The sequence below is a fragment of the Cavia porcellus genome, unplaced genomic scaffold, assembly GCF_034190915.1.
Source record: "Cavia porcellus strain 051 isolate PalLab524CR breed Dunkin Hartley unplaced genomic scaffold, mCavPor4.1 scaffold_14, whole genome shotgun sequence".
In the NCBI taxonomy this organism is placed as follows: Eukaryota; Metazoa; Chordata; class Mammalia; order Rodentia; family Caviidae; genus Cavia; species Cavia porcellus.
In genome coordinates, this window is record NW_026947497.1 from 60,078,988 (window position 1) to 60,341,921 (window position 262,934).

General features: G+C 49.9%; 2 protein-coding genes and 4 long non-coding RNA genes across 12 annotated transcripts; 3 read left to right on the plus strand and 3 right to left on the minus strand.

Annotated features, from left to right (window-relative positions):
* Positions 1 to 333: 333 nt before the first annotated feature.
* On the minus strand, positions 334 to 26,609 carry LOC134478732 (uncharacterized). 3 transcript variants are annotated; one of them, XR_010051534.1, is made up of 5 exons: positions 26,263 to 26,609; positions 17,252 to 17,432; positions 14,273 to 14,434; positions 12,132 to 12,580; positions 334 to 1,772 (listed from the first exon to the last, which is right to left on the minus strand). It is a non-coding gene; the product is annotated as an uncharacterized LOC134478732 (long non-coding RNA). The 3 variants fall into 3 exon arrangements; XR_010051533.1 differs by lacking the exon at positions 12,132 to 12,580 and adding an exon at positions 1,990 to 2,198 and having other exon boundaries at positions 26,263 to 26,604; XR_010051535.1 differs by lacking the exon at positions 334 to 1,772 and having other exon boundaries at positions 11,957 to 12,580; positions 17,265 to 17,432; positions 26,263 to 26,600.
* LOC134478731 (uncharacterized) lies at positions 20,677 to 23,485 on the plus strand. The gene is made up of 2 exons (XR_010051532.1): positions 20,677 to 21,309; positions 22,291 to 23,485. It is a non-coding gene; the product is annotated as an uncharacterized LOC134478731 (long non-coding RNA).
* Positions 26,610 to 52,577: 25,968 nt separating the features above from the next.
* On the plus strand, positions 52,578 to 205,617 carry Myrip (myosin VIIA and Rab interacting protein). 4 transcript variants are annotated; one of them, XM_063260950.1, is made up of 17 exons: positions 52,578 to 53,437; positions 89,622 to 89,765; positions 138,059 to 138,280; positions 147,642 to 147,778; positions 152,483 to 152,563; positions 156,266 to 156,363; positions 156,481 to 156,561; positions 157,292 to 157,435; positions 161,831 to 161,966; positions 166,657 to 167,237; positions 177,607 to 177,846; positions 190,080 to 190,274; positions 196,837 to 196,998; positions 201,288 to 201,392; positions 201,496 to 201,556; positions 202,662 to 202,771; positions 203,582 to 205,617. In XM_063260950.1, exons 2-17 carry the CDS (start codon positions 89,656 to 89,658, stop codon positions 203,615 to 203,617), a joined length of 2,499 nt encoding a protein of 832 aa, XP_063117020.1. In that variant the 5' UTR covers positions 52,578 to 53,437; positions 89,622 to 89,655; the 3' UTR covers positions 203,618 to 205,617. The 4 variants fall into 4 exon arrangements, with proteins under 4 accessions (XP_063117020.1, XP_013015794.1, XP_003477045.1 ...); XM_013160340.3 differs by lacking the exon at positions 52,578 to 53,437 and adding an exon at positions 54,125 to 54,284; XM_003476997.5 differs by lacking the exon at positions 52,578 to 53,437 and adding an exon at positions 54,125 to 54,284 and having other exon boundaries at positions 203,696 to 205,617.
* A 22,628-nt stretch (positions 205,618 to 228,245) lies between these two features.
* Eif1b (eukaryotic translation initiation factor 1B) lies at positions 228,246 to 230,447 on the plus strand. Its single transcript, XM_003476996.5, has 4 exons — positions 228,246 to 228,496; positions 228,853 to 229,016; positions 229,645 to 229,746; positions 230,059 to 230,447. Exons 1-4 carry the CDS (start codon positions 228,466 to 228,468, stop codon positions 230,101 to 230,103), a joined length of 342 nt encoding a protein of 113 aa, XP_003477044.1. The 5' UTR covers positions 228,246 to 228,465; the 3' UTR covers positions 230,104 to 230,447.
* Positions 230,448 to 243,852: 13,405 nt separating this feature from the next.
* Positions 243,853 to 251,861, minus strand: LOC106025058 (uncharacterized). 2 transcript variants are annotated; one of them, XR_001198644.3, is made up of 4 exons: positions 251,719 to 251,861; positions 245,072 to 245,180; positions 244,806 to 244,927; positions 243,853 to 244,244 (listed from the first exon to the last, which is right to left on the minus strand). It is a non-coding gene; the product is annotated as an uncharacterized LOC106025058 (long non-coding RNA). The 2 variants fall into 2 exon arrangements; XR_001198645.3 differs by having other exon boundaries at positions 243,853 to 244,371.
* Positions 250,753 to 251,712, minus strand: LOC134478733 (uncharacterized). The gene is made up of 2 exons (XR_010051536.1): positions 251,392 to 251,712; positions 250,753 to 251,289 (listed from the first exon to the last, which is right to left on the minus strand). It is a non-coding gene; the product is annotated as an uncharacterized LOC134478733 (long non-coding RNA).
* Positions 251,862 to 262,934: the final 11,073 nt, after the last annotated feature.

A 262,934-nucleotide genomic window follows, 5' to 3' on the forward strand; every position in this document is an offset into this window, starting at 1 on the left:
GTCAGGCCGAGCAGTGGAAACTCGCAGGCCATTGCTGAAGAGGGAGCTTCTTGGCTCCACCCAGATGGTGACTGAAACCAAGCCGTGATGGGGTTCCATCTAGGTCACCAGCTAACTAACAGTCAGACAAAGCGAACCCTAAAATAGAGAAGCAAAGCAAAACACATATGACATACAGGAACGACAACTAGAGATCACTATTTCCCACCGATCACAGAGTTAGCTGAAAGTCACATGACAAGGCTGATACAGTGCCTGAAGGGTGAAATGGCCAACTCGGAACTGCTTGTCTACCTCCGATGCCTTTCTTCATGAGTAAATACACATAGTCACTTACAGGTTATGACTTTTATTTTCATACATGCATATAGCATATTCTGGTCCTACCCCCCCCCCCAAGCATCTTTCTCAGATGAAGGTAAGGGATGAGCTTCCCAGCCACGCAGCACAGAGGGCATGTGTCTGTATTCCTGCACACTCGCCCTCTCTGATGGACAGTGGAAGCGGGGAATACAACGTGGAATGGTGGATGTACAGCGATGCTAGGAGGTGCAAAATCGTAAAGTTCCCAGGATCAGGCGGGAAGGGGGAAAGACAGCATTTCTGAGTTGTCCTAGCTGTTACCAGGTAGGGAGGCAGGGACCAAGTCAGAGCGCTGAGATCTGCAACTGGCATTCTCTGTCTTTACCTTTTGGCATTTCTGCCCATACGAGACAAAAGTTTTAGAATACTTGGACAGAAGCACAATGCACTCGGCAAACCCAGGCTGCCAGCAGAGCCAGACCCCCGATCCAATCCATGTGAGGCTGCAGAGCCAAGTGCGGTGGGGCTGGCTGGACTAAGTGAGGAGCTGGGGGAAGGCGCCCACTGGCTACCAGCGCTCCTCCAAGTCACCTGCCGAAGTGACAGCTGGGGCAAACAGGAGGCCCTGCCTTCTTCCCCAAGCCTGATGTCCAGAGCTTTTGCCAGGCTGCTGGCCCAGGCCTCAGCTGCCGACCACTCTCCCTGGCTGGAGACAATCTGGGGCCCACCTCAGCTTGCCCTACCAAACCAGCTGCTTCTGTTGAGCCCGGAGCGGGGGGCTGTGGGGCATGAGGCCCGAAGCCTGCCTTATGCTTCAGAGCATTTGGGTAATAAGGTTCTCTTTCCTACAGTAGCAGCTCCAGGGGAAAGGAATCATTTCACCAGAAGCTCACAGCTCACATATTCATCTTCTTGGTGGATTCGTGTTCCACATTTCCCCAGAAACAGCAGAACACACCAAACTTAAGAAGCCCCCAATCTACATTCAATGTCACCAGCCTGGTCAGAAAGAAGGGGTCCATGAGTTGCGTTGCCCACAGATGCCCCCTATTTCCTGCTTCTCACCGCTCCCCAAATCACCCTTCTTCCCATTTCGTAGAGTGTTTCCAAGTTTCTAAAGGAGGCTTCATTTTGACATCTGTTTTTTTCTGTTTTGACATGAAAATCCTGAGACAGAGAGTGGGCTGAGCTCACGGTGCGGCTGAAAGGTACAGGCCAGGCGGAAGTCCTTTCCCTGATTTCCAGCAACACAGCCCCTCTCTTGTTCCTAAACGCAGGGTCAAACTTAGGTCCAGCACAACTGCAGTGTGGAAAACATCCTGAAGTCTCCACAGTGCAGAGGCGGTGAAGTCACCTTCCAGTCCCGAAATTCCGAGGTGGTGATTTCTGAGATGCGAAGCAGGCCAGCCTTCAACGGCTGCAAGCAATGCCTGAGATCAAGGACCATGACCACCGGAGAGAAACACTTCCTAAAGAAGGACATAGAGAAGAATGTAAAGAAGTTTCAGCATGCAAATTTACAAGAAATTTCTATTAGTCCAAAATCGAAAGATAAAACAGAATATGAGGTGTGATCAAAAATATGGTGAGTGTTAACACTACTGCATTGCTGTATATCCCTTAGAAACACTCCCCCTTCTTAAAGACACTCATCCCAGCATCCTCACCACTTTCTGGAGTCCTCACCACAGCTCTGGAGTCCTCTTTCCTGAAGGTCTTTCATCACATTATCTGGGCTGCCTCAGTGTCCAGATCCATTAAAGGCACTGGCCAATCATGGTCATTCTGACTTTGGGGCAGAGCCAGAGGTTGCACAGTGCCAGATCCAGTAAACGTGGATGAGGACTCAGCGTCCCGTTTTTATGAACTTGGCTGTGTCTTCAAATGCAATTACCCTAGAATACAGACTATCCTGGTTATTCACAATGCCCAAAACAAAAGCAACAACAACAAAACAAAAAGAAAACCAGAAGTCCACAGAGGACTTGTATGTGAAAACGCACCGCAGCTTTATTCCTGAGGCCACCAAACTGAAACCGCCCGGAAAGACTATCTTCTGGAGAATGAGTACTCAGAATGCTTCAGAAACACAGGGAAGCACAATTCGGTAACCACAGGGCGCCCCAGACATGCACCTCACAGAACACCTGGACAGCTGTGGACAGGAAGAAGCCAGACCAAGACACAAACTAAGGCATGCAGGAGGGAAGGTAAAACTAATCCCTACCAAAAGGATTATGGGGACTGTGAGCCCCACAAGGAGACATGAGAGCACTTTACAGGTGATTGACTGCCTTATGGATGTTTGAAGTACATGCCCTTGGTTGTCAGTGGAACCACAACAAAGGTACAAATAAACAGCAATATTATTTTTTCTATCCAGAACAAGAAGAAAATGAGGACATGCCTGTTTGCTCAAGACCTGTGGGATAATTTAAAAATACATAACAGAGGACTCTGTTTGGATGTTTGGCATTGGTTAGAGATGCCAGGAGACAGGCATCTGTCTGTCTGCTGCTCTGTCTGTCCGGCTGGTGGTGCTTGCCCAGATGCATGCCCGCTTCACGTGTGGTTCCCAGAATGGTGCACCTGTATGGCGGGAGCACCGCTCTCTTCGGCCTCACTTCCTCCTTATTCCATCCTGGGCACAGGACCTGTCCACACTCTTCCTGCTCAGCAGAACCGGGGACGTCTGCCGGACCTCCCCAGCGGAGTCACTGCTGACTAGGGGACAGGAGAATGCTTCTCTCTGCTGATCCCAGGCCGCTGTGTCCACCTGACCTCTTCCTCTGGGCATGGGACTCTGGGCCTGCATCTGCGTCATGGGAGGGGTCCTGCACTATGTGGCTGGGAGCGTCTCCTGTGCCCAAGTGCGTGTTGCCATCTCCAGCCGTGCTGCGGTGGGAAGGAAGTTTTGGAAGCTGAGTTTGGCCTCTGGCTGGAGTCACATTCCGAGTCCAGTCATTGCACTGACTCGGTCCCAGCCTCTGAGCTTGTCCAGGCTGCAGAGAAAGGATGCCTGATTAAATGGTGGATGGGGAGCAGCAGCAGCTGGTGGAGGAGAGATTGCCATGTCCCAGGGGGAGGAAGCCTGGCTGGAAGTAACATGGAAAGCTTAGGACAGCAGGAGGGAGACTTCTGTCACAGTGCGGCAAAGTGTTCCACCCCACTACCTGAACCTGAATGCGAGATTATTAAAAGCACTCACTACACCTTTACATCAGTGGTGCAGGAAGAGCTCTGTCACCTTTTATGAACGTCAAAGTTTTATGATGGTGTACTATGGAATTTTAATATGTGAAAGTATTTTTGTTATTCAGTTATAATTTACCAGAGAATGATTTAGAGAAGAAATTGAAGATTTCAGGGAAGCACAATTATTAATATTTAAGTGAGTAACCCACTTCTTAAGTGAGTTTCAAAATTTTTTTAGGACTCTAGGTCTAAAATAAGAAAATCTGAGGTCTGAAAATAAAAGGACTTTAAAAACCATCCAGAGAAACTGACTTTATCGTGCGTCTCATCAACCATTTCTCAACTTTTCGTGGTTGGGGAAGGGTGTGGGATTTTAGTGTGAGCAGAGCCAGAGCCCAGAGCTGTCTTCTGCCAGGGGACCCACAGCTGCAGCCCCTCTGAGCCCTTGACACCACACTGCCCAGAGCCATGGAGACCTGCTGGAGTCCGCCCCTCCAGCGCGTTCCCACCTCAGGGTGCTCAGGAGCCAGGCACAGCAGCAGGGACTCCCAGTCGTTGGATGACCTGCGCACTCTACATGTGTTACTCCCCTGGCATCACGCACTCCAGCAGTGGAGGCTTTACTCACAAGGGAGGGAAGAGGCCTCTGAATCTGGGGTTTGGTGCAGAGTATGGGGGAGGTCCTGGGAGGCTGGGAGAGCTCATCTAAGGGAACTTTGGGTGCTGGGAAGCTTGTTGTCCCTTCTGACAATGTGATATTTGCTTTTTTTTTAGACAGGAGTTTGCTTGGGAGTCCAGACTGGCTTCAAACTCATGGCTGTCCTCCTGCCTCAGCCTCCCAAGTGCTGGGATTGTAGGCATGTGCCACCACACCTGGCTTTCCCAAGTACTTTTTAAGCAACAAAGTCTTCTTGTCCTGCAAGGACCCATGAGACACGCAAGAGCACAGATGTGGGTCAGCCCAAGAGCTCTGCTCCTGGGCACAGGCTTCAGTGTCTCTATCAGCCCTACCTCCTCCCATGCTGATTTGAGGAGCAGAGGGCTCCTTGTGTGAGGCTCTGCACAAAACTCTGGAGGGGACAGCAAGCTCCCTATACCCTTGCTGCCTTCCGACGCTCTCCCAGCCTCCCTGGTCCCATCCTTTTTCCTCGTTAGCTGAGTGGGTTACTGCAGAAGCTCAGGGCTCTGGCAGAGATGAGCCAAGAGAAACAACTGCGGTGGGGAACACGTGGGCATTCTGTGTGCAAACGTTGGTTGTTTTCTTCCAGTAGCTAGCAAGGGTCCTTGGGTGGAGAGACGTGAGCAAGAAATAACTCTGCTGCCTCTGACCCAGAAAAAGAACCTGAGAGTCTGCTTTTCGCCAAAGTCCTCAGTTTTAACTAAAATTAAAATTTCATTGCTCCAAACTGGGGAGGGGGAGTGATGGAGCCTGGGAAGCTTAGCAGGCAGTTTAGTGACTTAGTGAGAGCTTGTCCTAAGGTGGTAGCTCAGTACCAATGCCTGGGTTAAGTATTCAGCCCACCCCCCAAAACACGTACGCAAGGCACACTTACACTTGAACACCTACAAGGAAGGGGGGAGGCACTGACCCACAGGACAGGGGTGGGAACTGGGATGCCTCTGGGGAACTGAGAACATTCACGGGGCAAATTTTAGTGTCCCCACCACGCTGACCCATCTCTGGCCCCCTCCGCCAGCCTCCACTCCAGGTTGATACACCATGGCATAGGGTGGTGCCATCCCATCTCCCTGCTTCCTTCAGACAGAGCGGGGAGGGGCATTGATGCAGTCCTTTGAGAGGAGCAGGAGGGCACGCTAGCGTTGGCATCTGTCTGTCTGCCTCCGGGGACAGCCTTGTGGGCTCAGGTAAGTAGGAGCTGTGCCCTTGCAGCCTCCTGACTACCTGTAGCATCTGCCTGCTCTGCGCTTTCCGGGCACCTCTGTCTCCCTCGAAGGTTCCCTCCCATCTGCTGGTCTCTCCATCCTCACTCAACAGGGCGGGGAGTGACTCAGCTGGCAGCCTGGACACAGAGTCAGGCTCCATCATCAGCCCAAATGGGAACAAACCCAGAAGCCTGCCATTCGCTGGTTTCACCAAGCTGGCTGAAGTTTGCTCCCAGGGACATTGAGACCTCCCCAGGAAGGGGGGAGGCCAGCATGACACCTGTTGGCTCCTTAGAATGGAGCCTGGGTCAGATGGCTGGAACCTGGGGAGCTCAGAGCAGACCTGGGATCCAGGAGATGGAAACCCTCAGCTTTCTCTTGTGTTGCCTATCTCACCTTTTTCTAGCTGGAGCAGGGAAGTCTTTTACAGGACAGCGCCTCCCAGTGTAGTCTGCCCTGGCTGGAAGGATAAGTGTTAGCCTTTTGGGGAAGGGTGCATGCTCTTAGAGTGTAATTGCTTCCAGGATCTTAGTCTCAGGGAGCTGTTCTCTGATCCTTAGTAATAGGGCCCTTGAGTGACTGATAGACACCAGCAGAAGGGTAGGGCAATAGCCCAGGGCTTACGGCCTGGTGAGCAGTGGCAGAAGTGTTGGGGCCTTCTTAATCAGAGAGTAGGACCATGACACCAGTGAGGTGCTCATGTGACTGGAGTTGCTTCTCAGAACAGAGCAAGGAGCACTATTCAGAAGAAAACCTACCCTCGATGGAAGGAAGCAGGACAGGGGACAGGGAAGAGCCACCAAGGGTGCCTTCTCTGCTGGCCGGGCTTGGCTTTACCTGCCGCTGACCCTGCAGCTCTCAGCTGCGCTCACCTTCCCTAAGTGCAGTCAGGGCAGGCAGGAGCATGGTCCTGGGGTTTCCAGAGCTCAGGCTGGGAAGCATGCACATTCTGGTCCACCGCTCCCTGCTTGTGGACACACCAGCTTGCAAACACAGCTAGACCTAATTTTCTAACTGTTTGAGTAACATTCCCCATACATTGGTGCTGGGCCATAATAATGGGCTGTTATTTTATAAACAGAACTGCAAACTGTTTGCTTTATCGAAATTCACTTATGTTTGCCAGAGAATTTCTTTTAATTAATGTTTTAAAAACAATTAATGAATAGAGACTTTTTGTATCTCCAACTAACTAAGCTAGCTGAGTACTCCAAACACCAACTGTGACCAGTAGTCCTCTTTTTCATTCCCTATAAGCTTCCTTTGTTCACGTGCTACAATATATCTCTATGGGATATAAGCTTAAATATTCACACTAAACAGCTAGACAATGTTAAGGTTTTCGGCTTTAATGTTGAATAAAATTAACCTCATCCACGTATTGCCAATCGTGACATATACACATTGGTTTTATCATGTTGTCAGGTTCTTTGTCTCCCCCAAACCTTGGGAGCCAGATAATGTGGTTTTGTGCTGCCTTTAATTGTGCTCTTGGGTTGTTTTATAAGCTCATTCCTCCTAAAAGAATTAAAGCTCCTGGAGCACCTTCTGCTCTGTTCCCTGAACTGTTAGATTGCCACTCTGGTTAGAAAGGGAGCCGAGCTCCAGGATGTTGTTGCTGTGGGCCAGCACCTGATTCCCATGCCCTCCTGCTCACCTGCCAGTGTCCTCTGACAGAATTCCTTCCCTGCGGAGCCCCTTGCAAGTGGAGCCAGGGCCTGAAGACTCACCAAAGACTCAGATGAATAAAATGAATGATAAGCTATGGATCACTAAAATATTCGACACTGGTGAATGTGTGGCTTTGGCTTACATATGAACCTAAAGAATTGAAGGATGATACTCTAGAAAATGCATTCTACTCATATCTACTCATATATTTGTCAAAATTTTTAAAATTTTATAGACATGTCTGCCTTTAATCTGGTTTCTTTCACTTAGCACAATGCCTTTGAAACAATTATGAATGCATTGGTAGTTCATTGATTTTATACATTAATGAGTGGCATTCAAATTTATTAATGCATCTGCCAATATACTTTTGAGTTGATTTTGGAATTGCAAGTACAGATCCCATGAACATTTACACGTAAGTTTCTGCTTCCTTTCCCTGATAGGAGTGGAATGGGTAGACCACATGGCAGATGGCACACATCTCAAGCTACTTTCCAAGGAGGGTGCCCTTTTTTACATTGTCACCACCACTACATGAGCATTTCACCAACATCTTCACCAACATTTAGTATGTGTGGTCTGTTTTAGTTTAGCCTTTGTAGTAAATGTGGTTTTAGTAGGATCGAATGAACAGTTCTATAATCACGAAGGTTGCTGAGAATTTTTTCATTGGCATATTTGCCGTAACTATACCTTCTTTGGCAAAGTGGTTATTCAAAATTTTTCTTGGATTGTTTATTAATTACTGAAATTTTGTGAGTTCTTTATATACACTATGTATATCACAGAACATTGCCTTTATTAGATATATGACATTAAAATATTTTATCTAAGGTGTTCAATTCTCATAGCATAATTTTCTAAAGAGCAGATTTTTTATTTATCATGTCAAACTCATTATATTTCTCCTAGGGATTATGCATATATGAGAAAAAAGTTCTTAACCTGAGGTCACAAAGTTTTTTTTTTTTATGTGATCTTCAAGAAGTTTTATAATTTGATGGGGGAGTCCGGAAGAACATGGCAGATAGATAGCAGCAGCCTCGGAGGCTCTCTGAGAAACCGCACTTGAAATCTAGGAATGGTGCCGGGCAGGAAGTCCTAGGCAAGGGGGGATATTCTTTGCCGACCCAGGAACAAACTAAATTAAGAGAAACCAACTGGAAACGCAATTCCGGTGATACAGCAGGCACAGATAAGGTCTCAGCACAGAAGCTGGACCCCGCGCTACTGGAAACTGCAATTTGAATTATCTGCAGCCACTGTTGTGTCCTGGTCGGCACGGCGGGGAGAGAGGCATGAAAGCTTGGAGAGTGGGAAGCATTGGAAGGAGTTGGGAGCGGGACTGGCTGGGTGCCCTGTATCGACCTGCAGTGAGTGAGCAAATCGGGACCCTTCCATAGAGAAGGAGGCTTCAGCAGAGGACATACTCAGACCGGGCAGACTTCCCAGAATGAGATGATGCAGTGACTTCAGTCACATATCCCCCTCTCAAGCAGGATTGGTGGGGAGTGCCTGGCCTGCAGGACGCCGCTAGCTGAGACCCAATAGGCTAGCCCAAACCAAGTCCCAGCGCCTGGAGGTGCACCCTAGTGGTGAAGCCTTTGGTAGGTTGACCTGGAGGGGCAGGCCCGGCATAGACTGCCCAGGTCTGTGTCTTCCTGGTGCATTGTGGTGGGCGGGAACACCTAGCCGGAGCAATTCAAACAGACTGTGGCTGACAGGGAAGGAAGCTGGGCCTCCTATAAACACTTAAATATAAGGAACAAAGAATATGGGAAGAGGAAGCAACAAGAAAGGGTCTTTGGACCCCAATCCTGAGAAACATGCATTAGCAGACATGGCACCAATTGACATAAAGCGCTATCTCCAGAGCCTCATAGACGAGTTCAGGAATGAAGTTATTAATGACCTGAAACAAGACATAAGCAGAATAGTTAGAGAAATGCTAAGCACCACCCAAGAAAAAACAGATGGTGGAATGGAAAAACAGAAAAAAAGGGGAGAATTGTTTGATGGAGAAGATAGAGAAAACATAGAATACGTAAAGCAGGTTCAAAGAGATTACCAGGAAACTAAAAACTATCGAAAACTGGCATAACAGCTTGAAAGAAACTAAGGCAGATTATCTGAACTGGAGGGCAGATTTGTAATATGGGAGCATGAAATGAAAAACTTCTTAAAAATAACAAAAAAACAAACAGCAACAATACAAAAACTAGAAGATGATACGAGGATCTATAACTTAAGAATTAAGAACATAAGAGAAGTGAGGACACAAACAAATGGACTACAAAAGTTACTCACAGAAATAATCCAAGAGAATTTCCCTAATTTAGCAAATGGTAAAGATACTCAGATATATACAGGACTTTAGCCACCTACAACCCAAACAGAGCTACACCCAGGCATATAATAATCAAAATTCCAGAAATCCAATATAAGAACAGAATATTAAAAGCCGTCAGAGACAACAAACAGATCACTTACAAGGGAATGCCCATCAGAATTACAGCAGACTTCTTGGCACAAACCATCAAATCACGAAGAGCGTGGGGGAAATAATTCAAGCTTTGAAAGATAATAACCTCCAGCCAAGATTGATATATTCTGCACAACTGTCCCTAGAAATTGATGGAAAAACAAGGTGCTTCCAGGATAAAGAGGAACTAGAGGAATTTGCAATCACTAATTCAGCTCTACAGAGAATACTGCAGGATAGCCTAAAAAAGGAAAATACCAAGATTCCAGAAATAGTGGCAGAGAGGCCACAATGAATGGAGCAGAAAACAAAATGAAGAAGACGAACTGACAACAAATGACAGAAAAAGAACTCAACAGAAATGAGGCAGAGAAGATCGGATGGTAGGAACAGCTATTTTGGAGAAAACAAGACATCATAATAGCTAATGCTGATTTAGTATCATCTGGTTTTGAAGCCCCATCAAACTGCTATTCTTCTGTCTCCATTGGTCTTAAAAGGTTGTATCTTATTGGATTTTATTATATATGATAATATAAGCAAAAACTTTTATAGACAAGGAGTTTATATAAAAATCATTGTTCATTTTCTGTTAATTGGTTCTAAATACCCTGTAATAATGTCATTCTCTTGAATGGTTTTATAGTGTCTTGATATGTTTGGTGCTACAGTATAAGAAGTTATACTCAAAGATTTTAAGGAAAGAGACACTGTGGTAACTATTTTTATGTCAGGATATCTTGTGGTGAAACACTATTTTGCTTAAATGGTTATGTTTTCACCTGCACTGTTCTGTTGTTATGCCCTCATTTATGTCAATCCCCTTTTATTAATTATTTACCATTTTATTTTTATTTTTTTAATTCAGGGAAAAATAAATAAAAAATAGCAGGATACATTATAGTAATCTACTTTGATTTCCTATTAACTTGATTTGAAATCCTGTATTGCCCTCACCATCTTGTTTTGACTGATTTTCCTCTATTCTGCTTTGCTTGATAGTACCAAGTTCGAAAGTATAGGCATAACTGTGAAGACAATAAGAATCATTATGACACCCATTCCAGTTGACTATTATTTTCTTTTAAAATCCTGTAATGTCTCCAATGCTTTGGTTTTATTCTTTGATGTTTAGTTCAATTTTATTATAACTGCCAATTCTTCTTAAAATAGCAAGAGGCAGTATGGTACCATTGTTGATCAACTTATATTTTGTTTTTACATTATCTATTATGTCCATCCTTTTGATTTGACTGACTCTGTGCTGATATGTCGCATTTGGTTTTACTCTCTTCAAAAAAAGTAATAAGAACTGTGGGACTAATAAAACCCAAAATATGTAATTGTCATTGTACAAAAGAAAAGAAAAGAAAGTGCTCTAAAGGTTATAACTGCATATATGTTTAAGTGTATAAGATAAATAACCATATTACTGAGTGTTTTTTGTATCATTGAACAAAACTGTTTGCATTCTCACTGTTTGAAGGTCCACTTTATATGCTTCAATTTTGTAACTTGAGCAACTATTTCTAAGATGAGAATATATAATCTATTAACTAGTGATTTCTTACTGTTTATTTTTTAAATTTTGTATTACTTGTACCCTTTTTCTGTTTTTTCCTTAAATTAAAAAAAAGAAGTTTTATAATTTAAAGTTTTAAATTTGTCTGTCATCCATACTGAGTTAATTATATAAGCAGTGTAAGGTAGGAATTCACCTATTTTTGCATCCAGTTGCACGAGGATATCCAGTTGTTCAGCATGAATTACTGAAAAACTTTTCACCATTACACTGCCTTTGCACCTAGGGTGAAAACTTAGCTGTTGATCTGTGCATCTGTCTATTACCACTCCCTGCTGGGTTCAATCCTGTTGGCCTGTCTTCCTGATGCCAGGGTCACACTGTCTTCATTACTAGTTCAGGGCCATTCTTCTGCAGGCTCCCTGGAGAATACTTTCTGTCTTTTCCAGCTTCTGGTGATTGCTGCTACCATTTGGCTTATGGTTGCACTGTTCTAGGCTTTGAGAACAACGTCTTCAAATTCTCCTCTGTGACTGGGTACATGATATTTTTCCATCTCAAGGCTCTTAAATTACATCTGGAAGGACTTTTTCCTGGCATCTAAGCTAAGCACTGCATGGTCTAGGGATTAGAAGTCTCTTGGGTGAGTACAACCTTCCCATAAGCCCTCAAATTTATGTCTGTCCACATGCAATCTACATTTCCCCATCCTAACATTCCCCCAAAGTCTCAGCTCATTACATTTGACTCAAGTCCAAAGTCTCTAAATATTACCACCTCAGAAGTCCCAAATTTTAACATGAAAATCACTAAACAAAGTATGCACAGGACTCTGGGTATGGTGCAACTTGGGGAAATGAATCTGTGAAGCTCGAAACAAATGATCTACTTTTAAAATAAAGCAGAGACCAGGCATAAATTAACAGTGATAGAGTTTCCTTTTTAGTAGGGAGAAATAAGCAGAGTGTGGGGACCATGTTTCTATACTCTTTCTACCGGTGAAGTTGAGGCAGGACAATCATTTGCACTCATGCGTTTAAGTCCGGCCTGGACAATGTAGTGCGAGCCCACCTGAAGTAGAGCAGCGATGAAACCCGGGAACAATCCTTGGTGTTCCAGGCTTCACTCTGCATCCATGGCTGTGGCTTCTCTCCAAGTGTAGACTGTGCCCAAGGGGGGCAGGTGATTGGCCTTTCTCCTTCCATGGAGTTTTGGGAGCCTGACAGCCTTTCTGCATTTTCTCCTGCCTCTGTTCTTCTCAGGCCAAACTGGCAACCTGGCTGCTACAATGCTGTTTTGAAGATTCAGAGCAACTGTGTATTTGCTCTGTGCCATGGATTCATACTGAGAAATGAGAGGACTACCCACAGGGTTTTTCTGGATCACCCCAGTTTTCTTCCTGGCTTCTGATGAGATCTTTAAAGGGATGCATGAGTCACAGTCTTAATCTTATTAGCACCTTATTAGCATGAGAGGTTTATTCAGCCAGACTCTTGGTCTTTTCTTCAGAAAATGTTTTCCTAACAATGAAAAACCCAATTTTAGCATCCTTTTCAATCTCAAAAAGCTAAGAATTCTCAAATCATGAAGGCCTGGTTTCTTTTCATCCAATAGTTCTTTTATCTTCTTTATCTTGCATTTTATTATTTTAAAAAACAAGAAGAAAATAGGTTACATATTCAATACTTAATTTGGAAGTATCCTTAGCTGAGTGTCCAGTTCATTGCTTACAAATTCTGCTTTCTACATGTGTTAATTCAATTAATTTTTACCATTATATATCAAAGATTGCCTTTCCTCTAGTTTCCAACAACATTTCTCATTTTCTTTCACACTTGATACTAAAAATCAGAAAAAAGACAAGGAAATTACAAACCAGTGTCCTTCATTGTTACCCTGTCCTAATCTGGTAGGGCCTGCTTGATCTCACTGAGCTCTGTCCACACTTAAAGCTTGTTTATCTTTGAGGTGAGGACCGAGTGCCCTCTTCCAGTGGGCCAGCTCAAACTGGTTGGACCCGAGATGGCAGCCAGAGACATGATTAGCCCTCCTCGTTATTAGCTTACCCCTCTGTGTCCTTTCTTTCGTCTGTATGGGTAGAGGTGATTTATGAGTCTGATCCCTTCTCCTCTTAGTCTTGGGGGAGAGCAAAGCTCTCCTTTACTGCTAAGGCCAAGCTTGATCTGGTTGTTGGTTTCACTGAGAGGGCAAAGGGACTGACTCTAGGGCCAGCAACTGGGAAAGTCATGAGCACATTGAATGTAGCTATCTAAAAAAGAACAGTGCCACATAGCCAAGTGGAATTAGCTGCAGGAATGCAAGTTTTGCTCAACATTCTAAAGAGAGACTCGTAATTCACCGTAGAAATAGACCAAAGATGGAAGGCCACATGAGCCTCTCAGTAGATGCAGAAAAAGAATTTGATGCTTTCATTTTAATCAGATGTTGAAAAACAGGTCAATGGACTTCTCAGAACAGAAGCATCCTGTAACTGGGCCAATGCTTTGGGGCTACCTGTGAATTCTAAGGGATAAAGGCACAGGTACACAGACGTGGAGAGTGAACATTGTAAAGCAGGCTCCAGGAGTCCTCTGCTCTGGATGGGGTTGGGGGAGGAGGAAGGCAGACACCATATCAACGAGACCTTCTGCCTTTGTCACCAACATGTCACGAATTTGAATCTTAGAAGAAATGAATGAGAGGACAGGGGGCGGCTCAGGGGCCACCCAATGTCTTTTGATGTCTTGGTGAGATCCCTGAGTCTCATCTTGTACTCAGCAAAAGTCTTTCTAGGGTACTGATGAGGGCCAAGCATTTCCCTTTATGAACTTCTTTCTTTCACTGTGTTTGTTTCCAGTGTAATCTCAGAAACATGTACCCCAACTTTCAACTTTGCGACCAAGCAGCAGAGATGTGTGGTGGATTTGCTCTGACAGTGGAAGAACCAGAGACTAAACCTTCATGGTGCATACCTGTGACCCCACTACTCTTGGAGCCTGAGGCAGGAAGATCACAAGTTGCAGCGCACCCTGGGCAACTTAGAAATTTTGTGAGATCTGGCCTCAAACCAAAAAGTGCTGGAGATATAGCTCAGTGTAAAGGTCCAGGGCTCAATTTTTAGTACCACAAAAAACCAAAAACAATCATAACCTAATTATAGTCCTGCTTCCTGCTATTTGATCATCGTTTACAAGGAAATTCAAATTCCTTACCATGGCCTTCGAGGTCCTGTAACTTGGGCACTTTCTCCTGTCTCTCAGGAGAAAATGCTCTCCAACTTCAGGTTCAAATTGTTTCTCGGGGGGCTGGGGATTTAGCTCAGCAGCATAAGTACCTGCCTTGCTAGCAGGCGGTCGTGAGTTCGATCCCCGGTACTGATAAAAATGAAAAAGACAAAAAAAAAAAAAAATTGTTTCTCGGAATCATTAGCCCTTACTTCATACACCTACGTGTCATCACACTGACTCGAGGTGTCCTTCTCCTCACTTACCTCTGGTTGTGAACTACTTATTACTCAGGTCTCAATTTAAATGTCTTCCTCAATCCCCCAGCTGGAACATGCCTCCCCTGTCTGGTCATCCCGTGGCACTTCCTCTCGGCAAACCGTAGCGTTTCTTCCCTGCACTTGGCATGACTGTCTGGTTTAGATCGGTTTGTGATTTTCTACTTAATGGTTCTCTCTCACTAGATTATCCATGCAGGCAGTGTTTACTTTATACGTCATTCACTCTCAGTTGCACAAACAGCTCCTACACAAGTATTTAACACACACTCACCAGAAATGTCGAGTGGACTGTTACTCTCAGACTCTGATCCAAAGTGAACGCCTTGGCTTTATATCCCCTATGAATGTCCCTGTAATCATCTTTTAACATCATAGCTTCCCTATTAAATTACACTACTACAATGCTCATAAATCCATTGTAACCTTCAGGAATAAGAAAGGGCTTTTGCCAGGGATGTTAGCTGGAGTGTTAGAAACTCGAACAGCTTTACTATCTCACCCGGTATTATCACTGTGAATTTCAACCACATACAATCAGATTTAGAATAAAAATAGTTTTGTAGGGACTTCTAAGAAATTCTTATACTTTTTGTATCTTTCCCAGACATTTCCTCTCAGAAAGCTCAGGTAGTAGGACACAGTTAATAATTTGATTTTTTTATGCTCTATTTTTGTGCATTTGGCTCAGTGCTAACAATTGGAAAGAAGTTGGTGATGCAGATTCTCTCTCTAGCTGCACAAGGCATCTTTGGTGTTTTTGCTTACTGGGTGTCTCCTAGTGCTTTGCTATCTGAAATAACCTCTCGAGCTGGGTGAAAGCTGGAAACGCTAGCCTCTTCCTGCACTGGGAGCTCAGCCACGCATCTGTACCATTCATTTCTCAGTTGCTAGACAACTGCTGTGTCTACCTTCAGGGTAACAATGATAGGAGAGTTAATAATGTTGACATGCTGCTCTTAGCCTAATGGCTCATTTGATTAATTGGTTGCCAGGCACCCCCAATACTATTCTGGCGTCTTAAGACCTCCATAGTGGGGACAGTAGTACCAAATGGACTCAGAATCCAAGAGCTGAATGGGACTATATTTGAGATCAGCCCAAATTATGACAGCTTTCCAATTTCAACATGAAGACACACAATTTGATACGTGCTCAGAATTAGAACCTAGAATGGTTCCAGGGTTAGCACCATATCATCATCACTAAACATGCAGGAGAGTCTTCTCTCCAAAGAAGCTGATGACATAGTGCTTATTGCTCCCAGACTCCAAGGCACCCCCTGGATCAATAAAGAGTGAGGAGCAAGGGATTCAGCCTCCTTGTGAATCAGAAGAGGTTGTTGGTATGAGAACACAGCTGGGAAAAAAGGGTGAGAAGCTTTTAGGGCCCCAGGACTGGTGCAACAGGGAACATTAGCAGCCGTAAGAGTGGGGCCAGTAAGTTTCACCCCGGGCAGTCTGGCCTGCCTGCCTCTGTGTCACCAGTCTTCTCCTGTGTCTTGGGGCCTGCCTCGCACTAGGAGGGAGTCACTGCCTATTCCGATTTCTCTGCCTCTATGAGTACTGTCTGCTATGGGCTCCTGCTCCTACCTTCTTGGAGGAATCTATTTTGGCCCAGGGACTTCTGTATGGAAAAGCTTTGGGGTTGTATCCCCACCCTGGAGTAGCTCTTGGCTACTGACTGGCTGGGAGATGATAAACCATGGAGCTGCCAACACTGGAAGAAAAGGCTAGGCAGGAGGATAAGGAAATAGCAACTTGGCTATCTCTGCCCGAGAGAGCACTCTTTTTTTAATTTAATTTCATTTTATTTTATTTATTCTTTGGTTTCCTGAGACAGAGTCTTACTGTGTAACCCAGGCTGATCTTGAACTCAGCAATCCTGCCTCGGCTTCCGGAGTGCTGGGATTACAGGTATGTGCCACCATGCATGGTTGGGAACACCCTTTATAACTCAACTGGATGGCCAACTTGATTAAAAACTAAGTTCTGGTTCTTCAAATCCCTGTGAATTAATGTCACCCTCATTTAGAGATGACATTCCTGGTGCTAAGAGGTTAGGCTAAGTCATCTTCCTGGGAGAGAAGCTCAAATTCAAACCCATTCCGACTTCCTCCAGATCTGCCCCTTGCTTCCATTGCAAACCCACGCAAGCTTAGTGCTTAGCAGGTGGCTAGAAGGGTGCAGTCCTCTGCAGAGGCTGAGAGAACCCAATAATCAGAGCACCCACACAGGAATAAGTCAATCACGCTTCACACCTGAGAGACCTGCTACCCAGTGCCCTGCCACTCAGTCTTCAAGATAGTGCTTCTCCGCCTCGGGGGCTGGGAGAATGTCACAGGCTCTGTCCGGGTTAGTCCCTTGGGGGCTCTCAGAACTGGAGCTCAGCATCGTGACGTCTAAACCCCCAGGTGATGCAGGGAAAACTGTGTGGGAATAGTTATGTGAAGTTGGTTCCTCAACGAATGTCAGTGAGCCCGGAATGCCTGGGAGGGAAGAAGAGATTTCGGAAGTCACAGTTCCATGGATCTGGGAACACATATGCTTCTCTGAAGTCCCCAGGTATGCTGATCTGTTTATCTGTTTTCTAAGGGACTTCACTTTGAGAACCATTGACCTGGAATGATTTGTGGATGACACTATGACTGTTTGCATTCCATGCACGCATACAACGAGCTCACAATGACCTGGTGGACTCACGCGGACTTGACCCACACCGTCACGTGCACACTGCTTCTTTCCTCTCACATACAAGTTGGTCATGTCTGGCTTTGCCAACTGCTTCACTGAAAAGCAGTGGCAGGCGGTTTCCAGCAGGGTGCGAAAGTCTGCCTGGTGGGCTGAGGAAAGTCAGTTCCAGATCCTTGCCTGCTGGCAAGAAAGAAACATAAGCAATTACTGAGCTAATTTCATTTCATTAATCAAGATAGTACTAATTGCTCCGATCTTCTTATCGAAGGACCAGAAACCCATACAAAGACATTGCAACCAAGACACTGGGAAATGCGTCCTCTGGGCCTGTACTCAAAGACCTGCTCTGCAGAAACAGGAAATGGCCATGTGTTACCAGCCGCCCCCAAGTGGCACAATTCCCGTTCCAGGAGGACTGGCAGGAGGGCTTTGGCCCGTGTAGAATTCAGGAATGGTCTGCAGTCCTTGGTGCAAGTGAGAAGTTAAGGCCAAAGGACACTGTAAGTTAAAACAGTTTTTTATTTGTCAGTCTAAAAATTAAATGTTTAAAAAAGAAGTTAAACAGCACCATTAGCAAAATTATTACTGGTTCAATTTCTCCAGATTCTTTTTTATTATTATAGTAGTGAATTTCAAGGCCTCAGGCACCCCAGGGATTACGCTTTCAAGTTTAATCAATTTTTAATTTAACTTCCAAGGTAGGTCAGAACCTTGCAGATGCTCGGAGGCAGCAGCCTTCAGTGTATGCACTTCTCTCCCACACCCTCACCGTGCGCGGCCCCTCACAGAGGCACAGTGAGGCCAAGGCAGACACAGCAAGGCCAGTTCCTGACCGCCAACTTCCACCATCTCCCTGCTCCCAGGATGTGTTTCCGAGAGCAAAGCAGCCAGCAAGCTGAGAGCAGACTCAGGACACCGTCAGGGCCAGAGTCTCTGGAATGAGGACCAGAGGCACAGCCTGAGTGAGGGGAAGGGTGGAGAAAGAGCCGCCACCTCTGGTGCAGGGAGAAGATCTGCATAGAGATGTTAGATCCACCTGCCACAACCCCGTGGGGGCAGCTGGAGCATGGGCCACCTCGCATACGCTGCTTCCTTGAGGCGAGGGCTGCCGCCTTCCATCTGCTGCATCAGCTAGGGCTTAGAGGGATGTGACTGGAAGGGCCTGGCACCACAGACGTTGCCCGAGTGGCGTCTAGCATACCAAGAGCCATTTCCAACACGCAGAGCGGCTAGGTTGTGCCAGCTAATCCAGAGGACCCAGTCCCCACAGATCCTCTGCAGGATGTTTGCCAGAGCCAAGCGCCTGATCCTGTGTGGGCAGCCAGTGACTAAGCAGGCCAATGTCCTCTGTAGCCTCCTGTTGCAGGGTTTCTGGACCCCAGGGCCTCTCCCTTTCTCTGTATTCCGGCCTCTGCTGAGTCTTGGGAATGTTGTCCATGCTTTTTGTCAAGTGTCTGAAAAAGATGCTCATCAAGACCAGGGCTGCTTGAGACCTGGGGTCCAATTAACTCACTCATGTGTCCTGTGAGCTGGTTACTGGTCTGACGCCAGCTTTCCTGCACCTCTTTTTCATTAATACCTCTCATCCAGGCCCATCTGGGTGATTTTCAAAGATAACAACCATCAAGTCCTTAAAATGCTGACTTCTTAACATAACTGCAACTATTGCAGAACTGAAACAGGACAGATGGTTTGCTCCAAATACAGGAAGATGCACAGAAGGTTCAGTTATTCTTGAACTCTTTCATCCAAAGAAAGACCCACTTTGGGACTCCGCAGTGAAAACCACCATTCTGCACAAAATCAAGAGAAGGGACATGGGACATCCTTTGAGGCACAGAGGTAGTATTTTGGATAGTGAAGGTGATTTTGTTACAAGGAATAAAAATGAAATATCATGAGAATTTCACAATGCTGGGACTAAGGAGACATCACCCTGGCTTTATTATGACATGCAAAATTGGATTTTTCAAAACATTATCCAGTAGTTAAACCAAAACTCTTTCCTTTCCATTTATACCTAAGTAAAGTTAGTGTAATAATATAATATTCATGAGCAAAAAAATAGCTTGCATGAAATGATGGTGCTGTAATTTTAGATGGAGCAAGGACTGGATTGAGATGGTGGATTGAACATGTGATTTCACTCAAAATCCCTAAGAGTTGCACAAAAATAATAAAGTCGAGTTACTGGCTTTGAGTGAAAACAGCTCCATCTGTACAATGTTTTTAGAAAGCTATGTGATGCTGGCTGGGCTTCTCCTAGCCTGCTGACTTGCCACTGACGGGCCATGGTGACCATCTTCTTAAGATGCACCACTGATGCAGGCCTGGTGACACAGCACAGTTGGGCACTGTATGCACAGCCCTGGGCTTCACCCAAAGGTGGCTTCATTGGAACCAAAAGAGGCCTCATGCTCCTGTCCTTACCAGGCCCACTCAACGGCAAGGTCATTGCACCAGAAGGAAGTTCTTCTCAGCACCAGGGCTCCTTTGGTCTCCACTCCCACTCACCTCCTGGGACCCCAGAGGTACAAACTGGAGCCAGACAGATAGAGAAAGAGAGACACAGAGAGATACATACAGAGAGACAGAAAGAAAGACAGACAGAGAAACAGAGAGCAATGAGAGAGACAGAGACAGAGAGAGGGAGAGACTGAATGGGGCCAAGCCTGGAAGGTGATTGTTAGAGTCTGTGCCATCAGAGTCCTGAGACTCTGACTCTAGGCTGGTCCTGACAGGACAGCACATGTTTCTCTCACATCCCTGTCCTCACAATGGCCAGGGTATCTATCCAGGCCCTGGTGTGCCATGTAATTGCAGATTCAGGCCCATGGCTGCAGAATTAGTGTGGGACTCCGTGGTCCTGGCAACCCGTGTAGTGTGATGGCATGGCAAGGTGTGTGTAGAAGTCCATCTCCAAGAGTTGCCAAAGTACTAACAGTTTCAGTATTACTGAAAAGTTCAAATCTCAAGTCTCCTCCAAGATGTAAAGCAAATTCTTAGTTGTAAGCCCCTGTACAGATGAAAAATTAAATGCTTCCAACATTCAATGCCACAAGATAGACATTACCATTCCAAAAGGTACAAACAGGAGGGTACAAAGGATTGGGACTGAAGCAAGTCTAACATTCAGCAGGGCAAATGTTTAGTCCTAAGTTTCATGTGGAACAATCAAAGCAATTTGTGATTATCTGTGAACTCTAAAGGATTGCATAGCTCTGCCCTATAGCACTCCAGTGGTTATAGCTCCAGGGCTTCTCTCTTATATCTCTTCTGCTCAATCCTTGCAGTTTTCCTCAGATGATTCATGTTCTTGGCTTTTCTTAACTTCTGGGATCTCCACTGTGCCTTTGGCTTCACCCTCACAACTTCACACGCTGCCCTCTCAGAGGCACCCAGAGAACTGGGTAGAAGCCGTTTTAACCTCAGAACTCTTGTGTTCTGCATGGGCCTATAACCAGCACCATGGGGATGATGCTAAGCTCTGTTGCCAGCTGGCCAGGCTTCCCTCTCTCTCTTGGCTGTAAGAGTCTGTTGGGAGCCGCCGACACCGGTCGCCTTACTTGGCGGACGTAGGGCCTGTGGGTGGGAGCGGAGCCTGAGCTAGATTGCCCCTCCCATCGAGTGAGTCAAGTTGGCGCCTGCTTCCTGCCCCCTGATTGCGCTGGCGACTTAAACAACCCGCTCTGTAAGATAGTCTGCCTAGCAACAACTGATGTTAGCCAATCAGCCCGCATCGCGCGCTTTAAACTGATTGGCCACTGTCACCCTATAAAAGTGAATGCCTCTCCTGCCACGAGACAGGAAGCACAGAGGAAGCACAAAGAGGGATAGAGAAAGTCCACCGGCGAGAAAGGGCTGGTGGCAGAGAGGAGGCCTCGCGGGGCCCACGAGGAGACAAATAAAGGCAAGGTTGCACACCGCCAGACTTTGTCGTGTGTCTTTCCTGCCGGCCGGGAGCGACCCCGACATTTGGTGACCCGCACGGGGACTGATCAACCCCGAGACACGGCGGTGGTGTGCAACGCTCCAGCGTGGTGCTGCCGGACAGGTGAGTTGGGGATAAGCCTGGGCTCTGGGTGGCGCGCACCTACAGGGCTTTTAGACTCCCCTCAGGCTCACGCGTAGGTGACGGGTTCTTTAAGTCACACGCGGTGAGTAACAGCCCTTAGAGGTTGAGAATGGGTAATTTACCGAGCGCGGAGGCGCGGCCCTTGGTAAAGGCCCTTAGGAAGCTTTTAAAAGCTAGAGACCTCAGGGTAGGTCAAAAAACACTAGAACTATTCATAGCAGAGATAGATAGGGTGGCTCCCTGGTTTTTACCCACAGGGCATTTAAACCTGCCGTCATGGGAGAAGTTAGGCGGGGACCTCGCCTCGGCGGAATTGGGAGGCGATATTTCGCCGGCTATTCGCCCCCTGTGGGAAATGATACATGCGTGCCTTGACTCCTATGCCGAGTTGCGCCGTGAATTGTGTGCGTGCGCCGCTCGAAAAAAGCAGAGAGAGGAGAAAGGGCCCCCGAGTGCTCTCTGGCAGGGAGGAGATAGAGAGCCATCCGCTCCGCCCTGGAGCTCTTCTCCAGAAGCGGCTCCCCGCCGAGAGGCCGCTACAGGGAACCCTCCCTTCTCTCAGCCGGCACAGGAAGTGACGCCCCGTTCCACTCTCTCGCGACCGCCGTCCTATGACGTTGCGCTGCGGGGTGGACGGTATTTTCATGGGCGGCTACTCTGCCGAGCAGGCTGAGAAAAACGCCGGTTGAGGAAACGGGGGCTGGGGATTTAGCTCAGTGGCATAAGCGCCTGCCTTGTAAGCAGGCAATCGCGAGTTCGATCCCTGGCACCAATATAAAAAAAAAAAAAAAAACGAAAAAGACCAAAAATAAAAAAAAATAAAAAATAAAAAATAAAAAACAAAAAGGGGGAGTAAGCCAAGGCCTGCCTCCAAAGGCGCGGTTATCTATGGCATGACAATGGATGGGCCCGGATCCGGTGGTTAGCTGGAACCGAGGCGCGGTTTGTGTTTTTCTGCAGGAATCGGGACGAAAACCACTGTGGGTCCCAGAGAGGTTGACGCGACAAGTCCCTCGACTGAAGATCAGGCCTGTTCCACCAGAGGCCAACCGCAGACCCAACAACAAGATGAGCCCTAAAAGAACTGCAGGACAATCCCTTTTTGGGGAGCCTGGAATGGCTTTCTCCCCTATGTTTTACCATTGTTAGGTCCCCTGTGCTCCTTGCCTCTGCTCTTACTTGTAGGACCATTCTTGCTCCGATGGGTTACATCATTTATTAATGGGCGCCTTGCGGCGGCCTGGCGTCAAGTACGCCTGGTTGCCCATGCGGCCCTGGCAGCAGCCCGTGATGGGCACAATGACCCCCAGGCCTACGCATGGCTCGCTCTGGCCTACGACCGGGTCTAGGTGTGGCGGGTCTTCCGCACTCCTTCCCTATTGACACTACACAGCAGGGTAGGTGAGTCAATGACGGGTAAGAGCGTGCCTCCCCAGCACGACTCGACCTAAGCCAGGCCCTACCCCATGGCGCACGAAAGCCGCTGGATTACTAGAATCTGACCAGATCTAGATGCCTCTCCGAGGGGATCACACGGAGGGGCATGAGTGCATGCCTATGTGCATCCAGGTTCCGTCCAGTTCACTCCTGGCCCTGGAAAAAGGACGAGGGTCTCAAGGCCTTGGCAGACCCGGGGGCGGCCGACCAGGGTCCAAGCCAAGGGCCTACGGTGGGCCTCAACACAGGGCATAAGCCTCTGCACTCGATCCAGGGCGGGCTGCGATGCATACATTCATTCAAAGTAAATAAAATAGGGGGAGATGTTGGGAGCCGCCGACACCGGTCGCCTTACTTGGCGGACGTAGGGCCTGTGGGTGGGAGCGGAGCCTGAGCTAGATTGCCCCTCCCATCGAGTGAGTCAAGTTGGCGCCTGCTTCCTGCCCCCTGATTGCGCTGGCGACTTAAACAACCCGCTCTGTAAGATAGTCTGCCTAGCAACAACTGATGTTAGCCAATCAGCCCGCATCGCGCGCTTTAAACTGATTGGCCACTGTCACCCTATAAAAGTGAATGCCTCTCCCGCCACGAGACAGGAAGCACAGAGGAAGCACAAAGAGGGATAGAGAAAGTCCACCGGCGAGAAAGGGCTGGTGGCAGAGAGGAGGCCTCGCGGGGCCCACGCGGAGATAAATAAAGGCAAGGTTGCACACCGCCAGACTTTGTCGTGTGTCTTTCCTGCCGGCCGGGAGCGACCCCGACAAGAGTCAAGTGCCTGGATCACTGGGCATTCTAAACCTGATTCTGAGAAAAAAAAAAAAAACTCTTTGCACTGCTATTCTGAAACCTGGTGTGGATGCCATCATTCCAAAACACGGTGCTCTGTGTCTTTCTCCTCAAAGCAAAGCCTTCCACTTTTGCAGTTTTGAGCCTGCAAAGGGTGAAGACTTGCTCCTTATTATGATGCCCTCAGGCCATCTTTTCTATACTTTTGTTCCTTTACAGCAATTAAGATCTCCTCTGCTCTTTTTTGTCCATAGCTTTACTGGAGCTTTCTTCCTGGCCAAACTTACAATATTTTAAATCCTTTTGTTCAGCTCTTTGCTCTTGATTCTCAACATAAATCTGGCTAAAAGCCCCCAACAGTAGCCATGCCACCACAACATTCAACTGCCTTGAAATTTCTTCTGCCAGATTAGTCTACTACCCTTAGTCTCGGGGTTGAGCAAAGTCTCTAGACATGAGCAAAATGTAGACAAACTTTTTGCCAAGCCATAGTGTACTTCATCTGGACTCCAACAACCACTGCAGTCCTTCTTCCCAGCAGAAACCCCCCGAGCCCGGAATTTACTGGCAGAATTTCTATCAGCCTTCTGGTCTTTTGGGCTCTGACCAGAATCTTCCATACAGAGAAGCCTAAGGCATTCCAGTTCACCTGGCCCCCTTCTTGCTCTGGAAGGACTTGCCTGTCCCTCCCTCCTGGCCAACACTCTCAAAGCAGAGCAGACAGGTATCATAGAGATATCACCTCCATCCAGATGCCCTGGAAGGGTGGGAAGAGAAGATTCTCCATCAGCAGTGCCAGCTCTGAAGATGATGCAGAGACACCTTCCCCTCTGAGTCTTCACTCATCCCACCCCAGGGTGCCCACCTGCTGCTCCCTCTGTCTCGTCCCCTCCACCTGGTCCTTCTTCCTTCTCTGCATCTTGTTTGCACAGCTCTTGGAGTACAGTCTCTATCCTGCTAGCCTAGACTACAGAGCCTTCCTTTTCATCCCAAGGAAATTATCTTGGCATTTCCTAAAGAGAGATAAATTCCCTTAACTTAGCAGGAGGCTGCCAGCACCTGTGCCCACAGGCTGCCTTCCTCAGGCTAGTGTTGCCAGGAGCAGAGCTGGACCAGGACTCTCGAGCCAAGCTCACACCTGTCCCCTCAAGGAGCTGGGAGGGCCTGTGCCGCTGTAGCTTGGGTCCCACTTTGAGGCAAAGTGACATCCACTGAGTCCCTGTGCCAGACCCAGGCAGCATTGTCATCTTCTTGTGGCTGAGGGTACCACTTGGAGAAGGACAGCTGTGAGCCAGTAGCAAACCACTGGGCCCTGGGAAGCAGGGCCCCTGTCCAGCGATTGCTGGGTGATTACCAGACTGCGATGGTGCTGGCAGGGAGTTGGTCTTGGTACTTCCTGTGTGCATGTTTGGAATCAAGGATCTCCACACTTGCAAGTCTTGTGATGACTGCAAGGTTTATTTTACCTCCCTCCCAAAGAAGAGAAACCCAGCTACATTTCTCCGGTACCAACTTCTGTGATCATCATTTGACACAGGCTAAAACCCCACCCTGGAGCCTCTGTCTCGACTGAGCGCTGCCAGTGCTGGCTGCTGCCCGTGGTCTGTTTGTCGTCTTGTTCTGTTCTCACGCACATGGGAGACCCTGTTCGTTCACAGCACCTGGTATGGAGCAGAGGAAAGAAGCAGAGCCAGCACTTCTCAGGAAGCCAAGGACTCAGATACAGAAACCTGAGGGCAGGGGAGATTGAGAAAGGGAAGGAATGGAAGGAAGGAAAAAGGAGGGCGGACGGGCAGGCAAGTTTAAACAAATTTCATTTGTAAACTGTGACCGAAATGACAGATGGAACAATTTAAGGAATTTTATTATCACAATGATTATGTAACTTATCAAAGTAATATAGCTAATGCCTGATACAATTAGGTAAGAGGAAAAAATCGTGTACAAAGAGTAAAAATACTCAAAGGACCTGAGGCAAAGTACTCCTGCGGGACAGAGGCCATGGTGGCAGCACCCAGGAGCTTAACAGCTGCAGAGTTCCACCGAGCATCTAAGCCATTGTACCTCCCTCGGAAGTCACTTTCCTGACCTACGTTTCCCTCAGCTTACTGAGGCACCTCTTGAGACTCACAAAAGGCATGAGGGGCATCTCAGAGGAGGTCTGCAGGCCTTGGTGCCCTGTGCTTTCGCCCTGGGATTTGCCCTGGGAAGGACGCCTGTGAGGAAATTCTGTCAGAACTTTGGAGGGACCATTTTGGTTCAAGGTAAGTCTCATGTGGACAGCGGCTTTGCAGCTGGGGTCTTCAGGATTAAATAGTGAAGAAAGGAAGTTATTAGCAAAAAGCCTCATGGCAGGAATATTAATGGTGAGCTGAAAGGTGGGTCCCTACACCCCGTGGTCAGCTGGGTTACTCTTCCTCCTCCAGCCGATTCTGGCATCGTTTGAGTTAATTCATATATTAGTAAAATACAGCATTGCTGCAGCCCCACTTCTCTGTATGTAGAGCTGAAATGTAATTTTTCTAACTGCTAAAAGACAGATTGTCTTGAACAAGAAGAAGCCCCGTGAGCAGCTCTAGTTGCTGTGATTTGGTGGTAATATTCTCCCCATGTCACAGTTAGCCGATCGCGGCACTCAAATAAGGGTAGCTCTGGATGCAGCTGAGAGAGTTTACTGAAGACAGAAGACTCGCCTGGCAGGCTCCTTACCTGAGATAAAGCGGAGAGGAGAAGAAAGCCTGGCTTCCGCTTCTTCCAGGAGCCCCACCCGGTCCTAACCTTCACCTTGCACGTCGTCTCCTAGCTTCCAGTGCTGACCCTGCAGCCTCCTGCTATGGACTCCGCGGGCACCGCAGGGCGCTCAGGCCTGGGCCTGAACCTTTGCACACGTCCATGCCTGCCTCTCAGGTGGCTGTTGTAAACCAACTTTGTAAATCCTTAATGTCATAAATCTGTTTTTCTAGTGAGCACTGATACATTCCACAATATATTGAATTATAAAAACTTTGAAGGCAATATGTATCTGGGAAGTTTAAAGTCAGAACAAGCAGAAGGAGTGTGGGATGATGAGGAAGAAAAAAATCCTGCAGAGCATTTTCAACTTCCAAAAAATAAAAAATTTGAAGGAGTCAGATTTGCCACAACAGGAAGTTTAGAGCTATTCCAAATTTCCATTAAACGTATTAACTTCTCTGAACAAAGCTGGGAAATGGTAATATTTCCAGAAAATAAAAATGTAAGTATCATTTTTGTCTACTCTGATTTGAGAATTGCATACTAATTATAAACAAAATAGAAAATATAGAAGAAAGATTAAAAGTATCAGCGTTCAAGTCCATATGCCTGGTCCCTCAGTTTGGCTTTGTGAGCCTAGAAAGAGTACTTAAATTTTTAAGGCCACCTTTTTGCATTTTAAAATAGAAGTACTACTAATAATGTAACAATCACTTCCATCAAGGCAAATAAAGCAACCAGAGAAGTATCTAGTGTGTTACCATTTCGTAGGATAATGAAAGGAAGCGCTATGTATCTACTTACTTTTGCAAAAGGACAAACGGAAAGACCAAACCAAAAACTAAGAAAGTATTCTCTTAGTGTGTGCTCATGGCTCAGTGGGAGGACCTCAAGTCAACTCATCTCTAAGCTTTCTAACAGAAAAGCTGGTTTTCTATTACTTCTAACTTGGAATCATCTTTGTTTTTCATATAATGAAAAGTAAAAGTTTAAAATCAACATAGTTGAATAAGGAAATGTAAAATAGAGTACAAACAAAAACAAACACTTCTTACAGTATTTCAGATGAATAACAGCAAATTAAGGGGAAACACAGAACTAGCTTTTCCACATAGTATTTTGACTATGTGCCCACCTGTCAAGGTAAAAAAGAACTGTAAACAGGTATTGAACTTGGGTTAGTAAATAGTTTGTTTCTCTCCCCTAGCAGGATATGTGTTAGCAGTTCTAAAAGTACTATGCATTCTTAGTTTGAGCAAGTAAGCAAACATGTTATAGCTGGAAGCTAACGTGAAATAATTAGTGTTGGGCTGGAATTTAAAGTATCAGCACCAACCCATGGCATCTCATCTGGAGATCATAGGTGCTGACTGGCTGGAGGGACAGAAGTGAGTGAGGTTTACTTGCATGTGCCTGTTTCCCACTGGAGCATGACAGTGTCTCGGCAGGCCCAGGGCCCATCTTTAATGGTGGAAACATAAGTCTTTTGTAGTGGGGAGCACACGAGGTGAATCTTGCTCTCACTGCCTTGTCAGAAAGTAAGAAAGCGTGCATACGTGAGCAGGTGTGATAAAGGACACAAACACTAGCTCAGGAGTGTCAAATACAATTGAATTAAGACACCTTCAACACATCTACAGGGCTATACAAAATCAGAGCTGTAGTGGGGAAGCTTGCTCTTTAGAAAGCTCTGGCTGAACAACACGGAAAAATGAACAGAATTGGGGGAAATCAGCGTGATATGACTGTGGTACAGTAATTTATCTAGGCTTATCAGTGGATACTAACACTGTTAGGAAACAGTGCTTGAAAAACAGGATATTCACACTGTCTCGAATTATCTCCACCTCTGTAGGGAGCCGTTGAAGCTGGAGATTGATCACATGTGTGGGGCTAAAGCAAGGCCAGCCCAGAAAAAACAGAGGGACCAAAACAAGCTATGTAAACAAGTTGTTCCAGCACCAAGAAGGCAGGGGCCCAGGCTGCCATGGGTTGCTAGGCAGAGGGGCTGACATCATCTTTCCCAGTATATAAATAAAGGTGCTACAGTAGTTGAGCAGTTCCTTTCCTCCCATCAGAAGGATGAGGGCTCCACCTGACACCAGCTGTATTTTTCTCAGCCTCTTGCCGGTCCTTAACCCTAGAACCTTAGGAGCCACACTGGGTCTCAGCACACCTCCACCCGAAAACTCTGTCTCCATTGCAAAGCGATGTTACTTTACTTTGGGGATGCAAGGAAATTACTTTTGCTTAATAAGTTATATCCAGCAACCAAGAGCAAAGGGCACACACAAGGTGAAGGAAGACAGCACAAAGGTCGGCTGGCTTACCTAGTATTAAAGACGATTACACAGACCCTTGCCATTGCAGGAAGGTAAGACCCAGGGATATGAGACATTCAGAAGAGAGCAAAGTCTGCTTTCAGTGATATGACTGCTCCTAGATACTTAAGGAAATCAAATAAAAACTGTTTCAGCCAAAAGAGAATTTAATAAAATAGCCAGAAACACATCCAACATAAAATTCAGTGATTTCTATATATCAGAAACTATGTATCTACATATCCGAATAGAAAGAGATGTATTTATAAAGGAAATAAAAGCTATACCAAGAAGCAATGCCTGGGCTATGAACAAGACAAATGGAGGAAACCATCAAGCTACTGGCCTGGTCCCCAAGTCGACAGTCCTTTCACCAGTTCATGGTTTAATTCAGGGGCCTGTTCATTAAAATTCCCAAAGAATTTCTTTTAATTTTCCATTTATTTTAAGTTTATCTGATGTTAAAATTAATAAAAATTGCCTGTATATATTTTGAATAGCACCATTGATAAAAATTTCCAAATATAAAATCACTTGTTCAGCAACATGCATTTTGATGGTTTTTAGTTTATTTATAGAGTTGTGCAACTGTCATAAAAATTTAATTCTAGAACATTTTCATCATCCCCAAATGAAACCTCATACTCATTATTCAACTCATAGTGACGATTTTTGGAATAATTCCATATTTTAGAGTTCACCCCATTGAAGTACACTCCAGGGCTTCCAGGATGTTGACAAAGCTATGCACAGATCCTTGGTCTAACTCCAGAATGTTCCATCTCCTGGAGAGAAGCTGCAGGCCCCAGAAGCTCCTCCCTCTTTGTCCCTCCCCAGCCTTTATTACACTTCATAGAAGTGCATTCATACAGCATGTTGCCTTTCCTGTATTCTTTCAAAAGTAGGAAAAATGAAGGGCTTTTCCCCAGCGCTAGGGATGGAACTCAGTGCCTCACACATTTAGGTGAAGGCCGTGTCACAGAGTGACCCTCCCAGCCCAGTAGTGCAGAGTTAACCCAAATAGATAAGGCTATGACGGACAGCACACAGAGACACACGGCGTCCACCCCTTGGATGTGACAGTGACGCAGAGGAGGCCAGCAGGAAAGAACGTGCACAAGTGAGGTCTGGACAGCTACATACTGACCTGCAAGACCTGGGTGCTGAGCCCTCCCTCCTGTCATACTCACAAGTGAGCTGCTGTCAGCCAACTCTGTGTCAGTGAGGAAACTTGAGAAACAGCCATCATTGTCAGGACCAGAGAAATTTCCCAAACAAGAGTAAACTCAGGAGATGGAAGGTAAAGTGTTGATAAATCGGAAGGCACCAAAATTAAATTTCTCTAACAGACTTGATTTAAATATTCAGAAAGCCATGCTGACACAAACACAGTTAAATGAATGAGTGTATAAAAAATAAATAGGGAAGAGACAACCTTTCCTAAGAATTTCAAATAATATCTACAGATGCTTCCCTTCTCCAGAAGTGGAGCTTACCTTCCTTTCCTGAATGTATAATGCTTCTAACTACAGATAGTGGACAGGGAGAATGTCCACTGGCTGCAGCAGTGAAATCGGGCAGACATTATCCCACTGAGCAGTCCAGGTTACCGTGGTCATGAGAAGTCGGTGGAGACTCTGGGCCCGCTGGTGTGACATGAGAAGGAACTGCACTGCTGTGATGTTCTGTCCCCAGAGCCATGGCTGCCATTCAGTGACAAGAAAACAGACAAACCAAGGGCCATTCTACAAAACATATGATAAATTCCCAGTGAGACACTGCAGCAGCATGTGGAAAATTGAAGGAGACTTAGTGAAAGAACATATGGACTTGTTTGAAAAATATGGGAGATAAGAGTTTAGCAAAGATGGTTGATGGATAAGAGCAGAATACAGAGGCTCCCTGAGACAGACAACTCAGATGCTGAAATAAAACATTGTGGGGAGGCCTGGACAGAGGGAGATGGATCCTCTTGACCCAGGAAGAAACTAAAGGTGCTATTATTGGAACAGCTAAGATGCGGTGCTCTTGCTACAGTGCCCCAACTCTCGTGGCCACAACTCATTGAGATGCCCAAATTCCTGCCACTTTGACTCCCTGGAACCACAGTTGTACTGAAGTGCAGTCACACTGAAGTCGGTGAGCCCAACAGAGAATGGAGCCCGCAAGGGACCTGCATTGACCTGTGGTGAGTGCTGGGAATAAGACCCTTTCACGAGAAAAGGGCACCAATGGGATGACATTTTGGAATTGGGAAGGACTAGCAGGAACAAGGAACAGCAGTGAATTCAGTCAGTTGTTCCCTCCCAGACAAGATTGGTGGGATGTGCTTGGCCTGGGTCATGCCCCTGGCTGAAACCCAATTAGTTATCCCAAACCAATTCCCTATGCGCTAATGAAGTGAAGGTCCCCGGAGGCTGACTGACCCAGAGGGGAGGGGCCAGCATACATCGCCCCTATTTGTACCTCAATAGCACACTGGAGTGGGCAGAAATACCTAGCCAACAGCCTCAGAAGAACCATAACCAACAAGGAAAGGGACTGGGATCTCCTCTATACACCTGTATGGAAAAACAAAAAACATGGCAAAAAGAAGAAACAAGAAAAAGTCCCCAGGCCTCAGCCCTGAGAACACTGATCCAGGAGAGGTAAATACAAAAGAAACTGAGGGCAGTAAACAGGCAATATCAGACACGGCATCAGCGGACATAAAGAGATATCTCAGGACCTCATAGATGAGTTCAAAAGTGAAATATTGATTCAAGTAAAGCAAGATATAAGTAGATTAATAAAAGAAATGCTAAGCACTTCTCAAAAAGACACAGACAGAAGAATGGAGGAATATAAAAAAAGGAGAGAAATTTTCAAAGAAGAATATTAAAAAAAAAAAAAAAACATAGAATACCTGAAGCAGGTTAAAGAGATTACCAGGAAATAAAAAAAAAACTGCATTGAAAGCTGGCAAAACTGCTTGAAAGAAACTAAGGATTGACTATCAAAACTTGAAGACAAATTTGCAATGTGTGATCATGTAAGGAAAAATTTCTTAAAAATAACAAGGAAACAGGCAGTAACAATACAAAGGCTAGAAGACAACAAGAAGATCTATAACTTAAGAATAAAGAATGTGAATGAAGAAGCAGGGGTACAAACAAAGAACTACAAGGGCTATTGACAGAAATAATTAAAAAAAAACTTCCCAAGCATAGGAAAAGGAAATGATATTCAAATGTATGAAGCATACAGCACTCCAGCCATCTACAACCAAAACAGAGCCATGCCCAGGCATATAATAATCAAGATATCAAAAATAAAATATAAGACAGAATATTAAAAGCTGTCAGAGAAAAGAAACAGATCACCTATAACGGAAAACCCATCAAAGTCACGGCAGACTTCTTAACACAGATCATCAAATCAAGAAGAGCTTGGAGTGAAGTATTCCAAGCCCTGAAAGAAAATAACCTTCAGCCCAGATTGATGTACCTTGAAAAACTGTCTCTAGAAATTAATGGAGAAACAAGATGCTTCCAAGATGAAGAGGAACTTGGGGAATTCACGACCACCAATCCAACCCTGCAAAGAATACTGAAGGACATTTGAGAGAGAGAGAGAAAAGTACCAGGATTTCAAAAACAGTGGCAGAGAGGCCTCAATGAATGGAACAGAAAGTGGAATGAAGGAGAAAAGAAGACAACTAATGGCAGAAAAAGAGCACAACAGAAATGAGGCAAAGAAGGTTGGCTAAAATCTCTAATATAGATGGCCTTGATACACTAAAAAGAAAAAGAAAAAAAGACAGAGGAACACAGGGAGAGTAGATCAGGAGATAGGGTCCACCGAGATGCTCTTTATAGGAAATATAATTAACCTGGAAAAGGGTTTATGGACCAGAAATCAAATATGAGAAAACAATGCTCTATGTGACAGGGAACCAGAAAGTAATAGGGGCAACTCAACCATGGGTTAGATAGGTTAGAAAGACAGGCTTTAATAGGTAAAGGAATACAACTTGAGATCAAGTCCAGGAGGGAGAAGGTTCGGAACCACTTAGGTAAATAGCAGGTTGCCCCCCACATCTAAAAACTGAGGGAGGTGGTAAGACCCAAAAATGCACAGTACACCCTGGGGGAGTAAAAGGGGAGGAATAGTCTCAAAAAAGAAGGCAGAGGATATTGTTAATAGGGTATCAGGATTTAAAACCCACATTTCTTACATTGCTCTGCTTAGATAGATTTTATTCTGTCCCAGTTTGTCTACTTGCACTAAATCTGTGGGCACAGACAGCTATCCCCAAAATAACAGGATATAGTATAGCAATCATCCTTAATTTCCTATTAACTTAATCTGGAGCCCTGTATAACTTATACTGTTTTACCATGACTGATCTTACTTTAATCTAGTTTGTTTGATTGCTGTTTGGTATTGACAGATTTTATTCAAAAATGTTATGAATTATAGTATCAAGTCTGAGAGTATAGGCAACTACACTGAAGATGACAAGATTCACTATGATACCCATTCTGGTTTGATTATTACTTGTTTTTGAAGTTATACACTATCTACAAAGTTTTGTTTTTATTAATGTTGTTATGTACTGCTATATTCAATTTTACTATGTCTGATGATATAGACAATTTTATTGAAGATAACAAGAGACAACATAGTAACCATTGTAGAACACCTTGTACAGTAGTTTTATATGACTTTTTCATTTTATGTGTTTATAGGAATATGTTTTGTTTTGTCTTGTTTTGTTTTGTTTCTCCCTCTAATAAAGAAAGGATAGAAATACATGTTGAGACTCATGCATCTGTAGAACCTATAAACAGTTTACGAGAAATGATCTTATAAATGCTTGATGCAATGAACAACTACTTTGAAGAAAAAGAGACACTACAGTACCCAGTGCTGGCCCCATAACGTCATGATGTGAAGTCCAGTACTAATATTATTCTTTGTTCAGAGTGATTTTAGCCTGCTTTGATTTGTTTAATCTTAACATAAATGAAAGTATGGATAATTGCATGTATGTTTAACTGTGTAGAATTGACAACCATATTATGAAGTTTTTGTTGGATAGTTGAACAGAACTGTTTGCAGTCTCGCTGTTTGAATCCCCACTTTGTATGCTTCACTTTTGTAACTTGAACAACTATTTGTAAGAGGACAATCTGTAATCATCAACTAGTGATTTCTTACTGTTTATTTTTCCTTTGAAAGTATGTATTATTTCTACCCTTTTTCTGTTTTGTTTAGTCTTTCTTTAAATAAAATTTTTTTAAAAAGAGAAATGCAGGAGATAAAATATGTGAGGCAAAGCTGGGAGAGTTTAACCCAAAGCAGTGGAGTTGGGTAATTTTCAAAGTGCTTACAGGATGGGCTGGAGGAGCGGGCACAGGCAGGGCTCAGTCATGACCCACAAGATCCAGGTGTGTTTGACTCTCGGGCCTCAGATCGGACACCCTGAGCTGGGATTCACAAACAAGTGAAGAAGAAATCCAACGAAAAAGATATTCGTTTAGCACATGATAGCTGGCCATGCTGCCTTTGCAGTGACAGGTCATTGAGACAGATTCACAGGAAGGCACAGGAGTCCAGTGAGAAGTCTGGTGCTTCAGTGGTGGATTATTCCGGCAGTGAGGGGTCAGTAGAGGGGAAATGTGTTTTAAATGCTGAGGGCCTGGAGTCAGTGACTCGGTATCTCGCTGTTCTAAGACTGGATGAATGATGGCAGAGGGGGCCCAGAGATGGGGTACTCCTGCTTGTGTGGAAAAGGACTACTAGGTCATAGGAGTGAGGGCTTGATCAGTTTTTCTTGTTTCTTTGGGAGTGAAATAGGGTGCTTAAATCACTGTCTAGTAAAGTAGTCAAAAATTGTTTTACAGATGTCTAAAATTTGATTGGGACTAAGGTTGGGTTTTATACAATAATGAGTATGCAAACAGTGGTAGAAATTTAAAATATTAATTCCTGTTGATTTCCTGAAGTGAAAATTTAGAAACTTTTGAATATTGGGTTGAATTTTTTATTCTTTTGGCACTGATCCTTAGATCATCATAATGAAAACATAAACAAAGACCCAATCCATAATACACTCACAACATAACCATTTGTCTAATGTAATCAAATAGCACTTAGAAGAGCAATAGTAGTAACAAGCTGGCAGGACGGATGCAGGGAGCGGAGTTCGCAGAAGCTTTATTGTGGTGAGTCAGAAGGTAGGGTGATAGGTGCTGGCCACATCGGCCTTGGCTTTGCATTGTACTGAAATTGTAGATGGTTAATTAAATATTTGAGTACCAAAGGTCAGAGACAAAGGTGCTTTATTTATGGAGCAGTGCTAGTCAAGCTTCTTGTCAAAGGATAGAGGCCCCACGGCCTTGATCCTGCTAACACACAGAAGGCCAGCAGGGATTTGCTGTCCGGGCCCCCAGGATGTGTGCTGTTGACAAACTTTCCAGACTCCCCACAGAGTGACCACAGTGCACCCCGTTTGCCAGCCGGCCCCAGTCTGCTGGCCCTGAACGCCCCAGCCTGTCTCTCCCAAGACTCTAGCCTCAGGGTGGCGTCTTTCCCAGCAGCCTGAGCCAAAGCTCCTGCTTCACAGCCTTCCTGTCTCCACACCTGGAGGAGAAGCCGTTCTAGGAGTCTTAGCCTTTACTTTGTGCTGCAAAGCCCTGGACAAGTGCAACTTCACGGGGTGTCCAGCCAATTCCCTGGCGTGGATTCGACCTTCTGATCAGAGACCACCGTCCAGGCAGGGAAAGTGCGACTCTTCCAGTCAGGAGAGGGAGTGGCTGCAGGAGGTGGAAGGGACTTGCAGCACTGTCTGGCTCAGTTCACATCCCCAGAGTCACACACAGAGCCGGAGTCGTATTCAGTACACTGAGGCTGAGGAACGAGGCCTCCTTCCTCTTTTCCCTCCGAGCTTCAAAGGTGTTTATGGAATGACCATAAAAACATTTGACTTTACAATGCCAGTGTATAATTTCTTTCAGATAAAATTTTCGTAAACTCAAAAGTAAATATTTTAAAAGGTATTGTATATAATCTTAGATAAGAAATAAAAGTTTTAAAACTGCATTCATAAAAAATTGGCAATTACCGAAAAGCCCTTTCACAGTAGGAGGACAAGGCATATATATGGACATGATGGAGACCTATTCAGTGGAAAGAGCAATCATCCCACAGCCACACACAACCGCAAGTGACTCAGTGAAATAAAGAACAGAAGATGAAGTTACATATAAGATCGCCAGGTACAAGTTATCTATATGAAACACACAAAATATCAAATCAATCTAAGCTAAAAGCCATAGTAGTAGTTGCCCGAGAGGCAATGGATCTCAACCAGCCACCAACACTTGGAAATATCTGGAGGGACATTGCATTGGTTATGCTGTGGGGCTGCTTCTGGCAGCTCATGTGCAGAAGTCAGGGCTGCCACTAAATACTCAGCTTCCTACTGTGCACAGCAAGCCATGGCAGAGACTGCCCACTCAAAATGGGGGGGTCCTGGGTTCCCCATCCTAGAGGAGCCCTAACTAAGAGTGGGCAGAGGAAGACTCTGAGTTTCTTAACCTGTGTGCTGTGACACAGTGTGCTCGGTTACAGAATTCATCAAGCTGTACATGATGTGTATACCTTTATGTGGATACTTACTCTTCAATTGGATCTTCTAATGTTAAACAGTGACCCCAGGTTAAGAAAGTCCTTATTTAATACAAATGTACCTGCAGACTCAAAGAATATAATAAGTAGCTGTTTACTTTGACTAGAACCATTTAGATTTAGTAGAACCTAGAAATGTGTCATAGAAAACTCTGACTTTTAACAATAAATCACAAAGTAAATATTTTGTGTACTGATTCTTACACTAAATGTCAGGATTTGGGGTACATAATTGATATACTTTATATCTGGCTATCCCCCAAAACCTTATGCACTTGGTGGAGGTTTTGGGAGTGTCTAGATCATGAGTGTGTGACACTAGATTGGCCCACTGATAGGTCTACAGAGGGATTAAAGCTGGGAGGTGAAGCCTGGAGGCCTAGGGGTACCCGGGAATGTGGCCTGGAAGGGTGTGTGTGTATCCCTCTGACTTGCTGACCCTGACTCCTGCTATCTGCCTGCCATGCCATGAGCAGCTCCTTGCAAACTGCTCTGCAAAGCCACCCTGCCTTGGACCCGGCTGAGTAAGGACTGAAACCTCCACAAACCATGAGGCTAAACAAACCTCTCCTCCTTTAACTCATGGGTGTCCCAGCATTGAGAACATACCTAAAACAGATTTTCAGACAACCATGATCTGTGAGGCGCAGCTAAAGCCACAAATCGATCACATATGTGGAGCTGGAGCAAGGCTGGCCCTGAAAACATGGGGCACCTGAGGTGAACCAGGTGGACAGGCCTCTCCAGCCCTGAGGTCACGGGGTGCCTGAGTAGAGCCAGGTGGACAAGCTGTTCCAGCCATAAAGACACGGGGTGCCCAAGGGGAGCCAGTCAAACAGGCTGCTCTGAGCCCGAGGTCACAGGGTGCCCCAGGGGAGCCAGAGAATAGGCCGCTCCAGCCCGGAGCACAAGGGGTGCCTGAGGACAGCCAAGTGAACAAGTTGTTAGACCACAAGGTTTCACGTGATAGCAACCTGCCTGGAATATAAATAAACACACTGTAGCCATTGAGCTTCTTTTATCCACTGGGAGAAGTCTCTCTCTGGCCCCAGCTGTCTGCATTTTCACTCTTTCCTGCACTTCTTCGTGGTCTTTCCACTTCGAGCTTTTGAGAGCTGCATTGGATGCTGCAGTGATCCATGGAGAGCCTTTCACTGTATCCCAAAGTCAGTGTTCTGTGATATTTATCTTTGGACATACTGGTCTCAAACGACATTTTCTACATTATTGCCATTTTTTGCCGGCCTCAGTGATTTTTTTCTTTTTCTTTTTTTAACCAAGCTTTATCTGGGATGCCCACTGGAGACATTAGAAGACTTGGATCTTTGTTTGGACATGCTCATTAAAGCTCAACTGGGTTTGCTGGGAATGCAGTTTGGCCTGAGACACTGTTCTCCCATATCCTAGTCTGCATGCAGAAACTTAAGTCACCTAACCCAGGCTACAAACAAACCCTACAAGCTATGAGGATCCCAGCTGTGCAGAGCCTCTTCCTTCAGGCAATGGGCAGCCCTTTGCCTTTCTTACTGATTTTGATTGGCAAGAAGTCTTAGTAACAGCTCAAACCCTGCCCTGATTTGCCAACTAGAGATTTTACCCAGGATAGAGGAGAGTTCTCAGTCACAATTCTGCCAAAGTCAGTAATGCATATCTTGAGGTACTTCCTGTGTGTGTGATTCCTGCCACTGGAGACCATTCTCTACTCCCATAAAAGTGAGTCAATAATTCCTGCAGGTAGAAACCCAGATAACCAAAAACAGCCTTGTTCTGAGCTTATATATGACTTGGAATTTCCAAGACCTTGATGATACGCAGAAGCAGAGTCTCTGTGTACAGCTAAGATCCAGAATGTCATTCGTGAAATGCTAGTTACTTTTCTCTTGTTGCTGAGACAAAATACCCGATGCCCAAAGTTGAGGAGGAAAGGTTTATTTAGGTCACAGTTTGTGGAAGTTTTAGTCCATTATCTCCTTGGTCCCAGGCAAGGTGGCTCACCGCAAAGGGCAACAGGTCATGGCAGCAGAAAATAACAAAACAACAAGAGTAAAAGAGGGAGATCTGTTTCCCTTTTCTTATACTGTATGTAGGCTACCTGCCCCAGGTGAGTGTAGGACTCACACTCATAAACCCAACACTGGGCCAATAACAAGCTGTCAAAGCCCACCCCCATGACTGCATGAGACTTTGGGGGGACAGCGAGACACAAACCATAATAGGGTGTTAGTCTGAAACAAATAGGACCAGGCATCTAGCTGCAAAGAAACATTGTCAGAGGCACAAGGTCATTGAGACGAAGGCCTTCACTAGCAGTTTATGGGTTTGGGCCTCTATTCATCTGTGCCAGGTGGCAAGGAATTGGCTCCATGAGTGCTTTGGAACACAAGTCTAGAACCAGTTGTCACAATCAGTTTCCTTTCTTGGAGAGACACTACCATGCCACATGCTCACTTATTATTTAAAGTCATTTGTCTAGGTAGGTTAAAGGAGAAATGTCACTAGTTATAATTCTCGGTGATCGTTTTGGTGGAAGAGGAATGGTTTAGAAGAGTGATGGCATATGTTTTAGAGACTAGTGCCCAACTGCAACCCCAAATCCACTTATTATTGCAAAATGACAACACTGCAATTAAACCTGAATACTGAGGCTTTGGTTTAGAAAAAACAACTAATACATTAACATATTTTTTCTTTAAGATAAATAAATAACACTCACGCCATAAGTTTGCCACTGGTGTAGAGATGTTTGTCAAAGGGGCATAGTAAGTCTACCATCAGTAAGACACAGGCAAGAAGTTACTATTTGGGATCATGAATATGTTCCACTCTAATAGTTGTCATTAAAAAGGAAAGAAAAGAGATAGGTTGTTGGGCACAGGCGCTCAACATACCATACCCCAGCTGGGACTAAGGACCACGCCAGCTTCCGCAATGCGCTACGTCCCTCTTTAAATTAGCCAACCCGTGCGCACCCCGCGCTCACTCCGTACTCTGTGGCAACTCCTGATTGGCCACAGCTGGATATAGTAGCCAGAGCCTGCATCCCATTCCCGCGCTGCTTCCTTGTGGCAGCCTGTGATTGGTCACGGCCAAATATATAAACCAGAGCCCGCGTAAATAAACTAGCAGTTAACTGTCGTCCACAAAAGCGTCTCCTGTCTCCTGTTTCATTGGAGCTGCGCCGGTCAACTGGTGGCCCGTACGGGGAGCGCTGAGACGAACGCTGAGACCCTCTCTCCGACAGTACGGGGAACGAACCTCTCTCTCCGACGGAACAGAGACGTTAACAGGTAAAACCATCAAGCTCCAATAGCGGGGGCTACTTGGTGGGCGGGGGCTGACAGGTTAAACTGCTCAACGTTGGTGGCGGGGGCTACGCAATAGGGGGCTGCGGGCCCGATGGCGGGGGCTATCGGGCAACCTTGGGCGGACGCGTCGTAAGGGTCAGGAACTCGTAAAGAGAGTTCCGGGGGCCGTAAAGAGGCCGGTTTTGGGGGCGCCGTAAAGGGGCGCGGGGACTAAGCTGTCCCTGTATAAAAAAAAAAAAAAGAAAGAAAAAGAAAAAAAAATAAAAATAAAAAGAAACTCTTGAAATTCCGGTTAATATGGGTAACACGGCTACTCAGCCACTGTCAGTCGCCTTAAGCGACTTACTGAGAGAAAAGGGATTACAAATGAAACGAGAACAAATTCAAAACTTCCTCGATCAGGTCGATAAGGTAGCACCTTGGTTTGGTCCCACGGGGTCCGTTACCATCCCCAGCTGGGATAAATTAGGGAGAGATCTTGACTTTGCAGCAGAAAATGGCCTCCTGGAGCCAGGAGTCAGACCCCTTTGGGCCGTAGTGAGAAGCTGCCTCGCAGACACCTCTTGTCGTGACCATATAAGGGCTGGCGCCATGGCGCTTGATTACCATCAGGCAGAATCCTCCCGCGAGCAATCTCGTGAGCCCAGTGTCGCAGGCGAGGTGACTCCACCCAACCCAGACTCGTCAGATAATGAGGGGGAGGAAGGAGAAGTATACAAAATGGTGGATGCAGACACCACCGAAAGAGGAGAAGTCTCAGGCCACTTGAAAAAAAATTTTGCAGGGCCCGAGCGAGCCTTTTTCAGATTTTGTGGCCCGCATGATGGAGGCGGCAGAGAGAATTTTTGGGGACGCTGAGACAGCCATGCCGCTCATTAAGCAGCTCACAGCTGCTCTGAGTCAGCACCAGGTATAGTTCGTTAACTTGGCAGGAGTTGGGGCTTGCCATTGTTGATGGCCCCTACCACGAGACAAAGCAAAAGCCGCATCCAAACTTATTCAAGAGCAATTAAAGTTAGGCCATATCAAACCCTCAAGTCTATTCTGTTTAAACAAAAGGAGGGTATTGCCCAGGGCATGACACCTAGGGCCAGACTAAATCTCGCCCTCTTCACTTACAATTTTGTAAACATCAACCCACAAGGATCCACGCCAGCACAGCTACATGCCAACCCTGTCACACCCAAACATGGTTGGGTACGCTGGAAAGACCTCCTGCATGGGGTGTGGAGAGGCCCCAGCCCAGTACTTAGTTGGGCGAGAGGGGCGGTCTGTATCTTCCCGAAGGAAGAAGGCAGCGAACCTGTCTGGGTCCCAGAACGCCTGATACGTCCCTGCAAACCACCAGACCCCGACCCAGAGGAAACGTCAACCACAGAACAGGGGAACCAACAGGAGCCTCACAAGCCAGACCTAGCAAGTATACCCACAACTCCCATTAACTATGGCACCTTGGCCAACTCCCCTGGTTGGTAGCCTCCTTTTCCCCTCCTTCTTGCATCTCGTACGGTCCTTGCAGCCAATGACTTTTCTAAATTGCTCCACCGCAACCTGTTATATGTTATAATGTTGGGATAACAGTACACTTTCAGCTTTTGTTATGCAAGTACTCCAGTTCGTACCGATTCCAGTTATGGCGGACTCAGACAAGTTTCCTGTGATCCAGCTCGGGCCAACTCTCCAATTGGCTTTCATAAAGGAATGGGCAGGAACAGGGGCTCTGGCTACCATAACTACACTTGCCGCATCCGGCAGTCTATTTCTGCTCTGTCGGATTCGCAGACAAAGGAATAGGGACAAAGTACCAAACAAGCATTGCTGATCATGGAATCTGGTCAAAGCCCGGCAGCATGGCTCGCCATGCTGTGACACAGGTGTGGAGCAAAGCATCGCAGGGGGTGTCGTCCTTGGCCAGGAGACACCCCGGTCCCCATGTCGGTGAGCATGTGGGTTGGGCTCATAAAACAATACTCCCGCCCCCTCCAAAAGAGCACCAACAAGTAGTGAAGCACTGTCATGACTGCGCAGCATGACGCCTCACGAGGGGCACCGACCTCTGGAGACCCTGCGTCAGTTATAAAGAAAGGGGGAGATGTTGGGCTCAGGCGCTCAACATACCATACCCCAGCCGGGACTAAGGACCATGCCAGCTTCCGCAATGCGCTACGTTCCTCTTTAAATTAGCCAACCCGTGCGCACCCCGCGCTCACTCCGTACTCTGTGGCAACTCCTGATTGGCCACAGCTGGATATAGTAGCCAGAGCCTGCATCCCATTCCCGCCCTGCTTCCTTGTGGCAGCCTGTGATTGGTCACGGCCAAATATATAAACCAGAGCCCGCGTAAATAAACTAGCAGTTAACTGTCGTCCACAAAAGCGTCTCCTGTCTCCTGTTTCATTGGAGCTGCGCCGGACAATAGGTGAGCAATAATGAGTTGTAGAAAACGAGAGAAGATGGATATAATCAAGTCAGTTAAGGACAAGATTAATAAGGGATCTTGAATCTGTCAAGAGCAGAAGCTACCCACTCTCCAAGGCCCTCTTCATGTTTCAAATATCTTTGCTCAGCTGCTACTCTGAGAATTCTTCCTTAGAGTTCCCTCACTGGGTTAGCCTTCTAGCTGCATGGAATTATAATTGCTTCTTTGGATGTGAAACATGAACCCAAGAATTGGCCTCCTGGAGTCTCCCCACTTATTATCAACAGGCCTGGATAAGGGCCCTTCCATTGAAGCTCAAAGTTTTCATGTCTCTCCCAATAGGTGGGGTTTCCTGGGACAGCAAGAAGAGTTGGTTTAGGAAAATGTCATGGGAAGAAGCCTTGGCTGGCTGGTGTTGGGAATGGGACATGGGACATGAGTCCTCTATGTTGTTTGCACCCTTTGCATACAGCAGAGCACAGATAGGGAAGTCTCTGTGCAGTACCTGATGCCCCCTGAGCATCAGAAATTTTATTAGTTTTCTAAGACATCTCTCAATTGTATAATTTTGTTCACTCAGACATTCCTTAGAGTGGCCATTCAAGGTCTGAATTGTCCTTGATGAATGTAGGCCATCAAGAGAGTTAGATTTAAGACTTAGGGTTGTAATGCGAGTCCAGAATAGGATGCAGGGGTCCTTTTGCAACAAGTGAGGACATAGATGGAGAGGACCACAGGAGTGGAGAACATTCAGTCAAAGGTGGAGCTTGCTTCTCAGTGTTGGGGATCCCAGCTGGTTTGGGACCTGAGTTTGTCCACATGATGCTCCGGTGTGGGGAGAAATGCACCTGGGTCGTGCAGCCGGCTCTGCCAGAGCTCAAGAGATTGCACCTGTGCTCTGCTTGGGCTTTTCCTTCACATGGCAAATAAGCAACACTCTAGACAAAACAACGTAACAGGATTGTGAGGGAGCAAAAAGGGCAAATGAGAACCCCACCTCCTTGTGCTGTGCTCCTGCTGGGTCCCAGATACTTTCCTCAGATCCCCTGTTTGCCATTCTTGATGCAATTAGCCATTCTTCTCAGCCCTGGAAACAGGGGAGGCTTCTGAGCAGCTCTGGCTAAAGGTCACAGGCTTGGAGACATGATGGGTAGGCTGGCCAGAAGCACGGCACTCTAGAATAGGTCTGGGGAGCACATCTGTGACTGCTGCTGGTTTGGAAGATAGCTAGAAGAAACAGGAAAGCTGGAAATCATTGACTGCTTCCCCATATTTTGGAGTAATTGTTCCAAGTTGAAAATCAGCATTCTCTCACCCAAGGTGGTCTAGCCATTGTCCACTTATTTGTACATGCATCCCCAAAGGCTTGACCTTACTGACCCCTCTGCTTTCAGTGTCCAACTCAAGCACTGAGATTTCCACCCTGTCACCATCTTCTTCCCTTTCCTGTTCCCAAACCTTTGGAGACCAGGAGGATTCAGTTCTGGGTTCTAAAAGAAACCAAAAGTATCTTTTCCCAGCTCAGTCTTTTCAAATTATTCTTTTACGTTCCTGGGAGAAAAAGTGCCTTCCTCTTTTCTTCCTACATAGTAGAATGTTCTATTCCATTTCCCCAATCTTTGGATTGTTGTTCTAGGAGGGACCCTTTTTGGGTACATTTGTCTCCTAAAGCTATAGCCTCTTGGCTGTGCTCCAGCTGGAGGTGGTGGTGATGTTACAGGTGGGTGAGTTAGATAGAAATATTATAGGCAGAGATAGGCCTAGGCCCTTTAAGGAGCCAGGGCAGAGGACTAGATACCTAGCAACTTTGGAGGAGACAGCATGACTGCATGCTACATGACTTGCTTCCCCCTTTGTCCCAATTTAATTAATTTTACCTGAACAATTAATCTTATTGGTTGACCACTGCTCTGTCCCACCTCATGTTGCCTGCCTTGTGAGTTCCCATGATTTCTCCACCTTAGACCTGCCTCACTTTTTGGCTTTCCTCTACAAAACTCCCTAGAAAAGATAGTCATTGGCAACCAACTCAGGAGAAGCTTTCTTTCTCTCAGTAAATATATTCTGCACTTCTCCTCCACTGTTTCTAAAGATCATTCCTTGATTTTAGTGGACATGAAGTCTTATTGGACACAGGAGGTTAGATGCTTTATTCCTCTATAACAGTGACGAATGTGCTACCTAGAGGAGAAATACCTTCCATGAGCTGGCCTGTTGCTAGAACCAACATAAAGATTCTCCTCATTTCTTTTTTTTTTTTTCCTCCCTTTCAAAAAAACTTTACATGCATGAAAATTTGGTCCTTGAATTACAAAAATGTCAGTATGAAAACCAACAGGGCATGAAAGCCAATGAACATTACAAATTATGAATGTCAGTGGAGAAGCATTTTCTCTCATTTTCTTTCATTCAATAAATATTTACTGAGCATTTCATGAATGTTTTGCCTCTGTCTAAAGAACATAGAAGAAGTGGCGAGCAATACAAAGACCCCAAACTTACATTCCGGGGGAAAGAGCATCGATAAACAAAGAAATAAAGGCTACAGTGCACTGAGGGGATGGCCATGCACAGTGAGCAGCACAGAATCCAAGAAGGGCAAGGGGGCGGGCCATGGACAGAGAGCAGGATCGCGTAGAGCTCCTCAGCGTGACAAGGGGACAGGCCACGGACAAAGAGTGGAGCAGCATACAGCTCTACAGTGTGCTGAGAGGATGGGCCATGACTCAAAGCAGCGGAGGGTAGAGATCCCTTTTGCTCCGTGCTCCACTTCACCACGCCTATAACACTTATTGTCAAGCCTAGTGAAAATGGTCACGACAAGGAAACCCTTCCACAGTGCCTTCCATAGGGAAGCAGATACATGCTCACTGTGTCCTGGTAAATTTCTGGGATTTACTCTTCGTTTCCTTAGTCTCCACTGCAGCATTCTATACTGTGTCTGGACTCAGAGCAAAGGGGCCAGGTTCTACTGCCACCTTGTCAAGGTCATGTACCACATCTGGGCTTTATCTGGAAAGTAAGTGCACAGTAACACACATCAAGAGAGAAGAACCTTGACTCCAGGGTGCACCATGGCAGTCATCCTCATCCTTCTGCAAAGCCAGTTGTGTAAGTCTCTAGGCAGCATCAGGGTCCACTGCTGGATTCCCCCATTAATGAGTAGGGAGATTTTGCTATTAGTTCTATTGTTTGCTGAATTAGAAAAAACTTAGGAAAACCGCAACACTTTTAAAAACCAATTATTTACTAGGAAATGAATCACAGTTTAACAAAATATTCATACCAGAGACAATATATTTTTCCTCTACATTTCTGTTTCTATTTAGTCCAATACAATCTGCTTCCTCATCCCGAGACACCCACATGGGCATGTATCTTCAACTCTCCCCCGCTGGACGGTGCAGGCATTCAGGCTTCACTGTGGGCTCAGTCCAGTGGGGCCAACTGGACTCCTCATCCACAAGCGGCACACGGAGTGGGCTGCTGCAGGTCCTGTGTAGTTTGGATGCAGAGACTTCTCCTGCTTGCTAGAAGCCCATGCCAGTGTGGACTCAGGGGATCCTGCAAGCTGCTCACTTCACTCCCAAACTCGGCCATCACTCGTGGGGAGCTTCTAAAGCACTCACAGGTTTAAACTGCTTCCCATTCTAGCTGCACACATTTAGATCCTGAGGGGCGTACATTTGCAAGCTAAGCACCCCTACTTCTCTGGGTCATTTTGTTTTAGTAGACTCTGGGTCCTCTCTGTGCAGGGCCTCTGCTGGGTCATGAGCTCTGTCCAGGTGTGTAGTTGTGTGCTGTCTATGGTGTCAAGCTGGGAGGACAGAAGGAGCTGAGATTCAGCCATCTTCCACCTGCTGAGGCAGTGGCCCTCAGGTGATCAGTCACCTCTGAGGGCAGGACGTGCTGGCTGACAGGGACATGCCGACAGGGCCCTACCAGACATCCTTCCGCTCTTTTGCAGCTAGGATTCCTCGTGGACCTCAGGGAGCCGGGGGTGGGAGGTGTCTGTTCATGTGTCACCCAAGTTGGTCCACCTAGTCCAGCTCCTCTCTGTGACCACTTTCTAATTCAGTGGGGATGCCCTGGGGCCATGGAGGTGCTGCTCCCTGAGGCCCCCTTTCACCGACTCAGCAGCCCTTATGGTGAGCACTGGCATGCCTTGCCCTTGTACAGCCAGCACACTGCTGAGGTGCCCACCCTGCCTGGCCCCTCTTCCTCAGGCAGGCACCCTGTCCCCCAGATGCTTCAAGCGCTCCTGGCCACCCTTTCCTCATAGTAACCTCCTGGGAAAGAGGAGCTATTTCCTCTGGAGGACCTCATCCCACCCACCTCCTATCAAGGTGACAGCTGCCAGGCACGCAAGGCCCAAGTGTGCCCCCTTGTACCAAGATTCAAGCTGCTCCATGGCAAGCTCATGCCTCAGAGAACGCACCACATCCTCTAGAAGACAGCTGTCAACCATTCCAGATGAGAATCACTCCTCCTCCTGACTCAGCCTCCCACTCCCTTCTTCTGGGAGTGCTCATTGCACACAACCAGCAGGTGAACTCTTGCCGGCTCTGCTTCTCCAAACCGGAGCCAGCTTGCAACTGTCTCCTCACTGTTCTCAAAGGAGAGACAAAACCTAACCTGTCTTGGGAAAACTTTGCTGCTCTGCTCATCCCCAGAGCCCTTGGCAGACAACAGTTTCCCATTCCCCTGAGAAAACAAAGAGTAATTTACCTTGCTCGGTGTCACAGGTCACACACAGACACACACGTATGCACACACAGGCAGATGTGTAACAGGACAAACATCCAGGAGGCGTGCCTATAGGGGTTCTGAGAATTGACATGGGAATTGACGTGGTCCACACTCTTTCTACTCTTTCACGCACAAACACGGGGCTGCTGTGTGTGCTATTTTATAACTTTGCCCCTCGGGCCCTGCAGCCCATATGGACTCACCTTAGATAAATAATCTTCTGCCTGTCAGCACTGCAGAAATTCACTGCCTTATTCTTTTGTAGGACTAGATAGAATTTTTACCGGTTGCCAACACGTGAACCTAAAGATGTTCCCCCTCCTTAGCACTGTAAATCACACCATAACGGCTGTCTGCAAATATCTCTGTGCCATGTGCTACTATCTTGATAGCCCGGAGTCACAGAAATACAACACACCACTCAAAAGTTTGTATTTTTAGACCAACTTGGCTTTTGAAAAGGTTCCACCAACAGCATTTGAGCAGGCTATTTCCGCACATTTTCACCATTGAGGGGTATTTCCATCCTTTTTCCTTTGTTTTCACTGCATCCATTCCTGGAACGCTGAGGCGTCTTCTCCCTTTTTCTCCCTGGCTGGGATGGTGTCACCTTTGCTGTGTCTCCAGTTGCTCCTTTTGTCAAGCCGATGCCATTTTAGGCTCTTCAACTTCTGGGGGTGAACATGGCACCCCTCTTGATCTCTACTATAGGGTCACTCTTCTTTTTACCTCTTGGATTGTTCCACAAGAATCCAAAGAGGATGGTGCAGTGGATGCCATGGGTGCCCTGCTATACACCCTTTCCTGTCTTGAGTCCAAGGGTTGCTGCCAATGGTCTTACAGCTGCCCTCGGCAGAGAACAACTGCTGGTCAACCAGAAACCACTTCGTCTGGGGGTGACATGGCCACGCAGAGGAGAAGGCAGCCCAGGAGGACTGAATGAGGTACTGTGCACAGTGCCACACCTGTCTCGGGCCAGCTCGGGAAGCAATACCCAGTGTCTAGGCTCAGGAGGAAGTGGGCTCTGTCTCTAGCTTCTGCTCTCCTTTATCCCTTTTCCCACTAAGAATTTCCTCAATAAATCATGTCCCTGGGTTCCTACCTCAGGCTCTGCCACTGAGGAACCTCACTCACAGGCCTTGATGCAGCTGCACTGCGCAGACTCTGATACAAACACCAGGAGTCCCTTCCTGGTGTGTGGGAAAGACTGAAAGTCAATGTCTGCAAAGAAGCAGGACACTGTAGATACTGCAATGTCCCTAACAAACATGTGTAAATGTATTTTAAATAAAACGGCAGGCTTATATGAAAACTCTAATGTCACAGTTGGCACTGATTTACTTAGCCTCGTGAGAAAACAGAAATGGATGTATGTGTAAAAAAAATGGAACAGGATGTCGTGCTGAGGTTACATAAAACCCATGTCTGCCCTCAGATCTGCTGCATGGTAAAGAAGGATGCACTTTGATTGCCATGGGGAGCTTAACTAGACTGTATGTCATGGTCAGGGGATTGTGGAAGCCACAGATCTGCCATGCATGCTGATCTGTGTGACTCTCTGTGTTTTGGAGACAATAAGAATGTGCAGACCTCATTTGCAATCTTCACTGTGTTGTAGCTGTCACCATACTAGTGGATAATATTGTGTATGACATGTTTTCTGCAGGTGCAGTTGATATGAGATCAGCCTCCAAAATATCTTCTCCCACAAATACCAATGAGAAGCCTTGCTGACTATCAGGCATTTCCAAACTGTGGATTCAAACATGCTATTATAAGATGTACAATAAAAGATCTAGTCAGAATGCACATATGCCTCTTCCAACTCAGAGTGCAATAATGTATTCATTTAGTCACTCAGATTTTAAAGTTTTACACTATGAAAGACTTAGAGACTCAGAGTAAGTGGCAAAGAAATGTGTGGGGAGGTTCCCTGTGTACCCCAGCCCTAGCATCTTGCATGGCTATCATGCACTATCAAAATCCACATCATCTGCCCACTGTCCTGCCCCTGCTGTCCCACCCAGCTCTCCTGCTGGGCCACCTTGACCACTATGAACCACTCACCTGTTCTCCAATCTCTGTAATGTTATTTCAAGAACTTTATATAAATGGAATCAGGCAGCATGCAACTTCCTTAGATCGGAGTAAAAAACAAGTGGAATATAATGCCCTTCTGTCTTACTTTTCTCATTGTTAAGACAAAATACCTAACACTTAAAGTTAAAGGAGAAAAGGCTTATTTAGCCTACAGTTTGTGGAGGCTTCAGTCCATAGTCAGCTGGCTCGAAGGCAGGGGGCATCACAGAGGACAAACATTAAAGCAACAAGACAATAAAGCAACAAGGGATGCCCACAGCTCTTTCTGTCCCTTATATCTCACCCAGGCTACTTAGGGCAGGCAGCACCCACACCCTTAATCCTAGCGCTCTTGAGTCTAGCATTGCACCATGGATTCATCACAGCATCACACACTCTAGACCCAGCCACCTCTGATAAAACCTCATTTATGACAGCAGGAGGTTTTGGGGGGGCATCTGGACATAAGCCATGACACCGCACAATTCTCCTAAGCTGTTGTACCCTCAGTAGCCTGTTCCTTTCGAGAGTGAGCAATACTCCATGCTATAGGCACTTTACAGTCTAATTACTGACCAGCAGAGGCTGCTGGTGAAGTTGCCAGTCTGGCCTACTATAAATAAAACTGTTGGGCCAGGGATGCAGCTCAGTGGCACAGCACCCGCCTATCGAGTGCAAGGTCCTGAGTTCTATTCCTGATACCAATAAAAAGAAAATTAAATTTAAAAAGCCACTGTCTGTGGATAATCTTATACAAGCTTGGACATGAGCAGGAGCAATGTTGCTTTCTCCAGGATAAAGGTCTAAGGACTTATACGGCAAGTGTGACTTGGGTTTTAAAAGAAATGGTACAGCTGTTTTCGTGTCATTGTTTACATCCCACCAGCAATGCTGAGTGAAACAAATTCTCAGCCTCATGGCCAGGATCGAGTGCTGTTGTTTTTCTTGTATGACTTGCAGCGGCGGACCCTTCTCAGTGCCGTTCCCAGTCTCTGTTTCCCTGGTGGATGGTTGTATCGAGTGTCTTTCCATGTGCTCGTTTCCCAGTTATATAAGCTCTCTGTGAAATATCTCTTTGTAGTCTCCTTGTCCATATGCTAACTGGATTGCTGGCAGTTTATTTTCACTGTTGAATGTTGACAGTTCTTTATATTCCAGATACCAGTCTTTGCCAGCTATGAGATTTGAATCCATTTTCTTCTACTTAATTTTTTTATTCATCCTCTTAACAGTCTTTCACAGTATGAGCATTTTCAATAATGATGAGTTCCAATTTATCAGTTTTTCTTCTTGATAGCTTTACAGCAATAGGGATTTGTTGAATATCTAAAATTCATCAGAATAATTTTGTAGGCACCCCATAGGAATCCAAGATCTGACACAGCCCTAATGTGGAGGAGGAAAAGATAAGTAGGTGGTGGATAAAGTTTTTATTTCATCACTTCCATGCCTGAAAATGCCACCAGATGGCACAGGAACTACCTTTATAAACTCACCTTTTCTGGGGTAGAATTATATATATACTTTTTACAGGACTGATATGTATTAAGTCTTTTTGCAAAACAATTATACTGCATCAATTAATAAAATCTTATAAGGAAGTTTCCTTTATATTAGAGAACCTAGGATTCAGCTAAGCTAAGTAACTGACCGAAGGTCACACAGCCAGCAAGGGATCAGCTCAGCCCAGAACTGTATCTTCTGACTAGTGGTCTTTGAATTCTACCCAAACTCCTCTGGAGGCACATCCTGTCACAGCCAGTATGAGCTCACCCATCTCCTGGCTACCAAAGGGACTGTCTGACTTCTGGTTTAAAAAATGACATGATTCAGTTCCTTGTGTGCACACATGTCAAATGGCTCCATGAAGCCCTTACAGTGGTCAAGACCACACAGAAAGTGGCCAAGTCCAATGAACAGCAGGAATAGATATTCCTGGAATTCAGCAATGTGTTGCGGATGACTGATCAGGATGGGCAGTGGCATTTCGGGTCCTCTCTTGCTATGCCCATGGTCACCCAAATCATCTTCAAATGTCAAACCTTTCCTGAGGAAAATCATGAAATATCAAGACCAGCTCTGGTAGAGGCGAGCAGGGCCCATTTCTGACCTAAAGGGTCATGCAGATGGGGAACTGGGACACTTACTCATAAGCCCCTGGGGCTTCACCAGATCTTTTTTTTGTCGTACTTGTGACCTTGCTCATTTAATCAGTTTGTATTTCTGACTTTTTAAAATGTTTATAATTTAGGAAAGGTGCTAGGACCTTGATTTGGGCTATAAAGAGGCAGACTAATGTATCAAGTGGGTTTTGCAAAATGCCTATGTTATACTAACAATGTTGGAACACAGCCTGGTTGTTAACTTTGCTGGATGCACATGAAACAAACACTTTGACCCTCGACACTCAAGTATGTATCAGTGCAGGAGCCACTGCAGAGCCTTGACTGTCACTCAGCATGGACAAGCGTGGGCCTTATTTGGGTGAGTCCATGTGCCTTTGTATGCTTAAGTCTGAGGTGTTCGTCTATTTCTTGTTACACAACAAAGCACCCAAAGCTTTGTGCTTTCAGAAGGAGTGGGACTTAGTTCACAGTCCGGAAGTTCTAGGGTATCACCCCGACACTGGCTGGGCTCTGGTAAGGACACCCCTGGCTGTGTCATACCATAATGGATGGTGTCATGGTGAAACCACAGGAAAGGGACAGACCACAGTAGGACTGGAAGCTGGCAAGGTGGGGGCAGCCTTGTTCTTTTTATAAGAGTGAGAAGGAACACAGATCCCACCAGAAATTAATTCCTTCCCAGGGCAGCCCCTCCAGTGGCCTCCCAGCAGACCCTAAAGGTTCCAGCACTCTTTAACATCCCACATTGGGAACCAAGCTTCACACACAAGCCCTTGAGGGACAAACTACTTTCAAGCCATTCCAGAGGGCTCCTGTTCTGCCGAACCAAGCGTCCTTGGGAACCTCTTGCTTAAAATATGGCCAGGTCTACGGACTGCCACACATTCCAAGGAGGGATGAAGGAAGGGGGGAGGAAGAGAGAGGGAAAAAGGAAGGAAAGGAGGCACAGAAGGAAGAGAGGGAGGTAGGGAAGGGAGGGAGGGAAGAAAGGAAGGAAGGGAAGGAAAAAAGAAAACTTCCTGTAAAGACTGGGCATGTTTCCATGACACCTCTGACTTATCATCGTTTGCCCCTGTTGAATCCTACAGGGCAAAGCAGAGGTCAGGACCCAGAAGCAAGGTCTCTCCTTTCTCAAAGTGCACGGAAAGCCACGCGGGACGCACATGTAGGATGCCCAGGTGGATCACAAATTTGTTATGCTTTTTCTTTCCCTCATACCATTTTTGTTTTAAACAAATATCTTCATGCAGCAAATCACGGGCGGCACTTGGTTTATCCATTAAGAATATATTGGCCTGACAAAAGCAAACAACAAAAATAGCCAGGGATATGACATGGAGTAAAATTAAAAGGAAACAAGAGTGGCTTTTCCATGTATGTAAAATCTCCACTTCACTTTTAATAGGATAAATGCAAGTCAAACTGTACCTGTCAGACTGTCGAGGACTGGAAAGTGGGAATGTGGGGTAGCAAGTGTGTCAGGGCACAACCTGAAGAATGGAGCCCGCAAGCCCTTGAAATAGGAGTTAATACACCTCCGAGTGGGCTACGGAGGACTGAAAGGCTCTCAGAACCAGGCCACCGCGCTCCTGTCATCAGCGCACGCTCAGAGTGCACAGGAGGAAGGTGCAAGAAGCTGTGGACAGGAAATCGCGTCCCGCGCGTGGCCGTGAGCGCGCGGGAGATATTTAAGAAGCCCTAAGCCTTAGTGCAGGTGGCTCCAACCCCAGGACTCCAGGGATCAGACCCGCGGTGCAGGTGCTCCCCCATGTCAGGGCCAGGCGTGACTTCCCGCGCCCGCGATGCTAGGGATGGTAGGGGGAAGGCCCTGCTGAGCCTGCCTGTGCCTCTCTTGTGGACGGAGTTAGACCTCACTCAGTGGACGCCGCACAAGGAGCGCTAGCGCGCGACCACGCGGGTCACTCCGTGACCACATCTGGTTCAGGAGCCGGAGCAAGGGCAGAAGCGGTGCGCATCTGGACAGCGCAGACACCGTCAAGGCAGAGCGGACGTCCGCGGGGTGCACTCTTCGGGTCCTCCCTCCGGGGGCGCGGCCTGCCCCGGCGAGCTGGTGGCTGGGGCCCGGCAAGCAGGTCTGGCGCCACCCAAGCAGAGGGGAGCGGCTGCAAACAGCTCCCTTGGCCTTGCGTTCAGTCCATGAACAGCCCTTTCCGCGAAGACGCCGGATCCTCGCAGGCCGAACCCCTTCCTTTCCGAGCTCCCTGCCGAAGGGCCGCCTTTCCCTCTGCCTTCCCACTGCCTGCGTTTCCCCGCACGCAGACACCCTAGGACTCTGCGGACACCGAGGTCGCCGGTGCAGCCCACAAAGCTTCATGCCCAGGAGTGCGCGGACCCTACAGACAAACCCACCCGGTGCTCCAGCCCACCGGGCCGCACTGTGTGGAGCCCCGGGGACCCCGTGATGTAGCCGGTGCCGCGGCAGCCGCGGCGGGCCAGGAGACTCGGACTCCAGCAACGGTGAGTCGCTGTGGTTCGGGTCCGGAACAAGCGGACGCAGACACCGGGACCTCAGGGACCAAGAGGAGGCCAGGTGCTCCCCGTCCCTCTAAGGCTGGGGGTGCAGACGCGGGACAAGAAGCCTGACTCCCACCGCGCTCCGGACAACACTGCGTGATGGGGCTCAGGGGAGTGCGTCTCCAGCCCCGGGCCCCCACCCCACCTACCCCACCCCACCGTACCGCACCCCACAATACGCCACCCTCCTCCATCCCACCTCAATCCGCTCCCCAACCCACCGCACAGCCAGCTACCCATCGCAAGCACCGCCCCTTCTGCCCCCTCCGTCCCGCCCCACCTCATACGCCCCGCCCACTTTTGGTGCCAACCAGAAAGCGTCCCACCCAGACCGGCCACCGCCCCACCCAAATGTGCCCCTCCCCGCATCCCGCCCTCCACAAGCCACGCCCACGCCATGCCCCGCCCTTACACGCCTTCGTCTCTCTCCGACCCCGCCCACCCTTCCCAGCCACTATCGCTCTCGCCCCGCAGCCCCGCCCCTCATTGCCCCGCCTCTCCCCGCCCACCAGCCCCACCCCACAAACCACGCCCCTGAAAGCTGCGCCCCGCCCCTTCCCCGCCCCCTTGCGCTCCCGCCCCAAGCCCCGCCCCGCAGCCTGCAGCACCGCCCGCAGGTCCGAGTCCGCGCAGGCGCTGTCGCCCCCGCGCCCCGCCCGCGCCGCGGCTTGGCCTCCCCGGCCGCAGGTGTCGCGCTGCGCTCCCGACCGCGAGTGCCCGCCGCAGGCTCGTTCAGTGCGGCGCTGCGGCAGCTGCCTCTGCGGCGCCGTCTCCGCGCAAGCTGTGCCCTGTGAGTACCGGGCCCCCGCGCGTCCGCAACTTTCTGCCGGCGCCGTCCCCGCGTGCCGCGCGTCCCCGTAGAGCGTGATGGAGCGGCGTCCAGCCACCGGCCCGCGTCGCGGTCCTGCGTGGGTCCTGTCCCCGCCCGCAGCGCCGGCAAGGTCAAGCGGTGGAGCCGGGCGCGCTGTCCTGTCCAGGTCCCAGAGGCGCTGGCACCTGCGGCATGGGCGCCGCTCACGAGTGTCCGGGGCTCGGAAGCTCTGCCGGCCTGCCCCTGGGGTGACGGCCCAGTGGAGACGAGGGTGCTGTCTCTGGGCGGGCAAACCTGCTGGGTTCCCGCCCCTCCAGATCCTTGCGGGACCGCGCCCGCCCGCAGGTGGAGGTCCCCAGGTCTTGTGTGTCCCTGGCTGGCTTCCGCAGCGTGCATCCTTGCCGCTATCATCCGAGCTCCAGCTCGGAGAGGAGGTTCGCGGTGACCAGCGTCTCCGGGCCTCAATGTGTTCATCCATCAAATGGAGCAGCCGGGGCTGCAAGCTTCCGAGGCACTTGTCACTCAGAGGCCAAGAGAGGTGTGGACACGCGGTGGGTGCCTGGAACAGTACAAGGCAAAAGGCCCCCAGATTCGGGGCTCAGCATGGAAACGGGGCGAAGTGAAGACCCAGACCTAAACTATTCTCTGAGAACTTGGTTCTGCTGAGGCTTGGCAAGTGCTGATCCTCTTGCCTGGCCACTGCAGCTCACCTGACTCCCTGTGGGAGGTGTCCTAGACTCAGCAGAGGGTCTGAGTTGCAGGGGCCGAGTGTACAAGTGGGCAGGAGTGTGTGTCTCATGGCAGTGACCCAGCTCTTCACGACCTGGGTCTCATTTGTCAGGGGGCGGGAGGGAGAGGGGAGATCCCTGGCTCTAAGATTTGTTCACTTTCAGGACAATGTAGAACTGGTGACGGTCAGTGATTTAACTGAGCAATGGTCCTGGCCCTGTCCTGTCCTTGCCTCTGTCCCAAGGGTGCGGGACAGTTCCTCTCTGGTACTGGCTTCAGAGCAGTTGATTCCTCCTAGGCCACCGGACAGGGCTGGTTTTGCCTTCCCATTTACTAACCACTGTGTGTGTAATTTCTCTCATCTCAAAGGCAAGGTAACAAGGGCGATGGATCAAACCTTGGCCAATATTAATATTGCATCTGAAGGTAACTTCAGAAAACACTGCACTGCTCTGAAGTGTGCACTCAGCAGACTCTCAGTCTGATAGGCCCATGAGCCGGTGCCCAGGTTAAGAACGGACTGACAGGGACACCCAGCCTCCCACAGCCCCTGCCCTGGGCCCAAGGACCACTGTCATTGCGCTTGGTTTTGCCACTCGAGTGCTTTCTTTTTGTTAGTATTATTTATTATTTTAGTTCTCTAGCTAAAGTGAGACTTCTTGATTATTTCTGCCCTGTATTTATGAGTGCCAACCATGGTGCTTATGCCTAAGCCAGTCCAGAACACCTAAAGGGAGCCCTCGGTCTGAGAGCCAGTGGAGGCTTGGTCGGCCCACTCAGCAGTGTCAGTTCTTTGAGCAGCAGCCAGGCTGGGGGCAGCCTTGCAGACTCTGATGAGTGGAGCTCTGTACTCCCCAGGAGCCTTTCACAGACCAATTCTGAAATGGTGTGATAGGAACGAAGAAAGTTAGGAATGACTTCTCATGTGAAATTCACATTTTCACTCCACAAAATGGAAATATTTTAATTCCTTGAAATTAGGAGTTGGTGGGGAATCCCAGGATCTTAAAGCTTAAAGATCTGTGATTTTCACTGTTGCCACAATGGTGGCACCTGATTGGCTGGACAGTTGAAACACCCACTGTTCCATTCCAGCCTTTGGGAGGAAGCTAGGGAATAACCCCCAGGCACAATCTATCCAGGACTGGTTTTCAAGCCCTGGTTTTCAGCACCTGGTAAGCAGGCTCCTCACGGCTCCTCCCACTACACCTTGGCCTGGAACTGCTTCTGGCCTGAAGGGCGGTGATTTAGAGCTGTGTGTGGTGGAGGAGTCCCAGTTGTGGGCCCTGAAGGGCTGGCTTGGGTACTTTAGGGTCTTGCCTGAATGCCCCACAGGTTTGGGGAAAGCTTTCCTTCCTAAAGCAGGGAGCTCCTCTAACCGTGCTACCAGTGGTGGTTGGCAGGAAGGCCTTGTGTCTGGAGACATGCTGTTGCTGAAGGAAATGCTCAAGTGTCCCTCCGGGGTAGGCTGTGGAGTGGAAGAAAGGGTGGGTGCTGTGCCCAGGTGTGGGAGGACAGACTGGGTGAGCCTGACCCGCTCCTGTCTCCATCCCTCACCATTTCCTTGTGGTGGGACCCCTCGTTATGAACTTAATTTGTTTTACGGTTCGGCAGAAGCTGTGTATATGTGTTTGTGCGAGGAAGACGGCTGGGGTTGTGTTTGTTGCCTGGGGGTTGTGTTAGCTGATGTGGAGTTGCAGACACTTTTGTTTGTGAGCTGAATTGTTTGCTCACAGGAGCATTCATGCAGGGAGATGTCTCTGAAGCTGCACCTGTGGCATGTGGGATGGTTCACTCTTCCCCGTGGGGTGCAGGGCTGCCTTCCCTTTTGATGGGGAAGGAGCTGAGCCCGAAAGCTGAGCCAGCTTAGCCTCTGCAAGCTGGAGCCAGGAGCAGAGCCGCCGAGTCACCATGGCTGCTCCATGCTTTCTGCGGGGCTGGAGACCTCATTTTGTCCTCCTGCCCGGCAGAAAGACATGGAGCATGGGACTAGAAGTGCACTAAACGTAGTCTTCACTGGAGGCCAAGGGTGGCGTTGCTGGAAACAGAGCACACCAGAACTCCTGAGGCGAGGCACTGGCACGAGTTAGCAGGCCAGCCTGGGATCAGTGTGTTCCCATCACCTTGTCTATTCTGTTACCTTTTTTTGCCTAGTGTTCTTTTTAAGCTCATCGGTAACATTTGCTGGCTGATCATTGTAACTGCTGCCCCTGTCCAGTTCCAAGTCTAAGAGTTTCCTGCTGAGTCTCCTCCCTCCACTGTTAGGAGAGTGTCGCAGTGGCTGTCCTGGACAGGTGCTGTGGCCCTGCCAATGTGTCCAGCCTCAGTGTCGCTGGGGTTGAGGAGTGAGGGTAGGGCTGCTTAAGCCGGCGTCGTCTTCCCCCCCACCAACCTCTGCATGGCTGGGTTTGCGATTTCTGCCTTGGCTTCTTGCACCCTACATGTGTAGGGTGGCCAGTTTACATTTGCTTAATCTGGTGAGCGTGGAGTAAGTTCCTTCACCGTCCTTCTCACTTCGTGTTTCTCTTAGGGATCTTTTAGTGTTCAGTTTTTTTCCTGTGCATTGCCTTTTTTACTGGGAAAGTTTTATTTTTCATACAGCTGATCTGACATTTATATTTCTGTATTTATATAAGGCAAGGGTGTAACTTTTCACATTAAATGAATTATTTAATGAATTATTTATTATCTTCTCATTTGTTGTGCTGCCATTTCTGTCATAATCCTATTTCTGTTGTATTTTTGGATGTGTTTCTTGACTCTCTTCTGTTCTTTTCATCTTTTGTATTTATTAGCTGATGTTATTTAATTATGAAAGTCTTATCTTCCCTTTCACAGTGGATTCTTGACTTATGAACTCAGTTCATTCATTAGGACTGGTAGTAACTCAAGTTGGTTGTGATTTAAGATTATTTTTCCCACAAGAAATAATGGAAATAACCCATTATGTACTCAAAACCTCCCAAAGCACCCCTTAATTAACTTTCTATAATAAAAAGATTTGTGTAATGTGCATAATTCACCAGAAACACCAATAATTTCCCTAGTGTATTCACCAAAAAGTTGTAAAATGTGCCTAGTTTACTAGAAACAATTTCCTACTGCGTTTACCATGCAGGGTGACATCTCTGGCTTGCAGGAAGGAAAGATGAAGTGGAAGGTGGTTATTCTCTTCCATGAGAATATCAGGAATCTGGGCTCAGACTGATGTTTACATATGTTTTTCTGACATTCAAGTCATAGGTCAAGACTGTGGTTGTAAGTTACGCCTAAAATTCCTATCATAACTCAGGCTGTCCGTATGTGATGCCAGTTGTAACTTGAGGGTCCACCGTTTCATTTTCTCTGAAATTGTCTTGGCTATTCGTGGCCTTTTAGAAAGCAACATGAATTTTAGGATCTCTCCCTTCTCTTGAAAAGTTCTGCCATAATTTTCATCAAATCTGCAAATAAACTGGAGCAGACTTCATCTCCTTCCTGTTTGTACAGCTTACTCATGGACGTTATATATATGATTATTCTTTTTAGATAATTCTATAAAACTTTATAGTGTTCTCTGTAAAGGTCTAGAACTTGTCTTAGGCTCTTCACAGGTTTATTTTTTATCATTGTTAAGCCAATAGCTTTGTTGAGGTATAATTCACACACTGTACAATTCAGCCAGTTAGAGTTCATCGGTCAATACCCACAGGGTTTGCAGGAATCACACAGCAGCTCCTTTCTGGAAATTGTGTCTCTTCCCGAAGAAACCGTGAGACATTAGTGGTCACTCCCAACCCTCACCCCAGGCCAGCCCAGCCCAGGCCAGGCAGTTCCTGAGAACTGGGATGCTGCCCACACCTGGACGCCTGTCCCTCTGGACAGCACGTCAGACAGAAGGTGTCCACAGCAGTGCAGGGAGTGGTTTGGTGTCGGCTTCTCTCACTGACTTCACATTTCTGGGGTGTGTCTCTGGGTCAGGCAGCTGCCTCTTCCTTTCTGTTGGTATATCCTACCTGAGGTACATACCACACTTGATTCCGCCTTTCACTGGGTGTCTGCAGGTTCTATTGCCATGGTAAATGGGATCCTTTTTCTCCAGTTTCATTTTTAAAGCTGTCGTTGACAGTGCGGTGAGAGTAGTAAGGTTGTGCTTTGTACATTAACTTTCTGTCAAGCATCTTTGCTGGTGTGTAGATGTGCTCTATATTTTGTAGAAAGCCAAAAGTACCACAGAGCATGGCAATTTTGTTTCTTCTTCTTTGCAGTTATGTCTGCTCTTGGTCCTCTGGCATTGTGCTGAGTGAAGGCAGCGTCCTTCGCCACCACGATTCTGAGACTGTGGTTTTGAGCGGGTGTACCACACATTTGAGAAATTTTATGTTTCTGCTATCCTCATCACAGAGTTTGTCTTTGTAAATTGTGCCTGTGTTAAACTTTATCAAATTACTTTTCTGTATCTTCTTTAATTTGTTGAAGGTGAATTCTCATTAGATATATTATCAATCCACGTTGGATTTTTCTTCCAAAGATTGTATCGTAGGGCTGGGAGTTTAGCTTAGTGGTGTAAGTGCCTGCTTGGCAAACAAAAGGTCATAAGTTCAACCCCTGGTACAAAAAAAATCGTGTTATAAAAAATTATATATTTTAACTATAAAATTAAATTTTAGGATAGAATTTCCTTCTTCCAACTATTCCCCCTTCAGTGACCTCCCTTTCAGAGGAAGGATTCGTGGCTTAGGAAAGATGGATAGCTGGAGAGTTTATAGGAGGTAATAAATAGGAAGTGCTGAAAGGTGCCTGGCACACAAATGTTAGCTATCATTTGCAGTGTAGGTAATAATCATCTAGAGAATTATTTTGGAGTCCTGAAGGTAGACTTTACAGGAACAAGGCTGTCCAAGCACAGTAGTTTACAGAGGATATAGAATTTGATGTGATAATTGAAATTAGATTTAACCTAGTTTAATGTATTGAAATAAAATGCATCAATTGTAGAAATAGGTAGAACAGGAAGAAGATGATAAAGGTTGCCTACATTTCCACTCAGTCACTTTTGAACACTTTGTTCATTTTCCCCCAGAGGTCATTTGGATACTGTATATAGACTTTCAAATATCATTATCCGAATACCACTTTTGAGCCCTTGTACGACAGGAGGTTCATCTTGAAAAACTGTTAGTTCCCATTCTGATGCTGTTAACAGAACACCAGCAGGTGGATATTTACCCACCTAAGCATCATTTGCTTTAGGGGTTGGTTACTGCCCAATTACATATGGTTTTGTTGAACATTGTAGTGCAAATCCACTGCAGAGTATAATTGCAAATTGTGCAGAAGATGGCAGAGTTTATGAAGTCGGTGAAACTGGGCTGCTGAGCTGCGGGAATCACTTGCTCACTGCACATGGGATAAGTGGGCTGCAGCCAGTGGGGGCTGAGAAGAGATCAGTAAACAAGAGAGGACATGGCACAGGCTGTGCTTCAAGGAAAATGGGCTGCGAAACAAAATAGAAGAGGTCTTTTGATGCCCACCTCAAATAATGTCACCCATAAGTGATGCTTTTCTTGAGCTTGTCCAGAAATGCCACATGCTTACTGAATGATGTTTTTCACTCTTCTTTAAGTTTACTGAAAAAAATTACTCCACGATGAAAACTTAACTCTTCTAAGAGAGCAGTTTCCAAAAGAAATACAAATGTAGGCACAGAAGTTGTTTAAATCTGGAGCAGGCACATTTAGAAAGTGAAAGGAGGGAAAGGAGAATCTATTTTTAATTCAACACATCAAGAATACTTTTGGATACACTTCAAAGGATAATCAATACAAAATTACCAGGCTACTTGATATTCATTTTCCCTCCTCAGTCTTTGGAATCTGAGTGTCCTTCAAACCACAGTGTGTTTCAGCTGGAGTAGCTGCGGGTTAGGTGTTTAACAGCACCAACTACTGTGAAGATGCATTGTAACAAAATTCGATAGATATCAAATAAAAGGTATTTATTGTTTCTTTTTGTTAAACTACAGTGCTATTCAACCCAATTTGTTAAGCTTGTTTCAAATCTTATGAGTGTGATTGTATCCAAGTTTGGATCATGATTTAGCTTATTTGCTTAGTTTGGGAGAATGATAAGAGTATGTCAGCTGCTCTGTTGTGCCTTGTGTTGGTGCAAGTGGATGAAGAACACGGTAAGGAGAACCAGGAAAGCACCTGCCCTACTCCACCCACCTCACCTGTCTAGGGGTGCACGTTCCACCATTAAAAGTTTACCCCTGTTCATCATCCCTTGTTTTAAAATTAAGAAGATGGTGGTTGGGTGATTCCAGGATTACACTGTGTCATGAACACCTTGCTGCAAGAGAACGTGTGTGTTCCGCTGCTAGACACAGGAAGTCCCAAACAAAGACCCCAAGATTAGTGAGAGAAGACTGAGAGACTAGGGCACTGGGACAAAACCCCACCCACTTCAAACTCGCCCCAGGAATGAACCTGTGTGCCTGCAAGGAGAATAAAAAGAGCTTTATGGAACTTTGTTTCTGAAATTGTTTTGATTTTATTCAGCTGTTACTTCCCAAGGTTTTCTGTTTGCATTCGTGCATGCTCAGTCAGGGCGAGGACATGCAGTGTGCAGCACCGGTCCTCGCCTTGGACGCACAGTGGATGTGCATTGCCACTGGGGGAGGGCGGCCCCACAGCTGTGACGCATGGCTCTGTACTGGGGCTGACAGTGTGATCTCACCGAGCCGCCGGGGGAAACAAACCAAGACCTGTGTGCTGAGGGACATCAGGTGTCTGTAGGACAGAAGCGCCTGTGGCCTGAAGATCCACATGGCTGTCTGCCAGAGCCCTTAATCTCCCCGCCCTGGAGCTGCTGCTCAAATACAGCAAGCTGCAAGGCTGTGGCTCTTCGGTGTGAACTGTAGCCACCTTGGGGTGTGGCCGCTGTCCAGGAGGGGCTTGCATTGGGTGGAGAAGCCCCAAAGACAGGTTGCTGTTGGCAGCAGTGGGGAAGGAAAGACAGCTCCGTGGCTCTTTCCACTGCTCTTTTTCTGAAGCTGGCCCAGTCTGTGCAGCGGCACTTCCAGCCCAAGCTGCAGCCTGAAATCCAGGCTCCAGCATCATTTCCGTGTAGCTCCAGCCTCAGAAGACAAGGCAGGGGCTGCTTCTGTGTTTATCTTATACAGATGGTTTTGTTGTTCTGCTCTTTTTGAGAAACAATTTATTAATCACTAGAGACACTAGAGGCATAGTGGTTGTAATTTGGTTCTTCTTTCACGGCCAATTAAAAGGAACACCAGAGGTGCTGTTTCAGGTGCAGTCTGGTCGAGGTCTTTTGGAAACCTGCAGGACCGCAGGTCTTAGTCTGGCGCCCCAGTGCCTCTCCCAAGCTCCCATCTGCCCCAGTCTACATCTTCCCTCCCCGGGGTCCCAGATACCTGGCTCGATTTTCCCATTGCTGCCACTTACTTTCTCCTGTCCCCTGGGGCTGACATTGGTGGTAGGTGTGATGAGTGACCTTTCTTTCCTCCACATCTATCAGTGGTCCACATACACCAAAGAATAAGGGAACTAGAAGACTCAATATTGCTTTTGGCTGACCTGGGAGACATTAAAATTGCTTCCCCAAAAGGAGATAGAGCAAGTGAAGTGCAGGGAGAGGCATAGAGATCCCATGGGATCTGCAGGTGCTGGGGTGCCAGGGTCGGAGCCTGTGGTGAGAGGCATCCCACCACTACCAAAGCTTTGCAGGCTTCACAGGCTTGACCCCTTGGTCAGTCTCCCAGAGCCCTTTCCGGTCCCTTCCAGACTTTCTGAAGAGCCAGCTTTTGCCTTTCTCTTTTCCATCATATCATTCCTTTCTATTTATTAGTCTCCATTCTCATCTGCATTATTTCCTTCTTTGGCTTTATTCTTTGTTAATCTTTTAAATTATATGATTAAATTAACTTTTACAGCCTTATTTTTTCCTATATATGCATTTAGGACTATACATTTGTCTATAAAGATTCTTTTAGCAATTTTTGCATTCCACAAGCTCTGAAATGTAGTGTTTTTAATTATCATTCATATGTGAGTTTTAAAATTTTTTATTGTGATTTATTCTTTGGCTTATGACTTACCAGATTTTTGTCTAGAACTAAAAAATTTTTTTCTAATGCATGAGAACATGGTCCACATGTTTCCAGGTATTTGCAGTTTGTTAGCACTTGTTTTATGGTCTGATACATTGTCATTTTTCATAAATGTTTTGTGATTTCTTGAAAATAAAGTTATTGTTTATGGTGATTTGTAGAGATAGTCCTCATTTAATGACCTACCTGTTTAAGGACCGATCAGACTACAACTGAGTTCACCCGACCTTCGGACTTACGACCCACATTCGAATTTATGTCGTGGGATGCCCATGGCAGTGTGGCCTCATAGTGGCTTCTTCTACAGAAGGTTACAGTACTGTGATTTCCACTGATTGTGCTGTATAGCACAGAACTGTAGTTTAATGTTCTTTTGTACATTACAGTCCTGTGTGTAAGAGTTACACAAATAAAAGCAAAGTCACTGTGTTGCAGTTTCCTTTGACCATTGCTTTGTTCTGAATATTGTTGTGTGCATATGATTATGATTCCTCACTTGGCATCTAATGCGTTTGACAGCCGAGTCTGGGGAACTCAGCATGGTCATTAGAGGAGTGTCTTGTGTTTGTGTCTGTCCGTTAGCTTAGGCTGGTCAGTCACGTTAGTCAGGTACTCAGTGTTGCTTACTCTTGCACATTGTCTACCAGCTGTGGGGGAAGAATTACAGAGGTGAATTTATCGATTTTATCTTGCAGTCTTTCAGTTTTATTTTGTATATTTTGAAGCAATACATTATTAGGTGCACTTTAATTTAATTTGAGTGTATCCTCTTGTTTTTAAATCTGGGTTTAGTACATTAGTACTGGTTTTCTTTTGCTTGGTATTTCTTTGCCTTATCATTCTCTTTATTTTTTTCCTTGCCAACATCTCTCTACATTTGTATTTTACTTGTAAATCTGATAACAGCATTGAGTTGCTTTATCCTTTTCTGAGCTGTAACTTTGAATGTAACAGTGTTTCAGTTAGTATGGTAGGATTTATTTCACCCCTCTGTTTTTTACTGTTCATTCTGTGGGAGATGCCTAAAGCCATGGTGCTCTATTTCCTCCTGCCTCCTGTCTCCTGCAGCCATGCAGTCTGGGGTTCACCTGTGTGCCTGCTCTTCTCCCCCTCTTGCTTAGGACTGTGATCAGGTGTGGTCAGGGTCACTTGAACACAGACGGGGATGCTGCAGCAGTCCCTTTGGTAACAGGAGACAGTTGAGCTGTGATTAACGGCAGTGTGGCTGTGCCAGGAAGGGACAGTTTGTGCCCCCAATGATGGCACAGCACAGACATCATGCTGGTCAGAAGGAAAACAATTTAAAACTTGTGTGAGGTGTTCACATCTAAAATTTTCCATGCGGCATTTTCAGACTATGGTTAGCCCCAACTAATTGAAGCCTCGGAGATGAAAGGCAGGTGGAGGATCACACTGTGAGCTTTTGAACCTCTGCACACGGAGCAGACATCTTCACAGCTGAGTTACAGGGGAGAGCTGGCATGGGTTCGTGTTGCAGGAATGCTGTGTGAAGACCCTGCTGTTGGCAGGAGGCCGGAAGCAGGAACTCAGGCATTTCTGGCTGCTCCTGCCCCGTCTCCACCCTGTGCCTTCTGTGTGTCCTTGTGCGTGGCTTTTCTATATTTGTTTTCTGGAAGTTGTTTCAGTGTTTCCTTCTTGAATGGTAGAAATCGTAGGTTAGGACGCAAAACATGGCATTCATTTTCTTCAAGTGATTCTTCCGCAGATTCCTGGAGAACCCCTGAGATAACCATCCTCCCGGGAAATGCACGTCTTCCATGTCTTCCTTCTTCCTGTGTGAGCTTCCAGGAGCTCACCTGACCGCCAGAAACCCTGTGAGCCAGGGTGTCGCTGGAGGTTAGGGTCGCTGTTCTGTGTATGCCTAGGGGTGAGCTTAGGGCTGGGAGGACTGGCGCTCACACTCCGTGCCCAAGATAGGAAGTGCTGTGGAGCGAGAATTAAGGTGCTGTGGTGTGCAGTGAGGGGACTGGGAGCTGGGAGCACTCCGCCTCTAGAGGAAAACCCAGTTAGCAGCAAGACAAGTTTTGTGTTCAAAGAGTTTATAAAGTGTGTGTGTGTAGGCAAGGAATTACTTTTGTGTGGAGGCAAGGAATTTATAGAGAAAGAGCCCCTGCCCCATGAGCCTGCACAAGTGAGATGGCTATGTCCCTGTCACTTTTCCCCATTCTGGCAGCTTCACTCTGGTATTTTTTGTTGGTTTGTTTGTTTTTATACCGGGAAAGAACCCATGGCCTCCTGCTAGGCATACTCCAGAAATGAGCTACATTCCCAGTCTTTCAAATTTTATTTTGTAGCAAATTTTATTTTATTTAGGAGCCTAATTTTTGGAACCTTAGAACCATTTATTTTCTTCCTGCAAATCTAATCTACTGCATAGAAGTCTGAAATACGGAAATCCCTGTACGCCCGAAGGTGTTCACACATGTCTGTGAAGTGGCACAACGTTGGAATCCCCGGTAGTGGGTCACAAACACATTCACTTGACAGAATGTGTCCGACCAGGCATGACACCTGAACGTGATCACACCAGCATGGGGAGCAGGTATGTGTGTTCCCATGCTTGTGACAGAAGATGCAGGCTTTGGCAAAGAATTAGAGAACTGAAACCTGAAGAATGAAGCGCTAGCAGCACTAGCAGTGCTTACATTTCTAGCAGTGCTTACATTTGTTTGATATTGTCAGGGGCTTTTTCTTCAAGGCATGTTGTAGCTTTCAAGATTCTTTAAACAAGATTGTTCCAGGAATTACTGAAAGCCTCATAAAAACTCTTAAGAAGGACAAAACCCATAAGGATGCAGGAGGCTGAGAACTGTCTGTGTGCCTTTTGATGAGTTCCCTGGAGGGCTTCCCCCTTGGCCAACAGCATTACTGAGAGGCCACAGAAAGAGGTGAGGTGGGAAAAGCCAGACCATGTGAAGGTGTTGGTTGTGTCCTGCTTCCTGCCTGGAAGCTCAGGGCTTGCAAGGGACAGAGACAGAACTAGGTTCCACGGGCCATGCTGTTTAAATTATGCTGCCTTTGGATTTTAGAAAACAAAGCTAAGACAGTTTGTCTCTTATTTCTGTCCAGTTTGAAGTAAGTATTTGTGGACATTTTTGCTCAATATAAAACCTTCCAACCCTCAGAAATTCCTTTCAAATTGCTGAAGCACTTTAATCAAAGTAAAGATGTGGCTGTTGGAGTGAGGGCATGCTTAAGAGCTTTGCAACATTGCCTGTAGAACACTGCAAAAGACCTTTAATGATCCTAGAAGTAGTGAATGTCAATTAGAGCTCAGGTCTCCACCCCTCCTGCTGCTGGAAAGAGAGGAGCAAAGTGTGGCTGGGTTTGTGGAGCCTGTGGTGGTCAGGCTCCTGTTAAAGGCCCTTGGACGGATTCTCTCCTGCCATGGTGCTGCGTTAGAGCTTCTGTTCTTATTGCCTAGAGGAATTTTATACTCTTTGTGTTCTGATAGGATATTACCTAGGATCAAATCTCTTTATAATATTATTGCTCGCATGTTTGAATATAATCAGTTTGAAAGATCTAGCTAAACATAATGCCTTCTTGTAAACTTTAATATTGGAAGGCTGTTTTTTTTTTTTTTGAAAATGTACACTCCAGTTTAATTCAAACCTTTATTTTAACTGTTGCTATATAGAGGCTTTAAAAAAGTACAAAAAGATAAAAAACCAAAAACATTATTTATGCCCATCAGCCTTGGATCACTGAAGAAACTGCATCATGAAGGTTTTGAAATCATCTGGTTCTGGGGACAGAAAACCCACTCATCACCACGGCTGGCGGGCACTGTTGCCTGGGCACTTTTGGGACTCCCTCCCCCCAAGCACCTGCCCTGGTCCCGATCAATCCCCACCTCCTCAGGCTCTGCAGGGCTGGGCTCTGTAGCCCCTCTGCAGCAGGGCAGGCTTCCTCTCCTTCCTGCAGAGCCATTCTGCCCATTCCCAGGCACCGCCCTGGCTGCTCACCATTGCCTTGAGGCCTTTGACAGCAAGATGCTGCTGCCTGCTGCCCTGCCTTGCTGGGTCTCCTGCTGACCCTGGTGTCCTTCCTCTAGTTCCTGTAAGGCTAACCCCGGTTCTCCAGAGATGTAAACCAGCAGGAAATGTGCATGGAGGAGAAAGAAGAGGTTCATGACAAGGCGCTGGCTCCCAGGGTCACAGAGACTGCCAAGGCCCAAATCTGTGGTGGACTTGAGGTTCAGCATCCAGTGATCAGCTCCAGTCTGGAGGCCGAAGCTGAGTCCCCATGGGGCTGTGCAGTCTGTGGAGGACCCATTCCACCCGGGCCTTCAGCTGACCAGACCCTGCTCTCATGTAGTGTGGAGCCATGGCCTGCTGTCCTCCAGGTTCCTGAGGTCATGCCAGTCTTGTCCTGAACACCTTCCAGCTTGACCTGAAATCCACTGTTGTACACTCACCCTTGGCACACGTGCATAGCTCCGAACCACTCCTGGTCTCCAAATGAAGCTAACAGCAAAGTCCTGCTTCCTGTGACGTTTCTTCCCCTGGGCAGGGAGGAGCTCCCCCTTCTTGACAGGGTTTAAAGCTCAGAAGATAGATCACTGGAGAGGCAGGAAAGCTTGGATGCTTTGGATCTTAGAGTACAGACAGGGAAAGACCATGGACTACTAAGAGGAGAACAGTTCGTCTCACTTCTCTAAAGTCTCCTTCACCCAGAAAGCTCCAGGGGCTGAGAGACAGCTCACAGTGGCTATGGATGATCTATGTGGTTGCAGGTGGTCTGCAGGACTGGCCTGCAGCTGCAAAGCAGAAAACAGAGGGATGGTCAGGCATGTGCATCCTGCCACCAGAGGGCTGCGTGTGTCCCACGAGGGCCAGAGTGAGGGTCTTCAGCACTAGGATGGGATGCCGTGGAGAGTGAGGAGGGCAGCTCAGGGAAGCCAGGTGCTTCTTCAGGTCTTTTTTGAAGCTGCACCTGCCTGCCCAGGAGTAGCTACTGGTGTCCCTCAAACTTCCCTGGCCCTGCCCTCCTCTTTCCTCCTCTGTGGACCAAATAGCCATTGCCACAATGGGCTCTGTGCTAAAGTGAAGCTATGTAGACACTGGACATATAGGGTGCTAGGGTTAAATCTGCCCTATGATCAGGAGAAAGAAGGCTGCAAACCACAGGCTCTGAAGGCACCACTTATTACACTGTGCTCCGGGTGTTTCCATACACACTGATGCTTCTAGGTCAGTACCTAATTACAGTGTGTTCTCTTTTGAAAGTAAATAGTGTTTATCATCCAGAATTAGTTCTTTTAGTCCTTATACTTTGAGAACAAATGGAATTGTCAATTTTAGCCTGCTGTGTTTGATCTTGACTTCAGAAATGGCAAAGTCTGAATCAGTGAGGTTTTAATGCATATTTTTTAATGGTTTTTTGTTCTTTAGCATGATTACATGGTCTAATTCTAAATGTAATCAGGGACTAGCTCTTATTTTGATATATTTGTACTGCAGACAGAAGCAGTGCACCAGACTTTCATATAGTAGGGGGAGCAAAGAATATCTTTATCCATTTTGAAACTGAAAGAGAAATTTTCTGCAGGTTGAAAAGCTGTGTGTTTTTATTGGGTGTTCATTAGTGGTTTTCTGCATGGGGGATCACCATTAAAGTACCTGACAGTTGGGCTGCAGATAAGAAAACCGAAGAGGCTTCACAGGGGATCTGTGTGCAGAGGCTGGGGAACAAGCACAGGGCTGCAGGGTCTCTGGAGCCAGGATAGAGGGAAATCTAGGCTCTGGTACACACAGTTCTTTTCCTTCTCTAGGGCTGGTTATGGTAGAGAGAGCTAGAATAATCATCTTGAGATTGGAAAACCAGGTCTCTGATTTGCCAGTATGTATTGTGTGTGTGTGTGTGTGTGTGTGTGTGTGTGTGTGTGTGTGTGTGTTTCCTGGCTCTGTCTGCATGGTGACAGCACAGATCCCATGAGCTCTGGGAATACCTGGGAGGTGACATCAGGAGTCCACTGGCTTTGAAAATCCTGCATTACAGACAAAACTGGATGATCCTTTGGTGGGGACAAAGTGGGTGTGGTCCTGTGTATCCCTGGTCTCCACCTTCCCAGTGCCAGGAGTACCCTCGCTGTGACTGTGAATTATTTCTGCAGACACTGAATATACCTGGGAGACAATCCAAGGCCTGGCTGGTTGCCACAGATGTAGAACATCGTTCTTACTTGGGAAAGCTACAGCTCTTCCTTCCTCAACTATGTTCACCTCCCGAGACTGACTGCATTGAGCTCTGGGTTTGGGGCGGTAGAATTTCCCATGATAGGATCACAGGTTCTCTGCCAGGGCCACTGGGGGCTGTGGGAGCTGCTCCCCACCTCCTCTGTCCTCCTTTACATAGGAAAGTCATTCAGGTCCTGCAGTGTGGGAAGAATGAGGTTCCACTTCTCATCTCAGAACCTGCTCTCGTATTTCAGAGATGAGATTCTAGTGCTTCATGGACCGGAAGCTGGGCCTGAAGCATCCTGAGCTCAGAGCTTCTGGGAACTCAGAAGAAGTCATGGTTGCCATGCATGGAGGCTGCAGGAGTGGTCCACGCAGCCTTGGTGACAGCATCCAAATGGCTGGGAATATGGCTCCCTGCTCAGTCTTGCTCATGTGGGTTACAAGGCAGTCTGGAGAGAACCTGGGAATGGCTTTTGTGGGGCTGAAGGACCTCTGTGGCTGGGGAAGCTGTATTAATTCATCCTTTCATTCCACTAGGAGCCAGCCATCACTCTGTACCCAATGTAGGCCTGATACTGCACAAAATCCTGAGGCCTGTGCATTCAGTAAGAGGTAGATTTATGAGGCAGTTAATTAAGAAACACAATCAAGGAGCCTGGTCCAGAGCACAGGCATTGCTTCTGCCTGGTGGTTGAGCTCAGCCTGTGTCCTGCTCACCCAGGAGCCCAGTGATAACCATGATGGGCAAGAGAGCACATCACTGGCCTTGCCCAGGCAGGGAGTCAGTAGTGACTCTGCCTGCCACAGGGCCCTACTTAACTGAGAGCCCAACCCGAGGCCAGGTCTGGTCATATCAGCCTCATATGCATTGCCACCTGACCATAAGCTTTGCCTGACCATCAGCCTGGCTGCATAACTCCCACATACCAGGCACACTGACCCCAGAGCAGGCGATGGCCTTTCCCAGCTGAAAACTGTGAGCTTGGGCCCGGGATGCTACAGACCCTACCAGACACCCCTGCAAACTCCAGCCTCACTGTCCAGGGTAACCACGAGGCCTATTGCAGGTGAGTGCTTCTTCTGGGCACATCATTTGTGTCAGGGCACAAGTATCATGAAGAGTTAGACAAATGGCTCAGTCAGAGGAATCAGAAAGCTTCAGTAGCTGAGCCAACAGAAGCGAGCTATATGAATGACTGTTAAAGAAATTCAGTTGAATGGCAAGAAAACAGAGTTGCACAAAATTGGGATAATAATACATGGACAAAATGAGAAACTTTTAACAAATAGAAACCATAAGAAATCCTAGAGCTGAAGAACACCATGACAGAACTAGAAAGTCTGTTGGGGAGATATAGCAGTGACTTGATTCAGCAGAAGGTGTGGGCTCCTGGAGACAATCATTGATTGTCCATTCAGAGGAGCAAGGAAGAGAGTGACCACCTATAGGAGCTTGTAACATTGTAATGATGGTGTGTGGATCCCTTTGTTACGGTGTGTCTAGATGCTCCCCCAAAGTCTCGTGTAGCCATTGTCCTGGCTTTTTCAGAGGTGGTTGGATCTAGAGTGTGTGATGCTGGGATTGATTCATGTTGCAATGCTAGATTCAAAGCACTGGGATTAAGGGTGTGAGTGCTGCCCATCTTGATTAGCCTGGATAAGATATAAGGGACAAAAAGAGCTGTGGTCATCTTTTACTGCTCTTCTGTCTTCTGCCGTCCATGAACTGTCGCCCCTGGCCATATGCTTCCTTGTCTTGGCACCAGCTGATTATGGACTGAAACCTCTATAAACTGTAAGCTAAATAAATATTTTTTTCCTTGTGGTGTTGTGTATTTTGTCTCAGCAATGATAAAGATAAGTAAGACACCCTTTAAATTTGACATAAAAGTTAAAAACAAACTATTAAATTATAATTACAATAATATACTAGATACATATGAAAACATGTAAATTATAACATCAGTAGACTAAAGTGTAAGGGGTGGGGAAGTTATAGTGTTTTACATGATCCAAGTTAAATTGTTACAAGCTTAAAACAGGATGCTATACTCATGATATTTTATGTAAGCTTCATGATAACTAGAAAAAAAAAATATTCAGCAGAAGGAATTGATGTTCACCGTGACCAGAGGCCATCAATTCATGAGAAAGACAGCAAAAGAAGGAGATGTGAGCTGTGGTGCTGAGGAATAGATAACAGTGAATAGAGTGCAACAGTGACTCCTTTTCTCCTGACATTACCTTCAGTATAAATGATGCAACCCATCAGTTGGTCAGAAGATAGAGGGTGGGTGTTTAGGGGCACTAGCAATTTGCTGTCCAGGAAGGATACTCTCAGTCTGTAAGCAGAGGGTGGGAAGGAAGTCCCTGCCAGTAACCAAAGGGAGCAGGGGCTCTCTTCCCTCAGACAAATGCACCTCAGGATAAAATGACCATAAAGAGACAAGGAGGGCCACTAATAATGACAAGGTGCGTGTTCCATCAAAAAGCTACACTAGTCATAAATATTTATGTACCCAGCATCCGAGCACCTGTGTCAAACAAGTACCAGCAGAAGAGGAAGGAGAAATGAACAGCAGTGCAATGCCAGTGATCAACTTTAATACCCACCTTTATCAGCACTGCAGGTAGATCATCTAGACAGAAGGTCACAGGGAAAAGTGGATTTGCACAACATCCTAGACCAGGTGGCTCTTACAGACATTTCCAGTGTCATCCAACAGCACGGGCATGTGTGGCTTCTGAAGTCCATCTGGACCATCCTCTAGGACAGAGCATGTGTAGATCAGATGTTTGAGGAAATTTTAACACTCTTTTCTGATTACAGTAGTATGAAACTAGAATCAAGAACAAGAGGAAAATTGAGAAATTCAGGTACGTGGAAATTAAACACTATACTAGTGAATAACCAGTAAGCAAAGGAGGAAATCAAAAGGGGAGAAAATACCTTCAGACAAATGGAAATGGAAACACATCTGTTATGGTTTGATAACTAGTGGTCAACTTAACGCCAGCTGGGTTACATCAGCATGCATTGAGAGAAGATGCTCCACCTGAGAAGGGTTGCCAGGCTAAATAGGTGGAGAAGAAGAGAGGTGTGGAGAGAGATTGAGGCATTATGCAGGCATTGTTAGTTCTCCTACAAGTTGCTGTCTGAGCTGTTGGTTCTCCTGGAGAAGCTTTGGTCTTCACATCAAGCATTGCTTCCTGGCTCCGGAAGGGAAGACGTGCTGCCTGGTCCCCAGGGTGAACTTGTCACGCTGCTTCCTGGCATGTTCCTGACTGTGCTTGTCGTCGGAGGAGCTCAGGGCCTCCGTGTCGCTGAGGACAGCTGTGGTTCCTTTCAGGACAGCCCCGCTCTTTGTTGTGAGTGTGACTTCTCGGCTCCAGTGTAGAACCCTCATCCCACTAGCACAGCTCCTTCATCCTGCAGGCATGGACTTTCTGGCTTCCACCGCTGACCCTTGGGTCTTCCTGGCACGAATCTGTAAAAGAGACTGGCGTGAGTCCTTGTGGGCCCTGGACTTCCAGTTGGACTTGTGGAGGCGTTGTCTTGAGCTCTGGGTTTTTATCTGGACTCATGTGGGACATTGCCGTGGGGTTTAGGCTCTTGACTTAAATAATCTATGTCGTTGGTGTTGCGGATAGATTTCCTGCATTTTCCTGTGTTAACTTTCAGTGACCATTATAAAAATATTATAAACTCCATGTCCTGACCTGAATTGTTCTCTGTGTACAACCCCAGACTACAACAACATCATACTAAAAGTTACACAGTGAAGTAAAAGCTTTTCTAATAGGAGGATTGACAATTGAGAAAACCCAATTAGAAAAGGAAGACCTTTACCACTTAAGGAACTAGAAAAAGAAGAGCGAACTAGGGCCTAAGTCAGTAGAAGGAAGGATATCATGAGGCTTGGAGTGGAATAAATGGAGCAGAGGCTAGAAAAACAGAAAAGATTATGAAACTAGAAGTTATTCTTTGAAATAGTAGGAGTGACTGTCCTTCAGCTTAACTAATGGAAGAGAGGAAGCGAGTGAGAGCAAAACACTCAAGTAAATAAAATCATAAATGAAAGTACAGCGGTAAACAGAAACACTGAAATGACACCCAGGATTTGAAGGCACATTTCTGTACATCGATGGACATTGATTGAGATCACTTCCAAAATATATCTCCTGGTGGTCCAGGGCTTATACAGGACAAGCAGGCAAGAAGTACAGAGGCAGAGTGGCTTGCAGACTGGAGATTGGTTTATACAATGTGCATCACAGTGACCAGGTGTTTCTAAGAGACTGAAGCAACTGGAACTGTTACCTGGGTGACAGAAACTGAAGTATACTGGCTGGGGGAGGGGCATTTTCTGCTACAAAAGAAGAGACGTTACTTTTTTTTTTTTTTTTTTTTGTCTTTTTCTTTTTTATCGGTACCAGGGATCAAACTCACGATTGCCTGCTTGCAAGACAGGCGCTTATGCCACTGAGCTAAATCCCCAGCCCCCGAGACGTTACTCTTGATAAAGAATTATAAAGGATCACAAGGGACTATGTATAATTAATTATATGTCAACAAATTGAACAGCCTAAAAGAAACAAATTCTTAGATACATACAAACTGCCAAAACTGAATCATGGAGAAAATCTGAAAACACTAATGAATAAGGAGATTGAATCAGTAATGAAAAACTTCTCCAGAAAGAAAGCCCAGGACCAGAGGACTTCACACCTGAATTCTACTGATCACTTCAAGAATGAATGCGAGTGCTTCTAAAACTCTTGGCAAAAACATTAAAGGGAATAACCAACCTCATAAGGCCAGGCTTTCCCTGAGACTTGTCGAACAGGGACAGTCTAAGAAAATGCCAGACCAGTAACCCTGATAAATATATAGTAAAATCTTGGATTGTAAGCACATTTTGTTCCCAAATCATGCTTGTAATCCAAAATACTTGTCCATCAAAACAAATTTCCTCATAAGAAAAAATGAAAACTCAGATGATTGACTCCACAACCCAAAAAATATTTACATAAAATGATTGCAACAGTATAATACAAAATAATAAACTACATAATATTTTAAAAATAAATTCACCTGCACTTATCTTTGAAAACCTTTGTAGTTGGTGTGTGGGAGACAAGAGAGAAGGAGGGTTACTGTATGGGACAACTTCACCATCACTAATGGAATCACTGCTATCTGTTGGCTCAATGGAATCTTTTTGTTTTTGTGCAGTTTTCACAAGGAGCCTACCCAGTGACCCTTGCTTTCAAAGATTTAACAGAAATATAATATTGCATTGTCATTAAACAGATTCATTGCTCGCCCACCTTATTTGGGTGGTACTTTTCTACAAAATTTTGCACTGAATTCCATATTTTTCACGTCTGTCTAATCTCATATGAAGTGAGGCATTCCTCTGTCTCTTCTCCTCCTCTGTAGACAAGATCTACTTCATAGGGGGCTGGGGATTTAGCTCAGTGGCATAAGCGCCTGCCTTGCAAGCAGGCAGTCGTGAGTTCGATCCCCGGTACCGATAAAAAAGAAAAAAGAAAAAATAAAATAAAATAAAATAAATAAATAAATAAAAAGATCTACTTCATAGTGTCTTGCTGTTGGGAGATAATCACCCGCAATCTTGCAGAGAGAAGGTGGGGGGAGAGAGAGTAATCATCGGCTTAATTGTGACCATGTGACATTTGGTATCCAGTACCAAAAGTGCAAGTTATTGCTTATCAAGTTAAAATTTATTAGAAACATTTGTCTTGTAGAACACTCATAGAACAAGTTACTCATAATCTAAAATTGTACCATAGATGCAAAAATTCTCAAAAACCAGTAGCAAACTCGATTCAACAGCGCATTATAAATATGTACCATGGTCAAGCATGTCAAGGTGATTTATCCCTCGGATGCAAGGAGGGCTCAACACAAATCAATTAGTATGATGTATCACACTAACAGAATAAAGGATAAAAATCATACAATCATCTTAGTGGATGCAGAAACATTTGACAGAATTTAACATCCTTTCTTGTTTAAAACTCTGAGAAAAAACCCAGTCCAGAAGGAGTGTACCCCAAGGAAATATTGATATCAAGCCCACCACTAGCCTTTTGCTTGGTGGTGAGAAGCTGAGAACTTTTCCTCTAAGATCAGGAAAAGACAAGGCTGCTCCACTCCACTTCTCAACGGAGTACTGGAAATTCTAGCCATGCAGCAAGAAAAAGAAAAAGGCGTCTGATAGGAAAGGAAGGAGCAAGACTGTTTCTGTGTTCAGATGGTGTGATCTCGTGTATAGAAAACTCTAAAGATTACACCCAAGAAACTGGCATTATAAGTATTTGCTTTATATACTTAGGTGCTCTGATACTGGGTCTGTTTGTATAGTTGTTGTATCTTCTTGATATAATAGGGTTGTTGGCCTGAGTTTTACTTACCAAACTAATAAATAAATTCAGCAAATTTTCAAATTACACAATCAACATAAAAATCAGTTGCATTTCTCTGAACTAATAAACTATCTGAAAAAACAATAAAATACTTAGGAATAAATTTAACCATGTTGTTGGAAAGTCTGCATGTTGAAAACCAAGACATTAATGAAAGAAATCAACGAAACAAATACATAAAAAGCTATCCTGTGTTCATGGACTGAGGGAATCAATGTTACTGAAATGTCCATACCACATAAAGCAACCTATAGATCCAAAGCAATTCCTACCAAAAATCCAATGGCATTGTTCATAGAAATAAAAGAAAACTGCCAAACTTGGATAGAACCACAAAGGACTCAAATAGACCAAGCAGCTTGAGCGATGAGACCAGTACTTGGGAGCGTTATATTTCCCAGTTTCAAATGACATTAGCGAGCTGTAGTCTGTAGACTGTGTGGCACTGCCTGAATACCAGCATGGAGACCACTGGGACAGGACCAGGCACTCAGAGATGAGCCTGAGACTCTATGGGGAACTCCTGCTTGCCCCTGATGGTAAGGGCTTGTGGGGAATCATCATCTCTTGAATAAATAATGTTGGGAAAACTGGATACTCATATGCAAAAGAATAAACAAGGACCCTTATCTTATGCCACTGACAAAAATTACTCTCTTAAATGTAAGACATAAAACTAATAAAAGTACAGAGAAAAAGTGCTTTGACATGGGTCTTGAAAATGATTTTTTAGATATGAAACCAAAGGACAAGCAACAAAACAAAAAAGTTGGACTACACTGAACTTAAAATCTTCAGAACAGAAGAAGCAACGGAAAGCATGAAAAGGCAGCCTTCAGAACGGTAGTCAGTACTCGCACCCTGCAGAGGCAAGGTGCTGCAGGTGATGAGTCCCTCACACCAGCTGTGAGCCCGGCCGGGACACCAGGCACAGGGCACAGCCTGCTCGCTGCTCCACAGGTGAAGACTATTGTGCAACCATCACAGCTCTAATTCCAGAACAATTTTGTCACTCCCAAAAGAAACCACATACTCAAGTTACTCCTGCTTCCCATGTCTCCTCATGACACTGGTCTCTCTGTGTGTATTTGTCTATTCTGGACATTTTATTCATGTTGAATTACACAGTGTGTGATCTTACTGTCCAGCTTCTTTCACTCAGCATAATAGGACTTTATTGCTCTAATGGCTAAATAATACTCAGGTTTTATTTATCCACTCATGCTTTTTTCTGTTCTTGGTACTGTGATAATGCGTCTGTGAACATGTTCGTGTGGATGTTCTCAGTTCTGCCGTGGTGTGTGATTAGGTATACTGTTAGGGACAGAGTTCACTAACACCCACAGCTGCATGCTGGATGCTGGCCCTCACGGAGGAAAACGGTTGATACTTCTCGTTGTGTCTAAAGGGGTGTGAAGCACTTGCAAATGTTTGTGGAACAAATGAACAGACTGCAGCACAGAAAAGTTCACTGTCTACATCAGGTGTGCTGTTTACTATATTGCATTTAAGGCTTTTATTTGGCACTGGAATTGGGTGTTTTTTTTTTTAAGGTAAATCTTTCTTTGCAACTTCTCACTGACCAGGAATGCAGTTGAAATGTGGAGGTTATTTGTGTCCTGTAATTTCGACTCTGTATGACAGTGCTGCAGCTCCTGGGTCAGTGGGGCTGACCTGTCCGAGCCAAGCCAGATCTGCTTCTGAGAGTTTGGTGTCTGGGGTCTGCCTCGGGCTCCTTAGTGGAATTACCAAATGGATGACACAGGACCGACTTTGGCTTTTTCTTCTGAAAATAAAACAATATCATATTTGTATTAAAATTTTTTAATTTTAGCAAAGCACACATAACATAAATGTGGTATCTTAATAATTACTAAGTGTGTGGCTCAGTAATGTACATTGATATTATTGTCCAACCAATCTCTAAAGCAGTTGAACATCAGCTCTTACAAGCAGACTCTTGAATAATCAAATTGATGACAGTTTGTGGTGGTCCCAGCCTTTGAATCTGTGTCTTCTCTCCTGAAGAAGCAATCCTCATGCCTGGTACTTTTTATCAGACATAGGAAAGGGTAGAATACAGGATAGGCAAGTTACCAAACCTCTCCCTGCCTCTGGGACTGTACGAGGAATATAAGAATTTCCTCGTTAGAGGAGGACGTCTATCATCATTGTTACCATGACAGGAATTGACTTTGTCTCTGACATTACCCTTTAATTTTGTATATTCCTGCACTCCAAGTCCATACCGTAGACATTTAAAAGTGTTTTTGTTTCATAAGCCCAGTGTTATCTAGCCAGTGATTTGATGCAGTTATTTGTAAAGGCTTTGTATATTTTGAGTAACTACAGTGATGCTGTCAAGCTGTCATTTAAGATGCCAAAAAGGCAATTTCGGCTTTTTCAGGTGAGGGAGAAGTGACCTATCCTTTGTATACATCTGCAGATAAGCCATGTAGAGCTGTTATTGCAAGGGATGGAACAACTCTTAATTAACTTGAGCAAAACGAGGAAAGTTCTGGAAAGAGACTTGGCCTCAGAGAGTTGGAAGCAGGGTGGCCTCACGGACCTTGGTACTTGGCATCAGGACAGGTCAAGGTTCTTGTTGACAGATCATCAGAGTTGCTTAGCTCCAGCACAGTCTTGGTTTGCTTGGCAGGATCCAGAGTCGAGGGGACAAAGCCAAGCTGCCCTAGCAGGAGCCCAGGCTTGTATTTTGCCTAGGGGAATAAGAGTCTTGGGGTGGATGGGTCCACCAAGAGACGGTGGAAGTCCGAGGAGGAAGTTTGGTCTTTTCCTGCTCCTGGGGAACCCCAGGGCATGCAGAGCCTTCCAGACATCTGTCCTCTGCACTGACAGGCAGGAGCGATCCTGGTACAGATGGGGAGGCAGCCCGACATCACTTGTCGCTCCTGGGCAGCCACTCTCATGGCTCAGGATTCCCAACCGGTGCCTATTGGTAACATTTTCATTTAGCCAGGGTGAAGTCTGGGCCTGATAGATGTTTCCTCCTGTCCACAGGGCAACTTTAAGGTTCATACAGGGTTTTTTCTCTCTATTCATTTTAGAAAACATGTAAGAGCATTTTTACTCAGCATTCACATCTTTCTCCCAAATCCTATATGTGAAGGAAGCCAAAGGAAACTAAAATTTAAACTTGGATGCAAATTCAAATTAAATGTTTTAGTTTAAGAAATCACTGTTCTTTTCATCCCCTCTTTCTTCCCTTGGCTAACTTATGTTTTTCCACTGAAAGCTCAGATCCAATGGTCCACAGTTTATGAGGCTGATTTCAGTAGGTGCTTTTTTTGCTCCTTGGGTGATAGTGCGGTGACAGTGGGGCTTTCTTTGGACCTCAGCAGAGACTTAAACTGTAGTTGGTGTCCTGTTGACTGAGAAATCTGTTAGTGTGAGATGAGCAATGTCACATCTTCAGGGTTTCTGATACTAATCTCTGACAGAGAAATGATGATGAAGTTTATGTGCTGCCTAAGGACATTATTTTCTGTAGTCCACCGTCTTGTGTGGGTGGACTGTCAAACCTGCTGCAGAGTTGTGGGGACTTCCTGACACTTGCCTCTGGGGCCTTTCAGCTCTGCAGCTGCATCCTGCATTGGAGACCAGTGAGGGCTGATATAATCTGAGGGCAGAAACCTTTGGAAGAGGCAGACTGTACCCCGAGAGCCCCGTGTAGGAAAGATGACAGGACAGTGCTGGAATATGTGCCAGTATGTTCCTGTTTAGCCAGGGGCTTCAGGGATTTTCAGTTTGAAATGTCAGTCACCTACCACTGAAGTAATGAGGTGCTAGTGATTCAAGTTCAGGTTGGAAAACAACTGGAACTTTAGAACTATCCTCTTAAGACTGCATTTGTACGCTTGATGGGAAAAATTTGTTCCATGTGATTGCATCTGTGTTACGATTTATGTCTGGATGTCCCCTCAAAGTCTCATGGATCATAGTTATGTGATGTTCATCACTAGATTATCTCACTGCTGAGTGTTTAGCTGGCTTTGCTGTTTTGAGGCAAAGCCTGGAGGGAAGAGGTAGGGCATACTTGGAAGGGTATAAATCTCACCTTCTCCCTTGATCCTGTTCTGCTTCCTGTTTGCCCTGCCATGAGCTGTTTCTTCTCTGACAGGCACCCTGCCTTGGAGCCAGCTGGCTATGGACTAAACCTCTACAAACTGTGAGCCAAAGTAAACCTCTCCTCTTCTAAGTTGTGGATGTTGGGTATTGTGTCCAAGGAGAAAGCAACTGAGACAGCCTGGTTGCAATCATCCTAGATGCGGCAGAGTGGGTTCCTGAGTGAGTTAGGAATATACATTAAAAAGTCGAGCGTCTCCACCTTGTAGCTGGGCACAGGCACTTCCCCACCCCCATAGCACTGGGTGACTTGTTCAACTTTCCTTGGCCTCGATTTCCCTCAGTGAAAGAGGGGACAGTGTAACTCCAGGAGGGCTCTTGAGAGACTTTAGAGCAGCACATCCCACAAAACATCAGCCACTGTTGCTGTCAACTAAAGGTCACAGTCACTGTTAGCATGAAACAAGCGTTATGGTAAGGAACAGTAGTGTCTTCTGATGATATAAAATTGCTTCTCAGTTATTGAGGATAACTTTTAACTTCGTAAATATGAGTTCAAGTCCTTTGGGCATAACTAAATAATGATAAAAAGTGCTTCAAAATATATAACAAAACTGGACCCAGCACAAGCAGGATTTGTTTCTCCTCACGCCACCCTGTGGGTACCCAGAAGCTGATACTGATATAGCTTCATATCATGGATGTTTTCTAAAGCTTTTTTTAAAACTAAACAGTATACTAAGGGGATCTCAATGGCTATGCATGTATACAAAATTATATCCCTCTTTAAAGTGTACAGATGACTTAAATTCGCTATAGCAAATTGACTTGATATAAACCTGCAATCTGCTTTTAACAACTGATGTATTTTTGTGTATTCTGTCTTATCCTTTAAGTCTTTTTTTATATATAGAACTTTTCATTGGTTAAATTTTCTTTGAAACATAGTTTCAGTCTTTTCAAAAATAGTTTAATTTTATTTATAGCTTTATAAGTTACATGTTAGCCTTATTTCTCCATCTTATTTTTGCCCTAGTAAAATCTGAGTTATCTTAGAGTCTGTTTTCTTTCTCTTGGCATTGGGTGACCTTTCTTGTATTTCTTTACATGTCTAGCAATTGTCAACTGTGTACTGTACACAGTTGACATGTTATGGAGAATATGTTATAGCAATTCTGGTTTCTGTAGTTTTCTTCTAAAGAGTGTTGAATTGACTTCTTTAATGGAGTTAAATCATCTTGACTTTAAGAAGCTTAATTTTATACCTTTTTGCTGTTGTTATTTTGATACCGGGGATTGAACTCACGATCTTGTGCTTGCCAATCAGGCACTTACATCACTGAGCTAAATCTTCAGCCCAATTTTATACTTTTTTGGAAGGATCTCTTTCAAGTCTTGCCCTTAGGCCTAGAGTAGATGGCTTAATCTTGGGACGTAATGTAGACTTTCCTGCTTTCCCAGCAATCCTATGGTAGGAGCTCAGCCATGCTGCGTTCTTGCTCTCTGTGAAGGGTGGGAGCTGAAATCTTCACTCAGATTCCTTAGTCTCTCTCACCTGATTTCCTGGCTCCCTGGACCCTTCCCCACACACGTGGTTCCCGGGACAGCAGAGGCTGTGAAGAACAGCTAAGGAGATGTTGGCCCTTCTCCATGATGCTGCCTCCTGCCAGCTCAGTGTCCTGTGCCTTGCCGGCACTGAGCTCCGTCCCCTGACTTACGGTTGTCTGGCTCTGCATACAACCACAGTTTTTAGTCAGGAAGCTCTGTCCACACAGCTGTCACCCACTGAGATACTTCCTGGATTTCAAAGGTCAGATCTCCTGAGCTTTGTCTTCTTTTGGCCTTCTAATGGTTGTTTTTACACTTGATCTCAGCCAAAAGGCCAAGAAGTGGTGGCAGTTGTTTTTATATTGTGTTGATGGCTTACAGTACTCATGGGCAGGCTACCTCTCTGTGACCCTAGGACCAGATCTCACTTGGAATAACTCAATTTCAGTAGCTGAATAATTTTCCAAAAATGTTCAACCATTTATTAACCAAAGGATGTCCGGCCTTGTTTGCCTGTTTTTGCCAGTGAAAACAATGCTCCTGCTGAGAAGTTGCCTCTGGCACCAGGTACCTTATTTATTTTACAGTGTTGATCTCATTCTTCACAGATGTATCACCTCAGATGAGTTATGTGCCCTCTCTTTGCCTCATGTACTGATCTTCAAAATGGACATAATTGTTTCTCTTTTCTTCAGGACTGTGATCATTAAGTGGATCAGTACATAAAATATTTAAGCTGCTCTTTACTCATATAATGCAAAAAATGGTCACAAATTTTGTTGAAATTATTTATTCCATTTCTAGAGGTGAGGGATATTTTTGTTGAACTATAACTTGGACAGTGATAGTTGAAAAACTACCTTTTTCATGAGCTTTTTGCCATTTTTTTTCTTGAGAGATTTTTATTTTTTCTCACTATTTTTAAATGTTCTTAATTAGGATAATTACTTCTTTTCCTAATTGTCACTGGTTTTTAAAATTCTATACATACAGCTTTTTTGCTGTGTAAATTTTTATGCAATAAATGGTTGAGTTATTTTAGATTATCACCCACATTTGCATAAACTTTGTTCTTGGTTCCTTTATAAGAAAACCTAGAATTACAAAGATGGCAGTTCTTCTTATAGTCATTGGTGGACTTCACAGTCAATGAAAATATCATCTGAATTTGTTAAGTGGGTAACATTAGCCAAACAGTTTAGAAAAAGAAATTAGCAAACGGTGATCTGCAACACTAGGTCTTAAGTGGGTCCTGGTATGAGGTTGGCTTGCAGCTCAAGCCTGGACAGAGCAGGAAGTGCTGAGGAGGACTGTGTGTGTGTGTGTGATGTGCATGTATATTGTCTATGATATACATATGCATGTGTGCTGTGTGTGTGTGTGTGTGTGTGTGTGTGTGTGTGTGTGTGTATGAATGTGTGTGTGTCTGTCTGTCCCTATCGAGTTCATGGCCATTTCAGTCAGATGAAATGGTACTAAGCAGTGCTGTGACAGTTGACCAACAAGGTCAGCCTCGGGTTTCTAAGGAGCTTGTGTCAGTGGCTTAAGGACTGAAACTGGGCTGAAGGTACAGCTTAATGCTAGAGCTCTTGCGTAGTGTGGTAAAAGTCTTGAGTTCATTCCCCAGAACTGCAGAAATGTAAAGAAATAAAAACAGAAACTGATGCTACACAAAGAAACAAAAGCAAAATGCAGAATTAACCACAGTCATAGAAGAGCACCACTCAGTCGGCCATGCAGGAGGCTGTTGGGACCACGAGCCATTCCCAGGAGAGGGGCTCGACATCAGCAGCGTCAGGCGGATCTGGTCCATGCCTCTGCACCCTGTGGCACAGGCCCCTGGGCTGCTCCCAGGCATGGTGAGGAAGAGGTCCCAGGGGGGCCAGGCCACAGCAGGGAGCTTTCAGGACAGAAAACAGCCACATTGTCAATCACTGTGTTTTATTTTTTCCCTGGACAACCTCTTTTCTGCTTTCCCTCTACTAATGAGTTCCTGCAGTGGAAGAACCCTGATATTTAAATTCCTCTGTAGCAATCAGGAATTTCTTTTAAATTCTAGCAAAAAACTAGCTGTGATCAAAGAGGAACCCCCAATAATATTTACTGTTCATTGTTTTTAGGGCTTTGGGTATGCCAAATTAATGTGCTTAGTTTTCCTTATCTATTAGGCAATATACACACAACACCCTCCCCCACACGTACAGCAAAATCAATAGAAAACTGGATTTGTAAAGCTCTTACTCGGGCATCTGTCCTTGACCTTTGTGTTCTGGGTTCCTTTCCAGAACGCCACTCTTACAGATGTTGCCCTTTCATGGTGAACTCCCGTTGAGGATTCACTAGTCCTGTGACTCGCGGTCTTGTTTTCTCTCACCTGCAAGGTTTCTGCTAACTAACCAGTGTCCTTGCTTGTGCCGTTGTCCGAACCAGGAACCGTGCCGGCAGCATGCTTTGTGCGGCTCCTCACCTTCTGGGCCACACACGGCTTTCATCTTGGAGGCGGCGTCCACGGCTACGCTGCGTCCAGCCCTGCAGCGTCTGATGGGCTTGGCCTCCTTGCACCCCCCTACCCTCATCTGTCTCCACTCAGGCTAGGGGTTCGTCACCTGGATGGAGTGGGGCACAATGTGGGAAGCTACCTGTGGCCAGCTGAGAAGGAAAAGGGGAGGGCGAGAGAAGCCTCTCTACCCTGGCTTCTTGATGCCCAGTGGGAAAGCACCCAGGAAACCCTGGCCACAGAAGAGGACGTGCTCCTCTCTGTCCCAGGACCTTACAGGAGCTCTGGACTTCCCTGGTCAGCACAGTCAGAAGCACCAGCGTAAGGCCTCTGGGGACAGCGAGGGGCACTGTCCACCTGCATCTGCTCTTTGCTCTGGCCTCCAGTCTAGTGCCTGTGCTGCTAGGGCTCCCTGCTTTGTGGCCCAGGGTAGAGCTGGCTTCTGCTTGATTGCTGCTGTCCCAATTTCTTGTCACCTGGGCAGAGTGGATTGAGGATTAGTTTTCACCAAAGAGCATTACTTGGGTGAAAAGTGCATTTTCAGAGTGTTTGGGATTTTTGCTTTGATTTGCTGGTTAAATCTTGAGCTTAGTTTGCATTACCCAGTCACGGGGCTTTAAACCATTCAGCTCTTAAGGACTGAAGCTGCTGTGTTCTCTCAGTTTATAGCAATTGTTTGGGAATAAAAAGGACAATAACCTTTAAACACTAACAGTGGTTAATGAGATCTTTCTTCCTAGTTATTACATGTTTGAAAGAGGCCAGGGAACTGGGAAGCTCAAGTTTCAAACCCAAGGTCCACAGTTTCCTCTCAGAAGAAGGTGGAGCCTGGCTCCAGGTCTGCTGAGACACGGCCGTGCTCAGGTGGCTCTGTCCAAGGCACATTTTTCATCTCTGGGTGGTGGTAGAGATGAGACATAGTGCATATTTGATCAATAATCAATCGACCTATTAAGTCATTATTATTTTTATTAGAACCCTCAGCGTACTCGCCAGTGTTTCCAATGTTTCCTTTCCCTATCACTATATGGATTATATTACTTATGTTTTGTTTGCGGTGTATGTTATTTTTTGTACTTACAGAAGATACCTACAGACAAAAATATACTTGACTTGCCCCTTCTACTAATAAGCAAAAGTGGCAGCCCTAGTGCCATCTCTCCCGGGACGGACCACAACTGACAGTCAGCTCCTTGCTCCTATGAGGTTGTCCCCTGCTGAGTCTCCCTCCTCTCCGGGCACCGCTTTCCTCTACAGTTTGGCACAACTTTTCTTAGAAAATATGGTCTTTGTCTTTGTGTGCTTTTGACCTCTGTGTGAGAGCAGCCGTGCGTGCATACCTGTGGTGTGCATCTGTGTCTCCCAATACAATGCCGGGGCTCATCCAGGCGGCGAGTGCAGCCTTTGTGTACTCTTCGTCATGGTGGCGGAGTGCTGCATAAGTAAACGTGCCTGTTTTAGTTATCTGTCTTCTCTTTGTGGATGTGTGAGATGATTTGCAAGTTTTATTTACTTTATCTCCTGCTGGTTTGAGTATGATTCTACTAATAGTCTTCTGTTAGGTTGAACTGTGTGGAATTGCCATTTTATACATGAAAACAGTCCCAACTTATAGTTTTCATGTAATTCAACCCAATCCCCATCTCTTGGTGTATATTTACAAGGTTGTGTCTGAGGAAACACCTCTATGAGGTGGATCCATGCATCTTCAGCTGTTAAATGAAAGATGATTAAGTCACAAACAGATTGTACCAGTTTAGGCCCCTCTGGGGAAGCCTCTTGTCCACCTCCTTGCAGCATTCGGTAGATGTTTTATTTGCTGGCATCTCAGCTTGCCTTCCGCATGAGGGGACACCTGAGATGACTGCGCGTTAGGAGAGGTTTGCTCTGATTCGTGGTGTCACAGGCTCAACCCTCGGTGCTGAGCTCTGTCTCCTTGCGGCCTGTGTGAAGCAGAATGTCAGGTTGGAGTGCATGGTGGAGGAAGATGCACCTTCCTGACAGCCAGGATGGAAAGAGAGACAGGAAAACACTGTCTTCCACGCTCCCAGTGACCTCACTTCCTGCCACCAGGTGCCTGCAGAGTCTTCCACACCACTCCTCACCCTGAAGTGCCTCAGGCTGGCAACCAAGCCTTAAGGGACATTCAGGGCCTTAAGGGACATTCAGACCACAGCACTGGCTGTGGAAGGTGGTTTTAATTTAGTTCTGTGATCACCAAGGAAGTTAAGCATCATTCCATAGGCTTATTCAGCTTTTTTGTCCCACGTGTATGATGGCTGTTCATATCTTTTGCTCATTTTTTCTATCAGTTGCTATCTTTTCTTGATTAATTGTAGGACTTTTTTCATAAGCTAAATATAATATTGTAAATTTTATGTGCTGCAAATGTTTGTTCTCCATTTTTGGATTGTCATTTTACTTTGAAATTGGTTTTTGTGCGGGGTGTCTTTGAGTTTTTTTGGTGGCACTGGGGATTAAACCCAGGGCTTGTGCATGCGAGGCAGGTGCTCCACCACTGGGCTCCATCCCCAGCACAGAAGTGAAAGAGTCTGCTTTTCTTTTGTTGCACATGGTGTAACGTCTAGATCCAATTCATCATCTCCTGACTGCCCAGCACCAAATTCCTGGCCTTGTTTTAAAGCAGCAAGAACTTGGCTGAGCTGTTTCCGTATGCTGATACCTTGTGGGAGGTTTGGCAGAGAGAATCCCTATGTGGAGTGCTGGTGGGTACCACGTGGCTTCCCGTGCCTGCTATTATAAAACGTGAAGACAGCAATGAACTGAATTGGAGACTTGTAATCAAAGAGGAAGGAGTCATTGATTTGGAAGATTCATAGCCTGGACACATCAGGTACTGAAGGAAGGAAAAAGGAGTTCAGACACAAGGCCAAGAATGTGGCCACTTGGACTCAGCCACAGGGTGCAGAGCTGCTGGGCGTTGTTTATCAAGGGAATGGACGAGAAGCTCTGCAGGCATCTTGGAGAGTTTTGGGGCTGCCACTCCCGCCCCAGCCAGGGTGCTGGGCCATGAAGGGGAGCAGCTTCCAGAAACCTGCTAGACCCATGGAAAATAAAATTCTGTTGTTTCTGGAAGAGCAGTAGTTGATCCATATGCATTTCGAGGGCCGCTCAGTCTGGACAAACGCGGCTTCACAGTCAGGGCATTCAGTGCTGAGCTCAGGTGGGAATGAGTATCTGGGTCTTGTCCTGATCTCAGAAAGGACTCAGCCTTGAGTCAGTGAGCACTTTTGCAAATGCCATGGATGGCATTAAGCATGTGTTCTTGTAGAGAGTGGCTGGTGTGAGCGGGGATTGAATTCATGAAATGCCTTTCCTGCGTCAATGGAAGTGATCTAGGACTCATCTCCCGTTTAATGCATTCATGTGTGAATGATACAGATTTATTCTTGAATGATGAGAAACCAGTTACTTAGAAAGAGCCTCCCTTGACATGATGCGAATCCTTTTAATATCTTGCTGAATTGGCTTTGCAGATATTCAGTGAAGGTTGTTGGCATCCATGTTTAAGTCGGTCTTCAATCCCAAGGAACTTTCTGGAATTATTTATTTGATTTTATCCCTAGGCAAAGTATTCCTTAAAATCCTTAACCCCTCTCCTGGTACTGGGGATTGAATCCAGGCCTTTTGCACTGAGCTATTTCCAACACTTTTTATCTACTTTTAAAAAATTATTTTGAAACAGGATCTCTCCCAGACTGAGCTGGAGCTCATGACCCTCCTGCCTCACCTTCCTCACGAGCTGAGATTATGGGTGTGAAACCCCATGCCTGGCTGAAAATTGCAGGACAGGATTTTCTGGGCAGGGGTATAGTTCAGTGGTGGATCTCCTTAGCAAGTGTGTGGTTTGGGTCTAATTTTAAGGACCAAAAGGAGAAATTTTTTCCCCATAATTTTTAGATGTTTGCTACTGGGAATTATTTATCTGCAATACAGACTTTCTTACTGCTGAGAGAATGGCTAAGTAAAATCATTTTACTGTACATTTTTCCTCTTAGAGAAGAGAATCTATTGATTCTTTTGCTTTACATTGCAATATTTTTATTTAATTAATACCTGTTTGTAATTTATGCACCTTGCAGTCATTTGGAAAGTGGCTACATGTACATAGTACAGCTTGGACTTTTCCTGTGCCTCCTTCTGCTCCACTGCCCTGTACCCTCACCCTGCCCCAATAATCCTCTGGTTCCCTGTCACCTTTTCCTACCTATTGATACTGTTTGCTTAGCACATGTTAGGGCTTAACCATTGATTTATACTGATTGGAGTTATTAGGGTCCTATACATGGCAAATCATTATTCTCTCATTTCCCCTTCCCCTCCTCCTCACCCCCCCCCCTTGTTCCCTTGGACCCTTTCCCTGTTGGATGAGGTCTGTGCCCCTGTCTCCTTCTGTCCATCCTTTATCATTTTCTTCCTTTGTACTTTACCTCAGTCAAATGAGAGATACCATGTGGTATTCAAGCTTGTGTATCTGATTTATTTCACTCAACATTATTTTCCAGGTGTACCCATTTCCTTACAAAAGCCTCAAATTTGTCATTCTTTATAGCTGAGCAACATTCCACTATATATGGATTCTGCATTTTGTTTATCAAGTCATCTGTTGATGAGCACACAGGCTGCTTCCAGGATTAAGCTATTGCAAATTGTACTTCTATAAACATTGGTATGCAAGTACCAATGTAGTATAATGACTTGCACATTTTGGGGAAGATACTTAGCAAAAGATTCATCGGTAGAATGATGAAACAACCCATAGGATGAGAAAAAAGTTTCCCAGCTCCTCTTCAAATGGAGGAAATGTGAAATATATCTGAAATACACAAAGAACTCAAAAAAAAAATTAAACCCCCTAAAATTACAGACTTAGTCAAGACTTGCTAGAGAAGTAAACAGACATGACAGAGGAAGAAATAAAAATGGTTAACAAATATAGAACAAATGTTCAGCATCTGTGACCACTAAAGAAATGCAAATATAAACAACGATAAGATTCCATCTTACTCCAGAAATGGCAACCATTAGGAAATCAAACAATAACCAATGCGGGCAAGGCTGTTAAAAGGTTAAAAGGAGCCCGCTACATTGTAGCTGGGGACGCAGAGGGGTGCAACCATTATGGAAATCAGTGCGGAGACTTCTCAGAGAACTGAAAGTGGAAATTGCATGTGGCCCAGCTGCCCCTGCTACCTGTCTTCCCCACAGAGCTGAAGTTGTCTGCTGATTATTTTATAGTCACATGATCACAACTTAAAGGGATATGGCATACCTAGTATTTTAAAAAGAAGTCTTATAATTTATTTAGTAATTACTTACAATACTTGTGATTTAAAACTTCAAAGCACAGAAATGAGTTCCTGGTATAACTTTTCAGTGTGCGATAGGATCCACAGGAAGTGAGGCATGGGACCCATTCTGTTGTAAAGGATTTGTGATTTTTTCCAAAGTTTTGGTTTTCTTGGTCTCTTCTCAGAGTTGGGATGACGGGGCTAGGAGATGACCAGCTATGGTCCTTTCCTGCAGCCATGCACGTGTGGGGGGCAGGCGGCCTTTGGCGAAGCTTCAAGGAAAGTTGTGTTTGTTTCTGTGTGGGGTCCGGGGGCCTGTGTATGGACATGGCTTCTGTCTTGCCCTCAACTGTGGTCTCTGCCTTGGTCTCCCAGGTCTCCGTCCACCGCCTGTATTTGGCACTGAGCCATGGGGAGGAAGCTGGATCTGTCCGGTCTTACAGACGACGAGACGGAACATGTTCTCCAGGTGGTGCAGAGAGACTTCACTCTCCGCAAGAAGGAGGAAGAGCGTCTCAGGTGAGGGCCTCTGCAGCCTGGTGGGCGTGGTGGCCGTGTGGAGACTGGAGCTGTGGCATCCTGTGTGTGCTGAGTGTCTCAGCACTGTGAGTCCACACTGTCCCCAGGAGCAATGCCCTGCCGTGTGTGGAAAGGCTGGCACCTCCCCACAGTGTGGCACCTCCCCTCAGTGGCACCACAAAGTTAGCTCAGAAATGCAGCCAAGCACTTCCGTCGCCAGGGCAGCTCTCCCTGGGCCTGTTCGCTAGCCTGTCATGGCCATGGGGGCGGTGTATATGGGTAGAGCTCCCTCTGGGCTCCAGTCTCCCCATCAGCAGACACTGCAGAGTGGTGCACAGATGCTAGTGCAGGAGATAAACGGTTCTGGGAGAACTAGACTCACAGGCATGCAGGGTTCTGCTAGAACCCGTTCAACATTGGACCAGGGCTGAAGACCTGGGGGAGCCCGCAGGCACAGGCTGGGGTGGCACACCTGGCTATACATCCCTGTCATTCAACAGAGAGAAAACTAAGGCTGGGAGGCTGCCTCTGCTGCTGGTCCTTCCTTGTGGAGCATTTTTGAAACATTGCTGCAGCTCCGCAGAACAGAAACTCCCACATGGGGGAAACGGCCATGTGGCAGAGATGAGGCCTGGTGTGGCTCCACCAGGAGCAAGGTGGTTTTCTGCCTCCTTCGGCTACACTGTTACCCACCCTTTCCAGGCCAGCACTCACTGCTCTGCACCCTAGTCCTCCTGCCCTGAACCCTGCATTCTCCCTTCGCACAGCCGTCAGAGACTGAGTCCAGAAGGGACGTCTCCCTGTGGGCTGATTTGTGATGTCCCTCGCCTCAAGTGTCTTTATGATTCTCATCACTGCCTAATAAACGTGAATGTGTTTTTATTTGTTTACTTGCTGTCTGCCTACTTTCCCAGGGTATCCCTGTCCTACAGAAATACAATGTGAGGCGTGTACCTAATATAAACATAGACATCCTTTTAAATGTTTGCACCCCTTACTAAAAAATTAAAAGAAATAGAAAACACTGAAATTCACTATTTGCATTAAATACATTTATTCAAAATACTATCTCAAACTCTATACACTATAAAGTTATTAATGAGATATTTTATATTTGTATACAAAGTTTTTCAAATCTGATACATATTTTACACTTATTGACCTGCCTCATTTTGAGGATTAAGAAGCCACTTGGCTGGCAGCATGCAGTGCTGACTGTAATTCCATGGGCGAGGACTCTCTCTGCTGACCACTATCCACCTCTCATCTAAAGCAGGGCTTCGAACATGGGTGTCACCGTTCAGTGCCCATGGCCCTATCACACCTGTGCCCACTGCATGCATCCCTCACTGCACAAACCCCCACTGCAAACCTCCCACTGCACAGCACCCTACTGCACAACACCCACTGCACAACACCCACTGCACAGCACCCCCCTGCACAGCACCCTCATGGTACAGCACCCCCCTGCACAAGAACCTGCACTGCACAGCATCTGCACTGAACAGCACCCACTGCACAGCACCCCCCTGTACAGCACCCCACTGTATAGCACCGCCATGGCACAGCACCCTGCTGCACAAGAACCTCCACTGCACAGCACCCCCACTGCACAACACCCACTGCACAGCACCCCCCTGCACAGCACCCCCTTGCATAGTACCCCCACTGCAAATCACCCTACCGCATGACACCCCTACTGCATAGCACCCCCACTGCACATTGCCCTTACTGCACATCACCTACTGCACAGCACCCTCACTGCACAGTACCCCATTGCACAGCACCCCCACACACAGCACCCCACTGCACAGCACCTTACTGCATAGCACCTTCCTGCACAGCACCCCCCTGCATGTGTCCCTCTGAGGTCCTCGGCGACTGCATTTGTGTCAGGCTTCTCACCCTCACAGTGCTGTCCCCACCTCCATTGACCTTCCTATATGTTTGGCAGTTGGAAGGACTTCTTTCTCTTCAGCTTTGTGGTGTTCCTTTGATGTCTTGTTAGGATAAAAAGTTAAATTATCCACCAATTTCTTTAACCTTCTCCCTGTGGCAGAAGTCAGTCATGTTCCTGAAACATCCGAACATTTTTCAGCCCCTCTACTTGGAGTCGAGGCACTGGACTGGAATGGCCAGCAATGGGCAGGAAGGCTGAGGACTGGACCTCCCTTTCTCTGTCCATAGACCCATGAGTGCCTTGGGAGCCTGTGCTCGGTCCTAGCATCCCTGGGGGTAGACCATGTGGATATGTGCTGGGCTGAGCACCAAGCTCTTTGGGTTACCTGCTCCTGTGGCACAGGCTGTGAGGAGGGAAAGGGCCGATGCCCATCACACCAACCTGTGGCACTGCAGGTGAAGGACAGGCTGATACTAAGGAAAAGACTGGCTGAGCATAGGTCCTGGTGCAGGCTATGCATGTTTCTGGCTTGTTGTATATCTGTGGGGGCATCTCAGGTTCTAGAGTGACGGTCTAGGCCCTGTGATTGTACAGGGTCAGGAGGGGCCACCAGGTGGTGCCTACAATGACTAATTGCCCTGGGCTCTGGTGCTCAACTCAATTTCATGGACTGCTGAGGAGATACCACAGCCTTTAACAATTTTCATTCAGTAGAGCGGGGCCAGAAGCGCATCGCCACCTGGTAGGCTTCCAAAGGGTACTGGCTGTTGGGAGCTTGATCTGCAGGGCAGCAGGGTAGGCTTGATGAAATTGCTTCCCATGGTTGCTATGGGTGTTTAATTGTGGGGCTTACTGAACTGACATGTCTGGCACCCCGCAGGACATTGGGGCAGCTGGGGGGAGTCAGGGAGGAAAAAGACAGGGCAGTGTGGTGGCCACTGGCTCCCTCTGGCCCTGTGGGAGGAGGACAGTGCACAACTGCGGGACTGGGGTCACCGCCTGCCCCCCTGGCCCATGCCTCCTTAGCCTCTTCCTCCCCCAGGTAGGCTAAGTATTGTGAAGAACTAAGAGTTGGCGGGGTATGGGAGCCCTGTTTGGGGAAGTAAGAAAGCCTCTCTTAAAATTTGAAGTAAGCAGTGTTTCTCGTTTGTGATGCAGAAACTTGTGTGAGGACCAGTCACGGTTCGTTAAAGTGAAATGAATATAGTGCTCTTATAAAAGGGATTAATGATCTCTTCATTTGAGATTCACTTTCATTTAAACAGATGAACATTTTATTATACCACCTTGATTTTTCAAGAAGTTTCTTTTTCATAAAGTAAATTTCCTTTGCTCTCATTGTCCTTTATCCGGGACAGAAAGAGAGATCTGATGACTGACGGTGCTCCTGGTTACACCCTTTCCTGAAGCTGAGGCCAGTCCAGGTCTGTGCCTGGCAGGGTAGATGGTGCAGGGGTGTGTCTCCCCTGGCCTTTGGAGCTCTCCATTCCGCATTACTGGGTGGGTCCAGAATCAGTGCCTTTCTGTGACGGGGTCCCTCGATGCACTCCAGGAGCCACTTTGTGGTTGGGGTGGTGAGAGGCAGAGCTGGGGATGTGTGGAGGAGGGTGTGGGACCTCAGGCAGGGCCGTGGAGACAGAAGCCTCCTTTCTCCTTACTTTGCATGCTGTTAATACTGTCATGAACCCCAGGGCTGCTGGCTCTTTGTTTATTTGCTTCACAACTGTATTTTGAACTTTGGGAGTCACCTGGGTGGATGCACAGGGGAGCAGCAGGCTGGGGGTGAGAGTCTCGGACTGAGTGAGGAGTCAGGAGGTGAGTACCTCGTCCTCTGCGAGCCCCAGAGTGCTCCTGGGCACGGGAGAGAGTGTGAGGGCTCCAAGGTGGAGACGAGGGGAGGGAACGTGCCTCTGCCTGGGTGGGCTGAAACACAGGTTGGTGAGCATGGCACGTCCTGGGTGAAAGGAGGATGTGCTTTCTTGTTGCATACAGGACCTGGGGGGAGGCGGATCGTGTCACCAGTCTCCTTCTGGTGTTGAATTAGGATATGGTGTTCCACCAGTGTCACCTCCTCTCTCTCCAACAACACTGGGGAAATCAAACCGGGAAATGGAGGCTAAGGAGATGTTAAGTGACTTCCTCCCATTGTGCGTGGCAAAGATGGATTCAGACTCAGGCAGGGCAACTCTCGATCTGGGACCAGTGACCAGGGAAAGACACTGCACTTGGGACTTAAAGCAGGACCCACGGGTGCCCCAGACAGGGGTGTGGTGAGGAGCATCCTGAATTGGGGTGTGTTCAGGAGGGGAGAAGCTGGAGGTGGGGGTGGGGTGGTGGGGCAGAGCAGCAGCCAGCAGCTGGATGTGTGCCCAGCACTGCTGACACTGCTTGTCCAACTGGAGGTGTGGCCTAAGTATGAAGTGCACACTGGGTTGCAGAGACCACAGATGGGTACATGTGGGTGTGCTCTAAAATTGCAGCTAAATAAAATGCATTATTACAATAATCCCACCAACTTCTCTTTTACTCTTTAAAATGCAGCCACTTGAAAGTTTTAAATAACAGGTGTAGCTCTCTGACTGTTTGTGCTGGTTAGCGCTGGTCTGGAGTGCTAGCAGGAGCAGTTACCTCCTGTCCAAGGGAAGTCCATCGTGACCTTTGGGCCTCAGAAGGCCCTCTAAATGTCCGTGGTTTGTGGGGCATCTCCGGCACCCTTTCCTTAGAGGCCCAACTTTTATGCATGGCCAGGAGAGTTTAACAGCACTTGGAGGGAAAGAAAGTACACTACGAGCTTTTTCACCTTTTATTCTGTGGCCTTCCGAGATGGACGTTACTAATACGGAGATTCTGGGTACATCCTGCCCTTAATCTTTTAACAGCAGTCTTCTAGTGGCTCGCCTTGTGGTTCTGAGTTCCTTGTCTTATTTACTTTTCTATTTCAAATGTCAGAGGCTCCACTTTGGGATCGTGATAAAACATTTCTGATTCCTGGCCTGACCTTTATCTGTCAGACCTGTGGCCAGCATTCCTTTGGCATTGAGTGTGCCAGGCTTGGAAGGGAAGAGGGCAGAGAGCTTCTGTGGTCCCCACAACATCCAGATGTGCATGTTGCTGCCCAGGAAGTGAATTTCTCCTTCTCATTGCTGCCCTGCTGCTGTGGGAGGGTGAGCCTCATTCTCATGGGCACCGCTCAGTGCCAGGTGCAGTGGGGTCCCTCGCACTCCCTGCATCCCTAGTCTCTCTGGTTTGTGCTCCACCGGATAGGGATGTGGCTGGGGCTGGGTGTGAAGTCTCTGACTGTGAAGCCCTGACCTCAGGCCAAGGGCCAGAGGACACAGTACCTGCATGTCCAGCCACATTTGGGACCCCCCATGTAGGGATGTGACTAGGGCTGGCTAGTCTGTGGTCCCAACCACTTCTAGAGTTGGCACTAGAGTTTGGCCCCAGCTCCTCACCCAGCAGCCCACTCTGTGTCAAGCACCAGAGCCTCAGCAGGGCTCACAAAGAGTGGCCCTAGCAGGGCTTCTCCTGTTGCATACCCATGGTGACCTCCCTTCCCAGGCTACCAGTGACTAAAACAAATTTTATATAGAGATAGAGATCATTGTAAGACATTCTAGTAAATCAAAATGAGATCCTAAAAAGTTCCAGTAACCCACAGAAAAGCAGGATGAAGAAAACAGGAGTGGAAAACAATTGACAAAAATAGTGTATTTAAGCCAAAACATAGTTATGAGAGTGGTCTAAACACCAATTCAGCGTGCAAAGCAGATAAAAAGACGCGTCCCAGTGATAATCTGCCTAGAAGAAGCTTATCTCCAACATCGTGACATGTGAAGTTGAAAGTCAAAAGATGGAAAAACATATCATGTGAAAATTAATTTTTGAAAACAGAAGATTTAGCTCAGCGGTATAAGTACCTGCTTGGCAAGCACAAGGTCATGAGTTTTGGAAATTCTTGGTTTCCAAAAGAAAAAAGAGGAGAAAAAAACTAGAAGTGTCTACATTAATAATCAGATAAGCCAGAATTTAGAATAAAGAAAGTCATCATAAACAGAGAAAGAGTATTTCACCATAACAAAAGTGTCTGTTCAGTGAGAAGATATAGCTACTCTAAATGTTTTCAAACTAAACAGAATTTGGAAATGCTTCCAACTTGAATGGGTAGAACTAATACCAGAAACAAACCAGCAATTAGAAATGGAGACCTACTGTCAGCCTGTCCCAAACACTGGTAGAATAGCTAAGCAATCAAAAGACCATGAAAAATCTTCAGCACCACACTCAAGGGGCCCCTCTGTGGTCAATATTTACCTAACATTTCCCGTAACAGCATCAGACTACAAGTCACTCTCTACTGGCGACAAAGTGTGGCCTGAGACAGAGTGTTGCTGGGCCATGACGCAGCCTTACCAAATTTAAAAGACAGACAGTCATGCGAAGTGTGTTCTCTAACCACGAGGTGTCAGACTAGGAATAAGTGGTGGGAAGAGTCTGGGAAGCCCTCCTAACATATCGAAACCACTCAGTGCGCTTCAGCCACTTGTGGATCAAAGGGAAGAAGTCTGAGGACAGTGAAGTGAGTCATGCTTGCTGCAGTGGAAGTGCGTCATTTCCAAGCCCGTGAGACACAGCTAGAGCAGTGCGAAGAAGCAGCAGTGTGGCACCCTGGTGTCCTTTGGAGGAGGGACTGGTGTCCTTTGGAGGAGGGACATCCGCGTCACTGAGCTGAGCTCCCACCTTGGTACCCTAGATAAAGAAGACAAATCACATCCAGGGCACAAAGGAGCAAAGTGATAATGATCAGATATCAGAACTGAATCTGGTCATTTGAAAACAGAAAAACAATGAAGACAGTAAATGAAATGAATGCCACTTCTTTGAAAGTTAAAAAAGTAGTTAACCTTTGCTGTTAGATAAAGCATTAATTTCTAGTATCAAGAAAGACACAAACTCTGTGGACGGCCAGAGAACATCAAAATGAGTGCTGTGAATATTGCTACTCACAAACTTGACAAACTGGATGAATTTGGAGAATTTCAGTTTCTCAAACGAGACCATAACTCACCCAACTTGAAATAGATAATTTCAATGATACTGTATTATGAAATGATATCAAGGAAATTGAATAGTTAGCCTCGGGCCTCCAAAGGGAAATCTCTAGGTTTAGGTGATTTCGCTGAAAAATTTTATCAAATGGTTGAACAGTAATTGTCACCAACTCCCAGAAAGTATGAGAGATACTAATTCCCTATTCATTTTCTATAGTTATTATTACCTATATGACAGAGACAGAAAAAGAGAAATGGAAGGAAGGAGAGAGGTGAGGGGAGAAGAAAGGTTACAGACCACTTGGCCCTCTGTGAAAATACTTTATAAAGCAAAAGTTGACTGCCTGCAAAAACATGACACACATGACCTAGTGGGGCTCATTCTAAGACATGAGCTTGGCTCAGTATTGAGAAATAAGCCAGTGTAACTCACCCTCCTGCAAGAATAAGGAAGAAAAATGACATGACCAGGTCAATCATTTCAGACAAAACATTGGACAAATTTCTACACACTTGATAAATCTCTCAAAAAATAGAGGTAATTTCCTCAACTTGATAAAGAGCATTTGGAAAAAACTAACAGTTACTGCTCTGTTTATTGGTGGAGGAAGGAGCCCTTTTCTCTGACGTCGGGAAATGTCAGGGGTGTCTGTTCGCTCTGCTCCTAATCAACTTAGTCCGGAAGTTATTGTTTACTTAGGAGGCATAAAAGGGAAATAAAATGCATCTAGCTTGGAAAACAAGATGTAACTGCTCTTCTGATTTGTAGAAGTCATGAGTGTCTGCATGGAAAATCCCAAGGAGTCACCAAAAAAACAAAAACCCTCCCACAGCTAAAAGTGGATTCAAGCAAGGCTTAAAAGACCCAAGATTATCAAATGAAAGTATTTCTATATACTAGAAATAAGCACATGGACCCCAAAAATTTAAATCCAAATTGTGTGTGTGCCTATGTCTGCATATGTGTGCATGTGTATATGTGCATGTGCGCACGTGTGTGTGTGTGTATGTGTGCATGTGGGGCCAGCGATGAGCCCAGGGCCTCCCCTGTTCCAGGCAGGTACTGCGCTACTGCACTGTGCGTGGCTCCTGCATCTCACTCTGTGAATGAACACTAGTTCATTTATTTGCTTTGTTTATCCCTGCATCGGCTGATCATTTGGGATGTTTCCACTCCAGCTGTCAGAAATAATTTTTCTGTGCGCATTTGTTAGCCAGGTTTTGTGCAGACGCATTTCGGTTCTGCTTGTTCTGTACTCAGGCCTGCATCACTGCTTCTCCCTAGCTGTTCTCCACAAGTGCTGTGCTGTCTCCTCCCCATGGGAGCCAGGGCGTCACTGCACGCACGCGGCAGCCTTGTCGCTTGTACAGCTACTCAGTGGGTGCAGACTTGTATCTCACTGTGGTTTTCATTTGTGTTTTCTGTGCTTTCTGTCATTTGTATGTGTTCTTTAGAGATATGTCGAATGGAAATCTTTGTTCATTTTTATTTGGGCTAACCCTTTATTACTGAGTTGTAAGAATTTTTTCTATTATGGATGACTTCCCTTATCAGATATATGATTTTCAACTATTTTCTTCCATGTTGTGGTTGTATTTTCACATTATTGATAATTTCATTTGAAGAACAAAAGGATTTAATTTTAATGAAGTCTAGTTCATATATTTTTCTCTGGTTTCTTAGACTTGAGTTATTATATCTAAGAAAATATTGCATAATCCAAGATCATGAAAATTTATACGTATCTTTTCTTCCAAGAATTTGCTAGACTTATCTAATTTAGGCCTGTGTTCGATTTTACCCCAAAAAGTGCACTTGGGCTTCAGATTTAATGAACTTCCTAAAGCATCCCAAGATGGGATCCAGGTGCGCCATCTCTGTCTTCTCCGGCCAGCTGCAGAGGGAAGAGGCCTGCTCTGTGTGGTAGCCGGGGGACACGGCTGGCTCCAGGTAGAGCCACCTGGGGGCAGGTGGGGTCAGCCAGCCCTCAGACAGGATGCTCACAAACTCATGAGCTACATAGAAAAATGAGCAAAGGATAGATGGTTAGAAAGATAGAGCAAATGTGACACACTAGACCACTGGCTGTGACACGCTGGGCCATGACACCTGCATGTGTGTGTGAGACAGAGAAGGGCGGGGCTCTGGGGCAGCCAGGCTGCAGGGCTGGGCTTGCAGAACCCCAGCCGAGTGCCTAGACTAGTTTTGCTGCCTGTTTTTCCTTTCATGTTTTTTCTGCCTGTATTTTGTGAAATAGCTTAGAATTGTCTTGTTTTGAAACTCTGTGATAATTATGTTTTAAAATCCCAAACAATAATGTAGTGGTTAATGGCAGGACAATAAAAAATAAAAGGAAAACCCGAATCCAGTGTTCCAGCAAGGAAATTAGTGCTGCTGACCAGACAAGTCATTCATTCCAGAGCAGAATGAAGGAGGCACACTCAGGGTGTGTGTAGGGTGTGTGTCCATGGGCACACATGGTGTGTTTTCATCTGTCTGTGTAGCCTGAGTTTAGTTAGACCCCACCCCCATAAGATGAGCAGGGAAGTGGGAAATAAAATGAGTGATGGGTATATAACAGATCAGTACTTATTAGTCAATTGTATTAGGGTTTTACTGGGGAAAACAAATATACAAATGTGTCAGAAATGACAAGATTGGCTTACACTGGCCAGCCCAGAGTTGGATGAGGGAGTATGCAGAGGGTGACTGCAAGCTGCAGGCCAAAGGAGTCATCTGCGTTTCTGAAGCTCACTGCAGTGTCCTGTGTAAGTCCTCACCAGGAGGCCGATGGGTCTACAATGGAAGGCTGAAGCATCTGTGCTGGAAGGCTGCAGGGTCCCAGGCAGAAGCCACAGAGTCTGGAAGCCAGGAGAGGTGTCCAAACCGAAGAGAAGACTGCAGCCCCTTTGAAGAACAGAACCCTGTCCTTCTTTCCTTCCTCCTTTCCTCTTAAACCTCCCTGACAATGAGCCACCATAGGGTGTACAATTGCTAAGCTGATTTAGTCAGGCTTCTGAATGTCTCAAGTTGACCCAATCAACCAGTACATCAATAAAACACTATATTAATGTACAGGTTTTATATGTTGTGTGGTGTGTGTTTTCATACAGTTGAACCATCCACATGATCTTATGGAACTCTCCCAAATAATGTCATTAGTTTGGGTGCTGTGCTCTGAATCATTTTCCTTTATATGTTGTGGTACTTGCGAGTATTTTTATGATAAACAGTGCTTGTGTTTAAATAAAGAAGTCAGATGGCCCCAGGTGGCAGTCAAAGCTTGCAGGGCCTGGCTGAAGGAGAGCAGGGGAAAGGCAGTGCTGCAGAGATAGCACTGCTCTGTATTTCCTCATGGGTCCTTGGTTGTGCTGGTTAAAGCACAGTGCTCCTGGCTTTCCAGTCAATAAGGTGCTACAAGCTGCCCTTCCCCATTGGGAAGCCAGAGACCCCAGATGCTCGGGCGTCTGAGCTCTGTGAACACCCGCAAGCCAGACAGAGCCTTTCCTGCCTGACCGAGATGCTCACAGCCACACACAGCACATCCCACGTCACGTGCAAGCTCTTGCCGCCCACGTCACGTGCAAGCTCTTGCCGCCGTGTGAGAACTGTGAAGGGGCTGTGGTGCCTGCGTAAGGCCTTAGGTTGCATCCTCAGAATCAGAAAAGGCAAGGAAGAGGACACAGGAGAAGCAGATGTGGATTTCATGTGTAGACTTGGGTTTGGATCCCAGGACACTCATTGAGGGTGTTTAGGGTAGCACAGAAAACCCAAAACTTGAAATACTTCCCGACTCAAAGAATTTCAGATAAATGACACTCCAAGTATCAAAGAGCTAGCCCTCTGATGCCAGTGAAGTGTGCTCTTGGCTTGATTTGCTCCTACAAATGCTGTGTTTTATTTTATGTCAGTTATGGATTTAATGCTTTCCATTTCTTTACTTAACGGAAAATGAATCATTTTATTTTTGATGGTAAATGATTTCTTCATACTGTTTAGATGTTTCACTATACTTGGATTACTTATTCACTACATGCACTTAATTAAATTGAACTGTGGACTAAAAACAGTTGTCCAATCAAATAAATATAATTTGATTTATTAAAATTCACTTCCTCAGAAAATGCCTTCTAATTACAAGCATGCAGCAATATAGAAAAGTAGGAAAAATGTAGAAGCTTAATAAAAATAAAAATTGTTAGTAACCTCATACCTTATAATCAAGTATAAAAACCATGTGTGTAATGGCACTCCTGAGACTTGCTGTGTATTGCTGCACCTCGTAACTTTTGTTAGTAATTGGGCGATACTAGAGCCTATCCTTATGTGGTCTGCTCTCTGGCCAGAGTGACCACCTGTGTTTGTGTGTGTGTTTGAGGGGGTGGAAGGCAAAACAGGTAAGCACCTCTTCAGTTTAGTGTAAGAAATGCCATTAGGAAGAAAGTGTCTTCTTAAAATGTTTGTGCATCTGCATTCATAGCAGAAAGACTTTTTTCAAAGCAAACTGGCATTTTATCACCTCCCCCAGGTGATTTCCCACTAAGCTGGTATCTGTGCGTGGGGTGTGACACGGTCTCCTATGCTGCACTATGGTAGGGATCAGATCATCACTGGCTGGTGGTATCTGGCCTGAGCCATCAGCCCCTGCTGTCTGGGTTTCTGGCCAGCAACCAAAACTAGGAGAAAAAAGGGTATGAAAATGGCAAAATTTACAATTAGCTGGTTTACAATCTGGCAAAACTGGGAGGGCAGCTGGTCTTCCCCATCCCAGTGCACAGAGCACTGATGAGCAGCAGGTGAAACGGAAGCCAGGAGCTGTCCACGAGTGGGATTCACCCAGGCTGCAGGTGTTCAGTCCTGCTTGGCCTCAGGCCATGAGGAAGCCAGAGAGGCAGTCTTCTTGCCAGGGAAAAGCCTCTTTGAGAAGACCCATTTTGCTGTCTGTTTTCCTTTCACAAGTGAGATCTCACCCTGGTGTGCGAAGGCACCTTAGCCCAGGAGACTGTGACTCAGTCGCTGGGTGCTCTGGTTGTTCCTGAGTCTCATAAAATGAAGACTGCAGCTGTGACCCTTCTCACACACTACGCAGTTCTGTCGTCTTCTCCAGCCTTTTCTATTCAAAACTGATTCCTGAAAGCAACCACTGACCCGAAAGCACGGGGTAAACTTTTCCATGCACTGGGACACCTTCAGATTAGATTGCGGGTAGCCCAGTTCCTGCTGGCTGGGCCACTCTGAGGAGCGTGTTGGTCCCGCTAAGTCCATGCCCAAGCTTGTGGCTGGCGTCCAAGTGCACACGCCCTCCCCGAGCAGTGTATGGCGAGCACAGCCCAGCAAGGGCTCCATGTTATCTCTGATTAAGCAAACAGAATGGAGTTCTTTGGAAACCGGCGGCCTCCACATCCGGGGGCCACTTCCTGCACCCCACCCAGCATGGGAAGTGGGCCTCCATGCAGGGTCAGGAGAAGGCCTTGTCCTCAGCAGAAGGCAGGCAGGACCCTGCCAGCCTTGGGCAAAAGGAAGCTCTGGGACCTCGTCGGGTGCCAAGACGGTCCTATGAATCTTTTTCAGTCTGATTACTCAGGCCTGACCCTTGGTGGATTACAGAACTAGGAGTTAGCCAGGTTTCCTCATACTTTACATGTCATTAATGTGATTAACAAAGGCTAATTTTGATTAAAGACTTTTTTTTTGAAGTTTGTGTCTTTTATTTAAGGAGAAAAAGAAAAAAACAGAAAAAGGGTACAAGTAATACAAAATTTAAAAAATAAACAGTAAGAAATCACTAGTTAATAGATTACATATTCTCATCTTAGAAATAGTTGTTCAAGTTACAAAATTGAAGCATATAAAGTGGACTTTCAAACAGTGAGAGTGCAAACAGTTTCGTTCAATGATCCAAAAAAACTCAGTAATATGGTTATCTATCTTATACACTTAAACATATATGCAGTTATAACCTTTAGAGCACTTTCTTTTCTTTTTTGATTAAAGACTTTAATCAAAGTCATTTTAAAAGGTGAATGGGACCCCAGTTTGTGCTGGCACGGTTTCCATCTTGGCCATGATGATAAGGAGCAGCTGGGAGCAACCTTGCTACTTGACCTGAATCTTGTGTTCTGTGGGCTCAGCACCTTGCCAGAGACTAGGTCCAGAGAGGCAGGTGCTCTCTGTGGCCTGGAATCTGCCCCCTGATTCAGAAGAGGTGTAGCTCCTTTAAGCAATGGAACTTGATTGCTTTGTGGCCATCACAATGTTGACAGCATCCTTTTTTTTTTTCTCTTTTTTGAAAAGCCCCTAAGGGGCTTAAAGACAATGCTTCTGTAGGCCAGCCACTGTAACTTACGACAATAGTCCTACATTTCCATAGTCCTTAACATTAACCAGGTGCTGTGATGGCCCCATCTCATGAGGAAACTCAGGCCCTGCATTCACTCTTCTCATCCTTATTGAAAGCCACGGTCTGGTCTTGGTTTCAGCACCAGCCTCAGGGTTACAGGGAAGCAAACATCCCTCAGTGTGGGAGGAAACTTTCTGCAGGTGACACCAGAAGGTTCTTGGGTGTTGTGGCCCTGTGTATCACGATTCAACTTCCAAGGGTTGAAGCTTTGATGAACATCTTTCTGCCCACTTCCTTGTGTTGCCTGGATGCACAGTCCCCTGGGATCGGTGGACTTCCCCTCTCTGGCTTCCCTGTGCTGGTGCTGCCTTGCCAAGCCTCTTAATGACTAGGCAGTGTCGGAAAATGCCACGTGGAATTTGTGTTATCAGCAATAAAGCGAGATCCTCAGGGCCCAACCACTGATTTCCATCAGTTGTTGATTTGTGGGCAGGAGCTCCCCAGCTACTCATGCTGTTGGGGTGCAGCTTGGGTATCCCCACGACAGTCCTCAGGGCATGTGTTCTGGTGTCTGTCCTGTCACCCACCTGGGGCCCCACTCGCCGAGTCTGAGCTAAGATCTGCTGAGATCCGTGTCCTCATCACCATAGCTTCCCAGGATGGGGCAGGGGGCAGGGAGCCATGCTTGGGAGAAGGACCTACCCCAGAGCCCAGGGTACGGGAGCATTGTCTTTAAGGCCCTCAGGAATGGCTCCAAGAAAGAAAAAAAGCATATATAACTTCAGGGTCCTAAAGCTGCAGTTTTCCTCAAAAGTAGTTTTGAAGTTACAATTTTCCATGTATCCTTTTCACCAGTCCTTACTTTTTCTGTACCACCTCACACAGACTCCGTTAATATTTCAGCAGACTGTAAGCCTCTGCTTCCTGGGGTAGCATGTTGATGACAGGCTTTATAGTTTCAGTGGATCTGGAAAGCCTCGAATGAACCCCTTTCACCCTGAGGAACGTGCCCTGGGTTCACTGCCTGCTGGGGAGGCAGCCTGGCCGCTCCCTGAGACTGGGTCATTGTGCCTGAGAGGACAGTGGTGCCCGTGCCTCAGCTGCATTCCCTGCTGCTGAATGACAGGGGTTTCCTCAAGGGGCCAGGATGGGTGGGAGACACCGGTCAGCACTCAGCACAAAGCCCTGCACAGGTCTCCAGAGCTTACAATTACCAGAAATTGTTCAGTCAATTAAAAAGCGAATCAAAAGAGGGATCTCGGTTTAAAGAGAAATGAAAGGTAAAATAAATGGTGAGTAATGAAACCTTTAAATCTGAGTTCATGTCAAAAATGTTATATAACTGTTCTTAGGAGTCTGCAATTTAATACGATGTCAAATATTATTCTTGAGGAAAATATAAAAGCGAATGATCTGGATTTAAAGGCTGTGACTTAGTCCGGGAGAAGTGGAGGGAAGACAGTGGCAGGCATGTCTTTAATACTGTTTTAGTCTTTGTGGTGAAAGAGAACACAGGATTTAATGGTTTAAAATGCGCAGATAATTACTAAGAAATGTAGGAGACCACATATTACTTCTGAATCACCAAAGAAGTGGTAGGAAGGTGGAAGAAAGCTTTGATCTCCAAGGAAAAGGTATGGGAGGTGGGGCGGGGGATGAGGTGAAGACACTCCCTGGGAGGATGAGCTCCTGGGGCTCGTCTGTTCAGAAGCCAGTGAGGACCCTCAGATTAGAAGCAGAGTCAGCGTTAGAACCAGAGGCCCAGAGGCCCACGGAGGCCAAGTCACATAAAACAACACAAAGCCAGCTATGCAAGGAGCCACTGTCTGTGCGCTGGAGCCCCCCAAAACAGCTTCCTCTGGCTGGCGGGCAAGTCGGAGGTTGCAGCTCCCCCTTGCTGAGATGGAGCCAAGCGCGGCCCACACTCGCTGAGGCCGGAAGCCACCTGCCTGGCCCACTGCCCCGTGGGTTTCGTGGGTTTCGGAGTCAAAGCGCTCTGAGTGCAGCCCTGTGGGAGGCCGGGTAGAGTCCCCAGCTATGTGGTGCCCCGCCTCAGCCCTCGGCAGCAATCCGTATGCCTCACTGCAGAGTCTAGTGTGTGTGACCTGTGACCAGAAACTCGTCCTCATGTGACGCCCGCTCAGGATGGCTGGGGCAGTCGGGTACAGCTCAGTGGCAGGCCCTTCTCAGCATGTGCAGGCCCTGGCTCCATCCCTAGGACTCAAGGCTGAGTCTGCTGCCAACATCAACAAGGGCAGATCTGGGCAAAGGGCACTGAAGGAGACAAAGCTTTTGAAGAAGACAGCTATGAACAGCATTCTCTGGTTAGGATCACCTTGGATTCTGCTTTCATGAAATCATTTAAGTGCCACACAAACAGGCAGACCCAGCATGCAACCTCGTGGACTCCCGCTGACCATGTGTGGCAGCTTAGGCCGAGGTTCAGAAGATGGTTCAGGACAGGGACAGGACCCACATCTGCATGCAGGAGGCACCTATGCAGGGCCACAGCAGGGTGGATCCTGCTGTCTCACAGTGGGAAGGCCTTGTGCTCCCCAGTCCTTAAGGGAGGGAGGACCCAGCTCCTCCATCCCTGCCTGAGCTCTGAGGCTCTTAGTCCCTGTCCTTGGTCCCGTTCAGGCAGAAAGTTGATTATTTAAGAACAAAGTCAAATGATCAAAACAGCAAGCTAACTTGTTTTCTGAAAACTATCAAATGAATAAATTTCTAAAAGCAACAAACCAAAGCAAAACACAACCAACCAACTCCCCAAAGACTATGAAAAGAAGGAAAAAGCAGATGTAAACCACAAGACCAAGAGAGCTACAAATGAGAAGGATGTGCTCAGTGGTGTCAAGATTCCAGGAGGGAGCCCATCCACACCCCCGGTGCTAGAGTGTGTGCCCTACCTGCAGCATGGGGTCCCAGGACTGGGCAGAAGTGTGTTCACGCTCTGCAGTCTCCCCACTACAAAGCCTGTGTTCTAACAAGGCCCTCGGGTGAGTCCTGCACATTCCAGAGTTTTAGTGACATTGCTGTAAACCAGTGGTTCTCAGGATTGGCTACTCAGTAACCACTGTCAGAGCTCCAGCGCTCTCTCTGTCTCTCTCTCTCTGTCTCTCTCTCTCTCTCTCTCTCTCTCTCTCTCTCTCTCTCACACACACACACACACACACACACACACACACACACACACGGAGCCTGATTTCACTGGGTTGAGCAGCAGGATTTTGGGGGAATACCCAAGTGATTAATGTGAAGCCATTTATTCTGTGGAAATGTTAAATAAAATTTAATGTAATGGATAAATTTCAAAAAAGTGCAAATATTTGGAGGAAAAATTAACCAAAAATATGATGTGCCATCTAGAAGGATGATCAGTCAACAGCAAAAACTTTAAAGCCATTCAAACAATGGTCTTCCAAGGGTCAGGGATTTCTTGCAGTCCCCATCTTGGAGCCAGATCCATGTAGAACATAAAACGCTGTATTAAATGCTGTGCTAGGGAACATGGAGCAGTAAATTAGAGAGAGAGAGAGAATGAGAGGAGAATTCTGAGTCTTCCAATGAAACCGGTGTATTCCTAATACTCAGTTTGACACAGAGCACAGAAAATATAAATCTACTGCAGTTATAATGTAGGTATCTAAAGATATTGGCAAATCCATTCTGACTAGAAATAATGCACAACAGCTGTACTTATAGAATATAAGAATAGTTTAATAACAACCCCTTAGAATACTTTGTTATTTAATAGGGTCAAATGTCTCAAAGTATACAATATGAAATTCAAATTAATTTCTAATAAACCTCTTCACAAAGTCCGGTTACCAAGGTGGTTTCTGAGCATAATACCCACTGCATGAGCCGAGCCCCAGCCCAAATGGTCCCAGGCTGAGTATCAGTAGCTCGCTCTCCTCCGAGAACTGCTCATGCCAGGGAGGCACAGTCAGCGTGAAGACCGCTGCCTGCTGCCCAGCTGTGGGCTCACTCCCGAAGGTCGTAGCTCCTTCCCGCCAGTGCCAGTGCCCTGTGATCAGTGGCCTTCCTGCTCCAGGGGCACCCAGACACTTGCTGCAGCTTATCAGGGTGATCCTTGTCCTGCCAGAAGAGAGAGCAGGGAGTGCAAGTTGATCCTGACCCGTGGCTCAGCGGGGGACTGTGTGACCTTGGAGGTCATACACTCATAGTGGAGGACTTCAGCCTCTGATACTGCACTAAGAAAAGACACCTCGCTGGGAGTCGAGGGCAGTGAGGATGCTGCATCTGAGGGACTTGTCACCCAGTGTGCCACACAGATCATTGTCTGCTAGAGTCCCGACCCTCAGCCTCTGTGCCCCAAGTGCTTGGAGAGGTACCTGTTCTAGCCCTGCCTTTTGAATGTCGTCAGACATTGCTCTCAAGCTTTCTGTTTCAGCAGAATTCACTTCCATCTCTTGAAAAGTGGCCAGACATCGATGTGACCGGCCTTCACAGACAGTACCGAGGCCGCATCTACGAGGCAGGAAGGACCTGGGCACTTGGCAGCGTGAAGTCAGCAGAAAGCACACAGTGCTTTTCTTCTCACCTTGTCTCGTCTCTTGCCTTGGGTTCCAGTTTATTTTAGCTGGAAAGTGGTCTCTTGCATGCAAAAGACAGGAGGAAAGGAAGATGTGGGATGGGCATGATTTTCTTCACCAGCATCTATTAGCTGACCTCACACCTCTGCCCCTGCAAGACCAGTTTCTTCTGTTGCCCTGCAGTATTTTAGAGACCATTTAGTTTGAGTGTCTTAGATTATCCTGATCATTCTGTAAGTCTGTGTCATTTAATTTCTTATATTTTATTGTTAATAGGTAGTTTGCAAAAGTATGATTTCTTCTGCCTTTAGTTTGTGCTTTTAAATGCACTGTCTCAGGGCAGTGCAGCACTTAGCCATGGTAAGTTTTCCATGGTTGCTCATTTATGTGAATGAATGCATGGATGAAGGAATAGGAACTTTCAACACAGCACACTGAGGACTTAAGACGTCTTCCCCTCACTTATTTATCAAGATTATTTACAGCTATATTACTGATTTTTTGTTTGTACATTTGATTCCTTTTAAGTTATTTCATCGTGAGCTTTACCCTTTCATAATGCATACATGGCCCATGTTTTAGAGAACTGTGCTTTCCACATCTGATCCTTTTCTGTCCAGCGTTTCATCTCTTCCTTGCTACAGATTTCAAGATGAGATGATCTCTCTCAAGATCTCTGTTGCTGCCATCACAGAGCCCTTTTTATTTCCGGTGTCTGAGCTCAGCTGAGACAGCTGGGAGACTGGGCTCTTTACACTTGACCTTTCGTTTTGACCTTCCAAGCATGGTGCTGGGAGCAAGAGTAGGTGGTGCACGGACTTGGGGTTGGGCTCCGTTTATCCTGAGAGTCCCCACACTGCACAGGTCTGACCTTTGCACCACCTGTGTGGTGGCCATCATCTTCTTTCATTTGTCCCCCAATGCTGATTATGTGGGGCGCATCCACAGATTCTTGGCAGTGTGTCAGGCACAGTGCTCTTAGCAGAAACCTACCTGGATGGCTTGGCCGCATTATGCTGATCACTGTGATAAATTCAGGTAATGTGCTTTGGGAACACTGTCCCAAACAGCGGTCTTGTGAGACAGAACACAAAGCAGCTCTGTTTTATTTCATCTGCTTGTGGTATAGATCACTCATCCACATCAGCTTTGTTTACTGGTTTTCAAACCTTGCTGCAATGTTAGTTATTAAAATAAAGTTCACGCCCCTCGCTTAGCTCCTGGAGGCTCTGGAACAGCGATCCTTGCTCCTGGCTACACCCGCTCATCTCCTGATTTCTCCCAAGATGGCTATGTGACTGGTTGTGGGAAGGGCAGAGGCCAGTGGAATTCACTTGGGAGCACGTTTTTAGCTTTCAAGTGGATTTAATGTTCATTTGGAATAGACAAGCTCTGGTTAAGGACAAGTATTGGCTTTTTTTGTTGTTGGAAAGAAGTAGGCTATAAATATCACTGCTCTTGTGGGCCATCAAACATCTTGAGATATTATCCTTTCTGTGTATTTCTTTTCCTTCAGCTATTAAAATCATTGTTCCTGAGCTATGCAAAAATAGCAGGTAGACTTGTTTCAGTCTAAGATAGGGGTCACGGGCTGCTGACCCCCTCTTTGCCTCCATCAGGATGCTTCTCTCGTGATCTGGGAAAAAGTTTTCATCATCTTTAAAAAGTTGCCACTCTTTAGTCACTGTGGTGTTTTTCTTTTTAAGTAACTTTGTTGTGGTGTAATTTGCATGCCACACAATTAATCTATTTTGACTGAACAATTCAGTGAGTTCTAGTAATGTTACAGAGTTGTGCTATCATCACCCAGTCCAGTCTAGAATATTTACATTGTCCTCAGAAGATGCCTCACGACCTTTTGCATTTAGTCTCTTTCCCTACCCTAGCTCTGGGCAACCACTATTTCTTTTCTCTATGGATTTATCTTTTCTGGACATTTCATATATACATTATCATACACTAGGTCATCCTTTTCACTTGGCTTCTTTCATTTGCATGGGTTTTTTAGTTCATCTATATGTAGCGTAAGTCATTTACTCTATTGCTTTGCTGTGTGGTATTCTATCACATGCATATGTATCTTTTTAATCCATTTACTGAATGGATTATATCCACTTGTTAGCTCCTGTGAATAATACTGCTGTGAGGAAATTCTTTTCCATTCCTAAATTTTTGAGAGATTCTATCATGAATAAATATTTTGTAAAATGCTTTCACTGAGTCTATTGAAATAAATATATTTTTGTCTTTTTGTTGTAATATGGTGTATTGTACCTATTGATTTATAGAGTATAAATCCCACTTATTCATGGCATATAATTCTTTTTAGGGTTACTGGACTTGGCTTATGATATTTGTTATTTTGTCTGCATTCATGAGTGATATTACAGTTTTCCTTAATAATGACATATTTGTACAACTTGGGTATGAAAATATAACTGACCTTGTAGAATGAGCTGGCAGCGTGCATTCTCCCATGCACTGTTATCTGGGAAGCCTCTGTTTTGCCTTCATTTATAAAGGACAGTTTGGCTGGGTCTGGAGTTCTTGGCTAAGGAGAGCATGGAGGACCTTCCACACTCTTGTACGGCCTTCCAGGGACACATGCAGCTTCTTGTGCCCACCTCATCTGGGCACATCTCATCTTACTGTGCTTATCGCTGTCTTGTGCCCATCTCGTCTGGTTACCTTTTTGACTTGTCCTATAAGATTGCAGCCCCAGCATCCCTTCTACCTCTCTGCTCTAGAATTGCTGTCAGCTCTGACAGCACCCAGCAGCACAGAGATTGCTGTGCTGTGCCCAAGTCAAGTCAAACCAGCTTCCTGTGACAGCAAAACCACAAGCTTCCAAGAGTAGTGATGTGGCCACGTTGGTGGGAGAATGGCGGTAGCTCCCAGCTGCAGTGCCCCCAGCTCCCACAGAGCTTCAACAGTGTTAGTTGACTAAATTTTCAATCTATTAAGTGCCACTCATCTAGGCCCAGGGTTTGCAGTCCTTGGTTAATGCGCCCATCTTTAGCAGCTCACGGAAAACCAATCTTTTCCTGTTACTGTCAGTAAAATATGTGGTAAGGTTATTGGCTCCAGATGGATTTTAGTGTGTGGTATTCCAGAGTGTAAAATAGAAGCAGGTATGTGTAGAGGAGGGAAAGTTCCTGAATTAAGTGACAATGTGATCGCCTGCTGTGCAAGCCTTCGGACGCAGCAGCTGGCAGCAGAGCTGTGGCTCCCTGTACAGTTTTCCTCCTGCTAGAGCAGGGCCTCGCCACACGCCATCCACGTCTGGATTCCCAGCAGCCAAGTGCTGTGAGAACTAGTTTGCTCCGGTGCTTTCTCCACAGAGCGGGCTGGACTGAGCACTTATGATGCCAGGCACAGAAAGGTCGGTAGGAGACTGCATCCGGGCACAGGCAAAGAGACAGAGCCGACCTCTGCTCTCCAAGCCACCACACACTGCCGGCTCCCATCGCTGATGCAGGCCTCCTGGCTGGAGCAAGCAGGACCGCAGACATGGTGGGCACTTGCCGTTCTGTGCCCTAGCCGGCCAGGCAGCCTCAGAAGAGCCAGCAGGCTTTAGAGACCAGTGAAAGCAAAGCCTGCAGTCCACACCCCACCCCACTTGCTGCATATCTGCATGGCATCTCTCTGTCCTGTCCTCCCTGCATCACCAGGAAGGCCACCACATCAAAGTGGGCGTTGGTTCTCTTTGGGCACTTACTTACTCCAGGACTCCCTTGTAAAATCACACACCCAGATTAGAGGGCAGTTGTTTAAGGTTACTTAAGGAGGCATAGTTTATTAATAAGCAGGCAGAAGACTGATGGCTACAGATCTTACTTTTTCCTTTGTTCCCTAATCATAGCATTTACAATTTCCTCCTCCCCCATCAGATAGAACTTTAAGAAATCTGCATAGCTTTAAAAAGGAGCCTTATTACACTGTGTGTGACAGCCCAGCAGGCGCGGTAGAACAAGCTCGTGTCTCCAGCTACTCGGAAGGCTGAGGACAGAGGGTCCCAAGTGTGGAACCAGCCTGGCAAGTTGTCTGAGTCCCTGTCTCAAAATTTAAAAAGTAGGGCAGAGATGGACATGTAGCTTGATGGTAGAGTGTGAGGCTCTGTGTTCAGTTCCCCAGGACAGGGGAGGGAGAGCACTGTCCCCACAGCTGAATTAGTGGAACTGGTCTACAAATCAAGCCGTGCCATCAGCACCACAGACAGCTGCTGAGGCTCCAGGTAAGGAGTGGTGCGTTCTGGATCTCCATGTAGGGACAGCCGCTGTGAAGGAAGGGAGACAGGAGCAGGTGCCTCTGCTTGGCCACCCAGGTAGGGGGTGGGAGTGTGCTTCTTAGGGAGCAGGTTGCACCCAGACCTTCCTTCCGGGAGCTGAGCCCACATCCCTCGAGAGTAGTTTGCTGTGCAGACAGGAAACTGAGAGTGGAGAAGGGTGACTGGTATTCCAGGGTCACCTTTGTGACCCTGCTCCACAGAGGACTTTCCAGCCTCCCCACCACAGCAGGCTCCTCTCCTCACTCGGGTCTCCGCACACAGACATCATCTTGACTCCGAGGGATTCCAGGCTGTTTATCTGGCAAACCTGCTCACGATGAGTTCTAGAAGGAAATCAGCTCAGAGCATCACATCCAGGTAAAAATCAAGGGCCATGTGTCCCACACATGTGTTGCAGGCAGATTCCTCAGTTTTTCTTCTGAAATGCTAAATTGACACGTGGGAGGTGATGACAGCAGACTCAGTGAGCAGAGACCCAGGCTGCACCCCAAAGACTCCAGCTTTTGTGTTTCTACCTCAGTCCTGCCTGCCAGAAGAGGGGAGTGCCCTAGCTCCACCAGTGGGAGGAAGTAGAGTCAAGGGCAGGCCACAGAAGAGCAGGGCTGAGGTCAGGGCTCTGCTGAGGTCACTGCCAGTCCACCAGCCACTGAGACCCTGCATTTGTGTGGTGGGGCAGGTGGTCAGGATGGGGAACACTCACATCTCCTTGGCCAACCTCTCTGAAGACCCTGGAACTGGAAATTGGAGGAAGCTTTGTGTTTCTGACTGGCACATCTGATGTTGGACACGGATAGGCCACATCACCCCTCACACTCCCAGCCCAACATATTTATTCCTGGAATCACTCCCTTTCCCCTACTGTTGTGATTAGAGCAGTCTGCCATGCCTTAGTGAGGGCCACAGAGTCAGTGCCAGGAGCTGAAAGGAAGTGGACAGGCAGCAGGGTTGCAGTCACCACGTAAGATGCTGTTTCCAGCACAGAAGCCGGGCCTTTCCTGTGGGATCTCCCGGCCCGGTCAAGAGCAGGTAGTGAGCTGTGACTTCCGCTCGTTCTCGGTGTCTACCTGGCCCCCTCCAGCTTCACATAGCAGGGTCACTGGCTGCTGTGTGACCTTGGACAGGTGACTTAACTCTTCAGAGCTTCAGTTTGCCCCTGCGTCAAGCAGTCACAGTAATGGTACCTATCTCAGAATTGTTACATGGCTCAAGAAACAGTATGAAAACTCAGGAGAAGCTCAGGCATCACCTGAGTTGTGGTGACCATTCAGGAAATGGCGGCGGTTCTTGTGTCCAAACCTGTTGCTGTTGTATTAAAACTCTGCCCTTTTACTGGGAACTGCGTGACTATTAAAAGGAAAAAAATTGCCTGTGAGTCTGCTGAAAATAATTTGGAGGTAGGAAGGGACCCAGAGACAGGGCCGGCCGCTTGTCCTTTGAACAGTAGCTTTGTCACTGGTTCAGGGAAGGGACGCGATGGAGGCTGGTAAGATCTGCTCTGTGGGTAAACAGGGAAATGGCCTGCCCAGAGCTAGAGGGAACCAGGAGGGGTACATTTATCCCAGAGCTGCCCCCACCCAGGGGCTTTCCTGGCCTCAGGCTTGGGCAGATGGGCCTTCAAATGCTGAGTGGGACATGCCCAAGAATCATCGTGTGGGAAGATGGAAGACAGCCTTTCAGCTCTTCTTTGCCAAGATGATGGGGAATTTAATGATGGAACGATGACCAAGAGTAAAGGATGAGGCAGAGCATTGGCTGTGCACTGTCTGAGTTCATGGTCACTATGTGTCATGGTTTATGTTTGTGTCCCCCAGGCCTCATGAGTTTGCATTGTTCATTTGTGATGGTTCATTGTATAGTGCTTGGATTGATGGTGTCAGTGCTCCACCCACAGAGGGGTGGAGCCAGGATGTGATGTAATGGCAGGAAGAAGGTGTGTCTTTCTCTTTGCTGGTTTGAGCTTGCTGTCGGCAGCCGCCATGAACAGCGGTCCAGCCATGCCCGCCTGTCTTGGAGCCAACTGAGTGTGGACTGAAACCTCCAAAAACCGTAAGAAATAAACCTTTCCTTTCCCAACTTTGGGCTTCAGGTATTTTGTCTCAGCAACGAGCATAAAGTAACTAAGACACTATGTCTCCGTCTCATGAACTGCTTCCAGTAGGAAGCAACACTGTGAGGTCATGAAAGGACCTGCACTCAGTGCTGGCCTCGAGTGGGGTTTGCCTGCATTCCTGTGGTGAGCACCCTGCACTGCCTGCATGAATGAGGCCGGGCTGTGACGATGCTGTGTGCCATTTGTCACACTGTACCTATGAATCACTCACGTGGCACCTGCTGACCACAGGCCAGTCCAGCAATGCTAATAAATACATGCTTTCCACTTCCATGTGCTGGTGTTCGCAACCCTTGGAGCATAAAATGCCAGTAAAAATGTAACTGACAGTTGCGATGCTCTGCTGTTCTTAAGCATTAATCACCCTACAGCACAGTACCCCGTCTCTGCGTTTCTGTGACTGTGAGCTGAAAAATGTTGGCAGAGTGTGAAACTTCAATTACTTTCCACGGTATTCTGTATTCACATGAGCGAGACTTAATGACTCACAAAGACAATTTGGAATAAATACAGATATTCACCCTGAAATTTTCTCTTTCGATGGCAGTAATTATTAACAATGCTGGTTTCTGCTCCAAGGTAGTAATTTTTAGCAGTTTAGTTTTTATTCAGAGCATACTGAAGATTGGATTAGTACTAGCATCTCTGTTCTTCCCAGCATGCAATTATTTGTATATTAACTTTTTTATTGGGTGAAAATAGCACTGTATCAGCAGAGGGATATGATTTTAAAGTATCAGGGGCAGAAAACAATTTACAGTGGAGTTGAACTTTAATGATTGTGCAGCTGAGTCATTTGAAACTTATAAATATTTGTGTTTTATGTCTGTGGACACCTGTAGGTGTGCCCACAGTCTGGACAGGGAGATGTGCTCGGGGCCGTAGGATAACCTGCCCTTGTTGCTGGAGGTCTCCTCAAGGCTCATCTCCACGGGGCTCTAGGATCTGCATCTCCCAGTGTGGCTGGGGTCCCAGGTTCGGGACATGCTGCTTTGATGCAGGCTGGTCCTGTGCCCCTTGAGGGGAGACCTGGGTGTGGCAGTGGGATCTGTGAAGTTAGCAGTGGCAGTCCTCATTCTCAGGAGTGAAAACAGAGACCTAGACACACTGTGCTTTCTGCATTGGTGTCAGTCAGCCATGTGACACTGGAGGGTGTGTGTGGCCTAGATGGAGGTGTCATACAGCATGACTGGCAGGTAGCATCCCGGAGTCAGATGGGAGGGCTATCAGCTGGAAACCTTGGCAGGAGGTGTGTCCACACTGCAGAAGGCTGGTGTCCCGCCTGTTCTGTCTGCCTCCTGTGAAGTGCCTGGGCCACACAGTGGGAGCAGCAGCATCCTGGAGTCCATGAGTGTTGTCTCTATCACACTGAGAATGACTGCAGGCTTCAGGTCCCGCACTGGTCATAAGTCCTCCCTGCCATATGTTTGTGTTGACACGAACAGACTTCTCAGGAGCTGGCGCAGCCTGGCCATGTGCTGTGTGGCATCAGGACTTGTTGGAGCCCTTCAGGAAGGCAGGCAGACATCAGACTCCCATCTGAGTCCAGCACCCGGTCTTCAGGTGGGAAGCTTTGTCATCTTGCCAAGGACACTGCCTTGGGAGGAAAGCACTTCATGATTTTCCATGTTTTTTACTGAACTCTGTCAATTTCTCCAGCAGAATCCTCACATCTGTCACCTAGATCCTTGGCTTCATTACATTCTCTGTTGTGCAGTTTTGCATTTTCCACCTGACCCAGAAGGGAGAGAGACAGCATATGACAGGAGAAAGTGACATGAGGGCTCTGGGGCCGAGCCCTGGCATTCTTCAGCATACAGAGGTCTGTGCCACACTGCGGCCTGGCTTTTAATGAGCTTGTTTCTGTCAGGATTTATGGTGTTTCCAGATGGGTCAGAGGGAGCACCGTGGGTACACATTCTCCCAGGGTGCAGACTTTCCATGGCCATAGGAAATGCTTCAATACCAAGTAAACTGTATTTTCAAATGGACACGACTCTCATATAAACATGTTGTCAGCTTTATCACCATGATACTTCTATAATAAATATAAGCCCGTGGGGAGAACACTTGAAAGACCTGTGAGAGCACCTGGTGTTGGCTGGGTGCTGTGGTTGGTGCGCAGGAGTTGTATGAGCTGTGGGGTCTGCACTTGGGTAGGGAGGCAGAAATGAGTCCAGAGTCAAAGAACCACAGAAACGAGTGAAGTGGCACCAGCGCTGTGTAGGCTGAAGGAGTAGAGCCCGAGGCAGGTATTTGGTGCATAGGCCTTACTACAGCCATTGCTGCCCAGGCCAGGGAGAGGCCACATGAGGCTGGGCGTGGGGCAGCTAGGACATAGTCTCCGGCGGGAGGAGTTCGACGTAGTTTTCACTCCTTCTGCACACCTTAACTAGGCAAGGTGTGGTTAGGGTGAGTGGGCCTGGCCCTGGACAGAAGGATTCCCGTTTGACCAAGGAGGAACACCTGCAGGGGGTTGGGGCATTGCATGGTGTGGAGCTCTCGTGTGCCATCAGCAGCTGCCGACTGACCAAGGTGGACCCGGCATAGAGTCAGAGCCTCCATGCCGAGTGGGCTGACATGTACCCCCAGTCACAAGTGCAAATGGATGTCACAGTGCCTCAAGCTTGCGCTTGGAGTAACACCTTGACACAGAGGCAACCTCTCTGGCTTTCCTTCATCAGACATTGCTGTGCCCATCTCAAACTGGCCCGGTACTGGTGTCATCTCATTGTGCAGGAGTCAACTCCTGAGTGCCAGCCAGGACACAGTGGGAGCTCGGGGGACAAGATGAGGTTGAATAAGCAGCATGGCTGGATGGGAGACACAGAAGCACACCATGGTATGAAGGGCTCCAAGTACTCGGTGGGGCGTGGACCTGCAGACTCTTGGCCGAGGCCAGCAGTGGTCGCTACACTGCCTCATTGTGAACAAGGGCATGTCTGCCTGCTGGCATCCAGAGTGTCAACTGGACTGGCCCGTGGAGATGCCCAACCAGGTTAGCGCACTGCCAGGGAACCCAGAGCAGGAAGACAGTGATCAGTTCTGTGAGAGGACAGGTGGGTGCTCTTCTCCAGGAAGGAGAGCTGGGAAGCCGGGACTTCATTGTCTATGCACCCTTCTCAGTCTGCATGAGCAGTGCTGTGTATGTTCACATAGGACGGGAAATTGGACTGCATGTATAGGCCTGGGCCCTGATACTGCTTGACATTTTTGTTAATGGAATTGCCAGTTTATACCAAAGGAAAGTATCAAAGGAACACTTGCTAGCTACTTCTAGACATTATTTACAAATGCTTGTTGGGCTTGTGCATTAAATAAAAATAATTTCTAATCAGCATGTTTCAGAAGCCCAAGGCCTGCCAAGTCTCTTAGGAACTGTGAAAAATATTTTCATAACAAATCTAGTAATTTCAATGTCATAAAATACCTAATAGGAAACAATAGCCAGTAAATATTGTTCATCCTATGAAACATTTTACAGGAGAAGAGATACCTTTTCAGTATACACTGTACAGTTAATTTTTTGTCACTGATCCCTGAATCATCTTAACTATTGGGCCTGGTTTCCCCTGCAAATGGAAACTCAAAAGCACTTTCTGGTTTCCAGAGCAAAAATATATCATATAGCATGGGCAGAACCTACCCTGGGGCTGTTTACCCAGAAATGCCAGGCTCAGATAAGGGCACACGTCAACCAATACTCCACAAGCGTGTAATCCTCTAGATTAACAAACACTACTGCTGATGTGTCAAAGAAAGCAAAGCCTTTATTATGATGGTGGATAGTTATTAAATGTTTAACCAGAGTTGGAAGTATTTAAATTCTAAAACAGTCATAGAAACTTCTTCAGAAATCATTTTGAAATTTTACTTTTGATGAGGCTTAATCCATAACCAAATGCTATGACCAAATATAAACCTGAAATACAGGTTTCAGATATTTGAAAAGCTGGGCCTGGATTACATTTAGCCTTCATAGGATCCATTTCCTTTACCTTTGAATGATCGACTACAGTAAGGGCTGGGAAGGAAATGAACAGAGCTCCAAGATGGACGTAGGGATGGGTCACACATCGCTACAGAGTCCTCAAAGACACCGACATTTGTGTCACTCAATTTTCCAGTACAAACATGCACAAGAAGGTTCCCGTAGGACCTGGCAGTCTCCCTTTCTCCTCTGTGAGCCTGCCAACAGTGCTTGCCCTGTTTTCCTGTTTTGCTCTGGAGCTCAGGGAAAGCATCAGAGTCTCCTCCTCGCTGGCGTTCCTGCAGCAGGCACCAAGCACATTTCAGGGCTGTGAGAAGGCTGACTGGGGCAGAGCAGGGCAGCAGAGATGGATCAGGGAGGCATGGCCGGCCAGGCAAAAGGCTGGGCAGGGGCTGGAAAGGAAGCTCCTCAGTGTGATGTGTGCCATGAGGCACGCGCACCTATGACACATGCCCACCCCTGCACGAGGCTTTTGGCAGAGCCATGTTCCTTGCTGAGGTTGAGTGGATCCAATTTGTATCCTCAGCTGCTTCAAGGAGGCAGCCCTGATGCTGGCCACAGTCTGCCCAGATGCCCCAGCGGGTGGCTGCATTGTGGTCACACTGGGATCCTTCCATTATCTTTCCTTCCTTTCTTCTTTTCCTAGCCCACTCAAGTATGATAACGTCAGCAATGACTGTGCACAAGTCAGTCCCTCTCCTGCTCCTCCTGTCCATCTCTGTCTCTCTCACCCTTCCGTCAATTTGGGCCAGGCTCAGAGTCTTACCCTGGCACCCACCAGCAGTGTCCTGCATGAGATCTCACAGTGGGTGCTGTGGGTGGCTCTGCATCCTCCCCCTCCTGGTCCAGAACACCCATGTCCCCTGGCCCAGGATGGGCCACTGATGGAGCTCAATGGCTCCTGTCCCTGGCAAATGTTCTACTGTGGATATCTCTGCCGTTTTGGGGTAGCAGTGGGGGCAGTGGCTTCCTGAAGGTGCAGCTGACTACTCCAGCAGCCCAGAGCAGGCTCAGTGAGGCTGAGCAAGCACCAGGCATTCTCCTGGGAGCAGGTGGAAGCCACGTCCCTGCCTGGCTTCTCTCCTCACCCTCCACCTTCTCACCCCCTGCTTTGGAGGCCACTCAGGTTAGACTGTGTGCAGCACTGCTCTCCCAGCCTGTCTCCTCTCTGTAAGGTGAACCCAGCTCATCACTCATAGAGTTTGAGGTTTTGGTGAAATTCAGTCTGCAAGGTGGGGAGACACTTTGAGAGTGGCTTTGAGGGATGGGAGGTGAAGAAAGGTGGAAGACCTGCAACTCGGTTAGCCTTCTGGTTTCTGTGATTGTCCGTTTGTTCCATCATGACAGTCTACTTAGCCTCAGTTCTGCTTTCTGCATGCAGGGCCGCCCTCTGGTGGATGCCCAGTAATAGTTACTGAGAGGAACAGGTCATCTGGCTTCCCAGGGACTAACTGCCAAGATCTGTCCCAGTTCAGTCTCGGCCAGCCCTGACACCCTCCAGACGAAGACACAGTGCTGTCCTTGGGATGCATCTGTCCGTAGGAGGCTGGGTGGAAGCAGAGCTCTCTGTGGTCTTACCTTTCCCTTTCCCTGACATAGGGCCCAGCAATTGGATGCAAAGTGAGCCACTTGCCATCCTTGACAGGAACATTTGTTCCTGTCCTCTGGTGTTGACCTTGTCCCCGGAGCTGCTGTGAGCCAGGCCATCATCCAGGCAAAGTGGGTTCCTTGCTGGAACAGTTTCTGCTCACTCAGTTCCACTTGCTCCTAAACAGCCCCTCCGTCCGCCACCTGCTGGTCCCCTGTTGCTCCCTGATCCAGCAGGGAGCAGGTGCCGACCCCTCGGCCCCCTCACCATGGCTGCACTTGCCCCCGCACCTCCTTAATCAGGCTCACTGGTCACCATCTCACTCTGACCACCTGCTGTGAAATCTGTGTTATTGTTATTGGTGAATTATTGTTATTGCGGTGCTCAGGACTGAACCCAGGGCCTTCGCACTGAGCTATATCCCCTTCCTTTTTTAAATCTTTAATTTAGAGACAGGGTGTTCTTGCGCAACCCAGGCCAGGCTGGACATACTCGTCCTCCTGCCTCAGCCTCCCTGTGCAGTGATACAGGCCCAGCCCCAGCCCTCAGGTCACCTGCTCTGCTCACCTCCATGTCCAGCCCTCTCACTCCTCCCCTGCCAACTCTCACACACCATAAGGATGCTAAGGGCCCCAAAACCCGGCTGTGTCACCTTCCTCACAGGGAGTCTGTGTGCCCAGGGCAGTGAGGAGCTCCAAAGACCCAGAAAGTGTCTGTGGGGTGAATTCACCTTCCAAGGCAGGTTTGTCTCCTTGGGCAAGGGCCATGTAGTCCAGTGGGACACACAGCTCTTGAAGGCTGGGGTGAGGTGCTCAGGTGCCCAGGCTCCCTGCAGACCAGTCACTGCTGCTTCACACTGAACCACCTCCACCTCAAGAGCCTCAACCCTTGTCCGTTGTCCCCTAGGACCTTAGGGCCCATGAGCCCAGGCCTCCTTGTCCTGCACCTTCCACACCTGCCTACCTGTGGCCAGAACCAGGGCTCTGCCCCTCACCCTTCTTGAAAGTCACTGTCACCAGCTTGCACTGCAGCACGAGCTCATGGCTACCTGTCTTGCAAGCTCACCATCTCCATTCCAGATGTTCCTCACCCCGAGCTTGCCTTCCTTCAGGGACATCTGGCCACCTGGGTCACAGCCACAGTGCTGCCCACTCGGGCTACAACCCCCAACTCCAACAGTGGTGACCCTGCCCACCCCAGGGCTTGGGTCTTCTGCTCTCTGCCACAGTTCTCCCAGTCTCCACTATCAGGAAGGCTCAGCCCTGAATTCTTGGCCTTAAGCATCCCACTCCCCAGCCACCACTTCCTGTCTTCTGGTGGCCTGCCATGCCATCCTTTTGCATGTTGAGGACTCCTTTGCTCTCACCCTGTCCTGTGTGGCTCAGACTGCAGGATCCAGCAGGACCTTGCTCCTGGGTGTCCTCATGAGCTCAGTTTAGCATGGTCTAGGCAGCTGTGTGTGATGTGTACAGCGCATTGGCTTGTACTCTGGAGGCCAGATGGTGCGAGAGTGCATGACCAGCATCCGTGGGCTTCTGGGCATGTCACTCAGGGTGGAGGGCAGGGCAGGGCTGCCCTCATCCTTCCAAGAGGAGCCTGCTCCCACATGAGGCCTTGGATGCCCGTAAAGGCAGAGCCCTTGAGCCTGGCCACCCTCGAGGCCCCCTGCTGATGCTGTTGCAGGGCAATCCCATGTCCACACCTACTCTGTTGAGACACACTGAAGCTCCAGCACTCCCTTTACCCCTGGACTGCCTGACTCGTGCTGCTCCCCAGCTGCCCTTGGGCCTGGCTGCACCTGAGCAGCTGAGTGTGGAGTGGATGAGAACTCCATACTGACCAGAGCGTCCCAGGCCCCGAACCCTGCCTGGCCACTCCCTCCACTCTGAGGCTTGCTGGCTCCTCTCTCCCCAGCTTCCTCCCTGCCACCATGCCTCGCTTGCTAGCTCGCAGCTGCCCAGATCTCTGCTGCTTTCACTGGGAAGATGCAAGAAGTGATCAGAAACACAGTGAACACTGCTGCCCTTGCCACCCAGCAGGACATGGGCTCTGAAAATACAACACGCATGCTCATCCCACCCCACTGGGCCGGGCAGTAGGAGGCTTCTGGCTCCTCCCCAAAGCCAAAGTGCCCTCAGAAAGGAGAGATTTTTAAACCATTCAGGGCACTGGGGCAGCCAGGGCACCACAACCAGACACTCAGGAAAGAGGCTCCAGAGCATTTGCAGACAGTGGCCAGAGCAATGGGATGCATGTGTTCTAAGCAGGGGAGAATTCTGAGAATTAATAGCAAAGTCTGTTACTGTAATACTTCTTTAAAAAATGTAAATGCATAATGGTTTTTTTCAATCCTACCTCTAAAAGGCGATTGGAAACAAACTTCCTTGGCTTTGGCTCCCTGAATTGCCAGCTGTCTTCCCTGGTAGAGCAGGGGATGATATAACACTTGGGCAGCAGTGACTAGTCCATGGCAGACACAGTGACCCTCCCTGTCCCAGGGCCAGGAGGATGGAGGCCCAGGAGACACCTGCTCTGGGCCAGCCCTTCCGGCCCACAGAGAGTCTCAGTCACTTCTTGGCCATGATTTCAGTTAAATCGCGATGTTATTAAGTCACATTTCTGCTGCTCTTACTTCCCTCTAGATAGCTAATGATGAAAGGTATGGATTCTCCTTTTAGAAAGTGGAGTCCCCGAGGCCCAGAACCTGTAATGTAAAAAGGTCCCACAAATGTAGACTAATGAATAGTATAAATAAATAACTCTGTCACCATAAGGAAGGTTCCTGATGTTTTCCAGAGTTCCTGGTGACATGGGCCAATGCTGGAGCCTCAAGACTCCTCCACACAGGACCAACTGTGTCTCACGCTCTGCACCAGCCCAGGCTGGCTACTGGCGACATCACTTTCATCATGGTGTTCAGAGCTGTGCCTGACGGCATCACAGGAAGTCACTCATCATACTTGTGCTGAGTCATACTTCCCCACACTGAGCTGATCCTGAGCTCAGTGCTCCCCAGCTCGTGCTGGGGAAAAGAGAACGCAAAGGCCACACACAGCAAGGCTCTGAGCTGGAGCCACTGCTTAATGGTTCCTTCTGGTGTTCCTGTGACCAGCGAGCAGCAGCGGTGGCCTGACCAGAAGAGCTGGCTGCAGACAGGAGGCTTGGGCCAGGGCCGGGGCAGTGCCTAGGGATCCATGGAGCAAGGGGAAGTGTCTGGGTCCCTGGCTCTGTAGGCCCTGTGGATGGCGATGCTGCCTTGGGCTGCTCCTCTGCACACAGCTACAATGTGTCCAGCATCCACTGTGTCCTGGCCTGGGAGCTTGCAGCAGGTTCTCTGAGAAACAGAACCTGCAGGGTGCATGTGTGCGTGTGTGCATAGACGTGAGTGCATGTGGGGTGAATTTATTTTAAGGAATCAGCTCACATAATTATAGAGCTTGAAGGATCCATCTTTTCCTGGACCCCATCCCTGCTTCTAGGCAGCTTTCTGTCTTTTGCTTTTTCCTCCTTATAAATCAAGTGTCCTCCCTCATTTAAAAAACATTCAGAGATTGGTAAATCCAAATCTGCCAAGTGACCAGAGGCTGCAGATCCAGACAGCAGTGGTGGTTCTGCCCGGGAGGATGTCCGCTGGTAGAATTCCCACCACTGGAGCGAGCTGCCTATTTTTCAGAGAACTTCCACTGACTGGACAAGACTCCCCTTACTACAAGGGAAATTATGCTTTCCTCAGGCTCCCAGTGTTTACCTTGTCTTAAAAATACTGACCACAGCATCCAGACTTGTGTAACCCGATAATGCAGGTTCTGTGGTTTCAGAACCAGGTAAACACACACACAGCCCCTCTGGACGCATCCAGCTGCCCCCACCCTTTCTGCTGCCCTCCACGAGGTGCCCTGGGTGGCCTCATGCCTGAGCGCTCACCCCCATGGCTCTATCTTTCTCTCTACAACTGGAACATCAAACAGCACCAGGCCTATCTCCATATGTTTATTTATAAAAAGCCCAGAAGTTATGTAGGGTCTACTTAGATGAACAAAAGACAGAAGGTTTAACAAGCTGTGGATTTATTTATTCAGCATGAATCTCAAAACAGTGGATAGATTTAGGCCTCAGGACACACTTTCAATGTATTTTAAAAATAAAAACATGGAAGTATAGCCCAGGGCTAATACTGCTCTGCAGAGCAGCCTGGTCAAGTCCTGCGGCAACCCTGGGGGCCGCTGCACGCGGAGGACACACACTGTGATGTCGCATGCATTGTCAGAGTCTGGAGTGGGGCTGGGACAGGCCAGGGGCTCTGAGGCCGTGCCTCCTGCAGGAAGAGATGCGAGGTGGCATGGATGCCAGTGCAGGTCCCGCCCTGAGCCAACACACAGCAAACTTCTCAAAGAAGCTTCCCACTGTGCTTTGGGGTGAGCAGGCCTATGTGAGCATGCACTAGTGCTCCCTCCTTCCTCGTCTCCTCTGATTCGTATTCCAGGCTTGGCTCCTCTTCATCTGGTCCCAGTGCCAGCAGCACTGAAGTCTCTTGATGAAACAAGCATCAGATTTATTCATAACCACAGCTGCGTTTTCATAAAGAGGGGTGCAGACCTCTCTCCCGGGCATTCGGCAATGCGGATGTTTGAATGGACACATAGGAGCTGGTTTGGGTTTGCTTTTCTGTAAAGCTGTGTGATGACTGAAGATGCTTGTTTAATTAAATATGTCTTTTACCATTTTTGTCCACATGAGAAAAATATGAGTGATTTGTAAACATTTCCAGAATTCCCAAGATCAAAATACTGTCTCAAAAGGCTCCTCTGATATCATTTATTTAAATTTTATCCCTCTGCCAAAGAAAGCTCAAAACAGAAACATCTTGAATGTGAAGCAGTCCGTGCAGCTTACCTGCTTACAGTGGTTTAAGCCTTTTCAGCTCCATCTGCATCAGCTCTCTGCAAGCACCCAGGCATCAGCAGAAAATCCCCAGGGTCCTAAGCCCGGACAGGGGCTCTCATTACAGTGTAAGGAAGGACACAAAGTGGTGACAGCTGGGACATGTGTCCGAGTCCACCAAGGCGAGGACTGTCCACCCCCAGGGCCACATCCTAACCTGATATTCTCCTTCCACCCTCCTGTCCCACAATGGGGGCTCTGGAGGGGAAGCAGACCCTGCCTGGGCACACGTACTGCTTCAACATGGAAAAGTCCCACAGAAAGCCAATTGGGAGCTTTATTGACAAATGACAGATTGGCCACACCGGCCCTGCAGCACTGGGCTGCCATCTGCATCTGCTACCCTATGCCCAGGAGGAGTCCAGGGCTGGGATGCTCCAGCTTGGCAGCTGCATGGGACCGTGGCAATGAACAGAGTCTGTGTGGTAAACACAGCTGAAGAGAAAGAGAAACCACAGCTGTGTGGGTCCCTGTGGCTCCTCGTGAGGCTGGATAGGGTCTAAGTAACCTCCATGCTGAGCCTGAATCTCATGTGTGCGATCAGCGCTGGGGAAGTGTGGATGCAAGTAGGAAATCGGGCTGCAAAGTGAGCAGATGTTGGGTGATGAGCTGGCTCTAGGCTGGTGCCACTGCTTCACCACAGCCCCTTGGTTCTTAGTTGCCAACTTCCAGGAGTCAATATAGTGGCTGTAGCTGCAGAAGCGTGGATTCAGTCTGACTCCACAGGTCCCATCCCAGCTGTCACTGAGGGAGGAAGCTCTCAGGGGTCCTGCACCTCTCCAGGAGCAGACTCCGCAGCTGAGCTGGACACTACACAGGAGCGCAGCACAGGGCCTGGTGAGTGCTGAGCCAAGGGCAGAGTCAGGTGATGCCACCGTCCACATGGCATGGATGGAACGCTGAAAGCAGAGCTCCTGTAACCTCCCACAGCCATTGACATCACCATGCCTCTGAGTGCTGCCAAGAGGTATTAGCCCTGCAGTGTCCTCCCCACCTGCAGCATGCTCACCCCTGTGATGTCCTCCCCTTGCAGTTTCCTCCCCCCTGACGGCGTCCTCCCCACCTCATGGCATTCTCCCCCACGGCAGTGCTCTCCTGCAGTGTCCTCACCCCAGGAAGCCCCCCCCCACAGCTTTCTGTCCTCCCTTTATGGTGTCCTCCCCTCTGGGCATCTCCCATGGCATCCTCCCCTCCCTGTGTCCTCCCCCGCGGCACCCTCTCCCCTGCAGCGTCCTCCCCACCTACAGAGTGCTCTGTTCTCCAGCTGCCTGTCACTGGCTCATCCTTCCTGACATCTGTGTCATTGCCCAGCAGGGCATGATGTGGGGGAAAGGCAGGGATATTGGTGAGCTCGACACTGTGTTCATGTCTTAGTTTATAACACAGTTAAAAAGTATAATTTAGAACTTTACACAGTAGCCATCTCACGGTGTGCAGCACGCCGAGTTCCACAGCCTTGAGGAAGGCACAGGTGATGGCCCCACCGCAGAAAGACTGGCGCAGACCTGAGGTCTTCATTGCCAAGCAACCTGCGACTGACCTTTGAGTGTGGTGACCTGATGTTGGAATGGCCCAGGCCAGCAGCTGTGTGACAATCCGCAGACAGTGCTTACACTGCAGATGACTGACACAGACACTGGCAGCCCAGGGCCCGTGTGTTCCTCTGGGAGTTTCAGCTGTTGGAGTTTGAGGGGAGCCATGCTGGGAAAGCACAAAGCTTCCCCCAGTCCAAGCACTGGTGCACAGACCTGCAGGGGGGCTGATACATCCAGGGCACAGGGCAGTACTGGTATCACAGAACACAGTCTGGATGGGAAGCAAAGCATCTTGATCCTGGCCCCTCTACACCGTCTATGCAGCGTTGGCATCTGGGTGTGTGCTTGGGTGCCCAGTGCACAGGCTCTTGGCCAGGCCCTGCACCTGTCATACAGGGACACATGGCACAGGACTAGACACTGCCACACCCAGGAAAGGTGTGGGGAGTTGTGGAGACTCCTCCACTGCCCCAGGGATACTTGTGCCAGAGCCTCACACAGGTGGGCCTTCCGGCAAGGTGAACGGCACCCTTTTAGAAAAGTGGGCATAAGACAAGAAGGGTACCCCTACCCGTGATAGAGGAGGTGCCAAGAAGTGGAGTGCAGTGAAAGGTGTTTTGAAGTGTTTATGGGTTCTACAGTTGCTTTCTCTCTGAACCTGACCTGAAGAAAGTAGTTCACTCGGCAGCAGTGGGGAGACTGGGCAGGGGCCCAGCCATGGAGGGGCAGGGACACTGGCAGAGCTGTGCGCAAGGGGCATTTCTGTGGTAGCTCGGTAGGATTGGGTGCAAGACTAAAAGCGCATGTTTAGAAAAAGGAGAAGGGTTGAGGATAAGTCTTAGGATTTCAGAGGGGCTTCTGGACAGAAACCATGCTCTCTGGGGAAGAGTTAATCTGGTTTTAAGACTTCAATCAGTTCCACTTGATATGATGACCTGGAAAAGTCATTAGCAGCTACAAAACCAAGGAAAAATACCTAGGAAAAATCCTGGGCTGTTGGTTCTTAGAAGGCAGCTCTGATGACATGACCGTCAATGGGGGAACACCAAGGAGACAAGGCGAGGACTGAGGGACAGCCGGGAGGATACGCTGGGATGTGAACTCGTCTGGAAAGAAGACCAGGGGCCTCTCAGGATCTGCTGCCATCAGGCAAACAGCAGTCAATGGCCAGTGTATAGGAGGCCAAGGAGACTGGGACTTTGGAATCCTTTCGATGTGGCCCTGTGGGACTTTGACTCTCTGAAGGCATAGTGAGAGTCATGATGGCATCAGAAAATAGAAGCCCTCAACACACATCACATAGAGTATTCAAGCTAGGAGCTCGGGTGCAGAAGTGTTAAAAGAGCTAGAAAAGCAACAGGGAGGTTGTGATGATTCCCTGAAGTCAGGACCAAAAGAGGCTGCTTCCTCCTGCATTAGGACTGCAGGGGAAACATGGCTCCTGCCTCCCTCCACCTCAGAGAGGCCTCTCATTGGCAGGGCCTACCAGCCTCACAGGCAAAGGGGTCTGGGAAATGTGGTTTCCAAGCTTCTAGCCCCATGGGCTGCCCCATGCCACACAGAGGAGACAGTGGAAAAACAAGAAAGATACCTGGTCCCAATGGTCAGTACCTGGAGGAGGGGAGGGCGGGAGAGGAGACAGTATGACTATCATTGCTGCATGGTAGATGTTGTTGTTTCTCCTTTTAAAGTTGAAGCTGTATAACAAGCTGATTTTCACAGTATGTAACAAGGTGTCATAGGTTCATCAGCCATTTGTGGTTTTGTGACATTTTTTATGCTCTTTTTGTAATGATTCATAAAGTTTTATGGGACAACTTTCTTTTCCCTCAGATTACCATGGCCTGTGTCAGAACCACCACAGCGAAGGACAGAGCTGCACTCAGGAACGTGCACTCAGAGGCTGGGGGGTGAGGGCTGTCCTGCAGAGGAGGAAGTGCCTCCCTGCCTGGAGCCTCTCTGTCGACCTGGGCCCTTCCTGTCCTCTCCTCCACCCTCTGCTCAGGAGAGTCCCTCTGCTCTTCAGGGAGGAGCCTGCCATTCTGACTGTGGCTGACTTGGGAAGGGGCATATGACGGCCCTCCCTTCTTTGTAGAGTTGTGAAGATAAACTGGAGATGTTGATGGTCAGGCTGTGCTTTGTGGAGCCCAGGGGCTCTGGGGAAGGGGTTGGCCCAAGCTGAGCAGCAGAGACAGGTGGAGGCAGCAGGGCAGTGGGCACAGCGCAGGGTGAGCTGAGGCCACCCCCATGGGGTGCAGTGTCTCCTCCGGGGACTTGGAATGCATCTGCTTTGGAGGGGCACATATCCTTTGGTTTTTCTTCTTCACTCCTGGCCAAAGCCTGGATTTATGATGAAGCCTGATATGTGCTGTCGTTGGCTGAGCCTAAAGATGAAGTCCCTGCCTTCTCATGCTCCTCTTCTTTCCAGGAGAGACTACCAGTGCCCCAGGGTGCTGTCTTTGGCTGCTGGGGAGCCCTCCCCTGCTCCAGTCTGACTCCACTGGCCTCTTCCCCATGTCCCAGTGCCGCTAAACATCTTCTGTTGTTTACTCCAGGGCAGAGAGGAAGTGTTATGGGGATTCCTTAGTTTTGCTATGTAGAGCTTATGGTCCATTACTTTAACTTATTTCTGTGAGTTCCACAGAAGTAATTTGTGTAAAAGTACATTTGTGTAACTTGCACCCCCTTTTCTGTGACTGTAAATTCCTCATCAGTTGTACACTGAGCATATTAAACATAAACCTTGTCTTTCTTCTAGGCTGTCTTCAGTGACCTCAGAATTTCAATTTCATTATTCTTCTTATGTAGTCATGGTAACTCGTAAAACTTTTCAAGATACAGAAAGGATTATCACTGTCCTCACTTACACCCCTCTGGGAAACCAAACCAAACCAAAAGGCTGGGTTTCTAAAACAGTCCCCGGGACTAGGGTGCTAAGTGTTCTCCTGATCATCCTTTAAGTCTCTTTCCCAGCTGACTGGACTGTTGCTTGGAGCCTGTGTCCTGGTGCATTGGCTTCAGCAGGTGTCTCTGAGGGTGGAGGAGAGGACAGGAAGGGGCCAGGTCGACAGAGAGGCTCCAGAAGTCGTTCCTGGACACCTCAGGTGAACACTTGGCTGGTTTGAGCAGAAGTAGTGCAAAGTCTACTCCTTTTTCATTTCTAGCTTCATGCTGCACAACTGCGCTCTATTTTCTCACGTGCATGGCAACAAGTATTTCAGGATGTTGTGAATGTCCTTCTTCTTAGACTAAAAACAAAACAAAACAAAGCAAAGCAAAGAGTCTCAGTTACTATGCTCTCATTACTGAGACAAAACACTTGAAGGGGAGGTTTATTTAGCTTACAGTTTGTGGAGGTTTCAGTCCATAATCAGTTGGCTCCAAGGCAGGGTGGCATGGCCGAGGAGGAAGCAGTTCAAGGAAGCAGAAGACAGCAAAAATAACAAGAGCAAAAAGGGAGGACCAAGCCTTTTTTCCCCTTATATTGTAAGCAGGCTCCACCCCAAGGCGTGTGTAGCACTCACACCACCTCCTGCCCTCCTCTTGCACAAGCTCAGTGTGTTTATGTATTGAGGGCCCCACCCCTCCTGAGTCAGGCTGAAAGCTCTGTAACTGTTTCCTGAGGTAAGGGCATGAAAACAAGAGGTCCAGGTTTAACAAGCTGTCTTTGAAAAACCTGCCCCCCATGACCACATGAGGCTTTGGGGAGACATCCAGACACAAACCACAACAGGAAGAGAGGCCCAGAAGAGCAGAGTCACCATGAGCAGAGCCAGACTAGGACACAGTGAGCACTGTGGCTTTGGAACTGAAGGGATGGTGCAGAGTCCTGGCTTCAGTGGGCTCCTGAAGGCCCAGTAGGACCCATGCTGCAGGCCGGCCATGTGTCGTGGACTCCGACACTCAGAGCGTGTGTTTAAATGGTTTATCTTCCCTCAGGAGCCCTCATGGCCCTAACTGATTTTTCCTAGCACTCTGAGGACAGCAGAGTGACTCCCCTGTAACTGCCAAGGGGAGAATGGTATTACCATGACATATGAAAAGCAAAACATACTTTTAACTTATTAGGAATATTACCACATTGTAAACAGGTCCAGCCTTCGGAACCCACCTTTAAAAGCTTTTATAATGTTGCTGGAAGAACTTTCTGAGATTGCGCCTCCCCTCCCCTCTTTCCGGTCCCCAAAGTCTGGCCTCACCTCCCAGGTCATGATTGACACCTCCATGCTGCCAAACCCAGGGTGGCCCCCTCTACCCTCCTTGCTGTGGACACCAACTCTTCCACCCAGCCCAAGTCGGAACATTTGGGGTTTTTGGGCTGCTCCCCCAGGGGAGAGGGGCTCATCCACCTCGAATTCATGAGGAGGTTTCCCAAGGCACTGCCTTCCCCAGAGCTGCTGGGGCTGGGGTGCAAGTGACCCCTGGAGACTGTTCCTCAGACAGCCTGGGCTTGGCCAAAGCACACTGCTGCCCTGCCTGGCCTCCTCTCACCATAAACAGCTTCTTTTGGCTTGGTGACACAGCCAGAAACCTGGTTCATTCAGCCTCATCCTCTCCTTGTCCCCATCCCCTCCCTCCTCCCCTCTGCCCCACAGCTCTGGACATTGACAGATGCCCACACCCAGCCTCTACATCAGCCCCTTCCCTCCAGGTCCAACCTCACCAGGCTCGTGGAGATGGTGCCAGCCCCCGTGCCTGCAGGGAAGGCCTGGAGAAAACCAGGCCTGCTCTTCCCTTCCTCGCAGTCCTCACTAACTCCCCCTTGCTCTTAGGATAAAATCTGCTTTCCCCTATTTAATTAAACTCTCCCCTTCTGCTTCCAAGGATCCTCTCCTTCCATCTGGGGGCTTCCCTGAGCACCCCTCTGAGCAGCCATCTCTCACCCCCATGAGAGGCAGAGGGATGCATAACTCCTAAGTATTTTGTTTCAGTTCATTTTTCATCATCTTGCAGCAGGTGTTTCAGCCAGGGTGTTTGCATCTCCTAATAAGTGTTGCAGACCAAGACCAACAAATCGAGCAGCACCTGGAATTTTGGAGGCAGGTGCTTTATTCCTGCCGGTGTGCCTGATTGGGCTCCTTCACCAAAGGGCCAAGCCACCAATGCTCAGGGAACAGGATTTTTATAAGATTTACATCCAGGTAGGAGATAAAGGAACAAAGCATTTGCCTTTAGTTGATTGGACAGAAAGTTACACTGAATTCTGCCTTCTTTGCATATGAAAGAAACAGAGACAGCAGTGGTTGCATCATTCCAGGGAAAGCAGAAATTCAACAAAGCGCAGAGGCTTACTGAGGGCCGAGAAGAGGGATGCTGCAGGGCAGGTGTTTGCTACTTTAATCTGAACTCCACCTTAATACATGTCTCATAAAGGGAGAGACCGTCTTCTTTTCTTTACACCCCAGGATCAGGAACAGCAGGTGTCCAGAGACTGAGGGTTCAGTGGATGACCAACAGCGGGGTAGTCGCACCTGGGGCCATCCAGTAGGGCCTCAGGGCTGAGGGTCAGAAGTGCTGTTCTTTGGAAGCCAAGTCAGGACAGCAAACAAATGATGCATATGCCATCTCTTCTCCCTGCACCTGGGATGCAGCTGGCTCATCCTGACATCTGACCATACAGAGCCTCATGCTCCACAGCACACAGACCCGAGTCACACTCGCCACCTCACACTGCACACCACACTCATCAGGCTGCCAGGGTGTGGACCCAGGGACTGGCACTGCTACACAGCAGTTGGGGGAGACTGCAGGTGTTAGCAGACTTGGCCGAAGGTCAAGGAAGGCATGCTCTGCCTTGCTGGAAGGTAGGCAAATTGAAAAGCCCACAGTGAGAGGCCAGGTATGGTGGCACATGCCTGTAATCCTAGCACTCAGGAGGATGAGACAGAAGGATTATTGTTAGTTTGAGACCAGCATGTACTACAAAGTTAGTTCAAGGCCAGCCTGAACTGCATAACAAAAACAAAAACAAAAAAAAAAACCCCAGTGAACTGCTGCCCCACTCTCACCGGTATCAATGTCCAATCTACAAAATGTACTAAGTGCCTCTGCCCAGAGGCCACAGAACCCGGACCCATGCATAAATGTGACCAGGTGTTGTGGGTGCCCAGGTCAAACTGTCTGGCCCAGTCCCTCCCAGGACATTATCGACTGATGCTATAAGTATCCACAGTCTACTCTAACAGACCACACGACTTGGCAATGTCCAAGGAACAGAGGTCTCCCCCATAGTGCTGGAGGCTGGCAAGTTCAAGGGTGAAGGGTCACATCTAGAGGGTACTTCTCACTGCACTGTCCCTTGGTGGGTGATGAAGGTCAGGAGAGTGAGGGGCTGAGCTCAGCAGGGCTCACCTTGCACAGCTCATGCACTTGTAGGACACAGCGCCGCCCCCCCGCCCTGCTCACCTCCTGAAGCCCCTGCTGTGGCGTTAGGAGTTAAGCCTCGAGAGGCCACTCTTCACTTTCTGTAGAGCTTTGTTCCTGAGACACCCCAGGCCGACACATGCCATCCCACCTCAGATTCTGTGGCTCGAAACACCCCTGACGGGCTTGATACAGTTTATGATCCAACATCCAGTGAGTCTAAAATGCCACTGCCTTGGGGATTTACAATGTGGTGTGCCAGGAAACAAAACTCATAAAGCAAAGCAATCCTGTGGATGAGCTGGCAGAGCTTTTTTAATCCCCCAAGAATTTCCTTCCAGGCTGTTTCATCCCATTTAATTCAGTGTTTCTGAAATATCAATATAACCCAGTTGATTTGAGGCCATTCTTATATTGCTCATAAATGTCAAGGCTGTGGTGAGTTTGCACGTTTCACCCTCTAAAGCTAAGGGAGGGAACTGCATTTTCCTTCCTAGAGAAAACATCTCTGTGCTGTTTCCTGATAATACTTTAATCAGCCAAGTATATACATCTATGATTTTACTACACAGAATTAGTAGATAGCCTGAGGTCATGTTCTCTTCCAATACTGGATTCAACCCCCCTTAATTACCAAAAATAGTAATAAAATATAAGATTTAACGTAAAAAGGAAAATATTTCCTAATTGTACATCTGGTAAAGTGTTGTCTCCAGAACATTATAAGGACTCTTATAATGATAAAATGCAAATAACCTAATTTAGAAATCAGCAAAGGGTTTAAATACTTTTCTTCAAAATGTACAAGTATTGGTAAGTACACAAAAGATGATCTGCACCATCAGTCAAAAATGAAATACAATTTCACACCCCCAAGAATGGCTGTGATTAAAAAGACAAACAACAACAAGTGTTGGGGAGGGTGTAGAGCAATTTGAACCTTCACAGATTACTTCTGGAATGTTGCAGCCATTAGGAAAATAATCTGACAGTTTTCAGCCTCACTTCTGGAACTGAAATTCAGGTCCACACAGATACTTGTGTGTAACTGTTCTAGCAGTATTACTTGCCATATGCCAAAATAGAAATAACCTAAAGGCCTGATGACTGGGTAAGTGGGCGTGTCGTGTCTGTGGACAGAACGTTACCTGGCAGTAGAGAGGAGTGCTGGCATGTGTCATGGTAGAGCCTTCAACATACCGTGCAGAGTGAAGAAATCAGACACAAAGGCCACCACACCATGACTCCATTTACACAAAAGACCAGGAGTGCGGGAATCCATAGAAACAGGCAGGTTGGTGTTGGCAGGGGCTGGGGGTGAGGAGTAGCTGCACAGATACTGAATTTCTTTCTGATGAGATAGAAATTTCCAGAATTAGATGGTGGTGCTATCCTGTGTGGTTGTCTGAAAACCCAATAAGGTGAACACTTCCAAGGGGTGAATTTTATGTATGTGGATTCAAAATCAGGGGAAAAAAATAAGAAAATTCCAAGAGGTTATGTCTACTGACCAGCGAAAAAAGTTACATTTTCTACAAAGGAGAAATTAGGCTGACAGATTTCATATTGCAGCATTTGATGCTGGAAATAATAACAATAATAGACAAATAATGCCTTCAACATGATCTGGTGTTTCCAGGAAAGAACTGCATCCTTTAGCATTTGAATATGAGTGAAGCATAGCAGCTGCTACCATTAAGGTTACTGCAAGCACTGGCAGCAGAACTTCAGCCACGGAGAAAATAACTGAAGCAACAAAGTGTGAGGAACACAGATATGGCGCCCATGGCCAGGGGGATGTATGTGACAGCCCTTGAAGAAGGTGCTGCAGTTCAGCCACTTGGAGGGACAACTCTCCAGGATGATGAGGCTCAGTTGCCAGGCCCTACTCCCCACTGAGTGCCAGAGCTGTGAGGTTGACACTGTCTCGGGGAAGGGGCAGCTTGGGTCCAGTCGCCTCGGGGCTTTTAACCTGCGAGAGCCCCTCCCCAGCCACCTACAGCGGGGCACAGCTTTGGTGGACAATGTGAAGAATAATTCTTGTGGTTATAAACAAGGGCAGACCAAGATGCTCTCAATAGTAACACGGGACACTGGGGGAATTAAAGTTAACTCCGGATGCTAATTCAAATACTGCATACGTGGTGATCTATTACCACTAACCAATAAAAGAAGTGAGAGTATAAAATCCTAAATTGCAGTGGAGACAATGAAGGAAACAAAGCAATCTGGCAGACAACAGGAGAAAACAAAGAAAAAGCATGATGAACAGAAAGCCCAAGACAGATAGTAAAAATAAATCCAGATATACTAATCTCAATAGGAGTTGTTTAAATTTCCATGGTATAACAATTCTCATGTTGGATAAAAGTAAGAAATTCCGATTTGTGGTTCATAGAAATTCCTCGTCTGAAAGTATTGAAAGCAAAGGATATAAAATTTTTAAAAATAACTACTGTGGGCCATAAATATCAGACATAGTAATATTATCTTCACAATAGTTGTCTATTCCATCAGGTATAGCAAAATCAAAAAGCAGAATAAAACCAATCAAAACAACATTGAATAAAGCAAAACAATCAGAACAAAGCAGAACAGTACTAGAGTTTCAAAGACAAGATAGAAGGAAATCCCATATTTGCTATACTTCATACAAACAAGTAGATTGTAAAGCAAAAGGCGTCATGAGAAGTGAAGAGGACTGAAGTGTCAGGAACCTGGGTGCACCTTACCCATCAAGGAAGAATCACAGGCTTGATTGGCGTGGACACACTCCAGTGCTTTGTTCTCATCAGAGGAGGATAAACATCCTTCTCAAACACACAGGACTTAATAAAATCCAGTCAGCCCCTCAGCTCTCGTAGAAGTCTCAATACCAAAGAATTTGTTTCTTGTAGACACTCTTCTCTGATCAAAATGTAAAGAAATAAAATAAAATTAGATAACAAAAGTCATGGAAAGTTTAAACTTAATTATAAAATATGTAAGACCATATGGCAATAAACACGCTCTAATCCAGACCTGTAGTAGACAGCAAAAGCGCCGTGTTGAGCTTTGTTGCCTTAGATACAGACATTAGAAAAAAGTAAAAAAAAAAAATCTTTATTTTTAAATTTTTACTTTCTAAAATTAAAATAAAAAGAATAGGGCAGACTCAAACCCAATGGAAAGAAGAAATAATAAACGTAACACCAGACTTTACTGCAGTGGAAAACAAATCATACTGACAATCATTCAGCTAATTAAAAGCTAATTCATCTGCAGTCATAACTACATAAACCACTAAAGTCACTGATCAAGGAGAGCAAAGCTTAGGGAAAACATTCAGAGATTAAGGGGGACGTAATTAGGAATAGCAATTACTTAAGAATCATGAGGGAAACCCAGGACCTACTTTACGCCAACACAGTGAAAGTCACAGATGCTTTTAGCTGTCAGAGTCCAAGTAGAGCACACAATGCCAGCCCCAGTGCGAACAGGCGAGGAGGGAGGGTTAGGGTTAGGGTTGGTTAACGGGAGGCACTACTGTCTCTGTCCTCCAACTGTCAGCCCCTGTGCTGCCCGACTCCTGTGCAGAGGCTGTCGTGGCTTGGGGCACGGTTCAGGGAGCTGTTCCCATTCAGGCCAGGGTAGCTGGAGGGAGAAGAGAGGGCCCATTAGAGGTATGGCTAGTGAGGACCTCTCCTACAACTGCTGGGGTCCCTGCACCTTTGCTGAGCCCCTCACTTCTTACACCTGGTGGCTGCTGTGGTGCAAGACACCTTTTTTGGTCCCAATCAGCCATGCATGCCCCCTGTTTCCGGACAGGAAGGGTGTGTCCAGCGCTGGGTGCAAGTAGACATCCCGCATGTCTAGTCACAGGCTGGCCAGGCTTTGGCGACCTCTCCCTCAGGGAGTAAGCTTTCTTTTCTTCACTCCTCAGCTCTTGATACTGGGAGACCAGACCGCAGAGGGGGAGCCTTTGAGGTAGCCAAGGACACCCTAGGCCATTCCAGAGAAGGGATGAGAATGCTTCAGGAGAGCGATGGCAGTCAAGACCACGAGGCTGGGGAAGCCTCTTGGCTTTAGCAACAGGGAGTTGAGCAAAGTTTAGCCTTCTTGGGGAGAAAGGAGTGAAGGCCGGCAGTGCAGTGAGGCCTGCGCTGGCCGAGGGTTAAAATCCTAGCCGTGTATGGCCAGCACTACAGCATGGTGCTCAGTGGGAACCTAGTGGAGGAAAGTCCTTGGTTTATATTTTTGTCTCTCCTTCCTTCCTTCTTTCTTTCCTTCCAAATGGGAGCTAGACTGGTTTCCCAGGCTGCTCTTATGAATTGCCACCAGAGGTGACTGAAGACCATAGAAGTGTGCTGTCCGGCTGCTCTGGGGTGAAGCGTGCAGTGAGGGTGTTAAAGGCCGGGCCCATCCAGCTGGGGCAGCCACTCCATACCACTGCAGGGCTTTTAGCGGCTACTGGAAAACCGTGGAGACCCTCACTTGTGGCTGTGGCATGCCAGTCTCTGCCTCTGTCTTCTCTGTCTCTTGAGGGACACTTGTCATCAGATGTGGTGTCCTGGGCAGCTCAGGGTGGTTTCATCTTGAAATCCTTAGCATAGTTACACCTCCCAAGATCCGATTGCCAAGCAAGATCCCACTGACACGTCCCAGGAGTATGACTACATCCCCAGAGCTGTGGCTGGACCACTGCTGGGACAGCTGTGTGTAAAGCTATGTGGTGGCACAGGGCTCCTGAGCAAATGGCGGAGGCCAGGACCATGAAGCAGACTGGCAGACTGGACTACAGAGAAATAGAACATCTCCCCACGGTCAGGAACAGCATAAGCATAGAAAGTCTCACCGTAACTGGGAGAAAGTGTTTGCCATGTGCATCACAGACACAGCCAGCATGGGCGGCAGAATCGCAGACCAGGTACAGAACAGCCGAGACGGGGAGAGCGTACTAGCAGCATCAGCAGGAGAGTGTAATGACAGCAGAGCAGCAGTACAAACCAAAATAGTGGCAGAAAACAATTTCCTATTATAGTTTGACGGAATCATTTTTTTGTGATGCAATAAATAACCAGACTTGCCAGTTCCGAGTGGCCTCAGGTGAGCTCCAGGTCCCCTGCCTGTGGGGTTCCTCAGGCCCCCAGCCCTGTGCACCACAGGTTTGCATTGAGCATAGTGGTAGGACCCTCTGCAGAGGACTGGGGTGTTGTTTGCCAGTGTCCTGACTTGCCTGGACTTGGAGGCGCCTTGAGCCCCAGGGCGTCCATCTTGGGGTTTAGTTAGCAGCGCTGTGCGAGGTGCCCACAGGGCTGGTCTCCTGCTCCTTTCCAAAGGCGAGATTCAGTGGGAGGTTTCATGTTCCAGGGTGAGCTTGGCTGTTCGATCATGTGCGTCTCCGTGCGATCTCTGAGACATAAGCAACTGGATTTTGTGCTTTCCTTAAGAACCGGGAGGCCTGGGGCACACGGACTGACCCACGAGGGCTCTTCTGCTGCCCTTCTGTCAGTCTTGGGCCTTCTGGACCTTGTGGTTCCCCAGGGAGGTCCCTTGAGGCTGGCAGCTGTGGATATGGGGCGGGGGACTGGGGACCCAGCTCTGACCTAATGTACTTTCTCTTCTACCCTCATCATCCGGGTCCCAGCGAGATGAAGCAGAAGCTGGAGGAGGAGGGCAGCAAGTGCAGCATCCTGGCCAAGCACCAGAAGTTCGTGGAGCACTGCTGTATGCGCTGCTGCGCACCCTTCACCTTCCTGGTCAACCCCCGGCGCCGCTGCGGGGACTGCAAGTTCAATGTCTGCAAGAGCTGCAGCTCCTTCCTGAAGCCTGAGAAGGCCTGGGTCTGCTGCGTCTGCCAGCAAGCCAGGTGAGTGGCCGAGGGCCGGGGCACTTCTCCAGCTGGGCCAGGCCGTGGGTCAGGCGAGCAGCTGAGGGTGGCTGGGGACACCTGTGGAACCTTCTCGGTGGGGACCCTGGATGTGCATGGAAGGAGGGCTAGGGCGGCGCTGGGCTTGCAGACGCAGCAGTGTTTCGTGCTTATCTGTCCTCACTGTCCCCCAACAGCATACTGGATCTCAGGAAGCACACAGCCTGCAGGAAGCCCAATGCAGGGTTAAGCATCAGCTGAGGACCCTGAGCTTGGGAGGTGGGGGTAGGGGGTGTGCATGTGGGCCTCACTTTGCTGGTCTGTGGGGTCACAGGGCCCCAGGGCTGGAGAAAATGAAGCAGCGGCATTGCTGTCAAGGCTAAAGAGAGTCGTGCCTGCAAGAGGCTGGTGACCACCCTGTGAAGGACGTGGCTAGCTCGCAGCACCTGTTGCCTGCAGAGGCAGGCACAGCATTTCTGGGAGAGGTGAGAGTTGGGGAACTGAGGAATTTGTTCCGAAAGTGTCTGGTGTGCTTGTTCTTTGGGATTTTTAAGGCTCTGCTGACCCTGGTGTGGCTCTCATTTGCCACGTGGTCCGAGGCACCTGCTGAGATGTGGTCCGAGAGCGCACACTCGATCACCTATCTGACCCCGCCTCTGCCCTCCGTCCTCACTGCCTTCTGGGTGCTGCTTCTAACTCACATTCTCTGATGCATCGAGGTTCAGGACAGCAACCGAGGAAGCTCTTGAGGCTCTCAGGAGCCAGGCTTTGAGCTCCACACAGCGAAGCCGCTCAGAGACACCATCTATAGGCCATGGTTTGCTGTGCACCTAACATCAGGGCTGGGACTGCCCTGTCCTGGGCCAGGCTGACACCTCTAGGAGCCTGAGTCTCCCATGGCCCTGTAATGAGGGCCGTGGGCATCCGTAGGGATGGCTGCATCATGCTTTCTGCTGTACTGAGAAGCCTGGCAAGCTCAGACGCTGAGACACGAAGGTTGGGTGCTGGAGGAACAGCACAGGCTTGACAGACACCCGGGAGGTGGGGATCTGAGCTGTGAGCCACGTCCTGCTAACAATTGGGAATTCGTTTGCTTTCAGGCTTCCCATAGCTTTGCTCCAGCCACACTTGGCTGATGTGTAGAGAGGGGTTTGCTCCAGGTTAGGGTCCTGCAGAGGTCAGAGGTCAGAGATGAGATGGGCCAGCCAGTGGTGGGGTCAAGACGTGTGGAGAGTGTGGGAAGGTGAGCTGGAGGGACTGGAGTAAGGGCAGGCTTAGTGAGAGCATGGTGAAACTCAGCAGCAACTGCTGTGGGTACTTGAGAGCGAGAGTCGGAGAGAGGATGGTCTGTGTCGGGAAGGCGAGGGAAACAGACCGCTGTATGGAGACCTTGGGAGCAGGAAGCCAAGGACACAACGCCAGTACACATGGGTCCTGAGATCCAGATGGCAAATGAACCCCGCTGACAAGGGTCCCTGGAAGGAAACTGAGGGCCAAGAAGAGGCCGAGCAGGAGTGGGCTACCAGGGGTGGCTGAACATTGGGTTTCTGTACCTGGCTGGCGGGCGAGTCTCACACAGCACAGGGATCCACTAGGACCATTGTGCCCTGCCGGCCTCTGTCCCCGACGGAGGATGCTGTGAACAGTGATGTGTCTGCTCCACTCCACGCACAGCGCAGATAGCAGGTGTGGAAGGCTCAGTGGCTTCACAGCAAAAGGCATGGTGCTGGGGAGGGGTCGGCACTTAGAACATAGAAGGACCCAGAATCCTTCTGGGACCCCCCAAGTGGTTTCATGAAGAACACCCTGGACAGAATCCAAAGAGGGGCAGAACCACACCTCCCTGTGACCAGAGCATGGGTCTGGGCAGTTAGGGTAGCATCCAGGTACGGTCCCCAAGGGGCTATAGAGTCGGTGAAATCCTAAGTCCAAGCAGTTGTGAAAATACTGTGCCTTACTGTGCTTCAGCGCTCACCCACAAACAAAGGAGTTCAGGATGTAATGCAGAATGTTCCCTTTATTTCTCTTCTCCACGGGAGAGAAAACCCTCCCCACTCACTCAGCGATGAGTCGCAGGAAAGCACGGAATCACAGCCCATCCACCCCGGCTGTCACCAGGGACAAGCCAGTGAAAGCCCCAAGGTCTTACCGGGCGGCTCCTGACTGCAACCTCTGCTCTTGGTTCGTGCCATTTTATCATGAGACATCGCCAGACACTGGAAAGTAAGCTGCTGGAGCAGCCATGCTTTAAATCTCCATTTCGTCTTTCCCTGCAATGAGATGGGAGGCTTCACCAACCCTGCATCCTTTCCATGTCATCCTTCATAACCGAGTCTCAGTGGGGACAGTAGCAAAGCAGGTGCCATCATATCCCTGTGTGAAGACACAGCCAGACTCACCCCACATTTCCAGGGAAAGTCACAGAACCATGCGAGGAGAGGCCGGGTCCCGGTCATGTCTGCCAGGGCCTTGGAGAAGTTGGCTCAGTCCCTGCTTCTCCATCCATTCCCAGTCGGTCACAGGACCTTGTGTAGGGAAGAAGTCTGTGAGGTGTGTGCCGTGTTTTTGATCCCTGAAGGTTTCTCTAGGGCCCAGTTAGTCGGGGACACTGGGATAGAGTCTCAGACGGAGACTTGAGGTGGACAAGCTTGCAGGGCACCCAGCTCACATCCTTAGTCTTCTATTTTACATATACAGAAATGAGCTGTGTTGCAAACCCCTTGCAAAGAATATTTCAAGAATATTTCTACTTGTGTGAAGTGTGTAAAATTTCAAAGAAGTAACTTTGAAACTCTGTCCAATTTTTTTGAAACAGAAAATTAGTTTCCTACATGTTCTTTAGCTCTGAGTACAAATTCTCCCTGGTCTCCATGGAGGGTCTGCTGAGGCTCCTCTGCCTGAGTCAAGGTAGACTCTGCCTGTCTGTCCTCAGCAAGGAGGAATCCGATTCCGGCTTTGTCTTTGTGGCCTTGTTCCTGCATGTGCGTGTTCCAGAAATGTATATCGATTCCGTGGCTGTAACACTGTGTGGGTGAGTGTGGGTGAGAGTGTGAGTGAGCGTGTGTGTGAGTGTGTGAGTGTGACCAACGAAACAGTTGACTGAACTCTCACACAGCCACCGCTTGAGCCACGTGTGTTTCCCTTCCTCGTGAAAAGTCACCCGCCCCTGCTGCCTTGGTTTCATTCCTCGCTGTCTGTGCAGTGGTTCCTATGTGCCAATGTGTTTTGAGATGCTCTGGGCCATGATTTGTTGTAAGAGTAAAAATTCTCGGGCTGGGGATTTAGCTCAGCGGCATAAGCGCCTGTCTTGCAAGCAGGCAGTCGTGAGTTCGATCCCTGGTACCAATAAAAAGGAAAAAGACAAAAAAAAAAAAAAAAAAAAAGAGTAAAAATTCTCATCACAGAACGGAGGGGCCTGGAACTGAGTGATAGCACACAGTGTCTGGAGAGAGTGCTGCGGACTGAGCCGTGCTGTCTGCTGGGCTCTTCTCAGTCAGCACCGGGTGAGAGGTGCAGGCCTAACCTGAGGACCCCCAGAGCAGCAGCCTGCAGCCTCCACTTTCTTCTCTGCGTCTTGGTGAAGAGGGCGGGGTGCTCCGGTTGGTTCTTCAGTTGGGTAAAACCACTGTAGGAATTCTTTTTTAAAATTCCTTTTAACGGCTGCAGCTGTAATTGTCATCGTTGGTTAGCTCTCTGTCAGGCTTCATGTGTTTTGCATTCAAATGCATTTCTGTTGTCTGCTTACAAATTTTAACTTTAGAGATTAGTGAACAGCAGATGAGTTTATAAGAGAATAAATGATGGATGACTAATTGTGGAAGCAATCCAGCAAAGAGTAAATCCCTGAGTCATTTCTTCTTCATTTTTTTATCATATGCAAATATATCTTCCTGACAATTGATTAACAAGTTTCATTCAAACATTATAAGCAAGGATGGGCGCGTTTTTGCATTTTAAGGACGCACAATGCAGACTCACCCCAGCTGTGCACATCAGCCAGTATCTTTTCTGAGGTTGAGTTGGTTCAAGAATTTTGGTTCTACTTTCCTCGGGAACAAACTGACTTTCTAATTTGTTGCTTCATTATGACAGTTGTTATCTCTGATTTTTGTCGTTTTGTGCTTTTACCTTTAACAGACCAATTTGGGACACTGTTTTCCTGGAAAAAGAAACAATTAGCCTTAGAGCTGACATCTAAGCTCTCATTATGCCTATGGCACTTATCTCTGGTTTCTTGAGCAAGCTTGAGGCCTCCATTTATTTCCTCCTGGACTTGTGATCCTTCATTTCTATCTGTTCTCATTACTTGATACTCTCAGAGCCAAGCGGTGCATAGGTTTGCAAAACATCTGACTTGGCATAAACTCTACAGTAGGTTTTGGACTTACACAAAAGATGTAAATCCCTGAAGAAGATGTAACGTTAAGTTATGATTGCCATGAGCGAAGAACTTTCACAGGTTGACAAATAAATGGGAAATACTGAAACTTACTAGAGATAAAAGGTATAAAGATTTTGCTTCACTTAGACTTCTTCTCATTAAATTAGTGATTTTTAAAGATGCATTCTCCTTGGTGTTGCCAGGCTGGAGTGAAGGCAGGGTGCCTCTTGGTGGCTGGCAGCCACTGAAGGCAGAGCCATCGCTAAGAGCTGGTCACAGACCCAGGCTCTTGGACCCCATGATTCTGTTGTTGAAAACACACAACTAACAGCATAATGGAATAATTTTAAAAGTTGCATTAAAATGAATAGAACTGAATTATTTGTAATATAAAAAGCATAAATTCCCGTCTTGGTTACTTTTCTCTCATTGCTAAGATAAAATACCTGATGATCTAAATGAAGGACAGAGAAGTTTATCAGCTCAGTTTATAATCAGCTGGCTCCAAGGCAGGGTGGCTCAGTGAGAGGCAGCAGAAGACAGCAGAAGCAACAAGAGCAAAAGCAGGTGATGGCAAGGGCAGAATGTTAGGATTCTAATGTAGTATAATGTTGATAGACTTCATACTGCTTCTTAAACCTGTGTTGTAATGTCAAAGTTGTGAAATGATGTGAATAAGCACGTTTGTGTATCTGGAAACCTGTTTAAAGAAATGTGTCCGGTTGCCAAGTTGGTAGGGCATAGATTGTTATGATTGATACATTGTGTTGACTTGAGAAGTTTAGAAGTTTAACTAATAGACTCAGCAGGAGACCAGGATCCTCACTTTTTTAAAAGATTCTCAGCCTCTACAAGGGGAGGGCAGGAGGTGGTGGGAGTGCTACCCCTGCCCCAGGGCAAGTAGACTGCTTACAATATAAGGGAGGAAAAAAGACTTGTCCCCCACTTTTTGCTCTGGTTGCTTTTCTCTTTTCTGCTGCCTTGAGCTGTTGCCCCTCACAAAGCTATCCTGCCTTGGAGCCAGCTGGTTATGGACTGAAAACTCCACAAACTGTGAGCTAAATAAAACCGTTCCTTCCTTTATTTTGTCTCAGCAATGAGAGAAAATGCCCAATAGTAGATTATGGAAGTGAATTAGGATGCAGTCAGCCTGACAGAATACCACAGAGCCTTTCCAATAATGTATGTGGTTCACGAGCATATGGGAAAACATTAAATCCTGCAGTGCAATGTGTGCAGATATAAATCACTGAACTAAGGAAAATAGAAAAAAAAAAAAAAAAAAGAGGAAACATGATATCAGTGCTGTCAGAAGCAGCTGCCCAGGCAAAGTAGGTTCACCGCCAGCCCACCCTGCACATTTTGGGCTTGTGACCTCCACAGTCTCAGGAGCTGGAGACAGAGTGAGACGGAGCAAGTGGGTCACCCATGTGTCTGGCCTGGAGAGGGGCTGCAAGGGAAAGCTGCCTGGTTTGTGTAGCAGATCCAGCAGCCCCATCTAGAGCTATTTTAGGAATTTCCTTTTTCAGAAAACATGAACTTTCCGAGAGGGCATGCCCGAAAATATGTATTTTGCTCTCACATAAGGATGATTTTCAGAGTGCCGAATTCTGAGATCCTATCATTGTTTCTCTGGGTTTAGAAAGCTCGTATACTGCTGTATTCCAGTGCTGACTGCTACTGGTTAAAAATTCTATTCTTTGAATCCTAAAATTCATCTGGACACAGAAGAGACAAGAATAGCAAAGGCAATTCTGAGCAACAAAGACAAGGCGGGGCATCACAACACTCGTAACTACACTGTGAAACTGTGATTCAAACAATGTAGTCCTGGCAAAAGAAAGAAAGAAACCTAAAGATCAATGAAACAGATTAGAAGATGCAGAAATAACTCCATACATACTAAGCCACTTTATCTTTGACAAAGGTGCCAAACACACTCACTGGAAGAAATGATGTTGGAAAAACTGGCTCTGCACATGCTGAAGATTAAAATAGACCCATATCTTTCACCATGCAATAAACTAAATTCAAAATGGATCAAAGACCTAAATGTTGAAACAGAAACATTAAATCTGCTGGAAGATGGAATAGATAAAACTCTCGAAGACATTAGTCAAAGTCATGTAGGCAAAGACTGTATGACTCAACCCCTATTGTATAGGAACTATCACAAAGAATCAGTAACTGGCATATCATCTTACTAAAACACTTTTGCTCAGCAAGAAATCCACCAACAGAGTGAAGAGACAAAAAATGTTTGCCAGCTGTTCCTCAGACAAAGGATTACTATCGAGAACATAAAAAAGAACTCAGAAAATCAGACCTCCCAAATTTAAAGGCCCAGTTCAAAAGTGGGCACCTGAGAACACACACTTCTCAGATGAAGAAATACAAACAGTAAATAAATATATCAAGAAATGTTCGGCATCACTGGTCATTCAAGAGATGCAAATTAAAACAACAGTGAGATTCCAGCTCACCCTGGAAAGAATGGATAACAGCAAGAAATCAATCTTAACCCATGACAGTGGGGCTGTGAGGGAAAAGGACCCATTGTGTTGGTAGGAGTGTAGACTGGTGCAAATATTGTGGAAATCAGTCTGGAGATTCCTTAAAAATTAAGATTGGAAGGCCCTTTGTTCCAGCTACTCCCCTGCTGAGTATCTTCCCAGAAGCATTAAAAACATCATACCACAGCGATATGTGTGCACCCATGTTTACAGCAACACAATTTGTAATCGCCAGATCTTGGAAACAACCCAAATGCTCATCAACTGAGGAATGGATAAAAAGGATGTGGTACTTTTGTACAATGGTGTACTACTCAGCTATAAAGAAAGATTGCTTCGAGACTTTTAGAGGTAAATGGATGCAATAGAGACAATACTCATAAGTGAAATAAATCAGACTCGCATGTGTGAATAACATATTGTCTACTGTGAGAAGCTGAAAGAAACTTTGTGTGTGTGTGATGATTAAGATAGTTTTGCTACTAATTTCTCTTAGTTCATTGAAAAGAAAGATTTGTGCTATTGTTTGGACTATTAAATGCTGATATCCTGTGCTCTGAGTAACTAATCTAAAGATACCAGTATGCAATGTATTAACCATTGTTGCCCTCTATCTTGTTTTGAAATTTTGTTTTTTTCTCTTTAAAATAAAAAAAAAAATCAATGCTTTTAAATTCCTGAAAATAAGGAATTAAAGTTACCTTTTAGAAAGAGAAAAAATTATTCTCTTAATTATCATTCAGTTAAAAAATACCGTGTTTTTCTGCTCGGAATGCCCATGGATTCCTTATTTTGGAGGATTTGGGCTTTTATAAAGATGAATCTACATGGGTTTGTCTGTTTATTTTGCTTTGTGTTTCATCTATTCTGCTTGAAAATTGGTTGACTTTTTTAACTAAAATGTGTTCACCGTTCTTATCACCGTTTGGGGATATTTTCTGCTGTTTTGTTTTTGTTTTGATTTTTCCCCTCATCCACCTTCTGTTTCACCCTATTTTAGAATCTGATTAGATGCCGAGCCTCCTGAAATGATTCCACATGAATGTTCTCTATCATATATTCCATTTTTTGTTTCTCATTGCATAATTTTAACTTCCAGATCTTCCCTTAAAAATCTAACCAGCCTGATTTCTGTTGTTCCTCGCTCTCTGATAACTTGTATTTCATATCACTCTAAGCTACTTATGGATCCAGTATTTTTCCAAATCACTATTGATATTAACTAGAATTTACTTTTTTCAGTATATTGAATTATATTTACTTATTTTCTGTATCGTTGTTAGTTTCTGCTGGCCTTTTTATGCCATTGATTAAATGCCTGGTGACCCTGTCGTCTGTCTGTTTAGACAAACTGTACTTGATTAACAAAGGTGGCCGGCAAGGCCCTTCTCAGTTGGTGCTAGTCCTTCTGGTAACTTTTGTTTTGAAACAGGCTTGGGGAAGGGCTGGCCAATGGCCCAGGTTCCTGAGCTGGGCGGATAGTAGCAGGCCAGGCGAGGTCTTTAAGTTCAGGGCGTCCAGGGCCGACCCCCCACCTGCTGCATGGTGTCAGCCGAGGCCCTGGCCTCCCCGCCTCCCCTGTAGGACCCTGTCTCAGTAGACAACTGCTGTTTTTGGCCTGGGACCCATCCACCTTGGACTGCTGGCCCAAAGTTGCTTGAGAACAGGAATGGGGAAGCCGAGAGGTCCCGGTGTGGTCCACGTGGCTGCTGCTCCCTGCATCAGCCAGCTCAGGCAGACCCTCAGGCGGAAGGCCCAGCTTGGCGCTGCGTACTTCTCCACGGATCAGGGCCCTTCATGTTGTCCCTGCTGTCCTGGATTTTCTAAACCCAGTGTGTGTTACCACAAGGATCGTGGGATAAGTAACAACAAAAGCTGTTCTTAAAATGCGAGGGCCTTAGACACACAGCCTCACCAGGCACAAAGGAAGGAGCCCCGTCTTTCCGCGCTGCAGTCTGTCCACTGCCAGCAGGACGCCGTGCCCTGAGCCGATGGAGGCCGAGGCTGGAAACTGCTGTCCCACTTGTGCTGGAAACTGTGTCGCACTTTATTTTCCCGAGCTGGATTTAAACATTAACGCAGGAAAAGGGTCAAACCCACTACTAGAAAAATGTATCAGTTAACGTTTCTGCTTAACGAGCCCCCCAAAACTTGGTAACTCAGAACAGTGAGTGTTTACCCATCTGCTGCTTGCTGGACCTGGTCAGGGCGGGGACTGACCACTTGTTTCCACACTGCGCAGCCCAGCTTGGGCTCACTCATGTGGTGCCCGGGTGTAGGATTCCCGGAGCAGTGAGTGGGAGCCAAGGCACAGGGCTCGCATCTCGTTCATGGCTTCTGCATCCAGTCACAAGGCCGTGCAGATTCTGGGGGCTGGGATATGTGCATGGATCTATAGAGACCGTGTTAGTTTTGTGGCTTACTGTTGCCACCTCTAACCTCCTCGTGTCTCTTGCTGTCTCCGCAGGCTCCTGAGGACGCAGTCCCTGGAGTGGTTCTATAGTAACGTGAAGAGCCGCTTCAAGCGCTTCGGCAGCGCCAAGGTCCTCAACAACTTGTACCGGAAGCACCGGCTAGAGTCTGGCGTGGGCTTCGATGTCCTAGGTACCTCTGCCTGCGGCTCTGGGCTGTTTGGTGGCTTTAGGGTGGAGGAAGCCCAATCGGGAAAGCCCTGGACGCTGGGCATGCTCACCTGGGCCAGAGGGATTTGCTTAAGGTTTCAGTGATGATGAGGAACAGGAGCCAAGGGCTGCAGCAAGGCTCTGCTCAGTTTGGCCTGTCTGACTTCTGTGTCCCTGCTGGCTCGCACTGATGTGTTAGGAGCTGGGAAGAGCAAAATATTGCTGCCATGGACATTTTAATTCCAGATCCCTAGAAATGAAAGAGGAAATGAATGAATGAGGATTGTTGCAAATTCGAGATCAGCCTGGGCTACAAAATGAGCTCAAGGCCAGCCTAAACTGCACAGTGAGACCCTGTCTCAAAAAGGAAAGAAAAGAAGAAGAGAAAAGACAAGACAAGACTTACCTTCATGCTCTGGAAATGGCTGGGTCTGATTGAGAGATCCAGCCTGTGAACTGAAGCTGCCTCCTCCTCAAGTCTTCCCACTCTGCACCCCCTACCCCGTGCGATGGGAGAGGTGAGCAGCAGCAGTGCCAGCAGGGACACCAGGGCTCCACAGCAAGGGGCAGTCTGCAGTCCCCTGTGCCTAGCCAGCGGGAGGCGTGGCAATCAGAAGAGGAACTGCATCCTATGACGCTAGTGTCCATGGTCAGAGTCCCTTCCCTCCAGGAGCTCTTTAACATCACTATTTTCCATGGCTGTATTCTCAATAAGGTCATCACATCTGACTTAAAGCTGCGCCAGCTGCTTAGTAACCAGGAAAGGAGGGTTCCAGCTCCTTGAGGCTCTCGCCCTTCAGACTCAGGAAGCCGGCTGCTGGGAGAGCAGCTCCCGGCCTCCAGCTTGCAGCGCCGATAGCTGCGGCACAAGATGTCTGTGTTCTTTACTGACTTTTTTCTGGCAATAGAGACAAGAAAGGAAGCAAACTTAAAAGATATGCTGTTAACAGCAGTTTTTGACCCAAAAAAAGAGATCTCAGGAAGGTCCCAGAATAAGCCAGCTGGACCATCCACACCTTCCCTCTTTCCATCTTGTGCCCTGGCTCTGCTCTTCCACCCCTCTGTGTCACTGAGTATAAATACAGAATTTCTTCACCATTCAGGGATCCCACAGCACAGGGCTCAATTCCAGCCTCCCCTTTCTCTCACGGTCCTGTGAGGGGAGGGGCTGTGAGCCCACTCACTCTGCAGGGCTGTGAAATGCTTGCTGCCAACCTGGAAGGAGAGCACTGGGGGCTCAGGGACACTGACCAGGAAGGAAGATCTGGACACTGCCCACTATGACCTTTCCTTGCTCTCCAGTACCAGCACTGGCCACCATGCCCTGGGGACTTGGGAATATCACTGCCAGCCTCTGCTGTACACCGTGATATGCAGGTGTTCCCAGAGGCTGGCTCAATATCTGGTCCACCTGTGTCCCCAGGACCGACTAGCATGGTCCTACAGGCCCAGACACGTCATGGCAATATCAGGGTTGATGGTAAAGTGGTCAGTTGTCTCTGTTTAAACCGAGATTTCTTTGATAAACTTGGAGACAGCAGACAGTGGGCAGTTTGTGACTCAGTGAGAAGCCCGCAAAAGTATAGAGACTCAGTCCTGCAACACTGGGATGAGTCCCACAAACCGCAGGGAAACTCAGGCACACACGGTGTGAACAGATTTTCCCTGTGTTGTAAGGCCTCCTGGTTGTGTGGGGTGAGTAGGGGTGACTTGTCACCCAGTCCCCTCGGGGTGCATCTGCAGCCCTGGCCATGCATTAGAATCACTTAGGATCTCTGAGCAGGTGCCCCAGTCCCAGACCATCATCTTCCACATTTACTTCTGAGTCTCTGGAAGTAGAACCCTGTCTATCTGTCATCTATCTCTCATCTCCCATCACTTGCCTATAATCTGTCTATCTTTCTGTCATCTTCCCACCTAGCTTCCATCCCTCCTCCCTTCATCCATTTATCCACCTTTAAATGCACGGAGTTATTTAAAAGACTGAGACCCTCAGCTAGACCTGCACAATTATCAGGCGGTCAAATCCTGAATAGGGTGTTTCCATCTTCTCCTCTGCCGGGGAAAATTCTTTTCAGGACCTTGATTGTCAGACTCAGACCTAAAACTCCACAGTGCACAGGTGTGAGCATGGACCGTGTCATTCACCTGCCACACTCATGCACTGAGGTTGCACACATCACCTGCTGAGTCTCGTGGGCTGCTGTGCCATGCGTACCTCATCTGTGCTCATCCCTTTAGCTGTCCCCAGCTGCAGCCCTGGTCAGGTGACTGCATCAGGCCTGAAGAAGACCTCCAATCGGGCAGATTGGCCTAAGACACATGCAGTATACCTGCTGAGCTCCTGCTGCATGCCCTCTAGGGCTCAGAACCAGGGTATGGAAAGGTCAGGCTCTGCCATCCAAGGGCTGACATTCCCAGGAGAGCAGTCAGGGCTTTGAGACAATATTGGTCCAGTGGCGACAAGAGCCCTTGCTGAACAGGTGACAGCTTTACTCTAACAGGAAGTGCAATGTGCAAGGCAGAAGCAGGGTTACCAGTCCACCTGATTTTCAGACAACTGGATAGAAGTATGTAATTTTATTCAGCATTATGTAAATAAAAAGGAAACACAACCCTACCTTCACTTATCCCTGCTCTCGATCTTGTTGAAAGGCCCAGGGCACCCTTCAGCTGGGATCTGACAGACCACGGAGTCGTCCTGGACATTTAGTCCATGTGGAACCTGGGGTGTCTCCCTGGAAGCCGGGTCCCCGCCGCCTCCGACCTCCTTCCTCCCTCCTCATCCTGCCCTTGCCCTCCTCTTCACAGAGAGCCCTCCATCACTAGGCTCGGCTCCACCTCCTCTGGCCATTGCTGCCACGGTGTGCCCAGCCCCACCCACTTCACCGCACCGGCATCCTCTCACTGCTCCTGCCCACAAGTTTGCAGACTCACCATCACACCATCTCTCCGGGATGCTCCATCATGGTCCCACCTGGTTCCCCAGCACAGGGAAACTCTGGCACATGGGACACACTCATGCTGCCTCTACTTCCTGCCAATGCACGGTGGCAGGTGGCAGGTGGCAGATGGGCCACCATCCACCATGGACACAGAGCCCACCTGGCACTGCCTACTGCTGGCCTCACTGATGTTGGAGTAAAGCCCGAAGCATTGATGGGGCCGCCGCATCCCAGGGCCCAGGTCATGGCAGCCCAGGGACTCACTGTGGGTCCCAGCTCTGCCCAGAATTCCCCAGCTGCACCCTTGACAGCCCCACTGCCTGGCCCATCTTCCCATGCACAAATCTTTCTGGGTGCTGTTCCCACTGCCAAGCGCCTCCTCCTGACCTAGATGTATCTCTGGGGTCTTATGATGCCATCTTCCCCATGAGACTCTCAAGTCAGCTTTGGTTCCCAAACCTTGCCGTGCCCTGAGCCCAGCACCAATGGGAGCATGGTGCCCATGGGTATGCTGGATGTGCTGTCATGGACCATCCAAAGGCTTCCTAAGTGACATCAGGACCTGAGGAGACAGATCCTTTGCCAGAAGCCTGGCTGGAAACAGATGCAGCGAAGGACTTGTGGCCAGGCTGTCACGTGGTGAGCACACAGTGACCTTGCTCGCCAAGCCCATCCAGATGCCCTCCAGTGCCTGGTACCCTAGGTGCCTTGACAGGCTGGCTGCTTAAGCATCTCAAAAGCATCTGCCCCCTCAGGGAGCTGAAGCAGGGTGGAGTGGCTCTCATTTGTTCCCTTGCTTCCCTGGAGCAGCTTCTTCACCCCGAAGCCAGTCCGGGCTTTTGGGTTTTGGTTTTGAGCCACCTGAGGTGTCCCTGCTCCAGGGCACTGAAGTGTGGTGGTCAGAAGATGGAAGGCCCCATTTACCAAAGGAGATGTCAGCCGATGAACAACACAGGAGCAAAGATCTGAGAACCCCACTGGAGGAAGCCTAGCAACTGCTCCTCCCAGCCCAGCCCTACACAGATCCTTCCAGCTGCAGCACACAGCTCCCATCCATGGGAGAGAATAGAGATGGGAATTGGATGCACAGCCAGTCCACGGCAGGCGCAAGGATGTGATCTCTGTTTTCTCCACCTGGAAGCCAGGCTGGAAGGAGGCAGAGGCCTTGCTAGCAGGGGTGCGGCTGGAATGGCTGTACAGGCCCTGTGTCTCTGGACTCCAGGCCCCACAGTGCCTCCAGCACGGCCCAGTCTTCTCCTGGCCAAGTCACAGTGGCTGCAATGGTCCAAAAGAGGGGCTCAGGCCTAGAGGCCAGGACCCCTGAGGCACACGCTGGCCTCTGGGAGGACTTCTCACAGGATTGTATGCACAGAAGGACAGGGCAGAGTCCCCCGGAGGCAGGGAGAGAAGGAAGACTCAGCATCCCCTGGCTCCCAGCATGAGGGGAGCAAAAGTGCAGATCACAGCAGAAGGACTGGGAGGAAGCTAGGGTGAAGCAGTGCTGGGCTGAAGTCAGTGGAGAACAAAACTGGCACAGCAAAGAATGGGGTGCTCGGGGGGGGGGACCCAGTGAACCCTCAGCCTGTTTGGACCTGTGTAGCAGGCTGAGCTGATTAGAGGGGCTCAGGGTCTGCAGGGTGGAAGACCTTTGGTGACCTCTTTTCCTCCTCCTCTCTGCCTCTCCTCTCTCTTCCTCTCTTCTCTCTCAATCTCTCTCTGGCTCTCTCCACTGCCATCCCCAGCAGGAGGCTTTCTCGAGTCCCACCTGGAGAATGAGGGAAGCGCCTCAGGCAGCGACTCCACCTTTTACCGGCAGTCAGAAGGTAAGGCTTGGGGGACTCAGTCCTGGATGTTGGGGCAGGACAGGCCCATCCCTTCCCTGGGTGCAGCTGCCCCACTCTCTGTGGCCTCCATGCAAGCCTGGCCCTTCTTATTGTGCCCACTCAGGTGAGTCATGGTGCACGTGGGTATGTGTGTCCCGGGCTGGATTCAACACTCGCCTAGGCACCTAAGGTCCGCAGTACCCACTGGGGGCGGGGACAGAGGAGCAAGCCCACTCCTGTGCCCCCAGGAGTGCCACTCGGTGATTCCCTTCCCGTTTTACTCCAGCACTACAGTCCCCTCAGAGGAGGGGCAGAGAGCTAGAGGAACTCTTGGTATGAGATGACCACTTGCACGCCACAGGTCCTCTTGTGGGGTGCAGACGTGGCCCCCTCAGCCCCTCTGTCCTCTCTGGGTGTGATGCTCCCTTTCCGGTTTCCCTACCTGGGCTGAGGCTACTTGGCAGCTGGGAAATCTGTGCATGGGTGACAGTGACTTCAGAAGAGACCAGCGTTGGACTCAGGCTGGGTGACAAAGGTCCGCTGTCCCCAGTGTGGACCAGGCATTCAGGCCTGTGCCCCAGTGCCATGTGCCAAGAGCCAGAAGGAGGGGACCTGGCTCAGCCCCTCCAGAGCCCAGACGTTGATCCTCTCCTGCCCTCCGCATCAGAGCCCCAGGTCCCAGCGCCAGACTCCAGGCTGCCACCAGGGGCCTCATTTCTCAGCCTTCGGCCCTGGGTAAATCACACCCCTGTTTCCTGGGACTGCAGCTTGCACACAGCAAGGGTGAGGAGCCTTGGTCTCCACAGAGGCATAACGTGAGCTGCCAGCACAGACAGACAGAAAGACATTTAAATAGGTAGGTGGGCAGATAGATAGCTAGGTAAGTAGGTAGACAGGTGCAATGATGGATGCACAGGTACAGCTGTGGGTCATTTCTCCTAAAAACCTTCTCCTGAAGCCTTGGCCCTCCACATGCGCAGCTCCAGTGTCCTCCCACAGTGACCTGCCATCCTGGCCCCACCCCTACCCCACACCACAGTTTGCTGCCAAGCCTGAGTGCTCCGCCTTGATTTCAGCCTAGAGCTCTACTTCCTGGGCCTTTGGGACCTGAGCCTCACACATGCTGGTCAGCCCCTCCACCACTGGGTCCTGCAGCAAGTCCTCCCTGAGCTGTGCACCACGCACCTGCTGTGTTCCAGCCCCAGCCCTTCCTTTCCCCTAAGCTCTGACTAGAGCCCCTCCACCCAAAGCTCTGTGTTAGAATGGACCTCAGTGTCCAGGGTATCCGTCAGCACCACTAGGAGATCAACACAGAAGTACACACATGTGCACACATGCACACTCTGCACATGCACAGATGTATACATTCACACACACACGTGCATATGCACACACATTCGCATGTACAGATATGCACACATGCACATGCACACAAATGCACACATGCACAGATACATGCTCACACATACACACAGGCACATGTGTATATGCGTGCACACACACACACAGATGGTGTGGCCTGCCAAGCCTCCAAGGCAGACCAGCAGCCTAAAACTCAGGCAGGAGCCAATGCCGCAGTCTGGATGCAAGCTTTCTTCTAAGGAAACCAGCTGTCCTCTCACCTGAGGGGACCAGGCCCAGCAGCCTCCAGGGGTGACCTCTAGGTGTTAACCATGTGTACAGCAGCATGCAGCTCAGGGTGTGGGTAAACAGCGGCCACCATGCTGGCCCAGCAGGTGCATAAAGCTGGGGTCCTGGGGTCATCTGGGGCCAGCTGCCCTGCCCTCCTACTCCACCCTGCCAGGAATACTGAGGAGACTGCCCTACCCAGCCATTCCCTGTTGTGCTCAGCCTAGAGCCTAGGCAGGCAGGGGATGCAGAGCCTCCTGGTCACAGGGTTGGTGGCTGCCCTGCCACCCTGTGCCTGACCCTGCAACAGAGACGCCAGGGCTAGACTTGGCCTCCACCGATATGTAGCCAGGTGGAGCTCAGTGACTGCTGGTGACAGACACTTTCGGGACTCCTCAGCAAAAAGTGCATGGAGAAGGAGAGGGCTTCTGTGACTGCAGCTTAGATATCACCAGAAGCTGCTCAGGGCATACGGCTCCCTCACTCCCAGCTGGCCCAACACACACCAGCAGGCTGCATCATGGAGCTGCAACTGGCATGGCTTTGGGGACTTCGCTACGCTTGGCAAATGTCACTTTTTGTCCACAACTGTGTCCAGAAGAGCCTGAGAGGTGTGGGCTGTCTTAGTCAAGTGACCAGGTAAAGAACCGATGCCTTCACAGCGTGCTTCCTCAGAGATTTCCAGCAGCTCACAGGAAGTCCACACGGGTTCAGTGCCACACAACAGAAGACTGTAGACAGGGACAGGAGGCCAACTATACAGGAAGCAAGACCCAGGTGCCAGCCTGCTGAGACACATGCTCTCACACCTGCTCTCCTCGAACCTCTGTGCCAAGCCCAAGGAAACTGAGGAAGGATGGGGTCTCCACAGGTACAGAGCAGGACTCTCTCTCCTCAGGGACACAGATCTTCCCCACCTGAGTTCCAGGGCCTCTGTCCCCTGGGAAGATTCTCTCTCCCACTTGGGGCCAGCTGCAGAAACATGATGACCTGTTCCCTAGCAGCTCCACAGAGGCGCTCAGAGCCACCTCAGCTTCAGTCGTCCCACTGTTGAGGTCAGGGATCCAGGACTTGGGAAACAGCACAGAGCTCGGGCCTCAGCCCTGTCGCAGTCTCACTGTGGCCCTAGGGAAGTTGCCCACTACTCTGTGCCTCCACTCCAGCTCCACAACTGCTGAGGGTCATGCTGATAGCACAGGAGAAGCCCAGGCTGGAGTGGCTCCATGGTCCCGCTCTGTGTACTTGGCTGTGTCACGGGTAGTTTTGTGGTCTCATCTCCTCCTGTGGACTCCGTGTTTGCATTAAATCTTAGGCACCATGTGGCACCCTTGTGGCACTTCATAGCCTCAATCTGTGTCGTCATGGTGATGCTGTCTGTGCAGCTACTGTGAGGCCAGGGCTTTTCCAAGGCAGTGGGTGAAGAGCTTCACTTCCTCTCGGTACCCCAGGACCAGAGGGCGGGGATGGAGAGAGCAGAAGAGTCAAGAAGAATCACAAATAACTATGTCTGGGAGGGACATGCAAGTGGGGAGAAGCCCTGTGTTGCTGGCATGGTTTGCAGTGTGTCCTGGTGTTTTGAGGAACAGACAACACATAGCAAGAAGTGTGCCCTGGAGGATTAGGGCAGTTTGTCACACCGAGGCTTCTGCCTGGGCTCATAGAGCCAGAGCCCCTAGCGGGACTTTGGGGCTTTCACGGGGACAGTGAGTGGGAGATGCACAGGCACATTTGGTGCGTGTGAGGGAGGCCTGGGTGTCACCGCGGGTCCCTGACTTGCCTTTCTCAAGTCATAGTACAAGGCTGTGAGCTGAACAGGTATGAGTTACACACAGCAAGAGCGTCCTATTCATTCCAAGTTACACTGCAAGGCCACGTCAGCTACAAAGGCAACGAAGATGGGGTTTACATAAAAGGGGCGGAGTTCTGTCATAGTCCTGCCCCTAAGCAGGCATGCTGGGCAGACTTTCACTTAAAATTTTAATTTCCTCTTTCCTGGAACTGAGAGCCTGCAGGTGGACACCATTTGCCTCCCTCCCTATTTAGAAAGCTCCCTGTGTCCTGTCTCCCACCCAGGACACAGCATGATTGACACCTTGGCGGTGGCCCTGCGTGTGGCAGAGGAGGCCATTGAGGAAGCCATCTCGAAGGCGGAAGCCCACGCAGACAGCCTGGTAGGCCCTTCTCTGGGGTGGCGTGAGGATCTGGGAGTGGGAGTCCAAGGGGCCAGGGTCCCAGCAGCTGTCCCAAGGGCAGCGCTGACTGCATTCCTCCACCCTCTCCCCCTGCAGGACAAGCAGAACGAGGCCACTTATCTGCGGGACCACCGAGAGGAGCTCACTGAGGAGCTGGCTGCCACGATCCTGCAGAAGGTAAGGGTGCTGGCCAGAGCCAGAGCAGCCCAAGGAGCAGTGCCCATGGCCAGGGCCGGCACAGGCAGAGAAGCAGCTGTGAACTGCTGGCCTGGGCACAGCGCTGACCCCACGTGCTGACATCCAAGGGTCGGTGGGCAAAGCATCTACAGCCTGGCAGCGGGCATTTGGTAAACAGGAACCACTTCCACTCCAGGCGAGGATCAGAGTTGGCCCTCAGCCCCTGGGGTTCTCACCTGCAGACTTGGCTGGCCAGGGAGGACAGTATCCAGGACAAGCATCCCAGAAAGTTCTAGGAAGCAAAGCCTGCATTTGCCATGTGCTGAGCCCCTGCTGGGTGCATGGCCTGTGGGTAAACAGGCAGAGATATGCCCACCTCTGCCTCCTCACCGCCCTCGATCCCTCCGGCTGCTCCCAAATCTCGCCACTCATGGGTCTGTGCTAAGTGTGCGGACTTCCCTGTCACTCTTCCCCTAGTCTCAGCAGTGCCATGGCATCTGCTGGTGTCTGGTAGGGTCAGCGGCCCAGGCCAGTGTCCAGGCACCCACCAAGGGTATGAGTTGCGAGCAGATGCTGCATGTCCGAGGCACCCAGGCACACAGTGTGTGCTTGAGGGGCTACAGTACTACCCCCCATGGCTGCTAACAGGGCTGTGACCCCCGGGACAGAGCTGTGCCTGCCACCCTCCATGCCCTGGGGCCTCAAAGTGACTATGTTGATTTTCCCCCAGATCATAAGGAAACAGAAGAGCAGGAGCGAGCAGCACAGGGAGGAGGAGCCCGAGTGGCCACTGCTGCGGGACTGCAGCGCGAAGGAAGAGGATGAAGGCCACAAGGCAGCCCTGGGAGACCCCCGGGTGCCCACAGCGCTCTGGGTGAGTCTCACAGCCCATGCAGAAATGGGCCCCATGTTGATGGGGTCAGAGGGACCACACAGGTGGGGCAAGGTGGGTGCAGAGGAGCAGAGAGAATGTCATCGGGAACAGGGCTTCCTGCAGCACCCAGGTCAGGAGCGGAAGGACCACTCCCTGGGCTGCATTAACCAAGAGCTGCGCTGAGTGCCCAGATGATGGCTCCACACAAGCCACCGTGCTCACCACTCAGATGCAGGCCTGTGGCCCCCACCACTACTGCCCCTGGGACTCCCCTGTGCAGGCAGAGTCAGGACGGGCCACCCCGGTGTGGGGCCTGTGGGAGTGCAGTACTGTCCCTGCATGGTAACCCTGGAGTCCCAGGGCCAGGCAGGGCCATGTCCCAAGGCCCTCAGGGCAGGCATGTCACCCTCCGGGAAGGCTGCCCACTCCCAAAGAGTCCCCTGAGAACAGCCAGGGTGAGGGCTATGGCCATGGGGCTATGTGGCCCACACTCACTGTAAGCCAGGGTCAGGCAGGTGTGACCGCTGGGGTCTGGGCAGTCACTCCCAGGAAGGAGGGGGTGGTCTGGATGGCTCTGTGGCCCCGGCACCTTTGGCTTCCTGTCCATAAATGGCGGTGATAAAATTTGGCCCAAGGACAGCACCGAGAATCCCAGGCTGGTACTTCCTACACCCCGAACCCTGGGACCCCGAGCTCCTTCTGCCTACACCAGGGTGGGCCCTGCCCCATGTGGCATCCATGGAAGAAATCCACTTTCTCCTCTGCAAGGCTGGCCCATGTGTGTGACTTCCCTGTCACCCTATCACTCTGGGGTTTAGGGGCCTGGCCAGGACCAGGCCTGGTCAGCCCTTGAGCCCAGGCTGTGTTCTATGGGGATCCAGGGGGAGGAGGGTCAGGTCAGGCACTGGGTTTGCCCCAGGTTTGCCTCTCACTCCGCACCCTAAGATGGCGCAGGCATTGTGGACATGCAGTGTGGCTGAGGCCCCGTGGGGTGTGAGCAGGCTCCTCCTTGGGGCACACAGTGGACCTGCTCCAGCTCAGAAGCCCGGATCCTCTGCTTCCCGGGAGGCATGGCGAGGGAGTGGTGGGCTCCAGACCCCATGCAGAAGTTTTGGGCTGTGTCCTCCAGCCCCCAGCCTCAGGTCTCAGCATGTACTAGGTCCAGCCCTTGGTCACCCTGACATCTCCAGGTCGAAGAAGCCCGCTGCAGACAGATTGCTTCCCTCCCTGCCCGAGCACTGTCTAGATAGAGAAGAGCTCAGCACAGGACCGGGACACAGAGATGCAGGGATCTGGCCCCAGCCTGGCTGTGGGGCACTGGCCAAGCCTCTCTGGGACCTCAGAGAACATGGAGCCCACTTACTGCCCTCTGCCCCCACCAGACCTCCCCTCCACCCCTGCCTGAGCCAATGCACTGGGTCTGGCCCAGAAGCTTCCTGGCATGGCCCCTTCTTCCTGCCCACACCCTGGGGCCAGCCCTATGGGCTCCTCCCTCCTCCACAGCCTCCAGGGACCCATGGTTCAGGGAACAGCTTGGAGACCCCCAAGCCTTCAGAAGATCGAATGCACCAAACCCCGAACTGCAGAACCCCAAGCCCACAGAACCTGAAGCCTACAGGCTGGGCCAGGCTCCACTGCAGATCTCACACTGGACCCCCCTCCTCAGCCTGGCCCCTCGCCCCTCGCCCCAGCATGATGTCCCTGTGACTCCCTCCTGGGAGTGGCCACTGCCGTGCACGGTGCCCAACAGTGTGTAAAGCAGGAGTCCTACAAGATGCCGCTCGAGACTTGTGATCCTGCGATGGCTTTGGGCACACATCTCTGTGAGAACTCAGGAGTCACTTGGCGATGCCATGGAGCTGACAATGACCTGTGCCCCACGACCCTAGCCACCCAGCTGGCTCTGTCCTGTGGCCTCTGTCTTCTTCAGCTTTCCTCACATGCCACACTTGCTCCTTTGAGCAGATACAGTTGGAACCAAAGCGCCGTGACTGCCAGGCCGGGCTCCCGGCCTCTGTCTGACCTTGACGCCAGCACCAATGGAACTGCATCCTGGCTCTTTCCCTGTGTGCTGCCCTGCCCTCCATCCTGGATGCCAAGGCCTCTTTCCCACTCTGCCTCTGCATCTCTCTCAGAGCCATGGTCAAGTGGAGCCTGTCCTGCCACGGGAATGACAGTCACAGCACTGTGGGATAGGGATCTAGGGAAGCATGAGGGAGGAGGGATGTGTCACCAGGCAGCAGAGCACACCCGATGTGCACGTTCCCGGCAGTGCCCATCGCAGATGCCTGCTGCCTGCCAGGCCTGCTTCAAGTCCTGAACAACAGGAAGCAGAGCTTGGCCTGGTCAAGTCCTCCCGTTCCCACTGGCATGAGAAGCAGCTGGTATTTACCCGGATTGGACCCCACTGTCAGTGCCTAAGGGTCGCAGGGTTGCTCCAGAGCTGTCTTGTATGCAAAGTGTCGCAGTGGCACTGCCACACCAGCCTCCCTGGCCAGGGTCCCCACTATCGCCACCCTGGGCAGCTGCAACCCAGTCTTCCATGGGCCCCCAGGCGGGCAGGGAAGGAAGAAAAGCAGGCGCCATGCAGAGTGGGAGAGTGACCTAGAGGGCGAAACCAGTAGAGCTAGAAGGACTCCCTGTTCCCGGGCTTTCCAGCCTGTGAGCGGTCACAGCTGCTCAGCTGGGCTGTGGCGCCATCTGCTGGTCTATGTGGGAACCATGGTCAAACAAGGGCACAGAGCAAGACACAGCTTCTCTGGCTGGAGGCCCAAGCAGCTGCCGCAATGTGGCCTCTGCTCTTGCCAGGGCACTCCTCTTCCCCGAGGCAGAGAATGGTTTCCCGCCACGACCAAAGCAGCCCACTGCCCACACCCCAAGGGCATGGATCCCAGCTTCCTGTTGGCCTGGAGGGGCCTGGTCTTTGCCCACCTGTCACGTGAGCATGGACCCCATGGCCAGATGCATTTTCCCTCGTGAGGTAGACCCTGAGCCCCTGCATGGGAAAGCTGAAATCCATGAGCCCACGGAGTCACGTTCACTTTAAAAGCTGGAGTGGAGACTGGTTCCTGTGTAGCTGCAATGCCATGGGCTCTTCAGCCCCAGCTGGCCTGCATGCTTGGATGTGGGGCCAAGGGGCCAGAGTCCACAGGAGCTGACAGTGTGCTTTGGTCATACAGAGTAGCCTGGCCCGGCCAGGCAGTGCCACACAGGCCAAAGTAAGATATGCCGGGCACCCCAGCCCTGAGTACAGCCCCCCACAGTTCCCTGGACCCGCCAAGTGTCCTGACCCGCCTGTGGGAACCATGTGTCCTTAGGCACCTTGATGGCACTGAGTCCTGGAACGAAGGAGAGGCCAGGCACCAGCACTCAGCCCCTGCTGACCTGAAACGCATGATTTCTGGGTACGGTGTGTAAACTCTCACTCTCCACTTATACCCAAGAAGTTGGGGGAAAGAAATTCAGGCCTTCTGAAAGTTCACCTCCAGCTGTCCCTGAACCCCATGTGGTCCAGCAGTAGCGTTGGTCCTGCCTGGGGTGGGGACATCCCCATTCACAGGATGCTGTGGTCCAGTGGCAGCCCCAGGAAGACACTGAGGGCCCCACCTGGCGTGGGGAGGGTGCTGTGGGCAGTGCCCTCAGCCTGGCCCATTGGAAATGGCATGATGTTGTCCTTCGTGCATCCGGACCAGCCGCCGCTGTCTGTCTCTGGTTCGTTGATCCTCAAGCTGCCTTCACTGGGCCTTTACTGGGGTGCAATGTGAGGCCCAGCACCCAGATCTCTCAGGAAGGACATCCAGGCCCAAGGTGCCCAGAGGCAATGTCAAGGCCTTTGATGCTGCCCCTGGGACTATGTGCACACCCATGCCCTGTGCTTCACTCTCCAGTCCTGAGCTCTAACATGGCAGAGGAGGGGGCTGCTGGTGACCAGAACCAGCAGGGGGCAGCAGGGAGCTTGGACTGCTGACTTTGTGGACTTCTTCCCCACAGAGCGCATTAGGGCAGAGAGACCAAAACAAGCACCTGGTAAGATACAGTGCTATGGTTCCCTGGCAAAGACAAAAACCAGGGTTTTATAGGGATAAAGCTCCATGTGAAATGTGTGAGTGCCCAACGGATTCCTGTGCTGGAGCCCAGCTGTCACTGCCTCTCCTCTGGCGATGTGGTTGCTCTGCCTTCTCTGACTTGGACGTGACCAGACGCTACCTCATGACTGCTGGCCACGTGGTGACGGCTCCTTGTGCTCACCCATGCACGTGTCACCATGTGACACGCCTGTTTCTGTGCCAGCACACATAGGAACCAGCGTTGCTCGTACCTCTGCTGTGCATCAGCAAGTGCCTTTCCCTGTACCAGCTCATCTCTTCCCGCCCTTCTCATCTCTTCTCCCCACAGAGGTCACAGTCTGCGTTCGTGTTCCCAGGAGGAGACCCGGGGAAGACTCCTTCCCTGGAGGCTGTGGTGAGGCAGCGCCCTGGGCAGCCGTGTGCCCTGCCCGGCTGGAGGAGCGTGGACGGACTGGATGGAACAGGTGAGGGTACACGGCAGGGCCTCTGGGCTGCTGGGTGGGGGCGGCCTGTGCCTGCATGTGCAGAGTGTGCCCTGGGGTGACTGGAGTCCAGCACATGGCAGGAAGCCTCCTCGTCCTCCTCGTGGCCGTACCAGGTGAAGCAAGCATTCAGGTGCTTCACACGGCAGTTTTCTCTCCAGCCCCCATAGTGCAACCCAATGGCCCTGGTCCTGAAGGGGCAGAGGCATCTGCAGCTCAATCACCACGCTGGGCCAGCAGACAGAGGGGCAGCTCCTCAGCATCCAGGGGAATCACACCCCAGGCCTCCATCTGCAGGCGGAGACAGTCCTGGGATCCCAGGCTGTCCAGGGAGGGTGATGGCACTGGCCTTCCCTGCCCACACCTGGTACACAGGGGCTACATAAGGAAGCCAGGCTTGCACGAGTGTCCTCAGGTGAGGAAATGGGAGCCTATCTCATGCCATGCAGTGTCAGATCCAGACCCCTTTCCACACCAACAAGGACAGACAGACAGCAAGATAACCATCCTGGAGTGAGCCCTTAAAGCCTGCTACTTTCCTACCCTTCGAGGAAAACAATTTGAGTCAGGAGTTATCTAAATGCAGCACAGGCACTAGAAACATCCGGTATTTCTAACTGCAGCCTCGAGATTCCCAGAAAGGACCATGCCTCGCTGACCCCTTAGTACCTAGGAGCAGGAGCGGCAGGGCCAGACATCACAGCAATTCTGTAGCATGCAGTGTGTTCTTCCTTGTGGGCTGGATTTTTGTTTAAAGTGCATTTTCCAAATGTCTTGATACCCTTTCTTTCCCCTGCTGGACAGCACACTTGAATTCACTCACCCCTCATTCTTCTCAGTCCTTCCCCACAAAGGACGCCTCGGTGCTGCAGGACCCCAGTGGGTCCCATAAAGTCAAGTCCCCTACACAGAACTGCCAGCCCCCAAGATCCCTGCCACGCCCTGTTTCACTTCTCCCCAGGCACTGCCAGGCACTGCAGCCACTGTGCTTGGCAGAGGAGGGCGTAGTGGGCAGCCAGGTCAAGCGACTTCTCAGGACCACGGCTGAAAGTGTAGAGTGGCAACGCAGACCTTGAACCTACAGAGTGATGCATCTCAGGGTGTTATGAAAACCTCCTCAGGACTAGCCGTGTCACAGCGTAACCTGCCCTGGATTGTTGGCACACCTCATGAATTTGGAAAGGGGTTTTCTCTGGGTACTGGATATTAAGCCCAGGGCCTTGGCATTGAACCCCACTGCTGGGTCCTTTTACTTTTTTTCATTTTGAGACCAGCTCTCACTAAGTTGCTGAGTTGCCTAGGCTGGGCTACAACTTGCACCCTCCCGCCTCAGCCTTAGAGTGTTGGGATTACAGTCATGTATCACCACACCTGGCTAGGAATTTTGTTTTCCCATTTTTGGGCATAAATTTCTGTAAAGTAGGCACTAATATCAACTGCATATAAACATGTACTTAGCTCAGTAACATCACTCACAAAAAGGGTTTGCTCAAACATTCTCACATATCTCAGGATGAAGATATAAAATAAAAAGCCACTTAGGTAGAAACTTCTGATTTTCTGGGGAATGCTCAGCTCCAGACATTCCAAAATGTCCCTGCCAGTGCTAGAGCCTCAAAGGAAGTGTGATATTCAGCAGGACTCATCATTCACGGAAGTGTGGCTCTATCTCCTCCACCTCGAGGGTGAGGCACAGAGCAGGAAAGCGCTCTGGAGGTCAGGTTGAAGGTCATGGCCTTGGGGGGTCTCAGCAGCTGCATCTGACCTGGAGCTGACCTGGAGCTGCGTCTGACCTAGGCTGGTGGCTGACCTGGAGCACAGCCCCGTGCAATCAGGGGACCATGACCTGGGTCACACGGCAGGGTCTCCTGCAACTCTGCTGACCTGCAGCTCCACAGACCTCCACAGACACAGACTGAGTGTGCCCAAAGGCGCTTCAACCCTGTGACCTGAGACAGCTTCTGCCGAGGACACTACAGTGCTGTGCATCGGGGAAACAGGTCGGAGCCCTGTGCTGGTCTCCAGGACTCGCCAAGCAGTGTCACATGACAGAGTCAGAATCTGGACAGAGCCATGGCAAGGGCAGCTGGTCCGAGGGCTCTCCCTGGATGAAGGCTTCCTGTCATCCTAGGGGTACAGCTGACACCCTTGTCTTCTCAGGTCAGGTGTTGGAGCCAGGAGTGTTTTTGCAAAGTAGGGCGGGGTTCTACCGAGATGAAAGTAGCAGGTTTCCAGCTTCCACAGAGAGCAATGGCCCTGAGGTCCTCCCCTAGAGGGGAGCTGGAGGGCAAGGACCTCACCTGTGCACACTAGGTGTAGAGTCCGAGGACCATGTTTCCAGTGTTCTGGGCACTGAAGCCCTGGGACATGGGGTTCTGGATTAGTCTGTGGCCCCAGACTTCACAGTGGACAGGAGCTGCCCTGAGCTCCTTGGTGCAGTGTTCAGTCGCCTTTTGTGCCAGGATGGATGAGAGAAGCAAGTCGACAAGGCCCATGCCCAGGGCCTTGCAGCCAATTGGGCAGTGGACAGCCTAGGTTTAGAACGAAGACTTCGGGTGGCTCAGAGAACCATGCTGCTGGCTCCTTGGGCAGGACCTGAGGTGCATCCCTGAAGATGAAGTCCAGGGCAGGTGTGGAGGACACCAGGCAGCAGGCTCCATGCCTCGATGAGCCCAAGGGCCTTGCTCCTTTCTGCAGGGTGCACCCTCCGTGGCGTCAGTTTTGTGTTGTGGCTATGTCGAGTTCCCCCAGAAAAGGGGTCTGATGCAAGGCCATGAGCCAGCAGACACAGGCAGAGGCAGCCGGGAGTACCTGTCAGTCCCTCCTTGTCCCCGAGGAGCTGGAGAAGCCCAGTAAGAGCCTCTGGTCACCTGGCCCAGGCCCTGGAATGAGCCATCGGAACCGCCAGGACGCAGGCTTTTGTTCAGATGGGATGGGGAGCAGAGGACAAGGGTCCGGCCTGGTGCTCCAAGGGCTGCACAGAAGTGGTGCTGCTAGTCGGGGAGGACTTTCAGACTTTTCCAGGACAGGCGGCCCACGGAGGTCAGATGAGCTGGCCACCTCCCCAGGCATGTAGTCAGGGAGCACGACACAGCTGCACAGTCCTAGACAATGACCCCGACAGCCATGCCTGTGTCCTTCGGGTGCACAGGGGCTGCGGTGACCAGAGTTAAATGCTGTCCATGACCCAGGTCCACGGCAGAAAGCAAAGACAGGAGGAAGCCACATGACTGGCCCTGTGACCAGAGCTCTGCATTTCATCTTCCTGGTGATGGCTACAGAGTCACCCACCCAATAGGCGATGGGTGGGGAGGATTGGGCCTGTGCCCTGCCCTGAGCATGACAGAGGAACTCAGGCAGAGCTGCCTTTGGGGCACCAAGGTATCTCCTCGACTGTTGGTGCAGGAGGAGGCATAAGACTGGCTCCCACCAGTCTTACTCTGGCATAAGTCTGCTCAGAGTACCCCGAATCACCATCACCCCCAACAAACCAGCAAGGTCTTTGCTCCCTTCTCACCCGGAGGAGAAACTGAGGCTCGGGAACCACACAGCTACGGTGACTGGGAGCTTCTTCCTAGGCATGGATGTGGAGACCTCGGTTCTCTTCATGGCACAAACTGGCTCATCTGCCTCCAGGACAGAGATAGGCCTGCCTCAGCCTGGTCACCTAGATCCAACCAGGTCACTACAGTCAGCCAGAATGTGCAGGGGCCATGGAGGAGGGGCACAGGAAGACATCTGGAAACAGGAAGAGGCATTCGAGGGGCTGCGGTCCCTGCTTGGCGTGGTAGAGATGGATGACACAGGAGGGCAGGTAGGCAACGGCCTGGCTGGGCTCCCCACCTCCAGACCTGCACCACGGTGGATGGCCAGAGAGGAGCGTCCCTCCATCCATGGCTATGAAACCAGCGGACAAGAATGAACTCTGGAGACGTGCACAGTGTGCTGCTTTCGGTCCTCCTCTTCACTGAGACAAGTTAAAGGACGAAAGGTTTACTTGGCTCACACTCTGTAGGGTTTCAGGCTGCAGTCGGCTGCTGCAATGCAGGGGTGGGACAGCAGACGGCCATCACAGAGAGGAAGCAGCCCACAGCAGACAGAAGAAGACAGCAAAGCCAGCGAGGGCACTGAGCAGCCTTTTCTGCCCCTTTTATATTGGACTAGGATTAAGCAGTGGATGGGTTTGGTAATCACACACTTTAACCTCACACCCAACCACACCCTGGACCCAGCCACCTCGCTGTCCCCCACGAGGTCCTCACCTTAGCTCACCCCATATCCTCCTCTGTGGATTCTGTGGAAAATTCCAACTTCTGAGCCTCAGCCCTTTCCAGATGGGAAAGGTATGGAGCTTCAGAGCCTTTCACTCATGTCCCTGAAGATTGTGGGAAAATCAGGAAAGTCCCTGGTAGAAGCAAGATTGACAGGGAGAGGAACGAGTTGTTCTCTGTGATCGACAGGAAACTTAGGACTCAGAGAACAAACATGGCCAGAGGTCAGACAGCTTGCCTTGGGAGGGCAATTCCTAGGGGGTCGGGGGGGCTTCAGGATCCCCTCTGATAAAAGCTGTGCCCCAGCTAGGCCCTCCTCTCCCCCTGCAGGGTCAGCTGAGGCAGGGACACTCGCTGCTTCTCCTTTCTGTGTACAACAGCCTGTTGCTCCCCCCGACCAGGTGCAGCCCCAGTTCTCCAGAGCCCCGATGGGAACTGGGTGGCCCTGAAGGATGGCGCAGCACCCCCTGCACACCTGCTGGCCACGCGGAAGAGTGCGACTCTGCAGGCCCTGGAGGTGACATCCCGAGCATCATCTGCATATGAGGGGCTGGGCTCTGACAGTGAGGAGGACTTTGACTGGAGCATGGCCTTGGGAGAGCTGTGTCTACAGCCCCAGAGTAGCAACCACGGCCCCCTGGCTGCCTCTCCCTCTCCGGCAGCCTCCCCCAACCCTGAAGCCATGGGCTCTGACTCTGAGTCCTCCGCTGGCTGCTCCCAAGACTCAAGGCACGGGGCCAGGCCCTCCTGGCCACCCAGGAAGGCTCCCTGGAATCCTGCAGCAGAAAGGGTGCACCTGCAGGGCGAGCTGGACGTGAACTTCAACCTTCAGGCCGCCGGTGGGAACACCTCAGACAGTAGTGAGCCTGAGGAGGCCCCCCATGAGATGGACCAGCAGGCCAGGCGGTGGCACAGGGCATGCCTGGACCCCAAAGAGCAGTGCACCCCTGATTCCCACGCTGTACACCCCCACGTACACCAGGTGAGATACAGGGTCTTCCCTGGGCGTGGCTGCCCCATGCGGGCCTGGGAGGCAGGGTGTGGAGTCCAATTCAGGTCTCCTCCTGGTCCAGGTCTTGCGGCTCAGTGCCCTGGCCAGGTCTCTGGCCCCTGGAGCCAGGTGTAGGCAGCAGGGTGGTTTTCAGCTGTGGCTCCTGGGCACTGCCCATGGGTATAGCAGCAAGGGGACAGATCCAGCTGGGAAGCTTTGGGCCCTGGCTCCCCTCTGGGAAGCAGACTGATGTGGCCAGCTCATAGGACACTGAGACAGGGAATGGCCAGGCTCAGAGCAGGGGCAGCAGATGCTCAGGATGGTCATGCAGGGTGGTGACCAGTGACCTGCACACACATGTGATCTGTGGTTCAGCATAGCCCTCAGCATCTCCCACAACTCTGCTCAGCTTGGAGCACTGTGGAGTTGGAGATGCGGTCAGAGCTATGAACACCCTTCAGGGAGATGCATGCCACACACTCACTCATGCACTCACACACACTTATGCACTCAGAGCACACACTTATGCACTCACACAGTACACACTCGTGTGCTCACATTCCCATACTGACGCACACCACACACTCACACTCGTATGTGCTCACTCACACTGATGCACTCATGCATGCTCGTATACACACACACACTGACACTCAAAAACACTCCGACTGTTACAGTCTCACTTGCATACTCACAGTCACATGCACCACACTCACTCACATTTATACACATACATGCTCACACACCCCAGTCATATTCTCATGCATGCTTACACACTCACACACATACTCCACAAACTCACATGCTCACAGATGCTCAGAGACACCACAATCACACTCACCCACATTCTCACAAACTCATGTGCTCACATGTGTTCACACACTCATATACACATTCATACTTATTCACAGACACATTTACACTCACACAGACTCTCTCTTTACCCTCACTAGCATGTCACAGGAGAGTACACTTGGGCACTCACATGCATGAGTCTCTCGCTTGCAGTTTCCACTGGCTGTGGCTTCCCCTGGAATGACCCTCCTGTCCTCTGCACCCTCTGCTCTTCACATTTGTGTGGCCTCCCTGCAGCAGGTTTTCCAGACCTGGGAGCAGTATCCATGGCCAAGCCATGAAAGTGCCCCATGGGGCCGCATGGAAACCCTGTCCACCTGGCACACATGTCTGGCGACCCCATCCCCTTCCCGTGTCCATGTTGCACCCCAGCCCCCACATTCAGTGTGGGGGTTAATATGGGGGGACCTAGAAGCCCAGGGTGGATGGGAACAAGAACAGCTGGACTTGCAGGGAGCAGGCAACAGAGCCTGACACGGTCCCCACAGAGATGCTAGGGGAAGCAGGGACACAGCTCGGCTCCCACCAGGGCCCTACTCACCGTCGCTCCCTGGTAGATGGCTGTCCCAGATCTGGGGATCCCCACCCTGGGGCCCTGGGAAGCTGGCTGCAGGCTCAACTCTCAGGTTGCAGAATCGAGCCTCCTTCCTGCCTGACCGGATGACCTGTACTAGAACAAGGCCGATTTAGTCCAAGCTCTGGTCTCCCCCTGTGCTCAGCCTGAGGTCATTCAGTCCGCCTTGGGTTGTTAGAGTCCCAGGTCAGTCCCAGGACTGCCAATCATGGTTTTCCAGCCCTGGTAGAGACTCTCCCCAGGCCTTGGGGTGCTGGGTCTACAGGTTCCCAAGTGCCATCTAGGAGACCTCCTTAAGGTGTCCATGCCTCCCGCTGATCAGAGTGCTGTGAAACATGCTCGTGTTCTCATGTGGACTTCCCTAGCAAGTAGCCTCAGCCTGGGGCCATGTCACCTGTCCTGCCAGGGCAGCAGGCCCTCAGCAGCAGGAGCAGCAAACCCTGGCCCTCACTCCTCCCCAAGTTTACCCCAGTGAGCTTTTCTCTTCTCCAAAGCAATCAATACTGTGACTTATGTGGATTGTTAGTTACATAAATAAGTCACTATGAGACAAATGAACATAATGTAAAAGCATGCATCAGTGCCCCGTGACCACAACCCAAGTCCCTGCTTCAATCTGCCTGAGTGACCCGCAGAGTCCTTGGTGACCACCCTTGTGTGCTGTTGTGTGTAGAAACAGTTCCGACCGCGTGCAGTTTCAGCAGAATTGGCACCGTGCTCCTAGGTGCTTTCTCCTCTCCATCATGGAACAGTGGCCACAAGGACACATCCCACCTGGTGCAGGGCTCCCAGCAGGTGGCATCACAGGCAGACAGGAGCCAAGTACATGCGTGATGGGGGCATGCAGGCTGGAGAGGAGCTTGAGGGCGGGAGGCCAAGCTGAGGCCAACAGTCGGGCTGCACCTGAGGGTCCCCTGTGGCCCTCACACATGCTTCCCTGGCGGCAGTGTCCAGTGCCCTGCTCTCGGCTCGCTGTCCCACAGCCAGAGCGATGGCCGCTTGGGGACTTCTCAGGGTTCTGTGTTGTAAATGGCACGGCCAGCTCCATCCTGCTGACCTCCATCTGGAAGCCGAGCTGCCGACATGTGGAGCTTCAGGTACCAACTCACCATGCTGCGCACTCAGCCCCCAGGCCCCTGCCCAGCCCTGCTGTGAGCTGTGTGTGAGCACGTGCGTGAGCGTGTAAGCATGTGAGCGTGCAGGTGTCACAGGCTGGAAGCAGCAATGCTGCTGGCCCATTGCATCTCACCCAATTTTATCTAAGAAAAACACTTTTTGGTTACACTGTCATAACCACCACTGAGATTGAGTAATTTTTCCTGTGTAAGACCTTTTGCATTTTCTTTTCTATGGAAAGCATATTTATATTTTTCATCTGTCATTTTATTGGATTACTTTTTTTGCTGATTTTTAGACATTAGTTTCATTTTCTAGTTGCATTACCAATTTTAGTTGTTTGATGGTTACACATGGAAATATTGTCACTTTTTTTCCTTTTTGGGGGGATGGGGGGCTTAATTCTCCCTTCCTTTCTCTTTCTTTCTCTTTTCAGCACTGAAGTTGGAAGCCTTTGTGCCAAGCTGCACGTATCTCCAGCCCTTTTTTATTTTCTGTTCTCGCTGTTGAGACAGGGTGCCAGCTTGCACAGGCTGGCCTCGAGCAAGGGGTTCTCCCAGCTCAGCCTCTGGAGTAATAGGACTACGGGCATCTCTGCCACCCTTCCCACCTTTGTCTTGACTTTAAATGTATCTTCTCTAGAAGACCTTTCCTTATGAATAGCTTGTCAATTATTTAATGCTTTTGTATTTTGTACCTGTTCTGAGGCCGCGAACCCTCAGTTGTGAAACTTTCCCTGATGCTCTGTGGTTTTCATTTTCCATGTTGCACTTTAGTTTGTCTGTTCTTAACTTTTCCAGGTAGGAGGTAAAAACTGAGTTTTTTCAGATTATTTGTCACCAACCATGGTTGAACAATCCACCATTGCTGCCAGTGTCAGATCCCTTTTATTGTGGCAAGCTGGTTTTCCCATTTTTGCTGTCTGTTTCTGCTGTGATAATCCTAAGGCGCTGCTGCCTGCTGGTGACCTTCCCAGAGCAGCCATCCAGGTGGTTCTTGCATCATTTTCTAAAAGTGTTTTGCATTTCTCAATCCTTTACTCACTAAGTGATTTTTAAAATCTGATCTTCAGCTTACAAAGCACCTTTTTTAGGTGTTGGTGAAGCGTCCCAACAGATCTATCTGAGAGGAACTTGTGTCTGTAATGCCGTGGCCTCTGCTTAGGAGCGTGATACTTAGCTCCCTGGGTAAAGTGTCACAGAGTTCCTTCAAAGCAGTGATACTCTTCTTGCTAAGTAAATTTTAATTATGGTATCCGCTTTGTTCATACAGGCGACGAGATTTTTATCTTTCCGCTAGCGTGGCCATAGCCACTGATTTCTGTGTTCAGCTTTTGTGACCCGGCACCCATGGATTCTCGTGAGCCCCAGTCTCTCGGTGCCCTGCTGGCTGCACGGTGGCAGTGCTGTTGTCTGCAGTCCGTGGCCCTCTGCCTGCTTCTTTCCATTGCTGGTGCCCATTTACCTCTCGTCTTCCCGTCCTGGCACCGACCTGTGGATGGCGCTGGCGCCCAGCTCTGTCCTCAGGACCCGCCCTGCTCTGAGTACCTCACTCTGGTTTCCAGGGTGGTCAGTCGGGACTGTGGGCATCGTTCTGTCAGCTGCCCTGGCCACCCACAGAGGGGCAACCACAGTGAAAACCTAATTTATATCTTAGCATCTTGAATTATATGAACATATTTCCTAATTCTTGAGTCATCCTCTCACTTTGCTCATACGTCATGCTCGACCGTGGCTTCTTCTGTGGAAACCCCACTCTGCTCCCTGAGTCCATGTTCCACTGTCCCACTCTGCTTGGGTTTGGGTTACACCACTGACTGGGCCTGGACCCTATGTTCCGTGTAATTTGCTAGAACACTTCGGGTGTTCTAGCAAACACCTTGGGTGTTCTCCGGACTGGGGAGAAACTGCACTGGCTGCCTCTTGCTGGGCAGAGCTTTGATCTTTGGGGATCTCTCCCTTGTTCATTAAGCTGTTTAGATTTATAATTCTTAAATGCACCTTGGTAATTTGTAGTTTGATAGGAAATTGTCCATTTCACCTAGATTTCCAAATTAATTGACGTCTTATTATACTCAATATTCTCATTGTGTGTGTTTTCAGTTCTTATACACTACAGCTAAAACCTCTCCATTTAAAACGTTAGGTTCTCTCCCTCCCCCACCCCTGTCTCTCTCCTTGCTTGGACCTATCAGGCCCATTATTTTCCTAGTATTTTCAAAGAAGAGCTTTTAGTTTCATTCATAATACTAGGGATTTTTTGTTTATTTCTTAGTTTCCTAATTTCTGCTTTTATACTTATTAATACCATGCTTTTACTTTTTGTTTTCATGTGTTTGCTCATTTCTTCTAATACAATGGGACTTTCATACACAAACTTAATTTGTTCCATGATCCTGGTAAAGATGATGACATTGGTGTTCATGCAGGAAAGATAACTACAGTCATGATTTTCACCCAATGCAAAAATCAAAATTGTGCCAATGCTTCTACTTGTGAACCAAATTTTGAACAGTAGCATCCATGAACCACTGTATATTAAATATATCATAATAGTTAATATATTTCTAATGATTTTTCCCTCAAAAATTTTTTAATCTATGGGCAGTTTTCTTTTTAATCCATGGGCTTGCATATGCAGTGTTGTACTCACTGTAAATTTTTCTAAGTGGTGGATCATTTGCACTGCTCTTTTTAATTAACTAATAATCTTATTAAAGGTGGATAGCATTTTGCTTTGGTTTTGGTTTGGCTTTGTCACTGTTAGTATGCATCATGAAGAACAGCCATGGCATACATGATTTGGGCACTGAGTGGTGGACAGGTTGGTGAGTGTTCCCCACACAGTCTGCAGTGACAGACGCTGGGCACACAGTGCTGTCCCCTGCCACAATCCCACAAACAGACATAGTCTGGGTCAGAACAGTTTGAACGAGCACTGTGGGAGTTGGCTGCCTTTTGCATTGAACACTGAAGAGAAGCCTGACGATGGCTTTCTGATTTTTCTTTTCCGTAACATTCTTGCCTTCTCTCAGCTGCTTGTCACACATGCTGTGTTTCCTGAAAGCTGACCTGTCTCTGGAAGGGCCGGCGCTTACTCACCTGCTGCACCTATCATGGTGAGCGTGCCCTGCCACCCAGGTGTTTTTAGAATCAGGCTCACTTCCTTCTGCCATCCTGGTGGTCATTTCTTCCAGACCCCTCATCACGGCACGTTGAATCTGTTTCTTCTGCACCTGGCACCCAGCTTTATCTCCCCCCCCCCACTTTGTTCTTTTCCTTCGTCTCAAAAAGCAGGAAGCCTCCCCAATCTTGTTAATTCTGCTGTTACCACCTCCAGGTCCAGCTCTAAGCCAGCAGCTAGGTTTTCATTTCTTCTGCACTCCTGGTGTTCCTGCCTTGCCCAGTCTTTCCATCTTCTGGTCTAAGTGCCCATCCCATCTACACCTCCTCAGGGAAACTTTGTTTTCCTTCCCGCATCCAGATGTAAAACCACTGTCGTACAGCAGATCCTACCTGTTATTAAAATTCACATTCTTTGCTAACAGTGCAAGGACTGCAGAATTTTTTTATGGGGTTCACGATAACTCTTGTAGTAGTCTGTGGGGTGTTGTGCTGCCCTGCACCATGGCTGCCTCTGTCTTCCATACGCAAACCTTTGCACTCTGTGAGCTGCAGTAAGCAGCATCCCATTCTCTCTGCCTGGTTGTCTCTGAACAGATGGCAAAGACCTCGCCACAGTGCCGAGGTGGTATAGAATGAACAGGTGGAAACACCAAACACCCTGTGAACCTTTGTTTGTTCAGCTCTGACCCCGTGTCACTGGCTGCTGCGTGAACTTTGAGCCCCCTTTAAACCCAGTTCAAGTCTCTGGGTGATGCTGTGGAACTGGGAGGACCTGGGTGCTAGAGGGGCTCCTGGAGGGGCCCAGGCCTCTGTGTTCCTGTCTGTGTGGCGTTAGGGTGGGGAGCATTTGTCTTTCTGAACCCAGACTTGAGGCTGAGGAGAGGAGGAGCTTCTCTGCCCACTCAGAAGGCCGACAGAGGGTGACTACAGAGGCATTGCCCGTCCCCCTCTGTGGCCGTGGGCGGAATGCAGACTTCTTCCCTCATTGCCAGGCAACATCCGGACACCCGCTGCTCTTCATGCACTTCACCCTCTTCTGCCTCTGCCCACCATGCCTGCAGGAGATCCAGGGTGCTGGGCTGAGAGACGCTGAGGGCTGTCTGCTGGCTGAGATGCCAGGACAGCCACAGGAGTAGCCCTTCTGGTTTCCCTGCATTTGCACTTCCGCAGTGCTCATTACCCAAACTATTTTCTGGGGGGGGGAAATCGCCCCCAACTAGCATTCCAGGGCCTAATTGTCCTTTAAAGCACACTAAGTATCTCGCGTCAGGGAGAAGCGCCTATTCGGTGTAACTCACCGCCTATAAACACTCCTGTAATACGCACATGCCTCGCTCCAGAAATAATTTAAAGTGGTTAAGATCAATATGAACAGAAAAAATAAAACTAGAATGTAATGATGAGAAAATAGGACAAAGGTAAACATAAATAAATAAAAAATAAAGAGGAAGCAAAGATAAGCTGAGGCCAACATAATATACGTTTGCAAAGCAAATGCAGAGAGGTCCTGATCACAGGCTGGAGTTTCCAGAGGACCCGAGAAGGAGAGTGAGCAAACAGTCTCCTGAGTCATGGAAATGAGAACAGAATAAGATCCTGTTCCCCTGAGGGTGCTGCTCTAGGAGCAGAGATCCAGGGGGAATTTGACCTGCAAGTCTGCGCTGGTGCCCCTTCCGGCACTGATGACAAACCTCAGATCATCTGCTCGGAGCGGAGCGGGAGGATTTATCTTGGCTCACGGCTTCAGGATTTCAGTCCTTGGCTGGCCATGCTGTCAAGCTGTGGTGAGGCAGTGTGTCATGGAGGGGAGGCTGTGGCAGAGGAAGATGTTCACCTCAGGTGGCCAGGAAGCAAAGACAGGAAGGGCTGGTATCCCTGGCCCCTTCTCAGTGCCCCTGAGACCCAACACCCTCTCATGAGCCCCCACCTCTTAAAGATCCACAGCAATCTGTACTACATGGGCCTTTGGGAACAATCAGGCTCCATGCCGTGCAGGATCTTTACGGGGCTGCTCCTAGAAACTGCTCTAGGATGCAGGATACTTCAAGGGCTGTCTCCTCCAGTCACCCAGGGCCACACACTTCAGTCAGGATGGGCTACACCAACTCCTGCTGCTCTGGGCTGTCCCAGGATGAAGTTTGGGGCAGTGCAGGAGTGGGTGTCCCTGCCTGGGCCCCATCCTGAGTGCTTCACAGCTCTGAATCCCAGGGGGGCGCTCTGACCAGTGCTGAGGTTGTCAGTAAGCTGAGCTGGGGTCGGAGTGTAAATGGCGGCTACCCACGAAGCACAGAGCCCTGCAGCGAGCTTTAGGACGTCCCCAAGTAGGACCCTGAGAGCGCCCAGCATCGCACCTGAATTTCCTCCAGGACAGAACACAGCGAGTCTTTCCCCTCCAGCACTGATTTCAGATCTGTGTAGGCCTGGGCTTGTTCCTTCAGTGCTGCTGTGAGCGAGGTGGGCTGACCTCTCCCAGACTCGTCGCTGTTTCCAGGCAGCTGAATTCACATCATGCCCCGGACACAAAGGAGGGCAGGTGCGGCCAGCAAGACCTCCACACCCTCTGTGCAGTGTACACTTACCAGATAAAAGGGCACAGAGGGCACATCAAGAAAACCAGCGCTGCAGAGCACTAGTGCTTCGTGACACACATGTGATGACCTCCTGATCTGCTCCTGGGAGGAAACCAGGTGACAAACAACAGAATCACCCACCTGATGCCAAGGGGCCCTGGGGCCTGCCCATGGGATTTTCAACAAGGAGTTTGCCAAGATAATGATGTTAGTGTAGCCAACCTCTTGGAATCTTCTCCTGGACAGATGTGAGACAGTCACTGTGTTGACTGTCAACCAAAGCCTTTTCTCTCATGTGCCACCCTGTGGAAGGTGATGAGCCCACATTCTGCACAGTGGGGCCCACTGAGCTCCCTGGCAGGAGGGCTGAAGGGCTTGGCCGGATCGTCAGAGGCTGTCGAGAAACCTCCCTGCTGGTTCTGACCACGTGGGCAGGGTGTCTGCATGCTGGGCTCATCGCCAGAAACCAAGGCTAGTGAAGCTGGGTCTTATGCCTGCTCAGCGCCCAGACTTAGGGAAGAAATTAGAACCTGCTGCAGATGCCTCTGTCCTCACAGAGCTAGGTTGTGTCTGGAGCACGGTATTCACCTGTTTCATAAAGGAACGTTTACCACGTGGTCATGGGAAGATAACATGTTTTAAATCTGCCTGTTCCTCGTGAAAATGTCAACTTCAAAATCCCACACTGGCAGTTTCCTGAATATTTTGTAGAGACAGTCATATTGTGCCCAGGCTCAAGTGAGGGTTTGTTTGCCATTAAAACCAATTATGATGGGGCATGGTCGTGCATACCTGTAATCCCAGCACCTGAGAGGCTGAGGCAGGAGGATTGTTGCAAGTTCAAGACCAGCCTGGGCTACAAAGTGAGCTCAAGGCCAGCCTGAACTGCATAGGGAGACCCTACCTCAAAAAGAAAAAAATAAATAAACACAAAAAACAAAAAACCAACTATGATACAACAGCAGGACTCCATGCCACAGCAGCTGATCTGTAACAAGGCTGACACAAGAACAAAAGCTACAGATGCCAGTCCGCACCTATCCCGGCAGAGCGGGCAGAGCGGGTGGTGGCTGGCGCACACCTGTACCAGCCTTCACCCTCCACACCACAGCGCCCCTTGGGGGTGGTGAATGCATATCCCCTTCTCTCCCACCCCAGGTGGCGTCACCGTCTCCCCTGGGCTGAGCTGACTGGGGTTGGTGTGTGTTCTTGCACCTGGCCAGGTGTTAGAATGGCCATGAATTCACCAGCATGCAGCCGGGCAGCAAACTCCTTGGGATGACACGTAGCAGCGAGCACAGCAGACAGAGAAGGAGCCCAGCCCAGTCCTCAGACGCGGACAGGCCAGCCCTGGCAGCAGGGCCGCAGGCCCAGAGATTCACAAGTCCTGTGTTGGGTGCCTCTGCTGCATAGATGGCCTCAGTGCTGTCTCACTGTGAACTCTGCTCTGAGGTCCACCAGAATAAAGTGGTCCCGGTGGCCACCCTTTCCCGCTGCACTGGCTGCGTGCGGTAAGACCACTGCTATTGCCTGCCTTCCTGTCCTCCCTATCTGTAGCATCCGTGACTTTTGCGTGTGACACCGGCATCTGATGACCAACCAGGCAGCAGCAGGATCCCACCATCCACACCATGGTATCAGAGCCTGGAGCACTGGTCTCCTCCCAGGCTTCATCCCAAGTCATCCAATAAGCAAAAATATTCTCCATTTTCTTTCCTGTGCCATAGTGAAAAATCCTGAACTCTCCGCTGTAGGGTGAAATCTAAAACAGTGATGACATTTCACCCCTCCTCCCCGCGCAGAAGCCTCTCTGAGGGGCCGCCCACCCACCATCCTCTCCCCACATCCTCCCTGCCCCCTGAGGGGCTGCCCCCTGGGAGCCCACTCAGACTCACTATGCCAGGCTTGGAGGAATCCAGCACTTCGTTGGGTCAGAGAACCCTGAGCAGAGCATGTACCGCAGGCATCTAGGAGAGCAAACACAGGCGGAGCCACTGGCTCAGAAATGAGCACTGCCGTCCCCGGCCCTGCCCCGTGACTCCCTGGGCTCCCGGGCCGAGCTGCACCACAGCACAGTGGGCATCAGCAGGGTTCTCACCCGCATTCTGGCTTTCCTTCAGGTTCCCAGCAATTTGTCAGAGACTGACCTGAGCAACGAGGCTGCAGACTCCCGGACCAGCATCGACACAGCCGAGGAGAAGCAGAGGAGCCGGCTATATGAGCTGGCCATGAAGCTGAGCGAAAAGGGGACATCTTCCGGGGAGGACCCCGAGTCTGAGCCCAGGACAGAGCCTGAGGACCCGAAGGAGGGCCTGTCCTCAGAGGAGAGCACTCGCAGTGTCCAGCATGAGCTGAGGAAGGTAAGGGCGTGGGCAGGGACCCTGTGGACATGGGAGTACAGGCCGAGCAACCGGCAGGAGCCCTGGGCTGCTAGGGGCCTCCTCTATCTTGATGGCCCAGGCCAGACAACCACCTCCCATCCCCCAGACTGCACCCGGCTCCCCTCCCTCCTTTCCCACTGACCTACCATGGGTGTGGCCCATGGAGGTGAGCAGACAGCTGGTCCTCCTAGTTAGTGGGGACCTGGGCACAGAGCCTTGGCTCTGGACACCACTGCTATTTTCAGATTCCAGTTGGTTTTAGCCTCAGTCCTTTCTCAAACAACTGTATAGGAAACCCAGGGTCTCACAAAGATGGACGCCTATGTACTTGGGTTCCCCGAAGACCCCACACTTGATCTCCAGTCTCTCACGCCTCCCCACCCAGTTGCCCCCAGCCGGCCTGAATTATGAGCACAGAAGAGAGTGCTGACCTTGGGCAGGCAGTCTTCCTGGGCTCTGCCTCTGGGCTCGGCTGGAGTCCTTGGAGCACATTTGTACCAGACCACCGGACCTCTTCAGGGTCTTCTCCGTGCCCACATTTCTGTTAGCTCAGGAAACACCCTGAGGTGGAGCCAAAGCCACACAGTGCTTCCCCAGGCCCCAGGCCCAAGTTCCCCAAATCATGGCTTCTTCCTTGGCCAGAAGCTCCTCTTCAGAGGCTTGGGCCATCTGCACTCAGTGCAGAGGATCCCACATGGTCTCTGAAGAGCCAGTGCCAGCAGAGGACACCTGCCTTTCCCTGTCATGAGTGCACGCTGTGTGCTGGTATGGCGTCTTGCCATCCCTGTACCACAGCAATGTGTCTCCTGTGACATTCAAATGTGGGCACTGAGCACAGACACCACCTGGAGACCTACGTTGTCTGGCAGTGACTCTGGCCTCTGCCTGTGCTGCCTGCCAGCCCCAAGCTCTATTCCTCTGAACACCTCAGGGTGCCAGCCCCAGCTCCTCGTTCCCAGGCTGCGGGGCCTCTAGGCAGAAGGGGGTAGGGTACAGAGGACCCTGAACTGGGCTGGCCCTCACTGGCTGGAAGCGAAGGGTTGGCTTTAGAAACCCAAACAGTCTGCTTCTCACATAGCAAGCCTGGCCCCAACTCTGCCCTGTGGCCATAAGAAAACGATCAGATACCCTTCATGCTTGCAAGAAAAGACAGTCAATGAGCCTCTCCCTTTGGGCAGGTTGGTTATGGGTAAGGGAGGCAGAAATGCACGTTTACTGACTGAATGTTGTTTAAGGCAGAAGCAGTGGGACAGAGGTAGGTTTCAGGTTAGACTTGGTAGGGAGCACAAGGACACAGTTTGCAAACCCTGCAGAGCTGACTGACATCAGCACTCGCGGCCATGATTGAAGCTGAGCAGGGTCATTTCTCCCTCCCCCCCCCCCCGTACCCCAGTGTCCCCAGTGGCTGGCCCTGCCAGGCTCTCCCCAGCTGCCCTGCAGATGGCCCAGTTCTGCCTTGTCTTTCTCAGTGCTCTCAGCACCCAGGCCAGGTTTTTCTGTGGAAGAGATGAGCATGCTGGACCTGGAGGGCACCAGCCTGCTTGCCTCTGTGGGCAGAGCCTCTCCTCGGTCACTTGTTCAGCACCGGGGCATTCACAGTCCATGCAAGTGTGTCCTTCTGCCCCACATTTAAAAATTACCTCCGAGGACAGAAGATGACGAAGATGCCTGTCTCCTTACTGGGCAGCAATCTGCCCAGGTGATGCAACAAGACTGCCTAGTAACCAACAAGATCACACTGCCACCCTTCTGTCTTCAGACTTCTGAATTAAGAAAAGCAGCTACAGGTTATTGAAAATAATGAGCTTGGCAGGGCGAACTGCCACAAGCAAGAAATACATTAGCAAAAATTTCCTATATCACAACAAGCTGTCAGAAAATGTATAGGAAAAGTCCTACTTGGGGTAGCAGCAAAATGTTCAGCAGTGTTACTAGACACAGGCTCACATCCCACCCAGCAGTCCCGCCCAGGAGTGTTCCAGTGAGAGACCAAGACCTGCAGGAAGTGCCTCTACGACTTCCTCACTGTCATCAGCCGGAAGCCGAAGTGTCCATCAGCCAGCATGTGAACATGTTGTGCTGCATGCTCAGACGGGACGTGACCCACAGTGCAAATGGACAGACTGCTTGGAGGGTCAGGGTCAGTGACCCTTGCAAGGTGATGCTGAGAGAAGGCAAAACTGGAGATGAGAAACCTATCAGTGACTGAAGGCGGGGCGAGTGGAAGGTTGGCAGAGACAGAGGACAGGTCTTCAGTGGAGGGGAAACCTTTCCAGATGTATGCATTTGTCAAAACTCACAGGTTTATGTACCCCTGAGGGTGGATGTTCCTGTACATAACACAGCACAGACACATTCACAGACGTGCTCTGAAAACCGGAGTAACCGAACAGGAAAGAGGAGCCATCGGACTACAGCATTCACTTTGCTTAGAGCCCAAAGCCGTGGCCGAGCTGGTACAGAAATGCGCTGTGTGTGAGGGAGCCTCAGACTCATAGATGCCATTTCCCCCAGTGACAGAGTGAGCTCAGTTCTGCAACCTGACCAAGTTTTTCTAAAGTCCATCTGGAAGGAAAGTGTGTGAGACACAGCCAAGAAATGCCAGACATGGTCTTAGCACATATGGCAGCCAATGGATGGGAGAAACCCAGCAGGAAATGGAGAAATGGGGACACAGCAGCAGGCTGCTGGCACAGGCATCAAGAGCACTGCACCGTGCACCATGGCTGGGCACAGGGCAACAGAGGCAGATCCATGGTCATCATACACGAGGCGGTCCTGCAGCTGGGAGCTCACAGCGCCGAGCTGAGAAGCTGGGCGCCCACTGCAGTCAGAAGTGGACCTTCAATGGGAAGACTGGATGGAAGCCCAAGGATGCTGGACACCACGTGCAGAAGCCAAGAACCGGGAGTCAGGGTCGGCAGACACCCACAAGACTTACAAGGAAACTGCAGGCAGGGATGAGCAGGTGCATCTCTGGGCACCAGGGGAGGAGGGCAGTGTGCACAGGGCACATGCATGGTACATGTGCACGTGGCAACCACACACATGCACAGTACACACGCCACACACTGCACATATGGCACTGCATTGCACATGCATGCACGTTACACATTCCACACACATCACACAGATGTACATGTTACACATGTTACACACCACAGACATGGCACAGGCATCACACATGCATGCACATTACACACATGACACACCACATACACATCACACACACATGTGTGTTACACATGCCACACACCGCACACATGGCACACATATGCATTACACACACTACTCAACCTCCACACACAGTACACACTGCACACGTCACACACATTGCACACATGTCGTACACTGCACACACAGCACATACATCACACATAGTATACACATGCTACACAGCATGTACAGTGCACAGGTTTCATATATATACAGTTACACACTGCACACACACACACACACACCACTCATGGCACAAGCACAGCACACATGCAATATGCTGCACATGCACAAATGTAAACAGCCAGTGACCACCTGAAAGCTTGCATCTCCAGCTGTGCTGTGCCTTGCTGGGTAGCGCGCTGGCTGGGAGGTGTCCTTAGGCTTGGCAAGCGTTTCCCAGCTGCCTGTGTGCCCAGCATTGCTGCTCAGGGGCTGTCCCCATCCTGTTCCCCCATCCAATTCCATCGTCCATCAGCCAGCCATGTGAGCACCATGACGGTAAGCCGAACCACCCCTGCCTGACGGCTGGAGGCTGGAGGACAGTGATCCAGGGAGCACCGGACACAGACAACCACAGCACATGGCGGGGACCGCTGGGAGCCCAGAGCCACCGTGGGGGCAGATGCAGCCTCTGGGCGGCACTTCCTGGGCTTCACCTGGGCAGGCGCAGATGCCAGGCTCTGGGTTCCTCCCATGGGAAGCACCAGGCGTCCTGGGGAGGGGGGTGAGGGAGAATGCACAGGTGTGGAGCAGCAGTGGACAGAGCCACACCACAGGGCAGAGGCCAAGTTGGCAGTGCAGGTGTGTGTGTCCTATGCTTTGTTGTCACGCCCCCCTCTAGGGTGTGTGTGCATGTGCATGAGTGTGAATGTGTGTGTGTCCCCTCTCAGCTATGAGGCATGTCTGTCTTCTGAAAGGGAAGGAATAATAGAATGGGAGCATTGGGGTTGTTGATAGGCTTGCAATAGCTGTCACCTGTAAAATCAGAGTGAAGAGTGGGCAGGGGCAGTGCATCCTTACACTCCCCGCATACTAGGAGGCTGAGGCAGGAGAGTGACAAGTTAGAGCCAGCCTCAGGCACGCAGCTTCTAATGAGCCGAGATCCTGAGCCTGGGAGGTGAGGAGATAGTAACAGAGGGGTAAGGCAGCTTAGAACACAATTAAGTGTCGTCAAACCGCACGGGGTTCCAGAGCCACCCCTTCCTAGCAGGCCTGCTCGGCAGGACGGAGGGCCTGGAGTTCATGCCAGAACCCACTTTTCAGAGGCTGCCCATTTAGCCTTGACTTTCCTCTGAGCCCAGATTTGCATCTGAATCTGAAACCAGATTGGGAGGATGGAGAGAGAAAATGGGAACAAATTCCATCCATAATAAGAGCAAAGATGTGAAGTTAAAATTTGACAAGAAAACTGCAGATCTCCAAGAAATGTGGCAGCTCGCTGGAGGGAAACCCTGCACAAAGATGAACATATCCCCAAGTAGGTTAGAAGTTTAATGTAATTCGGACCAAAACTCAAAGCAGGCTTTTTTAACTTCTCAAAATATTCTAAAAACCAAAATGATAGCGTAGAAGAAACAGTCAAAAACAGTTTACAGTGTTTTTACAAGAAAGGAAGAAACAGCAGAGCACATGTTATGATGCCCCTAATGTTTTAGAGACCCCAGTATTAAATTGGTGAGAGGTGACTCAGATGTCTGGGCCTCACCATGGGCCAGTCAGAAATCCTTTAAATTCGACTCACAGCTCTCCTCTCAGTTCCTGCCCCAGGGGACCAGGGATTTAGCACTGGCATTGGTCCATGTCCACCTGCTCTTAGGGAGGGAGGGGGGTTGGGTGAGAGGGACCCTTGACCTCCCTCCACAAAGGGCTGAGCGGACCCTACTGGGGAGTACCACCTTCCTGTGGGGGGCCATGGCGTGAGCTGGAGTTTGAAGTCCGTCTCCTTCACTGCTGTTTGCGCCACAAGTCACTGTTGCACTGTATGAGCAGCGGTGGATGAGAGAGGATGCTTCCTGCTTGGGGTCTGACCCCTCCCCGCAAAGGATGAGGAGATGAGGATGGAAATGTGGGGAAAGACACCCCTGGAAAGTGCTGGGGGACAAAGCGGATGGAAGTGGAGGACTCAGGAAAGACAGCCTGGCCAGCATCCTGGCACCTGAGACCTAGCACAGCAGAGAGGCCAGGCAAGGTCCCAGCAGGGCCCTGGGAGGAAATGACCTACACAACCTGGACCCAGGCTGGCCAGTAGAGAAGATGGGCCAAGCGGGGTCCTCAGAGGACTCCGGCACTTATTCCTGAAAAATGGGAGGCACTGGACAAGGCAGAGAGGCAACAGGAGGACCTTCCATTCACCAAGGTCACCAGGCCACCATGAGCTCCTGCCCTCCCAGTGCACACAGAGGTGACATCCAACTCAGAGCTGAGCGCACACGCAGGGCACCCAGGCTGGTGCCAGCAGTTGGGAGAGGTTTCCAAAGATCATTGGCACCCGCGCTCTGACACCAGCTGGGGGAAGAGCCAGAGACCAGCAGCCAAGAAACTCCAGCCTGTGACGCCCTGCAGAGGTGATGGCACTGGTGTCCGCTTTGCCACCTCACACAGCGACCTGCAGTAAACCATGGTGGACACAACCAGCAAGGACGAGAAAAGACCCCAGCCAGCCCGGCCGGAGGGCTGGGATTCTCTGTGGAGCTAAACCTCGAGCAGCACAGGCCAAGAAACTTGTGTTTCCATCTCCCCTGGGGAGGAGACATGCTGTTTCTCTTGAACAGTCTTGGTTCTTGGCACTGGCTGGGAGGCCCAGGACCTCCACCCGCCCCGGAGGCCAGGTGCAGTGATGACTGCATGCTAATTAATTACATCCCCGTACCAGTTCCATCCCAGCTCAGCCTCTCTCCACTGGTCGCTCTCAGGAACGAGAGGTGTCTGTTCACAGAGACTGTTTTGACGGGCTGCGGAGACATCACCTAGGGCCTTCTGTTTCACGAGAACCAAAATATATTTGCACTGAATTTTTCTCACAGACTTCTGTCAACTTCTTAGGCAGACATATGGAGCTCCTTCTACTTTTGAAAAGGAGAGAAAGATGTGAAATCCAGGCATTTGGACAACTCTCTCCACTTGCTCCAGTGGCTGGAGGAAGACGTGGCCCGAAGGGAGATGCTGTGTGGGGTGGAGCGTGGAGCAGCCGAGGGCTGATGTCTCTGTGTGCCCGTGACCATCACGCTGCTCAGCCCCAGGTGGCTCTGGAAGGCCCAGCGTTGACACCTCTGCAGCTGCCCTGTGGCCCAGCAGCAAGCTCTTCCTGGCTCCCCCTTTAGACCCAGCTCATGGCCATTTCCTGTCCACAGAGCCACAGGCCTCAGGAGCTGCCCTCAGGGGAGACCTGGCAGGACAGGGAGTGGAAGAGCCAGGTTTGCATACCAAAATATCTGGGCTCTGATCCAGGTTCTGCACCTCCTCAGCTGAAGAGAAGAGGGAAAGCCTGCTGGGCCAGGCTGAAAGAGATAAGCAAATGTCTGGGGAGGTAGCTTGGTGAGGGCCCCAGGAGTGACACCCCCAGTTCCAAAATCAAATAAATAAAATGCGTAAGACCCTCTGTGCTTGGGCTTGTGCTGCACCACGAGTCTCCTTGGTGTGCCCATGTGCATGTCTCTGAGGCCACCCGTGAAGGTGCTGTCCCCTTACACCTGCCCAGAACAGTGGGCATCCAAAACAACAAATCTAAAGCAAAACAAGAGCCAATGACTCAGAGCCCACGCTGGGCTCCTGCTCCTCCTGCCTCGGAGTGCTAGCCTTTTAATCACACAGCGTTGGGGATGTGGGAAAAGGCTTTGAGCTGCCTTCCCTTGTTTCAGAGACCCTGGCCCATCCCGTGTTTAGAGACCCACGCCTGTCCAGTTTTTCTATCCCCTCCAGCAGCCTCAGGTTCTCCCAGGCTGCCGGACGTGCACCCAGCAGTGTCTGTCATCCATGCATCCCACTGCCCCTGCTCAGCCCTTCAGGGCTGCACCTGTCTCCTCTCTGCTGCGGCTGCCCACCCTGGACCCTGGCAACCCCGTCCCAGCAGCAGAAAGGTCCCCAGCTCGCTTCCTGCCTCCGATCCCCAGGACTCTGCTCATCCCTGTCAGGAGCACAGTCCCAGCACCTGGGCACTGAGGGTTGGGTGAGGCATGTGGTGGTGCCCTGGGCTCCTGGCACACAGAGCTCCTGGCACACAACTATGGCTGTCCACAGCATGGCCATGGCAGCCACAACGTGCACAGCATTCCTCCTGGCCCACTGCCTGAGCCCAGCACCAGGGCACCCAGACCTGCCGGGGCCGCCCTGTCCCACGCCCCGCACCCACTGCATTGAGCTGCCCCGCCTCAGCATCTGTCTGCCTTCCACACTGAACCTGAGGTGGTGGGTGCAGCAGTGCAGGGCAGGATTGGTGGCTGCCCCTGCCCGCCCTGTCACCTCATAGCTTCCCCTCTGTACCCGTGATCCTGGGCAGCAAGTGGGGTTTCCGGAGACCAAGCTCCGTCCTGGTGAAGGCAGTGCCAGGCACTCATGGAGTCCAGTGAGGAGGATGCCAGGCCAACCTGCACTGTTCAGTCAGCTCGGCAGGGTGACAAGTATCCTCTGCCTCTCAGGAAACAGAACAGCAGAGGAGAGCAAAGTGCCTCCTCCGCCACGTGTATGAGTGCAAGTGTGAGAGGGGCGGTGTGAGCTTGCTCGCTCCCCTCCATTTAGAGCAGATGATTCTGAATGCTGAGGAGCTGACTGTGCTTCCTTTTGGGTATCTTTGTGCTGTCTTTGGGAAACCATAGTGATATTAGGCAATGCTAGATTCTAGTAGATTTCTTTCTTTTTAAAATGCTCCTATTTGCAGCCAGGTGTGGTGGCACACATCTGTAATCCCAGCTCTTGGGAGGCTGAGGCAGGAGGATTGCCACAAGTTTGAGGCCAAGCCTGAACACATAAAGCATTCGAGGTCAGCCTGGACTACATAGATCCTATCTCAAAAAAAACATTCCTTTTTGGCAAAGGAAAATTAAAAATAACTGGGAAATGAGGAATAGCATACTTTAACTTTCTTGGTAAAGAAAGTATTCTTCAAGACACCGGGCAGGCAAGACAGATGTGTGAAGAACACAGCCAGTCTCACCAAGAACGTGCACCCCTGCAAGAAGCTTACCCTGCCTGACCGCCCTGGTGGACCCGACACTCGGCTCTGTGGTTCCGGGGAGTCTCGGAGAGGCCTCTGCACATGCTGACCAGTGCCCTGCAGGGCCACCTTGTCTGCAGCTGCACCAGCCCCCAGCAGCTCTGGCACCATCACACCAGGGCTCTGGTCAATGAGACCAAGGCCTGGTATCTTCAGGTCCCTTCCTCCACTAAGAAATTAAGAAGTGACATTTTATAACTATATTGGTAAAAGTATCAATATGCTAATCCATGCACTGGAACACTGCTGGGAAGAGCCAGGATGCCCACGCACACACATACACAGGTATGTGTATGTGCATTGCACATGTGCTTATATGTGTGTGCAGACCCTGTGCCAGGCATCCACCATGCCCCTTGCAAGGCCCTGAGGTCAGTGCCCTGGCCACGCCCTCCCATCCCTCCACTGACGGGTGAGCTCCAGGCCACTGCTCACATCCACCAGCTCCCCCAGCCCCTGGCCCTTCAGTCTTGCAAGTCGGGAGCTCTGCCTTCTGCACAGTCCCTGCACATGCAGTTTCCTCCAAGCTCTGTCCACACAATGTTGTACCAGGACTCAGACACGGGAAAAGACAGCAGGGCCGGGACAGAGCCTGCCCTGCCCATGACACATAGCCCGTGCCCCTGGGCAGCCCAGCTGAGGCAGACGCCCGTATGCACACAGGAGCCCCCACCCTGGCCTCCAACTTCCAGGTCCCCACACAGGGTGGCGGGGCTGGAAGGAACATTCCTGCTACTACAGTGGAAATGAGTTGGCAGGTGTGGGGAGTGCCTCAGGAGAATTTTTAAGGCTCGTCAGTAAGTGCTGCCTGTCTGGTGTTTAAGGTGAAAATAGTTTTATCTTTAGAGATGTAAGGCACAGAATCTCCCCAGCAATATCTTGCATTCTGCACATCTTTGGAAAGCCGGTTATGAGGAGGTAGAAATGGAGCACAAATCCAAGCATCGTGCTTTAGAGAAAATATATGGGGCGGGTGAGAGAGCATGCTAAGGTCCAGAGGCAAAAAGCAAAGACACTCAGATCCCCACCACCACCACAATCCCTAAAGAGAAAAGGAGGGACATGGAGGGCTGTGCAGCACAGGGGCTGACCTGGCCTCTGTCTTGGGTCTGCTGGAGTGGCCATCAGCAGGGCCAGGCTGGAGTGCTGGCTCCTAGGGTCTGCCTGGGTCCTGTGGTCCGTGAGAGTCAGGCTGAACACAGGAGCCTTCGTAAGCTGCTCATCTCATGTGTGTGTGCATTACTGGGGCTTGAACCCAAGGCCTCCCACTGAACTGCAGCCCCAGCCCGTTTTTATTTTGAGGCAGGGGCTGGCTAGTTGCTGAGTTGCCCAGACTGGCTCCAACTTGCAGGCCACCTGCCTCAGCCTCCCGGAGTGCTGGGATTGCAGGTGTGCGTCACCACACCTGGCTTTGTGGGTCGTTTTGCTACTGATGAGCAAGTTCACCCTCAGGCCAAAAGGGTCGAGGGCTTCCAGTCTACACCAGAGAGCACCTGGCACTGCACCAAGGGTGAGAGTTCGATTTCAACTCCATCGCTTACAATGTGCAATGGATGCGATATCCCCATGGGACTGTGGCACAGGCCAAACCCTGCAGGTGAATATTTGGGCCTCCCAGGGGTCCATCAGGACCATGTGTGCCACAGCACACCCCATGGCGGAGAATCAGCATCTTCAGAGCTGCACACCCGCAGACAACTGAGTAGCCTATGTGACCATGTCCCTCTGATTGCTCAAAGGCAGGACTTTGTTCCTGGGGTTTAGCAGCCTTTTGAATTCCACTGTCCAGGTCCTGTAGCCACTGAGTCTTCGAGGCCAGCAGTCTTAGCCTCTGCCACCCCTGCTGCTACTGGTGTTCTCAGACCTCTGCTGCCTCAGCACTCCATCCGACTGCCACATGGCTACAGTCTGGTCAACTGGCTCTCTGCAGACACCGCACTAAGGTCACAAACCATGAGGCAGAAAGGATCCTCTGGAGCCAGGGCCTCCTGCCACATCTCTGTCTCCACCCACTTTTCATCTGAATCAGATGCTGCCGGTGCAAGCTTTGCATCAACGTAAGAGAAAGAGCCTTGGATCTTAACTCTGGGTGGGCTGGAAGCAGACATCCCCGTACGACTCAGCTGGCTCTGTGAGAAACCTCAGCTCTCTTCCTCCAGCCAGGCAAGCCCTATAAACTCAGAACCCATCCTCTCACAGCCAGCTGAACACCAGAACTCACTCTCTTGAGGCACCCACCTGCCCAGGTCCCAGCAAGCAGTGCCCTTGGATGCCAGGCCTCACAGCTCGAATTTCCCAGTGGAGATCAGAACCAAACTCCAGCCAGCAGAGATTGTCACACACATACTAAGTGCACACCTGTTTGCACATTTATGCACGCACCAGGGACCACTCTCCTCTCTTCTCCCTGCCAATCCCTGGTTGCTGTGGCCCTGGTCTTTGGTCTACAGGTGAGGCTGTGGCCTCTCCTCTCCCAGCAGCCAGGGTCCCCCTACTGCGACACCTAGGGTCCCAGCACGCACAGTGAACTCTCCAGCCTGCCGTCCACTCTACACTAGCTACAGCAGCGTATGCAGCCTGCTCCCCTCAGTTCGGATGTTGCTCTGGGGTGCAGAGTGAGGTGCCCCGCTCACAGGGCCATCCCCATCTGGTGTGCAGCCTCCAGCCCACTCTCCTGCTCCCCTGTGGATGGGCAGGGTGGTGACAACCGAGTGTTCCTTCGGGTCACATGCTGCTTGGCACCAAGGGCCCCTGCCGCTGCCCTCACTGTGGGACCTGTGTCTTCCTGGGTCTTCCTCCTTGCTGTCATCTGACTTTTGTCTGGAGCTGCTTGGTTATCACAGATTGATCAGGCCCGCAACCTCCCAAACAAGTGGATGGTGAAGGCTTAAATAAGAGACAAGTGGTATGATTTTAGGGCTCCAGGAGAATCAAAACCCTCAAGCAGAATTCAGGATTCTTTGGGGGCTGAGACAAAGAGATTCCCAGGGCGGCCCTTCAGACTTTGTGGTCCTCCAAACTTGCAGTAGAAGCCACTTGAGTAACATGTTTTGCAAAATTCCAGCCGCAGCGCAGTGAATGCATTGGATACCAAGGAAACGTGAGTTGAGAGGCACCGCATGGAGATGTCTCCTGAGACATCAGACCCAGACGCTCCCAACACCTTCAGTAGAAAGAAGGCCTGAGGGCCACAGCCAGCTTCCTGTTCATCAGCCCCATGGTGGAAGATGCGCAACTGTGGGAGGGGGGCTGGGACGCCAAGGGACCGTGAAGCCTGGTGCTCTGTGTCCCACGAACTTGAGCAGCCTCGGTCCTTGTGCCCTCTGCGCCTGCACTCCAGGGACCTCAGGCTCACCACGCTGCACATCCATCCCTACTCATGGCAGAAATTGGAGCAGGGTGGGGAGTGGGGAGCTGCAGGGTGAAGAGGTGAGGAAAGGCCAGGGCAGTGCAGGATGAGCACGGTGTCCACTGGGACACCTGACTCAGTGAGATTTGGTCTCAGTAGGGTGACACAGGGCACTCTGGGGCCAGAGGAAGGGGCTGGGACTGACAGTGCAGGGGAAGCAGAGCACTTTGAGCCCTCAGGGTGGAACTGCCCTCACCTGAGGGCACCTTGCCCCTTGGGACGTGGAGGGGCCGGCTCCTCCTCCTGGCTGCTCACCATCCCTCCTCGCGTGGGTGTCTATCAGGCTCCTGAGAGCACCGTGGTGACCAGGGTTCCCGTGTCATTGTTAATGTGCTGTTCTTGTCTTCTGTCCCCTTCTGTTGTCGGACCAAACAGAAGTATTCTGCTGTTTCTCTCTGCAACATCTCCACAGAAGTCCTGAAAGTCATCACTGCCACAGAGGAGCTGATCGCAGAGTCCACGGGGCCCTGGGAGCTCCCGCCGGTTGCCGCTGGCACAGAGGAGAGGACATTTCCTCTCGGGACCAACCAGGCAAGGCTGGAGGAGCAGCTGACCTCCCTGGAAGAGAACGTAAGGGGCAGATGTGGCCGGTGGGGGGGACGCATGCAGAGCCACGGCCGAGAACGCCACGGATGGCCGTAAAGTGGGAGGACATGCTGCCACGGCCACCCTACCAAACAGAGCTTGGGATGAGGGTTTGAGGCCAGCAGCTGAGAGGGACGTCCTCATGAAGGAGAAGGAGGGAGGCAGAGGAGGTCTGACCTAGCCAGCAGGGGCCTACGCGGCTGTGCCACAAGTGTCCCCAGAGGATGCTGCCTGCAGGGAGCAAGTGTAGCCACAGCCAGCACACAGGCGTGCAGGGTACAGCATCACTATCAGTTACATCTTCACTCGAGGCCACTGCAGAGAGTGCATGGGGCCCTGCACAGGCCGAGCATGCAGGCTCTGGGCCCTAGCCAGGAAATCTCAGTGCAAAGAGAAAACACTCCAGGGTGGGAAACCATCAGCGGATTGGGTGCCGAGGACAGAGCAGCCTCAGTCAGCATCTCGGAGAGCAGGCAGGAGGAGCCAGCAGACACCGAGGACCGTCACATGTCAAGGACAGGGACTCCACAGAGCCCGCCACATGGGGCTCTCGTGAAGAAGTGGCAGATGGACCAGGCAAGGCTCAGTGTTGGCTGGCAGTTAGCATGGAGGGCACAGGCCATGAAGAGGCTGCTCACACCCTGCAGGGCAGAGACAGGGGCCACACGCCTGCCATGTTCCCCCTCAAGATGCCCTAGACCACCCCGGCCCCCACACACCATAGTGGCAGGAAAGGTGCTCCCCACCCCCAAGCTCCACCCTTGTCAACCAGGCTCTCTGAGGATGGAGAGGTCCTGCCGCTCTGTCCCCAGCCTCATGGCCGAGGGTAGACCAGACGCTACCACCAGTCACGCTCCACCGTCCTAGCCTCGCCTAGGCCCCCTGGCCATCAAAAGGAAGATACCCACAATCATGTACACTGGAAGTAGCGTCTCTTTAATTTAACAAGGGCACATTTGTAGCATGCGGGGTTTGCACTCGCCTTGGGGAGCAGGCGCATGGGCTGACGCAGCCCCCCGCTCTTTCACCAGCCACTCCCCTGCTCACCCTCCACCCCGCCACCCGGAACCCCATCTCGTTCTTGCTTTCACTGTCACCTTAGCTGGTGTCTGTGACAGTGTTTACGGTCACCAAGGTTGGCAGCTTCCTACACATGGCGAGACTCTGCTCTGCTGACCTCCTCCCACCTCCTCACCCCGGCACTCAGTCTCTTGGATGCTTGCTTTCTGCAAGAGCTGTAGCTCCTCCTTGCCTTCTGTGTGTCCTTTGTTTTGCCCTTTGTCTTTACCTTGCTTTACTCACATGGGAAGCACCACATCCAGAAGAGCTTTTAAGCCTCTTCTCTTACTCCACTCAGCATTGTTTTTCCAGGTGCATCCATTTTCCCACGGTGCATCCTTGAATGTATCCTTCTTTATATCTGAGTAGTATTCCATTATGTACAAGTGCCACATTTTCTAAATTTGTTTGTCTGCTTCTGGGTGTGTAGACTGCATCCAAGACTGGGCTGTCATGAGCTGTGCCGCTCTAAAGGACGGTGTGTGTGTCACGGTAGTGTGATATCTTTAGCTCTTTGGGGAAGATGCCTAGAAGGTGAAGGGCTGCATCAAGCAGAATTTCTGGCTTCAGTTCTCTGACAGCTCTCCACACTGGTCTCCTCTCCCCACAACAGTGTGGCAGGGTTCCTTTTCACTGCAACCATGGCAGCTTGCATTATTCTTTGACATCTTGATGATTGCCGTTCCTACTGGTATAAGATGAGATCTCAGTGCTGCTTTAATTTGCATTTCTCCAGTAGCCAGACACGTTGAACAGTTTTTCATGTGTTTGTTGGCTATTTGTGCTTCTTTCTCGGAGAAGTGTCTGCTCATTTGAGCTGCCTATTTTTTACTGTTCATTTGTTTTGTGTGATCTAATTGTTTTTTATTTCTTTACATATTCTAAATGTAAGTCCTCTGAGGAGTAGCTAGCAAGATTTTTTTCCTATTCTTTAGGGTGTCTTTTCACTCTACTGATTGTTTCCACTGCTGGTGGAAGCTTTTTAATTTGTTATGACCCGATTCACTGCTTCTTGTGCAGCTGGGGCTCTGTTCAAAAAGTCCTTGCCTGCATCTGTGACTTCAAGTGTTTTACCTTTATAACCTTCAAGTAGATTCAGTATTTGTTTGTTATGGTTTGTGTCTGGACATCCCCCCAAGCCTCATGCAGTCGTGGAGGGGGCTGAATGGTTCATTGATTGGTTCATTGTCCAGCACTGGGATTGGTGGTGGGTGTGCTGCACCTGCCCAGGGGCTTACTAAAGGAGGGAAGGAGGTGTGCTTTTTCCTCTTTTGCCCTTTTATTCTTGTTGCATGCAGCCTCCATGAACATTGCCCCTCAGCCACGCCACCCTGCCTACAGCCAGCTGAGTATGGACTGAAACCTCCTAAACTATAAGAGAAATAAATCTTCCCATCCCTAATTTGGGGCATCAGGTATTTTGTCTGGACAATGAGGAAAAGTAACCAAGACACTGTTTTAATGTTTAGGTCTTTGATCCATTTTTATTTTAATTTAGTACATTGTGAGAGATAGGTCCAGATTCATTTTTTACAAATAAATAACCAGTTTTCAGGGTACTATTTGTTGAACAGGGTATCTTACCTAACTTTCCAATAAAAACTACAGTACTCTGACAAAGGATACTGAAGAAGACATCAGAAAAGAAAAAGATTTCCTGGATAAGCAGAGCCCGTACTGTCAAAATGGCCATTCTCTCAAAACTGATCCATATATTTGATGTAATCGCAATCAAAATACCAACAGAACTAGAGAAAAAAATCCCAAAATTTGTACAGAACCAGAAGAGACACAGAATAGCAAAAGCAGACTTGGAAAACAAGAGCAAAGCAGGAGGCATCAAGATATCAGACTTTGAGCTATACAACAAAGCTATAGTGACAAAAACAGCATGGTAAGGGCATGAAAACAGATGTGGAACAGAATTGAAGACACAGAAATGGTCCCAGACACATTCAGCTACTTGATCTTGCCGAAAGTGGCTCCATAGACACCATTCCATAGACATTGTTCATTCCTCTCTCCCCTGGGACAAGGGCAATTGAGGCTTTTGAGACTCTTGAGAAAGAAGAGAATGAAGGAGGTCCTGTTGGTGGCTGCACTTTGCCAAAATTCATGTTCCTCACTAAGCACAAGCTGGGCATTATGGCACATGCCAGTAATTATAGCACTCAGGAGGCTGAGGCAGGAGGATCACTGAAAGTTCAAGGCCAAGTTTAGGCTTCATAGCGGGTTCAAAGTCAACCTGAACTACATAGTGAGACCACTCAGAAATGAACGATAAATAAAACTAAGTTTAGGCCAGGTGGTCTGGGTCTCTCTGCCTCAGCTGCACCTTCAGGACCCTGCTCCTGCCCGGGGCCTCTGTAGTGCCAGCTCCTCTCCTGCCCAAGGAGGTTTTGCCCAGATGCAGGGCCTAGAAGGGCTGGGCCTGCAGGGCTGTGCGGGGAGGGTGGAGGAAAGGAGGGAGCTGCCTGAAGCCCCAGGTGAAGGGGCCCAGGCAGCTGGCTCTGTGGAGTCGGGACTTCTGGAAGCAAATTCTAATTAATGTGCTCACTTTTACTGTCTTCAGTCATTTCTGCGTAGTTTACACTCCTCGAAGGAATCTGAGGTACAGTTATTTCTGTGAAAGGCCTCAGAAGTCTCTTCCTTCCATTCATGGAAGGAAAAGCCTTCATTTTTCTTGGCGCTGGGATGGACCCCAGGGTCTTGTGCATGCAGAGCCACACCCAGCCTCAGGAAGAGGAGGAATGGTAACACCAAGACAGAGGTGGAGGGCTGGGTGTGAGAAAGGCCCCTCGTCCTGAGGAGGCATGCGGTTCCAGAGGGCTCAGTGCATTGGCACAGGGCAGGGCACAGGGGGCAAAAGGGCCTCCTGGTGGTGCACAGGAGGGAGGGTAGAAGAGGGTGGGACACATCCCGTGACTGCCCCCTTCACTGAGGCCCCACTTTCTTGTGGCTGAGTCTCCTTGTGGATTAGCACCTGTGATCCCGTCACCTCCCAAAGCCAGCAGCCAGCCTCACGGGGAGCTCTGCCCTCCAGACCACAGCAGCTTCTGAGAATTGTCCCGTACTAGGGGACAGGGAAGAGATACGGTCACCCCAGCATTGTCACCAGACATGCTCAACCCTTCTGTGTGGGAGCCCTGAGCCCTGCCCAACCCAGAAAGACACGAGACCTCCACATGTGTCCTGTGGAAGGTGACATCGATGGACGGAGCCCTTTACAAGGAAGGGTCCTTTCACCCCGAAAGTGAGGTCAGCAGTGCCTATAAACCCGGTCTTTGCATTCTAGACTCAAAAATTGAGGGTTTGGGAAATGAGTTTCCTCTCAGACAGAGTACGACAGCAGAGAAACCACATATGTTATATCCTAACTGAGAGGCCATAGTGGCCTCACCTCATGCACCGAGACCAGCCGGCACCTCTGCTTCCCCCTGCCCGGGGATGGGGAGTTAAATGCCTGAGCCGGGTCTCAGAGTCTCGTCCACCACTTTTCTGCTGGGCATGGTGACGTAGGCCGAGCTCACTGACCTCTCACTCAGGCTGTACCTCATGCTCACTGCCCCCAAGAGCCAGGGCCCAGCTGAGCAGCTGCCCCACCTCACCTGCCTGAGCTCCTGCAGTTTCAAGCTGCACGAGAAGCTGCCTCTCTGTGTCCTGGGCTCCTGTGGGTATGCAGTTGGGGCCTAGCAGGCTTCCCTGCCCTGCTACTGTCCCAGAGTGGAACCCGGCTGGGCGAGGCATAAGGTGAGCAGGTCCTCCCACAGCTCTGGTGCAGTGGTTTAATCAGAAGCTGCCCCAGTATCAGGCTGAAGGGGGTGCATCTCTGTCAGGGTCCAGGACGGAACAGGAACAGCACCTGACTCTGCCTCGGACAGGGCTCCTGGGGCCGGGACACTTGTGAAGAGAACACTCACACAGGAGTGTTCAGGGCCACAGAGCCCCCGCTCACACACCGCAGCCCGGTTCCATACCTGCTGCATGCCCTGGAGCTGCAGGCCATGGTCGCCTCCCCCACTGCCCCTGCCCACCCTTGTCCCCACTAGGGACAGGAAGGACAGGTGCACAGTGCAATGGGGCTCAGTCCTGGGCAGAGCTCATCTCTGGGGTTCAACCCCACCAGCGTTGGGCTGGGGAGGAGTGGGAAGAGCTGGTGTGTTAGGAGATGGTCACCTTGGATGGGCCAGAGAAGGGAGAGCACCCATCAGGACAGGCACACTGAAACTGCACCCCTCGAGGACGCAGAAGAGGCCCTGTGGGAGCTGTAACCCTGCAAGGAGCAGAGAAAAGCAATGCTCATAGCAGCGTTCGGCCCCTGCAGAGTTTTCTGTTAACAATACTGGGGACTGGACCCTGGGCGCTCCCATGGAGCTACATCTTCAGCCCTTTTTATTTATTCAGAGTCTCCCTGAGTTGCGAGTTGCCCAGCGAGGCTAGCCCTGCGGTCCTCCTACCTCAAGTACTGGGGTAGTGGACAAGTGCCACTGCCCCCAGCTCACTCCCCTGCCTTAGCCTCCTGCCAGCATCCTGCCCAGCTCATCAGCCACAGGCCAGGCGGCAAGGGGTCTACCTGCAGGCCAGGCCAGTGCGTCCCTTCTCCTCAAGACACTTTTGTCCCTCTCCCATGCAGAGATGCATGTAGCTGGCCATGTGGGCACCTGGGCTGGCCCGGGCTGCCCAGGGTGTAACTCAGGTCACAGCAACTGCCGGGCCAGGCGAGGGCCGTTACCTGGCGCTGCATAGGACGCTGAGGAGGCTTTGCAAAAACCACCTTCTGCCTCCCAACCCAATGTGTTTTAAGTGGGCGTGGAGACTCACACCTGCCACCCCAGCTCCCTGGGAGGCAGAGGCAGAAGTTCACACATTCAAGCCCAGCCTGGGCAGCCTAGTGATATGGTAAAACCCTGTCTCCCAGCCAGAAATATGGAATATGCTGCAGCGCGAAGGCCTTCACCAGTCTTCCAGTTCAAATTGCTTTATGTAATTTGCTCTCTGCTGGTCCATAGCTCTCAGAAAGTTACCCTGACTCAGATTTCACGAGTTTCTCCTAACATCTTATTCTTTCCTAAGGAAATATTTTCCTGCTCTAAATTTCAAGTTCATTTTAATCTCCTTAATTCATTTTAAACAAGCAAAAAGTCACGCATCAGAGATAATTTGTTCAAAATTTTATCTCAATTACTAAATAAATGCCAACCAAAACTTTCCCGGGAAGGCGCCCATTGGAGCTCTTCTCTTGTTTCCTTGTGTTCCTTTCTGTAAATCCCGGGCAGATTCATGCCTTCTGGAGCCCGTACTGTGTGCACCCAGGGGCTCACAACTCTTCCCTGCGAGGGCACGTCGGGAAGTGAGTGGCTGCATGTGAGGTGGTGCGTGGCAGCTCCCCAGTGGCCCCTCCTCCCTCGCTGCCTGTGACTCTGGCCTCTGCAGGACAGGACGCCCTTGCCCTGCGGGTGTGCACCTGAGCGGCTGCCTCTCTCCCCAGGTGTACCTGGCAGCAGGAACGGTGTACGGGCTGGAGGGTCAGCTCACCGAGCTAGAGGACGCCGCCCGCTGCATCCACAGCGGCACGCAGGACACTGAGCTGGCGGAGCTGGAGGACCAGGTGGCCTCGGCCGCTGCACAGGTGCACCATGCAGAGCTGCAGGTAAGGGCAGGCCCTGCCATCCATCACCCCCATGTGCTCCCTTCTATTCTGAGTGACAGTTTCCAGGACATACCTGCTTCTCCCGAAAACCCCGTGCAGTTTCCTCCCCGACATGTTACCTGCCGCACACTGAGGCCCTTTCTCTGGCCCTAGTCTGCCTGCTGTGGTCCAGAAGTCCCACAAGGATGAAGCCGAGCACAGGACTCCAGCGCCTCTCACCCGCCTGACACACAGTGGGGATGCTGTGTCCTTCTGGGGTAATCTAATACAGTGCTGCTGCCGCCGAGCATCCCCAGCAGAGTGGCAGCCTGCAAAAACCGGGCCAGGCCCTCACCTACCTCATCCACCAGATCTGACACCGTGTGACCCCTGGCTCTTCCCAAAGTAAAAATGACCACAAAAGGAAAAGGCTTTGAATCCATTCAGGACATCACAATACCCGGGACAGCCTAGCTAAAGACACTCAAGAAAAAGAACCCCAGAGCTGCTGTGGAGCAGCGAAGATGAGGGGATGAGGGTGCCCAAGGCACCAAGTGTGATGGCACCCACCTGTGATCCCAGCACTTGGAGGCTGAGGCAGGAGTATCCCTAGGAGTTCCAAGCCAACCTGAACTAACAGGGAACCAAACAAAACTAAAAAACTGTGCTGGAAGCAAGAAAGAGGATTGTGAGTGGGTTAGTCTCTGTGTACTTCCCATTTCTGTGCACCTCACATTTTAAAACTACATCTTTGGGATCACTTCTGAATAGAGACAATGATAACTGAAGAATTGTAGTTATAGTGATGATGTTAAACAGCTAAAAATCAGTCCTGGCCAGTGTCGTGCGTGCCCTAGACTGGGCTCATCAGATAGCCCTGTTTACTATTCACTATCAGCTAAAATAGCAAAAAAGCAACTTTCTTCAAAAATTACTTTCCATGAAAGTTGCCCAAAGTTTAGTAAATTTGTTGACATTATATAAAGTAGAATCCAATCATTTGTTTTCTGGTACATTGTACAGCAAAGAGTCCCAAATGGTTTAGCAGGAAATAATATTATTTATTATAATATGTGTATAGCAGAGCTTTATTGGTTTATTAGTTATTTCTGCTTCCAGGTTTTTCTAGGCTTACATTATTGGAGCCATAGTTTATGGCAGAAAGTTGTGGGTCTGTTTTCTCTGTGTTGGATGTGCCTGTAATTTCTAAGCATCCCAGCACTCTGGATAACACCAGTGTTCTGTGAAACTTACTTCCTGCCAGAAGTTCTTCCTGACAGTTTGCCTCATAATTCTGACGTAGCCTTCTCAGCAACCCTAGGAGGCGGCAATGTCTCAAATCCATTTTTCACCTGAGGAACGGAGGCGGCAGAAGGCAGTGCCACTTGCCTGAGGTGACTGCTGGCAGCCGTGGATCGGGATTTGACTAGTGTTCCCGGGAGGTGCCAGCCACCTGCAGCACCAGGCTAACCCAGGAGTGTGGACCTCTCCACCCCCCAGGTGTTGTCCAGTGGAAGCTCGTTCCCCACCCACGGCCGGGCAAAGAGCCCTGCAGGCATGGGGAGGAAGTGGACGCACCCAGTTGCTGGCAACCAAGATGCTGGCCTTGGAGTCACCTGGGGCCAACATGGCACAGCCCCTGCCTAGGGGCCAAGGATGGCACTGTGTGTGCAGGGTGGTTTCTGCCCAGCCTGTGAGGAGTCTTCCTGCGGCAGGAAAAGGGCTCACCTGAGTCTGGACCCTTAGCTTTGGAATGAGTACAGCCTGTGCCAAGCTGTTTGTTCCGACACCCAGGAGATGCAAAAGCTGACACCATGTCCCCCATCATCAAAGATCAGGCACACATCACAGGGGGTCATGGGTGGTAGGGGGTAGATAGATGGGTGGAGAGATAGATGATGGATAGATGACAGATGGATAGACAATCCTCAGTAGTCTCCTTGTTTCTCCTCTTTGTCCTGTGGACTAAAACTTGAAGAGCCAATGCGTTCTCACTCCAGAACCTGACACCTGACGGATGGGGGTGGGCAGCTCGCTCCCCCTCTGACCTTCCTCCTGAGCATGGCCCGGGTAGAACAGGGCAGTGAGTCCAAAGCAGTGGTGAGTGACTGGAGAAAGCTGGCCAGCAGCTTTCCTCAGAGCCTGCTGGGCACTGCTCTCCATAACCAGCAGAATGTGGCTGTCCACCTGAGGTCAGGTCCCCGAGAGGCCTAGGCCCTGGCCTCGCTTTGGATGGCTCCAGGGAGCTAAGCATGCGTCTTTCACCAGCTGCCTGTACCGTGGACTTCACCTCCTCTTCCTCCTCCTCCCCATTCTTGCCTTCCTCCTCCTCCTCTTCTGACCGAGATGTCCCCTCTTGGTATGGAAGAATCTCCCACTTGCACTGGCCCTTCAAGCTGTCTCAGTGCACCTTGTCTTAGTCACTTTCTGGTGGCTGGATCCCAATGCCTGACACTCACAACTTATTTTGGCTCACATTGGCTGACTCCAGGCAGGAAGCCACAGCAGAAGGGCCTGGTGGCCAGGAAGCAGAGGGAAGGGGAGCAGGAGGGAAATGCACCCTTCCAGGCTCCAGCCCAGTGATCCCTCTTCCCACCAGACCCTGCCTCCTAACTTCATGTCACTGTACCTGCATTGTCCAGTATCCTTGGGACACATGAAGCTCCCTTGGACATCTGGGTCTCCAGCTCCGAGACTCTGCCCAGTGGATGCTCAGCAGCCATCCCAGGGTTAGCATTAGTGGTGGGAGCAGGTGGTGGCACTCGCACCCGCAGCTGTCGTGGGGTCCCAGCAGCGGTGTGCCCCGCCTCCCCCATGACCATGTGGTCCTTGTCTTGCCTCTTGAGCTCCACCCTGCATGGTGCCAGTTGGTGGCAAGACCCTGAGGACACAACAGAGCAGCAGGAGCCACCCCGGGTCCTCACCTTGTGCCTCAAGTCTCCATGAGACAGCTCTATGGGGTCATGCTGCGGCCTGAGGGCCTCACACACTCAAAGCACTGAGCTGGTACATGCACTGGTGTCTCTCCCAGGACCAAGAACCAGGCTGCCCTGGGCCTGCCCTCTGTGCCATCCACGATGGACTGTGGAAGCTGCATGGACTCGTTAATGCCCTGCCAGGTCTCAGATGAGGACACGATGCCCAGAGGGAGAAGGCAGCTTCTTGAGACCACTCATTGAGAAATGGATTTAAATTGGGGCTCCCAAGCCACACCCCAATCTCTGAAGCTGCAGGTGTGGGCACAGAGTCTGGAAGCAGAAGGCAGCAGGTGTGGATCACAGACGTCCTCACGCCCGACCCCAGGATGCTGAGCACAGCATGCATGTCACTCCACATCATCCCAATAATGAAGTGATGGAGGCCGAGTTCTGTGCTGGAGAAGAGCTTCCCACGGCTCGCAGATGCAGCCTGAAGCCCAGAGCTTCCCATGGCTCAAGGACACAGTCCAAAGCCCATGCCTGTACTGCATGCTCCATGTGGCCTGTGGAGGGTATGCCATGTAGATGACACTGCAAGGGTGAGCCTGCACAAAGGCCCAGATAGTGCCAACTGGATGCCACATCATTGAGTCTCCTGGTGGTCTGCGTGACAGCTCCTGGCCCCATGTGGCAGTGTGAGCAGCATGGAACCCAAGGAGATGGAGCCTCACGGGGTTCCCTGGGTGGCAAGGACAGCTACCCTCAGAAGGATCAGGCTATTCTCATGAGCCTAGAGCCCATGACCACAGGAGGTGGCTAAGAAAAGAAAGAGCCACCTCCAGTCCTCATTGGCTGCCCTGGGCTGTCCTGCTCCCTTGACATTGGGACATCCCTATGACATGACTGGGATACAGGCATTGGCTCCAGAACTTCCAGCACTGTGGGCCGAGGAAGCCCCTTGAGAGCCCAGCTGGACAGTGGCATCGTCCCCAGGATGAGAATGACAGTCCTCAGGGAATAAACCAGGCACTGGGAGAGCTGCCATACTTCCTGCCAGGGTAGCGCCCCATTACCTGACAGAGTTCCCCTGCCTCCAGCACCTCCAGGAAACCTCAGACCTTAGCTGTAGCACCCCTCATGGCTCCCGCACCCCATGTGACCTCCACGACCTCTGGCTTCCCCTTACCCAGCATACTCTGACAAGGTTGTTGGCCTGCACTAGAGCCACCAAAGACGAATCAAGTTTTCCAAGGACAGTGTCATCTTTTTCCACCTGCTCGAGTCAGAAGATGAAGAAGCACAGACTTGCTCTTTGTGAATCCCTAATGCTTTTACCCAAGATCCTGCGCCTACACATCTTCCCTGCTGACCCTGTCTTTCTGTCGCCTTCAGATTTCGGATATCGAGAGCCGGATTTCAGCCTTGACCATTGCAGGCTTGAACATAGCGCCTTGCGTGCGCTTCACGAGGAAGCAGGAGCAGAAGCGAAGGAGTCAGGTGAGTGGTCCCTCGCTCCCAGTTAGGAACCTCAGGCCCAGAGAGTCACAGGGTACAGGGTTTCTGGCTGACAGAAGCACACTGACCACCGTGTTGTTTGCAGGTGCAGACCATAGACAGCTCCAGGCAGCAGAGGAGAAAGCTGCCTGCCCCGCCAGTGAGAGGTGAGCACCCAGCATGACCTCAGGCTACCAAAGAGCTGGACCGGAGAGATGAGTCTGGGAGCAGAGAGAAGGGCATTCACACCCAGCACTGTCCTTGCCCATCTTGGGGACCAGGGACCCCAGCAGCAAGCCCTGGGACAAGAACAGCAGTGGCTGCAGCTTGCTTGGGAGGGACAGAGAGAAATGATGCAGGGAAAGGGAAGACACTAAGCTGATGCAGAGTACTGTAACTCAGGGTTCTGCTCCGGGAGCAAAACCCTCATGGGAGCCTTGGGAGACAGAGTGGGCTGCATCTCCAGGGGGGGCCCAGGGTTTGACCTTCAGCCCAGCCTTCTCCAGCTGAGGTCACTGCCTGGACCTTCTCACCCTGTTGGCATGGCAGCTGCCAGGGACAGGAGGACAGGACACCAGGAAGGGTCTCCTTTATCTGAGGATGCTGTCAACCATGTCCTGAAATTCAGGAGCCAAGTGATGATGACACCAAATATAAACTTTAGATTCCCAGCCTGGAGGGAATCTCGGGCTGTGGTTTGAGCCTTGGTCTCACCATCTGGCGTTCAGAGGTATTTATTGAATGCTTATATTCTGCAAAACCCTACATGTGCAGTTCAAGTCACCTAGCTCCACCGTCCCCACTCCAAAGCCCTTGTCCATGTGGGTCCACCACGGTCAGGCATTGTAAAGGCCATATGAGCTATGGCGTCTGGGCCACATCTGGTCATCAGGCACAAGCACCCCGTGGCAGCAAAGTCAGAGAATTTTCACTGTGCCATGATGGGCAGGGACTTCATGGGACCTCAGATCATTCCAGTCAGGGTTTGCAATTAGATGCTTTAGCTCCAGACAAAAGTGTACAGTTTGAGGCACCTTTATAGTTCCACACTGCAAATAATTCATAGACTCTGAGCTATCTTTGCTCAGAAAGCTACCAACTGTGCCTTGATATGTTTAGTACCCATCATAAAAGTAAACACAAAATAAAAAGGACTTACAGTCATCCCATGCACAAGGGTAAGATAACTAGTCCAGATCAAGAGTGTGGCCCACTCTCTTCCTCACAGGTCTGAATGCCTGGTTATACTTATTCCCATTTGTTTCTCTTTAGCTGAAAACACTGAAGCATGCTCGGTGACCACGGTGAAAACATTCAACCGCAACTTCATTCTCCAAGGCCCGGCCAGCAGACCAGCAGAGAGCAGCCCACAGGACCTGACGGTAAATACCGCCTCTGTCTCTCACTGTTGACGGCACTCTGGCAGGCTCTCAGCCCCTCTGTGCGGCCCCTACTGGCCCCGAGGAGCTCCCTCTCCTCCGGCTCATGGTCTGTTGGGTTTGGTGTGGTCAGCAGCCAGAATGGGCCCCTTCATGGTTCTGTCAGTCTCTGCCATGTGGATGTAGCCTCAATTTCCAGCTTTTAGAACCCAGGTTTGATAAACAAGAAACGAAAAATGTTCACAGGGACATAGGTCTGGTGTGAGAGCATTTATTCTGTCTTCTGTGCATACTCACTGTCTTGAGTTTCTGTCCAGTTCTCTGTCCTCCTGGAAAGGGGCAGCAGCTGCACCTCAGCATGGTAAAGTGGGAGACAGCAGTGATTCACACAAGCCAGGGTCACAGGAGCGACTGAGACACAGCAGGGGTGTAGGAGAGAAGGGCAGGGTTTCAGCCAGCAGCTAGGAGGACATACAGGACTAAGCAAAGCAACGAAAGGAGAAAAAGCAGGATGCTGCTTTCAAGTGACGTAGGCTCAAGCCAGGCAGTGTTCCGGGGAGGCCGGAGCCTTTTCCTTCTGAACAGGGAGCCGAGCTGCTGGCTGCGTCTGCCCTGGTGCAGTGGCACCGTTCACCATGTGAGACTAAGTCCTTTCAGCCTCGGGCAGCACCAGAAATAAACACTAGGCAGAGCACCGAGTAGTGTAATTATTAAACTTCAATTAAAATGTCTATCCGACTATGCTTCACAGATCATCCACTTTCTAAGCTCAGTGGATCATTTATAAAAATTGATTTTATCCTGCTCCCACAGGAAAGCTCAGTGTATTCCCAAACGCAGACTGCATAGATCCCTTTCCAGTGACCACAGTGCCGAAAGGTACCCTGTGCACAGGGGGGCTCAGGACAGTGCTCGTGTTGCCCGCAGGAGCCAGTGCTGGAGTCCGCTGGGATGTACTGATGCCATGGAGCACACTGCCATGACCACTGCCCGGCCCACACGACAGTGCCTTGACCAACAGCCATGAACCCTCGGGGGTCCACCGGGGAGAGGCCCAGGAGGCCGCGGTGACAGAGACCCAGGCCGCCGTGGACCCAGGCAGCCGCCCTGCTCACTTGGCCTCTGGCTCCAAATCCAGCCCAGCACCAGCGCTGGCCTCCCCATCCGCTTCGCTGCTGTGTTGTCCTCGGGATGCTCTTTGCTTCGTCACTTCAGTTCAGCCGGATGCTGTGTCAGCACGGTCCCATGGGAAACTGTTGAGGGGAGGGAGGCGGGCACTGTCACCTAACATCACCAGTGCTCACTGACCTGCCACAGACGGCTGGGCTAACAAATGCCAGGGAAGCGAGGTGGGCCCTGCGCCAAGCCCCGGGCACAGGTGACATGGGGCCTGCCCTCAGCCATCCCTGCAAGGCTGGGAGTGCCACAGGGCTTGCTTTGCTGCTCCTGGTTGCAGCTGGGAGTGAGGGGCCAACTCGCCTGGGCCAGCCCGGGCCCATGCAAAACATGTCACGCTGCAGCTTGAGTTCTTCTGGAGGCTGGGGCCAGGGTTCGAGGATAGTCACCATCACTTCCTCCTTGGGCCCTGTCTGGAGTCACCATAGCTGTGACCACACCAGAAAGAGGGCTGGGTAAACAACATAGGACCAAGATGACAACAGCTTGTCCTCAAGAATTTAGGTCCCAATTAATAGTCAGCAAGGCAGCAAAATGGCCTTCAAGACAAAGGTGGGAAAAGGAGAAAGAGCCTTCAAAAAGCATGCACTTCGGGAGAAGCAAGGACAGTGTAACCAACAGGCCCACAAGAGGACGGCTGTGGTCTATCTGCAGCGGCTCAGATGCCTGTGGATGGAGAGGGAGTGTCACTCAGCTAAGTGGGTGTTGGACACATTTTTTAAATGCTTGCCCCTGATAGATTGTGACTCTAGAGAAGGAAGAGGAGGGGTAAAGGAGTAGGGAGACAGCGCTTATCGGGTGTGGCCAGGAAGAGGCAGCCTTCTCACTTTGATCCTTAACCCTCTGCTGTAGGCAAACCCACTTCTCAGATTTGAAAACCAAAGCCCAGAGAGGTCAGTGTTTTCCAGTGTCACACCCATAGGCTCAGTGAGTGGCAGGAATGCCTCACAGAAGCCAGGCTTTGTTTCCAGACCCTGTTCCTTTCCCTTCTCTGCGTCCCCAGACCTGAGCTGCTGCCAGCTCGTGTGTGAAATTCACTGCAGGCCGGCTCTGCTGGTCTGCGAATGTGTCTTGCTCACGCTCTGTGTGTGTGTGTGTGTGTGTGTGTGTGCACCAGCCGAAGCCATGCCTTTGAACAAGTAAACTTCGGCTTTTTGTTCTGTTGGTGTGTTTCAAAGCAAAACGAAACAAAAAAACTAATTTTAAAAACACAACAACAAAAAAGATTTTACTTCCAAATAGAACGTTTTCTTTAAGAGGCATGAAAAGCAACTATTGTTGTGTTACAGTGTTAAAATACTCAGTTTTCTTGACAAAAAAAAAATGTGTACTGTGTAAGCCTTGCAAAAAAAAAAAAAGAAGAAGAAGCCTGCTCTATGGCATTTGAATTTTTATAAAGGCTTCCTTGTGCCAAATAAGTGCAAAGATTTAATTTACTATTTAACAACCATAAGCATACGTTATAGTTCCAGAAGAATTATTTTGTCATCAAGTGATCTTTAGTGTCAATATTTATATTTAGATTAATTTTTATAAATGAAAATATTTTAGAGGTTTAAGAAAATAAGGACAGTAGGACAGTATCTCTGATGCCTTCTAAGTGTCATGCTTGCCTTCACGTTATGTGCACTGTCAACAGAAATGATGAAGAAGTAAAGTCATTTATGAAAACAGCCTGTGTGAGAGCTCTGTGGTGGACGGAGGGATGTAGATGGAGGAGGAAGCCCGAGGGCTCTTGGACCAGCTTCGCACTCTCCTTTTCTCAGATGATCTACTTTCCTGGCTTCTCCAATTTCCTGGGGTCCACATTGCTCTGTTGGCTTCACACTCATAGTTTCATGCTCTGTCCTCTCAGGAGCACACTGCCTGGCCTCCCAGGTCTTCTGAAATCTGAACAGAAGCCTTCCTGACCCCCAAACTCTGACATTCTGGATGTCTGTAAAACTGGCACCACATGGATAATGACAAGGTCTGCTGCCAGCTGGAGCAGTAGCCAGGCCCCCTTGAATTATAGCTGTAAAGGCCTGTGAATGCCTGAATGGACAAGCACTGTGAACAAGATCCTGGGAAACAAATTCCCTATATCGTTCTGGAGCACAGTGCCCTGGGACTGTCTTCTCCAAGCTATCATTCACTTTTGCTGTGATGTTTGATTTTGATTCTCAACACAAAACTGGCTAAAAAAAAAAAAGCCCCAAACAGTATACATGCCACAGCCTCAACATTGGGCTGCCTTGATATTTCTTTTGCCAAATTAGTCTATCCCCTTTGATCTCAGTTCCCAACAACTTCTCAGTACAAGAGCAAAACATAAACAAATTTTCTGACAGAACAAAGCCCATGTGACCTGCTGATAGAATCCTTGTAGCCAGCTGAAACTTCCTGAGCCTGGCCTTTACTGCTTGCATATCTAGAAGCATTCTGGTCTTCTGAGCTCCAACTAGAATCCCCTATCACGCTCTGCTTACAGCATTCTAGGGCTTCTCCAATATGCATCTCCAATGTTTCCAAACTTCTCCCATGATCCTGTTCCAAAGGTTTCTAAGCCCCTTGGACATGTATAGTCCCAAAAACAATCCCACTCCTGGCCCCAAAATCTATCTTTGTCACCATGAAAGATAAACTCTTTGAATTCATGACATCAAAGTTGCCAGGACAGCAACATTCATGAGAGAGGACTTCCAGAAGTGCTTCAGAAAATTACAAGAATGATGAATAAGGATGTTTGAAGTCAAGGGGAGACATTTGAGGAAGATTAATAGTACTATTTGCTTTACTATAATCCATTTTTAAATTTTTATCATACTATATGTATCAGGGAAACAGTCCTGAGATGGAGCTGGTAAATAGCACAGTCCCATCCAGAACCAACACACCCCTAAACACACCATTTGGTTTCTCAAAACTAGTTGAAAATGTCTTAATTATTAAGCAGTACTGATCTCCCACTCTTGGCATGAAAGCAAGTCCCTCTTAGTAATGTCCACAGCCCTCCTCTGTCCATTGGCTACCACTCCAATGTATTCAGAATTTAGTTCAACTGTAAACTGGTCTCTCTCCTCCATAGCTTGAGTAAAGTCAGTTTTGCCATTTTTAACAAATGTACAGTATAATTTCTATTTGAAAATCCCTGAGAAGGAAAGCGAAATTTGTCAATATAAATCCTTTTGTACCACTTGAATTTTGAATCATAGAAACATATTACCTTTTCAACAATGTATATCAAATATATAAATTAGTTTTTAAAAGTAAATAGAAAAAGGAAAATGTATGCTTGATCCTCAATAGTTTATGAAGTACTAAGTAAATATAACACAGCTTCAACAATTAAAGTATCTGTCTTAGATACCAACAATGTGAAAACTAGTGAGGCCAGTTTTCAGAAGATCCAGCTAGGTTGCAGATGGCTTTCAGACTTTAACTCTTGCATTTGACCTATCAAGGTGCGATGGCTAATTTGTCTTGCCCACTTGCTGTACCAGACCCTTATGATCCAACTGCTGGATGCAGCCTTTCTGTGCTCTAGATGAAAAATCAAAAGAGAAAGACCAGGAAGAAAAGACCAAAAGTATGGCTGTCACAATCAACAATGCTTTGAGCACACCCATGTTATCCATGGGAAAACCCAAGGCCAATCAGAGAAAGAGTTCCTGCATTAAATGCAATAAAATTGGACAGTGGGAACATGAATGTACCAAGCCACTGCCCGGGTCATACTCATGTATCGGGGACCCTGACTCAGGGCACCGGAGTATTGACTGTTCCCAGCCTCAGAACAAGCAAGGCCAGCCAAAACCCTCATCTCCCGCTCTGATGAAGAGGACTGAAAGGGGCCAAGGCCAGATCCCATGGGCAAGCAAATTCAGTTACTCTTTCTTAACTTATTTCTCTGGAAAACCCACCTGTAGACTGGTGGCCATAATCAGGATCCAAGAGATTCCTAGTCAGAGCTTCCTTACACCTGCTCTGACTGTCAATTAAAGGTCAAATGTTCAACTGTGAGTTTTAATTGTCACACCGTCCTACTCTCTTACTAGGGAGAATTACCGGTAAAATTAGGGTAAGTTCTCTAATCTTGGCAAAAGCTTTGGGAGTAGAATTCTATCTCCACTCTGCATAGAGACCTAGGTAGTCTGGAAAGGGGAAGAGAAGCAAGCAGATCTTAAAGTGAACTCTGGCAAAATTTCGACTACAGACTCAGATCTTGGCTCTGCTTCTTGCCAGTGCCTCTCATGAGGATTCAAAACACCTCAAAATCTTGGCTAAATAGTCCAAGATGGCACATGAGGGACCTTTTCTCTCTTAAAACCACAGTAGAAGGGCCCCTTTGCAGTGACCCTTGCCACACTGACAGTGGTGAAAGTGGCAGAGATAGAGAGCTGGATTAAAACTAGCCCCAGCTGGACTGTCTGGGGAAAACACTGTCCAAAAGAAGACAGCTGCTGCTGAGGCTCCCTGGAAGACTTGAAGCTCCTCTCCAAAGAGCAAAGTCCCACTTCTGCTCAGGCAGATAAGTAGACTCACTAGTGATCCTATCCAAAACAGCTCTCAAGGGCACTGTATGGAGACTTCTGTCTCTTAGTAGAACCATAAGAGACAGAATGTGGGTGGTCCTGCTAGGGTTACAGCCTCAGGCTCTTGGCAGTTTATCTACAACCCACTTTGCCACACTTTGCCCAACTCAGGGGCCCAAGGGAGACTTCTGAGGGTGAGGTCCCCAGGTTAAAGAATGCACATGTGCAAGACATCAGCAGCAACATCATGCAGTGTGGAGCAGAGCACAAGAGCCAAAGCGAGGGCCACCTGCATCTCTGTTGGACGAGTCTTATACAGGTTGTTATATCATGTTTACAATCTCACACAGTGCTATACCAAACTAGCACATGCACCTTTACCTGTGCTAAGTCATGGTTACATAACTGTATCCCACTGTGCACCTGCGCTAGAGAAGTGAGGGTCACGTCCTCAGGAGTCCTTAGATCCCCTGAACTTCGAAGCTATCTGAGTGGTCGCCTACAACATGGAATTCTCTACTTACCTATCCCTCATAGTCCACCTTGCAAGACAGACCAAAAAAAATCCTCACCCACTCCTTCTCATACTTAGGCTCTGTTCCCTCACTCTAATAGTAAAGTTTGTCCGCTCAAGTCTTCAGACAATGATCCAGGCTACAGCAATGTCTCTCCTGACAAATTCACCAGGCTTCCTTGCACTGGACAGGTGGCTCAGCGGCTCTTCACACACAGGCACTGACTGCTTTATCACTGTCTGCTGACAGGTGTTTTGTTTTGTTTTTGTTTTTCCTTTCTTCCACCTAGCTGGTGAGCCACAATAGCCTGAGCGATTTGAAGGGCACACCATCCCCAGTCGGTGGAGTCTATAGCCCATCTCATCCAGAAGAAGCTAAACAAATGCCACACGAATTAGAGGAATTTACATCTCTGGGGAAATGAGGCAGATTAGTGCATGGCCAGTCAGCTGGGCAAGTGAGCGTGAACCACAGTCATAGAGATACGAGACACCACAGTAGGGAAAAAAGTTTCCCATACCCTGCACCTGAGGCCAATCAGAAAATATGTCTTTAATTCTGCTGACATGGGATCAAACAGGTTTTTGATAGGACAGCCTCGATCTGACGTCACCTAAGTAGTGGGGGACACAAAAGATGGCCACAGACCAGACTTCTTGTCCTACCTCTAATAAAAACAAAACCTTGCTAAAAAATGTAAGGTTCTGTCTTTAAAGAATAAGGAATGTATAGTATGGGATGAGGCAGGTACTATTTTCTTAAAATAATGGTTTACTAGGGGCTGGGGATTTAGTTCAGCGGCATAAGTGCCTGCCTTGCAAGCAGGCAGTCATGAGTTCGATCCCTGGTACTGATAAAAAGGAAAAAGACAAAAAAAAAAAAAAATGGTTTACTAGTCATTTGTCAACCTTACCTCTCTATGAAAGGAATTATGAGGCTCCCACTGAAGAAAAGCACAGTTTTCACAGCCACAATTTTTATATGTATTTTAGGGTAAAACAAAAGCAAACAAAATTAATCTATAGTCAATTTACCTCAAGTTGACTAGCTTCCCAAAATTAATCTAATGAAACTAGTGTAGGCTTGCAGAGCGAGACTTCACAGACATATGCAGCTTTTCTATGGATGTGAAACTGAGAGAGGTGTGGTAACTGAAAGTCCTGTGGTACGGTAAGTAGGCTTAGCCTCACTCCTTCAGGCAGGCTAGTGATGGCACCCTCCTCCAAACAGAGTCTTGAGGGTTATGTCAGGTGCCCACCTAACACCCTGTGTGTTCATAGGCTGAGCAGTCAGGAGGTGACTGGATCACAGTGGCATGAATTATGAGTTTATAGCTAATTATGATGCGGGGAGGCGGTCAGTCCTGGCACTGTGGCCTACATGGGTCTGTCTCCTCCCTCCTCCCCTAACTGATCTCAGATTCTCACCCCCCTGCTTCTCCTCTGCAGGCCCCTCTGCCACGCCACCCCATGTTGGAGCCAACTATGGACTGAACCTCTACAAACCATGAGTCAGAATCAACCTCTTCTCTTTAGGGCTGTGGGTGTCAGGTATTATGTCTCAGCAACAAGAAAGTGAATAAGACACAGATATTCTTTAAATGCTTGCTCTGTATTTACTTACAGGAGGGCCTGAGCAACCCAAAGGGCAAAAATGGAAGAGAAATGGGGTCTGAGGGCAGCATCAAGCCCCTTCTCTCTTGTCCCAAGCAAGGGGACCCATCCGTGGCGATGCAGCACCTGGAGGGAGGGTAGCCCAGCAGCCAGGAAGCAATGAGAAAGTACAAGTCCCACCCTTCTCCCGAGGCCTCAGGGACCTCACTTTCTGCGGAAGCCCCACCCCTCAGTAGGAAGCCCCACCCCTCAGTAGGAAGCCCCACCCTTCAGTAGGACCAGGTTCAAAAGACCAAGCCTCCACATATGGGCCTGGGGAACATTTAAATCCACATGATAGCACTAGATACTGCTTACAAAGAAGCTGAGGTTGGGTGGCTGGGCACTTCAGACAGGAAGAGACAGAGGACATCAGTGGATCATTTGAAACGCTCCCTTGGCAGGTGGTTCCTGGCCAGGATCTTGATTTCCCCATTTTCCACCCCACCCCTCAGCTCCCATAGAAAGCAAGACCTGGAGACAATGACAAGAGCCCAGCCATACCAAGTCACAGTGCCAGTCAGCTCCCAGATGGGAAGCCCAGAAGTATGCACTGACCAGCTCCTCAGCATGGTCAGCCCCCACAGAAAATGCCCCCACAGAAAACCACAGACAGTTCTTTTTGTTTTCCAAAATGAACACAACGTGAAGATCTTTTCTTCCTGAGAAATGAATGTTGGGTTTGCCACTGCAAAAGATGCACGACCAACACGCAGAGTGCTGGAGGCCACCAGAAGGTCTCTGTGCCTAGGCTCGCCGCTCACCAGCTGGTGGCCTCTGTCGCAGTCTCTTCCTCGTGGTCCTGTTAGAAGGATAAATGAAATAATGTAAGGCAACATCTCAGCAGAATGCTTGGGAGTCACAGGAGCTCACTGTTTAGTCCCCTGCTGTTTAGTCTCTTAAAACAAGGCAATTATTCAAATATCAACACCATGGCTTAGGACAGCACGAGGCACTCTGCCTCAGGGGTACACCTCGCAGCAGAAGAGATCACCTTTCCCGAACATTCACTCCTTTGTTCCCAGCTCCAGAGGTGCACACCATCTCGCCCTGCTGTGCTTGGGCTTCACAGTGCAACTTGCCCCACAACGGACAAAGAAATCTCCCACCCTTGATGTTGGACTTGGCCTTGTGATTTGCATTGGTGAGTGGATGTTGGCAGATAAGCCACAAAAGAGGCTTGAAAAGCTTCACGGGGTGGGACTTGTCTGCTCACATCCAGCATTCAAGATGAGGACACACCCTGGGCAGGCTACTGGTCCGTGGAGCAGCCCCACACTCCCCATGCAACTGACACTGAAGTCCAACTGGGTGCAGCCAGTTCAAGCAAAGCTCCCAGGACGACCTGCGGATGCATGAGCAGACAGACATGTCACTCTTTGAGACCCTGAGCTTTGGGATCATTTATCTGCAGCATTATTGTGGCTAGAGCTACACTCTGAAACACTCATTTTGTCCTTATATTTATCTCCACTTTAGGAATGAACTGAGGAGTATCAAAAGTGACACACCCACCCAAAAGATGTGTAGACGAGCTATCAAGCTATTTGTGTTTGACATTTCACATCTCTCTCAACTCTCAGTACATGTGTGTGTTGATCTTTCACAAAACAGCCTCTATTCATTGAAATTTTTGATAAAACACAGGAGACATTTGGTGCAATCATTTAAAAATAACTTCTTGCATGACAGCCTCTCTGTTTCTCCCAGGGGAAGTGCTTTCCATACCCAATTTGCATTTGACAGAACAGTTGGTTGTGTGAGCCTTCTGTCTCTGCAATTGAGTTCTAATTATGACAAGATGCAGGTAAATGGAGTTGTGTTTTAAAGAGCTTTCTAGCGGCTGGAGACTTTCAATATCCACCTCACACACGGATTACCTCGAAGAAGTGATTATCTAGCTAGGGAAAATCGAGTCCTAAAACACAGAAAACCTATGTCCTGTGCTACAGGTGCAGGAACCTTACTGAGCAGCAAGGTTCCACGGAGCTCCTCGGGGGTCCCCAGGGCGGAGGCTCAGGAGCACCTGGGTGGTCTGCTCCTGTCTTCCGCAGCTTTTTTTTCTTCCCACTTAACTCCCCCCAACATGTATCCTGGAACTGACTCCCCAGGGAGCAACTGGACTTAGAGAACGGGCTGGTAAGGAGTCCAGAGGGACCCCCTGCCTGTACCACACACCCTTGTTTGCACGTCTTTCTCCTGCATGAGCCCCAGGTCCTCTTTGAAAATTGGGCTCCTTTGGTCCTGCTCAGATAGTGGCCCAGAGCAAGTGCTTGGGGTGAGCAGCTCGGTGCTCACTGAGGGTCTGTGGTGGCCTCGGATCTGTGCCAGAGGGACTAAACCAAAGGTCGCGCAGCACCCAGAACCATCCATCTCATGCTCGCCCTGGGCCTAGGAGCTGCCATCTTTGTATTAGTCTGGTTTTTTTTGTTTGTTTGTTTCTTTTTTATAACTATAAAAAAGTACTGGAAGCAGGGTAGCTTTATAAAGCAGCAAGATTTAGTCCACAGACTGGAAGTTCAAGGGCATGATGCCAGCACTAGCTTGGCTCTGGTAGTGTCATGAAAGATGATATCACAGCAGCAAGAAGACATGTTGGAGGAAGTGGTGACATCCTAAGACAGGACAGCAGAAAGCTGGGGGGTGCTGGCTTGCTCTTTATAATGATCCTCTGAAAAGAACTGACTCAGGGTCCCCAAGAGCTACCTTGGCCCCCATAAGTGCAGTGTCCCAAGACCTAAGGCACTGTGTCACCAAACTTCACCTCCTGAAAGACCACAAGTCCTCCCACCACCACCCTCCTAAAGACCAAGCCCAGGAGCCTTTGGAGGCCAAAGCAGACGTTTATGGGGCAGACTGAGTGTAGGATGGAAGACAGGAGGTGTCATTAGACCTGCCCATCCTCGCCTTTCCTTTACAGAAGGTAGGGAGTCCTGGAAGGGAGAGCAGGCCACTCACCTGCTCCCCACGGTCCTATTCAAGCCCTGTGCTCACAGACTCTTAGGCAAGCACTCCAGCCACTTTAGCTTAGTTAGACGTGCTGTCACCACCCTACAGGTGGGCCGAGTTAGCCCAGAATCCTTGGGTGCCACCGTCCCTCCTGCCATCATTTCTTTGAGCATAGCCTGCGTACACAGCTGTGACCCATCATTTCTCTGAGTCAATCTAAAATGCTCCCAAGGGTCTTCTGTGTGTGACTGGATCATGATGAGTCCATGGCTGGATGTACAAGGCTGCATGCTTGTCTCTGCGCTCTCTCTCTCTCTCTCTCTCTCTCTCTCTCTCTGCTTCCTGGATGCTGTGTGGTGAACAGCTTTCTTTGCCACCCCACTCTGCAGTGCACTTTCTTTCTTCAAGTTAGTCGAACGTGGACTATACCTAGTGAAACCATGAGCCAGGGTAAACCTCTCCTGGCATTTTGTCCCAGCAATAGAAAAGTGACTAAGACACAGCCCTTCCTCCTTTGCCTGTAGGAACCTGGAATGTGAAAAGCCCAAAGGTTAGGGCAGCAGTTGTGGCATAGAAAGTGGCCAGGTAGAGGCAGATGAAAAAAAAAAAAAAAAAGACTAGGCTTTCTACCTATGTTCACTCTTTTATCGAAAAGTAAGCTTTCCCTTTGTCAAAAATGTGAATGACTGAGAATCTAGATGTAAATCTATAAATAATTATACATATTATGGAGATGCAGTGTCAAATGCTTTTTACTGATGGAATCTGCGGCTACCAGGATTTGGAAATAATTTACCAGTTAGAAAATCCTGATGACTCAAAAACACCCTGCACTCCTGCCCCTCACCTCCCATCAAGCAGCTCTCTCTCTAGATCTGGCATGGTGCTTACAGGACACACGAAGGGCAGAAATGAGGTGACAGTCCAAAGACTCTGACCTATTTGTATCAGCTGGGGTTCCCTAGAGGAACAGATTCAATATTATATATTAAATATAAGCATAGTATTTAATGCAATATTATTTTCAGGGAAGAAGGCAGAACAGCTGTATCCACACTAGAGGTCCAAAGGATCCAGATAAAGATAAAACAAGACCGGAGCTCCCTGCAGGGTCTGGTGCAGGTCTCGAAGGGTCCATGACAAAGGCTGTAGTCTGGACTGGAAGCCCGGAGGAACTGGGGAGGAATGTCCAAAGCCAACGGCAGGCTGGATCTCTCCTGAAGGAGCAAAAGGGCAAACTTCCTTCTTCTTTCCCTTTTTATTCCATTCAGCTACAAGCCCATTGGTTGGTGCCATGTACATCCGGGACAGGTCTTCCCCCTCAGTTTGTGGCCCAGCTGTCAGTCATCCACAGGCAAGCCAAGAACTGTGATCCATTAATCCACTAGGAGTTTCCTAATTTATTAAAATTGACACCACACGGGTGGGGATTTAGTTCAGCGCTATAAGCGCCTGCCTTGCAAGTGTGTGGTTGTGAGTTCAATGCCCGGTACCAAATAAATAAATTAATAAAAATGAGATAAAATTGACACCACAGTGAACTGCTGCATGACTGGTGGAGGAGGAGGGTCTGGAGTGTGCGTCACAGTCTTACCTGTCTTCCTTGTTCCTCCCTCACCCAGGAGAGAACGCCTAGCTACAGCCCCACTATTGTAACTGAAGTTCAAAGGACCAGAGGTTGCTTTCACCTGGCAGTAACCCCAGGCTACCTTGCAGTTAGGGCCTCCACTCACATTTCCTGGTGACTCTGTGACATGGTGCCATCTTTCTGCCAGCAGAGGTAACAGCCGATGGTGCGGTGAGGGTGAGGGTGAGGGTGAAGCTAGGCAGCTGGGCACCAGCATCACCCACTCTGTGTCCACGGTGCCCAATGCCAACTGCTCAGGTGACAGCAGCTCCTGAGCTCAGCAGCATCTGCCTGTTCAGGAAAAGCACACCGCACCCCGCACATCTGTCAGGTCTGGAGCCTCCATGAGCCCATACAGTCCACACTGCTGCCCTCACAGCCACCCAGCCAGCCACGGCTCTCCCTGGATGCTGCCCAGGAGGTGGCAGAGATGGGACTGAATGAAGGCCTTGCGACTGTGTGCTGTGTGTCACGTGGCAAGGAGTGAAAAGCTGGCCAGCTGTGATGTGTCGTCCCCACGAAGCACCAGGTGGTGTGGTGACAGGGCGACAGCGTCTGCAGCTGCATCCTCCATCACCAGCATGGCAGGGATTTCTCAGTTGAAGACAGAAGCTAAAATAAAAAATCAAAATTAAAAAAGAAGACAGAAGCTTTCTGCAGACAATGGAGGTTGTGAACCCCTCCCCTGCAGGGCTGCCTCCCCTGGGCCCTGGTGGCCCCAGTAGGAACCAGGATGCACACAGTCAGCACCCATCCTCTCTTCCATCCTCTCCGCTGCTTCCTGACAGTCCTACAGGAATCAGGGAGACAGGCTGAAGCCCTGATGTGTATGGACCAAACTTACACATACTCGGCTGTAGGTGACATGCCCTGTGCTGCACACAGCGTCCCAGGGTAGATGGAGTCACCACAGAACCCCTGGGGATGAATGGGCCCTGAGTCTCGGGGATCACAGTCCCTGCACCCCGTGTCTGCCTCTTCCTTTTGACTCTGGGCTGTGGAAGCACTGGGCACCTGGGCATACAGCTTCTACCAGTGCCCCTCCTCCACACGTTGGTGTGGCGCCTGGTGACTGCTCATGCATCTGAGGATGACAGAGAAAGTCACTCTCTCAGGCCCGGGCCTGCAGGACCCTGATGGTTCAGCCTTGGCTCTGCCCTTGACTGTAATAGAGGTCCCGGCTGGAAGCTGCTGCAAGCACTGTGGGGCTGGGCTGTTGCCACGTGAGAAGTCCGGTGACTGCCCCGGCAGGACCCGAGGTCCCGCAGCCCTCGAAGCAAGGCCTTTCTCAACTCTGCACTTTCCCATCTTACTCTCCTCCCTGGGAATGAGGCTCCAACACTGAAAATTCTGCCGTCCTTTAAGAATGTTCAACTCCCATGCCTTTGACCCTCAGCCCGGGAGAATCCTAGCATAAGGAGAAAAGGAGGGCAGTGAGGGCGAGTGCCACGGCACCCAAAACTTGGGCTCAGAGCCCTGATTCTATTTCCTAGGAAGCCCAAAGCCACCATGCAGCGCAAGGCCCCGGGTGTGCCCTTGTCCCCTCCCTGGCCTCCTTCCCACGCATCTGCCCAGAGATGCCCCTCTGCAGGTAGATTCCAGGAAGCTAAGCGTCACCCTCCACCTGCTCCGAGTCATCTGTCACCGCACGAGGGGGAGTTCTGCTTGCATTCTGCTTGCATCCATCACAGAGCATGGCCAACACACGTCTAAATGGCTCCAGTGCATGCTGTCACCAATGATGATCGATAGTAAGCCACCGAAAAGTTCAGGAGGGCTTATTTTTAAACCTCGCTTACTTTTTAGGTGTCAAGATATGTTACAGCAGGGTAAAAAAAAATTGAACAGATGAAGTAAACTTCCTACTGAATCCTACAAAGTCAAGACAGCTTAGACCCACAGCTCAGAGAAAAGAGAACTCTGATGGCTCCTTAAGAGGTGTTAGAGGCAAACGGGCTTTGGGAGTTTGTTGCTATCAGCAGTGAGAAAGGCTCCACGTTCTGGCTGTGCAGGTGGAAGAAACTGTCAACCTGATGAGCTGAGGGCAACGGGAGTGCAGGAGTTCCCTTCTGGGGTGTCCAGTCCCAGATGCCAGCAGGGAAGAGCCTGATGTTGGTGGGTTTGCAAGAAGAGGCATTGGGCTGAGTCAAAGATTGGCAAACGGGGGCAGTGAGTGGGGATGGAAAGGGTGCAGGTTTGATTGTCAGGTTACTGAGGAGGACGGAAAGTGAAGACCTGTGGAACCGAACCAGCAGAGGAGGAGCAGAAGGACAAAAGGACAGCAGAGCAGTCAGAAAGACAAAAGGAAAACCACCACCGAGCAGCGTCCCAAGAAGCAGGAGGCGCAAGAGTAAGTGGCTGGCTGCTGGGTAGTTGAAGGGTATGCAAGCTGGAAATGCAGGCCAGGGTTGCAACTGGCATCCACCCACCAATGCAGAGCCAGCTCGACTGGAGCAGCTCTGCACAGAACCTCAGTCTGGGCGTGGCCACGGTCAGGGAAGGAAGGCTCACCTGGGCTGTGCAGGACCCTGGGTCCGTCCCCTCGGCCACACACCCACATTTCTGGTCACAATGAATTTAAGGTGCACGGAACAGATTTAGGGAAGAGCAGTACTTTCCTTGGCAAATCTCGCTTAAAGCGTTGTTTAAACAGATTTGTGATTTCTCCGCTTCTTTATTAGTGCCCTTAATAACATCTGGAATCATCACTCCAAGTAACTAAGAGAGGCCTCAGGCTGGCTGTGCCCTTCCTGCCACCCTAGGTACCAAATGACTGAGTCCATAGCCAATGGTTTATATTTTCACAACATCCCAGCTCATGCATGAAGACAAATCTCATTCCATCTGTTTCTGCAGCTAATGGGTCACTGGTTCTCCCACAGCTAATTACAGCAGTTTCATAGGAAATAATGTGTTTATTCTGAAAAGCCAGGCTTGATTCTTGTGATTGAGCAGTTCTGACAGGTGAACATCGGTCTGTGAGGGTGAAGGTCTTTATGCCATTCTCCACAGGAAAAGCCACAAGAAACCCCTTGCTCAGTCACCATGGGAAGTGTTGCTGAGGCGACTGTCGCCACCCTGCCTGGGGTCTGGCATCCGTCTTGGAATTAAAACCCAAGATGCAGTGACATCGCCCTCCAACTACACTGCTGTTGTTGGTAGCTCTGAAAACTCTCTCTCCTGAGAGTGTTATTATTGAAAAGTACAGAAAGGGAATTAGTGTGAGCTACCTGTCCCCATCCTCCCTCTGCTCCTCCTACTTTTTGAGGCTGAATGACCTGATTTGCACACTTGTCCTCCTCTGCTTCCCTGCTCAGAAATGGACCATGTACAGATGGCCTCCCTCCGCCTTCCTGTTTCTTTAGCTCAGAGGCACACTCCAAGATGCAGTCCTTTTCTCCTGGCTTTCTGAAGCCAGAGTAACTGACACGGAGGTGACCCAAGATTTGCCTGGCCTGAGAAGCTTTTGGCAATCACTGCACACCTTGCCCCAGCTCTGCCCCTTCTCTAGTCCATGGCACCAGAAGCACAGTCAGAGGTCCTCTGCAGGTGGCTGCCTCACCTGAAGCATTATGTGTCCCAAGACTGCTTCAGGTGAGGCAGTCACCTGCAGAGGACCTCAGGAAGGTCACTGCTATGTCTCTGAAATGGGACACAACCTCTGTCGTGCCACCCAGGCACTGCATGGGCCACAGAAGCAGCCAGAACCTCTGGCCCTCTCTTGCTGGGGACAAACAGTGAGAATAGATAGAACCAGGTGAACAACTAAAATCACATGCTCATCATGCATCTGTTGAGATGATCACCATGTCACTTGTGTTAGGAGATGGTGGGATAGGTCTTTTCACAATTTAGCAGCATTTCCCATCCTTATGAGAAAAGTCAAAGTCTCAACCAGATGACACTATGTGACTTTTCAAGTCCATATTGTCAGCAACCATTCCCAAGAGTCTTCTTGTTCATTCACACTGGCTGTGCAGAGCAACGGGCTTCAGTGTGCTGAAGTCATTCACCCATGGAACACGCCTGCCCCACAGAGCTTTACATAGGTGGCTGGCCCAGGGACTGAGATGCCACCGTCCCATCCACACGCAGTCCTTTCCGGGTCTGGAACTGACCCAGGTCTCAGTGCAGACTCTCCAGACGAACCTACATCTTCCATCGCTTCTGTAGAGCACAGCTCACCCAGGCGCTGCTGAAGGGTTTGTAAACACATGGTAGAAAAGGGCAAAGCTTGGATGTCTGAGGACCTGTGCATGTCAAGAGCATGCCCACATCAGTCAGTTCCTGTTTTCGTCCCAGAGCTTTGAAAACTGAGTGACATAGGATCTGTGTTAGTACTGAAATTCCACTATGAGAAAAATGCAAAGCACCTGTGCATTTACATTCCCTTGGCCCCATGATGTGTTTTTATGCCTTTACTGATATGTGATCTACTCCCCTCACGAGGCCAGGAGAAGGGAAACTGAACTTTTACAAACAGGTTTACAGAGCTCGAAAGAGAACAGCTGCCCAAGAGTAACATTGCTGCCCTGGCCTCTGAAGCCTATCAGACCTTTCCCCAGGGTCTCAGAACAAGGCCTGGGGTGCAAGCAGCTGTCCAGGCCCACTCTTGAGACAGGCCGCCACCCCAAAACATCCTTGCGAGACCAGGTCTTAGATGGGCGACCAGACTGCAGAAATGCCACAGAATTCTGTTTCTCTGCTGAGCTGAAGTGACCATGGCAAGGTCTCTGAGCAACACCACACACTGCTCTGATCAAAGGGTGGATAAACATCCATTGTGCCATATGGTTTAGACCTGGATGCCCCCAGGAGCCTCACGTACAAGGAGCAAGGGCATCTGGATTAGGGTGGATTAGGGTGCTATCACTGGCCCGCAGCCAGGAATGGGTGCAGCCTGGAAGGTGCAGCGCCCTCCCTGGCTCCTCCCTGCGCCCTCTACTTCCTGGCCACCAGGGGGTGGCTGTCCCCCACCTTTCTGTGTAGCCCCACTGACCATGATCTGAAGCTTCTGAGCCAAAATAAGCCTCTCCTCCTCTGAGCTGCAGTTGTCTTTGTCCCAGTGATAAGAAAAGGAACTAAGACACTCTGCTATCTAACAGTACCTGGAAAATTGACAGCTTGGGCTCAAAAACCTAACTTTCAAAGGAGTAGTAACTGAGCCCCAGCGATCCTGCACCCAAGCTCTCACCTTTAGTGTAGTTCAGGAGGGGTCTCAGGGCTGAGCGAGCAGCCAAGGGTGAGAAGATGGGTGAAGGCCACTTCCCGGTCAGTGTGCAGCAGGCGAGTCATGTGACCAGCAGCATCTGCAGAGCCATCTAGCCAGAGGACCGTCAGCATCACCCAAAGCCAAGAACAATGATTTGGTTTGAGACTTTTAAGTGTGAGTTTCAGGGACCCACTGGTTCTCCATGTTCGGAGTCGAGGTCAATAAACAACACTAAATAGGCAGTGATACACGATGCAAGACTTGATCAAGTCTTCCCGTGGACTTTCCCATGGGACACTGCCATCGCTGGTGTGTACTGAGGAGTGTGCGATAACTAATGGACATCTGCTGGGCGAGTGGCCTTGGAGTTGGAGGACCCAGGGTGCCAGCACCCTGCATCTACCGTTCTTGCCCACAGCCTGTGTGTGCCAGCTCAGCATGCTCAGGACACAGCCCAGCTCCCCACCTCCTCCCAGGGTGACCGCGACTGCACTCAGCCAATGCCCAGAGGGACAGTGGCTTCAATGCACACTGGAGCTTCCTGGGCCTTCCAGATGGCCCATCCAGGGCCCCGGGGCCTCTGTCAGTCAGAGAGAAATGACACCACTAGAAACGGCAAGTGTACAATAAATACATAGAACTGTTTTTGTATCATTTAAATCTCCTTAAAATGTAACCGACTATTTTGAACCAAGAATGGTGCTGTGTAAAAGAAAACTATCTGACAAAGCAGCATACGGGCCAGGGGAAGAAACAGACACAGGCAGAGAGGAAGTGGCTCAGGTAAGTTCCTGAGCCTGTTACAAGGACGGTCATCGCCAGACTGCAGAAACAACCAAGCTCTCCCTTGGGAGGAGCTGACTTCCTCCTGTCCCCTCAAGGAGCCTGACCCGCTTTGGCTGAGCAGATCGTGGGGTGAGACATCTCGGGCAGCACAGTCCCCTTTCAGTGTTTTGTTTCAACTCCTGCTGAGAAGCAGGTGCTGCATCTTCTGAATCTACAGACACAGTGTCCTTCCCTGCTTGCACTGGAGCTATTTCCAGGGAGGAGCAAGAGGCCCGAAGACTCCACCTCCCATTCAGGCAAGTTCACAGTCAGACTCAGTCAGCAACGCCAGCTTCGCTTGCAACAAATCCCTACCACTGTCAGCATCCACACACGTCTTCTAAACGTGTTTCAAAATGACAGATTTAAGTGACTTTGATTTAAACACATGTGACTCCAAGAATGTCTATTTTTAAATGGGAGTTGCACAGATTGCCCAGGAATGGCTCTGGCAGTGTCAAGGTCATGTCTCATTGAAGAACACACTATTTAGCTTTTGGGGGGAATGTGCTATGCTGAAGTAGGGCTGTGTGAGCAGGAGGAGGACAGTGAGGGGGCCTCGCCTCAGATGATTCCTACTGCAAGGCCTCCTCCCCCTCATGGCGGAAATTATAGAAATGTTTGCTAATAAAGGAGTTTTACTCGTGCTATTTATTCTGAATCTACCCCTCCTAGACTATTCCAAAATAATTATTAATGCATAATTAACAATGCATAAAATAATGCAAAATAATAATGCATAAAATGATGGCCACCTTTGCAAGAAAAATTTGATTAGAATGAACTAAGGAGACTACAATAAATTTTCACAAGAGCAGGGGCACCCAGGAAACGACCAGGGAAATGCTGTCTACATCCATGGCAGACCATGCAGTGTTCTATGAACCTCGCACTGGAGTCACCTCCACTGGGCTCATCACAGCTCCCAGGAAAGGCCCTAAGCAAATGATGCTCATCTCCTGCGCCAGCCCCGGGCTGAGCGCTCTGGGCACCTGCTCCCCTACAGTCATCACAAAACCATTCGACAGGAGTCGAGGTCCTTGTACCAGGAAACTGAGACTAAAAGGTCTCACAGCCATGGATGGCAGGACGAGGACAGATGCCAGACCCAAGTCTTAGGCCCAGAGGCTTAAATTCTACCCCATAAATAAGCACATGGGCCTGAGTACATCCAGCCATACAGGGCCATTAGCCAGCACTGCTCCACAAGTCTAGGGGGAGACAGCAACTCGAGGCTCAGTGGTGAAGAAGCGGATGATACACTTCCCTAGGCACGCTTCTGCGACCTGAACCCCATGCAGGGCTGTTAGGAAAGCTGGGCTGCAACCTAAGCGAAGGACAGGGGTCCGAATGCACAAGACAAAGAAAAAAGTCGGGGGAGGCTGGCGAGTCGGGCATCTGAGAAGAGGACAGGCGGGACACAGGACGTTTGGGTGCACAGGGCACTTCTCCACTGGGACCACAGCTGCCATGCCCTAAGGCAGGGCTGCTGCAGCTGCTGGAGAGAGGGAATTCACTGTGGGTGCTCAGGCTCTGCCCATTAGGGTGCAAGGCTCTACCCTGTCTAACAGTGGCCTTTTCTCAGGGTTGCGTTTGCAGGCAGTCCTGAGGGAGAAGGCATCGTCTTCCTCCAGACAAGACTGTTGCTACTCAGAACAAAAGGAGTGGCCTCTGTGAGCACTGGTTCCCTTCCTGATGCTTGTGCAGACGGCCAGCTGGACCCGGGCACTGCCACGCAGGACTGGCGCAGGGAAAGCAGCTTGAGTTCTAAGCTCTGGCAGCTTCTTTTGCTATGAGTAACAGGTCTCTTGTCTCCAACCTGGAAATCTTGTGGCCCTGTTAGCATCCATGGAGCTATAGAGCTTCCAACAAAAGGAAAATTTCAGACCCTCCACAGTTCTTGCTAGCAGAAGGGTGGGATGGAAGGGAAGAATTTCAAATGCATTCCTGCCCCTTCTTGGCCAAGTATCCAGATTCCCACCCGAGAGCTGAAACCTCAAGGAAATTTCCTCAGATTTTGTGAACTAACTTCATTAAGTCTTCAACTCCCAGGTTCCTAAAATTTCTCATCTATTCACTGTATGATTATATGTTGGATTGGTTTATTTCTTCCTTAAGATTCACATACTCCATGAAAATTAGAAAAAAAGTATTGCCTCTTTAACACATGCATAAATTTTCACTCTGTGCAACGGAGCAGTCTGTGGGGACTCTACATACAACAGGCTGGTTGCCACTTCAATGTTACCCCAGAAACTCATGTACCAGAAACTTGCCTCCCAGTGCAGCAGTGCTAGGGTACAAGGCTGCATGGCCCCTGCTCTGATAAACAGATTAACGATCTTATAGAACAGAGTCCAAGTCACCTCACTTGCTCATTACTTAACACCCACAGCTTAAAGGCGGGGAGCTTTGTTCTGGCTCATGGTTTCAGAAATTTTGGTAGGTTCAGAAATAGAGCCAGCATGGTGGAAGGGCTGGCGGGGGGCAGCTGCTTACATCACAGCGGACAGGGAGCAAAAAAGGAAAAGTGAGGAGCCAGGGATGGAGCCTCGTCCCTCCAGGTCACACCCAGGGTCAGCCTCAGACCAAGCCACCTCCGGCTGTCCACTCATCGCCAGTGGATCACCCACTGATGAGTATGGAACCCATGACCCAATCACCGGAGGCTCTGGGGGAACACCCCAGGTCCAAACCCCACAGACAGTGAGGGGCGCTTAACCTCCCCACTGGCTGCTGATGAAGGCTCTGCCCCTTTGAAGGATGCAGCCCCAAGACGCCACCTCAGATGAGAATCTCCCTACCTGTCTACACCGTAAGCTTGGGCTTCCAGTCTCCAGGTCTGTGAGCTGTGGCATTTCTGTTCTTTACATTTAATCTAGTCCCGGGCACTCTGTCATCACCTGGGAACCCATGGTGACCATCATCACTATTGATATTTTTAATAAAGTGCCTTTGCTGTCTCTTTTTTATTTTTATTTTTTTAAACAAGGCCTCACTATGTAGTGCAGGCTGGCCTGGAACTCACGGTGATCCTCCTGCCTCAGCTTCCCAAGAGCTGGAATTACAGGCATATATCACCACATCTGGGTCTCATTAAGTGTCTGTACACTGGATCCACTTGCCCCATCCCTGTTAGTCTCCCAGTGGGCAGGACTGCTTGAGTCCAGGAGTTGGAGGCCAATCTCAGTAACACATGTCCCAGAAAATACCAACAAAAGAGAAAAGCAGGCCTGGGTAATGATCTTCTCTCCCATGCATCTTCTAATCCTGCAGAATTCTACAGCAACTGAGTTCCATGTCTGAGTCTTGTGATTGTCTGCCACCACCAAGCTCGAAGGAAACATAACTGGAAGCTCTTGCTGCTTAGCCCTCCCTGAACACCGAGGTGTGGGAAATACAAGTTATGACGCATGGCCTGAGCCCAGGATGCCCATTCTGGGGATTTCTCTTTGTATTTGATGTCCTAGAAGCATGGTCCTTCTGGGGTCCCAGGACTGAGACCCTGAGGTCCTCCCGGAGGTGAATGGCAGGAGCCTCAGAGAGCCTGGGGAGCCACCCTGCCTAACACTCAAGCATCTACCTCGTCCACGGTGCATTCCCATTTTTCTACCTGAGACAGGCAGCTAAGGGCTTCTCCTGGAGCTTGCCTAGGTGGACAGGCTTCCTGGCTTGGTTTCATAAAGTATCACAAGCCTCTGAGAGCGCAGAGGGAAAGCTCTTCTGGCCTCCCACAGTCCAATGCGGTTCCCCAGAGGAAAAGCCAGTTTTTCAACTGGGGTTTCCTTTCTACCTCTTATGTCCTCACCAGCCATTCTGGAGTTAGAAGCATCAACTAAGCCCTTTGACAAGCTGGCTGTGGTATACCCCCCTATGCTTCCAGTGCCTGGGAGGCTGATGCAGAGGATTCAAGTACAGCTTAGGATACCTAGTGAGCCCCTGTCTCAAGCAAACCAAAGCAAAACAAACAAAAAAAGTGGAATTAATGGACGAGAGATTCACAGGGGAAACTGTGAGGAGGAAAGGAGCTGAGGTGGTGACCTTGCAAAGGGCAGGCAGGAGCAATGCTAAGGAGGAGGAGTCTTAGACTTGGACAGCTAGAGTCAACCACTCAGCAGAGGAGGTCCTGTCCCGGAGACACACACCGACCTTCAGGATTCACAGCACCAGTGGCGGCCTCTCCCTGGGGGATGGGGACCTGGGGTGCTGGCCACAGACAGAAGCAGTGGCACAAAGATGAGATGCATCCCATGTCACAGTGTCCCCTCCACAGGGGCCCGAGGGGGCAGCTCCCTTGGCCCCGGGCAGAGCTTCTCCTGGTAGGTGGCTCTCCCGCATTGGCATCTAGAGCCCAGGGGTTTCTGTAGCCCAGTGCTCATCCTCCCGATCACTGTGGGGTGTTGAGAGTCAGATTTGGGGCCGGTCTGGGATCCTCTCTTTCAACATTTGTCTTCCCTGATTCCTTCAGTCAATACTATTGTTCCAAGTTATAGAAACTCCTTCCTGAAATACAGGAAGAAATGACCACTGTAACCTTGGCTGGTGTCATTTAGAACTATACTAGATTTTCAATCTCCCCCCCCTTCCCCCTGCTGTCCTCCTCCCCCTCCCCTTCCTCCTCCCTTCCCCCCCTCTGATACTGGATGAAGTCCCTAGTCCTTTTTACATTTGGAGACAGGGTCTCACTCATCTGCTAAACTGCCTAGGCTGGGCTTGAATTTCTAATCCCCTGCTTCAGCTTCCAGAGTTCTTACATTACAGACCCGGGCCACCATGCCGGGCTTTCTGTTTCTTTTTATGGTAACTCTACTCATGGGTGAAATTCATTCACTTGAAACCAATACAGTCTAATAAAAACAACTTATTTTTTACCTTTCTGAATGGACAGACAAGTAAAAACAACAGGCTAGATTAAGGCAACTGAGTCTGTGGAAGTCTGCTGTGTTTTGGAGTCTGTAGAAGTCTGCTATATTTCGTTCCTACCACATGGTTCAGTGTGAGCTTGCTACAGTCTTCAGCAGCCCACATGATTGGGGGCCCTTTGTCCAGGACCCCAAGTCTAACCCCAGGATGGGCTGACCAGAGTCACAAGAGCCTGCAATAATCCTGAGTGTTTCCCCCTATATTCTTACTGGTTTCATTAAAGATTCATGAACACCTGACAGTTTCTGACACAAATATTCTAATAGAGGGCAAGCGTTCCAAATCAGACCATAAAATTTCTGGAATTTTTCTCTTCTCTCCTTTGATTTACCTCCTGTCTTAGTTACTCTTCTCTAGTTGCTGGGGCCCAACACCCAAAATGAAGGAAAGGTTTATTTAGCTTACAATTTTTGGAGGTTTCAGTCCCTAATCAGCTGGCTCCAAGGCAGGGTGGCATGGCACAGGGTCAACAGTTTAAGACAACAGCCAGCCAAAGCAGCCAGAGAGAAAAGGGGAAGAGCAAGCCTATTTTTCTCCCTTATTTTGTAGGCAGACCATCCTCGCTCTCCCAGAGTAGATGTAACACTCACAAAACTTCTGTGCATTGGTCTTGCACAGGCGGAGGCTCCCTGAAGAGTCTTAGTTAAACTTCTAAACTTTTAAAGTTGACACAATGTATCAATTATAAAACCTCTCTGCAGGGTTTGTTGTGTTTTGTACCTGGGATGAACTCACCATTGCCTGCTTGCAAGGCAGGTGCTTAAGCCACTGAGCTAAATCCCCAGCCCCTGTTCTAGGTGTTTCTTTAAAATTAGGACTCTTAGGACCTCTCTTGCTTTCCACGCAGGCCATGTGCCACTGAGCTACATCCTTGGCCACAGTCTTCTCTCCTTTGCTAGATCACTCCTGGCTCCTTCTGAGAAACAAATACAAAATGGTTGTGTGCAGCCAGTAGGAAAGCATCTTGTTCATTTCTCATGCAGAGTACTAAAATTTCTTTGGTAAATACTGCAATATTAGAGTATAAAAGTATTAAAAATTACTTGAAGGCACACCCACAGGAGTGTTTAGAATTCTCTTTGCCTCGGAGCTAGCTCTGGAACTTTATACCTTTGGGTAAAGGAAGTCTGTTTTGTTTTGAATTGGGCTAGACCAAAGATACAGACTTCTGAGAGTTAAGAGTTTGATTTTTAGGCAAATTAAACTGCAAGTCTGCTGTTTACAGCCTTTTGAGCCTACAGCAGCCCTTTGATCTACTGCTAGAATCAGCTCATCACTACAGAGACATACCACAGCTCCCCATATGTCGTTTTTAATTTCGATATAGTTTCCTTTGTAGTTCTATGGGTTTTACTTCTTGTACTTAATCCTTTGTTTTATTTTGTTTTTTGTTTTGTTTGGTACCAGGGATCAAACTCATGACCTCGTGTTTGTCAGGCTATTTTTTGTACTTATTCTGAGAGGGCCCACAGGCCTTACGAGACTGCAGCAGAGGTGAAGGATTTCTCCATCCTAGGCCATCTCTATGAACCTCCCATCCTGGCCTCCTCGGCTGTGTGGACAGAAGGCACAGTGGCCTCACCTCGCGATAGGCATCCTGCATCCTCTATCTCCGTTCAATCTCTGTCCCCGTGTCCAGCCTCTACCCCACGTCCACCCCTGTCCCGTGTCCACCTCCTGCCCTACTCCCGCGTCCCGTGCCCACCCCATCTCCAAGGCCCGTCCTGCATGGCCAGTGCCTGTCTCTGTGACCAGCATCTGTCCCACATTGTCCACCCTGCCCCGTTCCACCCCGAGTCCAGCGCTCGCACCCTTTGTCTAAAGCCTGTCCCCGCGTCCTGCCTCTGTCACTTTGCCCCTGCCCCGCAGGTGTGTTGAGAGCGGAGACCGCTGCGACCCGGTGGCTGTGGACAGCATCACGAGGACTCACTAGACTCATCCTGTGTCCACAGCCAGCCTGCAGGGCGCACCCGGACGCAGCGAGGGCGGGGCCAAAGGCTGCGGCGGGGCGGGGTTCAGGGCGGGGCCTCCCGGCGGGCGCAGCGTGCATCACGTGACACTGCACCGGGTACTTAAGCGACGGCGGCCATCTTGGGCGAGCAGCCGCAGCACCGCCTTCCGTCGCGTCCTCCTCGCCCTGCCGCCGCTTCCTCCCTCGGCCGCCCGCTGCTCGTCGCCCGCCGCCCGGCCCGCAGCCGCCTCCTTCCTCCTCTTCCTCCCGTCCTCTCGCCGCCGCAGCCTCCTATCGCACGTCCGGGCGGGCCCCGCAGGAATTCGTCCCCACCGGCCTCACACTAGTGTCGCATGTCCACTATCCAGAACCTCCAATCCTTCGGTGAGCGCCCGCCCGCCGGGAAGATGGCGCCGCGACCCCGGCCGGCCCTGGGACGCGGCCGGGCTCAGAAGGACAAGGACGCGGGCGATCGAGGCTTGGAGGGGTGCGGGCTCCCGGCCGCCTCCGCCGAACCCTACGCGCCCCCGCCGGCGCGCGCGGTTCTCATTTGTTTCTGTCTCCCGCAGGGCGCGGTGACACCGCCGCGAGCGGTCGCGTGTCCGAGTCCCGTGTCACCGTGCACTCCGGATGACGCACATTGTGGCTGTGGCGACAGAATGGGGTTGCTGCGTCCCTGCACCTGGGCCATGGTCCCCGAGTCGCTCAGCTCAGCTCCGGGCGTTTTGTTCCCTCTGCAGACCCCTTCGCTGATGCCACTAAGGGTGACGACTTACTCCCGGCAGGGACTGAGGATTACATCCATATAAGGATCCAGCAGCGCAACGGCAGAAAGACGCTCACCACGGTCCAGGGCATCGCGGATGACTATGACAAGAAGAAGCTCGTGAAGGCGTTCAAGAAGGTAGAGAGAGGCTCAGGCGGCGCCAGGCAGCGGTCTGGAAAACGGGGCGGAAGGGCAGCTCAGCAAGACCGCCCCTCTCTCAGACCTAAAATTAAGGCAGGGGCAGAGGACCTGGTTCCATCCCAGTCCTGAAGCCGGGAGAGACGGGATGCATGAGTGAAACTGCGGTGTGTCAGTGTGGAGAAACACGGTGGGACTCACAGAGGTGTTTTCACTTCTGCGATTAGCACCCAGAGGCCTGACTGTTGGTGCAGGGTATCACTCATCTTCAGTTCCGTGTGGCTTCCAAGTGAAGTAAAGCATTTAATTCTTGACAGTCCTCATAAATGCATTCCTCATAAATGCGTGATCGGGGCACATAAAAAAGTTTTCTTTATGTACCCTGCTCAGGCATTTACAAATTAATTTGGGAGGGTTGGGGCTCTTAGGAGACATTCTGTTTATTAAAGATTATAAACGGAGCTGGGGATTTAGCTCAGTAGTGTAAGCACCTGCCAGGCAAGTGTGAGGTCATAACCCAGAGGGAAAAAAAAGATAATAAGCATACTAAACAGTCATTTTATTCTCACAGTGAAATAACATAATCATTGTATTCTCTGAGTTATGTTTATAAACATCCTTTGTCTAGAAATTTGCCTGTAATGGTACTGTGATTGAACATCCCGAGTACGGTGAGGTTATTCAGCTTCAAGGTGACCAAAGGAAGAACATTTGCCAGTTTCTCTTGGAGGTGAGTGGCTGGGTACCTTAAGTGAAATCTTGAAATTGCTTCTACAATTAAACACAGGTTGCATTGTTTCATACTTTATAGAAATCATGTGAGTAAAGTAAATGTTTGAGTAAATACAGACTGGATGCCATCTTATAGGCAGTGGGACCTCATCTAGAGTGTGAGCAGTGTCTGCGGCTGTGTTGGCCTAGAAGGGGGCGGGGTTGGTGCTGGCAGACTGAGCCCAGTGTTGTGCCAGCTGAGTGTTCTGGCGACTGGTCAGTGCTTCTCAGAGATCTGCACGATATCTCAGGGTGCTTTCTTGTTTTACAGGTTGGCATTGTCAAGGAGGAACAGCTTAAGGTTCATGGGTTCTGAAAGGAACCTAAGCACATGCAGAATTTCTTGAATGATTTTGTTCTCTAAACCCAGCTTGGCTGCCTTGTGAAATGATTCTCTGCAGTGAACAGACTTTTTGTTTATTCAGTCATTCAAACTTCCATTCCCATCGGCATGACAAGAAACATGGGACGTGTAGGCTGGAGACACATAAGAAAATTGCAGTCAGATGGTAATGAAGCCCCTTATTCATCCTAACATGTTTCCAATGGAAAATATTTTGTTTTGAGTGTTTATTGTTTATTTTCAGTTAAGTACATGTTTTTTGTTGTATTAAACCTTGTATGTTGCAGCTTAACAATAAAAAAACCTGAATTCTTTTATGAGCTGTTATGCTCCCAAATCTAAGCAAATAAGGTACACATGTTTTGTGTTTTGTACTTGGACCTGTCATTCTGTACTTTCTGATGAGCTTCAGTTGCTGTCACACCCAGAAATGCCAGGAAACTTTTGTTAAATGTAGTGTGTTTCTCATTTACTGATTCCTTAATAAGAAAACAAGCAGGAACATAAACTCAGCCAGAGCCAGAGTACTCTGTGCAGGCCAACTTAAAGTCACCACAGGATGCATCAGAAAGTGATGTACAAATTGAAAGTCTCAGCTTCTGGGTGAGCAGCAGGTGATTGCGTGGGTATGAGCTGCATCTTTAAGACATACCCAGAGCCAGAACCCGGCAGCCTAAGGATCAGGCTGGAGATGCTGTCTGTGCCCAGCAAAGCATGCCCCTGGCTTAATGATCTGTCCATGTTCACCTCCTGGAGGAGCTCAGCGATCGGTTCTATTATATTGTTACCCAGTCCTGCCCTGAGGAAAGACTTGGGGAGGTGAGAGCCCCCGGATGCGGTGTCGAACTCACTCCTGGAAGATTGTAGTTTTTCCTTTGGTTTTTCTGAGACAGGGTCTTCCTGTATAGTGTAGACTGGCCTTGAAGTTGAAATAATCCTGCCTCAGCCTCCCAAGTATTGGGATTACAGAGCCATGCCACCACGCCAGACTTTGGAAGATTTTAGTTTGACCCAGAGTAGTATTTGGGTTTGGGAGTCCCACCCCTGATACGAGTGTTTCGTGGTTGACTGAGCTGTCCTACTTCTGTATTGGGAGCGGTCTGGTGGTCCTTAACACTCCCACCTGTTGTTGAGTGCTGTGGAGTGGGAATGCCTGAGACATCCCTGTTCAGATACTGCTTGCTATGTGAGGACCTCTGCTGGGCACGTGCTGGTGCCTGACAGGGCCCCTTGTCCTGAAGGTGTTAGTGAGCAGAGTACACTCTTTGCACACTGCCCCCGGAGTTCCATGGTCCCAGATGCTGCTCAGATCTGGATCCTGTGAGGCAACCCCAGTCCTCAGTGCAGAACAACCCTGGTGATCCCTGGAGGGCAGGCAGCTGGAGAAGCACCTCACACCTGCGGGTACCCAGGTCTCCTCCTGGCATGGACCCAGCACCGTCACCCTCGCCGGGAAGACTGACCAGCTTCCTCAGAGCCCAGGCAGAGCTGATGCTGTCACTGCCTCAGCAGCAGCGAGAGACAGACACCGAGTAACCCAGCAGGGAAATTGCTGTTGACAAGGATAGCAGAAGTAAGTGGCTGCCAGCCGGTCCCCATCCTTCCTGCGTGGGAAGATTGCAGCCTGTAAGCTCTTTAGTGGTTGATGCTTCAGGGCACATCAAAGTAGAAAATGCTGAGCAGAGGGTGAGTCTCTCCCTGAGCTTCTGGACTTGCAGATCTTAGCAAATCTGTTAGGACATCCCGACCTTGATGAGGCACAGCCCAGGTGAAAGCTTCCTCTGCCTTCCATCTCTGCCCCCAGAGGCTGGGGCCCACAGAGGCCAAGAGCCAGGACCAGGAGCTGACCATAACCCCTTGGAGGTGCATGGCACTGCCTCTATAGCTCTGTCCCATCCCTGATGGCAGCCAGAGCAGCAGGGGTCAAGGAACCAGCACCACCTGCGTACTAGCAGGACTCAAGTTGCCGTGTGGTAGGGACAGCTTAGGAACAGCTGGTGGGGCCCTCTGCGCAGATGACTGAGCCCTGATGAGCAGGACACGGTGCTTCTCCAGAATTGGGAGCCTCAGGCAGCCCGGTCACTGCAGCCAGCACTTCTACCTGCCGAGTGATAGTTGTGGGAGCTGTGGGGATGCTTCCTTCCTCCAGGAAAAGGAACAGGTACTAGGTTGTCCTCTGGTGCTCCAACGCCCAGCCCAGGCTCAGCACCCGAGCGCACAGCTGGGCTGGCCTTGATCTGATGCTGAACCCCCGGAAGCAGGACCTGCCTAGTCTACAGCTCTGTACCCACCCCCAGACACAATGCTGATTCCCAGGCCGGCATCTCAAACCAGTGCAGACCCCACAGCCTACATGCTCAAGGCCAGGCCCAAGTTTTAACACTCAAAGGCAGAATCCTAGCCAGCAGGGTTGGTGTACTCTGGGAGGCCAAGGCAGGAGGGTTTAGCAATTTAGCAAGAACTTGTTTCAAAACTAAAGAGAAGTGGGACTGGAGGTTTAGCTTAGCGGCATAAGCGCCTGCCTGCAAGCAGGCAGTCGTCAGTTCAATCCCCGGTACCGATAAAAAGGAAAAAGACCAAAAAAAACAGAAGTGAGGACGTAGCTCAGTGCAAATGTCCTAGGCCCAAGCCCTGCCAAAGTCCAATTCCTCTACAGTGAAGCCAGTGACCCCAGCTTCATGCAGTGCTGGAAGAATTCCAGAAAGCCTTGCCATCAGTGATCCAGAGGAAAGTGGGTCCCTTTCCTGTTTCAGGGCCCAGAGCCACCGGGGTGCGACAGCCACAGTGTGGGAGGCCCTGTCCGGGAAGGATGGAGGAAACATCCTCTCTGGCCAGTGTTTGCTCCTGCTCAGAGCGTAGGGGCCACCAATGAGTCCACACTTGGAAAATCTCAGCCCAACATCTGGACAAAGGTGCAGGGATGCCAGGGAGAGAAGCAGGGAAAGGCAAGGAAGAGCAGCTGTGGGGGACAGTGCATGGTCCTTTGCTACCCCCTTGTGGCCACTTCAAGCATCAAGGCCCTGGCAGGGCAGCCAAGTGACTTAAAAGTCTGGTTGATTGGTTGGTTGCTTGGTCTGTGTTTTTGTGGCAGGGTCTCAATGTGTAATTCAGGCTGGCCTCAAACTCACAGGGATCCTCCTGCTTCAGCCTCACTGGTGCTGGGGTTACCCAGTGCTGGGGTTACAGGCATGCACCACCGCGGCCAGCATGAATGTTAGGTTGTTCACAGATGTGCTCTGGCCACGCGTTGGGTGTTTCCTACCACTGGGCTGGCCAATCTCTTGAGACTGCAACCCACACATGCCAGGTACACCTTGCTTCCTTGAGAGCAGGACCATTTCCAGGGACCTGCCCTTGGATCTGTGAGGTCACTGTCTACATGGTGGTGTCACAAGGAACTTACTTTAAAGTAACAGACTTCTGTGGTGGCCTCCAGAGCTGTGCTTGAGCCAGACAACTACCAATGCTGCCAGGCGTTGTTTGTGGGATACACAGGCGTTTCCACACCCACTGCCATTGTGCAGGGCCTGCACTTCCCTCTGTCTGAAGCCCATGAGCCAACATGTCTCTCTTACGGGTTTCTAGCCTATTTCAGTCCTGAACAAAGACTTGGTCAAGACAAGCACAGACGGTAGCAAGGTTTTGCATTAATTAAAGGTAAGTAAAGAACAGCTTCGCAGGCAGGTGTGGTGGAGTGAGTAGGGAAAGAAATGCAGCTTCCAGCCTGGGGCAGCTGCCCTGCGGAGAGCACAGCCTCCAGGAGCTCGGTGGGCACTGGGCATTCTGCACCTCCCCTCAGCATTGAGTGGGTCTGGGCCATGCTAGGAGAGATGGGGTCCAGGAAGTGTCCTGCTGGGGGTTTTAATAAACAGGCCCGCTTCCTTCCCTGGCCATTGCCCCACGTCCTAATCTGCCTCATTGAGTCCCAGAAGCATTGGTCAGAGCAGTGGTGGGAACCTGGGCTCGTGTGACCAGCAGCCGTTGGGTCAGTGAGAGCGCTGACGGGTCCACTGTCACTGACCTGAGGGTCATCTGCAGGCTCTGGTCTGGAGGAGAAGTTGCCGGATCCCCTCAGCCCGTGATCGCCACACAATTCATGGTGCTATTCCACTGAAATCTTGGCACCCTAGAAGGCTGAGGCAGGAGGATCAAAGTTAGTGATTCAGTGAGGGAAAAGATGGCAGGTTCAGGGGTGTGGGGGGCCTAGCTCAGTGTGAAGGTCCTGGGTTCAGCCCCAGAACCAGAGGGGAAATGCAGTCCGTGGTGGCTCACACCTGTAAACCCAGCACTCGGGAGGCTCAGCTGGGTGAGGCTGCCGCAGGGCTGAGTGGAGTTCCACTTGGCGTGTGGCTGTGCCTGAGGCTGTGATGGAGGGTGGACAGACTAGAGCAAGGAGGAAGCATGTGCCCTGGCGTGCTCCGGCTGCATTGGGCTGGGTGGGATTCAGCTGCTGTCGCTGCACTGCTCAGGACAGCAGGGTCTGACTTCTTCCAGAGCTGCTGGCCTTCCAGGCTCAGACGGGCTCTGTCTTCAGTTTCTTGTGTTCTGCCTGTGAATTCCCAGGCCTTCAGGCTTTCGGGCGGCTGCTCTGCCTCTGATCCTGCAAGCTATTAAATCTCCACATAATCAGTCAGCACGCCGACCAGGCAGGATTTGGTACCCAGAGTGGTTGCAAACAAAGAGGTCTGCACGGATGGATTTCCTGACTGGCTGGCTAACTCGATGAGCTGGGACGCTGCCGACTCCAATGACACAGAGCCCTAAGCACCCACGGCTGCCTAAGCTTAGGGCTGCCTAAGGACAAACAGCTTTGGTGCCTGTGAGCTCCTAACTCACAACCCTTGGGACACAGTGGACTTGGGGACTACACAAAACTGGTGGACACTGCCGAGAGAGAGAGAGAGAGAGGGGTATGGTGATGCTGCTGGACCTCTGGACAAAGTAAAAAAGAAAATCAGCAGCTCCAAGATTCAGACTCCCAGCTCCGGCTTCTCAATGCATTCGAAGGAGAATCTCTTCTCCATTCGCTGTAGGGCTGAAGGTGCTGAAAACCAACCCAAATCCTCACCCAGAGACTGGCTATCAGGTGCAGTTCAGTGCTCTGCCTGTGTTTATTTCTCTGGGATCCAGCATGGCTGTGCAGACAGTGACAGCCCCAGTCCCAAGCCAAGCCCAGTGACACTAACCTCACATCCACTTAAGGCTCTAGACTTAAAACCAGACTCAGCAGGCCACATTCCAGGGAACTTCGATTTCCTAGTTCCTACAAGCAGAGGTCTGGGAAGCAGGCCTGAGAGTGGACCTCCAGGGTGGAGGGATGGAGGGAGGAACATCCACCTGGACCCGCTAAGTGGAGGTTCTGGGTTTAACACCACCGCGTGGGGTGGAAAGAGGAACCACAGTTGGTCTGGCTGTGTGGGCTGAGGGGTGGACCCAGGCGGCCGGCTGTAGGAAAGCTGGAGGGGCCTGGTGGCCCTCGGTTTATGATCACAGGAAGAACCCAATCCTTGTCCATAGGACACTGCCATCCTGTGGGCAGAGGCTTGTCCAGCCTGCTTGTTGTCCACCTGGAGAATGGGTGTGGCTCAGGGAGATGCATTCAGGTGTCAGGCTGACCAGGGCAGGCTTGTGGCCAGGCCACGCCAGTACTGTTGTGTGACTGGATGGAGAGACCCCAGGAGACCAGTAGATACATCTGCATATCCATGAGGGTTTCCAGGGACCCTCAGCTCTGCTCCTGGCCACCTGCCTCAGGGGAGCCATTAGGCGGCACCCGCTCACTCGGTCAGTGCTGTGTGACCCTCAGACCCCAGCATCTTCAGCACTGATTCACACTGGCGACTCTCCAGGGAACGTGAGGGTTGCAAGCCCTGGCCACTTCAGTGCCCTGGAAGTCCTGTATTTTCGGGCTCCCAGCCATTGGACGGAGGAGTGGTTGGGTCCCCATCTCTCAGCCCTGGGGAGACTGGGGGATCTGCCTCCTCCCACACCTCAACCAGTCCAGTGAACCCTGCTTTATAACCACAGGTGTTCGTTGGCCCTGCTGCTTATAGCACCGGGCCAGGTCCACCCGGGAGTTCCTATCACAGTTCCATGGCTGTCATGATGCCTTCCTTGGTGATCTGTCTGTACCCAGCTCTGCGCTTGCCTGGCATCCAGTGCCCCCATGTGAAGACAGCGGCAGGAAGACGCTGTCCTCCCTGCTCCCCCTATACCTTGTCCCAGTGTGGTGTGCAGCCTCATCCATCCTGAGACACTGACCCTCCTCGCCCCTTCCAGTCTCCCCAGGCAGGCACTGTGCCCTCCGCCCTCGCCTTGTCTGAGCCCTGGCCCTGAGCCCTGGCTGTTCTGGGAAGGCAGGCACATTCTCTAGCATCGCCTACCTTTGCGTTCTACTAAGGGAAGGAAGCAAGGAATCCATTGGACATGGAACAGAGATTTCAACCTCTGCTTGACTTTGGCAAAGACATTGACCTCTCCTGCACCCCTAAATCTGTGTCTCAGTGGACTGTACCACCATCCACATCGTCATCATCTTGGATTTACTGCCCCATCTCCACAGAATCCGGTCTCCCGTTTCCATGCACAGAACCTATGAGGCCTCCCTTTTTCTGCTCCCCTCCTCAGACTGGTGCACCCAAGTCCTGCCTGCTGGCCCCGGCTCCATCACCTCACAGAGGCCTGGGCCTCATCATGAAATCCAAGTGGGAAGTGCCCTCACTGGCTCCCAGGTCTGCACACAGCCCCTGCTCCCTCTACCTCGCCTGCTATCCCCAGCTCTGAACACCATCCTGGACCTCAGCGTGTCCCCTCTCTACACTCATCCAGCTCAATGCACTTTTGTTTGTTCACAAAGTTGTGCAACCACCCCATGATGCATCACAGGACATTTCCTGTGACCAAAGATCATCATCTATCAACTCACTGCTTGGTACCTGCGTCTGCTGTACATTTGCAGAATCACACAGCGACTGGCTTGTGTCCTACTAGTGAGAAAAAGAGCTTAAAAATCTACAAACAGCGGGCGTGATAATATATGTTCTTACCCAGCACTCCAGAGGCTGATGCGGGGGATTACAACTTTGAGGCCCAAGTGGCCTACACAGCAAGATCCTGACTCAAAATGATATCTAAACTGTTCATTTTGAAAAAAAATTGTTTTGCTTGCTTTTCTTGCCATTGCGCTATCTGGACAGTTTGATGCATCCTGTTGCTGTACCAATAGTGACGACATCCATGGAGTCCCTGAGGTGCAGCAAAGGCAAGGGTCCTGTGAGTCTCACAGGGACCAAAAGGAGGGTGTGGAAACCCGGAGCTGGAGAAGAATGTAAGCAGCAAGGAGGCGCCAGTGAGGACCAAGGAGCAGCAGGCAGCTGCAGGACAGGAGTTGAGAAGCAGAAACATCAAGAGACAGGGTCACCCATGCCCCTGACCCCAGGTCTGCACATGCCAAAAGCCAGGACACCGAGCCCAGTCTCACCTGCACTGCTGGTTTGAGCACCCTCGGCCACAGGGGCTGTGGGTGCCACGACCCTTTTTCTAAGAGCTTTGTGTAGTCCACACCCCACCTCCTGGCAGGAGACCAGGCCCCTGTCCACCCCCCCCCACTGGCCCCAAACCCCAGGAACTCAGATACCCCAAACAGCCCATCAGGGCCAGAGCTGCTCTCCTTGCGGTCCCGCCTGTAGAGGGGCCACTGCCTGCTCCCCACTCCTCTCACCCCTTTTCATCGGTGCCCCCTCCCACAGCTCCTGGGTGTTTGGTCCCAAAAGCGCCCATCACCGGCTGTCCTACCTGTGCATCCATCTGTCCCTCCGTTCCCACTCAGCTCCCTGGCATCTGCCCTGACTGCTCTGTCTTCCTGCCTTTGCCCGGGGGTCCGAGCTGCTCTGGGCTGGAAGGCTGCACACCGCTCCACTGTGCATCACTGGGTGCTGTACTCTGAGGGCCACCCAGGGGTTCCCGTCACCCAAGGGCCCACTCCACTCAACCCACAAGACTAAAACTCGCTCCTTTTCACGGTTTGTGGAAAGTTTGAAAGTATATGTGGAGACACCGAGTGCTGACTGGAAACAGAATTTCCTCTCACTGCGGTTCTGTCCGGCGTTTCTGTGCGGCCAGACAAGCTGAGCATCACCTGCGGGGTGTTTAGGTTTCCTACCTCCAGGACCTAAGAAACGGCGGGTGCAGTACCAAAAGTGGACAGTGGGTGGCGATAGCGGCCTGCCCAGGAGCTGCCAGTCCTCCTGGCTGCTGTGTGTGTGCCTTTGAGTGCGTTTCAGAGTCTGAGGAGCAGAGGTTGCTCGCCCCAGGCTGTGTGCACTCCTGGAAAGAGAAAAAGGCCCTCTTTAAGACGCACAGAGCTGCCCAGCAGCCCTTCCCGAGCCGGGCATCCCCAGGGTTGGGAGGGAGCAGCGGTGGGCTGAACCCAGGTGTCAGGTGCTTAGTCAGTCCCGTGTCGTCAGTCCCCGGGCACATGGGCCAGGGAGTGGCATTCATGGTGCCCGGCTGGGAGGTTCCTGGGGCCACTGCTGGAGCCTGCACCTCAGCCTCGAGTACAGGGATGCAGGCCCTCAGACCTGGGAGCCGGGTGAAGGCTACCCGGGCCTCTACCCAGGGCATTGCCCCCTCATCACTCAGCTCCCCAGCACTGAGCCAGGTCCCTGTGGCCATGTGCTGCGGGGGGGTGCACAGGGATCCAGACTCAGGCCAGCACCCTGCAGAGGACACTGGGGAATTGCCAAGGTGAAAAGGACTCCCAGGCCATTTGACCTGTACCTCCCAGGGAGCCGCAGGAGGCCCACAGAAGCCAGGAACCCCACAGAGGAACCAACAACTACATAGCTCCCGCCTCCCACCCTCTCAGGTCACCAGGGTTTGCAGCTGCTCGAGGCCTCTCCCAGGCTATGGGGAGGCATCAGGTGAGTGGGGAGAACCAGAGCCCATCAGTCACAGGTGTCACTGTGGTGCCAGCTAAGGGGAGGGACAAGGTCGGCAGACGCTGCCAGGGCCCTGCCCACAGGCACCTGGCACCCCAGCCCTGGGCTTCCTTCCCAGGAGCCAGACGCAGGTGCACAGGGTGGCACCTGGTGCCCAGGCTGCATGGAGGACCAACAGTAGACAGTAACCCTGGCTTCCTCCTCTCCTGGTTCTTTGAGTGTCCTGGGACCCACAGGTGGCCACCCGACCTCCTGCGTCCTAACCCACCTGCTTCTGCCCTCTGCTTGTCTGACTCACGTCCTCCTCTCTTATCAGACCTGGGGACCATGTTTCAGATGTGCTGGCACCCAGATCCCAGCCTCAGCTCTGCCTCCCAGGCATCTTGCCGAGCTGCAGGTTCAGCCTGAGAACCTGAAGACTTGGGGTCACCCAGCCTCAGGCTGGTGCTCCTCCTTTTAAGGCAGCATTTTCTTGGTATTTTACTTTATTTTTATATCTGATTATAAAATTAACACATGTTTATTTTAGAAATGATAAAACACAGAAACCAAGAAGGAAGAAAATAAAGATGACCTCACAACCCAGAGAAAGCTGCTGTTAGTATTTTCTCCTCCGAACTGGGATTACACTGTCCATACTGTTTTGTAATCCCACTGTTTCACTCATAGCCTCTCAGGGGACATTTTCTGAGGCCACGAGATATTCTTCTAAAGTATGACGCATTCCGGTTACACCACATTTCCCCAGGAGGCCTGCACCCACACCCTGACTGTGGATACCCCCTACAGTGTAACAGCAACTTGTCCGACAAGGAGAGGGGCCTCCCTGCTCCATGGAACCCAGCCAGACTTTTGTGGCTGCCTGGATTAATCAGGGTTTGCTAGAGGAACAGATTGATAGAAAATACGTGTGTGATTCCACAAGGACTGATTAGGTAGACTCACAGGGTCTGAAGTGGGAAGGCCCCATGGCTGCCTGTAGAGTCAGGAGGCAGAAGGCAGGATGGCCACACTGGAGAGCGGAGGATCAGTTGAAGGCCAAGGCCTGCAGCCCAGTGTAAGTCATGTAGAAAGGCCTCTGTGAGACAAGGTGGTAATTCGGTGGCCGCTGGGAGGAGAGGGTCTCGGGCAGGAGCTTGAGCCCGGCCTGGGCTCTGTGAGCTCACAGTTCCTCCTTCCTGGCTGCCAGGGGCTGCTCTTCTCTGCCATGGCCTGAAGCAGTAGGGCCCAAGAGCCATGGATGGACAGCTCTGAGCTGGGGGCTGGCTCCACCCTCCCTCCTCTGAGCGGACCTCCCGTGTACCCTGCCGCAGCAGTGAAAAGCTGTTGAGTGTGTCCCAGGGATGCCCTGGGAGAGGCACAGTGACCGGTGACAGTCTGACCTCCGAAGGCTTTAGAGCACAGGGTTTCCCAGTGCAGCAGGGTTGATGGGGCTCCATGTCCATGAAGGAGAGCTGGCGAGCTGCAGCGTCTTCGTCACCAGCCTTGGCAGTACCACATCGGCTTCTTCCCCTCTGATGGTCACCGCCATGGCATTGTCTGGCAGCTGATGTTGGTGTTGAGCTCAGAAGAAGGAATGACTGGGGATTTACTCAGCAACACAGCACCTGCCTGGCAAGCCCGAGGCCCTGAGTTCAATTCCCGTGTCATCAGCGGCTCCCGGAGCCCAGCAGCCCTGCTCAGGCCCAGGAGGCTCAAGATGGACCACATCTCACCTGGAGCCTCTGCCCACCATTCCTGGGGGAGCCGGGCAGTGGTGCAGCTGCAGGGCACAGGGCTACCCTGGGAAAAGGTCTGGGATACCCTCTTCCCTCTCTCTTCTCCTCTCCCGGTCCCCTCCCCCGGCATTTGTGGTTGTAAAATTCACAGATCACAAAATTCACCATTTGAAGTGAGGAGTTCTGTGGATTTACTGTGTTTACAGTACAGCGTAACCACCAGTCTGACCAGTTCCAGACGCTTTCATGTGCCCGAAGGGAAGCCCAGCCCCACCCACCCGTACTGCCCATGCTGTCCCTCCAGGCTGCCACTGTCTTCTGTCCCCGAGTGGGAGCTGCCCATGGAATTTCACAGGAAGGAAAGAAGCCAAAGCCCACTGGGGGCACCACTGTCCCCACTGCACCCAACGTGTACAGGTGACATCCAGGCCACTGCCCATCCTTGTTTCTTCCCAGGACCCCTGCAGGGATTGAGTTCCTTCCTGATGCTTAGGAATAGAAGCATCTTCTGGCCAAGCCACTGGCCTGCTTGACTGGGTTTTGTTTCATTTTGGGGTTTTTTGGTTGTCTGAGTCAGGGTTATGTAGTTCAGGCTGGCCTTGAACTCACTAAGTTGTGCGAGCTCGCTTCAAACTTCCGACAATCCTCCTGCCTCAGCTTCTTGCAGTGCTGAGATTGCAGGCTTGTACTACCAAGCCTGGCAAGGTTTTAGTTTTTTTCTTAAGTGCTACAATTTATTGTTCCATTTAAAATGATTCAGTTATGATAATGCACCAGTTCTCACACAGATACAGAATATTAAGTTGTAAATTTTCCTGTCCATTTCTGCTATGGTTGTCCTCACTGGCCAGCTTAATCATTTCGTAGCTCTGTGACCTTGGGTGAACTGTCTCACCCACCCCTTTGCTCTCTCTCTCCCTCCTTCCCTTCCTCCCTTCTCCTTTGGTTTCACTGTCCTGTATCATCCACCCCTAGCCCTACCCCACTCCCCCTTCTCTGTTGATCGTCCCTCCACTTTCATGTCATCTTTTTAGATTCCACATATTAGAGAAATCATGAGGTTCTTGCCTCTCTGGGTCTGGCTTAATTTCCTTAATATTGCTTAATGATCTTCTAGTTTCATTGGTTTTTTTGGCTTCTTCCCAGTTACCTTCTTGTTGCTGAGGCTCTGTAGAGGCACCTGTGACTTCAGGAAGGTGGAGTTTATTCGGCCCCTGGTCAGCTGGTCCCAGACGGGACTTCAGGGCAGAGAGCCAGCGGAGGAGTGCTTCTCAGGGCATGCTGGACAGGAAGTGGATCAGGGAAGAGCTGCCAGGGAGATGCACCCTCTGGCCATGGCCCAGTGACCCCACCTGTAGTGGCCTGGTAACTGGTGGTCAACTTAAACACCAGCTGAACTGAAGCGGCATAGTGCTGAGTGTGGATGCCCAGCTGAGGGCTGCTGCCAGCATAAAAAGGAGACTTGGTGAGGAGGAGGAGTGCTGTGGGTGTTCCTAAATGTAGTTGTTGGAGCCGTTGGTGCTCCTGGAGGAGCTTGTCATGGCTGGCTCCCCTGATGTGAACTCTGCTGTTATCGTTGAAGGAGCTAGGATCTTATTGCTGAGAGTGGAGTGGCTGCAGTTCTCTTTGGGGGAGCTCTGGTCCTTACCCTGAGCATCGCTTCCTGGCTCCGGAGGGGAAGATGTGTGCTGCTCAGTCTCCAGGAAAAGGTCGTCATGCTGGTATCCTAATATGAACTCAGCTGTTTGTCATCATCAGAGCAGTTCTGGTACTTTTCAGGGGAACCTTGGTCCTTATTTTGAGCATCACTTCCTAGCTCCAATACAGAACCCTTAGCCTCCTGGCAAAGATCCTTCACCCTACTGGCACAGACCTTCTAGCTTCCACTGATGACTGTTGGGCTTCCCAGCACAGGTCGGTGAAATAGACCTGCATGAGGCATTGTCCTGGGCTCGAGGTCTTCAGCTGAACTCATGCAGGTTACTGCCATGGGACCCAGCCTTTCGCTGGATGTTCTAGGTCTTTAGTGTTGTGGATAGGTTTCTTGCACTTCTTGTATTTGACCCCTTGGGTGATCATTATACATAGTACTATAAATTCTGTGTCCGGTATGTAATTGTTCTCCTTGAAACTGCTGACTACACCCCACCTAACAGCAACTCGTCCGGAAGCCTCCATAAACCGACAGCAGCCCAGGTCTTCAGAGCCATGAGTATCTAATCCACACCAAGTCCATGCTTCTCTGTGGCTAACACGCTGCTGTGTGCCTGTTCCACATTTTCTCATTCACCCACCTGAGCACACTGTAACTTGTGCCTGAGGGGTCTCTGAGGTATCTGCGGGGATCCTGTGTGGTTCTGTTTCGATTTTTGAACCCTCAGCACTGATTTCCACAGTGGTTGTACTAATCTCTCCACCAGCAGGGCAAAAATGTTCCTTTTCCCCTCATCTTTGCCAGAATTCATTATTTTTTGTGTTTTGGGATTAGTCCATCATGACTAGGGTGAGATGGAATCTCACTCTAGTTCTGATTACATTTTTCTGCTGAATGAAGATGTTAATTAACATAATTTTTATATAATTATTTTTATATAATTATGTTTTTATATAATTTTATATGTTTTATATAATTATTGGCCATTTGTTTATGCTTTGAGAAGTGTCTGTTGAGTTCATTTGCCCATTTTTTTGGTTGGACTGCTCATTCTTTTGAGCAATTTTTGAGTTCTGTGAACATCCTGAAAATCAACTTCTGTCAGAAAAGTCGCCAGATTCCCTTACAGCTGCCTACTGTCTCTGCATTCTGTTGGTTGTTTCCTTTACTGTGCAACTGTTTTTAATTTGACTCAAGCCCATTTGTCATCTCTTGCTATGATTTCTTAAACACATCTAGGGTTTTATATTTTGGGTTCTCTTCCCTTCCTTTCCAGCACCCAAAAGGCTGAGGCAGGAAGATTGCCCAGGCTACATAGTTCAACACCAGCCTGATTTATATAGCAGCCTATCTCAAGAGGGAAATAAAAGCTACTTTCTTGTCGCTAAGACACAGTACATGACACCACAAGTTAAAGAGGGAAGGTTTATTTGGCTCACAGTTTGTACAGATTTTGGTCCATAGTTGGCTGGCTCCAAGGAGTAGAAACAGCCTCGGTCAGGGTAGGCAGGAGGCAGAGAAAGATCAAGGGAAGAGAGAGACAGACCCTTCCAGGTCACGCCCACAGTGATCACTGTAGGCCAGATAATAACAGTGACCTGAAGCCGAGTTCTAAGCTGTGCTTTCTCAGTGAGGTCCAGGTGCGTCCCAGACATCAAGGGAGCCAAGCCGAGTGCCATGCACGACGGGGACAGGTGGGGATCTCGGGTCTGTGGGAAACCTTTGCTTCCTAAGAGTGGCAGTGCCATCTGTCATCCATGCTGAAGCCTGTGACCATGCAAGCGGGAGCTGGAAACTCCAGATCTACTTTGCAGTGATGGAAAGAGATGTGAGGTCATGAGGAAGTTGCTGCCTCTGCTTGCTGCATTCTCCAGGGACTCTGCCCTTGAGAACTCACGGCAGCGAGTGCCCAGCAGCAGGGAGACTGGGCCTGGATGACGAACGAGGCCCAGGGAGCTGGTGTCAGCGAGCATCGCAGGGGAGTCAGGGCCAGAGGGGAGGTGTGCACATCACACACAAGTGCATGACATGCAGCTGTGTGCACACACATGCACACAAGTGTATATGCACACAGTTTACTGTATAAACAACACACTGCTACTATCCATCAGCGTAACCTCACCACAATGAAGGGAAAGGACCTGAACCTCCACGATGGGAACCCCTCCTCCCAGGGACACACATAGGGGCACCCCCAGATAGCTCGCCGGCTCCTGGGTGTCTCTGGATGTCCACCTGCACGACCTTCCTGGGCCATTTCCCCCACTCTGAGCATCACGATGCGGTCCCCACCCAGGCCCACTTAGGTGTCTCCGGTGGACCTGCTCTGAGCGAAACTCCCTGAGTCAAAAGAATAAAACTCACCGTTGCCAGCTCCTCACGGCCATGGCAGGTCCTGCTGGGATCACCTTCCAGCATCAGAACTACGGCTCCAGCCCAGGATGGCTTGGGCTCCACGACTCTGGCCCAGGGCAGTTTCCTGAGCCCTCACAGGGATGAAGAGAGAAACAACGGAAGCGAGGGGTGAGGAGGGATGCGCCCAGCAAGGAGCATCTGCACGCCCAGCAGAGGGCGCTGAGATGTGCTGCAGGAGGCAGCTTCCTGGGAAGACCAGACCACCCGAAACTTACAGGAGATACAGGCAAGCACAGGGAAGAGCTGCATATATAATAAAATGGCTCAGCAGGGATGTTGAGACCCTGCCTCGCAGCCCGAGGACCTGGGGTCAATCCTCCACACCTAAAAATAATTACAAAAATTAAAGTCAATTTCAAAATCTTAAAAAAACAGATAATTTTCTACAGCAATAAACAGATAAAGCCAATCAGAAAAGAAAGTGCAGTAAGCGATCGCCCTGGCAGGGAACCCCTGGATCAATGAGGAAGAGGACTGGAGGCGTTTTGTGCTTCAGAATGCATCCATCAGGCTGGACAACATTGACGCCGCCCCAAGTCCTCTGAGCTTGGCGTCCACCTGACACCAAAGGAGTCGACCAGAAGCAAGAGAGGGCCTTTTCTCCTTGGGGCACAGAGGGAAACATATCCTCCTAAAACCCCGGCAGCCTGAGTCCTGCAGCCAATTGAAAGAATAATGTGTCGCAGATTTGTTCCTGAGATGGATGGGTGGTGCCATCTTGAGACACCCAATACTGTAATTGGGTGCATTAACAAATTAAGGAGGAGAAAATACATCCCTTGCTTGGCAGATACTGAAAACTGTTTGATAAAACTCAATACCCATTGCTATATTAATTTTTATAAAGCAGCTCCTAAAAAATAGTAAGGAGGGTGGGGATATACCTCAGTGGCATGGCACTTCCTGGCCAGCAGAAAGTCCTGCGTTCAATTCTTAGAACAAAAGAAAAACGCCAGTAAGGGGGAGTTTCTGAACTTCATGGTGGGTGGAAAGCTTCCAGAACAGGCAGTCGACAGGAAGAGAAGGAAGAATTAGCCATGGCACAGATCCCCTAAAGCAGAGCTTTTTCATTATCATTATCTGGAATTCTAAGTTAATTTATTCATTAGTGGGTAATATGTTTCACTCTTCAAAATTCAGGACCTAGAAGGCACAGATGAAGAGCCTCTCCCAGGCCTCAGTTATTCTTCCGGAGCTGCCCTGGGAACTTGGGCAGATTTTCAAGCCTGTGTTTTTCACACAGTGGTAGTAAATGCTGGTTCTTCCCTTCAGCAAAATGTTGTTCATAAAGAGATTCCTCATTCTTGTTTGCAAAACATTACAGTACGTGACTACATTTCAAATTTGTTTTATACTCTGCAAAGAGCTAACTTGTTGTAAAACTTTGCTGGGACAGACTGTCTGCAGGTGACACACCTGTGTATGGTGCCACACACCTGTGGCTGAGTGTGTAGGATCTTGTCTTAGGGGATTTCCCGTGCCCACAGAGAAAACCTGCCTCCCCTTTGGTGTCTGGAAAAGAATCCATCTTGCACTTGACAGGATGTCTTTGTGTGGGTCTCAAGGTGTGACTGGCTGGTCGAAGACCAAGCATGAGATTTAGGGTGGGGTTTGGATCCTGTGGGCTCAGCCTGGGGCCTGAGTTCAGCCATGCAGACCCACGAAAGAGCCCCAGTGAAAACCCTGAAGAGGCCTGGTCAGGTACCTTCCTGCTTGGCAATGCCCATGCCCGCTGTCACATGTAGATGCCAGAACAGTGCTGTGCTGGGAACCTTGGAAGAGGACAGTCTGCCTCCCCGCCTCACAGCTCCAAGCAAAGTCCAGTGGTGACATGTGACCAGCACATGATAAATTCTATATTTGAATTATTGAATGCATGGCCAGTTTCCACGGAAGACCTGGAGCTGCTTGGGTGTGGAAGCTGCAGACGACAGGTGGCCATGGGGTCTCAGTGCAGAGCTGGCAGCTGGGAGATAATGCGCTCCTGCTTCCCTCACCCAGGCTGCTCTGCTCACCCAGGTGGCCACCGCGCCTGGGAAGGCCCCTCAGAGCACTGAGAAGCAGGTTTACCAGAGCCACCAGCGACACTGAGTGTGGCCAGTGAACGTCAGGCTGCCCGGAACAGCACCTGGTCCTTCCCAGGGCCTTCAATCAGCCTGAGGTCAACGAGCAGAGGAACTGAGGGTCTATGTGGATTAGAGGAGCAGCAATGGATCTGGGCACCTCGTCTTCCAAAAGTGGCTGCAAACCCAGGAACAGTAGAATATGGGGCCCGTGCTTCTGAGACAGAAAAGGAGGGCAGAGCAATTGCAAATTTACTGATTTTTAATTTGATGACATGACTTTTCCCCGAAAAGTTCTTATTGAAGTGACGAGGTGAGTTTTCCTCCAGTTTCAAGATGCTGTGAGATTCTATCAATTTCCTGTCAGTTCTGTCACCAGGCTGAGAATAAATCAACTGTGTTAGGCCATGAGACCTGTGTCTCAGCAGTTTCTCTCTGCATCTGCCTCTTAATATTAGAGGAACACTAATATTTAACAACAGCAGCATAAGCAAATTATCTTTGGAACAATGCACAAGAAAAAGTGCTGGTGGTCTTGGCAGAGAGAAGCTAGGCAGGAGGGGCAGAGCAGAGGTCACCTCTGCACTGTGCGCTTCAGTGTGGAAACCTGAAGTGCTTTCTACCGTGCAGGACCAGGCAATCAGAGGATAAAGGCGCCCCACCTACGCGCAGGTGGCACCTGAAGGTCTCTGAGTTGCCCGTTTCCCCTGACCCTTTACCTACTTCTCCTCCCTGGTCAGAGGCTCCTGCTGCTGCTGGAGGTGTGCCAGCTCAGGGCATCAGGTATTTTGTCTCAATGATAAGAGCAAAAAGTAACTAGGACACCCAAAATATAAATAAATTAAAGAGCCAAATTACACATGAATCACAGGAAACAGGGAGATGGGTCTTTTGAAGATAGGAAGGGGACCAGGAAATGGGGGAGTTGAGTGGGGGACAAAAAGAATGAAGACATGTATGTATGTATGCCATCTCCCCATGAAGACGCCCACCAATCACTACATACTCCAAACATGGACAATAAAATTAAAAAATAGCCAGGCGTGGTACTACGTACCTATACTCCCAGCACCGTGAGGCTGAGACAGTAGGATTTCTGCAAACTCAAGGGCTATAGTGCATTCAAATCCAGTCTGAACTACAGAGCAATATCCTGCCTCCAAAAAAATGCAGAAGCATTTGTTATGTGCCTCACATCCTCATGATGCAAAGTATCAGACGTGCTTCCTTAGTCCACAGCTTTCCCATCAAGGTTGTGGCATGGGGTGAAGCCAAACTAACAATGTCCAGGGGCCCCTCCCAGCTGGCCACCCCTTCACACCTTAAATGCAGCAATTTTGATAAAATTTTCTCCTCTTTGTCCTTTTCTGCTGTCTCTGTACTCTCTTGTCCTGATGTCAGGTAAAATATCTTACCATGTCATCAAGGTATCTATAATTTTGCTTTCAAAACTGACCTTTAGCAAATTACTTCATCTTGTTTTTCTCAGTTTGTTCAAATAGGAATAGAATCATAGAAGATTGCAAATTTGTTGTGAGTCTTAAATGAGGGTATCAGTGTGAAGAATTTGCCTAGTTGCTGATAGGAGAGTTGATAAGCAGCATTTCACCATCTTCTACAAGTCGTGATGTGTGTGTGTGTGTGTGTGTGTGTGTGTGTGCGCGCGCGCGCGCGCGTGTGCATGTGTGTGGTACTGGGGATTGAACCCGGAGTCTTGGCAATCAGCTACATCTGTGGTCCTTTTTAAAAAGAATGTCTTATTTTGAAAGAGGCTCTCTCCAAGGAGCTACATTGCCCAGACTGGATTTGAATTTGAGATCGTCCTTCCTCAGCTTTCGAGCGAGCTGAAATTACAAGTGTGCACCACCATGCCCAGCGTCGGAGTTATTATTAGGGAGTCTGATGCAGATCTGATTTCCATCCTCTCGAAGGATGTGCTCTCCCTCCCGCCCTCTCTCTCTCACCTTCTCCCCATCGGTGGATGGAAAGTTCTCAGCCAAGTGCCTGGGCTGTGTCTGCACTCGAGTTAGCACTTCCAAGTGGATCCTTCCTCTGCTCCAGTTCTGGGAATTTTCTTGTTCAACCCCTTTGGGCATTTCTTCTCTCTGTTTTTCTGGCTCTGCTTCTGGGACTTCTTGGATCCCACCCTTCCCAGAGGGATTTTCTTAGCAGGCTCCCCATCTCACAGTGTTATTCCCTTGTAATTTGGCTGAGACAGCGCAGACCCATTCTTCCTCCCTGCTCTAACTGCATCCGGCACTTACTTGTCTTTTTTTATTTTTGGTACCAGGAATCAAACTCAGGGCCTTGTACTTGCCAGGCAGGTGCTATGCCACTGAGCTGCATTCCCAGCCCTCCTGCGTTTGGATGCATCCATCTCCAGGTGTCTGTGAAGCTTTGTGGTAGTGGGGTTTTGTTTTTGGTTTGTTATTATCTTTTCTTCTGTGAGTAGCTTTGTTTTTATTTTCTGAGTCTCTTTGTTCCTTTTTCCCCCATTGCTGTTTTCAGTGTTTTTCCTTCCCTGTTATCCCCTATACCCTTCCTGGTCCCTTTGTCTTGTCTCAGCCTCCTTTCATGTCATTTTTCCCCTAGATTCCACACATTCTAGAAAATGCTATATTTAATTTTCTGAATCTAGTTCATTCAGCTGCACGTGACACTCTCCAGCTGCAGTCCACTTTTCTGCAAATGATATGATCATGTCCTTCTTCACGCTGAATAATATTACATCACATCACATTCTCTGCATCCATGCTTCTGCGGAGGGTGCTGCCCCTGGCCCTTCATGTGGCCATTGTGAATCATGTCACAATCTGCATGGCATGCAGGATCCCTGTGGGTACCAGCTCTGTTTCATTCAGTGTGTGCCAGAGAGGGGCCCTGGGTCCAGCAGCAACTGGTTTCCAGTGCTCCTCCCGGCCCTCGCCCTTGGCATCTGCTCAGTGCCTTCTGCCTGGGGCTAGGCGGAAGCTCAGTGTGATTCCGGTTTGCATCTCTCTGGTAGCTGGAGACCTTGGACATCTCATTGTGTCATTGTCGACCATTTGCGTGTCTTCTGGGATGCTGCTGTGTTTATGTGCCTATTCTGATTGGATTATTTGCTCTTTTGGAGTTCTTGACCTGTTCTGACATTAGTGCTCTGTGTCCGAAGGGACTCTCTCCCATTCTGTAGCATCTCTCACTCTGGTAATAGTTTCCTCTGCCAAGCAGAAGCTCTTTAATTGGCTGTGATTTCCTGCTGCTTCCTGTTAATATCTCCAAGCTGCCAAGCTCCGCTCAGGAAGCAACCGCCCACACCTACTTCTCCGAGTGTTTCCCTGCTGGTTTCTTTTGTTCCTGCTGTTGCTTTTGCTCTACTCCCGCTGCACTTCTCAGATCGATGGCTCATATTTAAGGTTAATCACTCAGCCCTGAGCAAAGGTCCTGGTTACCACCAAGCAGCTCCTAGTTCCTGTGAACCAAGCTTCTGGCCCAGGCGGTTTCCTGGAGACCTTCGTGGAGGCCCCTGGGCCACTGAGGCTGCACTGCCCTCCCAGGGCATTTGAACCAGGCTTTTCCATAAAACACCAGATACTTGATTTGACCCCAAGTCAAGCCCCATCACCCCGACTCAGCAACAGATGGCATAGTGTGAGGTCATGAATTGGGCCTCTGGTACAAACAAAATAAAACAAACCTTAGGTTTTTCGAACCCAGCTAATAACCAGGGACCTTCCTCAGGGACCACAAGCCAACCATGCATAGTGAAATGCTGGCAGGAAACAGCCACTAGGAGCTATGCGGGGTGATTTTGCAGAAGAAATAAGTAAGCTGAGAAAGAAAGTTTAAACAACAATAGTAAAAAGATAAAAATTTTAATTCATTCCAAAACAGTTCCAGGAGAACGTCACAGAAGCTTTTCTGTTTAAATAAGAAAAAACTAAAGCACCTGGGTCCGCTCGAGGAGACTCAGCTTCTGCCACACCTGCCATAGAACCCCTGGGTGGGCAGAGATGTTGGGTGCAGATCCCGCCAGGGTAGGACCAGGAGGCAGGGGCTGGGGATGGGGCATCCTCGTCAGAAGGTGGAAAAGGTGGGGGAAGTGGAGATCACAGGGGGGCAGCTCATGGGCATCCATGCTGTCCTGCCACTCAGCTCCAGCCCCGTGCCAGCTGATCACCCGGCAGAGTAGCTGGGTACATTCTCTCACTGCCTCACTGTTGCTGCCCAGGGCCCCACGGAGGGGCACCCACAGCAGGGCCTGGTAGCAGAGCACTTGCAGCAGTGCTGGCAGAGCCAGAGGAATGAGATCCCACACCCATGCAGCACTGCAACAGGAGGGATCCGCCTGGAGGTCCCTCGTAGACAAGTGGACACAGAAAGGTCAGTTTCTGCACACAAAGCATTGTTATTTGTCATTAAAAAAAAGTGTACCCAATCATTAGCAGTGAAGCAGATGAGCCAGGGGCAGACATAGAAGATGAAAACCTCACCCTCAGCCGTGGGGACCAAATCCAAGGGGCTTGGAGTAGAAGTGACCGCCTGTGTCCAGCAGCAGGCGGCAGTAGCTTACAGTGACTCCTTAAGATAGTATCTCATGAGTAACCAGGAAAGGAGGTCATGGCTCCAGGCACCAAGCAACAATAAAGAGCTGGAAACAGCGATCACCCCTCCAACACCACAAATGTGCACTGCACTGCCCGGCTCCACCCAGAAATTCCCAGCTAAACTGACAGCTAGTAAATGTGAAACTGCGCAGGGCCCTCTTCTCACTGGTGTCTCAAGCTGCAAGCACTTCTCTTGGCCTGTTACCTCCTTACCTTGCATGAGAAAAGAAGGCCACCTCGCAGTTTCCAGGCAAAAACCAACTCCAAGAGAAGAGTCGATGGCTGTCAGCTTCCCCAGCGCCTCTGCCTGCCACCTCTGCTGCCCCTTGCACGGGCTGGTTTATTTTTAGGGCTGAGTTCATGCTAAGCTGTGCAGCTGTCAGTGTAATTACCGATGTCATCTTGCTGTGACGGCTCTCGAGCTGGAAGTTTCTGTCTTTGAAGACAACTGAAGCCCTCGCCATTAGAACTGGAAATGGAATTGTAGGCACAGGCCATCTTCTGATAGCACAGAGGCACTCATGGCTGGGAGGGAGGCAGGTGCTGGGTCCTCGGTGTGCGGAGTGCGAGAGAAGCTGAGCAGGTGTGGGGGCTCCATGTGCTCACCCAGCTCTGGGCCTGGCCCCTGTGAATCACCAGGTGGACTTCAGTGACCTGAGCCTGGAGTCCAGTCTTGCCGAGGGCCGGAGCCTTCATCCAGCCCTCCCAAGCCCCGCTGAGCTGTGCAAGGACGGTCCCATGGAAGCTGCACACATGCTCATCTCCAGAGCCACATGTGTCTCGACCCTGACTTGCACCTTCTACCTCATCGGGTGCTATTCCAGACCTTGGTACACACCAGGAAACAAACCAAGACCAACCAGGCCTTGGGCACCTTCACGATGCCCGAGGGAGGGTCGGGCTCAGCCAGTGCTGCTGGCCAGCGTGTTGGGTTAGATGCTCCCGTCCGTCCTGCTGGCCTCCTGCCCCAAACCCCAGTCCCTTCTGATTCATCAAGGTTTTGGAGGTGCTCTGCGGCATACCACCCAGAACCAAGGAGAGCGTGGGGCCTTCCGACCCCTGAGCCTCAAAAGAAGAAACTGGAGCCTCACACACTGACTCCTCAGCTCTTTCTTCCTGGTGACGAAGACCACTTCCGGTCATACCCAAGGGCCAGTGCTAGCCACCCGCTCTGCCTCACTTGAGGGGCATAGAAAATTCGCAGGATGTGCGTGAGCAGGAAAGTCTTTACCATGAAGCATATTTAACATCTATCAACTTCAAAGCCAGGCGTGCTGGTGCAAGCCTGAAATCCTAGCAGTCAGTGGCTGAGGCAGGAGGGTTGTGAATTCAGGCTTCAGCCATACAGAGGCCCTACTTCAGAACAGAACAAAACACCCACAAACTTTCAATTTTGTTTTGAAGTTTTCCTTTTATATTTTAAAGCTAATAAAAGTTTCTCAAGTCTCAAATATTTGCAGGAAAATCTCATAGAGCCCTGCACTGCCCCATGAGTCCCACGGTCTATGTTTTCAGGAGTCTACTGCGAGCCAAACCGTCACAGCTGCTTTGTAATGCACAACAGTGCTTCTCACCCAGCCATGATGCTGGGACCTCAGGGTCACTCTTGTCACCTTCTACAGAGAGGGGACAGAGCAGAGATTGGGTGGTGAGTCTTGTGTGTAGCCATCAACTGTGCCATGTGTCATACACCCTCAGGATATAAGAAGAAGAAGCCCACGAGACACTGGGGTCCTTGGAGCAGCAGGAAGAAACAGAGAAGGAGGGACCCCGGCTTCCTGCCCCACTTGGCACCTGGCAATGTCCCCCACATGCGTCTGTCTTCCCACCCCCAGCCCTGTGCCCAAAGGAGTTTGTCTCCAAATAGCCAGTGTGATTGAACAGTAGAGGCTACTAAACAAACAGAAAGCTCACTGAAGCACTGATTTCATTTCTGTGCCAAATCTAAACGTAACTGATTCACCCGGCTGCTGCCTCCCAATCCCACAGTGGAAACCTGCAGGGCACTGAAGTCAGCATCCCCATAGGACCTGGGGTTTGTGCTTTAGATTTGATATGTTAGTTACTTCTCATTGCCAGAACAAAATATTCAACACTCACAAATCAGAGGAGGAGAGGGTTATTTAGCTCAGTTTGTAGAGGTTCAGTCCATAATCAGCTGGCTCCAAGGCAGAGTGGCCAGCAGAGGGTATAGGAGAGGAGGAACAGCAGGGCAGGGCAGCAGGAGGCAGGATGTGCTCAAGGAGGGAGGGAGGAACATTTGCTATCCAGGCCCAGCCATAGTGACCATCGTGAACCCACCAGTGGGCCAATCTACTACCACACTCGTGACCCAGCACCACACTCTTATGATCCGTTCACCTCCCAAAATCCTCCTATGATCCGTGAATTTGCTGGACATCTACATACAAACCATAACAGGACATTACAGATTAAAAATGCAGTTATCTTAACACCAGCTGAATTAAATCAGCATGGTGCTGAGTGTAGATGGGCCACCTGAGGAAAGCTACCAGCATAAATAGAGACGTGGAGAAGAAGAGCTGGCGTTGTGGGTCTAAGTGTTGCTGTTTGAGCTATTGGTTCTCCTGGAGGAGCTGGTCATGACTAGCTTCCCCAATACGAGTTTGGCCTTTGTCACCAGAGGAGCTCAAGACCTTGTTGGTGAGAGTGGCTGTAGATCACTTTGGGGGAGCTCTGGTCCTAACACTGAGCATTGCTTTCTGGCTCCAGAGGGGAAGATGTGCGCTGTTTAATCTCCAGGAGAAGCTCATCATGCTGGCTTCCTGGCATGTATTTGACTGTTCTTATCTTTAGTGGAGCTCAGGCCCTCCTTGTTACTGAGGATGGCTGTGGTACTTTTCAGGGCAGCCCTGGTCCTTATTTCGAGTGTGATTTCTCGTCTCCAATGTAGGACCCTCAACCTGCTATCACAGACTCTCTGGCATAGACTTTCTAGCTTCCACTGCTAACCTGGGCCTTCCCAGCTCAGATCTGTAAAACAGACTGGCATGAGGCCTTGCTGTGGGGTCTAGGTCTCCAACTGGACTCATGGGAGGCATTGTCATGGGCTCCTGGTCTTCAGCTGGACTCATGCAAGACATTGCTGTGGAATCCAGGCCCTTGGCTGAATATTCTGAGTCTACAGTGTTGTGGACAGATTTCGTGTACTTTTTGTGTTTAACTCTGGGTGACCATCATAAAATAATAATATAAATTTTGTGTCTTGTATGTAATTATTCTCCTCATGACCACTGACTTCAACGTCGGGCAAGTGGGATATAGCGGACCCCAACCTGTGCCCACCATCTACGCCAGTTTCTTGCTGGCAGGGACCCAGGGACCACAGAGCTCCCTGGGTGATGGGTTCCACTGCAGCAGGAGCGCCCCCTGGGCCCCTGTAGCCCAGATGCAGAGCTCTGGGAGTACACAGGTGACCTGTGCACGCACACACATGTTTGTGCTGCCCCACTGTTACCCTAAATACTGCTCACTCGATGGAAACAGAACCATCAGCACCCAACAGAATAACGGCAGCAGTAACGTCCGAAATGGACATCTGCAGACACGGTGCAGAGGCACTGGAAGTGAAGAGCGGTCTGCAGCTTGGAGACAGAAAATGGTACTTTTGGGTTTATTTTTTTAACTGAGTAAGATAAGCATTGTGCTCAAGAGGTTAGTTTTCTCTCTCTTTGACCATGAAAAGTGAGAGAAGAAAGTGAAACAGATAAACCCAAAATCAGCACGATCACAAAGGAGCACCGAGGAATGCTCAGCAAGAGGAATCAGGAGAACTGGGGCAGGCCTGGAGCCAGCCAGAAGAGCTGGGGAAGGAATGTGGCCCAAACCACAAGGAGAGGAGCCAGCAAAGCAGAATGGGGACAGAGTGAGGCGCGCTGCAGCCCGAAGCACAGGGCCCCCAAGTCAAGTGTTGAGAACGACCAGACACCACAGTGCAAATAGGGGCCAAGGGCCCACGTAGCCTCCACAGGCCTGGTTCCCTGGAGGCTTTGCATGAGTCCATACCCCAGCCCAGTGCAGACCAAGCTGATTCTGGAAGGGGCTCAGCGTGTGCTGGTCTGCAACACAGCAGGGCTGGTTACCCCAGAACTGCACACCACCCCAGAGAGGCTCTATTTCCATGAGGTTTGGCTACCAATATTTAATACACTAAAACTGAAAATGGGGAGGTAAAAAATATTTACCCATCTAAAATAATAGCAAAACCAATACATTGTTTGCAACAATAAGAGCATTCAAAATATCCTCAAATAGGATAAAGCATACTTGAACCATCTGAAACAGAAAAGTTTATTTATTTTTTTTGAAAAGTTTATTTTTAATGTGCAGATATCAAGATGGAAAAAACTCAGGCTAAAAAAATAATAAAATAAACTCTTTTGAGTGAAAAGAGGCAAAAAGAATAGAATATAAAATACCATTTAGGTAAAATTTTAAAAATCCGAGCCACTGGCTGAGAGGCGTGGATCTTTGAAGCCAGGCTGAATTCAAATCTCTCCAGAGGTGGGGAGCCCGCTCTGCGGAGAGGCTGAGCTGTGGCAATGCTGGGAGCAGGTGTCCAGCAGAGGGTTCCGGCAGGGTCGCAGCTCCAAGCACCCCCTCCTTCCTGGGGCAGCTTTGCAGTGCTTTCTCTTCACGCTGGGCTTCTCTGACTTCTCTTCCTCTTTCCCTCCCAGAGAGAGACCAGGCTGGTGAGGGTGAGTCTGGGGGACCCCTGGGCCCCAGACCCACCAAACGTAGCAGTAATGAAACCTGAGGTATTAGCAAGACCAATGGCCTTGTCGCAGGAAAAATCACACACGTGTTCCTGTCACATCCTAGTTAGGGCAAGCATCTTAACTACCTTGACGCTCACCACGGTTATAAATGAGAGTGGAATGGATGTGCGGCTGAACCCCGTATGTAATGGGATTAGGAAGAAGTTTATAGTTCGGGCCACAGCCTGATCCCCAGAGCACCCTGGAAATGCATCCCCTGTGAAGATTCCCCTTGGATGCCACGCACTTCATGCGGTGCACTTCGCACACAGTTCTGACCGATGCCCACCGACTTCCCACACTGCCAGCGGGGTCACCGCACAGAAGATGTGAGCAATAAGCAGAGGGTGTCTCCTGGGGAGACGCTCTGGGCGCGGGGACCTTGTAGGCCTGAGTAGAGGGGCAGTGGGGTCCCGGAGGTGAGGGGCGGGGCTCAGACTTATACAGCTGGACTCCGCCCCGCCGGCAGGGGGCCCATAAGAGGCAGGGACAGCGCAGGGACAGCAGGCTGGTGGCAGGAAGCATGAGCTTGTCCTGTAAGCCTGTGTGCGGTCAGTTGGGAAGAACGGGCCAACCAGGGAATGGGATAAACCCGGGTAAGCTGGGGAACCGGGGAACCCGGGTAAGGTGAGGTGGTCACATGCACTGGCCACAGGCACACTCTCCGTGCACACATGTGCCGTGCACACACTCACCTTGTGTGGGCCGCGGTAAGAGGCCCCTAGGTCCCACGTGTCCAGAGTGCGAGGCCACCCGGCTCCGGCTCGGCACCGTGGGCTTCCTTTCCCTGTTCACTCGCTCCTCTCCCTCCTCCCCTCCTCCTCCCCCTCCTCCCCCTCCCACCTTCCTCTTCCCTCTCCTCCCCTCCTCCTCCATCTCCTTCTCTCACTCCTCCCCTCCCTCTCCTCCCCTCCTCTGCCCCCTCCTCCTCCTCCCTCTCTTCCTCCACCTCCTCCTCTTCCCACCCCCACGGCAGATGCCACCCATGGAGACCCCACTGGAGCCGGGTCAGGGTCCCACGCAGGCGGGCAGGCAGCTGAGAGGCTCCGTTCGTGTTTGGGCCTGACCCCAGATCCGACACCTGGCTAAACAGCACCCTGCACAACTGGCAGGCATGTGTGGGCGAGACGGGCCTGGACCAGGACCCAGCAAGGCGGGCTGCCTCCCCTGAGCGGTGCTCTTGGACCCCAGACAGCAGACAGACAAAAGTAGGGTGAGGATCGCAGTCTGCCCTGCTGTCCTCAGCTGAGACAGCAGCTCCCCTGGTCCGGACTCAGACTATGGGGAGGGAACGCCACCTGCTTCCAGCTTGCAGGCCTCTGAGGTCGGACTACATATTTCTCCTGTCTCTCCCCAGCTCGGGGATGCTGACTGCAGAGCCCTGGACTCCTTTTCGCAGCTTCACTTTGCACCGGTGGAAAGCGAGCTGTGAAGCCCACAGCCCACTGGGGTCAGGTGAGCTCCCTGGGCAGCTCCATGCTCCTTTTGGCTGTCATCCACAACAGCTGGTCACTGGCTGAGGGGAGACCCAGCAAAGCCGCAGTGATGTTCCCTGCTGGCCTGAAGATGGGGAACTGGGGCACAGAGTCCAAGGCAGGAGACCAATGTCCCCTGTGTGTGCAGAGAGTGTGAGCCTGGTGCCTAGAGCCCCAAGGCACTTTGCTGTCCCACACGCCCAGTGCTTCACACCATGCAGGAAAGGTGAGGTTCCTGCGCTGTTGTTCGGGGAGATTGCAGACCTCCCCCTCTGTGAGGGTGGCCAGTACTGCTGTGATCTGGCATCTTCTGGGGTGGGTGAAGGGCTGTCAGCCAGCCCAGCAAGGGTTTTGCTTCAAGGCTCTGAGACCTGCACACCAAGTACAGGTCTGACTCCCAGGGTCTGAGCTGGTCACCTGTCAGGGGTCAGGCTCTGCAATCAGAGCTGACCACACAGCATGCCACGGCCTGGAAGCTGCATAGCCATCACCTCAGGGGTCCTGGTAGCAGCTCCCCAACGTCCCAGGCAGGGTGGACGTAAACAAGCTCTCTGTCCCCACAGACTGCCAGCCAGGGGCCTGGGTCCCACACAACAGTAGATCCTAGCAGGTCCCCACTTCCACACGGCTGCCTCCCTACTGAACCTCAGTGGTGACAGCTGGTGTAACATGACTTCGTGGATGAGATGGAAGCAGAAACCTACTCTGCTAAAGCAGGACTCATCACGGTAGAAAGATCACAACTGGGCCTGTGAGGATCAGGGCTGGTTTGGCCCATAGAAAGCTCTCAGGACCCCTGAAGGCCCAGCTGATGTTCAACTGGCTTCTGTGGTTCATGGTGTCACTGCTCTTCAAGGCCACAGAGGCCCTTGTGGGAGCATGATGTGTTGTGACCAACCTGATTGGTGGCTTCCCATGAATCCCTCTTTGAGATGGAGATCAGGACAGAGGGGTCTGCAGTCTGCATTGACCATGTTGCTGGGCTCCGTAGCAGGCTTTGTAGTGGGGTTAGATCTGCAAATCTCAGTCACCCCAGTGCCACACAGCAGCACACTCCCGATGTTCCCTGGGAAGGACGGGCAAGGGGACAGGAAAATGAAGAAAAGAAAGGAAATCTGGGGTCAGGTGGAGCCCCCTCTCCTGTGGGAGAAAAGCAGCTGCTTACCCACCTCAGCCACAGCAGCGCCTTTATTTACACACAGGCCAGGAGGATGTCAGTTTCAGCTCTCTGCCTGGCAACTGGTTTGCCTGGCTGGCCTGGGCCCCTGGCCTTCCCTGAGCTGGAACAGCTTCTTTAGGTGGTTCATTTTGAGCTCTCCATGTTCTCAGGGCTGGCCCTGCTTTATCCCCATACATGATCACTCCCTGAACCCCGGAAGTACTTGTCAGCCCCACATCAATGACACCCTCATAGTTGGCCTGAGAAACCAGTTGGCCAGGCCCTAGACAAGGCTATCAACCCTGATAAGCTCTGGGACCTACCCATCGGGACAGCACCTAGGAGCCACCCAGACACAACTGTAGGGTACGGGCAATCAAACTCAGGATCTAGTGCTTGTCAGGCAGGCGCTTTCACTGCTGAGCTATATCCCCGGCTCTGTGGGCATATTCTCAATGAAAGTCAAGTAAAAACTGCTGCTCCTGGCAGTCCTCACCAACAAGAATGAACAGCTGGCTACTAACGACCAGATGTCCACCACCTGGGCATTTGGGGACTACTTTAGCCAAGCTTACCTGCAAGTGACCACTTTGAAAGGGGTCCCAGTCACACCAGTCTCCAGACCAGGACCTGCTTGCCAGTGCCGTCCTCCTGACCTATGAAAATCAGGTTTCCGGGAACTGCAACCTGTGGCAACAGAAAACCACTCCGGGGATACAACAGCCCTTGGGGCTCTGAATACCCAAATCACCAACAGGACTGCCAGATTCCAAAGCCACCGGCAAGCACCTCCTAGCCTCTCCCTGGGCACAGAGGGAACAAGCAGCTGATCACTGCCTCGCCACAAGTGGGCTTGAGACCTGAGCTGCCGACCTCACACAGGTCCTCACTGGTCCTAGTAAAGCAGGACACGTGTAGCGCAGGCCCCCGCCTGAATGGAAATGTACCTACAACCCATTCTCACGGGCCCTAGTGGTCAGTGCGGTGGCTGCTTTGCCGTGGAAGGCTGAACATGATCCTGGGTCTCCGGTACCCCAGTGAGGCCCACAGCCTAAATACATTCTAGTGACAGCGTGGTTTGTTTTATGGAGGAATCTGTGATGTACAAAGCTGATGGGGCCTGGGTGCTGTGCCCAGGGGCCAAGCTGGACAGACACTGGTGGTTGTGCAGGCCACACCAACAGCAGCTCTTGTTACACTAAGACTCGTGGACTGTCACAAACGAATGTACCGTGTGGTACCGTGGCCGACAGATGAACAGCTGGACGCTCAGGTCTCTGTGGTGGGGACAGAGCAGCTTGCAGACCAGAAAGAAGACTGAGTCATCATTTATGATGACTGCATGGCAAAAAAAAAAAAAAAATGAAACACTTGAATGGGAATTTGAACGGAACCACACATACTCAGCAATCCACAAGGCTGACCATGGAACAGGACTAGGAAGGCCACTTCAGAACACATCACAAGGTCACAGCCTGCAAGAGCCAGAAGGGCAGCACAGTCCCAAGAACACTGCCACCAGCCCACCCTACCACGTGGCTAGCTGAGCCACCCCACAACAAGCCAGTGGGCAAACCCATCAGCCCCACAAGTCTCCCCCCAGATGCAGATACCCAGTGTGGACACGCTCTGCAAATGGCACCAACAGCCAGTGCACTGTGTGGACTCGGGACCTGCTCGGGCTTTGGAGAAACACTTCTGCACTTCTGTGAGTGTCCAGCAGAGTTCCAGCAGTGGGCCACCACACAGGCTGCACAACCTGCCCAGCAGGAGTGGCACAAGAGAACCTGGTCTGCACTGGAACACAGCTACAGGATGGAAGGCACAAGCTGTCACTAGGCTGGGAACACAGAACTGGAGCAGGAAGTGGCCTAGCTGGGCTGTGTTTGCTGGTCCCAGTCTGAAGTTAACTGAGGTTCTTTTCTTTCTTCTCACTTGAACCCAGGCCCAGAACAGCTGTGTCTGACCAGAACAGTGCTGTCGATAAACTTCCCAGTTCAGAGTGGGAGGTTGGCAGCTCCGAGCACCTCCTTCTCGTGGGGTCTCCTGGGAACACCACATTAGCAGCCCGTGCCCACCTGGGACTCCTACCTTTGGTACGGCCAGGCAGTGTGATAGCCTATGATAGCAGGCTGGACATGCCGGCTCAAGGTGTGACTTCCTGTCCCAAGTGGGGCCACCAGTGGTCAGGGCACAACAGCGACAGGTGGAGCAATGGCAGTACAGCCTCGGGGCATAGCCAGCAGCATGGGCAGCTGCACCTGGGACACTTCAGCCCAGGCGGCTGGCAGGGCCTGGCCAGCCTCTGAGCTCCATGGAGCAGAGGTGGGGCCCCATTTGTCTCTCTTTTCTTTTCTTTTCTCTGGGACCCTCGCCCACACCTAGGATTGAAGTGAACTCTGTCACCCAGACTGATGTCCCCTGGGACCCACACCCTCATTTCAATGGCCTGGCCAGAACACAACAATGTGGAGCCTCCTCAAGCAGCTCAAGACCATGAGACCCACTGGATCCAACCAGCTGATGCTGGATGGCTGAATGGCTGAGGGCCTGAGTGTTTACGCCATTCCCACACCTGCATCTGGGAGCCCTAACAACAGCAGCAATGGGAATGTGGGTGGGATGTGGCCGCTGTTCACCTGCAGGACCCCAGCCTTACTGGCCACATTCACAGGTGTGGGCCATGCCCTCGGCTTCCTGGCCATCCTGGGCCTGGTTCTCCTAAGGACCCTGTAAAGAGATTCACCCTTCCCTGAAGAAGACCAAGGCAGCCATGCCACAAGCTGTCTGGCCCTGCTTGACTGGACACCCACTGCCACATTCTCGGGAAGCATAGGTCCTGATAGGCTTGGTCAACTCCTTGCACAGGATGCTGGGGACTCTTTCTCCTGCAGGTCCCAGAAGAGTGGCCAGGCTGCAATGTCTGCTGCCCATCAGCAGGTCACAGGTCCTTGCTCTGGGTCTCTTCCTGTCCTGAGGCTGGTGTGTCCTCTCTGTTCTGCTTAACCATGTGTTTCAGAGCCTGAGGGTAAGATGAGGAGACCTGCAATGCCACAGGAACAGGGTCACATGCAGCCCACATCCTGCCTCAGTTGTCCATGAGAGACCCACACCAGGCTCCAGAGCAGAGGATGCCATCTCTTCTCAGGAACACGAGGCATCTCCACTGGGTTCTGGGAGCGCTATCTGCAGGGGATGGCAACTCCTGGCAGTGGGTGCAGAGGTCACCTGCTCCATTCTCCTAGTGTGAAAGTAGCTAAAAGCAAGGGCCCCTGTTCAGGGAACTGCTCTGGCCAGATGGCCACACACGCAAGCCATGTGGGTGCGCTGGGGAGGTGGCAAGGAGCAGCTAGGGAGGAAAGGGCCAGAGAGAAAAAGGAGCATGGCCCAGGGGTTGGGGAAAGGGCAGGCAAAACTCCAGGCAGGAGCAGCAGGGCACATCTGGAACCCCTAAGAGGCTGTTTCACCCTCAGGGCACAGTGGAGACCCCAGAGGGCAGCACCCAGCGCCACTCAGAACACCTGAAGAGCCAGCTATGCACCCAAGGAGGCCCGGAAGGGGCTTTAGGGCCGGTGGCATCACCCTCAGTGTTCCGTGGGAACAGTGCAGCCAGCACCCAGGTGGTACCACCAAAGAGATCCCTCCATCCTGCCCAGGTGGAGTGCACACGCCCATGCCCACACCTGTCCACACCCACAACCTTGCACACCTGTGCACTCATGGTCTGGGCTCATGGAGCTCCTCTTAGGGCCCTCCTTTGAGTCCCAGTGGCTTGGCCATCTCCAAAGGCAGGGACACCACTGGGTCCCTGGGTACAGGACCTATGGGCCACTGCTCTTCCCTCCAGGTATGTCTGGGAGCCACAGGCAGGGCCCATCCCACAGAACCCACTTGGGCTTCTGGCCAGGGTCACTCGTCGTGGCTGCTGCTGGGCAGGAGAGGGCCTTAACTGGTACCCCAGCACTGAGGGAGGCTGAGGCAGGAGCACTACAAGCTAGAGTCCTGCCAGTGTAACTG

Bases quoted from the DNA above. Each gene is read 5' to 3' on its own strand.
- Myrip (XM_063260950.1), top strand. From the start codon at position 89,656: ATGGGGAGGAAGCTGGATCTGTCCGGTCTTACAGACGACGAGACGGAA. The intron at 177,847-190,079 runs GTAAGGGCGTGG...CGGACCAAACAG, and splicing joins TCCAGCATGAGCTGAGGAAG to AAGTATTCTGCTGTTTCTCT. The intron at 201,557-202,661 runs GTGAGCACCCAG...GTTTCTCTTTAG, and splicing joins GCCTGCCCCGCCAGTGAGAG to CTGAAAACACTGAAGCATGC.
- Eif1b (XM_003476996.5), top strand. From the start codon at position 228,466: ATGTCCACTATCCAGAACCTCCAATCCTTCG. The intron at 228,497-228,852 runs GTGAGCGCCCGC...TTCCCTCTGCAG, and splicing joins CCAGAACCTCCAATCCTTCG to ACCCCTTCGCTGATGCCACT. The intron at 229,017-229,644 runs GTAGAGAGAGGC...TCCTTTGTCTAG, and splicing joins TCGTGAAGGCGTTCAAGAAG to AAATTTGCCTGTAATGGTAC.